Source organism: Oryctolagus cuniculus, chromosome 1 (genome assembly GCF_051225735.1).
Source record: "Oryctolagus cuniculus isolate XC-2025 breed Fujian yellow rabbit chromosome 1, ASM5122573v1, whole genome shotgun sequence".
In the NCBI taxonomy this organism is placed as follows: Eukaryota; Metazoa; Chordata; class Mammalia; order Lagomorpha; family Leporidae; genus Oryctolagus; species Oryctolagus cuniculus.
In genome coordinates, this window is record NC_142867.1 from 5,886,399 (window position 1) to 6,106,316 (window position 219,918).

The following is a 219,918-nucleotide window of genomic DNA, read 5'->3' on the forward strand; positions in this document are numbered from 1 at the left end:
AGGCTGGGGAAGTCCGCCCCCTGGAGGCCACCGCAGGAGCTGCTGGACCCTGGATGAGGGGCAGGGCTGGTACCGTGGCCTCCCGACACCCACAAAGCTGGAAGCCTGGCCCTGCTGCAGACTGAACCTCTCCCAGCCGGGGCCTGCTCTCCTCCACCCACAGCCCTCCCAGGGCTCCTGGCTGGGGGGCCGACTTCTCCTGCAGACTCGTGGCAGAGAGTCCGGAGATGGATTGGTTTTCTGTTTGCCTGCAGACGCAGAAGGTGGTGGCAGCCCTTGTCTGGGAATGAAGACCCCCGGAAGCATGGACCACGACCCATCCCTGCCCCCTCGGCCCCCCGCTCCCCAGGGGCTGGGACCAGCACTGCACCAGAACTGGGCTCAGCGACGGCTCCTGCAGCGCCCCAGTGGGCCTGTGGGCCTGTGGTCTGGGCTGCACGGCGGCGCCTGCGTGTGCAGCTCTGAGCGACTGAGGAGGCGCCTCAGCCCACGTTCCGCTGCTGTAACAGGAAGTCGGGCTGGGTCTGCAGCCTGGCAAGTCCAAGACCGGTGCTGGCACCCGCTCATCACCTGGGACGGTCACTCCCACCGTGACCCCCTGGCCCGTCCACTCACCCCTAAGTCCCACTCGCCCGCAAGTCCCACCCCCAAAGACAGGGCTTTGATGAGTAGGTTCCCAGCACAGGCACTGGGGAATGGAGGGGGCGTGGCCAGCGGGAGGTGCCCGCCTGTCTGCCCCTTCACTCCCGGATCCCAGCAGTCGGGCGTGCTCCCACCTGGCTGCCTGTCCTCCCAGGGGACCCGCGGGTCGCATCAGTCACTCGCCCACCTGCGTGGACGTTGCTGAGTGCACACTTGCAGGTCGCCAGTGTCCTTGCCCACCGTGGGGCAGCTCGCCCAGGGCAGCGGGGGAGGCAGGCGCCTGTTGCCACGGAGGCTGAGCAGCAGTGAGGGCTCCTGTGAGGCCAGGGGAAGCCCTGGGCGGGGCTGTTGGCTGATCTCTGTCTCGGCCAGGGTGTCTGCAGGATGCAGCAAGCGAGAACGGCGTGTGCCCAAGGATCCGCGAAGCGACCCCTGGGGCGTCTGTGTCAGCAGCCCCCTGTGCTGCACCGGAAATCACTCCTCCCCCGAAACTCACACCGCCCCCGGCATCCTGTGCTGCCGGCAGCCCCGCCCTGGGGTTCATAACTTCCTCCCACACCTGTTCTGTGTCCTCACGCCCTCAGGGGTCCTTGGTGAGGCGAGCCCTTCCTCACGCCCACAGTCTGGGCCCCTGCCCCTCGTGGGCCCCTTGCATCCCTGGCTGCCCCAGAGCTGTGGTCAGGATCCCGAGGGGGCAACGGACTCCCTGCCCCACCTTTTTAAGACTTATTTATCGGAAAGGCAGAGTTGGAAAGATCTGCTGCTTTCTCCTCAAACGGCAGCAACAGCCAGGCTGGGCCAGGCGGAAGCCAGGGGCCCGGGGCTCCATCCAGGTCTCCCACGTGCGTGGCAGAGGCCCAAGCACTCCCCAGGCGCGTTAGCAGGGCGGGAAGTGGAGTGGCCGTACTCACCTGGCAGGGGAGTCGCCAGGCCAAGGTGGCTTCCCAGGGCGAGGCTCGTGGACTGCACTCCCCCGTGACTTCCCCAGATGTGGGGAACTCCCCAGCGGGGGGCTGTGTTCCCAGGACGTGGAGAGCCAGGACTCGAACCGGTGCTCCTATGGGGCACCTGCCTCGCAGGCAGCAGCTCACCCCGCAGCGCCGGCGCCGGCCTCTACCGTGAGCGTCGGGACCGATCAGCCGTGTGGAGCTGCTGGTTCCTACAGGAGACGCTGGTTTGGACTGAGCTGCACTCGCGCCCCCCCCCCCCCCCCCCCGCCCAGACCACCGTGGAGTCACTCACCCTGCAGTTCGTCTGGCTGAGTGCAGCCCGGCAGTCTGGCCTGGCCGGGGGTCAGAACGGCCCCATCCACACGGCCGCCTCAGCACCACAGGGGGGTTTCCTGTGTGGACACGGCCAGGCCGCTGTTCTGTGCTTCCGCTCTCCGTCCACGGCCCCAGTGTCTGCTGGGCTCCCCTCTGCTTTACAGACTACCAGGGGACACTAGAAGAAAAACACCAGCCTTCCTAAGTGCCGATTCCTTTAGTAAACAAAGAATGCACAGCTCTGGAGCCGGCGCTGTGGCGCAGCGGGTAAAGCCACCGCCTGCAGTGCCGGCATCCCACATGGGCGCCGGTTCAAGTCCTGGCTCCTCCACTTCCATCCAGCTCCCTGCTAATGCGCCTGGGAACGCAGTAGAAGATGGCTCAGGTCCTTGGGCCCCTGCACCCACATGGGAGACCCGGAAGAAGCTCCTGGCTCCTGGCTTTGACCTGGTCTTGTCCTGGCTGTTGAGGCCATCTGGCAAGTAAACCAGTGGATGGAAGACCTCTTTCTATATTTATAACTCTGCCTTTCAAATAAGTAAATCCTAAAAACAAAACAGAATTGGTTTCTTGAAGAAAATTAAAGCACATCAAGGTTTGGCTAGCACTTGGCCTGCACTCAAGCCAGCACCTGCTGCCTCCCAGGTGTGCCGGAACCGGGGCTCGAACCCAGACACCGAGGGGGCTGCAGGCATCCCGAGCAGCCTCTCAGCCCCCCCCCCCCGACAGTTTTTTAATGCTGAAAGTTACTAAGAAGCCTGAAAACCTCGATGACATGACTGCTTTGTCGGGGAGAGATAACAGGCCGCCCACAGGAGATGGCCAGAATGACCGAGGGACCTCCCTACAGAACCGGCCCCGGGCCCAGGCGGGGGCTCTGACGAAGGCCACGCCGGGTGCCGCAAGTCCTTCACGGGACGGGACGGGAAGGGAAGCAAATGCAATGTTGGTAACGCAGCTGGTGGAGGACAGGCAAAACGACAGACCGACGTCACCGACGTCATCCAGGTGAGGACTGAGTGAAATGTGGCAACACACAACGCTCAGGAGGTGAAGCACCGCCGGCGCTGCGGCAGGGCGGGCTAAGCTGCGGCCTGCAGCGCCGGCACCCACCCACACACACACACACACACACACACTCGGGTTTGTGCAGCTGTGTGCAACTATAAAGTGGCCGTGCAACCTGCAGTCACGTAGAACGATAGTAATAACAAGTAGGAAAATTTTATTTGAAAGTCAGCGTTACACAGAGAGAGGAGAATCGGAGAGAGAGAGATCTTCCATCGCTGGGTCACTCCACAATTGGCTGCAATGGCCAGAGCTGCGCCGATCCGAAGCCAGGAGCCTGGAGCTTCTTCCGGGTCTCCCACATGGGTTCAGGGGCCCAAGGACCTGGGCCATCTTCTACTGCTTTCTCAGGCCACAGCAGAGAGCTGGATCAGAAGTGGAGCAGCTGGGTCGCGAACCTGCGCCCATATGGGAGGCCAGCGCTTCAGGCCAGGGCATTAACCCGCTGTGCCACAGCGCCAGCCCCAGTCTTTGACAATTTTTTATTTATTTATTTATTTTGACAGAGTGGACAGTGAGAGAGAGAGACAGAGAGAAAGGTCTTCCTTTTGCCGTTCGTTCACCCTCCAATGGCTGCCACGGCTGGCGCACTGCGGCCAGCACACTGCGCTGATCTGATGGCAGGAGCCAGGTGCTTTTCCTGGTCTCCCTTGGGGTGCAGGGCCCAAGCACTTGGGCCATCCTCCACTGCACTCCCTGGCCACAGCAGAGAGCTGGCCTGGAAGAGGGGCAACCGGGACAGAATCCGGCGCCCCAACCGGGACTAGAACCCGGTGTGCCGGCGCCGCAAGGTGGAGGATTAGCCTAGTGAGCCGCGGCGCCGGCCAGTCTTTGACAATTTTAAAAGCTCTTTCTTCTGTCCGTGGCGATAGATGAATAAATGAAAAGGTGAGGCCAGCTTATGCAGTACACTGACTTCAAACATCAGAAACACCGAGACAGTGTTTTACATTTTTGTGAAAAAAAAAAAAAAAAAGAGTAGCTTGACTAGTGCTTGCTTTCTTGCTGTTTTTAAAAAAGATTTCTTGGCCGGCGCCGCGGCTCACTAGGCTAATCCTCCACCTTGCGGCGCCGGCACACCGGGTTCTAGTCCCGGTCGGGGCGCCGGATTCTGTCCCGGTTGCCCCTCTTCCAGGCCAGCTCTCTGCTGTGGCCAGGGAGTGCAGTGGAGGATGGCCCAGGTGCTTGGGCCCTGCACCCCATGGGAGACCAGGAAAAAGCACCTGGCTCCTGGCTCCTGCCATCGGATCAGCGCGGTGCGCCGGCTGCAGCGCGCCGGCCGCGGCGGCCATTGGAGGGTGAACCAACGGCAAAGGAAGACCTTTCTCTCTGTCTCTCTCTCTCACTGTCCACTCTGCCTGTCAAAAAAAAAAAAAAAAAAAAAAAGATTTCTTATTGGTTTGTGAGGCAGAGTGACAGGGAAAGACAGCGAGAGGTCTTCCATCTCCTGGTCACTCCCCAAGTAGCCACAACGGTGGGGGGCTGGCCAGGTCCAAGCCAGGAGCCTGGAACTCCATCCGGTCTCCCACGTGGGTGGCAGGGATCCACGTGGGATCAGAGGTGGGGTGACCACGGGGCCAGCGCTGTGCCGTAGCAGGTTAAGGTTCCGCCTGCAGTGCCCACATCCCATGTGAGTGCCGGTTTGAGTCCCGGCTGCTTCACTTCCTGTCCAGCTCACTGCTAATGTGCCTGGGAAAGCAGAAGATGCCCAAGTCCTTTGGGCCCCTGCACCCACGAGGGAGACATGGAAGAAGCTCCTGGCTCCTGGCTTCAGCCTGATCCACTGCTGCCATTGTGGGCATTTGGGGAGTGAACCAGCGAATGAAAGACCCCCCCCCCCCGCACCGTAACTCTGACTTTCAAATAAATACTAATTAAATCTTTAACAAATTCCAAGCAAGGAGCCAGCACTGTGGTGCAGCGGGTTAAAGCCCTGGCCTGCAGCGCCAGCATCCCATATGGGCGCCGGTTCTAGTCCCTGCTGCTCCACTTGCGACCCAGCTCTCTGCTGTGGCCTGGGAAAGCAGTGGAGGATGGCCCAGGTCCTTGGGCCCCTGAACCCACGTGGGAGACTCAGAGGAAGCTCCTGGCTCCTGGCTTCGGATCGGCGCAGCTCTGGCTGTTGCAGCTAATTGGAGAGTGAACCAGTGGATGGAAGACCTCTCTCTCTCTGCCTTTCAAATAATTTTAAAAAACCATCTCCGTGGCACACCCCACCCCCACCCCGAAGGCGGCGTGGCCTCTAGAACGGCCGCGCGGTGACTGAGCTGCTGCACCGCACCCCTGCGCTCTGGTGCGGGAGCTCCCCCCCACAACACCAGTGTGCGAAGCGCAGACCTCACCCGCTCCCCGTCCCTCGTCCCTCGCTGTCGGGGGTGGGCAGGAAGGCCTCCATAATTTGCAGGCTGTAACTGGTGCAGCAACAGGGAGCAGAGCATTGGAACAGAAATGCAGAAGCAGCCCCAGTGCGCCTGGGAATCCAGCCCCTGGACGCTGTGCTCCGTGTGCCTTTAACCTAGTCAGCATCCCACTTGGACCATCATCCACGGCCTTCCCAGGCACATTAGCGAGGAGCTGGGTTGCAGGTGGAGCAGCCGGGACTCGGGTGGTGCCCCGAGACGGGAGACTGGCATGAAAATGGGGTGTGGGTCCTGGCTCCGTGCAAACCAGCTTCCCACTTGTGTGCACCCTGAGAGGCAGCAGTGAGGCTCGGTACCTTGGGCCCTGCCACCCACGTGGGAGACGGGTGGACTCTGAGTTCCTGGGTTCAGCCTGGCCCAGCCTGGGCTGTCGTGGACATCTGGGAAGTAAAGAAGTAGATGGAAGATTCTCTCTCGCGCGCGTCTTCCTGTGCCTTTCACATAAATAAAACTTTAAAACGGTGCAAAACCACCACAGACTGGCCACTGACAGCCGACTGGATGGTAAGTGTGGCGTGTACACAGGAAAAGTAGTATCCACCGCAAAGAGGAAGGGCATTCTGACGTCAGACTACGGATAAACCTTGAAGGCCTTTTTTTTTTTTTTTTAAAGATTTTATTTATTTATTTGAGAGGTAGAATTACAGACAGAGAGGAAGAGACAGAGAGAGAGGTCTTCCTTCTGTTGGTTCACTCCCCAGTTGGCTGCAATGGCTGGAGCTGCACCGATCTGAAGCCAGGAGCCAGGAGCTTCTTCCAGGTCTCCCACGTGGGGTCAGGGGCCCAAGGACTTGGGCCATCTTCTACTGCTTTCCCAGAGAGCTGGATCAGAATAGGAGCAGCTGGGACATGAACCGGCATCCATATGGGATGCCGGCACCGCAGGCAGTGGTTTTACCCACTATGCCACAGCACTGGCCCTGAGAAAATATAAAAAAAAATTAAAAATTGTCGCCATTTGGGGAGAGAACCAGCGGATGGAAGCTCTCCCTCTGCCTTTCAAATAAATAAATAAATCTTTTAAAAAAACTACTTGAGAGGCAGAAAGACAAGACAGGGAGATTCCCCATGCACTGGTTCACTCCCAAATGCCGGCAACAGTGAGAGCCAGACCTGGGCCGAAGCCAGGAGCCGGGAAAGCCGTCGGGGTCTCGTGTGTGGGTGGCAGGGGCCCAGCCACCCGCAGGACGGCACCGGCAGGAAGCCACGGTCAGGAGCAGCTACTCGGACGTGGCCGCGGCCACCCTGCTGCTGGGCGAGCATTCACGCTGGAGAAATCGTAACAGAAGCCGGAGGGGGAGACCCCTCCCCCCAGAGGAACAGGACCGCAATCACCCCAGGCCCTCATCTCCTGCGGGTGCAGGGACATTCTCAAGCGTTAAATGAAGAAAAGAAGAAAAATGACGACAATCTAGAATTGTCTGCGCATTAAATTAACCTCCAAAAGTGACGGGGGCCTTCCCAGCCTGAGTCTCTGTCCTCAGTGGACCCACCTCGCAAGAGCGGCTGGACGGCTCCGGCGGGCTAAGCCGCCACTTGAGAGGCAGCGTCCCGGGTCCGAGTGATCCTGCTTCCAGCCCAGGTCCCTAAGCGCTCCCGTGAGAGACCAGAGCGAGGCGCAGGGCTCCTGGCTTCCGCCTGGCCCTCCTGGGCTACTGGGACTGAACCAGCAGAGGGAAGACCTCCTCCTCTCTCTCTCCCCTCTGCCTTTCAAATAAATAAATAATCTTTGACAAGTTACATTTTATAAAGAAGGAAAATTATAAATGCCGGGAACGCAGATCTACATACAACAGGAAGTGCATCAGAGGATGAATAAATTAAGGTAAAACAAAATCTTTTCATTATTCCCAATTGATCAGACAGGTAACTGCACAGCGCACTGAGTGTGGCAGACGGACAGGCAACATTAACGGCCAGGAGATGACACGGGACAGGATTTCTTCTTTTTTTTCTTTTTTTTTCTTTTTTGACAGGCAGAGTGGACAGTGAGAGAGAGACAGAGAGAAAGGTCTTCCTTTTGCCATTGGTTCCCCCTCCAATGGCTGCCGCAGCCGGCGCACTGCACTGATCTGAAGCCAGGAGCCAGGTGCCAGGTACTTCTCCTGGTCTCCCATGAGGTGCAGGGCCCAAGCACTTGGGCCATCCTCCACTGCACTCCCTGGCCACAGCAGAGAGCTGGCCTGGAAGAGGGGCAACCGGGACAGAATCCGGCGCCCCGACCGGGACTAGAACCCAGAGTGCTGGCGCCGCAAGGCGGAGGATTAGCCTAGTGAGCCGCGGCGACGGCCGGGACAGGATTTCATTAGAAGACACCTGCAGTTACCCAAGAAGTGGTGTTGGCATCTGGAAATGGACCTAGATTGACTAGAAATGTGTAATTATGAATGTCTAAAAGCCCTACAAACTGGAACTCTAGGGCAGTCACTGAAAACAAAGCTTTTTAAGCCTAAGTGATGTGCTAAGGAGAGAAAATGGAATCATATAAAATGCTAATCATGGGGCCAGCACTGTGGCGTAGCGGGTAAAGCCGTTGTCTTCAGTTCCGGCATCCTATGTGGGCGCCGTTTCAAGTCCCTGCTGCTCCACTTCTGATCCAGCTCTCTGCTGTGGCCTGGGAAAGCAGTGGAAGATGGCCCAAGTGCTTGGGCCCCTGCACCCACGTGGGAGACCTGGAGGAGGCTCCTGGCTCCTGCCTTCGGATCAGCTCAGCTCCGGCCATTTCGGCCATTTGGGGAGTGAACCACAGACGGAAGACCTCGCGCTCTCTCTCTGCCTCTGCCTCTCTCTACCTCTGCCTCTCTCTCTCTCTTCCTCTAACTCTGCTTCTCAATAAATAAATAAACCTTTAAAAAAAGATCCGCGTTTTCTAGCTTCATCCGCTGAAAGCTTCTAAAAGAACAGCCAGCTCAGCAGAAGGGCACCTCCGGCGCCTGACTCCACCACAGCCTCTCTCCCTGTAAAAGGAACCCAGCGTCCACGTCCGGGCAGGAAAGCTGGCGCCCCGTGGTACAGGACAGCAGATAACCGGGGGGCCGGTGTCAGTGTGGGGGTGGTGGTGCCAGCATCCCGCACCAGCGCTTGGGCCCTGCCGCTCCCCTGGGAGCCCGGGATGGAGGTCAAGGCCCTGGCCTTGCAGCCACCTGGGGAGTGAACCCGCAGACAGACGGCCACCCCCACCTCGCCCCGCCACTGCTCTGCCTCTAAAATAAGTAATTTTTTAAAAAAAGACAACTAGGGTCCCAGGCAAAGATTCAGAAGCGTGAGACCCAGCGTTCAACGATGCATTTTATCTAAAATTCCTATTTATTTTCATTTTGTCAGAAGGGCAGAGGGACGGATGGGCGAGGATCATCTTTCATCCAACGGCCCAAGCACCTGGGCCCCTGCACCCACGTGGGACCCAGAGGGAGCTCCCGGCTTCAGCCTGGCCCAGCCCTGATTCTCTGCCTTTCAAATAAATAAATCTTTACATTAAAAGAAAAAGAAAGAATTGGCATGCAGGCGTCCCAAGCAGCAGCTTAGCGGCGCCACCACAGCGCCCACCCTAACAATCGTGCGTTTTAAAAGGTCGCCGTGCAATGCGCTAGAGAAACAGCGCCTCGGTCTACAAACAGAAAAGGCATCCAGCGATCACTCCTGCTCTCTTGTGCTCACCGCTGACGGCAGGGAGTGGACTTTACAGCAGTGGTTCAGCCAGGGGGAAGGCGCAGTGGGCTTGGAAAGTCAGCTTTGTAACCTGAAGGAATTAAACCATCCAGGCAGTGGCCACCCACGGCTGAGCCGCGAGGTCCCTCCGGGCAGACAGCAACGCCCCCAGTCTCGCTGCAGCGCGCCCCTCCCGAGGAGCCCAGCGGAACTTCTAGACCCACTTCCTGATTCACCAAAATGCAGAGGCCCATGAACGTGACATCACAGAACCCAGGCAGCGGGAACCTAACAGGACCAAAGCTGTCAAGACAGATCCAACGATCTGTTCCCGATTTAAAAAGAAACCCTGGGCCGGTGCCGCGGCGCAGGTTAAAGCCGCCGCCTGCAGTGCCGCCATCCCACATGGGCACTGGTTCAAGTCCCGGCTGCTCCACTTCCGATGCATCTCTCTGCTGTGGCCTGGGAAAGCAGTAGATGGTCCAAGTCCCTGGGCCCCTGCACCCGTGTGGGAGACCCGGAAGAGCTCCTGGCTCCAGATCAGCCCAGCTCTGGCCATTGAGACCATTGGGGAGTGAACCAGCAGACGGAAGACCCGGGTGTGTGTGTGTGTGTGTGTGTGTGTGCGCGCGCGCGTGTGACTCTTTCAAGTAAAAATAAATAAATCTTTTAAAAAAGAAAAGAAATTGCAAGATGGAACGAAGCAGCACAGTTATCTGTATTTGAGAGAGAGATAACTAACTGGGGGAAACCAAGAAAATAAACTATTGGGAACAGCAAAATAATTTATCAAAAAAAAAAATTAGTAAGTATCTGGCCCCTGGGGACAGGGGCCGCGTTCTTTAAAAGGTCATGGAAATGTGTATTATGAAAAGAAAATGCATGGGTTTCAAAGCTGCACCAGGAATAACCTTTGTTTTTGAAAATCAGAGTCACAGGCAGGGCGAGGCAGAGAGAGAGAGAGACTTCCATCCGCTGGTTCACTCCCCAAATGGCTGCATTTGAAGCCAGGGGCTTCTTCCAGGTCTCTCACGCGGGTGCAGGGCCCGGCACTTGTGTCATCTCCACTGCGGTCCCAGCGCATCAACAGGGAGCCGGACTGGAAGCGGAGCAGCCGGGACTCGAACCGGCGCCCACGCGGGATGCGGCACTGCGGGCGGCCGGCCCTGACCCCTGATCTTTAATTCCATTTTCCAGCGCCCGCTCTGCACGCCCCACAGCCGCCCCGTCTGCGAGCGCACCGCTTGTGCCCGCAGAGTCCGATTGCACAGGCGCGTGGGCGTCTCCCGCGTGCGTCTGCGGTTTGCACGACGAATCTAGAACGCGGCGGGCCCAGAGGCGGCGGGAGCGGCCGCTCCATCACGCACCGCGGGCGTCGGCGTCCCGGACACAGCCCAAGCAGGGCCTCCCCCAGGCGGGGCGAGGCCCACGGCCCCGCGGGGACAGGGCCACGGCGGGCGGCCCCATCGCTGCGGCGCGGCCTGGTCCCCGCCGCCACAGCCGCTGCCCTGGGGCGCCGCTTCCGTTACTCTCCACGGCCGGCTCGCGGGTCCCGCGGGGGCGCCGCGCACACGGCCGGTCGCGTGCGCGCGTGTCTGTCCGCAGAGCCCGCCCTGTTGCGTGACTGAACCACCCGGGACTTTCCGCGGAGGGGCGGGGCTTGCGGGCGGGATCCCGGAAGGACTACATTTCCCGTGACGCTCCGCGGCGCCCGACCTCCCGAGAGGCCCCGCGCGCTTTACGCGCCAGCTTCGGCCTCCGCCCGCGAGCGACGGACTAGCGGCGCGGAATGGAGGGCGCGGGCGAGGCGGCCGTGGAGGGGCACCGCGTGCACCTGCGCCCCGACTCCCTGCGCGGCGCGGCCCCCGGCACGCTGCACCTGCTGCCCTGCGAGGTCCTGGCGAGCCGGCCCGCCCCCGTGCGTCGCTTCTTCACGCCCGCCGTCCGCCGAGGCCCCGACGGTGAGCTGGCGGCCGCCTCCCCGCGGCTCCCCGGCGCGCGCTGCGAGGGCGCCTGGGGCCGTAGCCCCGGCGGCGGGGTCGTGGGCCAGCTGCGCCGGGCCCGGGTGTCCCTGAGCGGACTCTGCGCCTCCCTCCTGCAGGACTCCAGGCGTCGTTTCGGGGACGCGGCCTGCGGGGCGAGGAGGTGGCGGTGCCGGCCGGCTTCGCGGGCTACGTCCTGGCGGCCGAGAAGGCAGACGGGCGGCCGGGGTCCGGGGACGCGGAGCGGGCGCCGCTGGAGCGGGACTTGGTGAGCCACGGCGGGCCTGGGGCGGGCGCGGGCGCGGCGGCGGGGCCGGGCTGGGCTGAGCCGCCTCCCTCCCTCCCTCCCTCCCCAGGACCGCTTTCTGGGCGCCACCGCCAGCTTCGGCCGCTTCACGCTGTGGGGCCTGGAGACCGTGCCGGGCCCCGACGCCAAAGTGCGCGGGGCCCTGACTTGGCCGAGCCTCGCGGCCGCGGTGAGTGCACGGGCGGGGTCGCTGCGGCGCGGGGCCCCCCACGCCGGACGGGGTCAGTGGGGGCGGCCGGGCCCCCGCACGGTTACAGGCGGCTCCTCTTGCAGATTCACGCTCAGGTGGCGGAGGACTGAGAGCCGGAGCCCGTCCCCACCTGCCGACCAGTACGCCCCGCACCGCAGCTGTGCAGAACCCTGGAGGCTCCGCCTACGGAAACGATTTATTGCCTGGTGCGGGGGCCGCAGCCAGGGCCACCCCACCCCCACCTTCTACTTTACAAAAGCCATTTTTACAGTGAAAGTGTCCTGTACAGTTGCCCCCAGCCCCTGCGCACTGCACAAGCCGCCCGGCTCCTCCTGGTCCCTGGTCAGGGCAGGCCGGGCCTGCAGCCAGCTCAGCCTGGGCGCTGACCCGAGCCCTCGGCGGGCCTGGGCACTGACCCGTGGCCCCTGCGGGCCCAGCCCCGTCTGGCGCTGCCCTGCGCGCCTCGCGCGCTGTGCCTGCTGGGGGCGCCGGGTCCCGTGCTCGCCGGCCCCGCGCCCGGAGGCCCGGTCACCACTTCCCCCGCTTGCTCCAGTCCTTGGGGGTGAAGTGCAGACACTTGGAGTCGATGCGCAGCAGCCGCTTCAGCATTGCCCGCTCGTGTCCGTCCACGATGTCCTCGGACAGCGTGAGGATGTACTGGCCCTGGGCGAGAGAGGGCCCGGCAGGGGTCACCGCCCGGCCCGCACCGGCTTCCCGACTGCCCGGCCCTGGCCGCCCGCCCCACCTTGTAGTAGTTGATGAGGTTGAGGTACTGCAGCGTGGAGATGACGTCCTCCTTCTTGATGCTGGTGATCTCGCTGATCTCACTGCGGGAGGGCAAAGGTCAGGTCTCCCGCGGCCCCGGGGCGGGCACAGCCATGCACCCCCGGGGGCGGCCGGCTCACTTGATGGTGATCTGCGGCCGCTCCCCACTCTCCGACTTGAGCCCCATCAGGATCTCCAGGATGGTCTGGGACCAGTAACTGCGATAGGACAGCAGGCCCAGGTCCGACAGCGGCTTCTCTGGGGTCCCCGTTCTCCCTTCCACCTTGGAGAGCTCATAGCCTGCAGCAGGGGAGCAGGAGAGGTGGGTAAGCGGTCAGGCAGCGGCATCGCGGCGGGCACATCCTGCAGCAGGGGGCCGGGTCGGCGCCCGCTGCTCCACCCGCTAACCTGCAGCCTGGCGGGTGCAGGCGGACCAGGGACCTGGGGCCCTGCCGCCCAGTGGGGCCCTGCGGAGCTCCAGGCTGCTGGCTTCAGCCTGGCCCGGCCCTGCCTGCTGTGGGCATCCGGGGAGTGAACCCCTGACCAGACCTCTCTCTGCCTTTCGAATAAAATGAAAAGCATTTAAGAATTAGAGCCACGTGGCTTCTCTGCCCACCACCTGAAGGCACTTGCCCTTGGCCTGGGTGCTGGGGGGGGCACCTGCAGTCAGCCGAGGCTGGGGGGGTGCCCATGTCCTTGGCCGTTGCTGTGTGGGTGCAGAGGGAGGCAGGGCAGACCCCGCCCTCTGTCCGTCACATTCTGGCTGGGACCTCGGGCTCGCCAGCTGCTCTGGGATGGAGCGGGCTGCGTGGTGGTGAGGAAGGAGCTTGACCAAGCGCTTCCCAGCTGGAGAGAGGCCTCCCTGCCCCTGCCCTGCTCCAGCTGACCACGAGAAGTTAGCTCCTCGCAAGCCCCTTCGGCCCCACCAGACCCCGAGGGGCAAGGCCCTGGGCCGGTCGCGCTTGTCTGCTCTCCTGCCCCTGCTGCACACTGGCCAGTCCCAGCGTCCACCCTGACCTGCTGTGCCTGCAAGGACCCTGCACAGAGGGGGTGGGCACCCTTGGGTTCCTGCTCAGCTGTTCGGGTTCATGCCACAGCCGTGGGCAGCAGCAGGTCAGCCAGATCTGGGAGAGTGGGCTGAGGTTTGGGGCCCTGGCCAAGATGGGGTGGGAGCAGTCACCCTGGAGTGTGAGACCTCAGCGAGCCCCAGCTTGGTTCCTGGCCGACCCCCTTGGCCGGGCTGCACAGCGGGGGACAGCCGTGGGCCTGCGGCCTGAGGCACCAGCGGCAGTGCACGGGCCCTGGGCGGGGCGGCCACATACTCACTGAACTCAATCAGCAGCTTGCCGTAGCCCCGGCGCTGGTACGGGGGCAGGGTGAGGATGCAGGCCACGTTGTAGTCTTCCGTGGACTCCTTTTCCTGCAGGAGGGGTGGGCGAGCGTGAGGGCAGGGTCTGCGCCCACCCCAGGGCCCCCCGGGGACAGCGGGCAGGCGCTGACCTTGGAGAAGTAGCCCACGATGTGGAAGCCCTTGCAGTCGTACTCCGTCATGACGTAGAAGAGGAAGGGGTCTGTGTCGTAGTACAGCGTCTTGTGGTCCAGGAAGCACTTGGCCAGCAGACACAGGTTCTGGGAGTAACTCTGCGGGGGGAGAAGGAGAGCCCGTTCCCACTGGCGGCGCCACCCGAGAGGGCCCCTGGGCCAGGCCAGCGGGTGGGGTCGTCCCTGCCTGGGGCCCGCGCACTGTGACAGCGTCCAGCTACCTCCCTGGGGACGGAGGGTCTGCCCCGCTGCCCGCCCCTTCTCCGTCTCAGCAGGGCCCGGGGCGGCTCCCTGGCCCTGCTGTGCTGGACACCAGCGTACAGTTTAGAACGCAGGAAGTGTCTCCGGCCAGGACACGAGGGAGCCCCTGTGTGGCAGTGCTGGGAGTCGCTGTCAGCAGACCCAGCTCTCCACTCACCCCACGGCTGCACCTGCCGCTCCCCGAGGGAGGGCGGGGCTCTGCCTCTTCACCGAGGACCAGCAGGGCCCCCACCCTCAGGGGACTGCCTCTGCACACAACTCCAGGAGAAACCTCACCCCTGGCTCCTCACCTGCGCACTGCCACGCGGGTGCCCAGTCCACACTTCACGCGGAGGGGTGCGTAGGCAGCTGCCGCCTCTCAAACTCCCTGCACGCAGGCCAGGGCCGCCCCCCCTCGCGCTCCAGTCTCAAGTTAGCCTTTCTCCCAGCTGAGCCTGCTCCCGTCCCTGCGTTCCTGCCGCCTCCCCCCTCCTCTGTCCCTCCGAGCCCCACTCCACTCCTGGGTCCCCTCCCCGCCTCCCCTGCCCTCACAGAACCCGAGTTCTCAGGAGCTCTGTCTGCCGTGCCCTGCCAGAGCCCACCTACGGCGGAGGTCAAGGCCGATCACGGGGCTGGCCTTGGCACGGCGGGTTAAGCCGTCTCCTGCAACACCCGGCTGCTCTGCTTCCACCCCAGCTCCCTGCTGTGGCCCGGGAAAGCAGCGCAAGATGGTTCAAGCGCTCGGGCCCCTGCACCCGTGCGGGGACCCGGATGGAGCCCCAGGCTCCTGGCCCAGCCCCGGCCTCGTGGTCATTTGGGGCGTGAACCAGCGGATGCCACGCTCTAACTTTGCTTTTCAAATAAACAAACCTTTCTTAACACCACGGGCTGAACAAAGCTGTCGGCTGGACAGGCCAGTGTGCCCCTGAGCAAGCAGCAGCCGCCCGCTGCCCGCGGCCACTGACCTTGTTCTTGCGCCCGTCGATCTCGAAGAAGGAGATGGTGCCCTTGCGGTAGATCTCGTTGCCAGGGGGGTGGCGCAGGTCGCACTTGGTCTGAGGAGGAGAGGAGGGTCAGGGGCGGGCGCTCCTGGACTCAGGGGGGGCGCGGGGGCGCGGGGATGTGGGGCGGGCGCTCCTGGACTCTGGGGGGCGCAGGGGCGCTCCTGGACTCTGGGGCGCGGGGCGGGCGCTCCTGGACTCTGGGGGGCGGGGGCGCAGGGCGGGCGCTCCTGGGCTCCGCCTACCAGGTGGCGCTGCAGGCACTTGAGGCTGCGGCCGTACTTGAGGCAGAACTCGCACAGGTAGAGGACCGGGAGCGCGGTGAGCTCCTGCGGGTACGGGGAGAAGTACCACGGCTTGAGGCGGTGCCGGCCCAGCTCGATGCACTCGATGTTCTTCATCCGAGTGACGATGTCGTCGTGGCTCCGGTCGGACACCAGGCTGCCAGTCATGCGCGGAGCCGACGGGATGCCATCGGAGCTGTCCTGGGAGTCCTGCCGGGGCCGGGGGAGACGGCACGTTACAGGAGCCACGCGCCGCCCGTCTGCGACCCCGGGGCAGCTGCTGTGACCCCACTTCTCAGAGACCAGGCCCAGCCCCCGCCCACCCGCCTCCACGGCCCCTCCCCACCCAGCCCCCAGACCCACCTCGTCCGTGCCCAAGCAGTTTGACTTCCGCTTCCGCCCTGGCTGCGCTGCCACCGCCCTACGGGCTGACCCATTCTGTGAAGAGACGGCGGGAATGCGGGGGGCTGTGAGCTGAGCCGGAGACGCCGGCGGGGGCAGGGCAGGCAGGGCAGTGAGACGAGACGGCTCGGGCCTACCTGGGGGAACACGGAGGCCGGGGCCGTCTCGCTGGGCACGGGAGTCGCTGGCGACACCACCTCCACCTTCCGTTTCTGCAGAGGGAAACCGAGGCCGGTGGGTGAGAAGGTAGGGAAGGGGGACCTGAGAGGAAAGAAGGTCCCTGAAGTGCTGAGGGTACCGTGGAGCGGTGGCCGGGCTGCAGGCAGGAGCTGGAGGACAGCGGCGGGTCGGGCTCACCACCGGGAATGGCCTCCCGCTCCTTGGGCAGGTTGAAGCGGAGCGTGATCTGGACCGGGATTGGCAAGGTCTTCCCGCTGGCCTGGGCGGAGGCCGGCTGCAGAGATAGGTCCAGGGTCTTCCTCTGGGGTGGGGAGGCGCAGGGGACGAGGGGCCCCCTCGGCGTGGAGTAACTGAGCCCCGCCCGCTGCCTTCTCAAGGACTGGCCACTGGACCGGAAGCTACATCTGCAACCTGGCCCCATGCTTTGCAAGCTGGAGTCGGGGCGGGGGGTGCTGCCTCCTGCCCAGCCAGGAGCCCCCTAAGGCCGAGAGACGAGAAGAGTAGGAGGCAGGAGAGGTGGAGTGGGGCCCTACTCACCACCTCTCTCTCGGGAGATCCGGGGCGGGACCCAGGCAGTCCGTTCTTGGTCGGGGTCTTGGCCTCTTTCTTGGGGAACTGGATTTTCTTTAGGTCCAGCCGCTCGTGGGTCACCCATTCATCCAGGCGTTTGTTGACTGCAGCGGTGGGCATGGCTCAGGACGGAATGCCAGAGGCTGCCCCCGCCCCGCGCCCGCCCCGCAGCCCCACCTCAGCCAGGCCCAGGACTCACAGTCAATGTAATGGACGTAGAAGAGCTTCCGGCCACTAATGTCCTTCACGCTCAGGATCTCGGCCAGGGCTATGGGAACGGCACAGGCAGAGGCCTTAGACGGGCAGGGCCCCGAGACGCCACCCTCCTAGGACCCGAGCCCCACCCCTCGGCCGGATCCCTGCGCCCCAGCACTGCGCAGCTCGCGCCCAAGCCCCCTTCAGACACCAAGTGCAACCCACTCTCCAGGCCCCGCCCTGTCCAGGTCGGAACGGCTAGAAGCCACGCCCCTCCTTTGGAGCGCCAGCGCCCCGCCCGCACCAGCATTCTAGAAGCCCCGCCCCATTCGGCTGACTCCCTCCCGCCTCGTATTTCTTAGCCCCGCCCCCCGACGTCACTCACGCCACTCATCTTCGTTGTCCTGGTTCCGCCGCAGCACAGGTAGGCGGCAGCCCTCGATTATCTCCCCCTGGGGAGACAGCGCGGCGCCAGGGTCGGCTACTGTGGGGCCGCGGGCTCTACCCACCTCCCCTGGTTCCCTCCGCCCCGCCCCGGGCACCGGACTCACCACCTCCGCCATCTTCCCTCCCTCTACTGCCACTTCCGGCCCCTCTGGGAGACGTCACTTCCGGGATCGCGATCGCCGCAGACCCGGGCCCTCTGAGCCTGTTTAGTAAAGGACCCTTGAGGGACACCGCCGCCCGGCTGGAAGCGGGGAGCTAGCCCTTTTGGCCGGCGCGAAAATGGGGTGCTCGGAGCTTCGGGCCAGGTCTTGGGTGGAACCTCCACAACGTGCGCCGCGATTGGAGGAAAACTGAGTCCGTCACGTGACGCCCACCGGGTGCGACGCCGGTCACGTGGCTGCGGCGCGGGTCACGTGGGACTAGTGTTTGGGCTGGGACGGGCGGCCGCGTTCGGGAGTCTCCTAGTGGCGGCGGGAGGCGTCGCCCGGCGCCGGGTGCGCGTGCTGGGCGCGGGGCGGGCCTGAGGGCGGGCGGTGGGCGTGGCCAAGTTGGACAAGTGGGCGGGAGTAGCGGGACGGCTGCGGGGCCGAGTTCGAGGCGCGGGGGCGCGGGTGTCTAACCTCGTACCCCGAGTTCCTGGTTGAGAACCGGTGTGTGCGTTATTTTTGCGGCCTGTAGACGTGCGGTGAGTTCCCGCCGTGTGCCGGGCTCCACTGCCGGCCCTGGAGCGCGTGGGGGTGAGCGGACAGACCCCTCCCCTGGCGGAGCTCGCGTTCCTGGAAGTTGCGGGGAGGGGAGGGTTAATGGCCGCGGTTGCCTCTGTTTCAGGGCTGAGTGTTGGGGAACCCCGAAAACCCGAGCAGGGTGGTCAGGCGCGGGCGGGCGGGCTGGAGTAGCCGGGCAGCACTGGCTGAAAGCTTAACTATTGGAAAGAAGGCTTGAAGGGACCCAGAGAAAGTTCCAGACGCACAGGCCGTCCCGCGGGGGCAGCCGCGCCGCTGGCCCGTGTCTGGTGGACAGGCAGACGGGTGTGGGCCTGGCGTGTCCCGCGGCCCGTGGGCCCCCACAGAACACCAGACGCCGGAGTGAGGGGCAGGGTTACTGTGGGGGGGGGGGCGCCCTGGCGCGCAGAGCAGCGGCCTGTGGCGAACAGGTCCTCCGGGGCCGTGCGGAGGGAGGACGTGGCCGGCCAGGCCCCTCAGCGTGGGCTGGAGCTGACCCTGCGGCTGGGCCTTGGGAAGCCCGCGCTCGGCTGAGCCGGGCTGGGCTTAGGAAGACGGCGCCGTTTTACTACACCCCGGCTTGGTCTTTGTGAAGCTGCTAAGAAGGAAGAGAGAGAGGAAGAGGTCTGGAGACGAGGGAGGGCCACGTGTTCGCGAGCAGGTCCTGTTGGAACTCCGCCGGGCGGGCCGGGAAGCAGGGGCAGCGGCTCCCATGGGGACGCGTGGGGCTGACAGCGCGGCTGGGCCTTGGGGCCCCCTGGCTGCGGGGGCTGGGGCCGAGCATGGTGTCTGGACTGCGCCCTTGACCAGCACCCGTGCTGTTGATGTGTTAAAGCGGTTGGGGGGGACAAAACAGTATTTCATAACAGGAGAAGTTGTTTGAAGTTTAAATTTCATTGCCCATAAAGGATGTTTTTAAAGATGTATTTATTTGAAGGTTACAGAGGCAGAGAGAGAGAGAGAGAGTCTTCCATCCGCTGGTTCACTCCCCAAATGGTTGCAACAGCTGGAGCTGGTCCAGTCCAAAACCAGGAACCAGGAGCTTCTTCCAGGTCTCCCATGCCGGTGCAGGGGCCCAAGCACTTGGGCCACCCTCCACTGCTCTCCCGGGCCACAGCAGAGAGCTGGATGGGAAGTGGAGCAGCCGGGACTCAAACCGGCGCCCATATGGGATGCCGGCCCTGCAGGCCAGGGCATTAACCCACTGCACCACAGCGCCGGCCCCTGTTCTGCATGTTAAGGCGATCACCTAGGTGGCAGTTGTTCTTGGATAGCAGGAGGTAAGACCGAGCAGACCAGTCAGAAGGTTCTGGAAGGCGTCATGCACAGTAACAGTGAATGCTCATCCGAGGCCCGCGCAGTGGGCAGTGGGCAGTGATGGTCCCCCTCCTGTCCAAGGCGTCTGTGAGCCCCCCAGTGCGCCCGCTGTGTCCACCTCGGTAGCTCTGCACGGCCAGCCACGCCCTCTTCCTTGAAAGCTCTTGGCTTTCAGCCTGTCAGCCCCTCCCTCCCCGCCTCCTTGGCTCCTTCTCGCTGCTTCCTGTTCCTGGCCCTGACCGCTGGCGCGAAGGCCCAGATGCCGTCTGAGCTTCCCCTCCACGCCCGCTCGGTCCAGTTCCCCCGGGGCTGTTTCTCTGCTGTGCGTCTTCAGTCGCGATCTCGGCCGCACCCTGGCTGCCCGCTCGGCGGCTCCATCAGGACGTCTCGCGGGCCTGAGACCCGACTCCCGGTGGTCCTTCCACCCTGCTTCTCCCCCCTCCTTGCCTTTGTCAGCGACAGCTTCTTCCTGCCTGCCGGCTTCTCAGATCAAAAATCTTAAAAAAAAAAAAAAAAAGATTTATTTATTTATTAGAGAGAGGGCATCCGCTGGCTCACTCCCAAATGGCCACAATGGCCAGAGCTGGGCTGATCTGAAGCCAGGAGCCAGGAGCTTCCTCCGGGTCTCCCATGCGGGTGCAGGGGCCCAGGCACTTGGGCCACCTTCTACTGCTTTCCCAGGCCACAGCAGAGAGCTGGACTGGAAGTGGAGTAGCCAGGACTGAATCGGCACCCACATGGGCTGCTGGCACTGCAGGCGGCGGCTTCATCCGCTATGACGCAGCACTGGCCGCCGAAAGTCTTTTTAAGAGATTGGTTTTATTTTACTTGAAAGGCAGAGGGGAGAGAGAGGTGGAGATCTTCCATCCAGTGGTTCACTCCCCAGCTGGGAGCTACGGTTGGAGCTGCTCCAAACTGAAGCCAGGAGCCTGGAACTGCATCCCTGGCTCCCACGCGGGCGCAGGGCCCCCAGCACTGGGCCGTCTTCCGCTGCCTTCCCTGGTGCATTAGGGGGAGCTGGATTGGAGGTGGAGCAGCCGGGACTCGAACTGGCGCTCATATAGATGCCAGCATCACGGCCAGTGGCTTGACCCACTGCGCCCCAACGCCGGCCCCGAGGCCGAAAATCTTAAGTCAGCTCTCACTGCTCTGCTCCCCTCAAATCCCGGAACAAACGCCTGAGCTCTCACTTCTCCCTGCCTCGACACCACACTCCATGCAGAGCACCCCACGTCTCCCAGAACCACCGCGGGAGCCGAACCTTTAGGAACGAGAGGGGTCCTTTAAAAACAGTGTGCAGACCGGTCACCCTGATCCAGATCCGCCGGTAGTTTTTCATTTACCTAGACGCTCAGCCTCATCCGAATCCACCTCCGCCATGGCGCTCTGCCTCCTCTCCACTGCCCCCTCGCTCCCGGCCCGGTCTCCCTGCCGGCTGAGGACACAGCAGGCCTGTGCTAGCCCAGGGCCGGTGCCGGTTCCTGCCCGCAGTGCTCTGTGCATCCGCGCCCGGCTCCGGCGTCTCCTCCCCGGTGCATCCGCGCCTGGCTCCAATGTCTCCTCCCCGGTGCATCCACGCCTGGCTCCGGCGTCTCCTCCCCGGTGCATCTGCGCCCGGCTCCGGCGTCTCCTCCCTGGTGCATCCGCGCCGGCTCCAATGTCTCCTCCCCGGTGCATCCACGCCCGGCTCCGACATCACATCTCCTCCCCGGTGCATCCACGCCTGGCTCCAGCGTCTCCTCCTCCTCCTCGGTGCATCCGCGCCCGGCTCCGGCGTCTCCTCCCCGGTGAAGCCTTCCATTGGACCTGCCCGCGCTCGCCTGACCGCCTGCACGCCCTGCTCCCCCCGCTGCCTTCACCTTTCCGCCGGCTCCGTGCCCGGCTGTCAGACCCTGTGCTTTCCTTAGTCACTGAGTTACGACCCCTCCCTCCCTGAGTGCGAGATCCGTGCATTTGGGATTTGTGGCATGTCCACTGCTGTGTCCCCAGCTGTTGGAGCAGTGTCTGGCTTGTAGCAGGACCTCCAGGTGGCGGCCAGCAGGGTGGAGTAGCTGGGAAAGCTGCCGCCTGCCGGGCCCGCCCCATCCCGGCTGCTCCACTTCCAACGCAGCTCCCTGCGAATGACCTGGGAAAGCAGCAGAAGGTGGCCAGGCACTTAGGCCTCTGCCGACCACGTAGGAGACCCGGATGAAGCTCTTGGCTCCTGGCTTTGGCCTGGGCCAGCCCTGGCCTTGACCAGCTGTCTGGGGAGAGAACCAGTGGATGAAGGAACTCTTTCTGTCTCTGTGTAACTGACTTTCAAATAAATAGATAAATCTTAAAAATCAATAGATAGCTGGCGCCGCGGCTCACTAGGCTAATCCTCTGCCTTGCGGCGCCGGCACACCGGGTTCTAGTCCCGGTCGGGGTGCCGGATTCTGTCCCGGTTGCCCCTCTTCCAGGCCAGCTCTCTGCTGTGGCCCGGGAGTGCAGTGGAGGATGGCCCAAGTCCTTGGGCCCTGCACCCCATGGGAGACCAGGATAAGTACCTGGCTCCTGCCATCGGATCAGCGCAGTGCGCCGGCCGCAGCGCGCTGGCCGCAGTGGCCATTGAAGGGTGAACCAACGGCAAAGGAAGATCTTTCTCTCTGTCTCTCTCTCTCTCACCGTCTACTCTGTCAAAAAATAAAATATCAATAGATAAATAAAGCACCAGGTGGGTGGAGCACGGTTCCCAGGATGTGCGCCCGGGGCTGCCCTGGGAGGAGCCAGAGGCCCGCGCGGGGCTGCCGGGGGGAGTCGGCACCTCTGACGTCTGCCCTGCGGCTGGGAAGCTGAGTCCATGGTGATCATGGAGGGTTGGGGGCCTTCCAGGCGGTGGCACCAGCATCAGCAAAGGCAGAGAAAGAGGAGCAAAGAAACAGGGCCACTGAACGACATTAATTGAGCGCCAGCTGCATACACACCCTCAAGGGCGACGGGGACAGGCACAGATGAGCCCCCGCATCAGCAGGTGGCTGCAACCCAGCGCTCAGGACCCCGTGCGACAGCGGTGAGAGCCGTGCTCCGCCGGGGTGGGGCCCTCTGAGGGCAGCTGGCAGGGTGCCCACCAGCGCCACACTCGCTGGCTGATGAGGGACGGTCTCGCTGTGTAGTGTGAAGACATGCAACGCTTCAGGACACTTGGGGGCTCGGCAGTGTCACCGCTGGCTCCGCCTCTCTCTGCTCCAGCCTCCTGGGGTCTCCTGTACCCCGCAACACTGGGGCCTTCATGTTCCAAGGCCACGTCCAAGGAGAGGCTTCTCCCTGCCTGCACTATGGAGGGAGCGTCCTGGGCCTCCCTGGGACTGAGCCGTGTTAGAGGGTGTGCCGCGGCCTTAGCCAGTCCTGTGGCCAGGGGCTGGACCAGACCAGGGGCCTTTCCCGCAGGTCCCGCATCGTGGCTGCTACAGCTGGAGGGGGTGGGGTGGCTGCTGGGAGGCCTGCTCCCTGGGGAGGGAATGGCCGAGTCAAGGTTGGGGGGTGGGTGTGGGCAGACAGCTGAGGGTTCCAGAAAAGATCTCAGGACACCTTGTTTGCTGCAGGAGTTTTTGTCCAAGAGTTCGTTGTCTCGGGGCCGGTGCTGTGGTGCAGCGGGTAGAGCCGCCTGCAGTGCCGGCATCCCATATGGGCGCTGGCTAGAGTCCCGGCTGCTCCTCTTCCAATCCAGCTCTCTGCCATGGCCTGGGAAAGCGGTGGAAGATGGCCCAAGCACTTGGGCTCCTGGCTTTGGATCGGCACAGCTCTGGCCATTGTGGCTGTTTGGGGAGTGAACCAGCGGATGGGAGACGTTTCTCTGTCTCTTCCTCTCCCTGTCTGTAACTCTGCTTCCCAAATAAATAAAATCTTTAAAAAAAAAGTTGGAAGCAAAATAAATCCTTCGGTTGGTCATCTTGTCGCGGGATTCCGCGCAGCGTGCGAGTCTTGCTGGCAGTAAAATGCCGGCTCTGAGCTGCCACAGCTAACGTCCGTGACGCGACAGCGCCTCCGCGCTCGCCGTAGGCGGTGATGCTTTGTGAGCCTTCGACAGGAGGAGTACCAGGAGGAGTTGCCACCGGTAGGAAATGCTTCAGCCGGAAACCAGGAGTTGTTCTGAGGTCTGCCTTCCCAAAACTGACTTCAACACAAAAGAAGGTCAGGACCGGCTGACGAAGCATTCTCCTCTTTCAAGAGGGGGAGCCAGGGGCCAGCCTTGGGGCACGTGGCGCAGGCCACCACCTGGGACACAGGCGTGCCGCGTCGGAGAGCCAGTTCCTGTCGCCGCGGTTGCACTTCGCACCCAGCTCGCCGCCAGTGCACCGGGGAAGGCAGCAGCAGGTGACCCAAGGCCTTGGAGCCCTGCCGCCCCGGGAGAGCCTTGGTGGCAGCTCCTGGCTCCTGGCTCTGCTGTAACCCAGCTACAGCAGTTGTGAACCAGAGAGAGTGCGCCAGCAGGGGGGTGACCTCTCTCTCTTCCTCTCTCTAACTCTGCCTTCCTGTAAATAAAAACAAATCTTAACAACAAAACCAGAGAAGCGAGCGTCTGGCAGCAGCAGGCTGAAGGTCTGTGCGTCTGAAGCGCCTCTTAGGAAACACGGATCCTGACTGTCAGGCGGTGACACGTCCTGCGTTTCAGCTTTCACTTAAGAATGGCTAACTTCCTTTTTTATTTTTTATTAGTATTATTTTTTAATTTCAAAGGCTGAGGGCAGAGAGGGCGAGAGAGCATCTTCCCTCCACTCCGCAAATGGCTGCGGCAGTCAGGGCTGGGCCAGGCCACAGCCAGGAGCTGGGGGCTCCATCCCTGTCTCCACATGAGGGGCAGGGGCCCAGCACTTCTGGAAAATATCTGTGGGGCCGGCGCTGTGGCCTCGCAGGTAAAGCTGCCACCTACGGTGCCAGCATCCCATGTGGGCACCGGTTCAAGTCCCGGCTGCTCCACTTCTGATCCCGCTCTCTGCTATGGCCTGGGAAAGCAGTGGAAGATGGCCCAGGTCCTTGGGTCTCTGCACCCACGTGGGAGATGTGGAGAAAGCTCCTGGCTCCGGATCAGCACAGCTCGGCCATTGCAGCCATCTGGGGAGTGAACCAGCACCTGGAAGCCCTCTCTGCCTCTGCCTCTCTGTAACGCTGCCTTTCAAATAAATCAATCTTTTTTAAAAATAAAATATCTTTTTTTCTGATTATACACAACATTATAAAGCCCCATCCCCCCAGCAGTGTCACCATCCCTCCTGGCCACGTGTGAGGCGGCCAGCAGAGAGAGAAGCCAGCACCCACACCTTCTACACTAGCTCCGAGAATTTGGGCTTGAAGGGTTTTAATTAAGTATTGATTTGAGCAAATTCCACTCTGAATGTCACAGCACAGGATCGGGCTTTGGCACAGCGGGCTAGGCCCCCAGCTGCCGCGCCGGCATCCTGTAGGAGCACCGGTTCAAGTTGTGGCTGCTCCACTCCCCCACCGCATCCTGGCCACGTGGGCAGCGGGCAGCGGACGGAGGAGCCCTCGCTCCCTCACACTGCCTCTCAAATTAAATGTCTCAAATACAAAGAGGAGGTTCACAGACGCCCCGGCACAGAGGTCCCCGGCTTGATTCTGCCCCTTGTGGAAGGGCTGTGCGGAAGGAAGGGAGCGAGACCACGGGAGACACCGTGGGGACAGTAAGGGGAACGCCCAGAGGTGGTGGGAGTGCGGGCCGGCGTGCTGTTCCGTACAGGTGAGCGTGCAGAACCCAGCGGCTCTCGTCAACCGCGACAGCACGCCCAAGTGCCCTCAAAACCCCACTTATGCCTGCCGTTGCGGAAATGCAACGTGTCCGCTGCAGGTGCTGCCCACGACCCCCTCCCTCTGCGTGGTGGAGAGCTCCCCCACATCTGCCTGCAGCTGTGTTTGGGGCTTCCTCTGACCACAGGAACGTGTCCAGCCCACGCACGGGCAGTGCCAGCGGTGTGAGGAGGTAGCACTTCCTGAAGCAGCCTCCGCCAGTGCTGCTGGGAGCGGGGGATAAACTCCCCTGTGCCTGGGGTGGGGACCACGCCGCGGGAGAGCGGGTTTGCAGTAAAAATGTTTTAGACGCACTTACTTGACATAGTTTAGGGTGTGTGGTGACTGACTTCAGGAACCCACTTGACTGCCGCACAGGGTGCCCAGGTACCCCGTTAAGCATCATTTCTGGGTGTGCGGGGATGTTCCCAGAGTGACAAGCGTTTGAGTTGAGGCCTCCCCCAGCAGAGGTGGAGGCAGAGAGCTCTGGCCCGCCCTGCCTGGTGCTGGAGCCCGGGCATCACTGCTGCTAGGACAGCCCGCCTGTGTACAGTTGCAGCTGCGTGCAGGTGCATCTGCACACCGATGCATTGTGTTTGCTGTTTGCTTTTAGTCACTGTTGCTTCCATCGAAGGCGCTTTTCTTGTCCAGCAGTGCCCTGTGGAACCCTCTTCAAGTCGGCGTTGTCGCCATGGTCCCTGCTTCCCCCCGCCCCACACCCCCGCCTCAGGCGCACAGGAAGACACCAGCCCCATGCAGACAGAAGCCCAAGGGCCACGCCAGACCCTCTGTCCTCACGGTCGCAGACCCCGGCAGTTTCCCTGCAGCCTGTGTGGGAGCCCGAGCCCGAGCGAGAACTGGAGCTGCAGGTGCAGCCTGGGCCTGGGGCTCGGGCTTGGTTTGAGCCTTGGCCTTGGCCTTGGCCTTGGCCGGAACAGCTGGGACCCTCGGCACTGGGGTCGCAAGTGCAGTTCCCGAGCCTGGAACGGGCGCTGTAGGCAAGTCGACCGAGCCCGGGCTGACCCCGTCTCGGATGGTGGGCTCCACTTTCCTCGGGCTGTACCTAGGTCTGGCCAGCCTCAGCAGGTGCACCCGCAGCCTCGGCCTGCGTTGGCTCCGGCCCCTCCTCGTGTTGCCCCCCCGGGACCTTGGGGCCCACCCCCTTTGAGGTGTCTGACTCTGACCTGGGTTTCCCGATGCCACTCCTGTGCCACTTTGAGGATGCGTGTGTGGCGTGGTTCTGGGACTTGGCTGTAACCCGCGGCTCCTGACGCACCTGGGCCGGGAAGGGGAGGGCTGGTCATGCCTTGGGACAGCGGCTGTAAGGTTCCCCAGTGGGCGGGCGGCGGATCTGCTGGCCTTTGCTATGGTAAACCTGGCAGGGTCTGAGGGTGTGCGGCCCTAGGAGCAAGATTGCTGGAATGGAAGGGGTTAGGGTGTTCAATTTCACTAGGTAGCAGCCAAGTATCTCTAAGTTACTGTACCTCCTGTTTACACAGCACGTATGAAGCCCCCGTTCCTCTGTCCCCATCATCCAGGGGTGTCAAAGGCCTCCCCCATGTCTGCCGGGCTGACGGCAGTGAATGAAGTGGCAGCTTCACTTGCGTTTCCCGAGTAGGCATCCTTTCTGGGCGTCTCCGTCTGTGAACGGCCTCTCTATGTGCAGAGCACGTCTTTCCGCTGTGCTGTTCGTCCCTCTCTCAGTTTGCAGAAGCCCCTTTATAGAGCGACTTTAAACTGCTCTTCTTTAAAAAAAAAATTCGACAGGCAGAGTTGGGGAGGGGGAGGATTTTCCATCCACTGCTGGGTCACTCCCCCAGTGGCCACAGCTAGGGCCGGGCTAGGAATTCCGTCAAGGTCTCCCACGCGGGTGCAGGGGCCCAAGCACCTGGGCCGTCTTCCACTGCTCTCCCAGGCCACAGCAGAGAGCTGGATGGGAAGTGGAGCGGCCGGGACTTAACCTGCTACGAGAGAGAGAGAGGAGAGAGAGAGAGAGAGAGAGAGAGAGAGGTGTCTTCCATCCGCTGGTTCGCTCCCCAAATGGAACTCGATCAGGGTCTCCCAAGTGGGCGGCAGGGCCCAAGCACTTGCGGCCTTTTCCGCTTCCTCGCAAGGTGCGTTAGCGGGAAGGTGGATCAGAACGGAGGAGCTGGGCTCAGACTGCCGCTCTGCTGCCCCAGGGGCAGGCGCTGCCCGGGATACGCCTTCCCGGATCAGAGTGGCAGCTGGACCGTTGTGGGCATCTGGGGAGTGAACCTGCAGATGGAACATACCCCCCCACCCAGCCTCTCTCCTCCCCCCCCCCCCCATCACTCTGCCTTTCAAGTAGAATCATGCAATATTTGCCCTTCTGTGCCTGGCTGACGTCACTAATCCTGTGTGACGTAAGGTCCACTCCTGGGGCCGGTGTGTGAAGCAGGGGCTCAAGCCGTTGCGACACCAGCGTCCCCTACGAGCGCCAGTGGAGTCCCGCCGCTCCACTTCCCATCCAGCTCCCGCTGGTGCTCCTGGGAGAGCCGTGGAAGACACTCGAGTGCTTGGGCCCCTGCGCCCGCGTGGGAGGCCGGATGCAGCTCCTGGCCCCCGGCTTCAGCCTGGCCCCGCCCGGGCTGCTGCAGCCACTGGGAGTGAACCAGTGGATGGAAGGTTCTCTCTGTCGCTGTCGCTGTCACTGTCACTCTGTCTTTCAAAGAAATAAATGAATCTGGCGAGGTCGCCTCCAGGTGGGCGTCGCGGCGGACTTCGGGGACGGCGCTCCTGGAGCCCGGCTTGGTCGCCCACTCTGCGGCGCTGGTGTGAGAAGAACGCGTCCTGAGGCCAGTCCCAGAAGCTCCTCTGTTTCTCGAGGCCAGAGTCTACTGCTCTCAGTATGGCCTGGGATAGCAGTAGAAGATGCCCAAGTCCTTGGGCCCCTGCACGTGGGAGACCCAGAAGAAGCTCCTGGCTCCTGGCTTTGCATCGGCACAGCTCCAGCCATTGAAGCCAACTGGGGAGTGAACCAGCAGAAGGAAGACCTCTCTCTCTGTCTCTACCTTTCTCTGTAACTCTGTCTTTAATAATAATAAAAGAAAAATTAAATGGAAGCATATAAAATATAAAAGAAAAAAAAATAAATGAATCTTTTCATTTATTATTAATGAATTTATCTATCTATCTATATAAAAAGATCCACTTCTGTTGTAGCATTTGTTAAAACTTCCTTCCTCTGTGGGGTGACTGGCAGCCCAGCGTGTGCAACACTTCCTGCCGACGCCTGCGTCCGCTGATGGACGTCTGCATCGTGGCTCCCGCGGAGGCCTCTGCTGGGACTGCTACGCGGCGCTGAGGCCCTGCGCTCGGCTGTGTGTGTGTGTGTGTGTGTGTGGAACCTGGTTCTCACCACACTTTCACTTTCTGAAGAGGGCGGGTGTTCAGTGCAGTGTTGAGGCGCCACTCGGGACTCCCACATCCCCAGCAGGGTGCCGGGGTTCGTGCCAGGGAGACAGCAGTCACGGGTCCCTGCCACGCGCGGGGGAGACCTGGTGGAGCTCCCGCCGGCGTCACTGGCCCAGCCCTGGCTGTTGCGGGCATCGGGGAGTGGAGGACTCCCCCCCCCCCCCGGCACTCTGCCTTTAAAATACGTAGAAATGAGCAAAACTGGAGTCTTTCTGGGACCGAGCTCGTGCCCCGCTTGTCCCCACCAGCGGCCCCGGGCTGCGGTGTCCCCGCTGCCTCCTCGGCACTTGCTATTGCTCGGCTTTTATATTAAGGGCTTAATTTTTTTTTTTTTTTTTTGACAGGCAGAGTGGACAGTGAGAGAGAGAGACAGAGAGAAAGGTCTTCCTTTGCCGTTGGTTCACCCTCCAATGGCCGCCGCGGCTGGCGCACCGCGCTGATCTGATGGCAGGAGCCAGGAGCTTTTCCTGGTCTCCCATGGGGTGCAGGGCCCAAGGACTTGGGCCATCCTCCACTGCACTCCCGGGCCACAGCAGAGAGCTGGCCTGGAAGAGGGGCAACCGGGACAGAATCCAGAGCCCCAACTGGGACTAGAACCCGGTGTGCCGGCGCCGCAAGGCGGAGGATTAGCCTAGTGAGCCGCGGCGCCGGCCAAGGGCTAATTTCGATCGCCGTGCAGGGGACATCAGACTGGCTGCTGTCTTGCTGTAGTTAGTACGCGGTGCAGGTGTGCACCAGGATGAGTGCCATTTCTGACCCGCCTCTCCCGTGCTGAGAGTGAGAGTACATTTTATTTATTTATTTTTTAGGGATTTATTTATTTATTTATTTGAGAGGCAGAGGCGAAGGGGCAGTCTTCCATCCGCTGGGTCGCTCCCCAGATGCCCACAACAGCCAGAGCTGAGCTGATCCAAAGCCAGGAGCCAGGAGCTTCTTCATCCACTTGGGCCGTCTCCCGCTGCTGTCCCAGGCCACAGCAGAGAGTGGGATCGGAAGTGGAGCAGCCGGGACTTGAACCGGCGCCCATGTGAGATGGCGGCACTGCAGGCTGCGGATTTACCCACCACGCCACAGTGCTGGCCCCCAATAAATAAATCTTTAAAAAAAAAAAAAAAAATCTGAAGCCATGGCAGTACCCCAGTTCTAATGAAATGTGTAGTCAGTCTAGTACTTTGTGGGACGAGCTGAATCAGAGTAAACAGCCCCTCACAGCAGGGGGCGGGGGGGGGCGTCCCTGGACGCTTCCTTCTGGAGCTCCAGCTGCTGCCCTCTCTCCTGCCCAGTGGGCAGAGCCCCGGGGACGGGCGTGCCGTCCGAGCGTCCCCTCCCCGTCCTTTGTCCGGGGACAACAGGAAGTGTGCTCGGTGGCTGTGGGAGACCCATGATCTGATCTCACGCCTGTCCTGTTTTTCCCGGGGAGCAGGAGGGGCCGGCATCTGAGGAACAGCTCGGCCGCGGCCCTGGGCTGTGCCGATGGGGGTGCGGGTGAGGGGCCGGGGGGAGCCGGGAGCGGGCCGGGAGGCAGCAGTCCGCTGGGAGGGGCGCCGCGGCTGGCAGAGGGCAGGCCGCCCCTGCTGCTCCGGTTTCACGGTGGGGAAGCAGTTCTCTTTCCCTGTTTAAACTTTTTTATTTGCGCCGGTGCCCACGTTGTGGCACAGCAGGTTAAGCCGCCCCCTGCCGTGACGGCGTCCCATGTGGGCGCCGGTTCAAGTCCTGGCTCCACTTCCAATCCAGCTCCCTGCCAGTGCGGCTGGGAGAGCAGCAGAAGATGGCCCAAGTGCCTGGGCCTGCTCCCACGCAGCAGACCCGGATGGAGCTCCAGGCTCCTGGCTCCGGCCTGGCCGGGCTCTGGCCATGACAGCCATCCGGGGAGTGAACCAGCGGATGGAAGATTCTGTCTCTGTCTCTGTCTGTGTTACTGCCTTTCAAGCAAATAAATCTTTTCCTTTAATTATTTACATGTCATTAGAAAGGCAGAGACAGATGGAGAGACCTTCCGACCACTGGGTCATTCCCCACGTGACCCCAGCAGCAAGGCGGGGCCCGGCTGAAGCCAGCGGCCTGGGGCCCAGCCCGGGACCCACGTCCTTGGGCCGTCCCCTGCTGCTTCCCAGGGAGCTGGACGGCGCAGGAGCTCTGGAATGGACACAGGTGCCCACTGCTGGGCCACGCCTGCCGCGTCTTCCCTGGTTACCAGGGGTGACAGAGTGAGGCTGGGGACTGTCCTCAGGGCATCGCGGCCAGCCCCAGGCCCTGCCCTTTGTGGGGCGACCTTGCCTGGGTGCAGTGTCGCTGGAATGACACAGCAAGGCCACAAGGGGGCGAGGGGTCACGGCCAACGCGGAACCGCTGTCCCCCCTGTATTCAGCCTGACCACGGGGGTGACTTTATGTATTTATTTTTAAGATGTATGTATTTGTTTGAAAGGCAGAAAGAGAGAGAGAGCCATCTTCCATCTGCTGGTTCACTCCCCAGATGGCCACAGTGGCTGGGGCAGGACCAGGCAGGACCAGGCAGGAGCCAGGAGCTGCATCCGGGCCTCCCACCTGAGTGGCAGGAGCCCACGCACTGGCGCCGCCTTCCGCTGCTTTCCCAGGCGCACTGGCGCTCATGGGGCAGCCGGCATTGTAGGTGGCGGCTTACGCAGCTGCACCACGCCAGCCCTGATGGCTTGTCTCGTTCACTGCTCCATGCTGGGCGCGTTAGGGACACACAGAGAATTGTGGGTCATGCTGAATGAAGATCAGAGGGAGGGGTGGCCCTTGGCGCGGTGGTAGGATGCCCTGGGGGTGCCTGTGTGCCCTCAGATGTCTGGATCCGAGTCCCAGCTGGGTCCCCATCCCTGCTTCTTGCTGATGCCACGCCCTAGGAGGCAGCAAAGGACGGCTCAAGGACTTGGGTCCCTGCCACTGGCGGCGGGTGCGGAGATGGAGTTTGGGGAATGAACCAGTAGATGGGAGGGGCACAAGGCTGCCAGCCTCCTGGGGTCACAGGTCACAGGTGGACTCAGCTGAGAACGTCCTGGGGCCAGGGGACACTGTGAGGCCGACCCGAGGGGTCCCTGAGGGGCCTCCCAGCCCCGAGTCCCCGTGGCCTCTGGCAGCTGTCACGTGATGTGGCACGGAGCCGGGGGCGAGCCCTGGTCCCTGTGCTCTGACCTGAGATGGCTCTCACGTCCCTAACGCTGCTCCCCCCGCGACATCAGGATGCCACGGTGCTGCCACAGAGGCTGGCCCCTCGCTGGAGATCCAGGCCGTGGCACTTGTACGGCATGGACAGCCGGCACACGCCCCTGCTCAGCAAACATCCGCTGATGTAACGGGGCTGGAGCTGGCCAGAGGGGCTGCTTCCAGGGCCGGGGAGCTGGGAGGGGCTGCCGACCCAGCGAGGGCCCCGGCCAGGCTGCTGTAAATCCCCAAGGTCGTCCTCCCAGGCTGGCTCCATTTGGATTCACACTTCCGATCCTCAGGCTGGAGGACTACACGCAGAGATGGGACCGACTGTGTGGTTTTGTTTTTGATTTTGAGAATTTTTTTCCAAAGATTTATTTATTTATTTGAAAGTCAGAGTTACACAGAGAGAGGAGAGGTAGAGAGAGAGAGAGAGAGAGAGAGAGAGAGAGAAAGGTCTTCCATCTGCTGGTTCACTTCCCAATTGGCTGCAACGGCCGGAGCTGAGCTGATCCGAAGCCAGGAGCTTCTTCCAGGTCTCCCACATGGGAGCAGGGGCCCAAGGACTTGGGCCATCTTCCACTGCTTTCCCAGGCCACAGCAGAGAGCTGGATCAGAAGAGGAACAGCCAGTTCTTGAACCGGCACCCTTATGGGATGCCAGCGCTTCAGGCCAGGCTGTTAACCCACCGTGAAACAGCACCGGCCCCTCGAGAATTTTTAAATAAGATTTATTTTACTGGCCGGCACCTCAGCTCACAAGGCTAATCCTCTGCCTGCGGCGCCGGCACCCTGGGTTCTAGTCCCGGTTGGGGCGCCAGATTCTGTCCCGGTTGCCCCTCTTCCAGGCCAGCTCTCTGCTGTGGCCAGGGAGTGCAGTGGAGGGTGGCCCAAGTGCTTGGGCCCTGCACCCCATGGGAGACCAGGAGAAGTACCTGGCTCCTGCCCTTGGATCAGCGCGGTGCACCGGCCCTGCACCCACTAGGGAGACCCAGAGGAAGCTCCCAGCTCCTGGCTTTGGCTCAGCTCCAGCCCTTGCAGCCATTTGAGGAGTGAACCAGCAGAAGGAGGATTTCTCTCTATCTCTCTGTCTCTGTTTTTCAAATAAATAAGTAAATCTTCAAAAAAGAAAAGAAGGGGCCAGGGCTGTGGTGTAGCGGGTAAAGCTGCCGCCTGCAGTGCTGGCATCCCATATGGGCACCAGTTCGAGTCCCAGCTGCTCCACTTCCAATCCCTGCTGCAGCCTGGGAAAGCAGTGGAAGGTGGCCCAAGTGCTTGGGCCCTGCACCCGCGTGGGAGACCGGGAAGAAGCTCCTGGCTCCTGGGTTCGGATCGGCGCAACTCCCGCCAGTGTGGCCATCTGGGGAGTGAACCATCGGATGGAAGACCTCTCTCTCTCTCTGCCTTCTGTAACTCTGCCTTTCAAATAAAATACATTAAATTAAGGAAAAGAAGTGCCAGCTGGTTGGTCCCTTCCTGCCCCAGACACTCGGAGCCCGGCGCTGCCCTCCTGCGAAGCACCTGCCCCAGCACACACTGCTCTCTAGCTTGGGGCAGGCAGTGTGTGCTCCCAGGCCTGGCATTCTGGCTCAGAGTCCCTGGTTCGAGTCCTGGCTCCACGGCACTGCTGATCCAGCTCCCTGCTAATGCTCCTGGGGAGGCAGTGGAGGACGGCCCAGGTGCCTGGGTCCCTACCGCCCACGGGGAGACCCGGGGGAATCTCCTGGCTCCCGGCTTCAGCCTGGCCCAGCCCTGGCCATTGTGGCCATAGGGGAGTGGACCTGCAGATGGAAGACCTCCCCGCCTCTGTCTCTCTGTCACTCTGCCTTTTGAATACATGATTTTTTAAAGTGATCTAGATTGTTTTATGGACAATTATTGCCTTATTTTGTTAACAAATTCAGTGTTGACCAGCAGGTAGAAGATTTCTCTCTCTCTCTAACTCTATTTTTCAAATAAATACATAAACCTTTAATTAAAAAAAAACCTTGTATACATTGTTTAATATCCAATCAGGGTAGCTGGCGCCGCAGCTCACTAGGCTAATCCTCCGCCTAGCGGCGCCAGCACACCGGGTTCTAGTCCCGGTCGGGGCGCCGGATTCTGTCCTGGTTGCCCCTCTTCCAGGCCAGCCCTCTGCTGTGGCCAGGGAGTGCAGTGGAGGATGGCCCAGGTGCTTGGGCCCTGCACCCCATGGGAGACCAGGAGAAGCACCTGGCTCCTGGCTCCTGCCACCGGATCAGCGCGATGCGCCGGCCGCAGCGGCCATTGGAGGGTGAACCAACGGCAAAAGGAAGACCTTTCTCTCTGTCTCTCTCTCTCACTGTCCACTCTGCCTGTCAAAAAAACAAAAACAAAAACAAAAATATCCAATCAGGGTAAATATGTGTGTTTTAATATTTTATTTATTTATTTGAAAGAGTGTCACAGAGAGAAGTAGAGACAGAGAGAGACAGACAGACAGATCTTCCATCTGCTTGTTCACTCCCCAAAGGACAGCAACGGCCAGGGATAGCCCAGGTCAGTCAGGAGCCAAGAATTCTGTCCAGGTCTCCCAAGTGGGTGGGGGGGCCCAGGCACTTGGACCGTCGCCCACCCCCTCCCAGGCGCATTAGCAGGAGCCGGGTCAGAGTAACAGAGGAGCAGGGGCTGGAACCAACGCTCAGGTTCGGGACGCGGCATCCCCAGCCGGGCTTGATTGGCTGCAGCGCAGTGCTGCCCCCGGCACAGCCAGGTTTCCCTCCTCGGGCACTGAACCCTGCCGGAGCTGCACACCTCCGGTATCCTGCCTCTAGTTTGTTACAGTGACGCACGCGGTGCGAGGTTATCTATGGGCCCCCCACTGTGCCACAGCCGCAGCGTAACTAAAGGTAAAACACTGTCAGTAAATCTCCCGGATAAAAACCCAACAGGCAGCTTTAAAATACGTTTTGAAATTAAGTAATTTAATTCTTCCACGTGTGTACATTTCTTAAAGATTTTTTATTTGAAAATCAGAGAGAGAGAGAGAGAGAGAGGTCTTCCATCTGCTGGCTCTCTCCCCTAAAGGCCAGCGTGGCGCAGGCTGGGCCAGGAGCCAGGAGCTCCATCTGGTCTCTCGTGGGTGACAGGGCCGCCTTCCCCTCCTTCCCCAGGCCCGTTATTAGGGAGCTGAATGGGAGCAGAGCAGCCGGGCTTGGAGCCCACGCTCCGAGGTGGATGCCGTTGTGGTGGGCGGCAGCTGGCCCACTGCACCACGACGCTGGCCCCCATTTTATTCTTCTCGTAAGGGTGGTCTGGCTCTCGTGGGAACTTCGTGTTTCCGTGTAAATGCTACAGTCAGCTGGTCAGCGTCCACCGAAGCAGCCTGCTGGGATTGCGAATGGCGTTGGGCCGAGTCTGCGGATGACCCGGGGGGAGTCCGCTCCCGAACAGTGAAGCCCCCGGGCTGGGGGCTCGGTTGCCGGCCCTGGGTCCACCCGGCCTCTTCCCCGCTTGGCTGCAGCTGCTGCCCTCGCCCGCCCGTGCCGCTGCTTGGTGGGCGTGGGAACAGCGGGAGGCCCACGGCGGATCTGTGACGCCAGGTACAGTCCTGCCATCTTCCGTAACAGAAGCCGCCTCCTCCTGCAGGCCGGGTGTGGACCTCTGCCGGGGAGGGAGCTCTCGTCTCAGCCGTGGCCTCCTGGGCTGAGGGGCCCTGGGCGACTGAACGGCAGCCGTGGCCGGGGTTGGCGCCTCTCTTAGGGGCCCCTGACGGAAGCACAGTCCCCCTGCCGCCACAGCCCACAGCCTCTCATCCGTCAGAGCCTACAGTTGCAAGGACAGGAAGCATAAAACGTCCAGGCTGGCCGCTGGGAGTGACCGCCAGAGGCGCACCTGGGCCTCCACACCTTGGTTCTTGAGCCCGCACCTTTAAAAAAAAAAGATTTATTTATATATTTATTTATTTATTTATTTGAAAGGCAGAGTTACAGAGAAGCAGAGGCAGAGAGAGAGAGAGAGAGAGATAGGTCTTCCATCCGCTGGTTCACTCCCCAAATGGCCACAACAGCCGGAGCTGGGCCAACCTGAAACCAGGATCCAGGAGCTTCTTCTGGGTCTCCCACACAGGTGCAGGGGCCCAAGCACTTGGGCCATCTTCCACTGCTTTCCCAGGCCACAGCAGAGAGCTGGATGGGAAGTGGAGCAGCCAGGCAACAGAAATTAAATTTTAAAAACTCAACATGCCATAAAAATGTTGACTGTGTGGGGATAAATTTGACAAAAGATGTATAAAACCTGTACACTGAGAACTAAGAACAGCCTATCCAGGTTGATTGCCCAGCACATCAAAGATTGACTTATCTGAAAGGTGGAGTGTCAGAGAGAAGTAGAGACAGGGAGGGAGGGAGGGAGGGAGGGAGGGAGGGAGGGAGAGAGATCTTCCATCCATGGTTCACTTCTCACATGTGTGCAACAGCCAGGGGAGGGCCAAGGCAAAGCCAGGAGCCAGGAGCTCCCCCTAGCTCTCCCAAGTAATGGTAGAAACCCAAGTGCTGGCCATCCTGTGCGCATTAGCAGGGAGCTGGGTCGGAAGCAGAGGAGCTGGGACTTGAACCCTGCACTCCAGCATGGACGGCGGTGTCAGAAGTGGTGGCTTAACTGCAACACAAGGCTGCCCAAAAAGAACTCAGTGAGGGGCCGGCTCTGTGGCCTAGCAGCTAAGGCTGCTGCCTGAAGTGCCGGCATCCCATACAGGTGCCGGTTTGAGTCCCGGCTGCACCTCTTCCGATCCAGCTCTCTGCTGTGGCCTGGGAAAGCAGTGGAAGATGGCCCAGGTCCTTGGGCCCCTGCACCCACGTGGGAGACCCGGAAGAAGCTCCTGGCTCCTGGCTTTGGATCAGCTCAGCCGTGGCCGTTGCGGTCATTTGGGGAGTGAACCAGCAAATGGAAGACCTCTCTCTGGCTCTACCTCTCTCTATAATTCTGTCAAATAAATAAAATCTTTAAAAAAAAATAAGAGAGAGAGAGAACTCAGTGTAGGGACGGAGGGACCAAGGCCGTGCGCTGGGAGACTGGTAGAGCGATGGCAGCTCCCCACTCGCGCTGTCGAGGTGGGGAAGGCTTTCGTAGGAAGTGATGAGCTGATTTTAACACTTGACAGAAAGGAGAAAGGGCGGGAACGTGATTTCAAGATTCAGAGTAACCAAGACTGTGCAGTCGGCACACAGGCAAACCCGTGGTGGCAGACGTCGCTGAGCCAGGAGAGGCTCTGGGACCCCACATCCTACCTCAGAGCCCGCGGCTGAGTCCTGGCTCCGCCTCCCACCCCGCTTCCTGCTGGCGCGCTCCCTGGGGTCCTGCCACTGACGCGGGGGCCTGGCTGGAGCCGTGGGCTCCTGGCTGTGCCGGCAGTCGGGGGATGGACGAGCAGAGGGAAGGCCTCTCTCTGTCAGTCTGTGTGTGTCTCTGCCTTTCAAACAGGATGGACAGAAGTCAATGAATAATTTAAAAACAGCAAAGATAACTGATACGAGCTCTATGGTGGGCCAGTGAAACGGGTAACTGTACATTCTCTCTAATACTGGATTCTGAAAATGTTCATAATGGAGAGGCTAATATAAATAAATAAAACCTGGGTCAGTGTTGTGGCACAGCCGGTTAGCGGCTGCCTGCAATGCAGGCGTCCCGGGTGAGCACGGGTTCGAGTCCCGGCTGCTCTGCTTCTGATCCAGCTCCCTGCTGATGAGCCTGGGAAAGCAGCGGAGTCCCTGGGCCGGTGCTCCTGGCTTCTGGCTTTGGCTTGGCCTCGTCCTGACCGTTGCAGCCATTTGGGGAGTGAACCACCAGATGGAAGGTGTGTGTGTGTGTGTGTGTGTGTGTGTAAAACTGCCTTTCGGGGCCGCCGCCGTGGCACACTAGGTTATTCCTCCGCCTGTGGCGCCGGCATCCCATATGGACGCAGGTTTGAGTCCCAGCTGCTTCTCTTCTAGTCCAGCTCTCTGTGATGGCCTGGGAAAGCAGTGGAGGATGGCCCGAGTGCTTGGGTCTCTGCACCCGCGTGGGAGACCTGGAAGAAGCTGCTGGCTCCTGGCTTCGGATCGGCGCTGCTCCAGCCATTGTGGCCATTTGGGGAGTGAGCCAGTAGGTAGAAGACTCTCTCTCTCTCTCTCTCTCTCTGCTCCTGCCTCTTTCTAACTCTGCCTTCCAAATAAATAAATCCTTTAAAAAAAATCAGTCCCAACTTAAATGAGTGCTTTCAGAGAACAGAAAAGGGGTGGAGGGAGGTGGCGCGTGGCGTGGCTGGGTTCAGCCGTCCCCTCAGTGCTGGCAGCTGGCAGCCCATATCGGGATCTGTTCGATTCCCAGCTGCTCCACTTCCAACCCAGCTCCTTCCTAGTGCACCCAGGAAAGCCACGGGACGTGGCCCAAGTGCTTGGGGCCCTGCACCCTTGTGGGAGACCTGGATGGAGCTCCAGGCTCCTGGCTTTCACCTGGCCCAGCCCCAGCCGTTGCAGCCGTTTGAGAATAAACCAATGGATGGAAGACTCCTCTCTGCTTCTCTCTCTGTATCTCTGCATTCCAAATAAATTTTAAAAATAAATATCTTTTTTACAAAACTTACTTATTTGAAAGTCAGAGTCACACAGAGAGGGAGACACAGAGCTCTCCCAAATGGCCTCAGTGTTCAAGTCCAGACCCAGCCAAAGCCAGGAGCCAGGAGCTTCCCCAGGCCTCCCACGTGGGGGAGGGGCCAAGCACTTGGGCCATCGTCCACTGCTTTCCCAGGCCACAGCAGAGAGCTGGATCGGAAGAGCAGCAGCCGGGTCTCGAACCAGCGACCTCATGGGATGCCGGCATTGCAGGCGGCAGCTTAACTGACAATGCTGACGCCAGCCCTATAAATAAAGCTTTTACAAAATAGAAAAGGGGAGTTTTTCCTCAATTTTATGAGACTGGTACAACTTTGATATAAAAATTAGACAAAACCAGTAGTGGGGGGAAAGGTGAAAAAAAACTATAGCGGTCTGCAGATATTGCAAAATAAAAGTCCCCTCCTAAAACAGCAACGAATCAAAGCAGCAGGTGGTGACCGTGACTCAGGGTGAGCCCACCCAGGCTACAAGGTGGCTGCTGTTAGGAAATCCGTGCCGTTCTTCCCTTAACGGATGAAGCGGAAAACCCGCACGATCGCGGAGATCTGGGGAAGGCGTCTGATAAAATCAGCACTCGTGGGCTGCACGCCCGCGTCCCACAGCGCAGGGCTGAGCTGAGTCCCGCGGCTCCCCGTGCGGTTCAGGTTCCTGCGAGTGTCCCGGGAGGCAGCCGCCGCCGCCGGCCCAAGAACGCGGGAGCCCCAGGGGGAGCTCTGAGCTCTTGGCTGCGGCCTGGCCCAGCCTTGCTGTTGCCCACTTTTGGAAAGGGAACCAGCAGACGGAAGGCATCTCTTTCCCTCCCTGGCTCTCCCCGTCGCTCTGCCTTTCGTCAGAGGTGGGGGAAACTTTTCTGCTGAGGGCCGTTTGGATAAATGTAACATCATTTGTGGGCCATAGAAAATTATCAACTTAAAAATAGCCTTCTGGGGCTGGCGCTGTGGCACATTGGCAAAGCCACCACCTGCAGAGCCAGCATCCCATGTGGGCCCCAGTTCGAGTCCCGGCTGCTCCACTTGCAATCCAGCTCCTTGCTAATGTGCTTGGGGAAGCATCGGAAGATGACCCAAGTCCTTGGGCCCCTGCACCCACGTGGGAGACCCAGGCCCCTGGCTTCCAGGCTGCTACAGCCATTTGGGGGAGTGAACCAGTGAATGGAAGACCTCTCTCTCTCTCTCTCTCTCTCTCTCTCTCTGTAACTTTGCCTTTCAAATACATAAATATGGGGCCGGTGCTGTGGCGCAGTGGGTTAACGCCCTGGCCTGAAGCCCCGGCATCCCCTGTGGGCGCTGGTTCAAGACCCAGCTGTTCCACAGCTCTCTGCTGTGGCCCGGGAGTGCAGTGGAGGATGGCCCAGGTGCTTGGGCCCTGCACCCCATGGGAGACCAGGAGAAGCACCTGGCTCCTGCCTTCGGATCAGCACAGCTCTGGCCGTTGTGGCCACCTGAGGAGTGAACCAGAGGATGGAAGACCTCTCTCTGTCTCTCTCTCTGTCTCTCTCTCTGTCTCTCTCTCGCTGTCTGTAACTCTACCACTCACTTCACCTGAGCATGCTGAGCAGGCAGTGCACGGCGGTGCCCCCAGAGCCACAGCGAGCAGCCGGCGGTGGTGTTCATTAGGCTGCTGGGATAGCCCCCCCCTTTTTTTTTTTAAGATTGATTGATTTATTTGAAGGACAGAGTTACAGAGAGGCAGAGAAAGAGAGAGAGAGGTCTTCCATCCGATGGTTCACTCCCCAGATGACCACAACAGCCAGAGCTGTGCTGATCCGAAGCCAGGAGCCAGGAGCTTCTTCCAGGTCTCCCACGCGGGTGCAGGGACAAGCACTTGGGCCATCCTCCACTGCTTTCCCAGGCCATAGCAGAGAGCTGGATCGAAGTGGAGCAGCCGGGACTTGAACCAGTGCCCATATAGGATTAACCTACTGCGCCACGGCACCGGCCCTGGTATATCCTTTAAAATGGACACATATCTGGAAAATCACGAGTGTAATCTTTAAAATTGGGAGTAAGACTCACCGTGGTAGATGGATGACAAAAGTGGCCCCAATTATTTCCTTCCTGTGACCACATCTCTTGCCATGTGACTTTGTAGCTTCTTCCATGAAGACGCAGAACCTAGGGGTCAGCGCCGTGGCGCGGCGGGTAAAGCTGCCGCCTGCAGCGCCAGCCTCCCATGCGGGCACCGGTTCGAGTCCCAGCCGCTCCACTTCCGATCCAGCTCCCTGCTAATAAGTCTGGGAAAGCAGCGGAAGATGTGGGCCTCTGCCACCCGCCTGGGAGACCCGAGTGAAGCTGGCTGTGGCCTGGCCCAGCCCTGGCTGTGGCTGCCATCTGGGGGGTGAACCATGTCTCCCCATCTCTCTCTAACCTTGCCTTTTCAAATCTTAAAAAAAAAAAAAAGGCGGTGGCCGGCGCCGCGGCTCACTAGGCTAATCCTCCGCCTTGTGGCGCCAGCACACCGGGTTCTAGTCCTGGTTGGGGCGCCGGATTCTGTCCCGGTTGCCCCTCTTCCAGGCCAGCTCTCTGCTGTGGCCCGGGAGTGCAGTGGAGGATGGCCCAGGTGCTTGGGCCCTGCACCCCATGGGAGACCAGGAAAAGCACCTGGCTCCTGGCTCCTGCCATCGGATCAGCGCGGTGCACCGGCCGCAGCGCGCCGGCCGCAGCGGCCATTGGAGGGTGAACCAACGGCAAAGGAAGACCTTTCTCTCTGTCTCTCTTTCTCACTGTCCACTCTGCCTGTCAAAAAAAAAAAAAAAAAAAAAAAAAGGCGGCGCCTACTTCCTGTGCCCCTGGACCCGGACTGGAGCGCTCTTCCGTCTTCTTCCTGGTAGCTTCCTGTGTGCACCCAGCAACACTGGTCCACGCCGGAGGCAGCCCTTCCTTCCTCTAAGAGCTGCTGGGCCGGGTCACTTCAGGCCCGGAGGGGCCGCAGAGTCCAGAGGAAGCAGCCCCAGCCCGCAGGAGCCCCGAGTTCCGGCTCCCGAGAGCCCGCGGCGGCGTTTCCGAGCTTCCGTGAGATCGGACTTCCAAGGGCGGCTGCTGCCGGGCTGCGGCCCGCCTGGCACCACGAGCGCTCACGCTGCCCGCCCGCCCCCTGGTCGGCAGCCTGCTCCTGTTTCCTGTTAGGTCGTCTCTGCTCAAGTAGCTGGCTGTGGTCTCTGTCCCCGCTGACCCAGAGCCGTCACGGGGACGGTGCGGGCAGTGTGGATGCTGAGGCCCGAGAAAGGAGTCCAAGAATCGGACAAGAAAACGGGTTACCACGCGGGTGAGAGCAGGGTGTGGGGCGCACACAAATGTCCACTCCAGGTGGAGTAACCTTAGTCAGGGCCGGCGCCGGGCCCAATGCCAGAGCCGCTGTCTGCAGTGCCGCCATCCCACGTGGGTGCTGGTTCGAGACCTGGCTGCTCCACTTCTGATCCAGCTCTCTGCTATGGCCTGGGAAAGCAGTGGAAGATGGCCCAGGTCCTTGGGCCCCTGCACCCACATGGGCGGTCTGGAATAAGCTCTGGGCTCCTGGCTTTGGTCTGGCCCAGTGCGGGCTATTGTAGCCATCTGGGGAGTAAACCAGAGGATGGAAGACTGACTCTATCTCTCTCTCTCTCTCTCTCTCTCTCGTGTGTGTGCATGCACGCACCAAAAAAAAAAAAAAAAAAAAAAAAAAAAAAAATCCCAGTGCTACTATTTCTGTAAGAAACCCAAAACCTTGAAAAGGAAATATGCTTATATTTTTTAAAAAGAAAAAGGGGCCAGTGTTGAGGGCTACACCACCCCTACGATGCCAGCGTCCCATGTGAGTGCAGGCTCCAGTCCCAGCTGCTCCACTCTGACCCGGCTCCCTGGGAGGCAGCAGATGGCCCACGTGCCTGGACGTCCTCCACCCACGTGGGAGACCCGGATGGAACTCCAGGCTCCTGGCTTCCACCTGCTCCGGCCCTGGCTGTGAAGGCCATCTGAGGAGTGAGCGAGTGGTGGAATTTCTGTGTCTGTAACTCTGCCTTTCAAACCTGTAAATAAGAAGAAAACGTGAACTAGGAAAAAGGTGATTGTCTGGGGAGGAGGGAGAGAGCAGGGTGGGGTGGAGCTAGATACAAGATTTGTTTAACTACAGCTTACATGGGTTTCTCTTTGAAGACATGCGCTATTTCCCGTATTCACCAAGCGAAAGAAAAATGTGAAAAGCAACCCCTGGCTTCTAACTGAAAATAAAACCGCGCCGTGGCCCGATCTGGTGGCCCCGCTCCCCCGAGAGGGACTGGCCACAGAGATGAACCACAGAGAGACGGGGCTGGCAGCCCTCGTGGGCCGCACCCTTCGGACCAGAGCCACAAAACCGTGTTCTGCTGTCAGAAACCACGGCGTTGGTGGCGGGGCTGGCGGGGCCCGTCTGACGGTCGGTCCGTGGTGTGGGACGAAGCAGGTGACTGGACCTGGAGCCGTCCTGGCTCGTGTCAGCGTTCCGGTGGCGTGGGACGTCTTGTTTATGTTAGTGGTAGCCAGGTCTGTTCGGAGGTCCCATCTGAGCGGCAGGAGATACATCCGGGGACTCCGGTGGGTGCCTGAACCCAAGGGCCCTAAGCCCTACAGGCGTTTTGCCTGTGCCGGCCACGCTGCCGCCCCGCCGCCCCCTTTCATCACTGCCCTGGCACTGGGGGCCTTTCTTGGGTAGGATTCGAAGTTACCTGCACACGAGCAGTGATGCCACCGCGGTCAGTCTGATCGGCCAGACGGCCGCCAGGTGGACCCGCCGCACACCCCGGCCTCGCAGGCAGCATGAAATGGACACTTGGGAGCCAGGGCCGGCGCTGTGGCCCAGGGGGTGAAGCTGCGGCCACGCAACCCCGACCTCCCATACCAGAGCACCGCCTTCAGTCCCGGCTGCTCTGCTTCCTGCCCGGCTCCCTGCTGTGGCCCGGGAAGGCAGTGGAGGATGCCCCAAGTGCTTGGGCCCTGCACCCCATGGGAGACCTGGAAGAAGCTCCTGGCTCCTGGCTTCCGCCTGGCCCAGCCCTGGAGAATGAACCAGGGGATGGACGCTCTCTCTCCTCTCTCTGCCACTCTGCCTTTCAAATAAATAAAAATAAAATCTTAAAAAAAAAAAAAGCCCTTGTGGGTTGTGTATTTTTAGAATCAATATCTCAGACTGCGATTCACAGAGGGCGACCGGCACTACCGGAAGCCGAGCCGCAGGGGAGGGGAGGGAGGGACTGCTGTGCGCAGGTCGTCCCCGCCTTCCAGGGTGGACTTCCAGGTGGTGCAGAAGCAGCAGTGGGCAGCGACTGTGTGGGTGGATCTTCCCCGGGCTGACGCTCCACGGTCTTGGGGGAGGCAAGCCCAGTCCCAGGCAGCCCCCGGGCACGAGGGAACCCACAGCGACGCCACAGTGCCGTGCCGAGCGAGGACAGGGCCAGGCTGGTGTGCGAAATGCATCTTGAACGTGATATTTTCGACTTGTGATGGGTTTATTGGGCTGTAGCCCATCCTAAGTCAAGGTTTTATTATGGGGGCTGGTGCCGTGGCATAGTGGGTAAAGCCTCCGCCTGCAGCACCGGCATCCCATATGGCACCGGTTCTAATCCCAGCTGCTCTACTTCCAATCCAGCTCTCTGCTATGGCCTGGGATAGCAGTGGAAGATGGCCCAAGTCCTTGGGCCCCTTCACCTGTGTGGGAGACCCAGAAGAAGCTCCTGGCTCCTGGCTTCGGATCGGCACGGCTCTGGCTATTGTGGCGAGTGAACCAGTGGATGGAAGACCTCTCTCTCTCTCTCTCTCTCTCTCTGTCTCTCCTCTCTCTGTGTAACTCTGACTTTCAAGTGAATAAATAAATCTTAAAAACATCTAAATAAAGATTTATTTTCTATGTATTTGGAAGGCAGAGTCACAGAGAAAGAGGAAAGAGAGAGGCCTCCCATCCGCTGGTCACACCCTTAAGTGGCTGTAGTGGCTGGGGTTGAGCTCCATCCGGGTCTCCCAGGTGGGTGCAGGGGCCCAAGCACCTGGGCCGTCTTGCACTGCCTTCCCAGGGAGCCGGATCAGAAGTGGAGCAGCCAGGACTTGAACTGGAGCTCATGTGGGATGCTGGCGTGCAGGTGACGGCTCAGTCCACCGTGCTGACATGCCAGCCTCTCATTTTTCCATTGAATTGAGTTTTCTTTCTCTGTTACCGAGTCTCGCTTCCCTGTGTGTCAGCATCACTCTATCACATGTGGTCTTCTCCCATCTGTGAGTTCCTTTCATACTGTACTGACAGTGGCCTTTGAAAGGCAGAAGTCTGTAAGTCTTTGAAGTCTCACTGATCACTTTTTTTTTTTTTTTTTTTTGACAGGCAGACTGGACAGTGAGAGAGAGACAGAGAGAAAGGTCTTCCTTTACTGTTGGTTCACCTCACAATGGCCGCCGCGGCCAGCGCACCGTGCTGATCTGAAGGCAGGAGCCAGGTGCTTCTCCTGGTCTCCCATGGGGTGCAGGGCCCAAGCACCTGGGCCATCCTCCACTGCCCTCCCTGGCCACAGCAGAGAGCTGGCCTGGAAGAGGGGCAACCGGGACAGAATCTGGCACCCCGATCGGGACAAGAACCCAGGGTGCCGGCGCCGCAGACACCTAGATTAGCCTAGTGAGCTGCGGCGCCGGCCGTGGATCACTTTCATTCTTTGTGGCTGCGCGTTTATGTCGTAGCCAGGAAGTCCCACGTCGTGCAGGTAGCCCCCTGTTTTAGGTCCTACACTGGGATCTTTGCTCCATTGTGAGTTAATTTTTGTAGGTGGTGTTAGATAAAGTCGGCTTGATTCTTCTGCGTGTGCATTTCAATTCTGCCGGCACCTTTGTAAAAACGCTGTCCTCCGCCCCACCGAATGGTCTCGTTCCCTTGTTGTAAATCACTTGACCAGGGCCTGGTGCGGTGGCACAGCGTTTTGTTTTGTTTTGTTTTTAAGATTTATCTTATTTATTTGAAAGATATAGAGGGAGAGACAGAGAGAGAGGTCCTCCATCCGCTGGTTCACTCCCCAGATGGCCACAACAGCCGGAGCTGCACTGATCTGAAGCCAGGAGCCAGGAGCTTCCTCCAGGTCTCCCACGCGGGTGCAGGGGCCCAAGCACTTGGGTCACCTTCTACTGCTTTCCCAGACCACAGCAGAGAGCTGGGTCAGAAGTGGAGCAGCTGGGACTCAAACCAGTGCCCATATGGGATGCCGGCCCCCAGGCCAGGGCATTAACCCCCTGCGCCACAACGCCGGCCCCGGCACAGCAGACTAAGCCACTGCTTGCGACACCGGCATCCTTTAGTGGAGCATTGGTCCCAGCTGTTCCGCGTCTTTTCCAGCTCCCTGCCAAGGACCTGGGAACGCAACAGAAGACGGCCCTAGTGCCTGAGACCTTGCCACCCACGTGGGAGACCCAGGCGGCATTCCGAACTCCTGGTTACAGCCTGGCGCAGCCCCAGCCGTTGTGGCCATTTGGGGATTGAACCAGAGGATGGAAAATCTCCCCCCAACCCCCCGCCTTTAGAATAAATAAATACTTACAACAGAAGGAGAGAAACCCCAGTTGAGCACACGTGCGTTGCGGAGTTTCCCTTCCTGGGTCCTCTCTCAGCTCTGTCTGCTGCTCGGACCGCGTGGTCGTGGTTACCGGAGCTTTCCAGTAAGTTGTGAGATCCAGAAGCGCACTTCTCCAGTGTTGCTGCTCTTCTTCTTTTATTTGTTTATTTATTCAAAAGTCAGAATGGGGGGCGGGGTCTTCCATCCTCTAGTTTAATCCCCAACAGGGCTGGGCAGGCCAAAGCCGGCAGGTGGGAGCTCCATCCGGGTCTCCCACGGGGGTGCAGGGCCCAAGAACCTGGGCCGTCCTCCACTGCTTTCCCAGGTGATTCAGCAGGGAGCGGGACCAGAAGTGGAGCAGCCGGGACTCAAACCAGGGCCCAGAAGGGATGCCGGCACTGCAGGTGGCCGCTCAACCCACTATGCCACAGTGTCCGCCCTTGTTTATCTTTTTTAAGGATAAGTTTGGGATGGGGCCAGCGCTGCGGCACAGCAGGTTACGCTGCCGCCTGCAGTGCCAGCATCCCCATATAGGCGCTGGCCATGTGCGCGGTGAACCAGCCGATGGAAGATCTCTCTCTGTGTCTCTTCTCTCTCTGTAACTCTTCCTTTCAGATAAAATAAAATGACTTTGGCTAGTTGTCGTCCTTTGGGGTTTCATATAAACGTAAGGACAGATATTTCTATTTCTACAAGAAATCAAACTTTTTGACATGGGAAAATATGTGAAACAATATTTGAAATTAAAATCCTCAAGTCCTAAATTTGAACAGGAGATACCAGTGTAAACCACTGATGCAATTCACATTTTTAAAAACTACTTCTTTGGGGATGGCGCTGTGGCATAACAAGTAAAGCTGTCACCTGCAGTGCCGGCATCCCTTATGGGCGCTGGTTTGAGTCCCGGCTGCTCCACTTCCGGTCCAGCTCTCTGCTGTGGCCTGGGAAAGCAGTGGAAGATGGCCCAAGTGTTTGGGCCCCTGCACCCGCCTAGGAGACCCAGAAGAAGCTCCTGGCTCCTGGCTTCAGATCAGCGCAGCTCCAGCCGTTGCAGCCATCTGGGGAGTGAACCAGCGGATAGAAGACCTCTCTCTCTCTCTCTCTCTCTCTCTCTCTTTTTTCTCTCTCTCTGTAACTCTGCCTTTCAAATAAATAAATGTCTTGGGAAAAAAAAAACACAAACTACTTCCTGAATGGTTCACTGAAAATGTCACCATCCCAGACTCGAGTGCGGTTCGAGTCCCGGCTGCTCCACTTCCGATCCAGCTCCCTGCTGATGCACCTGGGGAAGCAGCAGAGGACGGCCCACGTCCTTGGGTCCTTGCCGCCCGTGCGGGAGACCCGGATGGAGATCTGGGCTCCTGGCTTTGGCCTGATCTTTGCAGCCATTTGGGGAGTGAACCAACAGGTGGAGGATCTCTGTCTCTTCCCTCTCTCTGTCACTCTGCCTTGCAAATAAACAAATCTTTAAAAACAAAAACAGAATCCACCTGCTTCTGGATCTGGGGCAGAAATTTACAAGATGAACCTGGGCACCTCCTTTAACACCAGACAGCGAGAAAGCAGCCACAGAATTCCAGAGCTGAGCCCCAAGGACTGAGAAACCAACCTGAGGGTCCCCGCGGCTGCAGCTGGGAAGTGCAAACCTCGTAATCCACTAAAGCACCTCAAATGTGTTTCAGGTCCAGACTCGCGTTAAGACTAAGAAAAAGATGTGGGGTGGGCATTGAGGCCCAGTGGCTGCTCGGTCCCCGCATCCCACGTCAGCGGGTTCAGGTGCCGGCAGCTCTGAGTCCAAGCCAGCTTCCTGCTGAGGCACACTGGAGGCAGATGCGACTCAGGGCCGGCCCCTGCCCCCTGCCCCCTGGGGCAGACGCAGATGGAGTGCTGAGCGCCTGGCCTGGCCTGGCCTGGCCTGGCCTGGCCCAGCCCCAGCCCCAGCCCCAGCCCCAGCCCCAGCCCGAGCCCCATCCCCATCCTCATCCCCAGCCCCAGCCCCAGCCGTAGCTGTTACAGGCATTTGGGAAGTGAACCAGCGGATGGAAAGAGTGCTCCCTCTCTCTCTCTGCTTTTCAAGTAAATTGAATAAACAAACATTTAGGGAAAAAAAAAAAAAAAAGATTATGCCAGAGCAGTTCCCTGTGGCCCCGGGCGCTGGCGCTCAGGGGGTGGTGGCAGAGGCCAGGCCTGCTCCATAGTGACCGAGTAGGTGCCACGGAGAGGTCACGACCGAAGTGTGGACACAGGGCAGAGCCGCAGCGGGCGGGGACACGGGGAAGTTGCAGCGGGGCGTGGAGTGCGCGGCCCAGGCGCCGGAGACCAGAGCACAGGAGAGCACGCCGGGCAGCCTGGGGCAGTCACAGAACGGGACCCCAGCTGGCCTGGAGCGTGTGTGGTTACTGACACAGGAACCCAGACCCTCCGGTTCCACCTGGGCCGCGCGGCCGCGCTCCTGCTCAGGTCTGGTTCTGCCGACAGAGGAGCACCACACGCCGGTCCTCCAGTGCCGGCACGGAGAGCGGGCTCCTGCCCTCGAGCTCAGAGCCACAGGGTTTACAAAGGCGGAAACCGCAAGGAGGGAAGGGGAACGCAAGGTTGCAGGTCAGGCTGACCTGGGGCTAGGGAAGCCACTGTCCATCACAACCTGGACTTTATGCAAACTCCCATCCCAGCACTCACCCAGGTGCAGCCGGGGCTCGGCTTAGTGGGTGGGGCAGGGGCGGGGTCTGAGCTCTGCCGAAGTGGGCTCTGAGACCATGAGCTCACGGTGGGGGGGGGGGGCTTTCTCGAGACGGATTCTCAGTGCTCTGCAGTGGGGGTGTTGCTTCACATCACCTGCCACGTGACGCCCCCAAACACCAGCACAGCTGGGGCAGGCGTGGGGCCCACTGTGAAGACCCAGCTCGGGGCCGGTGCCGCGGCTCACTAGGCTAATCCTCCGCCTTGTGGTGCCGGCACACCAGGTTCTAGTCCCGGTCAGGGCGCCAGATTCTGTCCTGGTTGCCCCTCTTCCAGGCCAGCTCTCTGCTGTGGCCAGGGAGGGCAGTGGAGGATGGCCCAAGTGCTTGGGCCCTGCACCCCATGGGAGACCAGGAGAAGTACCTGGCTTCTGGCTTCGGATCAGCGCGGTGCGCCAGCCGTGGCGGCCATTGGAGGGTGAACCAACGGCAAAGGAAGACCTTTCTCTCTGTCTCTCTCTCTCACTGTCCACTCTGCCTGTCAAAAAAAAAAAAAAAAAAAGACCCAGCTCGGACATCAGCAGCCAATCCTGCAGCACAGCTTCAGGTCCTGGCTGCAGTCTTTTTTTTTTTTTTTTTTTATATTTATTTATTTGAAAGTCTGAGTTACATAGAGGAGACGCAGAGAGAGAGAGAGAGAGAGAGAGAGAGAGAGAGAGAGGTCTTCCATATGCTGGTTCACTCCCCAATTGGCCGCAACGGCCGGAGCTGCGCCGATCAGGAGCCAGGAGCTTCCTCCAGGTCTCCCACGCGGGTGCAGGGGCCCAAGCACTTGGGCCATCCTCCACTGCCTTCCCAGGCGTATTAGTAGGGAGCTGGATGGGAAGTGGAGCAGCCGGGACTCAAACCAGCGCCCATATAGGATGCCGGCCTTAATACCTTTTTAAACGTGATATGTTGTGGGCCAGCACTGTAGCATAGCGGGTAAGGCCGCCGGTTCGAGTCCCGGCTGCTCCACTTCCGGTCCAGCTCTCTGCTGTGGCCTGGGAGGGCAGTGGAGGATGGTCCAGGTCCTTGGGCCCCTGCACCCGCATGGGAGACCTATCTCTCTCTGCTTTTCAAACAAATAAATCTTAAAAAACAAACAAACAAAAAACAATGTTGCTTGCATCGTGCACACCCCATTGCGGAGTCGCGGCTGGGCTCCCCCTTCCCGCTTCCTGCTAAGGCAGACCCTGGCGGGCAGCCGGGGCAGCAGCCAAGACTCGGGGTCCCTGCCGCTCGGGCGGCGCCCGTCTGAGACCCCCGCCCGAGACCCCCGCCCCTGGCCTCAGCTGGCGCAGCTCCCCGGCTGCTGGCCGGCGTCTGGGCCGTGATGCAGGGGCGGGAGGCCGCTCTGCCTTTCAAGGAAATAAAACGCTGATTATTCGGAGTGGACGGCGCACGCGCAGCCCCCGCGGCCGGGAAGCGGACTGCGCCGGAGACACCGGCGGGTGGGCGGGGTGCTCGCTCTCTTTCACTTTTCTCTTCCTGTTTTTTCAGAGCCTGGGAAAGCAAGTCAGAATTTCCAATCTTTTCCAATTCCCACATGGTTTCCTAATTTAGTGCGAGTTCGGAGAAGATACACACACACACAAAGTCTCCCCCGCACCCCGCTTTGGGGAAGCCGCGCGCAGCCTCACCCCAGGAGAGGGTCTGTGCCAGCCCCAGGCCCGCCCCCCGCCCGCAGGGCCGCGGCGGGAGGCCCCGGGCACTCTCGCGGGGGGCGGGACCCTGCGGGTTCGGGCGGCCCCTGGGGGTCCCGGGCGTGGGCAGGCGAGCGCGCCAGGGTGCAGAGAGGAGGCTGCGGGGCCGATCCGGGCGCCTCCCGCACTCGTCTCCGATGGGCCGCCCGCGGGCCGGGGCTGGCGCGGCCGAGGGCCCGGCTCGCCCGCTGCGGGCAGTGGCCGGCGGGGACGTCGGGCGCGCCCCGCACCCCGCGCGCCCCCCGCGCCGAGACGCGTGCGGGGTGAAGCCGCCGGCTCTCCGCGCGCGGGGCGGGCGGCCGCCGCCCAGCCGCTCTGGCCGCGCTCCAGCCCGGCCCGGGTGACATCACCAAGCTCCTCCGACCCGCGGGAGGGGGCCCCCGAAATCCCCTAAAAACAAAGTGAGTAATCGGCAGGCCCGCCCTCCAGGCGGGGCTGGGACGCGGGGGCGAGCGGAGCCGCCCCGGGAGCCGCCTCCGGGCGGGCGGGCGGGTGAGCGTCGGTGTCCGGAGCGGCCGGCGTCTGCCCCCGGCCCCCGCGGGCTCGCCCCGGCGCGGCGCGCACCTGCCCGGACCCCCGCGCGGGGCGGCGGCGGCGGCGGCGGCACAGGCACAGCGCGCAGGCGCGGCCGGGTTCCGGGCAGTGACGCGGCGACGGGCGCGCGCGGCGCATTTCCGCCTCTGGCGAATGGCTCCCCTGTAGCGCGCGCCGCGGGCCCAGCTGCGACCCCGGCCCCGCCCCCGGGACCCCGGCCATGGACGGTGAGGGCGCCCCGGGAGCCGGCGGGGAGGCCGCGCCGGGGCCGCGGGGGCTGTGGCGGGACCCCCGGGCCGCCTTCCGCCGCTTCCTGCGCCGCGGGCGCTGCTGCGCCAGGGAGCGGTCCGGCCGGCCGGTGGCGCGGGGCGGGGCGGGCGGCGGGGGTCTGACTCAGTTTCCCCTCCGCGTGGAGGGGGCCTTGACCGGGGGCCCTCCCGGGGTGGGGGTGCGGGGTGAGCTTTGAGGCGAGTCCGTCGCATGGCCTCTGGGGCAGCCCTGATGGAGTTGTTATGGGAGAGGGTGTGAGTCAGTTTCCTCTCGGGTGGGGGCTGGGGGGTGGGGGGCGCCCTCCCACAGCTCCTCCGAGGACAGTGGGCCGGGCCCTGACTCGGGTTCCCTCAGCACAGCCGGGGGTCCAGACCCCGTTTGCCCTTAGGAAACAGGTGTTTCTGGCTCCTGTACCCCCCACGGAGCAGGTCCTGACTCAGTTTCCCTGGGGCGGGGGGTGGAGGGGACCTGGGCTTGTGCTGACCCTTACCTCCTCCCCTTTCAGACCTGTTCCCCCTCATCTTCCCCTCGGGTAAGTGGGCCGGCCCTGCTCGGTGGCGGGGAGGGGCTCCGGGGGCTGGGGGGCTGGGGGCAGCCCCTGATGGGACCCCCGGCCCCCGCAGAGCCAGCCCAGGCCTCGGGCCCCTTCGTGGAGATCATCGAGCAGCCCAAGCAGCGGGGCATGCGCTTCCGCTACAAGTGCGAGGGCCGCTCGGCGGGCAGCATCCCCGGCGAGCGGAGCACGGACACCACCAAGACCCACCCCACCATCAAGGTCAGTCCTGCTCCCCCTGTGGCGGGCCGGGCGCGGGGGAGGGGCCGCCGAGCCGGCCCTGCCCCCAGCACGCGCTGTACTTTGCACAGATCAATGGCTACACGGGACCCGGGACGGTGCGCATCTCCCTGGTCACCAAGGACCCCCCTCACCGGCCTCACCCGCACGAGCTGGTCGGCAAAGACTGCCGGGACGGCTTCTACGAGGCCGAGCTCTGCCCGGACCGCTGCATCCACAGGTGAGCGCCCGGGGCCGCGCTGGGCGGACTGCTCTCTCCTGCGCTCCTCCTTTCTGGGAGTGGGACTCCTGGGGGACGGGCTGGGGCCCTGACCCTGTGGCTGCCAGCGAACCTGCGGTTCCCCCGAGCGCGCACCCGCGGACAGGCTGTAGGTCGTGCAGATAAACGGTGCACGTGGTGTCAGCCGTGACTTCCAGGCTGGGAGAGAGCCCGGCCGAGGGAGGGGTGCTGGTCTCGTGGCCTGGGGGCGGGAGGCCCGGGGTGGCCTCTGTCAGCTAGGCCTTGAATGGTGAGGCTGATCGGAGAAGCCCGGAAGCATCCCGGGGCGAAGGGAGAGGTGCCGAGGTCAGGGCCTGAGGGCGGGAGGCCGTCGACAGGAGCGGTGGTGTTGCAGCGCAGGGGAGCCGCTGCAGCCGCTGCAGCCAGGACCGGGGCGGATGGGGAGGTGCAGACGGGGCACCGCGGGAGGGTCCGCGCTCTGACGGGGAGGGGCTCAGCTTCCAGAACCTGGGGATCCAGTGTGTGAAGAAGCGCGACCTGGAGCAGGCCATCAGTCAGCGCATCCAGACGAACAACAACCCCTTCCAAGGTGAGGCCCCCCAGCTGCCCGCCCCGCCCCCGCCCCCGCCCCCAGCTGCCCGCCCCGCCCCCAGCCTCCGCCCCCGCCCCCAGCCTCCGCCCCAGCCCCAGGCCTCCGCCCCCGCCCCCAGCCCCCGTCCCCCCCAGCTGCCGCCCCGCCCCCCCAGCCTCCGCCCCCACCCGGCCCCCACCCCAGGCCTCCTGGCCAAGACGCCGCAGCCGGACACCACGTCCCGGCAGGGGACAGGACTGCGGGGTCCCAGTGCAGGCCTTTGTCCGGCGCTGTGGCACCCTTCGCCAGCCCCCAGGCCAGAGCGGCCGGCCCTCCCCGCCCCGTGTGACACCTGCCCGTCCGCCCGTCCGTTGTGACAGTGCCCATAGAAGAGCAGCGTGGGGACTACGACCTGAACGCCGTGAGGCTCTGCTTCCAGGTGACAGTGCGGGACCCAGCAGGCAGGCCCCTACGCCTGCAGCCTGTCCTCTCCCATCCCATCTTTGACAACCGTGAGTGGCTCGGGGGTCACGGGCAGGGGCCGGGGTGGGCCTGGGCGGCAGGAAGGCTGGTGGGCTGGGCTGCGGCGAGCTTCTGCCCGTCGTCCGGCATCCGTGTGTCATCTCCCGTGCCCAGCCCTGCTGGCTGCAGACAGGCAGGGACAGACCCAGAGCCGTCCTTGCTCTAGAGGGTGTGGCTTCGGGGCTGGCGGGGGTCTGATAGGAAGTGGGCGTTTTCCGGATCACGTGGCGAGAGAGTGGCATGCCCCCACCTACACCACGGACTGTGGGAAGTGGACATTACAAGAGCGAGGTGTCCTGGGCGGTGACGATTCCCTGATGACAGCCCGGGAAGCTTGCAGAGGGACTGGGCGGCATCATCAGTTGCAGTTTTTAATTAAATAATGAGCAGGATGAATAAAAATAGAGCGGCGCGGGAACCCTGGGGGCAGGAAGCAGGGTCAGGAGGGACGGGCGCGTGGCCAAGGTGGGTACGATGGGGCCCGGGAGACTGCCCGGGTCAGCGTGGCTCGCGCTGGGTCTGGAAGCCCCACGAGGGCAGAGCAGCGTGGGTCCCAGGCGTGGTGTTCTTGCCAGGGATAGCGCCGAGCCCGCCGGGGTGTGGGGCCGGGGAGGCGGTGTGGCGTGGGCTGCGCAGGCGCGGGGCAGCCTGGGCCCTGGGCTGGGCAGGCCGCGCGTCTCCCGTGGGCCGCCCCAGGAGTGGCTCAGGGCCGCCTTCCTCACCCTCACACCTCAGGCGCCCCCAACACTGCCGAGCTCAAGATCTGCCGGGTGAACCGCAACTCGGGGAGCTGCCTGGGCGGGGACGAGATCTTCCTGCTGTGCGACAAGGTGCAGAAAGGTACACAGGAGGCAGGCAGGGCCGGCCTCGCCGGGCGGGGAGGGGCAGGGCTGCAGCCAGTGGACCGCGGTGCGCTGGGCCCCGGACAGCTGACCCCCACCCCTCCCCCGTCTCGCAGAGGACATCGAGGTGTACTTCACGGGACCGGGCTGGGAGGCCCGAGGCTCCTTTTCACAAGCGGACGTGCACCGACAAGTGGCCATCGTGTTCCGGACCCCGCCCTACGCGGACCCCGGCCTGCAGGCGCCCGTGCGCGTCTCCATGCAGCTGCGGAGGCCCTCGGACCGCGAGCTCAGCGAGCCCATGGAGTTCCAGTACCTGCCCGACACAGGTACACAGCTGCGGTGGGAGCAGGCCCGTCCAGCGAGGCCGGAAAACCTAGGGGCCGAGCTCGGGGTCTGCGTAGAGCAGTCTCGGGGCTGGACGGCGTGTGCGTGGTGAGGGCGCGGCTGCGTCAGCTGACGTCCTGCTGCGAGGGGCCGCGTGACAGGAGTCAGAGTCCCCAAGTCTCCCTGAGCCCGAGGAGCAGCCGGCACGCATCGCAGCACTGCCCTCATCCTCGTCTGGCAGAGCTCCTGGGGAGGAGGCAGCATCGCGCCGGCCGCAGCTGCAGGGCCGGCCAGCGGCAGCCGGCACCGTGCTACCCGGCCGCCGTGTGCTCTGGTCTCCGGTGCCGCCTGAGCCCGGGGCCTGAGCCCCCTGTGTGGACAGAGATGAGTGCGCCGCGTGCCCTGCCCTGTCACGTGAGGAAGACACATGTGGACGAGGTCCTGGCGTCACAGGGCGACACGCGAGGCGGAGGTGGCAGCTGGAGCCCTCCAGCGGGCGCGAGGTGGCGTTCACCGTGGAGAGGGGCGCAGCTGTGCCGTCTGCAGGCAGGGCGAGGGCAGGTGCACAGCCTGGCGGGCAGCTGTGTAGTGGGAGCCGCTGGCAGGCAGGGAGCAGGCCCAGGCGGGAGGGTCTCGCTAGGCTGCAGGCCTTTGTCCGGGCTTCTGTCGTATGGCAGTGGGGAGCCACGTGCAGGGGTGAAGGGGAGACTCGGGCGGGGTGGCCTTTGGAAGAAGGTGCCGGAGTCCAGGGAGAGGCTCAGCCCCTTGCGGGAGGAACGGCTAGGCCAGGCCGCGGCACCTGCCGGTCCGCTCGGCGCGCTTTGCCAGGTCCCCTAAATCAGACCCCCCACCCAGCTTCCGGGGCGGTGGCCACGCTTCCTTGACCCTCGGCGTTCCGGGCCGGAAGCTTGGGGTCTGTCTGCGTTCCCGTCGCTGTGTCACCTCTTGGCAAGCAGGCCCCGGTGTGCTCACTCAGGCCCCCGTGTGCTCACTCAGGCCCCGTGTGCTCACTCAGGCCCCCGTGTGCTCACTCAGGCCCCCGTGTGCTCACTCAGGCCCTGGGCCAGAGGGGCCTGGCACAGACGGCTCGGGTGCCCGGAGGGCACCGCGGGGGCGGGGAGTGGGAGCGAGGCTGGGTCCCGGCTTCAGCTGCAGTGCAGTGGGCGCGCAGGAGGCGCGGGCTGTGGGGCACCTGCTTTGCCTTCATTTACTTGAAAGGCAGAGAGCGATGGCCGGCACCATGGCTCACTAGGCTAATCCTCCGCCTGCGGCGCCGGCACACCGGGTTCTAGTCCCGGTCGGGGCGCCGGATTCTGTCCTGGTTGCCCCTCTTCCAGGCCAGCTCTCTGCTGTGGCCAGGGAGTGCAGTGGAGGATGGCCCAGGTGCTTGGGCCCTGCACCCCATGGGAGACCAGGAGAAGCACCTGGCTCCTGCCATCGGATCCGTGTGGTGCGCCGGCCGCGGCGGCCATTGGAGGGTGAACCAATGGCAAAGGAAGACCTTTCTCTCTGTCTCTCTCACTGTCCACTCTGCCTGTCAAAAAAAAAAAAAAAAAACACATTTAGAAAGGCAGAGAGCGAGTGATCTTCCGGCACCGGGATCCAGGCTTTGAGGAAGATGAGGCTGGCTCCGGCCGGTCTGTGGGATCAGAGACCCGAGAGCTGCGGAAGAAGCAGGGAGGGCCACAGCGGTTCTCGGGCAGGGCGGAGGCGGGGCCGGGCCGGGCAGCAGAGTGGGAAGGAGAGCTGCCCGTGGCTTCAGGGGGCCGCATGGGCTCTTGAGGGAGGCTCCTGCTGGGGGGCCTGGGGGGCGGGTCTCCGGGAGGCCTGGCCCCTCCCCCACCCAGGGGAGGGGACCCACTTCTCGTTCTCCCAGACGACCGGCACCGCATCGAGGAGAAACGCAAGAGGACCTACGAGACCTTCAAGAGCATCATGAAGAAGAGCCCTTTCAGCGGTGAGGCGGCGGGCGGAGGGGCAGCTGGGGCAGCCGGGGGGGGCGGGGGGCCTGGCGCTGACCGCGTCGCCCTGCAGGACCCACCGACGGGCCGGGGGGGCGGGGGGGCCGGGGCAGCCAGGGGGGGCCGGGGGCCTGGCACTGACCGCGTCGCCCTGCAGGACCCACCGACCCCCGGCCTCCGCCCCGGCGCATCGCCGTGCCTTCCCGCAGCGCAGCTCCCGTCCCCAAGCCGGGTAAGAGTTCCTTTAGCCCCCTGCCCGGCCGTGGCTCTCAGTGAGACCCCGTGAGCTGTGTCAGGGCCGTCGGGAGCAGCAGAGGCACGGACACCTGGGCCCCGCTCCAGACGCTGAGCCAGAGGCTTTGTGGGAGCTGCCGGTGCCAGTGCACGGGCCGCTCCCACCCGCGCTGGATGGCTGGACGCCTCGCGGTGCCGGAGGGACAAACGCACAGCACCCGCCCTGCCGAGTGCCCGGCTGAAGCCACTGCTCCCTGGTGCTCCCTGGGCGATCTCCCCCAGGGCATGGTTTCTAGCGACACCGGGAGCCCACTTGTCTCTAAGTCTCCCTCTCTCTAAAAGGCTGGGAGTGTTCTAGGAGGTCAGAGTTGAGCTTTGTGGGTTTGAGCAATCAGGGAGGGCTCCCAGGAGGTGTGGCCAGGTCAGATTGGGTAAGAGGAAGGGGTGGGTCTCGGGGCCTCCGCTGACTTGTGCCTCTCTGTCTCCTGCAGCCCCCCAGCCCTATGCCTTCACGCCAGCCCTCAGCACCATCAACTTCGAGGAGTTTCCCCCCATGGTATTTCCTTCTGGGCAGATCCCAAGCCAGGCCGCGGCCGTGGCCCCAGCCCCCGCCCCCGCCATGGCATCAGCTCTGGCCCAGGCCCCTGCCCCTGCCCCTGTCCTAGTCCTGGCCCCCGGCGCCCCCCAGGCCGCGGCCCTGCCCGCCCCCAAGAGCACCCAGGCTGGGGAAGGCTCGCTGTCCGAGGCCCTGCTGCACCTGCAGTTTGACGCCGATGAAGACCTGGGGGCCCTGCTCGGCAGCACCACGGACTCGGGGGGGCTCACGGACCTGGCGTCCGTCGACAACTCGGAGTTCCAGCAGCTGCTGAGCCAGGGTGTGTCCATGGCCCCACACACGGCCGAGCCCATGCTGATGGAGTACCCCGAGGCCATAACGCGCCTGGTGGCGGGGTCGCAGAGGCCCCCCGAGCCGGCCCCCGCACCCCTGGGGGCCTCGGGGCTCTCCAACGGCCTCCTCTCGGGGGACGAAGACTTCTCCTCTATCGCGGACGTGGACTTCTCGGCGCTTCTGAGTCAGATCAGCTCCTAGGGGCCCCCTCCCGGAGCAGCTCCCGGGGCGCCTGCGGTCCTGGGGTGCGCCCGCTGCCCCAGCTGCGGGCCACGTCTCCCGGGCGCGCGTTTTATTCTCATTGGCAGTCTCTCTCTCTCTCCTCGGAGGTGCTTGAGCGGAAGCATTAACTCCTGGAAAGGTGGGGCTGAGGCCTCGGGCTTCGCCTGTCCTGTTGGCCAGCGCCCTTCCGTCTAGGGAACGCGAGGGGTCGGCCCGTCCTCTGGCTTCCCGTGCTCTGCTAGAGAGAAGGGCCAGCTGGCGCGGCGCCGTGGAGGCCGCAAAGCCTTATGTCACGAGTCTTCCTCACGTCATGCCTTCATGCCCGACAGCGCCCGCGTGGCGCTCGCCGTGTCCTTGTGCCACACCAGCTCCGAGGGCCGGCCTGCCCGCCTGTGCGGTGCTGCCCGCTCTGGTGCGACCGTGCAGGCCCCCTCCAGGATCCAGGGCGGACTTGGCCTGAGACCCCCTGCCCACGCCCGCTGCCCTGTCCTCAAGTGCCTTCAGAGCGTGGTGGGCGGGCGCTCGGTGACCAGGCCGCGCGGTTCTCACGGGACAAACAACGCAGTAGGACTCTCGCTCTGTCTACTCTGAACTAATAAATTAGTTGCGAGCTGACCAGATCTGCCTTTGGTTTTGAGATTAACTTTGGGAGGTAGCGCAACAGGGATGTGCCCGCGGGTGCACAGCCGGCGCCGGCGCCGGGCCCGGAACTCCGCCGGGGCCTCCCACGCGCGGCGGCGGGCGGCTGGGTGGGGAGCTGAGCGGCTGCGCCCCCGGCGCCACTGGGCTGCGGCGCCGCCCGAGGCCGGATGGGGCCGGCCTAGGAAGCCCGGCCTTCGTCCAGTGGGCTGCCGGGGGAGAGGCCTGCCCACCCGAGCCCGGCACCCCGGCCCCGGGGAAACGACCGACTCCAAGCCCGCGGAGCCTGAACAAAGGCCGGGCCGCAGCCGCAGCCCAGAGGAGGGACTTCCGGCCTGGCCCTGCGCACGCGCACTGACGACGGGCGCCCTGCCGGCTGCGGCGCGCACGCGCACAGATCGGTCCTGCGCTGGCGGGCGCTCCCTGGGCTCAGGCCGCCGGCCGGTGTGTTCCGGGCTCCGCACCGTTGCCAGGGTTGACAGTGGGGCGCGCTGCGAAAGGTAGCGACGTCTGGGAGCGACGCCGGTGGACGGTGCCTGGCCAAAGGAAGACGCGGGCGGCGGGGCCGGGGCCAGGGTGGCCACTCGGGGACCAGGCTCGGGAACTCCCGCCTGGGGGCGGGGCCGGGCCCCGGGTCAGGACTTGGGCGGACGTGCCGGCGCGCACCCGGGGCAGGACAGGGCAGGACCCGCGGGGTGAGGAGGCCGAGCTGGGAGCAGCGCTCCTCCCCCGAGTGAGCCCCGGTCCTGCAGCCCAGGCTCGGTCAGTGTCCTGAACCCGTCTCGGGGCGCAGTGACCTCACCACGCCCCCCGGCACTAAGTCCTTATCTCCAGCTAGACCTCTCCCCTGGGCGCCGGCCACTGGCCATCTCCACTCTGACACTGCTCAGGCCTCGTGAACTCACCCTGCTCCAAATGACCTCACCCGTCCCCTGCCTGCCCTGCTGGTCTCGGCCACCGCCCTGCCCCTCGCAGGAGCCCCAGCCAGAAACCTGGCCGCCACCGTGTGCCGTCTCTCTCGACGAGGTCCGCTCGCTGCTGCTAGCATCATCCCCTGGCCTGAGTCCCCCGGGCAGAACCCTGCCGTGGCCTCCTCCTCGGCCGGCCTGCAGCCAGACTGACCGCCCGATCTCCCGGCACTCTCCCTTTGAATGTGTCAGCCAGGTCTGTGTTCTGCTGACACCTGCCCCCCACCCCCAGTCCGAGTGCCACGGTGTCCAGGAGGCCCTGTGCAGCCTGCTCGGAGCCAGCTCCGGCCTCCCTGACCATGGTCCCTGCGGGTGCCCCAGCCCCAGGCCGGTAAGGCCCAGACCGGCCCTAATGGTTCCCATCTTTGCCTGTGAACTTGGAATCCTGCCGTGCTGTCCTCAGCGCCTGTGTCCATCCTGCCAGCGCCTTCCAGGACGGGGCACCGGCCCAGGGCGCCCCTGGCAGAAGCCCCCGCCTGCCGCGCTGGCCCCCACTCGCCTGGGAGGAGCCCGGCTCCACCCCGGTGCTCGCGCCTCCCGAGCCACGGTCAGGCTCCGCATGACCCGGCCCACCCTCCGCTCCGGACCTCAGCCCTGACCCGCGGGAGCAGAGCAGGACAGCTCTGACCCGCGGCCGCCTGCTTCCCAGTGTCGGTGCGCGGCAGCCGCGGGGAGCCAGCCTGAGCGCCCGGCCAGCGTCCCAGGGCCCCGACGGCGCCCCTCCCTGTCGCGTCGCCAAGCAGGGGAGCACACGAGCGGCGGAGGCTGCTTTACTCCCTGAAGTTCCCTCTCTCCAGAATATGTACAGACAGGCGGTGGGGCGACCTCGCCACCACCCAGGGGCCGGGGAGGGGGGCAGTGCTGAGCCGCGCCTGGGCGCGGGGAGGGTTCCTGAGAGGCCGGCTCAGGCCACGTCGGTGCTGGGGGCGCCCAGCTGCTTGGAGGCCAGGAGCAGGCGGGTGGCTGCGCTCTCGGACTCGGCCTGCAGTCTCCGGTTGTTGTGCCGCAGGCTCCGCACCTCCTCCTCCAGGGCGGCCCTGTCCGCCTTCTCCTACGGCGCAGGGAGGTGCAGCCATCAGAGCAGCCCCCCCGCCCCCGCGGCAGCCCTCCGCACCCCTGCGGCAGCCCCCCTCCACCCCTGTGGCAGCCCCCTCCACCCCCGCGGCAGCCCCCTGCACCCCTGCGGCAGCCCCCCCCCCGCAGCAGCCCCCTGCACCCCTGCGGCAGCCCCCTCCACCCCCGCGGCAGCCCCCTCCACCCCTGCGGCAGCCCCCCCCCCGCAGCAGCCCCCTGCACCCCTGCGGCAGCCCCCTCCACCCCCGCGGCAGCCCCCCCGCCCCCGCGGCAGCCCCCTCCACCCCTGCGGCAGCCCCCCCCGCCCCTGCGGCAGCCCCCTCCACCCCCGCGGCAGCCCCCCCCGCCCCTGCGGCAGCCCCCCCCGCCCCTGCGGCAGCCCCCTCCACCCCCGCGGCAGCCCCCCCCGCCCCTGCGGCAGCCCCCTCCACCCCTGCGGCAGCCCCCTCCAACCCGCGGCAGCCCCCCCCACCCCCGCAGCAGCCCCCCGCACCCCTGCGGCAGCCCCCCCCCGCGGCAGCCCCCCCACACCCCTGCGGCAGCCCCCTCCACCCCTGCGGCAGCCCCAGCCCCGGCCCCGCCCGGCGCCCCTCACCTTCTGCAGGTCCTCCTGCAGCTTCCTGAGCAGGGACTCCAGGTGCGAGACCTTCTCCGACAGGCTCCCAGGCTCCGGCCTGAGGACAGCAGGGGCGGGGCTCAGCCAGGCCAGGGCAGCGGTGGCCCCAGAGGCTCCTGGACCCCAGGACCGCGAGGGCGAGCGAGGGCGGGGAGCCTTACTCAGCGTCCGGCTTTGCAGCTCCCTTGGGGTCTCCGCTCTCCGGGATGGGCTGTCCTACAGGACAGAGGGGCCGTGTGGGCAGGCTGCAAGGGAGGGTGCTCGCTCCGTCCTGGCACCGGCCCTTGCCCGCGCCCGGCGGCCTCACCCTCCCGCGACAGCGACTCCAGGATGGTGTTGCAAGTCAAGGCGATCTCGGAGATGGACTGCCACTCGTCCTCCAGGGTCTCGCTGCCCGCCTCCAGCATGACTGCGGCACAACGAGGCGGGCTCGGCCGCGGCCCCGGGGCTGCGCCCCCCGCCCCCCACGGCACGCCCGTGCGCCCCGCGGCAGACTCACTCCTGCTGATGGAGTTCTGCAGGGACAGGGTCCGAGGCAGGAAGGAGGCCCTCAGCGCGGGGGCTGGGTCGCCCTTGTCCTCCTGGCCACTGGCGCTGCCCGGCTCACCCTAGGGGGCAGAGGTGCGCAGGGATGTGGCACTGCCCTCCGTCACGTCCGTGCTGCGGGGCTGCGCGGCTCTGTGCTCACCTGGCTGGGGGGCGTCTCGGGTGCCGACGGCTTGGCTGTGGTGGCCAGGAGGAGGTCCGGGGTGGTGTTGGGCAGAACGGGGGCCTCATCTGACAGGGAGCTGGGGAGAGCGGGATGGGGGGGGGCTGAGGGTCGGCAGGTGCTTTCCCAAAGGCTGGCCCGCCTGCTGGGGGCTCCCTGGGCTGGGCTGGCAGAGAGGCGGGGCCCACGAGTCACACCTGCGGGGTGACGGCGAGCTCTGGCTGTGCAGGAACTCGGTCCTCTCCTCGGCCAGGTCCCCGGGCCCTGGAGGGCTGCCACCATCTTGCAGGCACAGGTGCAGCAGCTGCATGGCGGTGGGCAGCAGGACCACGCCCGGGGCCTCGTCCTGGGCAGCTGCTGGGGCCCCCCGCCGGCTGGGCTCCTGCAGAGACAGCGTGTACAGCTCCGAAAAGCTCCTGGGGAAGTGGGGCAGGGCAGCGTCAGGCAGGACCCCCGAGGGCCCCACATCCCCCGCCCCGCCTCAGCTGCTGGGAGGAGAGCCCCCAGACTCCCTGCCGCAGTGGGACCAGCTGCCCGGCTGTGGGCCTGGGGCGGACGGCTCTGCCCGGGTTTCTCCATCTACGAAGTGTCCCAGTGCCCCGTGACACTTAAACGACACAGGTAACCGGCCCGGCAGCCAATGGCTCCTGCCAAAATCCGGCCTCCACCTTGTCTGTTTCTCTTCTTATAGCAGGGAGCCTGCTTTGCACTCCTGTGAGCTGCCAGTGCTCCGTGCCCGGCTGAGCGGCAGCAAGGAGCCAAGGGCATTCCCCAGGAGAAAACAGTGACAGCTCCCGGAGTGGTCCAGCTGCCAGTTACGCCACTTCACCCCGCCCCAGGGCAGGCATTCCTGGACACACGGGTGCTAACTCTGAGGGCAGAGCTGGGTAGCTGTGGCAGACCACGTGGTGCGGGAAGCCTACAACGTCTGGGAAGCCCTTGGCAGAAAACGGGTGCCTACACCTGTCCCAGCCCCGGCCGCAATCCGCCTTGCGCGGGGCGTGGGCGTGGGCGTGCGGGGGCGGGCGAGTGCGGGCATGGGGGCGGCCCGCGTGTGCGTAACTGGCTCCATGCCCCGCCTCTGGCGCAGAGAGGCTACGGCACGCGGCCCTCAAAGGCAACCCCGCGGGATTCTGAGGTGATGCAGTGACACGGGTGGCAGAGGCTGGTCAGCGGCCAGCCCCCGGGGCGCCCACCTCCCCACATCTCCCGCGCCCTGACCTGCGGGGCCGGCCGCTCTCGTCGGGGGGCAGCACGGTGATGCAGACCTTGGGCGCCGAGCGCAGCAGCTGGGCAGCGCCGTCGGCGCCGAGGCTGGGCAGCGTCTGGCCGCACACGCGCAGCAGGCGCGCCCCGGGCCTCAGCCCCGCCGTCTCGGCGAACGTGAAGCGCTCCACGTGCGTGATGAAGCCCTCTGCGTCCACCTGGAAGCCCAGGCGGCCTTGGCCGTCGCGGGGCAGGGCCAGCTCGCGGGTCTCACAACCCCGGCTCACCAGCTGCGGGGCGGGGCGGGGCGAGGGCAGGCGTGGGCGGGGCTGGCAGGAGGGGGCCGCCCCCGCACCAGCCCACCCCTTCCATGCGCGGAGCAAGCCCAGGGGTCGCGGCCCTCGCACCCCAGCCCCAGCTTCGCCCAGCTCCCGGGCTAGCAGGTTCCGCCCCCGGCGCGCGGTGCACCCCAGGCTCACCTGCAGGCGCGCCACGATCTCGCCCACGGCTTGCCCAGGAGCGCCGTCGAGCCGCAGCGTGATGGCCTCCCCACGGCCGTGGTACAGGTCGAGCTGTTGCTCCGAGAAGGTCCAGGCCAGCACGTCCCGGCAGGCGCAGTTGAAGACCACGCGGCCGTCGCGCGGCGCCACCAGCACCAGCGCCTCTGCCGAGATGCCCAGCAGACAGGGGGTCTCTGCGCTGTCGGGGCCGCCCGCCTCGGCCCCGGCCGCGACTCGCGCCCCGGGCGCCGCGCGCACGCCCCACGCCAGCGCGCCCGCCGCCTGCAGCTCTGCGCCCGGGCCCCTGGGGGGCACCCGGCGCCTCCCGCCCAGGGAGGGCAGGCCAAAGCGCGAAGCCGAGTCCAGCGACGTGGTGGTCACCTCGTTGGTGGCCAAGTCCTGCAGGTACTGCTGGCGCGTGCGCGTAGCCATGGCGTGGAACTGCCGCGCGTGGCCGGCAGCCTGCTCGCCGTTGAGCGCCTTGGCCAGCAGGAAGGCCCGGAAGTCGGCGTTGGCTGCGAAGGGGCCCCCGCCCGGGGGCAGAGCTGGCCCGAAGGCCGGGGTGTCCTGGGTCCGGCTTACGGCCACCCTGCGGGGAGGGAGGCGGCCGTGAAGGGGAGCAGGGAGGGTCCAGGACCCAGGGCTCGTGGGTGCGGGGCACGCACCTGTAGGTGGTGTGCGGGGTGCAGGGCGCGTGGGCGCGCACCACCAGGAACACATGCTGGAAGTGGGAGCGGATGGTGCTAGGGCAGAAGGGCTTGCTGCCCGGCTCCTGGAACACGATGGTCACGATGTCGTTGCCGATGTGGCGCTTCCGCAGGAGCTGGGGGCGGGCGGCGGGCGTGAGGGGGCACGGCCGGCCAGCGCCCCAAGTGCCGCCTCCTTGGGACACGGTGGCGCCCCTCGGGCCCGTGGTGAACACCCAGGGTGTTTGGGAAGGGGCCGGGCTGAGGGAGGGTTGCTGGGAGGCCGCAGAGTTCAAGCTCAGACTCCGCCCACTGCCTAGAACCCCCCGCCCACACCCCCGCCCGCCCCGCCCCCGCACCTGCTGCTGGTTGTTAGGCATGTAAGGCAGCATCGTGGACACGTGGAACATGATCTCGTGGTCCTGGTACGTGGTGTAGAGGGAGTGCGTGCCCGTGGAATCCGCTGCGGGGGCCCAGCGGGCGAGTGAGGGCAACCTGGATGGCCACAGGCCCCCACCCCCGCCTGTGGCCAGCCAGCAGGTGGACTGCCCTGCAGCCCCCTGCCCCAGGCCAGGGGGAGGCGCGAGACAGGAGACAGAGGGGAGAGACGGGCAGGGGCCGGGGGTCCTAGGAGCAGCAGGTGCTCTGTAAACACCACCTCCCAGGGGCCCGGGGGCAGGGCTGCTCCCCCAGGAGGCTGGGCTCAGTGGGAGGGGCAGCAGGGACCTGGGCCCTTGGACAGTCCCAGCCCCTCCTCCACCCTCAGCGTGGCTGCTGCTGCTGCCCTGCCACACCCTCAGAGGCCGCCCATCTCAGCCAGGGAGCCGGGCCCCGCCCCCTGCCCCGGGGCCTCACTTTTGGTGTCCAGCTGGGCCCGGTAGCTGTCAAAGCCCTTGAGCCGCACCACGTCGCCCAGCAAGGTGAGGAACTGCGTGAAGGCCGCGCCCGCCTCCTGATTGTTGTACATCTCCTCCTCGGAGCCCTGGCCCGCGCGGCAGTACAGGATGCCCACTTTGCGCTGGAAGCTCAGCTGGGGGCAAGCAGCGGGCAGAGGGCAGGGGTCTCAGTCCCCTGCCAGCCCCTCCCCGCCCCCACGCCGGCCTGCTCCAGTGGGGGAGGGGGGCCTGTCGGGCTGCAGGTGCACAGGAGGGCGGAGGGGACAGCGCGCCCACTCCCAGGACACACTGCCATCCCCCTCGCCGCAAGGCTGCACTGGGCTCCTTCCCCTCAAAGCCCTGGCGTCCCCCAGCCCGGCCTCGAGCCCCGGGCCACCTCTGCTCCCCTGGGCGCCAGCGTGTGCGCCCCGCGTCTCCCGGCTCCGTTCCATGTGTGCTCTGACCCCGTGGAAGCAACCCCAGGGTCTGCCGCAGCTCTTACCCCGCCCCCGAGGGGCCACGTCTGCCTGCACCCCACTTCGCTTTCACTGCTCCAAGCCCTGCCGCCCCAGTTCCACCCCGACTCCTGCCGCAGCCCACAGACGTGGCCTCCTCCAGCACCCTCTGGGCCACACGTGGCGCTGGAGACCCGGGACCCAACCTCTTCTGCCCCTCCCCTGCAGTGACTGCCGTACCCCCTCCACGGCGTGACACCCCCACCCCACCTCCGGTCCAGACCCGTTTCTCCAGCTGCGGCCCCACCCCCACCCCTCCCCCAGGAGGCAGGGGGCCAAGGCCCAGGGCTTGGCCTCCAGGAGCTGGCTGCAGGTGGTTCAGTGGGGCCCTAACTCAGCTCCCGCGGCCGGCACCCTACTGTGTGCACTGCAGGTGAGAGACCCCGCCCCTGGGCTCCCACCTCCTCTCCAGCCCACCATGCGGCTCTCACGTCTCTGGACAGCTGTGGCAGCCCTCCCCCTGGCCTCCCCGCCCTCCCCGGAGTCCGGTCCCCACGCTGCAACCAGGGCGCCACTGTACCCCTCATGTCAGCTTTGAATCCTTCATGGCTCCCCAGTACCCACGGAGCCAAATGCAAGCGCACCCCACCCCCCCACAGGCCTGTCCAGGGCTGAGCTGGCTCCCGGCGCCTGCAGTCAGTCCAGGCCTGGTTGCACCCGCCCAGACAGCACTGCGGATCCTGGCCCGAGCTCTCCATTTGCTCCCCTGGCTCAGGAAGGGCTCCCGGCGCTCACGGCCTTTGTGCCCCCCAGAGTTCCCAACATTCCCCGCCCCCTGATCTACTCAAGGAAAACACCTGGTCTGGCACCCACAGTTGGAGGAATGCTTGTTGAGTGACTGATGGATTGAAGGCACAGAGAAGGAGCACCAGGGCTAACGGCTGCCTGCAGCACAGCACAGCGCAGGCCTTCCAACCGGCCTGACCCTTGCAGGTTGTGGGCAGCTGCAGGAAGGAGTGAGCGCCCCGGACGGAGAGGAAGACCAAGCGGGGGCTGCAGGGCAAATGGGCCAGGACTGGGGACGTAGTTACCCTGGAGTAAGGGCTGTACCGTCCCTATGTGTCCCCGGGGGGTCTTCCCAAAACAGAGATTCAGTGGGGCTGAGGTGGGGCCCCAGAACCTGGTAGGGTGGGTGTGGCCGCCCCCCACTCACCACTTGCTCGTCCAGGGTGAGCAGCGTGCGGGGGACCTTGGGGGAGGCGGAGCCCAGGCGCAGGCAGGTGGGGCTCAGCCTGGGCGCCACGTGCTCCAGCAGCTTCCGGGGGGACAGGCCCCGCGGGGGCCCGGGCGGCAGCGCATCCTCCGAGATGGTGCCTCGGAGGGTCCGGAGCTGAGAGGGGGTGCAGGGGCCTCAGGACCCAGACGGGGCATGGGGGAGGCCCCCCCCCCCGCCTGAGCCCGCCAGCCCGCCCACCTTCGTGGTCCGAATGATGACGCGGTAGCTGTGCAGGGTGCCCCCGCCGCTGCTCTCCTTCTCCTCCCGCCGCAGGCTCACGGCCACGGGGCCCAGCGCCTCGTCCAGCCCGAAGAAGTTCTGGTGTTCTGGGGGGTCGGGCCCGGCTCAGGAGGGGCGGGCCCTAGGCCCAGTGCCGCCCCATCACGCTCTGCCCCAGTCAAGGGCCCAGCGCCTGCCTGTGCCCAGGCTGAGATGCGCCCTGGCCCCGCCCACCACATCCAGATCGCCCCCCTCCCTGCCCTGGTGCCATCTCCCCACAGCGGTGAGGACAAGGCTTCTGGCCATTCTGGACAGAATGATCCAGAAGGAGGCGGGGGCCAAGGCCCAGGGCTTGGCCTCCAGGGGCTGGCTACAGGTGGCTCAGTGGGGCCTAACTCCGCTCCCGCGGCCGGCACCAGGTGAGAGACCCCACCCCAGCCGGCCTCCCTGGGCCCGGCGCCCCTCACCTTTGCCATAGAAGTACTTGCGGTAGTAGCCAGCACCGAAGTCCGCATGCTCCAGGCTGTAGGCCGAGGTGCGGCTCTGCGGCTCCTCCAGGACGGACACGGCCGCGTTGGGCAGTGCAGGGGGCACAGGTGGAGACACGGTCCCGCCCAGACCTAGTTCACCCTCGCCCCCGAGCTCGCTCACAAAGCCGGGGGCCCCGAGCAGCAGGTCCGAGCTGGTGACCTGGTCCTCGGCTGCAGCCGGGGTCCCAGAGCCGGCCTCCGCGTGGCTCCCCGCCCCCCGCGGCCTTGGAGCCCAATCAAAGAGCAGGCTCTGCACATCGTAGTGGGCAAACCATCGGGGCTCCAGCACCGGCGGGAAGGCGGGCTCCGGCTCCTCGGCCGGCAGCCCCAGCAGTGCCAGTGGGTCCGTAAAGAGCCGGGTGGGGGCCGCAGCAGGGCGGCTGGCCTCCTCGTGGCTGTGGGCCCGCGCCCGCGGGCTGGCTGGCGTGGGGGGCCGGGCCTCGCCCGCATCGCTGCCGCTGCGCAGGAGCGGGCCCCGGGGTTGCCTGGGCTCAAAGGTGTGCGGCGTCAGCGGGGGCCGGGCCGGCTGGCGCAGCTTGCGGGCGAAGAGGTCGTCCGTGGGCGCAGGGGCCATGCCCCGCCGAGGGCTCCCCACGCCGCCGGCCCACATGGGCGTGCTCTGTGGGCCTGGCTCTCCAGGGGCCGGGCTGCATTGGTGGGCACGGATGCCTGGTGCCCCGCCGGCGGGCCGGGGTTCCTGCCATGAAGGAGGAGGGGGCTGCTCAGAGGGGCCTGGGGAGCAAACAGGAACCCAGGGCCCCCAGCCTGGTCCTCCAACCACCCAGGCTGGCTTCCGGCCCGCTCCGAGACCATCAAAGCTGCTTCCTCTTTCCTGGCCGCTTCCTCGTCTGCCTAGGGCTGAGGTTTCCAGACCCCTCCCTGGCCTAGCGCCGGGCAGGGCCAGGGCCCCGGACTCTTGGTGCCTCGGCCTGGAAGGTCCCAGCACCTCGGCAGCCCTAGGCCTGCCGGGGCCCCCCGGTTCCCACCCACACGCCTTGGCTTTTTCCTGGGCCCAGTGAGACGGCCCCCACCTAGACCTGGCCCAACTGGACACCCCATGGTCTCAGCTCGGACGGGAAACCCAGGGGCCACTGGTGTCTGGGTCCTGCCAGCCCAACAAAGGGAGGACGTCCTGTCCCCCGAGACCTTCCTCCCCACCCCTCCCACTTCCTGCAGGGTCCCGAGGAGCCCGGCACCCAGGGCCTGCTCGATGCCCTGGCGCCCGCCGCTGCGGCAGCTCAAGGACAGGGATTCCGGCCGTGGGGGGCAGTGCCCATGCAACAGCAATGGCAAGAGGACTCCCTTCGGGCAGGAAGTGGCCCAGCTCTGGCCCTAGCCCCCTGCCGGCCCCTGTATCCTGAGGAAGGTGCTGGGTCACAGCCGCTTGGTCACGAGACCCCAGTCGCCCTGGCCTGAGGGACGCGAGGGCCCACCCTGCAGAGGGAGCAGCTGATGGGAACTCCGGGGAGAGGCGGGCGCCGAGCGCCTTTCAGACCTTGAAATCCACAGCGGAGCGGGGATGGGGACCCGAGTCTCTCCGCCAGGGCCTCAGAGAGCTGCACCTGCCCCTTCCCGTGCCTGTGTGCGTAGGTGTGGCGTGGGGGGCTGGGCCGAGGCTCAAGGCCTCACAGGATGTAAGACTGAGACACCCAAGGCCCCAGGGACTCGCTGAGTGAGGAAGTGCGGTGAGGCCAGGGTCAGGTGCAAGGGGAGGGGAGGGGAGGGGAGCCGCGGGCGCAGGCCTCTGTGGCTAAGTCTCCGCACACCCATGGCGACGCCGTGCAGGCTGGGCCAGGAGGAGGTGGGGACGGCGGCTCCGTGCACCCCTCAGCCGGGGCCTCCAGAGCCAACCGAGCAAGGGCAGGCGGCCAAAGCTCGGTCCCTCCTGGGACGCGCCCTGAGGCTGACCTCGAGCCTCTATCTCTCATCTCTGAAATGGGTTACCTACCCCGTGCCCTCCCCAGACCACAGGGACACGTGCACGTGCGGCTCGGGCCTGGCGCGGCGTGCGTGTGGCAGCAGGAGTCTGCCGGCCCCTGCTCCGTGTGGGCCGAGCTCCCTGGATGTGTGTGCACCCAGCCCGGGGGCTGCCTGCTGCTCTGGCCCAGTGCCGGGCTCTGGCCCTGCCTTGGGGTGTTCTCAGGCTCTGCCCCCTGTCCCACGGCTGCACACAGGGTCCATTGAGGCCGGGACATTCCTCTCGGCCTGTGTCACCGAGGGGAAGGGGTGGCCCCGCCCCCACGGATCCGGAAGGCCTGGCTGCCCCAGGAGGAGGCGCTGGAAGATTCCCAACACATCTGGAGGTCACGACCCCACTTCTGTTGCCAGGGGGCGAGACAGATGTTTCCTCCAGGCCAGGCCAAGGCTGGGGGGCGGTGTGCAGGCAAGGGGAGGCCGCCCACAGAGGATGGGAGCCCCAGCACGGGGGGTGGGGGGAGCCCCGCACACACCCGGCAGCCAGAGCAGCTGCCAGCGGGGCCAGGAGGAGCCAGGAGCCGCGGCATCCACTCACCGTTCACAGGCCGAGCTAGGCCATCCCGCAGAGCAGGGAGCGGGGGCCTGTGGCCAGAGGCAGGGGGCTGGACACGCTGACTCGGGATTCAGCTGCAACCCGAAGGAAGATTGGGAGGGTGCAGGCGGCGAGCGTGGCAAGGATCTCGCTCCCCCCCACACACAGCGCCACCGGGGCCACGGCCGGGCCGCCTGGTCCCTCGCCCAGTTCGCGGTGCCTCCCGACCCCCGCTCCCGCCGGTACCTCGGGGGCTCCCGCCCGGCCGCCGCCTCCCGCGCTGGGGTCCAGCTGCCTGCTCTCCCGCTACCGCTCCGGGCGCCGGCTCCGCCTGGGGGCGGGGCCAGGGAGGGGCGGGGCCGCGGCGGGGGGCGGGGCCGGCCGAGCGCTGCGGCGGCGGGAAGCAGCAGCTCTGGCGGGAATCCAGGCCCAGGGGTGGTCAGCGCCACGCGGTGTCCGAAGCCCGGCCCGGGGGGTGCTGGGGGGCCTCTGCCACCCTCGGCCTTGGCCTGTGTCCTCGCTGAGAAACGGCAACAAGTGCCCCAGGACCCCGAGCGCAGAGCCCCGGGCACACGGACAGCAGGTGCCTCCGGGCGCTCGCTGCCTCGTTTCTTCCTAAAGCACCGTATACGGGTGCTGCCAGCGCCCTACGGCTCCTATCACCCGGGCTCCCGGGAAGGGCTTCGGCCGAGGTCGAGGCTGACAGCCGTAGGAGCCCAGGAGCAGGAAGTGTGGGCGTCTGGAGGCGGGAAGCTGACGCAAGACCTCCAGACCAAGGCTTGAGAAGGGGACCCAGGCCCGCCTCGGCCCCACCTGCCTGACCCTGCCCGCCCCTCACCCCGTCAGCCGGCCACCTCCTCCACCTCGTACCCACCATTCCCCACCGGAAGAAGAAACTGCCGACCAAAATCAAAAATAGTGTTATTAATTCTGGTGTCTCCAAAGCACGGGAAAAAAAAGGAAAAAAAAATGACCAAAAAAAAAAAAAAAAAAAAGAAAGAAACCACCCTTGCCACATGTCCGGCCCCAGGTCCTGGCCACGAGGACCGCCCCACGGACAGCGCAGGCCCAGGGGCTGAGTCGGTCCACAGGGGCTCAACGTGGGACCAGCCCCACGGGTTTGGCTCCAGGCCCTGGCTGGGAGGCCGACCCCCTCACATTGGGGAGCCCAGGCCAAGGACTAGGGATGAGGTCAGGGGTCACAGTCCTGGCCGTCAGTTCTAGGACTCTGGCTGACACAGCCAGAGGTCAGGGTTCAGACGGGGGAGCCCAGGCCACTCCGTTCTGTGGTCCAGCAGAGAGGGCCAGAGGCTGCAGAGGGTTGGGTCCGAGTCAGGGACAGGGTCCGGTGGGCGCCGGCCGCTCAGTACTGGTGCTCCAACAAGGGCTGGGCGGCCGGGCTCTCGCGCTCCTTGGCAGGGGCTGGCCAGTCCGCCGGGGCCCCGGCGGGCGTGCCGCTCTCAGCGACACCGCTGTCCAAGCAAGGGGTGTCCTGGGCTGCTCTGGGGGGCGAGGCCTCGGCGCAGGCGTCCGGGCTGAGGCTGAGGTCCAGAGGCGCCTGGGGGAGAGCAGACAGGCAGGTGGGCGAGCGCCCGAGCCCCCAGGACCCGGCCCTCCCGTAGGCCCCTTACCTGAGATTTGGGGGTGCCTCCTTTGGGGCTCCCTGAGGCTGGCTCCCCATCGGATCCTCCCAGCCCCTTCCGACCCCCAAGGCTCCACTTCCCACTGGGTCCCTCGGAACTGAGGAGCCCAGGGCCAGGGGGCCGTGAGGGTCGGGGACCCTCAGCAGGGGCAGGCGAGGCGGGGGGCGGTCCAGGGAGCCGAGGGGGAGGCCACTGCAGCGAGGGGGGGGGCCGCCCATCCCCGGAGCCAGAGCTCAGGGGTGGCTGTGGCCCCCAGCCAGGGCCCGGTGGGAGGGGCTGGTCACCGCTGCCTGTGGGGGCAGATAAGAGCAGACGCTTCAGCCGGCGCCCTCGCCACCGCGGGGCCAGCCCGCCCGCTGCTCACCTGCTGCGTTCTCGGGCGTGGGCTGTGCCAAGGGGGGGTTACTGCTGAGCGAGGTCAGGCCGCCCCCACCGCAGTCTGCCTCATCCACGTTGCCGCCGCTGTTGCAGCCGGCGCCGCAGCCCTTGTGAAGCCTGTGGGGGGAGGGGCGGAGGGGGTCGAGGCGACAGGGCTGAGGCAGGGGCCGCACGAGCACAGGTCCCAGCCCGGGACAGCCCCGGGACGGCCCCGGGCCCCGGCGTCGCCCTCCCTGATCAGATTCCACAGCCAGGCGGGGGGGGGGGGCACCCTGACTGCGCTGCAGCCGGCGGGGGAGGCGACACCTGCGGGGGGTGCGGGGGCACTTCCTGGCCACGCTCCAGGGGGGCGCGGGCGGGGGTCAGGGCTCACCTCTCCCAGCTGTGCAGGAGCCAGCGGGCGACGGTGCCCAGGCTGACGGGCCCGCCCCACAGCGCGCGCAGCTGCGGGTGGCTGCCGGCCAGCGAGGTGGTGAGCGGCGACACGTAGATGGGGTAGCCGAGCGGCTGGTCGCAGGAGGAGTTGATCATGTTGCGCAGCGCCTGCTTGGCGTTCTGGATGCTGCCGCGCTCGGGGTTCCGGTTGCGCAGAAACACCAGCTCCTGCTGCTGCCCGGCCCACAGGCCACGCACGCACTCCCGGTTCACCTGCGGGCGGCCGCGCGGGGCGGGGTCAGCGGCGGGGCGGGGCCGGGGCCGGGCGGGGCAGCGCAGAGCGGGGCGGGGCCGGGCGGGGCGGATCGGGGTGGGGTGGGTCAGCGGCGGGGCTGGGGGTCAGGGCCGGGGGCCGTCCCCACCTTGATGACGCGGAAGCTGAGATGGCGCCGGTTGAGCATGATGATCTTGTACTCGTCCGAGGCGTCGTCCAGGACATGGCGCAGGGCCAGCAGCGAGGGCGTGTTGCTGAGGATGGCGCTGCGCCAGGCCGGGTCGCCCTCGTGCGAGATGACCAGCCGCTCCTCGTTGGCCGCAATGGCGTCGTACAGTGCCGCCGGCTCCTCGTACTCGTCAGGGGACGTGAAGTGGTCCTGCAGCGCGGAGGGCCGGTCAGGGGCCCTGCCCTGGGGAGAGGCCGCATCGCCCTCCTGCCCGCCCACCGGCACACCCTCCCCACCTGGTGAAGCTTCAGGGCCATGCGGACCCCAGGCGCCACCACGCGGTGCAGCAGGTCCATGTCGGCGAAGACCCACTCGTCCCGCGGGGAGGTGATGCGGAAGTCCCCCTTGAACAGGGCGTGCAGCCCGTACAAGAAGGGCTCCAGGCTGGCGGGGAAGGAGGAGCCGGGAGGTGGGCATGGGGGCGGGGAGGAGCCGGGGCCTCAGGCTGCCGTGACCCGAGCTGAAACCCCTGCCCGGTTTCCCCGTCGTGCGGGGCGTCTGCCCACGAGCCTCACAGAGCCTGGGGACCGGAAGGCGCCCCGCCCACGCAGAGGGGCTACAGGGAGAAGAGTGTGGCGTAAGAGGCCCAGCTGCACCCACCACACTCACCTGGCCGACATGCTGTGAGAGGCGGTCCCCAGGGCCCGGCGGCCCAGCACGCACAGGCCGAAACACAGCGTCACCAGCGGTGAGTTCCAATCCTGCTCCACAGGCTGTGAGAGAGACCCCCATCCCCAGAGCTCAGCTCAGACCTGGGACAAAACAGGTGGGTGGGGGCCGGCAGCCCGGGGCCCAGGCCTGGGGGGGGGGGTGCTCAGAGCAGAGACGTGGGCGAGCCCTGGTTCCCAGAGCCCCAGGGTGGTGGCGCCCCAACCTGGCCACGCCGGGAGGCGCAGTACTGGATCCACTCGAGGTGCACGGCGCAGAAGGAGGGCAGCGAGAGACCAGAAAGCCGGAGGTCGTAGTCCTCGTCCACACTCAGCGAGAAGGTGGGGTCCGAGTCAGCGTAGCCGGGGGCCCGCACAGGCCGCAGGGCGGTGGCGATGCCCTCGTGGCTCAGCCAGGACTCCAGCTTCGGGGAACGGCTCACGTAGTAGATGATGCTCTGCAGAGGGGGTGGGACAGGGTGGGGACGCCCCGCCCCCGGAGACAGCCTCAGTGCCAGAGGCTTCTCCCCACACCGAGCTAAACACCCACCTCCTCCGGCCCACCTCGGCCCCTCGCCTAGGCCGGGAAGGAGAGGCCATCGCCGGGACAGGGGCTCCCAGGCAGCGTGTGCCTGGCTCCTGGCGCCAGCCCCACACTCTGCCCTGTCTGTAAGGGAAACTGAGGCTCAGGCGGATGCCAGCTTGCCTGATGGCATGTGGCAGGGTGGCCTGGACAGGAATACGAGCCCCCGTGACGCTGTGGGATACAGGAGTCAGGCTGCGGGGGCCAGCACTGTGGCGGGGCGCATCAACCACTGCCTGCGGCACCGCATCCCAAATGGGTGCTGGTTCCCTTCCCGGCTGCTCCACTTCCGATCCAGCTCCCTGACGCGCCTAGCAAAGCAGTGGGAGATGACCCAAGTGCTTGGGCCCCTGGGCTCATGTGGGAGACCCGGAGGAAGCTCCTGGCTGCAGACTGGTGCAGCTCCGGCCGTTGTGGCCACTTGGGAGTGAACAGTGGCGAGACCACCTCTGTCTCTGCACCCACCCCTGCCCTGTAACTCTGCGTCCACTCAGCCAGGCGGAAGTCAGGCCGGCGCAGCAGGCCCAGAGGCCTACGGGCCGGGGCCCAGGGCTCGTCAGGCAGCTGAAGCGCAGGAGTCCTAAGGTCCCCCTCAGAAAACAGAGCACCACTGCTGTGCCCCCGGCTAGTGGCTCCTGGCCCCCTCACTGTCATTACGCTTTAAAAGATTTATTTATTTACTTGAAAAGCACAGTTGGAGGGGAAGACGGATCTTTCATCTCCTAGTTCACTCCCCAGATGGCCCACAAGTCAGGACTAGGACAGGCCGAAGCAAGCATCGAGGAACTTGGGGGCGGCGCTGTGGCGCTGCAGGTAAAGCCACCGCCTGCAGTGCCAGCATCCCATATGGGCACCGGTTCGAGTCCCGGCTGCCCCACTTCGATCCAGCTCTCTGCTATGTTCTGGGAAAGCAGTGGAGGATGGCCCAAGTGCTTGGGCCCCTGCACCCGCGTGGGAGACCTGGAGGAGGCTCCTGGCTCCTGGCTCCGGATCTGCGCAGCTCCGGCCGTTGCAGCCAATTGGGGAGTGAACCAGTGGATGGAAGACCTCTCTCTCTCTCTCTCTGTGCCCCTCCTTCTCTTTCTGTGTTGCTCTGACTTCCAAGTTTTAAAAAAAAAAGGAGAATCCAGGAACTCCATCCAGGTCTCCCCCAAGGGTAGAAGCAGTCGGAGCCTTGGGCCATCCTCCGCTGCCTTAAGCCGGGCCAGAAGCAGAGTAGCTGGGGCTCAAAGGACACAGCTCCGCGGGCGGCAGCTTCACTGGCTGTGCCACGCTAGCCCCCGGGCCCCTGAACAGGCCCTGCTGGTTTCCAGCACAGTGGACACAGCCTCGGGAGGGCCAGGGCTGGCCCAGCAGGGGCATGGCAGTGCAGGCTGGGAACTGGCGGCCAATGTGGTGGTGGGGAATCTGTGTGCCAACCCGAGACGGAGCAGATGGGACTGGCGCTTTGCCTGGGGATGGGTGGGAGGGCGCCGCAGCTGGCCGTAAACAGAGGGCACCAGGCAGCAGGTGTCCAGCAGGGCACGGCGCGGGGAGGCCGAGTCGGCAAGATGACTGGGAACAAGCTAGGAAGGTCACGGGCTGCAGACAGCGCCCAGGGACAGGGGCTCTGCAGCGCCAGCCTGCCACCCCCTTGCCAAACCTCATGGGGTGAGCGGTGCAGCAAGGCTGGGGGCAGCTTCGGCTTCCGGCCCCCCCGCCCGGGGAGCGGCTCTGCAGGCCGGGCTCCACCACAGCCCCAGGACACTCAGGAACGGCACATTTGGAAACTGGCCGCTTGCCAAGGGTTCACTTTCGCCACCACCACTGTGCTCTGTGACACAACCCTCGCAGTGGCTGTCAGGAGGAAAGGGAGACCCAGGTCCAGCACCGGTAATGGTGCCAGCCTGCGAGCCCAAGCCACGGAGCAGCTCCGACCTCGCGGTCAGCGCCTGGCCAGAAGCAGGGGCGTGTCTGAGCCAGAGATTCCTCGCTGGCCCCGCCTCCTCCGAAACCACTCAAGGGTACGGCTGGGGAGAGCTGGGAGGAGCCCCAGGCCGGGCCCGGCTGCAGCTGGATGTAGGGCCAATCTCAGGCCACAGGGCTGGACTGCACTCCCGACTCCCAGGGCCAATGCTGCAGAGCGCGGCCGGGCCTGGCCTACCTCGAAGGCTGGCGAGGACGTGCCCCTACACTGGCCCAGGCCCTGCCCCCGCAGCCCTGACCCATCCCCAGGTCTGCAGAGCCTGCCCAGGCCCCCGGGCACCGCCAGCTGGCTGATTCTGTCCAGCCTCTGAGGCAGCCAAAGCGGTGGCAAGTTGGCCTCCCCAAGGGAATAACCCCGGTGGGTGCCTGAGGCACCGGAAGCCACCCAAGGCCTGAGCAGACTCGCAGGAGGCAGCAGTAACCTGGGCAAGGTCGCCGCCCTCAGATGGGTCAGCACCACATCCCTAGACCACAGCCTCGTTCCTGGTGAGGGCCACCATGGGCCGCTCTCCCTCCTGCAGGACTCCTGGGGGACAGTGACGGAAACCACAGCTCCTCTGACGTGTGACACAGCTGAGACCTTCGAGGGAGCAAGGCGTAGCTGGGGCTGCTTGGGACTCGCCAGAGGGAACCTGAGGTGAGCAGCCCACTGCCTGAAAGGACACAGGGGGTCCTGGGCTGTGACCATCACCCCCCCGATGCCCACGGCACTCACAGAACCAGAGCGCCTGCACTCCTCCAGGGAGAGTATGGCACAGCAGGGGTGACGTTCCAGGCCACTGCCCCGAGCCCTTCCGCAGGCCACACTGTGCTTCCTCAACCCCCGCTGTCCCAGCACATCTCAAGACCCGCGGGCCTGGCTTGGCGCCCCCAGGCCCACCACTTCACTCCCATGCTGGGAGACCTGAGGCTCCCCTCGGAGGGGTGTGAACCTCCCAGCCAGAGCTCGGCCCGTGGTAAGCACCCCTGCCCCGTGGCTGCACCTGCCATCACCGTGCGAGAATGCTGCTAGCAGTGTCTGCCGGGTGGGGTGGGGGTGGGTGGCCTCCAAGGCTGGCCTCAGCAAACGCCCTCCTGGGAGTGGCAGCCCAGTGAGAATCCACGCTCGTGCTGTGCACCTGCCCCGCGCACACTGCCAAGCAGGCCTCCAGGAGGAGCGAGCGCCTGGACCGAGTACCCGATCCCCCGAGCCACACCAGGCCTCCGGGGCCTGCGGTCGCAAGTGGCACTTGGAGGGTGCTTCGCTGAGGCCCGTGCATGCCCGAGCCCCGGAAGACAGGCGGGGCAGGCTGCGGCCGGTGCGCTCAGGCCGGCCCGCCGCCTGCCGTACCTTCACGTAGTAGGTGATGAGGATCTTGCGGAGGTCAAAGACCTGCAGCATGGAGGCGGCGTTGTTGTCGCTGATGCTGTAGCCCTCCAGCACGTACTTGCTGGCCGTCACCTCCCAGGCCAGCCAGCGCTGCCCGAAGGCGGCGTTGAAGGACAGCACGCGCGGCAGGTGGCCAGGCTCGCAGCAGCAGCAGCCCTCGTCCTCCTCCACCCCCTCGGTGATGGCCTCCACCTCCCGCTGCTGGCAGTAGGTGCCTGTGGGAGGGACACCCTGGCAGCGGCCGCGAGGACAGCCCTGCTGCCCCCTGCCAGCACCCAGCACCCAGCACGGCGCCTGAGGCCGGCTGCCCCCTCCTCCCCCGCAGGACTCCGCGTGTCCCCTTTCTCCTGACTTCCCGCAGCCACACCAGGGCAGGGTGGAGGGCACCGGGGTCCGGCTGAAATGCACAGGGCAGGGATCTGCTCGAGCCCCCAGCCCTCGCACCCGGGGGCCTCTTCTGAAGCTGGCGTCCGACGGGGGAGGCTGCCTCACTGGGGGTCCCGCCGCGCCTGATCACGGCCTCGCCTGACACCAGAGGAGCCAGGAGGGCCTGGCAGGAGAACCCAGAGCTCCGGGCCCCAGCTCCCCACAGTGCCGTGCAGCCACTCGGGACCCAGGGTCAGGGAGGGGACAGGGCAGAGCGGGACTGAGCACCAGCCTCCCGGCACCGTCTCGGGGCCACGCCTGCCCCCTCCCAGTCCCGGCCCCGCAGCTCACCCCGGAACTCAAGGCCACGCAGCTGGAAGGTGACCAGGCCATTGCCAACCTCGATGAGGTGCACGAGGGCGTTGAGGTAGTCGGAGGCCAGGACGAAGCAGTCGCCGGGGCCGTAGTTGCCCCAGCGGCCCAGCACCAGGTCCCCGCACAGCGTGTGCTGCAGAGAGCGCGTCAAGTGCTCGTAGAAGATGGAGTTGAGGTTGTTGTCGTCAGCGCCTGGGGACGCGGCAGACAAGGGACCGGGTGACGAGGGAGCAAGCTCCCGCCCTGGGGAGGACCGGCCCCCAGCACGCTGGGCGGGGACCCACCGGGGTTCCGGTCCAGCTGGGTGACGAGGCGGGTGTTGGAATGATCCACGCGCTTAGTGCTGCTCCGGGAGAGAACGACAGTCGCTGACCACGCAGGTGACAACGTCCACCAACGTCCACCGCCCCGCAGCGAGCCCGCTGGGCCCCGGCCCTGCCCAGCAGGGTCCCTCGAGGCCCACTCCTGAGCGCCGAGATCACGTATCCACAACGGCCCCAGCACACCGACGAGGAAGCACAAGTTCAGGGACGGGCGCCCCACAGCCCAGCCCCGCCCCGCCCTCCCCGCTGCGGGCTCCGCGGGCCTCACTTGTAGTCCCGCTCCCAGAACTTGAGAGGCCTGGCGTAGGACATGATGAAGACGGCGCTGCCCAGCAGGGGGTTGAGCGGCGTGGAGAAGAGCCCCGAGAGCAGGGCCTGCACGAACAGCATGGCCGAGTCTGCGCGCGAGTCAAGGAGGCGGCGGCAGCCCAGGGCCCTCCCGCCCCCCGCCCCCCGCCCCGGCCACAGCCCTCCTCGCACTCCCCAGCCAGACCGCAGGCGGCAGCCGGATACGTGGCACAGCAAAGGGCTGGGCGAAGGCGTGGAAGGCCGAGCCCCAGGTGATCTGCCAGGGGGCGATGTAGGTGAGCACGAACCGCAGCTTGTACAGCAGGTCCCAGAGCTGGCGGAGTCGGCCCGAGGTGAGAGACACACGGGTCACACACGGGGTCACACAGTCACACTCAGGGTCACACAGTCACACACGGGGTCACACAGTCACACACGGGGTCACCGCGGAGGTGGCGTCTGCACAGCCCCCAGGCTTCATTCAGGCCACGTGGGACCAAGCTCAAGGCCACTCCCAGCCCTTTCTCTTTGAACTTGGCTCCAGGCACCTGACACCAATACAACCCTGAACAGCTCTGGGGGGCACTAGCCATTCAGTTCACACAGTGATCCTGGGAGCTTCTTCCTGCTGGCCCATGGCACAGATGGGGAAGCCCAGGGTCAGGAAGACGGGAGAGGGTAACTCGTGTGGCCTGTGCCATGGACACCTGCCACGCTGGAGCAGCCTGCGTGGCGCCCCCGGCACCACTGCGAGCCGCCCTGAGCAGGAACCACCGGGAAGGGCATGTGCACACTCGGGCCCTGTGCCTCCTGAAACAGCTCTGAACAGCTCTCCAGGGCTGCGCTGGCGGAGGACAGAGCCCAGGGGTCAGGTCCCGGAGAACGGTGGGTCCCGACTGTCCTAACTGCTTCCGAGGGTGGCAGTCGGGGGATCAGACAGACCCGGGGTCGAGGCCTGGCCAACTCACTCTCGGGAGGACCAAGGCAACTCACGCCTCCTGTCTAAGCCTCGGTCCTGTCTAGAGAGCGGGAGGAGGCCGACAGCAGGGCTGGCCCGGGGCAGCGGGGCCAGGGCTCGGCCTGGGCTAAGCCTCCCCCAGCCAAGCAGACGGCTTGGCAGCCGGGCGCCTGGGCCAGTCACCGCTCACCTTGCTGCACAGCAGGGACATGAGGAAGTAGTCGAGCAGAAAGCCCTGGGAGAGGCGTGGGTAGTCGAAGTGGAAGAGCAGCACAGTGAAGGCCAAGGTCAGGTACTGCTGGGGCGGGCAGCAGAAGGCCGAGCGCAGCAGCTTCAGCCCAGCCACGGTCATCAGCAGCGCCCGGCAGCTGTGGATGACGGGCAGACAGCAGGCGCTGGGTGGGTACAGGTGACCTCGGTCATCCCTCTCCTACCCTGGCCTGAGTGCAACCCCAGGCCTCAGCTCTGCTGGGCCAGCGACCCTCAGTCTGCCCCCTACGGGCGGTGAAGGGGGGCACATCGGCTTTCAAAAGGGCAGGCGCTTCAATGGACAGTGTCTATTTCCCTATGGGCCTCGGTTTCCCCTACATCAAGTGGGAAGGGAGGGGACGGGATGTGGGGGGTCCTCACTGCAGGCAGAACTTGTCTGGGTGGCTGACGACAGTGTGGGCGTCCACCGTAAGGGCGTGCAGCACCACGGCAGGGTAGATGAGGTACTTCTCCACGCACTGCAGGCCGGCGTACAGCTTCTCGAACCACATCACCTGGGCGGCACCTGCCACGAGAGGCGGAGCTGCCGGCCGGCCCTGGCCCTCCCCAAGGGCGGGCAAGCCAGGGGCTGTGCTGGCTCCTAGAGACTTGGGGCAGGGTGGGGTGGGGCTGGGAGGTGGCAGGACACGGCGGGGGCCAGGGCAGACCGCCCGCCCTGTTCTGCTGTCTGCGGAAACACGGCTGACAGGGAACTCGATGCCCGTGAGGGGCAGCAAGGGCCACGCTGCCTGGGATCGCGGGCTGCAGGCCTTTCTGAGGGGCATCCCCCTGGTGGGAGCTAACCCCAGACACACGGGGATGCTGACCTGGGGTGGGGGGCAAAAATCTCCCTCTCCCGCTGCTTACAGAAATAAGGACCGTGACCTCCACAGGACAACCTCCCACTGCTTACAGAAATAAGGACCGTGACCTCCACAGGACAACCTCCCACTGCTTACAGAAATAAGGACCGTGACCTCCACAGGACAAAGCACAGTGTTTAAACACGGGCCGGAGCTTTTCTGACAGCACTACACAGCTCAGCGAAAACCCACAGCAGGCAGCTCCCCCCACAGCACGCAGCGTGCCCCCTGGACAAGAGGCTCCCGCAGGGCTCTGGACCTCCACTTCCAGTGCCAAGACGGCAGGAGAGGGCTGGCGCAGGCAAGGGGGGGGCACGGAAGGCCTGAGCCAGGCACGATGAGAGTGGGCAGAGACAGGACAGGGAAGGGACAGCAGCAGGGCAGACCAGGGTCAGCACACAGAGGGTGGCATGGGCAGAGGCTGCCCCCTGCTGGCAGCTCAGGCTCGAGAGCTACAGCTCCCACCAGGCAGCAGCTCCAGCCAGAGCCGATGCCCAGGCCCGGCCAGGCCAGCAGGGCAGGAGGGTGCACTCACCACGCACTTCGTACTGGCTGTACTCCAGCGGCTTGAGCACGGGCTGAGAGAGGCAGAACCAGGGCAGCTGCTTGCGGAGCTGCGGCAGCAGGTAGTGGGTGAAGAAGCCCACGGCCCCGGCCAGCGCGTACAACACGAAAGCCAGCACTGACTGCAAGACGGAGGGGCGGGGCTCAGGCCAGGCGCACAGGCCCAGGGGCCGCGGGGACCACCTGGCCCAGGCTGGGAAGAAGCTGCCCGGGGCCCCTGGGCTGCCAAGACCAAGGGCAAGGACCCGGCTGGACCACACGCACCTTCAGCGCGATGAAGACGGTGCTGGCACTGATGGCGAAGGTAAGCACGGCGATCAGCACACACATCACCAGGTCGGAGTGCAGGACCTCCCGCTGCAGGTCAGAGAGCAGCGTGGCTGCCCACAGCCACCCAGGACCCCGCACCTGCTGCCACCTCCCAGCCACGGCCCCGCGGCCTCCTGGTCCCGCCTCGTACCACCGACTGGCGCATCTTGTCTGGCAGCGGGTCCGGGGGCTCGGCTCGGGCTGTCTCCAGGCTGCGCTCCTCCAGCTCCGGGAAGACCTTGCTCCGGATCAGAGACCTGCGGGCGAGCAGGAGTCGGGAGAAGACGGGTCAGTGGGCGCCGGGAACGTGCAGACCCGCGGGCCCAGCACCCTCGCCACACGCGGACACGCAGCACCCACCAGAGCACGGTGGGGTCGCTGCTCTGCCGGCTCAGGTGGTAGGACAGCGCCACCAGCAGGCCACAGAAGACGGAGAAGAGGACAGGGACGTGCTGCTCCGGCCACGGGGACTGGGGAGAGAGCCGCGCTGGTCAGGGAAGGCGAGGGCGCGTGTAGGGGCTGCAGGGGCCCCCGTCTGAGAAGCCACTGCCGGGCCCAATCCACAGCCCTGTCCCAGCCGCTCCCAACCTCAGCACGCCCCTGCCCCCAGCCTCCCCTACCTTGATGGCCCCGAGACAGAAGCCATAGAGCAGGGCGGCGGCGAGCAGGCTGCGGGTGAGGCTGAACACTGCGGTGAGGGGGCTCGTGGCGGCTGCGCGGTGGGCAGGGCAGGTGAGACCCAGCTCCTCCGGCTGGATCCCACCTAACGCCTGCCCTGCTGCCCCGACCCGAGGTGGGCCTCCCGGGACACCACCCCGCCTGCTGCTGCCTCTGGTCCCCCACCCAGCCCTGCGAGGACCTCAGAGCTCCCAGCATCCTCTGGTTTAGCCACCTGCCCGGGAGGGGGCCCGGCAAGGACCGCGGGGCAGTCCAAGACCCCCCGGGCCCGCGCACCTGTGCCCCCGAAGCCATGCATGTCTATCTGCTCCAGCAGGTACATGAGGCAGGTGTTGACCTGGGGCAGGAGGCCCAGGAGGAAAACGAACGGGAAGCACAGGGTGAACACTGGCAGGGAGGAGACGAAGGCCCGGTCAGCCCGCCGGCCCCGCAGCCCCCGCCCGCGGCCGCCTCCCCGCTGCGCGAGCCTCACCAGTGGCCACGTCGCGTGCGCAGAAGAAGAAGGAGGCAGAGAAGAGCGTGAGGCCGTACAGGGACACGGGCGGGAAGGGCTGGGCCGCGCCCAGGGCGTCCAGCAGCCAGATGAGCAGGCAGCAGATGCAGAAGTAGACCGGCCGGCTGTACGCGATCACCCAGTTGTGGCCCTGGGGAGGCGGCCGTGAGGAGCCAGGCGCCCCGCGGACCACCCGCCAGGCACCGCACACGTCCACGCACCCAGGTCTGGCCCTGGGGAGGCGGCCGTGAGGAGCCAGGCCCCCCGCGGACCACCCGCCAGGCACCGCACACGTCCACGCACCCAGGTCTGGCCCTGGGGAGGCGGCTGTGAGGAGCCAGGCCCTCCGCAGACCACCCGCCAGGCACGGCACACATCCACGCACCCAGGTCTGGCCCTGGGGCCAAGCTAGAGAGCCTGCCAGAGTAGGGGGGTGGGGGTGGGGAAGCGAGGGAAACCTGCCCCCCCCCCCCGGCCTCAGCCCCTCCCAGGGCCCCCTGACAAGAGGCGCTGCTCCACAGGTACTCACGTGCATGGGAGATGCCGCATCGGGCTGGACGCTCTACGAGAGACGGGGCTACGTTGGCAACGAGAGCTGGTGCCGCCAGAGGGTCAGAGGCCCTGGACCTGCTCAGCTCCACCATGGCGCAGTCCTGGGAGACTGGGGCAGGGCCCTGACCTGTCCTCACTCCGGGGACTTGGTGACTGCACACAGCACGCCACCGCGGGCAGAGGCAATGCTAAGGGGACCAGCAGCACCTGATCTGCTTTCTAGCTCGCTCCCCTCCCAACGGTGGTGGGAGGGGTACGGCTGGGGGACGCTGGGGCTGGGGGGGCGACACGGAAGCAGCCTGACCTTCAGCAGGGAGTACTGGCAGGAGGCGATGACCAGGCAGAACTGGAAGACCCAGATGTCGGTGAAGAAGCCCTTGAGCAGCAGCAGGTAGCCCAGGAAAGCGACCAGGCTGCTCAGGCCCACGCCGAAGACGTTCTCCATCACCCCCCGCGTCCTGCAGAGACCGCCGAGTCAGGGCGCGGCCCTCCGGCCTCACCCTTCTGAGGGGCGTGGGGGACAGGCTCACCTCCAGGCCTCTGTGCCAGCCCCTCCTCTGGAGACCCAAACCTGTGACCTCACGGGAGGCTGGGTGGCGCCTGCTCCAGGAACCCGACCTGTCACTCTCCGCATCCCAGCCTCTGCCCCCCAGAGGCCCTCGGTCCCGGGGCCCGCCCACCTCCCGTCCAGGCTGACAAGCAGCCGTGCAGGTGGCTGCATCATCGTGCACACCGCAGGCAAGCTACCCGTGTGCACAGCAGCACCCCGCCGGCACCCAGTCTCAGCGCTAGGCGAGACCCAAACGGACAGAGAGCCCGGATGTGGTCCCAGGCTCCAGTCTGCTGCAGGGAACAAGTCACCTGACTTTCCCGGCCTCAGCGTCCCCTCAGAAGTGGGAAGTGAGGAACGCAGCATTCAATTCCCAACCAAACCTGACACAGAGGCAAATAAAGCCAAGCGAGCCAGCGGCTTCTGCTGCAAGCAGGACTTGGGAGAGTAGAGATTACTGTAGATACGGCCCCCACCCCACTGCAGCCTGCCCCAGCCCCCCTCCCCACACTGTGCTGCAGATACAGCCCCCACCCCACTGCAGCCTGCCCCAGCCCCCCCTCCCCACACTCTGCCACAGATATGACCCCCACCCCACTGCAGCCTGCCCCAGCACCCCCACTATGCCAGATACGACCCCCACCCCTCAGCCTCCCAGCAGCTTCTGACGCCATGACTGCTTCCACAGGTGCACAAAAGCTGGGAGGCCAGGGTCTGGCGACTGCCCGGCGGGCACCCCAGGGCAAGGCGGAAGGGCACTCACCGGTCCAGCAGGGCCAGCAGGGCGAGCCGCTCATAGCGCACAGAGGTCCAGCGGCCGGGGAGAAGCCAGTACTTGTAGCTGGGCTGGGCGCGGGGCGCGGCCTCCTCCATCAGCGTCTGCTCCTGGGATTCGTGCAGGGAGTCCTGGTCCAGCAGGTCAAACTGCGGTCCCCACAGCCCGGCCATCAGCCCCACCGCCCAGCACACCAGCCTGCACCTCTCAGGTCCCCAGGGGCTGCCAAGGGCTGCAGTCCCCACAGCCCAGCCATCAGCCCCACTGCCCCATGTGGTCCGTCGCAGCCCCCCCCCCCAGCACACAGGCCTGCACCTCTCAGGTCCCCAGGGGCTGCCAGGGGCTGCGGTCCCCACAGCCCGGCCATCAGCCCCACCGCCCCATGTGGTCCGTCGCAGCCCACCCCCAGCACACTGGCCTGCACCTCTCAGGTCCCCAGGGGCTGCCAGGGGCTGTAGTCCCGGGCTGCCCACGCAGGCAGCACATGCGGGTCACAGGGAAATCACACCACCGGGCGCCACCCTGGCACCGTGAGGCCTGGGTGAACGACCTAGCCTCCCGGGGCCCAGCCGCAGGCCTGGCCTGAGGACACAGTGGGGCAGGGTTGCCACCAGCTGCAGGGCACAGCTGCTGGTGCTGTGACGGTTACAAGTGACTCGGGAAGAAGGGGTGGGGCTTCTGCACTGCTCAGTCTGTCTGTGGCCGCCGGTGCTGGTGAGTGAGGGACGCGTTCGTGAGCTTCCCCCAAGCCCTAGGAGCCTGGGCTTTGCACCGTATTCCGGTATTTGCATCCCGGTATTCCCGGGCCGGCCGCATGGCAGCAGCTGCATCGGGATGGGTTCAGCAGGGACAGGAGCACCGCCGACAGCTACGCTGAGACCGGGACACGCACGGGGCCGCCGGGCAGTCACTTGTGGGGAGCGCCGGCAGAGGGGCCAGCGCTCGGTGGGTCTGGCCAACTGAACCGCAACTGTAACAGGCGGTGCTAACGGAAACCCTCTCCAGGACGAGGAGCCGCGAACACGGCCTCTCCAGGCGGGCGGACCCCCGGCTGCGGGGCAGACGCAGTGGAGGCCCCGGAGCTGCTCTCTACACGGCCGCTCCTTCCTGGGGGCCCGGGTCAGTGCCCCGCCCGCCACCAACACCCCTCCCCGCGCCGCCCCTCCCCGCGCCGCCCCGCCCCGCTCCTCACCTCCGGGATCTCCAGGGGCACCCGGCGCACCTGCATGCCCTGCAGGACCACAGGCCTCGGCTGCAGCAGGTTGAGGGCCCCCGCGGCCTCTGGGACATCGGCTGAGTGGAAGCTGGAGGAATGTGAGTGACGGTCCCTGTGGGAACACCACGACAGCAGGGCCTCAGGGGAGTCCGGGAGCAGGCAGGGTTGAGCCGAGCCCAGGCAGGCAGGGCAGCTTGTCCTAAGCCCGAGGGCTCCAGGACAAAAGGACACGAGAGCCAGAAGAGGCAGGCGACATTGGTACCGAGGCCACACTCCCCCATCTGCCTCCCTGGAGGTCAGCCCCAGACATCTGGGAGCTTCCGGCACGGAAGTGTCACGGAGCCAGGAATGCCAGGGCTCCCTGCGGCGCAGCTCTGGGCTTCACCGGTCCCGGTCCTCCCCCGCCCCACCCCAACAGAGGCGAGAACACCCCAGGCTCAGGGGGTCCCAGAAGGCGGCCCACCCGGGACAGGTCCAGCTTGGACTCACCAGGCTCCGTTGGCTGCCTGCTCCCCCTGCTGCCCTACAGGGTTCTCATAGCCGCCTCCGGCCAGGCCAAAGGTGTAAGAACGCCGCACACCTGGGGCAGGGACGTACAGGTGAGGGAGCAGCAGCGCCACCAAGGAGCAAGAACCTCACGCGCGTCCCCCGGGAGGGCAGCCCAGCGCCCAGAGCGCTGGACAGGGAAAGACACCCGCTCCCCTGGACTCCACAGAGCGGGCGGTGAGAACACCCGTGCCTCAGCGACACGGCAAAGGCGGCACCAGGTGACGTGGGTACAGCGCTTGCGCAGGCCAGGCGAGCACCGTGGCGGGAGTGGGAGCTGCAGCGGGCCTGGCTCGGGGAAGGGCTCACCGCTCTCGTCGTAGAAGTAGTGCACGGCGCCCTCGGAGGTGTCGTCGAAGGTGCAGGCCTCGTGCACGGTGGCGCCGGCGCGGGGGAGCAGCAGCGAGGAGGCCAGGTGCAGCGCCGAGGGCAGCGTCAGCGCCCGCGAGTGCGAGGCGGCCCGGCCCCGCTGAGCCTCCTGCAGGCTGCTGGGGAGGCGGGGCCCGGTCAGCGCCAGCCAGGGCCGGCCGCTCCCCACGGCCCCCCGGCCCAGCTGGTGGCTGCTCACCTGGGGGGCGAGCCCATGACGGAGGCCGGGGGCGTGGGGTTGCTGCCTGCGTTGTGACGCCTCCGGATGGCCTGGGTCCGCCTCACGCTGCTGGACGGGTCCCGCTGGCCGCTCTCCTGGGCTGTCAGAGAGAGGCCCCCGAGGGCGAGTTCCAGAGCTGGGGGCGGGGTGGGGGGCAGGACTCCGCCACGAGCTACCGGTCAGGTCTCGTCCAACCAGGTACCGGCTCTGGGGCCCGCCAAGTCACCTAGCCGTTTGTGCCTCTGTTTCCTCATTTGGAAATAACCACAGGGGCCGGCGCTGTGCCGTAGTGGGATAAGCCTCTGCCTGAAGCGCTGGCATCCTATATGGGCGCCGGTTCTAGTCCCGGCTGCTCCTCTTCTGATCCAGCTCTCTGCTATGGCCTGGGATAACAGTGGAGGATGGCCCAAGTGCTTGGGCCGCTGCACCCGTGTGGGAGACCAGGAGGAAGCACCTGGCTCCTGGCTTCAGACTGGCCCACTCCGGCTGTTGTGGCCATTTGGGGAGTGAACCAGCGGGGGGAAGACCTCTCTCTCCCACGCTCTGTAGCCCCACTTCTCAAATTGAAAAAAAACCCACACACAGCATGCACCTGCCCTGCTCCACCAGCGGCCAGGACGACGCGAGCCCTCAGGGAACAGAGGCCCAGGTGCCAACCCCGGCCCCGGGGCCAGGTGCTAAGAGGCTGGGCAGACAGCGCGCCCCAGCGGCCTGAGACAGACGCCGGGCTCACTCTGCCAGGTCTCTGTGCAAGCCCACGCCTCCGGCTGCCCGAACCCCAGGCCGCGGCGCAGCACTCACCTCCGCCCACCGCACCTTCCTCCTGCAGTTCCCCTCGCCAGCCCGGCTGGTTGGCAGCAGGTCCCCTGCGGGCCTCGGCAGGCAGCACGGCGGGCTCTCCGGCAGCCAGCTCCACCCCTGCCTGAGACTCCAGCTCAGCCTTGGAGCCAGCCAGGGGCGCCCTGAGCACATCACCCCCCGCGCCATCCATGCTCAGCACGCGGGCGTGTGTTTTGGCGCTGGCGGTGCTGGGCGTCCGCTGGGTCCCATAGGGCCGTTTGGGGGGCACTGCGGTCCCTTCCTCAGCCCCGGGAGGGGCCCGCCGCTTGCGGGGCCCCCCCGCTGCACCCCGGGAGCTCTCGGGGGAATAGCAGGAGGTAGACGAGGAGCTGCCGGTGCTGTAGCGGCGCTGTGACCGCAGACTGGAAGCCGGGCTCAGCTCACTGCCCTCGCTGGTGTCTTCGTCCTCAAAGAAGCTCCCAGCCTCGAGCAGGGGCCGGCGCGGGGCTCGGCCAGGCGGGGAGTGTCTTCGCAGGGGGGGCCGCCGCGTGCTGGGCCGCAGCAGGGCCAAGTCCTTGGGCCGCACCACCAGGAGCGGCTCAGCAGGTCCCGGCGGCGTCCCTGTTCCGATGACAGTGTCGAAGGAGCGCAGCGTGTCATCCGAGGGGACCCCTGCGTCCGGTGACGCCGGCAGCTCGGCCTCGGAGGGCGGGTCCGTGTCGCTGCCCTCGGGGGCCTGCCCACCGGGCGGGCTGTCCAGGTGGGTGGAGTTGGTCTTCTCGCTCTTGAAGCTGCTCAGGGTCTCCCGGTCAGTGCCGCTGAAGCAGGAGTCCGAGGAGCCGGCTTTCTGCGGCGTGGGCTCGCCGGAGCCGCGCCGCTCCAGGGGCTGGTAGCCGCTGGCCCCCCGGCGCTGCTCCCGGCGGCTGCTGGTCCTCACCAAGGCCCGGTCGGGCCGCGTCAGGGTCAGGAAGCTCTTGCTTAGCTCCTGGCTGAGGCTCCCTTTCAGCAGGGGGCTCATGGGGGTGTCGGCCACGCTGCTCCCGCCCCAGGGGCCTCCATCTCCAGCCAGGGGGGACCGCTCCGAAGAGTCCGTGCTGGGGAGCGAGGGCTCTGGGACAGCGCCCGGGGGTGTCTGCGGAAGGTCTCCAACTGCCAGGAGGGAAACAGAATGAAAGAAGGCACCCTGCCGAGCCTGGGGGCTGAGCGGGTGTCTGGGCCTGCGCCCGTCCCGACAGCCAGCCCAGGATGTCCTGAGACGGAGCATGGCTGGGGCGACTGGACCAGGCCCGCGTCTCCCACCCCCGGCCACTCACGCAGTCTCTCCTGGGAGCTCAGCTGCAGCATCGCTCTGTCGGCCGAGGTCACGATCACATTGTTGCTGCCCTGCTCGCGCACCAGCTCCTTGATGTCTGCAACCAGCGCGCCGGCTGCTTCAGCGGGACCCTGGGAGCCGGGCCACGCCACCCGGTCCCAGCCCTGCGCAGCCTCCGCCTACCTCTGAGGGGTCCAGCATCCTCCATCCGGGGCAGCAGCTCCTGAGCAGGCAGAGGGGCCCGAGGGAGCACACGGGGCGAGAGCTCGGCGCGTGCCCACGCCACAGACGCCTCCAGGGAGAGCGGTGGGACAAGCCAGGGGCTGCGATCACTCACCGAGACCTGGTTGAAGCCGAACACGGAATGCTGGGAACTGCAGCGGACGGGAGGCGTGGAACTCACTTTCCGAAACACCGTCATCTCCACTCCAGGGTCCCTGGGCGGGAAAGAGCGGGAGCTTTGACCCCCCCACCCCTACCTTTCCACGTCACCCCCCAGCAGCCTCATCCCTGCTTCCCCTCCGATCAGCTCCTCGCAAGCCCAGGGCTGGCCGCGGCGCAACCACTCACACCCACCCAGGCGGCCGGCACTCCCCAGGCTCAGGCACAGGCACCAGGAGCCCCCAGCACGCTCTCGGCCCCACCCACCGAGGCGGGTTGCCGTCGCCCTGGGCCGGTTCTTCCTCAGGCTCCCCCACGGTCGAGCTGCGCTTCTCCACAATCTCGCCCTGGTCGAACATGGCGTGCAGGCGATAATTCACCGTCTTGATGGTGGCGAAGATGACGGCCACCACCAGGCAGTACACGCCGGCCACTATCAGGCTGGGGGGCAGGACCTGGAGGGGGCAGCGAGTCAGGTCCCGCCCCCCGGGGTGCACCTGCCACCACCCTCACAGCCGGCCAAGGCGCCAGCCTGAGACCCTACGGGGGCTCTGTCTCCCACTTAACAGCAGAAAAACACGAACAGAGGGGCTCAAGGTCACCCAGCCCAGGAGAGGAAGACACTCGGCTCAGCTCCACACGTTCAAACTCTGCAGCCACTTGGGTCCCCGCCCCCCAGCGCCCCAGGGCCCGGCCGCAGAGCCCGCCAGGCTGCCCGCCCTCCGGGACCGGCCGCCGTCTCACCATGTACAGCAAGAAGGGAAAAGTGAGCAGGAAGATCCAGACATAGAGGTGGAAGCAGTTGGAGAAGGTGCTCTGGTGCGGGTCGAAGAACCAGCCGCCGGTGAGCGAGGCCCACACCCCCTGGCGCAGGATCTGCAACACCTGAGACCCCATGGCCCCGCCGCTGCTGCGCGCGCCCCGCGCCCGGGACCCTCATGGGGGCGGCCCCCGGCCCATGCCCCGCCTGGCGCCCGAGGGCCCGGGGGCCCGGCCTCGCGCTCACGCCATGGCCTCCCCCAGCGGGGGAGGGGAGATCGGCGGGCCGAGGGTGCGGGCAGGGGGCGGGGCCGTCAAGGGGACAAGGACCGGGCGCAGGGGTGGGGCCGCATCAGGGGCGGGGTCCGGGCCTCCGCCCCTGGCCCAGAACCACTCCGAGGGGCCGAGTCGGCAGGCAGGCGCCGGGCACGGGCCGGGCACCCGTTGGCGGCATCCAGATGTGGGCGTGGGGCGGGCGCTCCCGGAGTGCAGGCGGCCGGTCCCTTGGTTTCGGACAGGGGAAAGCCCCGGGATCCTGAGGTCCACTTCCGGGGTCGCAGGTCACCCGCTCGGGGCTCCGTGCCCGCCTCGCCGCTGCCGGTGCCGGCCCAAGGGGGAGGCCGGAAGAAGGAGCCGCGAGCCGCCAGCCTGCAGTGGCGCATGCGCCGGATGAACCCAGCGGGGACCCGGAAAAGGAAAAATCTGCCGGCTGGAGTGCGCAGGCGCAGAGGGCAGCCGCAGCGGGGGGACGCGGAGGTGCCCTTTGGGCGTGCGCAGTCCGGGTCCGGCGAGTACGGGCCGGAGAAGCGCTTGGGCGCATGCGTACAGCCGGGCGCGGCCAACCTGGTGGAGACCGCTGGGAGGAACCAAAGGCACACTTGAGTAGCCATTGGGCAGCGACGAAGTAATTGGTGCAAAAATCTTCCAATGAGTTAGAGGAGGCGTGGACGCCTCAGGGCCACAGCTCCCCGAGCTCTACGCCCCTTTCAGTGCTAGACCTCCCTACGTCATGAGCACCTCCCCTTCCGGGTCAGAGCTCAGACCCGGTGTGTAGAGCGCGACTCTCCGGAACAGGCAGAAGTAGTCGAAACGGGAGAACGTCGTCTTTCTTAAAGGGACAGGCTCAAAACAATACGGGTCACCCCGACCAGCGCTTGTGAGGACGACTCAGCTATTCTGAATGCAATCCCGGGCGGAGTTCCGGACCGCTGTCTCGGGTTTCTGCCTGTTGCAGAGGGGATGGGAAGCTGCGGGGTGTTTCTCAGGCGAGGGGACGAGGAGAGCCTAGCCGGTCCGCGCAGGGGAGGCGCGGCCGACTTCCCCACCTGCAGCCCACCCGCTCTGCCAGGCGGCGCTTCGTCGTCTCTGTGTGTCACCGCACGGACGCCCGAGAGGACGCAGTTCCGGCCCTGCCACCTCCCAGCCTAGGCCGGCCTGGGGGCTGCGGCGCGCCCAGGCCCGGTTCTGCTCCTCTGGGCCCGCTGGACGCCGAGGGCAGGCGTGGGCCATCCTAGACAGCGGACGGCCCAGCCCGGACCCCCAAGCCGGCTGCGATGGGGTCTGAGGCTACCCGTCCGGACCTCCCGCCTCCCCGGGAACTCCCCAGCCCAGCCGCCCGGAGCCTCCGGGAGCGGAGCGGTGCAGCCTGCCCGCGTCATCTGATGCTGTTTCCTGCAGGAGGGAGAAGAGCGGAAAAAAGTGAAACTCCACCCTCCACCTCTGCCTCCCGCCCCCGGGGCCAAAGTACAAAGGGAGGAGGAAGAAGGGAACGGGGTCGGAGCCGTCGGGCCGAGGGAGCCGGCCCGGGAAGAGGCAGCCTTGGCTCAGCCGAGGACGCACCCGCCCTCCGCCTCCCGAGCAGGAAGACCCCGGACCGAGCCCCAGCGCTGCCCCGGGCGGGCCCCGCCGAACCTTCAGCGGGCGCTGGAGTCAAACCCAGACTTCCAGGACTAGCCCGGGACTGCGGGACCCTCCAGCCCCTCCAAGCCAGCCATGGTGAGGCACCGGAGGCCCGGGGGCCCCACCCCTCCAGCCTGACCGGACCACCCTGGGTGCGCACCTCCAGAAGCCGGAGATGCGGGGGGCCGGGAGGCGACACTCCTGGCTCCCCAGAGAGGCGTGGGTCTGGGGCTGAGGGCCAGGGCCCGGATGCCCAGGTTCCGGGAGTAGGGCCTCTGCGGCCGCCAGCGGGGGTAAGAGCCAGGGGCACCCAGAGGAGGCGCCCACACCTCCCAGCACCGGCTCCTGGCCATGGAGCCCTTGAAGAACCTCTTCCTGAAGAGCCCTCTGGGGTCCTGGAACGGCGGGGGCGGCGGCGGCGGCGGCGGCAGCGGGGGCCGGCCGGAGGGGTCGCCCAGGGCAGCGGCGTATGCCAACCCCGTGTGGACAGCCCTGTTCGACTACGAGCCCAGCGGGCAGGATGAGCTGGCACTGCGGAAGGGCGACCGTGTGGAGGTGCTGTCTCGGGACGCGGCCATCTCCGGAGATGAGGGCTGGTGGGCGGGCCAGGTGGGTGGCCAGGTGGGCATCTTTCCATCCAACTACGTGTCAAGGGGTGGCGGGCCGCCTCCCTGCGAGGTGGCCAGCTTCCAGGAGCTGCGGCTGGAGGAGGTGATCGGCATCGGCGGCTTCGGCAAGGTGTACCGGGGCAGCTGGCGGGGCGAGCTGGTGGCCGTGAAGGCGGCCCGCCAGGACCCGGACGAGGACATCAGCGTGACGGCGGAGAGCGTCCGTCAGGAGGCCCGGCTCTTTGCCATGCTGGCGCACCCCAACATCATCGCCCTCAAGGCCGTGTGCCTGGAGGAGCCCAACCTGTGCCTGGTGATGGAGTACGCGGCCGGGGGGCCCCTCAGCCGCGCCCTGGCCGGCCGCCGCGTGCCCCCGCATGTGCTGGTCAACTGGGCCGTGCAGATCGCCCGCGGGATGCACTACCTGCACTGCGAAGCCCTGGTGCCCGTCATCCACCGCGACCTCAAATCCAACAACAGTGAGTTCCCGGGAGTGGGGAGAGCTTGGGGGCGGGTGGCAAGGCCGGCTCCCACCACCCGTCCTGGAGACAGGAGCTCCTGGCCTAGGGCGATCCCGGGTGACCCCAGAGTGGGAGTCCCGGGCTCCCGGGAGAGCCCTGCCAGGCCCCAGCCTGCCACTGCGGTTCGGGCGAGTTAAGAGACCGGGAGCTCTGGGGTGGGGCGTGAGCACCCTGCCCCACCGCGTGTGCCTGTGCCCCCCGCTGGCCCCTGCCCTGAAGTTCACCGGTGTGGAGGCAGCTCCTCCCGCACCTGGGGGGAGGGCAGCCCCTTCCAAGGCTGGGATTCCAGTCCCACCCCCGGCTGTTGCAGGACCTCCAGCTGGGAGCCTGTCTCAGTCCCTGAGAAGGGAGGGGAACGGCCTAGCGGCCTGGCCCTCGATGCCTGACCTGCGGAGGGCCCTCGGCCTTGCCCACTGCACCGCCAAGGGCCTTGCCCACTGCACCGCCAAGGGCCTCGCCTGGAGCCAGTGCTGGGCTGAGGGAACCTCCGCCTCTGGCTGTTCCAGGCCCTCACGGGCTGCCCGTCGGGGGCCCGGGCCGAGCGAGTGACAGTTTCGGGGGGCTTCCCTGGCTGGCGAGCTCTGCGCCAGGCAGGGCCGGCAGCGTTTGGGGAGAGCCTGATGAGCCGGCAAGGGCACGGGGCAGGACCCAGCCCAGTGGGGAGCACCGGGGACCAGGCCCTGCCGGGGCCCAGGGTGTGGGGAATGCTGGGGCCGGGGCCCAGGAGGGCCGTGGAGAGGCAGGAAAAGCTCTTATGAGGGGTCAGCGTGGGTATGTGGGCCTTTTGGCCTGGGCTGACCGTGGACATGGGGCTGGGGGTGGGGGCAGCAGAGCACCGAGACCTTTCTGGAACTTGCCTCTTCCATCAGAGGGGGCAGCTCCCATGGCTCTGCGTCACCCCTGGACCCCGGCCCCGCCATCCAGGGACCCCGACTCCTTGCCCCAGCCTAAGGGGGATTCCCCGCGGGTCCAGGGGGAGGGGACTCCTGTCTTCTGTTTTTCCTCCGTTTTCTTTCCAGAAGAAATGGAACAATAGCCCGGCCCCTGCTCCCCACCCTCCCCACCGCTTCCTGCGTTTCCTGCTGCCCCTGGGCCGGCTTCCTGCCCTGCTCAGCCCCTGCTCCCTCCCCAGCCCAGCTGCCTGGGGGTGGGGGGTGGCAGGAGAGGAAGGAGCCGCTGATGGCTCCCCCGCTCCTCCCCAATTCCCCCGCTTCCTTCTCAGAGTCTGGGCGGTGGTGGAAAAGGGCAGGCAAGGTGCCCTGGGCTCCCGGAGCCCCACGTCCAGCCTCGCAGACCCCAGGCCTGGGCCCGAGCTGCCGTCTGTGGGATTGGGGTGGGGGGGATGGGGGGCGCAGGCAGGAAACAATGGCGTGATTTTCCTGGACAATGGGGGCCTTGTGAGGAAGCCTGGCGGGGAGAGGAGGGGGAATTCTCCAGGCCCACGAGTCACAGGACTGACCAGCCAGCCCGGCCTGGGCCTGGCCTCCCCCAGTTCTTCCCCCAAAGAACCCCCTCCCCAGTGGGAGACCCGGCTCAGGCCTGGCAGAAAGGAGAAGTAGGGACCATGGCAGGGAAGTGGAAGAGGGGTGAGCGCCCCAGGCCACTCCCAAGCCCCACAGAGGCCATGGCGGGAGGGCGCCTGGAGGCGGGTCCCTTTCAGAGTTGGGGTGCCTTGAGGCTTGCCCAGCCCTGGGATCTGGAGCCGGTGCCCTGCCCACCCATCCCGGAGGTCTACGGCGGCACCAGGGCTCGGGCAGGGACAGTCGAGGCCCAGGCTGGGGCCAGGTCTGCGGCGGCACCAGAGCTCGGGCAGGGACAGTCGAGGTCCAGGCTGGGGCCAGGTCTGCGGCGGCACCAGAGCTCGGGCAGGGACAGTTGAGGTCCAGGCTGGGGCCAGGTCTGCGGCGGCACCAGAGCGCGGGCAGGGACAGTTGAGGTCCAGGCTGGTAGCAGCGGCTGCGGAGTGAAGCTGAGGCTTAGCAGGTGTCGGGGGGGGGGGCAGCAGAAGGGCCTCGTGTTGGGAGACTGGGGGTTCCTGGCCTTCTGTGTGCCTCAGAAGCCCCCACTGTGAGAGGGGGAGACGGCCTCCCAGCTGGAGAGCCCAGTGCCAGCTCTGAGGTCCCACAGATGGCGAGGGATGGAGCGCCGAGAAGGGGAGGCCCCCGCTCCACCCAGCTGCCCCCGGCCTGTCGCGGTTCCTCTTGGGTGGAGCCCGCGCAGGGCTTAGCTTACTGGCAGGAGTGTAAGATGGGGAGAGGCCAGAGTGGACGTGAGGACGCGGGCAGCAGAGCGTGTGGCGCAACGGGTGGCTGCGCTGCGTGGGCCCCGCGCAGGCCTGGAGCGCGTGGTCTGTCGTCAGCCTCGGCTCGGGGCTCGGCACCGCTAGGCTCTCCGCAGCAGGTGGATTTTGATTCAGGAGAGATCGCAGGGACTCTGCCGCCTCTGCCATGCACATGCGTGGGTTCGTGGCAAAGGTGGAGCGGCCAGTGGGCATGTGACCACCAGGTGGACCGGTCAGTGGGCGGCCGGATCGACTCCTGGCGGGCCTGGAGCTCCGAATGTGAAAGATGCCGCCGGCCCGGGTGAAGATGGCTGTAGGGAAGAGCCGGCGGCCCGGGAGCCGTGGACGGCAGGAAGGGGCCGGACCGCCAGGCCAGGGGCTTCGTGAGGTTCGGGGGGCTCGGCCAGTAGCAGGGCCAGAGGTTGTGTACACCCTGGTCTGCCACCGCCTCCGAGAAGTCTTCCCTGACCCCCTAGGCTGGGTTAGGTGGGCCCTGGGACGTGCACAGAGACGTGGCTGACCCAGACGTGGCCTCTCAGCCTCTCAGCCTTTGCTGTTCTGTGACTTGGTCCTCTTCCTGTTCCGCTTGAGCCACTTGCATCCCGCATGGAGTTGGGCGTCTGCCCCCAGCCCCCCCCCCCCCCCGGGGTGAGAGCCGCGCCCCCGCCCAGCCTGACCCTGCGCTCCCGCGGTTGCCCCCAGCTCGTCCCCCGTGGCCGCCCTTTCTCTTCACATCCAGCTGCCTCAGGAGGTGGCTTTTGGAGTGGTTCCCCTGGCACTGGCTGCACCGGCCTGGTCCTGCCGCAGGTGCTCTGAGTCAGCCCCCCAGCCTCGCCGATTTCTCTCCAAGCCAAAGCCAGGGCTGGGGAGCGCTTGGCAGGCTGCCAGCTGGTCGTATGCGCTGCATTGCGAGGGGAGTTGGAACGCCGGCTGTGGAGCCGCACTCCCTGCCTTATCGCTGTGTTCCCCTGGCGAGTCACTCCCGGCGTGGCCTTCTCATCTGTACGGTGGGAATGTTCACACCCACCTCGAGGTGGCCTCTCGTAGATCCTCCGAAAAGGTGTCCCAGTGCGGTCATTATCGTTTCCTTTTATTTCTGTTTGCTTGTTTGAGAGAGACAGAGACGGACAGAGAGCAAACTCCCATCCACGGGTTCACTCCCCAAACGCCTGGAGTGCAGGCGGCAGGGACCCAACGGCCTTGAGCCGTCACCTGCTGACCCCCAGGGCCTGCGTTAGCCAGGAGCTGGAATCAGGAGCAGAGCCAGGCCCCCAGCGTGGGACGTGGGCATCTGAAATGCCAGAAAGCGCCTGTGCCCGGCGCCGCTATTTCAGTCCGATTCCAGGACGCTCAGGGCTGCGACACCCCCAAGGCAAGGTCTAGACCAAGGCGTGTCCGTGCCCTGACACCCGCGTCCGCGGCCCTTGTGCGGCCTGCTCCCGGTGTAGGGCAGCGACCCGGCCCTGAGCGTCACCCGTGGCCTGGCAGCTGGCAGGCTTTCTCCATGTCAGGGTCCTGCGGAGGACAGCGGGCTCCCAGCCCTCCCACCCGACCCTGGGCGCCCTCTCTCCCCGCAGTCCTGCTGCTGCAGCCCATTGAGGGTGACGACATGGAACACAAGACGCTGAAGATCACCGACTTTGGCCTGGCCCGAGAGTGGCACAAGACCACGCAGATGAGCGCTGCCGGCACGTACGCCTGGATGGCGCCCGAGGTCATCAAGGCCTCCACCTTCTCCAAGGGCAGCGACGTCTGGAGGTGCGGCCTGGGCCAGGGGGCCGCTGTGGGGGACTGCCGGAAGGGACCCACACCATTTGTTTCTGGGATGATTGGGGGGGTGAAGTGGCAGGAAGCGGGCAAGGAAGGGACACAGGCCCTCTGTCTCCCCCACAGCTTTGGGGTGCTGCTGTGGGAACTACTGACCGGGGAAGTGCCCTACCGCGGGATCGACTGCCTTGCCGTGGCCTATGGCGTGGCCGTTAACAAGCTCACACTGCCCATCCCATCCACCTGCCCGGATCCCTTTGCACAGCTTATGGCCGGTAAGCACGCGGGGCGGCCAGCTGAGAGGCAGAGCTCCTTGGCCCGGGACGTAGCCACCCACAGACTCGCTTATTCTGTTCCCCCTCCACGCCGTGCCCCTAGACTGCTGGGCGCAGGACCCCCACCGCAGGCCCGACTTCGCCTCCATCCTGCAGCAGCTGGAGGCACTGGAGGCACAGGTCCTGCGGGAAATGCCGCGGGACTCGTTCCATTCCATGCAGGAAGGCTGGAAACGCGAGATCCAGGGCCTGTTCGACGAGCTGCGGGCCAAGGAGAAGGTGCGGGAAGTCGGGCCCCGGGGTGGGCAGGGGCAGGGCCGGGAGCGGGAGGCGCCAGGCTGACCCCACCGCCCTCGCCGTCCCGAGCGCAGGAGCTGCTGAGCCGCGAGGAGGAGCTGACGCGCGCGGCGCGCGAGCAGCGGTCGCAGGCGGAGCAGCTGCGGCGGCGCGAGCACCTGCTGGCCCAGTGGGAGCTGGAGGTGTTCGAGCGCGAGCTGACGCTGCTGCTGCAGCAAGTGGACCGCGAGCGGCCGCACGTGCGCCGCCGCCGCGGCACCTTCAAGCGGAGCAAGCTGCGGGCGCGCGACGGGGGCGAGCGCATCAGCATGCCACTCGGTGAGGGGGCGGGCTCCAGGCGGCGCCCCGCCATTGGCTGCAGCGGCGAGGGGGCGGGGTCCGGCTTCTTCGTTGGCCGCGCTGGGATTGGTTTAAAGGGTTGGCGGGTGGGCTGAAATCTGGAAGGGGTGGGGCCAGGAGTGGTTTCTTTTTCCGTCTGTGGGCGGCTTCTGGCGGAAATATTTGCATGCCGATCTGGGAGTGGCTGCGCCCGGGGAGGGGCGGGGCTCGTGGAGGTTCTGGGACCGCCCAGGGGGCGGGCCGGGCCGGGCCGGGCCGGGCTCAGCCCCGATGCCGGATTCTGGGCGCGGCTCCCGGTGGTGGGGTCCCGCAGGTCTCTGCTTGCGGAGCACGGCGCCCGGGAAGGCAGTGAGCCGAGGCGCTGCTGCCTTCACCACAAACCTACACCCTGCTCCCCCCTGCCCAAACCCCAGACTTTAAGCACCGCATCACCGTGCAGGCCTCGCCCGGCCTTGACCGGAGGAAAAACGTCTTCGAAGTCGGAGCTGGGGACTCGCCCACCTTCCCCCGGTTCCGGGCCATCCAGTGTAAGAACCCTCGCCTCCCGTGCCCCACGGCCGCCTCCTCCTCCTCCCTGCCCTGGGCTTCCCGACACACGTTCATTCTTCGTTTTTTAATCAGTTAGTTACCTGGGTGACGCTGCGTGTTACCCATTGTCCTGGCAACTCTGCTGATGTTAATTCCTTACGACAATCCTGTTGGGTGTAGAGGTATCTACCTGTTAGGTAGATACTGTAGCCTAAACCTAAGTCCTTTATTTGCAAGACAGAGAGAGCTCCCATCTGCTGGCTTGCTCCCCAAATACCCAAAACCACTGAGGCTGGGGGCCGGGCTAAAGCCAGGAACCTGCAAGTCAGTCTGGGTCTTCCACATGGGCAGCAGGGACCAGAGGACTTGCTGTACAGCTGAGTGGCAAAGGCCAGAACTCAAAACCAGGCCATTGGCGTCAGGGCCTGCACTAAATTCTCGGCATCAAATGCCAGCCGTTAGACCACATGAGGTGTCCCCCTTCCCTGCTGTCCCCAGAACCCAGGCCCACCCCGGCCCTGACCCCCTCGGCTTCCCCCCGCCCCCGCACAGTGGAGCCTGCAGAGCCGGGCCAGGCGTGGGGCCGCCAGTCCCCCAGGCGTCTAGAAGACTCGAGCAGCGGCGAGCGGCGAGGGTGCCGGGCCTGGGGTCCCAGTCCCCCCAAGCCCGGAGAGGCCCAGGACGGGAGGTGAGTGCCCAGTGCCCCCGCCCAGCTTCAGCCCCTTCCCCACGGTCGCGAGACTCACAGAGGCCCCCCCCCCCCGCCCAGGAGGAGGTCCCGCGTGGAGGAAGCCACCTGGAATCTGGATTCAGAGGACTCGTCGCCCTTGGGGTCTCCTTCCACACCGCCGGCGCTCAACGGTAAGCGGCCTCCCCCACCACGCAGGCCCTGGCCGGGCCGAGCCGAGCCGATCCTCGGAACCCACGTCCAAGCTGCAGGCCCACAGGCAGCCTGGTTGCAGTCCAGGCCTCAGGGCGCCTAGTCTAGTGCCCCTGGCCCCGCGGCAGCCCCCGGGCCTCGGCAGACTCACGGGAGCAAAGGAAGCACCGTCGGGTGCCCCATGGACGCTGGCTGAGCCGGGAGAAGGGGAGACAGTGCAGGGGTGGAGCCAGGCGCAGATGAGCGGCTGCCGCCGTGTGCGTCTCCCAGCCCCGTGAGGAGCCCAGTGCTGGAGAGGAGGCCGAGGGGGCCCGCGCTCCCGTGCCGGGGCAGGCCGTGGCTTCTCCCTGAGGACGGCAGCGCCCGCTGCATGACGGGCGTTCGCCCCAGCACCGACTGCCTGGTGCCCTTCTCATGCCCGTTGCAGAGATGGGGAGGCTGAGGTTCCAGAGGTGGAATGAGCAACTCCAGACCCCCAGCTAAGCGTTAGGACCCCCGAGACTTCGGTTCCCACACTCACAGCGAGCTGCCTTAGAAGCTTCCACATGGGAAACACAGGCCGGGGGGTGCCCTCGCGTGCACAGCGCTTAGCAGCCGGAGGGTCAGCCGAGCGCTGAGCCCCGCACCGGGCCCCGGCACTGCTGGGCCTCGGAGGCCCCGGAAGTTGCAGCCCCCAGCCCTGCTGCTCGCGGCCGGAACACCTGCAGCTTAGCGCTGGCAGATCCGGCCCTGCTCAGCAGCCGGGCCTCTCCCCATGCCCCCCCGTCACGTCCGCCGTTCCTGCGTCACCATCGCTAACAGTCACGACAGCTAGCCTTTGCCAGGTCTCCCCGAAACACAGGCAGTCCCGTGAGGAGGCGCCGTCGTCGTGGGCTCCATTTTAGAGGGGTGGAGACAGGCACAGAGTGGGTGCGTGGCCCGTGCAGGCCGCCCACAGAGCAGGGATCTGGACCAGGCCCGGAGCCCTGGCTGAAAATGAGAATGGGGCCTCGGGAGGATTGTCCCGGCATCAGCCGCGGCAGCAGGGCCCTGGCTGTGTGTCCCTATGGCCGCCACCCTGTCCCCAGCTGCGGGGGCCGCGGCCACTCACTGCCCAGCCCCATGACACACCGCCTGGTGAAGCTTCTGCCCCAGGCCCTGACTGCCAGGGGCCAGGCTCTGTCCCTAGGGCCCCACGCGCGCAAGTCCACTCCCGCTCCGGGTCCGGAATGGGCCCGCTGCCTTCTCGCAGCTCACCGCCGGGACACCTCCAACGAGCCACCCGCTCCGAAGCCCGGTTTCTCAGGCCGCTGACTGCACAAACCTGTGTTCTCCCTCGTCTCCTGCGCTGCCCCCACCTCCTCTCCCTTTGCCTCATCCCTCTCGCTGCCTTAAGCAGTCTTCTCCCTGCTCTGCTCACACCCACCGTGAGGGACCCCGGCCTCCGGCCCGTGAGGCGCCCTGGGGATCCTGCCATCCGGCATTCAGGACCCAGATGTTAGAGATCTGGTGGAGGAAGCAGGTGCCCCGGGAGGCCTCCCGAAGGCAGTAAGTGCACAGGTTCAGGGGATCTGGGGAGGCTTCACGGAGGAGGTGAGAGCTCAGCTAGGTCTTCAATGGTGAGCGAGAGACCCCTGCAAGCCGAGGCGGGAAAGGTGTGCCAGGCTGAGGGCATCGTGTGTGCCCCGGCTGAGCAGCCCCAGGGAGGAGGAAGCCTGGGTAACCCCGCGCGGAACCGAGAGCCAGGGACCTGCATCCCCTGGGACGTGGGTCAGCGGATGTTTGTAGAGTGATTGCGTGGGCGAGTCTGGAAGCGGTGGGGAGTTCTTAAGCAGAGATGGTTCTTGAGCAGCCTTGCACTTAGGAGCCCTCTAGGCCCCCGGGGAGCAGCTGCCCAGAGCGGCGAGGGAGTGGCGGCAGGGCGTCGCCGGGCTGAGCTGCCCAGTCCCGTTGACGGCAGCAGCTCACCTTGGCTGGCCGAGCCCCTCCTCCTCGCCAGGCGCGGAGGACGGCAGAGAGGCCAGGGCCAGCCGGAGAGCACAGCCGGGGCCGGGCTCCCTCTGTGGCTGAGAGCTGGCAGGCATCTGTCGGGCTGCGGGCAGCACCCCAGGGACACCTCCTCCTCCTCCAGGACGCGCCCCGTCCACCCCCAGGCCAGCCCAACGCCCACGGCAGGAGGCCGATGCCTCGGAATCCAGGGTGGACGGTGGCCAGGCAGTGGCCGGAGCACAGGCCCAGCTGCTGCTGCCCGGAGCGAGGCCCGGCCCACTGCTCCAGCTGTGCAGCCTTGCGCAGGCCGCGGCCTCTTGTGTGTGTGTTTTTTTTGTTTTTGTTTTTGTTTTTTCTAATATTGAGTTATTTATTTGAAAGAGTTAGGGGAAGGGACAGAGAGATCTTCCACCCACTGGTTCGCTCTGAAAATGGCTGCAACAGCCCCGGCTGGGCCAGCCTCAGCCAGGAGCCAGGTCTCCCGCGTGGGCACAGGGGCTGAGCACTTGGGCCGTGTTCTGCTGCTTTCCCAGGCCATGAGCAGGGGGCTGGAGCCGCGGGACTGCACCTGGCGCTCATGCGGGTGCCCACAGGCGGCTGCACCGTGGGGCTGGGGCAGGAGGCTCGGACAGCATCAAGCCCCCAAGCCCTTTAGCTTGGGCCTGGCGTAGACAGTTGCTGAGGCCTTGGCCCAGGCCTGGCCTCTTCTAGGCTCAGTGCATTGTGGGAATGGGGGCGCTGCTGCCCACTCCACCCAAGCTGCCACTGGCGGGGTTGGGGGGTGGGATGCAGGAAGGCAGAGGGGCTTGAGACACTGTGATCTGGCCCCTTGCGGCTTTGCTCCTGCGTGCGTGCAGGGGCGGGGCGGCCAGGGAAGACTCGCGGGTTCGGCCTAACCTACGCTGCCCCGCCCGCAGGTAACCCTCCGCGGCCGAGCCCAGAGCCGGAGGAGCCCCGGCGGCCCAGCCCCGGCGAGCGCGGGAGCAGCTCCGGGACGCCCAAGCTGATCCAGCGCGCACTCCTGCGCGGCACCGCCCTGCTCGCCTCGCTGGGCCTCGGCCGCGACCTGCAGCCACCAGCGGGCCGCGAGCGCGGGGAGCTGCCGCCAGCGTCCCCCGTGCCGGTACCCCCACCGAGCCCAGCTGAGCCACCTCCTTCCTCACTCATCCGCTTCTCAGCCAAGACGCCCACCCCGGCGCCCCTGCTGCTGGACCTGGCTGTCCCCGCGGGCCAGCCCTCGGCCAAGAGCCCCCGCCGCGAGGAGACACGCGGTGAGCGGCCCTGCCGGTCCCCTGTGCGGGAGGGATGCGGGCGCTGGAACACCCCGGGAGCTGGGACCACAAGTCCCGGCAGAGCAGCGTGGGAGCTGAGCATGGTGGTGACGCGGCTGTTTTAGGATTTGACGATTTATTTGGGAGGGTTACAGACTGGGGGACAGTGGTACACAGAGCTCTTCCCTCTGCTGGGTCACTCCCCAGATGGCCGCAATGGCCAGGGCTGGGCCAGGCAGGAGCCAGGAGCTTCACCCACGTGGGTGCAGGGGCCCAAGCACTTGGGCCATCTTCTGCTGCTTTCCCAGGCCACAGCAGAGAGCTGGATCAGAAGTGGAGCAACGGGGACTCGCACCTGCTCCCATATGGGATGCCAGCACTGCAGGCTGCCGCTTAACCCACTAGGCCACAGCATGGGGGTGGGGGTGGGGGTGCAGGCCGGGGACTCAGGCCGCCCCAGCTTCTAACGGCAGGGCTGGGACCCTGGCTCCTCGCATAGCTTAGGGGGCCATGGAAGCCACGAGTCACCTAACCGTGTGCAGAGGTGGGGTGAGCAGACCAGGGAGGGGGCAAGGGCCCTGCGGCTGCCTGACCTGTGTCTCCCCACTCACTCGCAGGAGGCACCGTCTCACCTCCGCCTGGGACGTCACGCTCCGCTCCGGGCACCCCGGGCACACCGCGCTCCCCACCCCTGGGCCTCATCAGCCGACCTCGGCCCTCACCCCTCCGCAGCCGCATCGACCCGTGGAGCTTCGTGTCAGCGGGGCCCCGGCCATCACCCCTGCCCTCGCCACAGCCTGCGCCCCGACGGGCACCCTGGACCTTGTTCCCGGACTCGGACCCTTTCTGGGACTCCCCGCCTGCCAACCCCTTCCAGGGGAGGCCTCAGGACTGCAGGGCGCAGACCAAAGACGTGGGTGCCCAGGCTCCATGGGCGCCGGAGGCGGGGCGCTGAGCCGACCAGGCCGCACGCCCCCAGCTCCTGCCGCCCGGAGGAGCCACAGCATACACTGGAACAGGAGCCCGACACGCCTGTGTGGCCGCCTCGGTCTCCCCCAGGGACCCCGCCCCCTCGGGGGTCCGGAACACTACACTGCACAGGAAGCCTTCACACTGGATGACCTGCCGCCTGTGGGTCCCCCAGCCTGAGCTGCCCCGCTGGCTGGGAGGACCAGAGCCTGTCTCAGGGAATTGCCCCAGGGGAGGGGCAGGGAGGAGGGACCCCTGCCCCAGGGCTCAGGGCCTGGCCCTCCCCTCTCTCCTGCCCCGCCCTGGGCGCCGTCTGGGGCCAGGGGCTCTCTGCGTGCCTTCCTGCTGCCCCGGCCAGGGCTGGGGCCGTAGCCTTGGGATCCAATGAAGCCAAATAAACGCGGAAGCTGTCTCCCAAATGCAGCCTGTGGCCTTCTGTCGGGGTAACCGGGAGAGCGGCCGACCTCGTGGCTGCACGGTAGGCCCACACCACCGTGGAGGGAGCCTCCAGCGGCCTCCAGGACAGCGGGTCACTCTGGCGCCCCCACCCTTCCCCCATCCAGTGACCGCGTGTGACACCCCCACTGCTGGGTGGTCCCTGCCCGTCCCCTGGGCCAGCTGCAGCTTCCTGGCCATGCTGCCCTCACCCGACATCTTGGGAGGATTGCCCAGGGTTTGTCTCCGCCCCGTGGGCTGGACACGTGTGGAACACACCCCATCCACCTTCCAGTGTGGGGACTCCCCTTGGCACCGGGGGCTGCCAGGGAGCCGCGCCAGGACCCGGGAGGGCTCTGCCCGCCAGGCCTCAGGAGGGGGGCGTAGAGGGACGTGGGAGGGCTTTGACAGTGCTACCTGCCAGGCGCTTGCCCTTCATCCCTCCCTGCCCCCCACCACCCTGGGGCAGAAGCCGTGCTGTCCCTGGGCAGCCTGTCCTGTTCCTCTACTAACCGGGGGCGGGGCACCCTCTCTGCCCCTGGCAATGCTCAGGACTGGGTGAGAGGGCTGGGTGTCGCTGAGCCAGAGTGACCTCCAATTAGCGTGAGAGCCCCCTCCAGACCGGGCTTCCTCGCCGCCGTCACCTGCTACACCAAGGTCTTCCCCCGCCCGGATCCCTGGGAGCAGGGCTCAGCTGCCCTCCCTGGCCCTCAGCCCGGTGGAGTCCCTGCCGCCACCCACACAGCATCTCCACCCAGCCCTGCCAGCCCCTCCCAGGTGCCCGCAGTGGAGCAGCCCTGCCCAGCCCCTCCCAGGTGCCGGCTCCACAGCACCCCAGACTTCAGCTTCACCATGGGCCGGCTGAGGCCCTGGGCCCGCTACGGGCTCCTGCTGGTGGCCCACCTGCTGGCCCTGGGGCTGGGGGCTGCGGTGCTGCGGGCGCTGGAGGGGCCGCCAGCACTGCGGCTCCAGGCCGAGCTCAGGGCCGCGCTGGCCGCCTTCCAGGCTGAGTTTGGGGCCTGCTTGCCGCCGGGAGCGCTGCAGGAACTGCTGGACACTGCCCTGAGAGCCCAGGCCCACGGGGTCTCCAACCCGGGCAATGCCTCGGAGGCCAGCAACTGGGACCTGCCCTCGGCCCTGCTCTTCGCTGCCAGCATCCTCACCACCACCGGTAAGGCCCAGTAGGAGGCGCTCCCGAGGGCCAGGGCTCCCAGGGGTCCCTGTGGACGAGCCCCTCCCCCAGCCCTGAAGCGCCAGAGCAAGCCCAGACCCTGTCGGGCCCAGCATCACAGCGGGAGGCTCCCCACACCAACACACCCCAACTGGTGCCTCCACTTCAGCTGCCAGCAGGGGCGTGGCTTCCCCGGCCCCACCCACAGGCACCCTTTGAGGCCTTGGGAGAGGCCAGATGCCAGGGGCCTGGGGTGAGCAGGGCACACAATGGAGGGGTACCCCACAAAGTTCGCTGCGGCCGGCCGGGTGGGAGGGCTAAGCCTGCGTCCCACACTGGAGGGCCCAGCCCAGCTACTCTGCTGCAGACGGGCTCCCTGCGAACACCCGGGGAGCGGCAGACGACGGTCCCCTGCCTCCCACGTGGGAGACCAGCAAGGAGTGCCTGGCCCAGCCCTGGCGACTGGGGAGTGAACCAGTGGTTAGAGGATCTCCCCCACCACCACACACCCTTTCTCTCTGTGTCACTCTGCCTTGCAAATATTTCCACAAAGTTCATGAAACATGAAATGAACACTTTATTTTGCTGCACAAATATTTTGCAATGCATGTATAGTTTTTTCATAATTCACGTTTCCATGAACTTTGTGAAGACGCTCGAATGGGGAGCACAGACCAGGACCACCGACTCAGGAAAGCCAGGAGGGGTGGCTTCTGGGGAGAAAGTCCTGGTGAGCTGCTAAGCAAGGCGAGAGGGGAGAGAGCTAAGGGTGTAGGAATTCCTGCCGGGGGGGGGGGCATGCACACAGGCCAGGGGAACCCCAAGATACAGCGAGAGGACCCACAGCCTGCTTTTAGCTTGTGGCTTTTAATATTTTTCTGTATTTATTTGGAAGGGAGAGTTTCAGAGAGAGAGATTGATCTTCCACCCACTGGTTCACTCCCCAGACAGCCATAACGGCTGGGGCTGGGCCACAGCTGGGAGCCGGCTTCTTGGTGGTCTCCCTCACGGGTAGCAGAGGTCCAAATACATGGAACAGCCCCCGCTGCCTTCTCAGGCGCGTTAGCAGGGAGCAGCCGGGACTCGAACCAGCGCCCGTGTGGGATGTCTGTGTCACAGGTGCTGGTTTAACTTGTTGGGCCCTGATGCCAGCACTGCCCAACCCCCCCATTTTTTAATTGAACGTTCTATTTCCAAGTTCTGCCAGAATCGCAGGGACCTATTCACACTCAACCTGAATTCCTTCAAGGCTGCAGAGGAACCGGGCCCGCCTTTGGGCACAGCACACGCTCTCCGGGCCACCCCAGAGCCCACCACTCCCTCTTAGGTCACATCTCGCCGTCACGACTGGCCCATCCTGTTCTCCCACACGCCATTGCCCGCGCCCGACTCCCCGCCTGCCCAGGCCGCTCCAGCCTCCAACGCCCTCTCTCACACCATCTCCTGTCCCCCTCCTCCACGGGAGGGCAGGGCCCCTGCAGCCCGGCTCCAGCACACAGCCGGGCACAGGACCACGCCACACACCTTTGGGCGGGGGGGAAGAGTGGGTGACAGCTCACTGGCTGTGGGTCTGGGGGCAGGACAGTTCTCTAAATCGGACCCGCCACAAAGGCCCGAGGGATTTTTTTCTTCTTTTAATCCTTTCGTTTTCCAGACACGAGTGGCCCAGAGAGGCCAAGGCAGTTTGTCCAGCATTCCCCAGCGACCCAAGAGCAGAGCCTAAAGTCCATGCAACTTTGGCCACTAGAGGGCAGCGTTCCGCCGGGGTCGGGGGCGATGCTGGACGTGGGGATGCCAGTGAGCACCCCTCTTATGGGCTTACGGCCCCCCGTCTCTACCCCCCCCCAGGTTACGGACACATGGCCCCTCTGTCGGCGGGCGGAAAGGCCTTCTGCGTGGCGTACGCCGCGCTGGGGCTGCCGGCCTCCCTAGCACTCGTGGCCGCCCTGCGCTGCTGCCTGCTGCCCCGGCTCAGCCGCCTGGCGGCCTGGGTGACCAGGCCCTGGCAGCCCGCCCCGGCCAGGGCCGCGCTGCTGCAGGCAGCGGCCCTGGGCCTGCTGGTGGCTGCCGCCTTTGTGCTGCTGCCCGCCCTGGTGCTGTGGGCCCTGCGAGGTGACTGCAGCCTGCTGGAGGCCCTGTACCTCTGCTTCGGCTCGCTCAGCACCATCGGCCTGGGGGACCTGCTGCCCGGCGGCGGCCGGAGCCTGCCTCCGCTCATCTACCACTTGGGCCAGCTCGCGCTCCTCGGTGAGTCCCAGGGAGGAAGGGGGAACCTGGACTGCGGCTCCCATAACCTCCCGGAGCTGGGCTTCGCAGGGGTGAGGCCCCGACCCCTGCCCAGGTGCAGGAGGGGCAGTCCGGGCGGACCCCTGGGCAGCACCACCAGGTGCCAGGTGGGTCCCCGCCCCAGAGGCGCGCGGAGGTCGTCAGCAGCGCCCTGGCAACCTCTCCTCCCCAGGTTACTTGCTCCTGGGACTCCTGGCCATGCTGCTGGCCGTGGAGACCTTCTCCGAGCTGCCCCAGGTCCGTGCCATGGTGAAGTTCTTCGCGTCCAGTGGGCCCTCGACGGCTGAGGACCAAGGAGGCATCCTAGGCCAGGACGAACTGGCGCTGAGCGGCCCCCTGCCCGCGGCCGCCCCAGCCTCTGAGCAGGCCCCCGCGTGCTGACCGGGTGTCCGGTGCCCCAGCTCGGCTCCTTAAAGCGCCGGGGGCGGGGCCGAGTGGACACGAACACGAGGGCGGGTTGGGGCGGGGGGAAGAACGTGTCGGGGTTTACCCAAAAAAATAAAAGTAAAATAAACCGGGCACCGACTCGGCTGTGCTGGCGCAACTTCTTTACAAACGCGACTTCCTGAGTCCAGCCTCGCGGGCGTCTGGCTCCGCGAAGCCCGCACAGCCCCGCATCCCCGCGCGCCCCGCTCTTCCGCCCGGCTGCGGGGCGCGCGAGGGCTGGGGAGCGGACGCGGGCGCGCGGCGGGTCCCGCGCCGATGCACGCACACACTCAAGACAGGCAAATAAATAGGGCGGCCGGGGGTCTCCGCGGGGCAGGCTGGGGGCTCCGCGGGGCGGCGCGGGCGGCCTCAGCTCAGCGCGCAGCGTTCGCGCCGGCTCAGCTGGCGGCTCAGCTTGCGGCGTCGCTGCTCCAGGCCGCGCTCCAGGCGCTCATCCTCCTCCAGGGCGCTGGGGCGGGCGGAAGGGTCCGAGTCAACCCGGCGGCCCGCCCCAGCCGGCCCCGGGCCCTGCCCCTGCCCCGCGCCCGCCCCCACTCACATCCGCTCCTTGTGGTCCAGGTTCCGGACCAGCTCGTCGCGCTGGTTCACCAGCGACACCAGCTCCTCCAGCAGCAGCTGCTCCCGGTGCTGCTGCGCCACGGTCTTCTGCCAGTCTAAGCGCAGCGGAGGCTGCGGGTCAGGTCAGGGGGTCCCCACCTGGGCCCCATCCTGCCTCCCGCCCCGCCCGGGCCCCCGTCTCTCACCTTCTGTGGCCAGCATGGCACGCAGCTCCCGGCTCAGCAGCTCGAACCTCCTCTCCAAGTCCTGCTCTTCGATGCTGGGAGGTGAGGGGTGCTGGGTCAGGGAGGGGGCGCCCAGCGTCCTGGCCACTCGCAGACCCCGGCCGCCTGCCCATCAGCTTCCGTTGTAGGCGGGCACCTGACCCCGGTACAAGTGGCCTCCGGCTGCTGCCCCCTTCCCACCCTGCTTTAAAATTTCTCATTTGAAAGGCAGAGTGGTAGAGGGAGACCTAGACTCTTCCATGTCCTGGTTCATTCTCCAAGTGGCTGCAATGGCCGGGACCCAGGAACTGTTCCCATCTCCCACGTGGGTGGCCTGGGCCCAGGCACTTGGGCCGTCTTCTGCTGCCTTCCCAGGAGGGTTAGCAAGGAGCCGAGGGGGAACGGGACGCTCCGCCCGGCACCACTGGCTCCAAGTATTCACTCTTGACAGGCGGGTACCCGAGGGGGAGGACGCGGGCTCTCTCCCCGAGTGGCCCCATGGTAGAGCCCCTCGAAGGCACTGGGTCAGATGGCAGGACTCAGCCCTAAGCTTCCTGGGCCATGTTTCTGTGGACTTTGGCTGTCACATTTGTAAAAAGGCTGCTAGGTGAAGATGTATACCCTGGGGCCAGCGCTGTGGCCTCTCGGGTAAAGCCGCTCCTTGCAGTGCTGGCATCCCACACGGGCGCCGGTTCGAGTCCCGGCAGTGCCGGCATCTCATATGGGCGCTGGTTCAAGTCCCGGCTGCTCCACTTCTGATCCAGCTCTCTGCTAATGCGCCTGGGAAAGCAGTGGAAGATGGCCCAAGTGCTTGGGCCCCTGCACCCGCGTGGGAGACCCGGAAGAAGCTCCTGGCTTTGGATCAGCGCAGCTCTGGCTGTTGCGGCCAACTGGGGAGTGAACCAGTGGATGGAAGACCTCTCTCTCTCTCTGTCTCTGCCTCTCTGTAACTCTGCCTTTCAAATAAATGATTTTTTAAAAATTCAGTGAGGTTAATCCGAGTTGAGCGATGAGTTTTCAAAAGCACTTTGCGGGGCGAAGCGGACGGCTCCGTCCACGCCCCCCGACTCACAGCAGCTGCAGCTGGTCCTGCCGCCGGATGAGCGCGTTCTTCTTGTTGACCAGGGTGAACCACTCCTGGATCAGCACCTCCTCCTGCAGCCTGTCGGCACCTGAGTGAGACCCCGAGTCACGGCGGGGCTCGGCAGGGCAGGGGGGGGGGCTTGGCCGGCGGGAGGGGCCCCACGCCGCCCCACCTGACTCCATGAGGCTCCTCAGCTGCGTCTCCACCTCGGCCGCCCGCCCGTCTATCTGCCTCTGCTCCTGCTCCAGGGCCTGCAGCTCTGCGCACACGTACTGACTGGTGTCCTGGAACCTTTGCTGGGAGGGAGAGGAGGGGCAGGCCGGGGCGGGCTCCACCCGAGCCCCGCCCAGGAAGTGCCCATCCATCAACTCCCCACCAGCCCTGCTTACCAGCCCGGCCTCCTCCCCTGGGCTTGGGGGTGTCTCCTCCTGCGGGGGGCTCCCACCTGCAGAGAGACAGGCTGAGGCACCCCAGGCAGCAGCTGCCCCCAGCCCAGGCTGGGTGAGCAGCCGGAAGGGAGTTCGGTCACAACTCTTACCCCTACGCCCACCAATGCCAAACTACTTACCAGGGGGCTGCTGGGGGGCTGGGGCCGGGGCTGGAGTTACTGGTGGGCTAGGGGCAGTGCTGGGGTCAGGGCTCAGGACTTCCTGTGGAAGAAAGGGCCAGTGAGGGGGGTCAGCGGGTTAAGCCTCTGCCTAGTGCTGGCATCCCTTAGGGCCGCCAGTTTGAGTCCCGGCTGCTCCACTTCCGATCCAGCTCTCTGCTAATGCACCTGGGGAAGCAGTGGAGGATGGCCCAAGTGCTTGGGCCCCTGCGTCGGAGACCCGGGAGAGGCTCCTGGCCGGTGGCTTTGGCTTGGCCCAGCCCTGGCTGTGCGGCCCTCTGGAGAGTGAACCAGCAGACGGAAGATCTGTCTGTCTCTCCCTCTCTCTCTGTAACTCTACCCTTCAGATAAATAATAAATCTTTTAAAAAAGAAAGGGCTGGTGATAGCCGAGTGAGTCCCCAGTAGCGCTGGCCTGGGAAGGGTGAGGTCCTCATCCCGGGCCCCGCCCACCCAGCGGCCTCTCCAGTCCCCAGGCACAGAGCCCAACCCCCCTCCCATCCAGGGGCCATGAGTCCCCAGGCAAACGCCAGGCCTCCCTCCAGGCCCTGAGCTTGGGCCAGGCCGGGGACCGCGGCCTCACGCGTGGGAGCCCGTGGGGAAAGGCTGGGAGGGCTCAGGGAGCCTCAGCCCACTACGGAGCTTCTTGGGGGGCCTCTGTCCTGCCTGCTGGTCCTGGCATCTCCGCCACGGCCGGGGCCCCACGCGGTGACACAGCTGCCCCAGGCCATCCTGGACGCACTTCCACCTCCCGGCCTGATCCCCTCCCACACCCACAGGACCCCGGATTCCAGCCGGGAAGGGCAGGGCTGACCCCGATGATGCGTTCTGCCCCAGTCTTGCTGGGGGTGGGGCTGCGCTCAGCTCGGCGCACGGCCCGGCCACCCATCTGGATCACAGGTCAAGGGAGAAGGGGTTGAGCCACCCCACTGTCCTCCCCAGCCTTCCCGTCTCTGAGAGCTACCCCAGGCACCCCGGCTCAGGTGCCACCCTCCACTCGCCCGGGCCACCAGTCCTGGGACTCTCTCCAGGGGGCGCTCCCAGCCCCCCGCCTTGCTGGCCCCTTCCGGTCTCCACTGCCTACCCCAGGTCCCCACGTGGACACCGCCCTGTGGCCACAGTGATGGGACTTTCAGTTCCCTAAGAAGTTGGCCTCCACCACTGCAGCCCAGCAGAGCCCCGCCTCCTCCAGAGGCCACTTCCGGCTCCCACGCCTCTGTCCACACCCTCCCCGACCTTGAAGCCGCCCCACCAAAGCCTGCCCTGAGCCCCAGGCAGGGCAGGTGCTGTCCCCGTCGGCCTCCCTGATCCCAGCTGGCATCTCCCCACCCCACGGTGCCTGCCTGTCCCGCATGGCTCCCTGATCAGAGATCAGAGTCACCCTTCGGATTGGGCTGCGCTGACCCAGGGTGCACGCGACTCAGGAACCATCGTTAACATCTACGGAGCATCTGCGACGGGCGCTGGAACACTTTCCTGGACCAACGCTGCCACCCCCACGTTGAAGATGAAGCTTAGTGAAGGGGAGGAGATTCCGAGAGGGCCTGGCCCGAGCCTGTCTGAGCCACATGTTTGTTCCCCAGCTTGGAGACCCACTGGCTCCTGCTTCTGTCCCTGCGTGTGCCATGGGAGAAGTCCCAGCCCTGAGCGGCACCTTGGGGGGGTGCAGCAGGGCACACAGCTGCCCCGGGACAGCGGCCTGCACTGGTCATCTTGCAGAGCTGTTGTACCTTTGTCCCTCATCTTCAGGAACAGTTAGGTTAAGTGGCTCATCCAGGGTCACACAGCCAGGCAACAGAGCCGGGTCCGGCAGAGGGCGCCAATCGGGGCCCACACCCGGGACTGCACCTGCCTCACTGGAGCCTGCGCCCTGGCGTAGAAAGTGCCTGCAGCACCGACATCCCATACGGGTGCCCGTTCAGGTCCCAGCTGCGCCACTTCCAATCCAGCTCCCTGCTAATGCACCTGGGAAAGCAGCAGGTGGCGGCCTGCAGGTGGGCCCCTGACCCATGTGGGAGACGCAGAAGAAGCTCCTGGCTCCTGGCTCTGGCCTGGCAGAACTCCACTTATTGAGGCCATTTGGGGAGTGAACCAGCAGATGGAAGATCTCTCTCTCTCTATCTCCATCTTTAAATAAATAAATTTCAGGGAGCCAGCACTGTAGCTTAGTAGGCTAAGCCTACGCCTGTGGTGCCAACATCCCACATGGGCACCAGGTCAGGTCCCGGCTGCTCCACTTCTGATCCAGCTCTCTGCTTATGGCCTGGGAGGGCAGTAGAGGATGTGTGGGAGACCTGGAGGAAGCTCCTGGCCCCTGGCTTCAGAGCGGCCCAGCACCGGCTGTTGCGGCCATTTGGAGGAGTGAACCAGTGGATGGAAGACCTTTCTCTCAGTCTCCCTCTATCTGTCTCTAACTCTTATCTCTCAAATGAGTAAATAAATCTTTGGGAAGAAGAATGAAGGCGTCATCAGGGAGGGTGACAAGGACTGGCCAGCAGTACGGATAGGGCTCAAGGCTCAAGCAGACCGGGGCAGGAAGCGGAGAGACCTCACCCGGCCCTGATGGGACCCCAGTGCTGCTTCCCGTGTCTGGCCCAGACCCCTCCCGCAGGGCCCCTCTCCAGGACGCCCTGCTGGGCCACCTGCTCTTCTGCTGGGGTTGCTCCGGCCCCGCCCTAATGCCAGGGTCCCTGAGCTCATGCCACCCCACTCCCCGGGGCACGGCCAGACCAACCGCCTCCGGACGCAGGCATGGGGCTTGGGGCCGCCCTGAGGACACGTCTCCTCCAGCCCCTGGGTCAAACGTTTCCGTGGGGCAAGAGCGAGAGGAGGGCCTAGCTAGAGAGAACCAGATGTTGGACGCCGGCCCAGGGGCGCAGCAGAGCCTCCCCTTAAAGGGCCCCCGACGGCCCGCGGGTCCCTGAGGGAGCCCTGCACCTTCTCGCCGCTGTGTTTCTACGGGCGCAGGTTCCTCTCCACTTGAACCGCCCCTCCCATTCTCCACCTGGAAACTACCCGCCCATCTCACCCGCTGGGCTCAGAGGGCAGCGGCTTGCAGAGAGCGGTTCAGATGTATCGCCTCCCTCCCTTCACACTCCGGGGCCACCTGGGCAGCCGAAGGTGGGGAGCAGCCTTGGCAGGGCCGCCCCTGCTGTAGGAGAAAGGTGTGGCCTGCTCTCCCCCAGGGCCCGGCTCCCCCCAGGACACCCTGACACACCGACCTGAGCCTGCAAGGGCCCAGGCTCTCCCATCTCCAATCTCCCGCCAAGAGGAGACTGGTGTCCAGCCACTGGGCTTACAGATCCAAGCCCGAGGAATTCAGCAGGTGGGCCCTGGAGTATAGAAACCCTGCCCCTGCCTGGGGCCAGAGGCTGCTGCCCCACTCCCTACCCCCTGCCACCTGCCAGGAAAGCGGCACCCAAACCCATCTCACGGTCCCAACAGTGGTGCCCTGGGTGCCCACCGGGAGCCTGCCGGAACTGCCTGCCACTGCCCGCGATTCCCCACAGGGAGCGCCCAGCGCTCAAAACCACTCAAACCCCCCACCCCGCCGGCGATGAAGCCGGGGACCCTGGGGGCCTCCCCTGATGGGAACTCACGGCCACACCAAGGGACCCTGGTGCAGCCCCGGCGTCCCGATTACCACGGTGCGCCCAGCAGAGTGCCGCCCACCGACTCTGTCCGGGGGCGCACCAGCCTCAGCCCCGCCCCCGGGACCCCGCGCGCGCCGCTGGGGGCGGGACACTCACCGCGGGCGCTGCCCCCGAGTCCGGGTCCTCCGCCGAGAAGGAACTGCTGTTCCTTAGCCGCGAGCGCCTCTTCTTCAGCAGGTCGGCGTCGCGCACGTGCGAGAAGGAGCCGTGCGCGCGCGGCGGGGGCACCGGCCCGGCCTCCCCGCAGACGGACGGCCGCCGCAGCCTCACGCCGCCCGGCGCCCCGGCTCCGGGGCCATCGGTCGCGGCCTCCGCAGGTCGCGCGTCACGGGCGGCCTCGGCGGCCAGGCCGTCCCTGGAGGTGCTGCCCGCGTCTGCCGCCCTGGGGGCCGCCCCGGGAGTGGCCCCGTTCGCGGCCTCCTTGGGCTCCCTGGGCGCCTCGGCCCCGCACTCCCGCAGCCGCTGCGCCAGGCCCCCCGCGTCCAGGGCGTCGGGCGGGCTCGGCGGCGCGCTGCCCACGCGGTACGTGCCCGCGCCGCCGCCGCCCTCCAGCTGCACCAGCTGCAGCTCCTGACCCGTGCAGAAGGCGCGGATCTGGCACAGGTAGGTCATGACGATGAGCTTGTCTGGCACCGACAGCAGCACCATGTCCGCCGGCTCCAGCAGCCGCGACACGCCCAGCGCCGCGAAGCCATCGAAGGCCTGGGAAGGGGTCAGCGGCTGAGGCCGTGGCCGGGGGGGGGGGGGGGGGCCTTGGGGGGGTCCCTGCCCTCCATCACCTAGCAACGGCACACCCTCCACCCCCCACCAAAGGGAAGCATGCTTGAATAACACCAAAACCAAGCTAAGGAGAGCGCACAACTTCTCGCTCCAACACTCGGGGCGGCTCACCTGTTTGTTGTTGTGCTTGATGTTGAGCGGGTCCAGGGCCGCGTAGTCGCTGCGGGGAGAGCCCAGGTCAGCGGCCGCCGCCTCTGCCCTCCCGGCGGGCCGCCCGCCCCCACTCCCGCCGGCCTCTCACATCTTGTCCGGGTGGAAGTGGTGCAGGATGGCGCAGAAAGCCAAGCCGTTCCGCCAGGAGGTGGTGAAGTTGGTGACGCGGACCCCGCGGTAGCCGGCGGTGACTTCCTGGCACCACTCCAACAGGGACTGGCTGGAGCTGACCAGGGCAGGCGGTGCCTGGGAACACAGAGCGGGGGGCTGAGGGGGTGGGCACCTCGGACCTGGGCCCTCTGCCCCTCGGGGAAGCTCAGGCCTCCTGGCACAAAACAGCCGCAGTTCTGAGTTTGCCGGGGTCATCAGGGGCCTGGGGCCGGGCTAAAGTGTTTCTGGCCCCAGGCAAGGCCAGAGATAACCAGCAGCCCACCTCAAGGTCAGCCCAGAAATCAGCTTAGGGCGTCCAGCTCCATGCAGCCCAGGGAAGCCGGGGTAGGGGAGCCAGGGCATCCTGAGACAGGAGGGGTACAGGGGCTCCAGGAAGACGAGCCTGGCACCCACCCCTCCTGGTCCACCAGGTGGGTCCATGCAGAGCCGCCGCTCGCTCAGCCCCAGGTTAGCGGGAAGCAGCAGACTGGGCCCTCGGCGGCCCCCGTCCCTACCTGGCTGCCCGGCAGCCTCCTGTCCTCTTCCGGCTCCTCTGGGGAGGGGGCCCCCGAGGGCCCGGGCACTGCAGCCCCTGCCCCGCCGGCCTCTGGGGGGCTTCCCTCCGCTGCCTCCTCCTCAGTTCCCAAGACCCCAGCCTCTGCTTCCTGGGCCTCAGAAACACATTTGCTCTCTGCAGAGCCGGCCTCCGCCCCCGGGGCCCTCAGAACCTGCGACTCGCCCTCTGGGACTGCTGCCGCCTGAGACCCTGCCGTTCTCTGCACCTCGTGTCCAGGGGTCCCCCCGGCCGCAGTCTCTTCCCGCAGAGGCTCGGCCTCGGAAACTGCGCGTCCCGTCTGCCGGCTCCTGGGTTCCTCCGCCTTCCCAGCCTCTGGCCCTGGGGCCCCTGCAGCCCCCACCTCTGTCTCCCAGCCCCCTGCTGTCCCGGGGCCCCGGGAGCCCCCCGCCACCGCCTGCTCGGATTCTCTCGTCCCGGCTTCTACCCTCAGAGCCCCTGGGTCCCCAGATGCTGTGCCCTGGGCCCCCAACACCTCGGCCTCTGCCATCCTAGCTTCTTCTCTCCCTGGGACCCCCGAACCTTCAGCGGCTACCTCCTGGGTCCCCCGTATCTCAGCTTCTGCACCCCCAGCCTCTGTTTCCTCGCTCTCCAACACCCCGGCCCCCAGCACCCTGGCCTCTGTTCCTGGGACCCCGACTTCTGCCTCCTGGGCCCCCAGTACCTCAGATTCTGCTACTGCAGTTTCTACTCCCAGGGCCCCTGAATCCCCAGAAGCTATCTTCTGGGTCCCCCGTATCTCAGCCTCTGCACCCCGAGCCTCTGTCTCTGGTGTCCTGGGGGCCCCCACCTCTGCCTCCTGGGCCACCATCATCTCAGCCTCTGCCCCCAGTGCCCTTGAACCCCCAGATATCTCCTGGGTCGCCAATGTCTCAGCCTCTGCACCCCCAGCCTCTGTCTCTGGTGTCCTGGGGGCCCCCACCTCTGCCTCCTGGGCCACCATCATCTCAGCCTCTGCCCCCAGTGCCCTTGAACCCCCAGATATCTCCTGGGTTGCCAATGTCTCAGCCTCTGCACCCCCAGCCTCTGTCTCTGGTGTCCTGGGGGCCCCTACCTCTGCCTCCTGGGCCCCCAACATCATCTTAGCCTCTGCCCCCAGTGCCCTTGAACCCCCAGATATCTCCTGGGTCACCAGCGTCTCAGCCTCTGCCATTGGAGTCTCCGTCCCCACTACTCCTGAAGTCCCAGCCTCTGTCTCCTGGCTCCCCAACACCTCGGCCCCTAGTACCCCGACTTCTGCCCCTGGAGCCCGCAGGTCTGCGTCCTGTGCCTCCGAGACCTCAACTTCTGCTCTCCTAGCCTCTGCCCTTGGGAACGCTGACCCCCCCACTTCCGTCTCCCGGATCCCCTGTCCCTCCCACTCTGCCACCCCGGTCTCTGCTCCTAGGGCCCTTGGCTCCCCAACATCTGTGTCCCAGACCCCCTGGTCAGTTGGCGACGGGGCCCTCGGGCACCTGCTCACCTGGGGCCCGGTGCTCGCAGCTCCAGCGGGGGGGCCCTGCTCCGGGCCTGAGCTCCCAACACCGGGGGCTGCACCCCTCCCCTCTGTGCCTGTGCTCTCCTGACCTGCAGTGTCCCCGGCCCAGCTGAGGTCATTCAGATGCCCCGAGTGCCCCCGAGGCTCTGCTGGGGACGCCTCCTCCCCGGTCCTGACCCCCATCCTCCCCTGAGAGACCCTTGGAGGAGCCTCGGGCGTTGCCCCTGTAGCCCCTGGCCCCTTAGCGCCCCCACGTCTCTCCTTCGGCCTCCGCTCAGCATCCCCCTGACTAACCTCTGAACTGTCTTCAGCCTCCGCAGTGCTGACCCCTGACCTAGTGTCTGCTTCTGCGACTTCCGACCCACGATCGGTGCCCACCCCACTGACCTCTGGCCTGTCCCCAGCGTCCCCTTCTGCAACCTCGGGGCTCTGTCCTCCCCGGCAGTCCCCGGAGCCTCCGTCCTCAACGACTGGAGGATGTCCCAGGCTGCCCCCCTGGGCCTCTGCCCCTGCCTCAGGGCTTGCCGGGGCCTGGGTCTCCTGGGAAGAGCCCGTTCCCGCGGGGGGAGCTCCTGCGTCCGGCCCTGGAGTGACTGAGGGGCGGGGGGTGTCGGAGCCCTTCCGGAGCCGAGGGGCTGGGGTGGGGGCCGGGCCCTGGCCTGGCTGCCTCGAGGACCTGGGGAGAGAGCGAGAGGCAGTGTTGGGGCCCACGGTGCCCACCAGCTCCACCCCCACCTTCAGTGCCAGCCCTGGGCGGGGACGCGCAGCTCCCCACACGGGCAGGGGCGGGGGTGGGCTGCTTCCAGAGCTCACCTCATCTCTGGGGGGGTTTCTGGGGGCCTGGGGGCCTCACACCCCACGGGGCCCCCTGGTCCAGCAGCAGGTTCTGGCCCCTGGCCCCGGGAGGCCCTGGCCGGGGGCACAGGGACACTCACAGGGACTGGGCTGGACTCCTCAGCACTGGGAGGGCTGGCAGCTGGGGAGGAAGGCAGGTGGCCCTGAGGCCTAGGCCGGAGACCGGGGTCCAGCCTCCCCGCTCCCCCCACGCCAGCCTGGGCCTCACCTGCCTCCGGCAGCCTCACTCGGCCCTCCTCTTCCTCCTCAGAAAGGGCCTTGAGCTCCCTGGAGGGCCCTGGGTGGGCGTGGGGGCACAGTCAGCCAGGGCAGGGTCCTGGCAGGTCCACACCCCCACCACACACACACACACTGGAGGGCAGGGCCTACCTGGGAAGCGCCCTGGCCTCGGGGCACCGGCCCGGCCTGGGAGCAGAGACAGGCACACAGGTGCAGAGAGAAGGGGGAGGGGGAGAGAGAGAGAGAGAGCCAGCATGGCAGACAGAGCAGGAGGGAGGACGAGGACACGAGGACGCCTCGGGGGCCGTGAGGGCAGCGGCCAGGGATGAGACTGGGCCGCGGCCCACTCTGGCCTTACCACCCACCTGCCACAGCCAGGGTTGGGACGCGGGCACCTGCCGGGGGTCAGGGGGCCAGGGCTGGGGGAGGCCTCGGGAACCCATCCCCTAAAACTTAGCTAAGGACCCCAGGGGCAGCGGCCAGGCTGGGACAGTCAGGGCCACGCGGCGGGGACTGCCCGGCCCTGCCCCACCGGCCCTGGGCCAGACCCGGAGCCCACCTGGCTGGAGGCCTCGAGCCCGGGCCTCGGGGGCCGCCGGGCCGCTGGCCTCGTCCCCGTCGCTCTCAGCGAAGTCGTCCAGGTTGCCCACGTCACAAGGTTTCACGCTCATGAGGCTGGCGAGACTCTGCATGTCATCATCCCTGGGGGTCAGGGGTCAGGGGTGAGGGCTGGGGTCAGAGGTCGCAGGCCAGAGCCAGGACGGGCAGGCGAGCACTCACGTGGCGCGGCCCTCCCGCAGCAGGACCCCTGAGAGGGTGAGGCTCAGCTCGGCCTGCACCACCTTCACCGACTTGGGCTTCAGCCGCAGCCGCAGGGGAACCTGGACGGGCACAGGCCCTGCGTGGCGGGCCAGGTCCACCTCGGCTGTGGCCAGCACCTTCCGCTGCCCCTTGGACTCCTGGGGGGGAGGGGCGGGGAGGAGCATCAGTGCTGCCCAGGTTCCCCACCACCACCCGAGACCCTGGCCCCAGCCCACCTTGGCACTCACATTCTCAACAACAAACGTCCACTCTTTGGCCTCATACTGGTCCACGTGGGGGTCCTGGGAGAGAGGCCCTGGTGAGCACGGGGCCCAGAGCCTGTGCGGCTGCAGAGGCGCCGGCAGGGCCTCGGCGGGGCCGGCCCCTCCGCTGGGCGCACCCCAGCTTCTGATGCCAGTGTGTTGGGGAAACGCCGCCTCCTCCCAGGAGACCTCCCGGGCTATCACGCGGGGCAGCTTCCATCTCCCCCCCCCCCACCACCACGGCGGCCGGAGAGCTAGAAAGTCACCCTGTAGAGGGTCACGGAGACGTCCACGTTCTCGGGCACCACCCACACCACGGTGCCTCGGTAGGGGTTCTGGATGCCCGGCTGCCAGCTGTGGGCCTGCGGGGGGGGGGGGCTGTCAGAGCGCTCCCTTCCCCCACTCCCCCTCCCGGTGCCTCCACCCCCTCTTCCTTTCCCTCCTCGGGATTCTCGCCTGGCCCCCGACCCGATGCCACGCCCCCAGCCGCCCCCAGCCCCACCTTGGAGCAGATGCGTCGGTTCCGCCGGGTCCACACCACCACCAGCTTGTCTGGCTGCCTGGGGAAGGCGGGGGGGGGCCTATCAGGCTCCCCAGCTCCCTTGGGGGTTCCCCTATGCCCACGCCCCTCCCCCCAGAGAAGGCCTGGGAGCCCCTTATCTGGGGCCAAGCAGTGCAGGGTGGGGTTGCTGAGGCAGGGCGGGGCAGGAGGGCAAAGGCCCCGGGGAGCACCACCTGGCAGGGACTGGGACACCAAAGGAGGCGGACAGACAGACGGACAGGCAGCCTCAGGACAGACAGACAGACAGACGGACAGGCAGCCTCAGGACAGACCCACCGGCTCGCAAATACCCACCGTGGACCCAGCCAGCTGGGGGGACAGGGCAGAGCTGAGGTGGGGCAGGGGGACACTGCCAGGTGGGAGGGGGTCTCCCTGAGGTTGGGGCTGTCAGAGGAGGCTTGGTGGGGGAGGGGTGGCCATGGGCAGGGGGCACCGAGCTTCAGTTTCTGGGGGGAGCGGGGTGGGGGGGTTTGTGGCTCCAGGGGCAAGAGGGTTGGAGGTGAGGCCAGAGAGGCAAGTCACAGAGGTCCACAGGGGTCCAGAGCCCCGGCTCAAGACGATGACGACAGGGGACAGGGGAACCGGAGGCTCAGGAGGTGACACACTCCTGGGGGGCTGTGCTGGAGCCCACCCATGGCCAGGCCCGCGGGTGAGCGCCCCTCTGGGTTAGCGTCTAACTGCTGCCCATGAAGGTGGAGAGACTGAGGCAGCACCGAAGAACCCTGCTGGCCACCCCCCGCCCCGCCGCCGCACACCCACAGGGGTGGGAGCGCTCACTCGTGGCCATGGCCGTGGCCGGGCCAGGAAGCCAGCTCTCCCAGGAACCCCTGAGGCGGCCAGCTGCAGGCCACTGCCCAGCAAAGGGTAGCCACCGGGCCTTCCCAGAAAGGGGAAGTGACACGGGGTGCCCAGGAGGGCGGGGCTCGGCCAGGCGGCCTGACTCAGGCCGGACACGCCCTCCTGGGGAGCTGCGACCTGGCCAGGGGCAGCTTCCTGGCTTAGGCGCCAGGCTGAGAAGCCCAGGAGGCCCTACCAGCGTCTGTGACTCAGGCCCTGTGACACTTCCCGGCCCTGGGCCTGCCCTCCCGGGACCGTGCCCAGCGACCCCCGACCTCACAAGGGATGCCGGGGCACAAGCCAGAGGCCAGAAGCCAGGCGCCAGCCTCTCCCGGTGGTACCCCAGCTGGCCCCGGCCTCTCTGGGCCTCCAGTTGAATGAATGATGAGCTGGCCGCAACTGCCCACAAGACCCCAGCCTCCTGCCCCCACCCCTCCCCTCGGACCCCATGGTCCCTTCCTGCCCCTGGCTCTCCCCCTGGGGAGCCTAAATTTAGCCCCTCCAGGCGGGTGAGGCCCCCACAGCTGTGCCCTAATCCAGCCAAGGGAAGCTGACACCAGCCGGCCGTATATTTAGGGTGTGACGCAGGGGCCTGGGCAGCCGTGGGTGGAGGCACGAGAAGATGCCCCTGGCCCACGCGCAGGCCAGGCCAGGGCCCGCAGCTCTCTTGAGATGCCCCCCCCCACCACGCCGCAGACCCCCTCCTCCGGACTCACATCCCCCCAGGCCCTGGGGCCCCTTTAAGCTGCTCCCGCCTCCTCCTCATCCCTCCCGGTGCTCAGTTTCCCCTTTTAAGGACATTTCCAGCCTCCCTGGCCGGCTCAGGCTCCGGGGGGGCGGGGGCCTCTGGCGCCACAGAAGGCCAGGGAAGAGGGGGCCACAGCTTTGTCCTGAGCTGGACTAGGGCCCTCAGGGTAGCGGTTCTGCCCCCGGCCACCTGCAGATCCAAACTTGCTCCGCGTCCCGAAGCCACCCAACTCCCTCTCGCTGGCCCAAGACTGCCAGTTCCCTTCCAGGGGGGCCCTGACCACAGCCCACTCCCAGACCCGACCCCCACCCCCGCAAAGCTGCTGCCACCCGGGGGGCTCTGGGGGTCCCACAGCTGCAGGGGCACTTGGGACGCCAGGGCCCAGGCGAGCTGGCCGGCAAGGCTCTCTGAGACCTTCCGCTCGCAGGCCCCGGGCGGGGGGCCCTCGGCCTCCTCCCACTCACCACTTCTTGGTGCACTCCAACACCAGCTCGTGGTAACAGGCCACAAACTGGAACTTGGCAGCCCGCTTGCCCACGCGCTGCAGGCGCTTCCAGACCGAGGTCATGGTCCCCGCCGCCCCGCCGCGCACCTCTCAGGTCCGGGGCGACAGCTGGCCCGCGACCGTTGGCCCGGCCCGTGTCCCCATGGCCTCCGGGGCTCCTTCGCGCACTGCCCGCCCCGTCCGTGCCGTGGTGTGCGAGGCTCGAAGCCCGGACGGCGCTCCCAGCCGCGGCCGCTGGGGCCTGCCGGGTGGTCCGGCAGCGTCGGCGGGGCCGTGCGGGGCGCGCCGGGTGGGCCGCGCTCGGGGCAGCTAGCACGGCTTCCTGGAGCCGCACCCCCGTCGGAGGGCGGGCGGGGCCGCGGCGCGGGGCGGGCGCGGAGGGCGGGGCGAGCCGGCTTCCGGGGCCTCGTGCCGGGGCCCGGGGGCGGGCGGAGGGGGTGACCCGGCCGCGGGGGCACGCGGAGGCGCGGGGGGCCGCGGGGCGGCAGCCGGCGGGGACTCGCGGCAGCCTCCCTTCCTGCCGGCGGCCCCATTTCACAGACTGGGAAAAGAGAGACCTCGAAAGGGGAGGGGACTTGCTCAGGGTTGTGCTGGAGTCTGGGCTGGGGCCAGGTGCCCCGGAGCGGCGGGCTCCAGCAGGTACCAGCGTCTTAACCGGGGCGCCTCTACCCCTCCTCCCAGATCCTGACCCCACAGCGAGGGGTCCAAGCCCTGCGCGTGCTGGGGGCCCAGGCGCCGGCACTGCGAGCCTCAGTCTTGAAGCCTGTTGAATGGGGGCAGCTGAGGAACCCTGATGGTTCCGCCAGGTCCTCCTGCCAGGCGGGATCCGTTATCGCGGACCGGAAGGCATTCCCTCCCCTCCCCGGGAAGCCTGCCCCAGGCGCTCACTGCTTGGCTAACACCTAGATTACAGCCCTTATCGCCTGCCTCGCCGCAGGGTGTCCCGCTCAGCCCTGCCCTGGGGCGACAGACGCATCAGCCTACGGCTCCCCTGCCCGCCGCTCTGCCAGGTTTGCAAACGGACCGCAGCCTGGTCCTGGGCCCTCAGCTTGAAGACACGGTCTGATCTGCAGGGGGTGACCGCCGGGCTGTCCGGAGAGCGGCTGCCCGCACCCCCCGAGTGTGCGGACGGCTCGCCTCCGTGAGCTTCTTCCGGGGGGCTCCAACCCAGGTCGGGCCTGCAGCCCCGGCAGCGCGGTCGCTGGTTTCCTCTCCCATAGCACCCCAAGGGGCCGCAGTCTGTACTGACGTCAGCGCGGGAGGGCTGCCTGGGACCCACTCCTGCGGTTCCAACTCTGGGACAGCCTCGGACTCCGAGGTGCACGGCAGCCCGCGGCCCCGCCCCGCCCCCAGCCTCCAGGGAGCCCCAGGGCTTCGCGCCCCGACCCTTCAGCCCCCGCAGACCGCGCCGCCGAGGGGCCCCAGGCCCCGGCCCCCCCATTTCCTGTGCCGCCCCAGCTCCGCCCCGAGGTGGAAAGTTTCTCTTCTCCAGATGGGGCGGCTCCTCCTTTCCTTCCCGGCGGGCCTGCGAGGTTCGCAGCGAGCGGGGCTGGGGGCTGGGGGCTGGGCTCCGCGGCTGCTGGCCGAGATGGGAAGTGACTCGACCGCAGTCGCTGAGCCGCGGAGCCGCGAACGGCCCCCGCCCCCGCCCCGGGCAGGATGCGCCGCCGGCCGCCGCCGAGCCCTCCCACGCGGGGGCCCGGGCGCCACCTGCCGGCGGAGCGCAGCGCCACACTCGCCGGGACCCCGCGGCATCCCCACGCCAGAACCAGCAGGCAGGACACAACGCCCAGAGTGTTTATTGATCTGCGCCCCTAAACTCAAATATCCAGCGTGGGGCCTTGGCCCTGGAGGAACCCGGGACCAGAGGCGGGACGCCCCTGAGGCAGCGGCAGGTGCAAAGGAGGCGGCAGCCGGGCCCTCGTCCCAGTCTCGGAGATGCCACGGGGCGCAGACACTTCGGGTCCACCGCGGAGTGAGAGCGGGCAGGGCGGGGGCGCGCCTGGGGGCGGGGGAGGCGCAGGGGCCCGCCCGGCGCCCTGCCCTCCTGAGGCGAGCGCGGTGTGCGGGGCGCAGGCTCTGGAGTCCGGGCACGCCTCAGAGGCCGATGTGGAAGGCGTCCTGCAGCCACTGGTCGCGCGCATTGTGAGTCTGGGGCACGGTGAGGGGCGGGGGGTCGGGGGGCAGGCTGGCGTCGGGCGGCTCCTCGTCGTCGGACAGGCCCGCGTCCGGCGGGTACGAGCTGTCCGAGTGCAGGGACGACGACAGGTCCTGGCACAAGCTCAGGTCTTGGCACAGATGCTTGTAGTCCTGGATGGACTCGTACAGGCCCCACAGCTGGCACAGCAGCGACATGTCCAGCTGCCGCAGCCCCACCTGCGGACGACAGAGTGGGCTGGCGCGGGGCGCGGGCTCCCCGGCGCGCCCCCGGCCCCGTCTCCGCGCTCTGCCGAGTGAAAGCTGTGGCGGACACAGGCCACCCCCTGCAGGCAGTGTCAGGGCACCAAGCGGCAGGAAAGAGCGCCGGGAGCCAGCGCCCAAGAGTGCCTGGCGACCTCCGCCCGCCCCGCCCCGCGCAGCCCCCCGGCGCCCGCCACTCACCATCTCCTTGCGCAGCGCGGCCAGCGCCGAGTCCAGGTTGAGCGGCCGCCGGGGGCCGGCTGCGGCGCCCGAGGCGGCGGCACCGGCGGCGTGGCGGGCCCCGTCCGGCGCGCGCGCGGCGCGGCTCAGCTCGTCGTGGATGCGGCTGCGCTGGCTGTAGACGCGCTCCAGCTCCCGCCACGAGCCCCCGCTGGCGTTGAGCAGGCCGCTGAGGCCGCGCGGCAGCGGCGGGAGCCCGGCCAGGGCGCAGCCCGCGCCGCCCGGCGTCTCGGCCGCGGGCAGCCCGTTCATGGCCGGCCCCGCACCCCGCAACGCCCCGCGCGGCCCGCAGGCCCCGCCGCCGCCCGCAGGCCGCGCTTTGTTCCTTCCCTGGCGCCGCCGGCTCCGCCCCCTGCCCCACCCCCGTGGGCGGGGCCTGGCTTAAACAGGCAATGGCGTGGGCCCGAGCGCGCAGAGCCGGGGAGAGGGAGAGGAGTGGGGGGCGGCGACAGGGGGCAGACGCCGTTCCTGCTGCTACACACCCCCCGCCCACTTCCCCTCCCGAGGAAAGGGGTCTAAAAGCAGGTGCGGGGTCTGCACGGCCTCCAGCCTACGCAGGAGCTGCTGGGCGGGGCCTGGGCTGGGGACGACCGCTGACTCAGGATGCTGGGGGCAGGGCTGGGACGCCTCGGGGGACGGGAGCCAGAGCCCAGGGAGCGGGCTCACCCCTCCTGCCGCTGTCGGGGGCGGGGGGCACCTCGCCCGCCCCGCGGGAGAACTGGGTGCCCCCCGCCCGCCCCGCGGGAGAACTGGGCGGGGACCCGCTCAGGGCGTCCGGGGCGCACGCGGGCGGACAGGGCAGACCGACGGCGAGCGGGCGCGGGCATGCAGAGGAAGGACACGCACACGCAGGTTTTCCCAGAGGTTTTTCTCAGTGCTGCAGCTGCTTCAGGCTGCGCAGGGCCTCGGCACAGGCCCGGATGAGGCCGCACAGCTGGGTGCTGGTCTCCAGGCAGGAGCTGGAGCCCAGCTCGGCCGAGGCCCAGCTCAGCTTCTGCAGGAGGGCAGCCTGCGCGCCGGCCAGGTTGTCGGCATGCAGAGGCACCGGGGCAGGGGGCGGCGCCTGGGCCGCCTTCAGCCCCGCGGCAGCTCCCTCACAGTGCTCGGGCCGGGGCACCGGGGGCTGGGGGGCTGGCCGAGAACCCGAGGCGGGGGGCTCCGTGGCAGAGGCCAGCTGGTGCTCCCGAGCTTGGGAGAGCGCAGCTTGTGCGTTCAGGGCTACGGAAAGGAGAGAGCGGAGGGGGCCGTCAGGGCGCCTGGCCCGTCTGCGGCTCTGACCTTCCGTCCCGGAGGCCTTTCCCCCGCCCCGCTACACCCTATCTCCTCCATGTGCCCTGGCTTCATCTCGGGGAAGGCGCTCTGAGTCCGTGAGTGGAGAGAGCCCCTGACCCCCGCCCTGCCCGGACGAAACTGCCGTTCCCCGGGCCTGCTCACCCGGGTTATCTTTATCCACGTCCGAGTCGAGCTCCTGACAAGCCACGCAGTAGATTTTCCGCTGTTTGTCTTGGAGGAGGATGGTCTAGGGAGCAGACAACAGCGGGGGCAGCGGTGAGCGGAGGGTAGGCCGGCGCCCGCCCCCGCCCCCGGCCCCCCGGCCCCCCGGCCCCCGGCCCCTCTCCTCACCCCGCAGTCCGCGCAGGTGTCGCCCAGCATGCGGTAACCGCGCAGCAGGTAGTCGCCCATGAGCCGCGAGATGCGATCCTGCCGCTCCCGCCGCGCCTGCAGCACCTTCGTCTCCGCCTCGGTCGGGGGTTCCCAGGAGAAATCGTCGACTTCTGGGGAAGAGAGGCACCATGGACCTGGGTCGTCCTGGAGCGGGCCGCCCCCGGGCCCCCGCAGCCCAAGTCCTCACCAGCACCGTTCAGGGCCATGTTGCCGTTGTCGCCGCCGGGCTCACCGGAAGTGACGCACAAACGGCGCGCCTCCGGCTACGGCCCCGCCCCCTCCTGCCGGGCACGGAGCAGGGCGGAAATGACGTCTTCGCTCGGCCCTCATGCGTGGGTCTGCCGGGAGTGGGGCGGGTCCGCTGCCCGAGCGGCCGTGCCCTGGGGGTGCGTCGGCCCGCGGGAATTCAAAGGACAGAAACTTCCGCCTGGAGGGGCCTCCGGAGGGCCGTCTCCGTTGCGCTGCGCTGGCCGCGAGACCTGGAAGCGGCCTTGCCGGATCGCCCTGCCCGCCCGCCGCGGTCGGAGGGGACCCCTTGGCTAGAGGGATCCCCGCTGGCCTCCGCCTCCCTCGGGGCTTCCCTCGCAGTCCCCACCGCGATAGCAGACGGCCCGGGACGCGCGCGCGAGGAGGCCCCGGGCGGGGACCCTTCCGGCTTTCAGACCCCCCCCCCCCCCCCCCCGTCGTTGTGTGTGCGATGTCGCAGGCTGGTCCCGAGACTGAGGCTGCCCTAAGCAGACCAGCGACAGAACAGAACAAAGCAAGCTGCTCGCCCCCAGACCCGCGCAGTGCCCGCTCCTACGGGAGACGGAGGGCGGGGGCGCGCGTTGCGCACTGCTTCCTCGGGGGTTAAATGGAAATCACCGGTGCCCCATGGTGATGTTTTAGTTTTCTGTGGTATCTCCCCGTAGGTCTCCTTTGCCCTTGATGAGGCTGGGAGGAGCCAGATGGGGCAGGCGCTGGTCTTGCACCTGCAGCCCCTCGAGGCTGTGAGCCAGGGTGGTGAGAGAGGACCTTGGCCTTCAAGCCCAGGCGCCTCCTCTCGGTAGGACTTGCTTTCTCCGTCCTACCCGAGTGCCTTCTCCCGGCCGCGTCTGTCCCCCAGCACTGACTACTTGGAGAACCCTGCACCCCTCTTCACCCTCACCACCTCCCAGCAGGCTCTTGGGCAGCGATGCACCTGCTGCAGGTCTTCCTCCCGCTGGACGCCTTTGCTCTCTTCCTCGAGACCACCTGATGGGGTGGGCACATCGGTTATTCCCAGTGCGCAGGGCAGGAAACGGGAGCCTTTTGTCAGAACCCTTTACTGTCTCCCCTGGCACTTAGACACAGGTCCCAAGTCCTCGCCGTGACCTTGAAGGTCCCACAGGTCAGGGCCACTCTGCCTGCCCCTCCCCTGCCTCAGTTTCCACTGCTGCGTGGCCAAGGCACGGGCTGGAATCCGGCAGGCCGGGTTTGATCCTGGATCTGCTGCTTCCCGGCTACGTTGCCTGGAGTAACAGACCTCACCTCCCTGGGCTTCGGCCTCTGTCGGTAAAACAGCCCCGGGCGGGGTGGCTGGAGGGCGTGGTCAGGAGCTGTGAGCCGCTGGCCGGGTCTCCGCGTCTTGTCCAGGATGCTGGTGCTGAGCACGCCCTCTAGAGGGAGGGTCAGGCATACCCGGTGTCCCTGACCGCTCGGGGTCCTCCGTGTCTGCCGTGCCCACCTGTTGACCGCATTGTACGGCCAGCCAAGCCGTAAGTGGCCTTTCACTGGTTCCTGTTCATAAGGAGGAATCCTGCAGGGGTGAGAGGCAGCTCTCCTCTGGGTGGGGTTGGGGAGTGGAGGGGCGGCTCCTCATTGTAACAAACAGCACTCGGGCTCATCCCGGGAGCACAGGAGTCCCCGCACCCTTTCAGGTAGCGTTCACGGTGAAGCGTGCACGCCACCCTTGCATGGAGGAGGCACCCGAAATCAGGTGGGGGGCGAGCGCTGGGGCTCAGCGCGTTCAGCTGCCGCCTGGGGTGCCCACGTCTTGTATCTGAGTGCTGGGTTGAGTCCCAGCTACTCCACTTCTTTTTTTATTATTATTATTATTTTTATTTTTGACAGGCAGAGTGGACAGTGAGAGAGAGAGACAGAGAAAGGTCTTCCTTTGCTGTTGGTTCACCCTCCAATGGCCACTGCAGCCAGCGCACTGCGCTGATCTGAAGCCGGGAGCCAGGTGCTTCTCCTGGTCTCCCATGGGGTGCAGGGCCCAAGCACTTGGGCCATCCTCCACTGCCCTCCCTGGCCACAGCAGAGAGCTGGACTGGAAAAGGAGCAACCAGGACAGAATCCGGCGCCCCGACCAGGACTAGAACACGGTGTGCCGGCGCCGCAGGTGGAGGATTAGCCTAGTGAGCCGCGGTGCCGGCCGAAGCTACTCCACTTCTTTTTTTTTTTTTTTTTTTTTTTTTTTTTGACAGGCAGAGTGGACAGTGAGAGAGAGAGACAGAGAGAAAGGTCTTCCTTTTGCCGTTGGTTCACCCTCCAAAGGCCGCCGCGGCCGGCGCGCTGCGGCCGGCGCACCGCACTGATCCGATGGCAGGAGCCAGGAGCCAGGTGCTTTTCCTGGTCTCCCATGGGGTGCAGGGCCCAAGCACCTGGGCCATCCTCCACTGCACTCCCTGGCCACAGCAGAGGGCTGGCCTGGAAGAGGGGCAACCGGGACAGAATCCGGCACCCCGACCGGGACTAGAACCCGGTGTGCCGGCGCCGCTAGGCGGAGGATTAGCCTATTGAGCCGCGGCGCCGGCCGCTACTCCACCCAGCTGCCTGCCGATACACCTTGAGTTCTTGGCTCCCACGTGGGAGACCTGAATGGGTCCTGACTACCACGCGGGAGCTTTTCCCTCTCAAGGGAATCCCCTGAGGCCGACAAACTCCCAGAGGAGACCAGGGCGAGGTGTCCTTTATGCCTTGAGCTCTTCCTGTCCTAGCTTGGGTTTGCAGTGCTGGTGCAGATGACCCCTGGACCTTAGGAACTGACCCAAGTGAATCTGAGTTCCTGTGATTCACTGGACTGCCCCGGAACACCCCGCCCCCAGCTTTATACTAAAAGGAATAAGGGGGCGGCATACGGGCGCCGGTTTGTGTCCGGCTGCTCCGCTTCTGGTGGAGCTTCCTGCTGTGGCCTGGGACAGCAGCAGCAGGTGACCCGAGTGCTTGGGCCCTGCACCCGCGTGGAGGCCCAGAGGGAGCTCCCGGCTCCGCCATGGCTGTTGTAGCCACTTGGGGAGTGAACCAGCAGAGGGAAGACCTCTCTACTCTGACATTGAAATAAATAGATAAGTCTTTACAAACAGACCAAGCCAAATCAAAGTGCGGGGCTGGGGTTGTGCGGCAGGTTAAGCTCCACTTGCCATGCTGGCGTCTGATGTCGGAGCACTGGTCGCAGTCCCAGCTGCACCACTTCCCAGCCAGGCCCTGAGAGCGCAGTGGGAAGCAGTGGATGAGAACTCAAGGACTTGAGGCCCTGCCAGCCCGTGTCGGGGACAGATGGAGCTCCTGACTCCTGGCTTTGATGGGGTCCAGCCCTGGTGCCTGCACCCATGTGGGGCAGAAGATCTTTTTCTCTTTGTCACTCTGCCTTTCAAGTAAATAAATAAACTGAAAAAAAAAAAGATTTCAAGTCAAGAACCTAATCTTCACCTTGAGAAACCAGAAGAATAGACCAAAACAACTAGAAGGAAAGATAGAATGAAGATTAGAGTGGAGGGGCCGGCGCTGTGGTGTGGTGGATAAAGCAGCCGCCTGCAGTGCCGGCGTCCCACATGGGTGCTGGTTCTAGTCCTAGCTGCTCCACTTCCAGTCCAGCTCCCTGCTGTGGCCTGGGAAAGCAGTGGAGGATGGCCCAAGTCCTTGAGCCCTGCACCTGCATGGGAGACTCCTGGCTCCTGGCTTCAGATCAGTGTAGCTCCGGCCGTTGCAGCCATCTGGAGGGTGAACCAGTGGATGGAAGACCTCTCTCTCTCTCTCTTTCTCTCTCTCTGCCTCTCCTCTCTGTGTAACTCTTTCAAATAAATAAATATTTTTTAAAAAAGATTAGAGTGGAAATAAATGAAATAGAGAATAGAAAGTTGATAGAGAAAAGCAGCTAAACCAGAAGCCCTTTGCAAAGGGCAATAAGATTGAGAAGCCCTTAGCTGGATGGACAGACCCAAGCCCAGGCTGGCGGAAGTGTGCCAGCCTTGAAGCTCCAGTTGGGAAGCAGTGTGGCTGCTGTCATGAGCCCGGGAGTCCTCCAACGTCCGTGATAACATTCCTACAAGCACGTAGGGTTTCTCATGGCCATGGTGTCAGCTAACTGCGGAAACAAATCATGACCGATCCCGATCACTCGTGTAGATGTCCATGCTAAAGGCCCAGCCTGCGCTATCCCGACTGTCCCTGCTGCGGCAGGGTGAGTGCGAAGGGGAGAATTCTGATGCCAGTCCCCACTGCCATTCCTGCCGAAAGCACTGTCAGGGGAGGGGTGCTGGACATCGGCACTGCGCCCGCACACTCCTGAGTGCGGGCGGTGCTTCACACCTTCAGGTCAGAGTGAGGCAGCCCAGGTCGGCTCTCGGGACTAATCTCTGTCGTGCTTCTGGCTTTCCGGCTAGTTCACTGACCTCGGGCTGCATCCCAGGCACTGCAGCGTGAGACGCAAGTCTCCAGTCCCATCAGGGAAGATGGCGCTGGCAGGCACGCACAGCAGCGTGGCAGTCAGGGGCCCAGAGGCAGGCTCGGCGTGGCCAGGTGCCCCCGGCCCTCTCCCTCTTCATTTGAGAGGTTGACAAGCAGAGCGCTCCCGTTATGGGCTCTTTTTTTTTTTTTTTTTTAGATTCATTTTATTTATTTGAGAATCAGAGTTAGAGACAGAGAGAGAGATCTTCCGTCTGCTAGTTCACTCCCCAAATGGCCACAACAGCCAGAGATGGGCTGATTCAAAGCCAGGAGCCAGGAGCTTCTTCTGGGTCTCCCACGTGGGTGCAGGGGCCCAAGCACTTGGGCCATCCTCCACTGCTTTCCCAGGCCATTAGCAGGGAGCTGTGTTGGAAGTGGAGCAGCTGGGACTTGAACCAGTCTCCATATGGGATGCCAGCGGTGCAGGCAGAGGCTTAACCTACTGTGCCACAGCACAGGCCCCACCAGCCATTGGTTCTTCTCTGATGCCTATCATAGCCCAGACCAGAACTAGGAGCCAGGCATTCAACCAGTCTGTCATGTGGGTGGAGGAACTCGCTTATTCCAGGAATCACCACCGCCTCCTAGGGTCTGCATTAGCAGAAAGCGACAGAGCTTGGCATTGAACCAAAGGCCTCTGATGTGGGACTTGGGTGTTGTAACCAATGCCCTTAACTGCTAGGATAAAGGTCCACTCCTAGATTCAGGCTTTTATTTATAGAAAGTTTTATTTATTGATTTGAAAGGCAGAGTTACAGAAAGAGAAGGAGAGGCAGAGAGCTCTTCCATCCACTGGTTCACTCCCCAGATGGCCGCAGTGGCAGAGGTGGGCCACGCCAAAGCCTGAGCCTGGAATGCCATGCTTGGGTGGCAGGAGCCCAGGCACTGGGCCATCTCCACGGCCTTCCCAGGTGCAGTAGCAGGAAGCTGGATCCTAAGTGGAACAACCGGGACTCAGACTGATGCCCATACAGGACGCCAGCACCGCGGGCGATGGCTTAACTTGCTGTGCCTCAGTGGCACTGCGAGGTTCGGGGTGTCACAGCGATCCCCCTGGGAACTGCTGAGGCCCCTCAGAAAGACCTTGATCATTTAGGAAAGACGTGTTTGATTTGTTTGAAAGAGAGCGTTATAGGGAGAGAGGGAGGGAGAGAGAGAGGGATCTTCCCTCCCCTGGGTCACCCTCCAAATGGCCACACCAGCCGAGCTGGGCTGGGACGAAGTCAAGAGCCAGGAGCTTCCAGCTCTCCCCTATGAGTTCAGGGGCCCAGGTATTTGGGCCGCGTCTCACTGCTTTCCCAGACAAATAGCAGGGAGCTGGATAGGAAGTGGGGCAGCCGGGACTTGAACTGGCGCACACATGGGATGCAGGCACTGCAGGCGGGGGCTGGACATACTAAGGCCCCTTAATCCCTTTCGAGAGCAACCCTTCAGGTGATCTAGAACCTCCTGCTAAGCCCCACCTCCCAGCACCACCACCCTGGGGACCAAGCTCCCAACACAGACTTCTGGGCCAGAGCACAGAACTCGGGGTACAGGGGACTGCAGTGAGCGGGGTGGTGCGCCTCTGTCTGACACGGGAGCCTCCTGTCTTCGCCAGCATCCATGCGCCTGCCCAGGCTGCAGTGCCAGCTGCAGGCCGGGTAGAAGGAGAGCCCCTCCACAGTCCTTGACGGGGCAGACGTGCGGGCCGCACCGCCTAGGACGGGGGGGGGGGGGGGGCAGACGTGCGGGCCGCACAGCCTAGGACCGGGGGGGGGGGCAGACGGGGTGGGCAGACGTGCGGGCCGCACCGCCTAGGACCGGGGGGGGGGGGGCAGACGGGGCGGGGCAGACGTGCGGGCCGCACCGCCTAGGACAGGGGACAGACGTGCGGGCCGCACCGCCTAGGACGGCTGTGCAGCTGGGAAAGCAGCAGGCCCTCCCCTGCACTTAGGACCGGCAGCACCATCACTGGGGCCAGGCTGACACCCACCTGTGCGGCATCCCCGGCCTGGCGGGAGGGAGGCCCTTCCTGGGTGATCGTAGGATCTCATGGCCATGGGTGGCTCCAGAACCCACGTTCATAGCACCCTGTTTCCGCTCCAGCAGGCACTTTCTCTTGCCGTTCACGGCCACGGGAGCTGCCTGGCGTGTCTGTGAGACAGGAAAGGCCGGGCGACACGGATGAACACGAGCAGACTCACGTTAGGTGTGTTTTCCTCGGACCAGGCACGTGCCGAGAGTGTTTCAGGAAGTGGCTCATTCAATCCTCGGGACAGAGCCATGAGTGAGGTCTCACTGCCCCAGCGAGGCTGCGGCTGGGCGGGGCTCAGTCAGTGGCCTTTTCCTGCCCCTGGAGGGAAGGGAAGAGGGGCAGGCAGAAGAGCTTCGCTGATTTCCAAGTGTGAAATGGGTTTACTTCATTTCCAACCCGTCTCTCAGTGCTCAGCATCTCGGTACCCTCTGTGGGTGGCACATCAGAGCACCCTAACTTCAGAAAAGTGTCTTTGGGGCCGGCGCTGTGGAGTAGTGGGCTAAGTCTCCGCCTGCGGTGCCGGCATCCCGTATGTACACTGGTTCCTGTCCCAGCTGCTCCTCTTCCGATCCAGCTCTCTGCTGTGGCCTGGGAAAGCAGAAGATGGCCCAAGTGCTTGGGCCCCTGCACCTTCGTGGGTGATCCGGAAGAAGCTCCTGGCTTCGGCCTAGCCCAGCTCTGGCCATTGTGGTCATTTAGGGAGTGAACCAAGGGATGGAAGACCTTTCTCTCTGTCTCTCTATGTAACTCTACTTCTCAAATAAATAAATGTCTTATTAAAAAAAAAGTGTCTTTGGGCTGGCGCCGCGGCTCACTAGGCTAATCCTCCACCTTGTGGCGCCGGCACACCGGGTTCTAGTCCCGGTCAGGGCGCCGGATTCTGTCCCGGTTGCCCCTCTTCCAGGCCAGCTCTCTGCTGTGGCCCAGGAGTGCAGTGGAGGATGGCCCAAGTGCTTGGGCCCTGCACCCCATGGGCGACCAGGAGAAGCACCTGGCTCCTGCCTTTGGATCAGCGCGGTGCGCCGGCCGCGGCGGCCATTGGAGGGTGAACCAACGGCAAAGGAAGACCTTTCTCTCTGTCTCTCTCTCTCACTGTCCACTCTGCCTGTTAAAAAAAAAAAATGTCTTTGGAAGCAAGCACTTCACTAGCAGTTGAGACATCTGTGTTGTTTTTTGTTTGTTTGTTTTTAAAGGTTTATTTATTTGAAGGCAGAGATACAGAGAGACAAGGACACACACACACACAGATCTTCCATTCACTAGTTCACTCCCCAGATGAATGCAATGGCCAAGGCTGAGCCAGGCCGGAGCCAGGAGCCAGGAGCTTCCTCCGCATCTCACATGTGGGTGCGGGGCCCCTGAAGCACTCGGGCCATCTTCTGCTGCTTTCGCAGTTGCATTAACAGGCACCTGGCTTGGAAGTGGAGCAGCCGGGACTTGAACCGGCACCCAAACGGGCTGCAGGCACTGCAGGCAGAGGCTTAGCCTTCTAGGCCACGGAGCCAGCCCCTACGCCATTCGTTAGGACACCTGTGACCCACGTCAGTGCGCTGGGTGCGCTTTGCAGCTCCTGAGTCCGGCTTCCTGCCAGTGCCATCCCGGGTCACTGGTGATGGCAACAGGGTTGGGCTCCTGCCACCCATGTGAGAGCCCCGGATTGCGTTCCCGGCTCCCAGCTTTGGCCCTGGCCCTGGCCCAGCTTCCGCCCACTCACCCCCACCGCATCACCTTCCTCAGAGCCTGGGAACCTCTCAGAGAGGCAGCACGGGGCCGGGCCTGCCCTACGCGGCCATCTCGGCTCCCAGCCTGGCCCGTGGTGAAAACAGCTGACACAGCCATGCCGAGGACCTCCGAGGTGGCAGGCGTCTGCTCAGGGCTCCTTGTTCCTGGCTGAAGAGCAGTGAAATGGAGGCAGAGGAGACCTGGGGGATTTTCCCAGCCCACGCTGCAGCCAGGATCGTCCGCGGCTGGAAAGCACCACTGGGCTCTGGGAACTCCCGAGACGTCGCTGCCGTCACTCGGCACAGCGGCCCCGTCCGGCCAGTCCCGCGAATGAGCCATGGATTCCAGACCTGGCTCTGCCGCCGCCGAACAGCTGTGTGACCCCGGCCAATCCCTGAGACCCCAGAGCACGTGTGCAGTCAGGACGGCCCCTGGGCCCCGGCCCCTGGCTCTTCTCTGTCCCTGCAGAGCCCCAAGCCCACCCATCTCCCAGGACATTTGGGGAGCACCTCCACGCCAGGGTGGCGTCCTTGGCCCTGGCCACACGGTGCTTCCACGCACTCCCCTCACTGGCCCCAGGAGCAGCCTTCAGCGCTGGGGCGGCTGGGTGCCTCCGCTGGGTCACAGTCACCCCGCAGCCCCTGGAGATGAAGGGCTGAGGTGCCCACGTCACTGTCCACGGCACCAGACCTCCTCGTGGACACTCAGGGCCCCGGGCTCCCCCTGCCTCTGCTCCTGCTGGTCCTGGACTGACTCTGCCTGCTCCCCTGACCTGCCTGGTACACGCTGGGGCCTCCTCTCTCCCCCGTGCTTTCCCACGGCCAGAGATGTCCCCTGTGTCTGCAGGACACGTCTCCTGTCTGACCTGGGTTCATGTGTCTCCAGGCATCTGAGAGTCAGCAGGTGCCACACACAGCTTCAGGCCCCCAGGGGCTCAGGCCAGACACCGGGAGCCATTCCCGCCACCTGCCTCTCCAGGACCCTCTCTCCAGTCTCCACATCCCTCCTCCAGCTTCATCGCCATGAGCTCCAGCTGTTATCTCTCCTGGGATGAAGGCAGCCCCGTTGTGAAGAAAGTAAAACCCAAGGGGCCGGTGCTGTGGTGTAGTAGGCTGAGCCTCTGCCTGGGGTCTGACATCCCGTGTGGATGCTGGTTCGAGTCCCGGCTGCTCCTCTTCCATCCAGCTCTCTGCTATGGCCTGGGAAGCAGTGGAGGATGGCCCAAGGCCTTGGGCCCCTGCACCCACATGGGAGACCCGGAAGAAACTCCTGGCTTCGGAACATCATTGTGGCCATTTGGGGAGTGAACCAATGGATAGAAGACCTCTCTCTCTCTTCTCTCCTCTCTGTGTAACTCTTTCAAATAAAACAAATAAATCTTTTAAAAAATTGAGGATGTTCTTAGTTTTAAGACAACAAATTCTCACTACGCCTCTCCCAGCTCCACTGCTGTCCCCCACCCCACCCCATTGCTCCGCTGGCCTCTCTGCAGATCCTGGAAGGCTGGAATCTCTACCCGCCTCGGCCCCTCAGCCCCTCGGCCCCTCGGCCCCTCAGCCCCTCGGTAAACAGCCTCTTTTTCGGTCCTCTTAATTCGGGTCTCCTGCAGGCTCCCCTCAGTCACCCTCCAGCTTCCAGGAAAATGTCCTTCCTGCGAGAGGGGTTCCTGGCCCCCCAGCCCTCCCCCCGCTCGCGGTGCCAGCACCCACTCCGCTGTGAGCACGGTTGGGCGAGTGCTGACCGCTCGCGTGCCCAGCCTGGCGAGGGCACACCCGGCTGCTTGGCAGGCAAGCGCCCGGCACGTGGCAGGTTCTGTTAGTTGGATGACCAGACCCCCATCTCACAGGGAGAAAAACTGAGGCTTGGCGGGAGTAACTGCAAGCCAGGAGGGTTTGACGGTGCTTCGTGCCAAGGTGCGCCACGGGCCGCTCTGGCCAGGGGAGGGTTGGGTTCAGATGAGTGTGAGGGAAAAAATGAACAAAAAATGCTCGGCCCGCGCCTGGCAGGTGCTAAGCATTCAGTATTATTCCTGGCCTCAGTGTGTGACCCGAGCCAGCAGCGGGCGGGGCGTGTGTGTGTGTGTGTGTGCGCGCGCGCCCCTCACAGCCCTTCCTGGATTCCAGCAGCAGGGACCCCTGGGGACCCAGGGAAAGCCCTGCAACACGGGCTGGACTGAACAGCGCTGTGCCCACCGGGCAGCTCAACCAGGCTCCCCAGAGGGTCTCAGAGCAGAAAACCAGGCGCCCCTTCAACAGGTGGGAGAAGCTGGCCCTGAGCTCCTCCCTGGCGCTCCGGGAGAGGGCTGGAGAGCCCCTCCCTTGGCAGTGCCCCCTGCTGGGGTCTGTGAGTCACAGACAGATGCTGGGGTCTCCCCGCAGCCCCCCTGCTGTGGCCTGGGCCCAGGACACTGCCACTTCCCCTCCTGGCCAGTCAGGCCCAAACTCAAGACCCCTCCCCAGCCCCTGCCAGCCCCTGCCCGGGGGCCCTGCCGTGCCCCTCCCCAGCGCCCTGGCTCTCAAGCAGCCCCCCCCCGCCCCCCGGCTGTTAGCCTGGGAAGGGGGCCAGGCCCTGAGCTCAGACCTTGGCGATTCGAGTGTCTGAGGCCCAGAGCCAGCCCCGCCAGCCAGGCCAGACGAGGGGGAGGGGGAGGTGGCAGGGTGGGCACCAGGAAGCCGCTTCGGGGGCGGCTGGCCGGGGGGGGGGGGGCTGCCCGGGGGGGGCGCTGGGTGTGCAGCTTTGTTCTTCGGACCCGGCGGCTCCTTCCTGGGACGTCGCCGCGCTCCGGTCCTCAGCACCGGGCACAAGTGACCTCGGGACTGGGAGACCCCCACACGTGCCAGGGAGGCTGGGAGGGCCCCGACCGTCGGAATGGCCCGGGGCAAGGCTCATCCGCTCCGCCAGCCCCGGTCTCCCGCTCCGCGGGGCGCGGCGCGGTCTCCGCAGGCTCCGGCCCCGCCCGGAGGAATCCGGCGGCGCGGCCGCGGGTCCCAGGTGAGGCCCCCTGGAAAGCGCCCAGCGCGCGGCCCGGCGAGGGCGGGCATCTGGGGTGGGGACCGCCCCCCGGCCTCCGCCCGCCCGCACACCCTCGCCGCTCCGGGCGGCGGCGACGACGCTTTAAACAGAAAAAAAAAGAAAGAAAGAAAAAAAAAAAAAAGAAAAAAAAAAACTCTCTCCCTGGCCCGGGGCCAGCGTCCCAGCCCCCCTCGCCGCAGCCGCGCCGCTCTCCAGCCGAGAAAACAACTGCTCACTGCTGCTGCGTCCGCCGCGCGCGCCCTTGCTGCCCCGCGGCCGCGGGACGGAGCCGGCCGGGGAGGCGCGCCGCGGGCGCCGCGGGCCTCGCTCCTCCTCTCCGCCGGCCTCGCCGCTGCGGCCTCCGCGCCGCGCCGGGCTGCGCCTTCCCTCCTCCTCCTCCCCCCGGGCCCCGGGCACTTTCTGGGCCCCGCGCAGCCCGGCCTCCATCTCGAGGTCGCCTCTCCGGTCCCCTCGCCCCCCGCCGCCCGCTCGCGCGCCACAGCCCAGGGCCCTCGGGCGCCGGGCCCCAAGCCCCGGCCCGTGCGCGCCCGCCGGGCTCCCGCGGCCCCGCATGCCCGGGCCGCCCGGGGCTGCCGGCGGCCCGGCTCCTGAGATGCGCGGGGCGGGGGCGGCGGGGCTGCTGGCGCTGCTGCTGCTGGCGCTGCCCGGCCCGGGCGGCGGGGCGGCGGGGGGGCCGGCGGGCGAGCGCGGCGCCGGCGGGGGCGGGGCGCTGGCCCGCGAGCGCTTCAAGGTGGTCTTTGCGCCCGTGATCTGCAAGCGGACCTGTCTCAAGGGCCAGTGCCGGGACAGTTGCCAGCAGGGCTCCAACATGACGCTCATCGGAGAGAACGGCCACAGCACCGACACGCTCACGGGCTCCGGCTTCCGCGTGGGTGAGGGCCGGGCCCCGGCTGGCGGGCGCGCGCGGGCGTGGACGGACAGACCCCGGGCCGGGATCTGCGGGACCCGTAGGAGCCAGGGGTCCAGGGGCGCAGAGCTGGGGCCCTGAGGCCTTGGAGGGGGGGAGTCTGGAGTCCTGGGGGCTCATGGAGGCCTGGACTTGGAAGTTGGACGACAGAACCGGGCTGGCCCAGGCGCCGAGAGGGAGGGTGCGGGGTGTGCTGGGGTGTGAGCTGAGGGCAGGAAGTCCCAAAGGGTACACACTCCCCCAATAACGCAGGCTTTGTAAAATGCCCACAGCCGGGCCTGCTGGGCAGACACCTGCCTCGGCTGGGACGGAGGAGCAAGGCCCCCTGGGAGTGAGGGAGTTAGGCACAGACGTGGAGGCCTAGGGAGTGGGGTCCCCAGCCCCCGCCTTTCCTGTACCACCCCAGGAGCGTCCAGCATCCCTGCTCTGAGGCCCTCCCCACTCAGCCCCCCCCCCCAGCATCTTTCTTCCGAAAGCCAGGCCTGGGGCTCAGCCCTGTGGGCCAGGCCGGGGGGAGGTGTCCCAGCAGTAATTACCCTCCTGGACAGGGTAATTAGACCGAGCCCAGGATGGCACCAGCGAAACAGCCCCTCTCGACACATTCCTGCACTCACAGACCCGAGGAACCCCCTCTTGTGGCTCCCGGTTCCCAGGAGCTGGGGGGGCGGTGTCTGTGCACGTGGGGGGCATGCAGAGCGGGGGGGGGGGGGCTGTGATTAAGTGCCTGTCTGTGTTGTCTCGGCTGCGTCTGCGAGGGCGCACATGGGCGTGTTTACATAGTGAGCCGGTGCCGGTGTCAGGATGCGTCTGTGTGTGTGTGACCAGATGGGGATGCGTGTGAGCGGGTGTGGGCCCAGCCTCCCAGGCCCCCTGGCCGTTCCTGCCAAGGCTGCTGTCTCCGTCCGTGCTGCCCACATCCCCCAGGCTCAGCGCCCAGGCCACAGTGGGCGGGTGTCACTGGGAGGTCACCCTCACCGCTGCGGGTGACTCACTGGGAGGCAGGAAGGAGAGGCCTCTGCCTCCCCCGGCCCAGGACACACCCCTCCTGCCCTGAGAGCCCTGGCCCCAAGAGGCCGGCCAGGATGGGCTGGGCCGGGCTGCTCTCCGCTTGACCCTGAAGGTCGAGCATGGCAGCTGTCCCTCTGGGGCCTCTCGTGTGTCCAGGAGAGCGGCACCCCCACCTTCCCACTCTGGGAAGCGAAGGCAGCCGAGAGCTCAGGTGTGAGTTTTTGTTTTTGTATTAAAGAGGTGTTTATTTGAAAGGCAGAGTTAGAGAGAGAGAGAGAGAGAGAGAGAGAGAGAGATCTTCCACCCGCTGATTCACTCCCCAAATGGCCACCACATCCGGGGCTGGGCCAGGCTGCAGCCAGGAGCCAGGAGCTCCATCCAGGTGTCCCACGTGGTGGTAGGGGGGCTCAGAGCACTTGGGCCAACCTCTGTTGCCTTCCCCGGTGGCCTTAGCAGGGAGCTGCGTCGGAAGTGGAGCAGCTGGGGCTTGAACCGGGGCTCCCATGGGATGCCGGCAGCTCAAGATGGCTGCTTAGCCCCCTGCGCCACAGTGCCGGCCCCCACCTAATCACTTCGCCATCCATTCCCTCTGCACGTTCTCTGGGACTCCTGGCTGAGGCGGACCTGGGCCTGCCCCTCCCAGGCACCCTTTGTAGTGGGGGAGGCTGCAACCAAGCCGGGTGCCAGGCAGGGCCAGGCCGAGGGTGGGCGCTCGGGAGCGGGGGCAGGGCTGGCTCCCTCCCCGGCGCAGCTGGGGCAGCACGGGTGAGATTTGACTCTGCGGAGCTGGGGGAAGGGGCACCCGGGGAGGAAGGAGTGGAGCCCTGGTGTGTGGGGTGCACATGGGGGAGAGAGGGGGCGGGGCCGGGGAAGGTTCTGGGCCGGGAAGAGCCTGGAATGTCTGAGCAGGGAGGCCGCGGTGAGCCGGGCTGTGCAGTGCCAGAGCTTTGCCTCAGGCCAGTTTCTCTGCAGAGGCTGGGACTGTGGACGGCCTGGGCCAGAGAGAGGGGCAGGAGCCAGCGAGGGGTCTGAGCGGGAGGCCCGCCCGAGCCGGGGAAGGAGGCCGAGGCCGTGGGGAGACCCAGCTCAGTCACGCCCCAGTGGTGACCCCGGGGCAGCGGGGGATGCTGACTTGTGGCCGTGGGAAAGGGGTCTGTACCTGGCAGGACTGAGGGGCGGGCTCCGGGGTGTCCAGGCAGAGGCAGGGAGGGAGCAGAAAACTGACCTAGGCAAGAGGAGGCGGAGGTGCCAGGGAGGAGTGGGCCCTTCGCCACCAACACAGCGCCCCCTGCGGACCCCACAGAGCAGAGGCCCCTCTCCCCAGCGGGCACCTGGCCTGCCCGCCTTGGGCCGTAGGGTGTTGGGAATCCAGACTGCACGGTTCCTCTGGAGAGATGTGTGGTCAAAACCAGCTCCCCGCGGAGTTGGGCAGGGAGGCGGGGCGGCCGTGGGCGAGGGTCGGCCTGGGCCCTGACCCCCCTCCCCTCCGCAGTGGTGTGCCCCGTGGTCAAAACCAGCTCCCCGCGGAGTTGGGCAGGGAGGCGGGGCAGCCATGGGCGAGGGTCGGCCTGGGCCCTGACCCCCCTCCCCTCCGCAGTGGTGTGCCCCGTGGTCAAAACCAGCTCCCCAGGGAGTTGGGCAGGGAGGAGGGGCAGCGTGGGCGAGGGTCGGCCTGGGCCCTGACCCCCCTCCCCTCCGCAGTGGTGTGCCCCCTGCCCTGCATGAATGGCGGGCAGTGCTCCTCCCGCAACCAGTGCCTGTGTCCGCCGGACTTCACCGGGCGCTTCTGTCAGGTGCCCGCCGGAGGAGCCAGCGGGGCCAGCGGCGGCGCAGGTCCCGCGCTGGGCCGAGCCGGGGCCCTGTCTACAGGCGCGCTGCCGCCCCTGGCTCCGGAGGGCGAGTCTGTGGCCAGCAAGCACGCCATCTACGCCGTCCAGGTGATCGCCGACCCTCCCGGGCCGGGGGAGGGGCCCCCTGCCCAGCATGCAGCCTTCCTGGTGCCCCTGGGGCCGGGACAGATCTCAGCGGAAGGTACCAGGCGACGGGCAAACCCGGGGAGGCCGAGGTGGGCGGGCATCAGGGCGGCCGGGCCCGGGCGAGGGGCGCGGGGCAGCCCTGAGGCCACCGCGCCCCGCCCCCCAGTGCAGGCCCCGCCCCCCGTGGTGAACGTTCGCGTCCACCACCCGCCCGAGGCCTCGGTGCAGGTGCACCGCATCGAGGGGTCCAACGCCGAGGGCCCGGCCCCCTCCCAGCACCTGCTGCCGCACCCCAAGCCCCCGCACCCCCGCCCACCCACCCAGAAGCCCCTGGGCCGCTGCTTCCAAGACACGCTGCCCAAGCAGCCTGTGAGTGACGCGCATGCGACCGGCCCTTTGGGCCTCTTGGGGTGGCCCTGCAGGCTGGAGGGCGGGGAGGGGTGCGAGCCTCGGGGTGAAGGTGGCTCTGTGACCCCTCCCCCCACGCCCATCCCCCCGCCAGTGTGGCAGCAACCCCCTCCCCGGCCTCACCAAGCAAGAGGACTGCTGTGGCAGCATCGGCACCGCCTGGGGCCAGAGCAAGTGCCACAAGTGCCCCCAGCTGCAGTGTGAGTGCCCGGGGCCCCCCCACGCCCCGCCCTCAGTGCGGGTCCCCAGCCCAGCGCCCACCAGGCTCCTCTGTGTGCTCTGCCCCCACCCCCGTGCCCTCCCTTGCCCCCAGCTGCAGTGTGAGTGCCCGGGCTCAGCGGGCGCCCCCCATGCCCCGCCCTCAGTGCGGGTCCCCAGCCCAGCGCCCACCAGGCTCCTCTGTGTGCTCTGCCCCCACCCCCCCATGCCCTCCCTTTCCCCCAGCTGCAGTGTGAGTGCCCGGGCTCAGTGGGCGCCCCCCACGCCCCACCCTCAGTGCGAGTCCCCAGCCCAGCGCCCACCAGGCTCCTCTGTGTGCTCTGCCCCCACCCCCCCATGCCCTCCCTTTCCTGCCACAGGCCCCCAATGTCCACCCCCTAAACCACCCCCATCCTCTCCTCTCTCTGCAGACACAGGGGTGCAGAAGCCAGGGCCTGTCCGTGGGGAGGTGGGCACTGACTGCCCCCAGGGCTATAAGAGGCTGAACAGCACCCACTGCCAGGGTACGGCCAGCAGCAGGCCCGGTGGGAGGGGCAGGTCACTGGGGGTGGTCCCAGGGTGGCCGAGGGGGGGCTGGGGGCTGGGGCTGGACCCTGTGGTTCTGGGAGCACTTTACTGCCGCCTGTGGCCGTGGGATACAGGGACCCAACCCCCACCCCCAGACATCAACGAGTGCGCGATGCCCGGCATGTGTCGCCATGGTGACTGCCTCAACAACCCTGGCTCCTACCGCTGCGTCTGCCCGCCCGGCCACAGCCTGGGCCCCTCCCGCACACAGTGCATTGGTGAGACCGCGGGGGGCACAGGGCCCTGGGAAGTCACAGGCATGTGGGGGGGGGCTCTAAGCAGCAAGGGTCGGAGGTCACAAGAGATGCGAGTGGGGGCAAAGGCAAGGCCCAGAGCAGACGGGGTGCAGGGCATGTGGGGTCAGGGAGTCTCTGGCGTCAAGGTCACGGAGACCTTGAGCTTGACGAGGAGGGGGCGGGGACAAAGTCCAGGGCAGTTAGAATCGGGGTTCAGCGCGATTAGGGCCACAGAGGATTCTGGGATCACGGGACATTAGGGTCACAGGGGGTCAGGGGCCACATGTGGATGGAAGGCTGCCTAGGCCTGACGTGCGAGGTCTGGAGCAGTGGGCAGAGGTGCCCACACCCCCTCTGCCCCTGCAGCGGACAAGCCGGAGGAGAAGAGCTTGTGTTTCCGCCTGGTGAGCCCGGAGCACCAGTGTCAGCACCCACTGACCACGCGCCTCACCCGCCAGCTGTGCTGCTGCAGCGTGGGCAAGGCCTGGGGCGCGCGGTGCCAGCGCTGCCCAGCAGATGGCACTGGTGAGCCGGGGCGGGGCGGGGCGGGGCGGGGCTGGGGGCCGCTACCCCTGCCGCACCTGGGCGGCGCTCACCTGGGGGGCTCTCTCGTCTTCACCGCAGCTGCCTTCAAGGAGATCTGCCCAGCTGGGAAGGGGTACCACATCCTCACCTCCCACCAGACACTCACCATTCAGGGCGAAAGCGACTTTTCTCTTTTCCTGCACCCTGATGGGCCACCCAAGCCCCAGCAGCCCCCTGAGAGCCCCAGCCGGGCGCCGCCACCTGAGGACGCAGATGAAGAGAGAGGTCGGGCCTGACCCGTCCTGTTCCCTGACCCGTGCCGAACCCCCAAGCCTGCGCTTTGGCCCAGAACTTTAACCCCGAGCTGTAACCTCCTATGCCTTGATGGCTAACCCAGGGACCTTGCTCAACCATCGCTCCTTAGGCCTGGTCCTCTGGGCACTGAGCAAACTCACCCTAGCCCAGGGTCCAACCCCTGACCTCTGAGCCAGAGGCATGATTACTGCCCTCCTAGCCTAACCCCAAAGACCCGGCCGCTGACCCCCGACGGTCTCCTTCCACCCACCCAATGCTTACCTGCCCTCTTCCCTTTCAGGGGTGACCACCGACTCAGTGAGTATGGCGGCCCAGGCGGTGGGGGTCGGGGAGAGAGGGAGGCAGGGAGACACGGAGGCCTCACGCTGTTGTCACCGCAGCCAGTAAGCGAGGAGCGCGCCCTGCTGCAGAGCCACCCCACGGCCACCACCACCCCCGCCCGGCCCTACCCTGGTGAGCCAGGGCCGCAGGGGGCAGCCCTCGGGAGGGGCCGTGGGCGGGGTTCACAGCCCAGGGGCTGGGGGCGCCACGGCTCTCGCCAGGGAGACGCAGGCCCCCTCCCCCGCACTGACGCGCCGCCTCCCGCAGAGCTCATCTCGCGCCCCTCGCCACCCACCATGCGCTGGTTCCTGCTGGACCTGCCCCCATCCCGCAGTGCGGTGGAGATTGCTCCGACCCAGGTCACAGGTAAGGCCCGCCCGGCGGGGCCACGCCCTGCTGAAGCCACGCCCCTGCCCTCTCCCGCATCCAGCCTAGGGCAGAGGCACGGGCCGCCGGGAGCCGATGCGGGGCGGGCAGTAGGGAGCTTGGGGTCGCCGAGGGCATTCATTCATTCATTCATGCACTCGGTCATTCAGCCAGCCACGTGCTGGGCGCTGAGAGGTGCTGGGGATGCAGGTAGAAGCTTGGAGATGAGAGAGATCAATGAGGAAGCAGTTTGTCTCCTTCATCCATCAGAGAAGAGGGGAGCACTCTGGGCGCTAGATGATGAGTAGGGCAAGGAGAGGCTTCAGCCTGCAGGAGGTCCAAGGGGCGGCCATGGCGCGAGTCCGGGGGCTTCGGCAACATTTCCTAGCTCCCACGGCACAATCCCCGTGCCAGGCTGGCTGTGCCGCTGTACCGCAGGAAATGGCATTTGCCCCTCTCACGTTCTGGGGAGTGAGCGTTGCTAGGTCCTTTTCCTGGTGAGGTCCCCCCAGGTCACCCAGCTGAACCAGAGTCAAGCCTTCCGCGCGTGCGTGTGTGTGTGCATGTGTGTGTGCGTGTGTGTGTGTGTGTGCTGCCACCCTGGCTGCAATTCTAGACGTGTATGCAGGCTCAGGTGCAAAGCGGCTGCCCTGGGACTCTGGGAGCGTGGGGGCGGCCTGGGGAGGAGGCGTGGACAGGAAGTCCAGGGAGAGAGGCAGGCTGGGAGAAGAGAGGGCACCAGTGGCCTGGTGCGCTGGGGGTGGGGCAGAGTTCAGCATCCCAGCCTGGTCTGCATGATTGAATGGGGGGATGGGGTGCTGGGGATGAAACTGGAGGTTGTGGGGGGATCAAAAAGAGGGAGGTGCAGGAGGCAGGGAGGCCCGGGCTTGGGGACAGAGACAGTGCGGGCGGTTCCTGCATCTGCTCACCTGTGCACACCTGTGAAACCAGCCCCTGCCTGCCTCCAGAGGGGAGGTGCTCAGCCAGTCTGGAGGAGGGGCCCGGCCCCTGGCGCGGGGTCATAGAGGGATGGAGGATGGGGGGTTGGAGAGTGGGGTCTCAGAGCCCCTTTGGGTAGGGGGAGCACCGAGGAGACCGGGTTTGGTTTGAGGTGACTGGGGTCAGGCCTTGGAGTAAGTGGGGATCCGAGTGCAGTCCTGCCGTCCTAGTTTGGGGCCATCTGGGTGCTGATAGTGGGGGCTGTCTGGGATGGAGATGTAGGACACCCCAGGACTGGGTAAGAGCAGGCAGGAAACTGCGCATGATGGGGGCTCAGGCCTGGGGCCTGGGGTCCGCCCTGCGCAGATGGGGAGGGGGTGCTGCGCGCGCAGCCCCTGACCCGGCCCCGCCCGCAGAGACTGACGAGTGCCGGCTGAACCAGAACATCTGTGGCCACGGGGAGTGCGTCCCCGGCCCCTCGGACTACTCCTGCCACTGCAACCCGGGCTACCGGTCGCACCCACAGCACCGCTACTGCGTGGGTGAGCGCGGGGCGGGCGGCCCGGGCGGGGCGGGGGGCGGACCTCGCGGGCGCGCGCCTCTGATGTCTGTCTGTCTGCGCGCGTGCCCCTCAGACGTGAACGAGTGCGAGGCGGAGCCGTGCGGTCCCGGCAGGGGCACCTGCCTGAACACCGGCGGCTCCTACAACTGCCATTGCAACCGCGGCTACCGCCTGCATGTGGGCGCCGGGGGCCGCTCATGCGTGGGTGAGCGCGCACGGGGCGGGCGGCGCGGGGAGGGCGGCGGGGCCCCCTCCGGCGGCCGCCGGGTGATCGCCCCCGCCGCTCCCCGCACCCCCAGACCTGAACGAGTGCGCCAAGCCCCACCTGTGCGGCGACGGCGGCTTCTGCATCAACTTCCCCGGTCACTACAAGTGCAACTGTTACCCCGGCTACCGGCTCAAAGCGTCGCGGCCGCCGGTGTGCGAAGGTGGGGCTCCCCCCCCCCCCGGCCCTGGTTGCCCCTCGACCTGGGGCGGGGGCGGCGAGCCTGCGCTCCCGTCTGGGCCCGGCTCTGGGCCTCTCAGAGGCGGGCGTGTGGGAGCCCAGAGAGCGGGGTTCGCCTTGTTGACTTGGGGGCTCCCGGGCCGGCCACGTGGTCCCCAGACGGTTCCCCCCCATTCTCCTCCTTCCCTCTCTTTCCCTCCCCCCTCTCCTATGCAGACATCGACGAGTGCAGGGACCCTAGCACCTGCCCGGATGGCAAATGCGAGAACAAACCCGGGAGCTACAAGTGCATTGCCTGTCAGCCCGGCTACCGCAGCCAAGGAGGCGGGGCCTGCCGCGGTGAGGGCGGGGCCTGGGCCTCCAAGGCGGGGAAGGGCGGGGGTCGGCCCCGGGCGGAGGAGATCGCCACGAGCCGATCCCGAAGCGAGCTGTCTCCGCCGCAGACGTGGACGAGTGCGCCGCGGGCAGCCCCTGCTCGCCCGGCTGGTGTGAAAACCTCCCCGGCTCTTTCCGGTGCACCTGCGCCCAGGGCTACGCGCCCGCGCCTGACGGCCGCAGTTGCGTGGGTGAGCGACCGCGCCCTCATGCCGCGTGCACTGAGCCCCGGGGGTGGGTCACGCTCTGTAGAAAGTGGGTGATCTCTGAAACGGGTGGGTGGAAGCTGGCTAATCCACGCCCTCCCTTCCCCGGTCCTGATTCGGTGGCTCAAATCCCACGTGGGACTGACCTTAGGGGGCGGGGCTTGAGGCTAGATAGGAAAGAATGGGGGAGCCTCGGTGGTCCCTCCCTGCACCCACGTTTGTTATGCAGGAGGTGGCCTGGAGGCGGGATTCAGAGACAATACTGGGCCCCGGGCTGCGGGCCTGGATGCAGCTGGGGTCTCCCTGGAAACGCTGGCCCCTGGGGAGGAGGGTGGCCTGGGTTAAAGGCTCAGGAGGAGTTAGCCGACCAGTGACAGGGGCAGGATGACGGCTGTGGCCTCAGGATGGCCAGGGGATAGAATGATGTTAGAGAAACGCCAGGCCAAATTGCCTGGGCTGTTGGCTGGGTGTCAAGGTGGAGGAGCAAAGGGAGTAATGAGCGGCAGGTTTCCTGTTTGCTGGGATGGAGAGCAGGCGTGGAGGATGTGGGGGGCCAGGGCTGACCAGGGCAGCTAGCCGTGCCGAGGCTCCGCTGGGCCAGGAACTGGGACCATGCAAGAGGGAGACGCTGGTGTGGGGGCCGACTGTGCCTCTGAGGAGAGGCCGTGGCTAGGCAGGGGTCTGGGGCAGGACCTGCTCCCCCCTCCAGCCCATGTCTCTGCCCCAAGGGACGTGTCGGGGTGGCCAGTTCCTTCATTCATGAGCAGGGACATGTTTCTGGGAGGACCAAGGTACAGGGAAGCTGTCCGTTTAGGGCGCAGGCGCCGTGGCAGCTGAGGGGCAGGCTGGCTGGGTGAGCAGTGAGAGCAGGTGGGCCGTCAGTCCCGGCCCAGGGACCCTGGTGGCGCCCCGTGGGGCAGGGTGAGGGCCCCGGCACTTCTCAGCTCAGCTGGCCTCAGCGCAGCTGCTCCAGGTGACGGGCAGGCGTGGGAGAGCGGCAGAGATGCGAGGTGACGCCCAGGCCGGCCCCGACCCCCGCTGTGCCCTGCAGACGTGGACGAGTGTGAGGCCGGGGACGTGTGTGACAGCGGCATCTGCACCAACACCCCGGGCTCCTTCCAGTGCCAGTGCCTCTCTGGCTACCATCTGTCCAGGGACCGGAGCCGCTGCGAGGGTGAGGGCGTCTCAGAGCTGGGGTGCTGGCCTGCCCTGGGGCATGGGGGTGGTGTGGGAGCGAGCCAGGGCTCCGGGGGGCAGCCGGGCAGCCTCGGGCCACGCCTGGGCTCAGGCCCTGAGCTTCGCCACCCTCTCTGCCCCTTGCAGACATCGACGAGTGTGACTTCCCTGTGGCCTGCATCGGGGGTGACTGCATTAACACCAACGGCTCCTACCGATGTCTCTGCCCCCAGGGCCATCGGCTGGTGGGCGGCAGGAAGTGCCAAGGTGTGGGGCCGTGCGGGGAGCAGCGATCCCCGGACACGCTGTGGCTGGCTGGCTCTGCAGCTGTCCATGTGCTCAGTCTCCTTCCATTTCACCGAACAACGGTGATGATGAGTTAGCACCGTGCGCGGTGCCAGGCGCTCCGGGAAGCTTTCTCTCTTTTTTAAAGATTTGTTTATTTGAAAGAGTTAGAGAGAGAGGTAGAGAGAGAGAGAGAGAGAGGTCTTCCATCTGCTGGTTCACTCCCCAGATGGCTGCAGAGGCCAGAATGAACCAATCTGAAGCCAGGAGCCAGGAGCTTCTTCTGGGTCTCCCATGCGGGTGCAGGGGCCCAAGGACCCTTGCCGTCTTCTACTGCTGTCCCAGGTGCATTAGCAGGGATCTGGGTCAGAAGTGGAGCCGCTGGGACTCAATTCAGCATCCATTATGGGATGCCGGTGCTGCAGGGGGCAGCGTCGCCGCCACGCCTCAGCGCCGGTCCCTCTGGGAAGCCGTGTACAGGCACTAGTGTGTTTAACCCGACGGCTCAGCCAGACACGCCTTCCTCTGGCGGGAGGCTCCCAGCACCTCCTAGGGGCAGGTTTTGAGCTACGGAGCGAGTGTGCAGCGACGGTTCGACGGTTCGGAGGAACCTGACTCCGACAGTTCAGGGTGAGGCGGCGGCTGCTGAGTTGGGGCGTGAGGATGGGTAGGGGTTCCCAGGCAGACAGAGGCACAGGATGGCGCCTCATGCCCGGCAGGGCGGTCACTCCAAGTCCTGGGGGAGCCGGCCGCAGGTGCTCCTGGGCCCGCTGGGAAGAGCCAGGCTTTCTGTCTGTCCCCAGCGGGGGCCGCTGCAGGTTTTGTGCGGGTGGCACTGGTGGGTGTGCACACCCCCCCATCCCCGAGGCCAGACACCAGGGGCGGAGCTTCCTGTTGTGTGCGCTTTGAAGTCAGGGTGCAAATTCAGGCTCTGAGCCTGTGTGCTGCCCGAGGGCGCACGGCCCAGGGAGCCAGGGCCGGGTGTCCGTGTGCGCCACGTTTGCCCCCTGCTTCCTGCAAACCTCGCTCTCCCCAGACATAGATGAGTGCAGCCAGGACCCGGGCCTGTGCCTGCCTCACGGCGCCTGCGAGAACCTGCAGGGCTCCTACGTTTGCGTCTGCGACGAGGGCTTCACCCCCACCCAGGACCAGCATGGCTGCGAGGGTGAGTGTCCGCCCAGCACCCCCCACCTCGGGAAGACAGCTCCCCTGAGGGCAGCTGGGCGGGGAAAAGGGTCCAGGAAAGCAGGGGACAGATCGCTTCGGCACGGGCAGCCTGGTGAGGGCGGCGGGCGGCCTCGAGCAGCCCTGAGCGCCCACCGCCCCCAGAGCTGGAGCAGCCGCGCCACAAGAAGGAATGCTACCTGAACTTCGACGACACCGTGTTCTGCGACAGCGTCCTGGCCACCAACGTCACCCAGCAGGAGTGCTGCTGCTCGCTGGGGGCCGGCTGGGGCGACCACTGCGAAATCTACCCCTGCCCAGTCTACAGCTCAGGTCAGCAGCCGCGCGGGCCGCTCTCCCGGGCGAGGGGCGGCTGCGAGAGGAGGCGGAGGGCGCGGGCCCGAGCCCCACGCCCCGAGCGCTGCTGCCTCCTCCCCTGCCCACGGCCGCGCTCTCCCCGCAGCCGAGTTCCACAGCCTCTGCCCGGACGGAAAGGGCTACACCCAGGACAACAACATCGTCAACTACGGCATCCCGGCGCACCGAGGTAAGCCCCGCCCCCGCAGAGATCGGCCCGCCTTTCCTGTAAGCCCCGCCCCGGCCCTCGGAGAGCCGGGCCCCACCCCCGCGGAGATCCGAACCGAGCCTTCCCTGTAAGCCACGCCCCTCGGAGAGCCGGGCGCCCTCCCCGCCCCCTCAGAGATTCGGACCCCGCCCCGCGGAGATTCGGGCCCCACCCTTCCCCGTAAGCCCCGCCCCGCCCCTCGGAGATCCGGACCCGGCCTCCCCTAAGCTCCGCCCCGCGGATCCGGGCCCCGCCCTTCCCTGTAAGCCCCGCCCTGCACGCGCACGGCGCCGCGCGGAAAGCCCCCTCCCGCGCACGGCCGGGCCCAAAGCCGCGCGGCGCGGGGCTGCGCGCCCACCGCCCGACACCCCACAGACATCGACGAGTGCGTGCTTTTCGGCGCGGAGATCTGCAAGGAGGGCAAGTGCGTGAACACGCAGCCGGGCTACGAGTGCTACTGCAAGCAGGGCTTCTACTACGACGGGAACCTGCTGGAGTGCGTGGGTGAGCGCGGCGGAGAGGCGCGCGCAGCCGCCCCCACGGCGGCCTGCCGCTGCCGCCCGCGCCCCTCCCCGCACGCTGCCGCCCGCGCCCTCGCCCTGCTCCCCAGCGCTGCCACCCGCGCCCCTCGACCCGCTCCCCAGCGCTGCCGCCCGCGCCCCTCGTCCTGCTCCCCAGCCGCTGCCACCCGCGCCCTCGCCCTGCTCCCCAGCGCTGCCGCCCGCGCCCCTCGTCCTGCTCCCCAGCGCTGCCACCCGCGCCCTCGCCCTGCTCCCCAGCGCTGCCGCCCGCGCCCCTCGCCCTGCTCCCCAGCGCTGCCGCCCGCGCCCCTCGACCCGCTCCCCAGCGCTGCCGCCCGCGCCCTCGCCCTGCTCCCCAGCGCTGCCGCCCGCGCCCCTCGTCCTGCTCCCCAGCCGCTGCCACCCGCGCCCCTCCCCGCACGCTGCCGCCCGCGCCCTCGCCCTGCTCCCCAGCGCTGCCACCCGCGCCCCTCGACCCGCTCCCCAGCGCTGCCGCCCGCGCCCCTCGTCCTGCTCCCCAGCGCTGCCGCCCGCGCCCTCGTCCTGCTCCCCAGCGCTGCCACCCGCGCCCTCGCCCTGCTCCCCAGCGCTGCCGCCCGCGCCCCTCGCCCTGCTCCCCAGCGCTGCCGCCCGCGCCCCTCGACCCGCTCCCCAGCGCTGCCGCCCGCGCCCCTCCCCGCACGCTGCCGCCCGCGCCCTCGTCCTGCTCCCCAGCGCTGCCGCCCGCGCCCTCGCCCTGCTCCCCAGCGCTGCCACCCTCTCCTGCCCCTCCCCCAGACGTGGACGAGTGCCTGGACGAGTCCAACTGCCGGAACGGAGTGTGCGAGAACACGCGTGGCGGCTACCGCTGCGCCTGCACGCCGCCCGCCGAGTACAGCCCGGCGCAGCGCCAGTGCCTGAGCCCCGAGGAGATGGGTAAGGCTCGGGCCGTTCAGCCGGGGCGGGGAAGGGGCGCGGGGCCCGGCCGAGGTGCGACCGCCGCCCCCACCCTTGCCCTCGCCGCCCCTAGACGTGGACGAGTGCCAGGACCCGGCGGCCTGCCGCCCTGGCCGCTGCGTCAATCTGCCGGGCTCCTACCGCTGCGAGTGCCGCCCGCCCTGGGTGCCCGGGCCCTCCGCCCGCGACTGCCAGCTCCCCGAGAGCCCGGCCGGTGAGGGCGAGGGGCGCGCGCGGACCCCCGGACGCCGTCTCCGCGCAAGTGGGCGGGGCGGAGGCGTTGGTGCCCGCCTCGGGCGCCTCCCTGACGCGCGCCCCTGCCCGCAGAGCGCGCCCCGGAGCGGCGCGACGTGTGCTGGGGCCAGCGCGGAGACGACGGCATGTGTGCAGGGCCCCTGGCCGGGCCCGCCCTCACCTTCGACGACTGCTGCTGCCGCCAGGGCCGCGGCTGGGGTGCCCAGTGCCGCCCGTGCCCGCCGCGCGGCGCAGGTGAGCCGGCGCGGGGTGCGGCGGGGCGCCGGGGCGGGAATCAGGGTCCTGGCGTCGCTGAATGCCCCTGCCCCCTCCCAGGGCCCCAGTGCCCGACGTCGCAGAGTGAGAGCAACTCCTTCTGGGACACGAGCCCCCTGCTGCTCGGGAAGACGCCGCGAGGTGGGTGGCGCGGAGAGGAGGGGGCGGCGGCGGGCCCCCACCCCCCACGCTGGCTCGGGGTGGCGCTCAGACCCCTGTTTGCCCGGCGGTCGCAGACGAGGACAGCTCGGAAGAGGACTCGGACGAATGCCGCTGCGTGAGCGGCCGCTGCGTCCCGCGGCCCGGCGGCGCCGTGTGCGAGTGTCCTGGCGGCTTCCAGCTCGATGCCTCCCGGGCGCGCTGCGTGGGTGAGCGGGTGGGCGTGCGGGCACGGCGGCCCCCGGCTAGACGCCTCCCGGGCGCGCAGCGTGGGTGAGCGGGCGGGCGGGCACGGCGGCCCGGGCTCGACGCCTCCCGGGCGCGCTGCGTGGGTGAGCGGGTGGGCGGGCGAGCACAGCGGCCCCGGCTCGACGCCTCCCGGGCGCGCAGCGTGGGTGAGCGGGCGGGCGGGCACGGCGGCCCGGGCTCGACGCCTCCCGGGCGCGCTGCGTGGGTGAGCGGGCGGGCACGGCGGCCCCCGGCCGGGCCGGACCGAGGCAAGGCCGTGTCGCCCCTCGCCCATCCCCGCAGACATCGACGAGTGCCGAGAGCTGAACCAGCGCGGGCTGCTGTGCAAGAGCGAGCGCTGCGTGAACACCAGCGGCTCCTTCCGCTGCGTCTGCAAAGCCGGCTTCGCCCGCAGCCGCCCGCACGGGGCCTGCGTGCCCCAGCGCCGCCGCTGACGCCGCCCTCGGCCCCCGCCGCGGCCATCGCCAGTGGGTTCACGTCGACCTCTCGCTCCTGCCCAGCTCGGGACTGGGGCCCAGGGGCCTTCGGGGGCCCGCAAGACCCCTTCCCACCCCCGGAGACCCGAGGGCTCTGCCCGCTTCACTGTGGATGCTGGGGGCCCCGGGGCGCTGCCAGCCTTCCTCCCGGGGGGGCGTTCCTAGAAGCTGATCCATCAGGCCGTGCCTCTTAATCCACCCTTGGCTTTCCAAGCAAATTGGAGTCTGCGGGCGGCGGCTCCCGGGTGCGCAGCGTCGCCCCCAGCCGCCACAGAGCCCGGGACGGGGAGTGTGAAATAGAATTTATTGTGGCTGATTCTGTACACGGCGAGATGCGCCGGGCCGGGCCGCCGGGCTCACATGGTTTGTACAATAAATACACGCGCGGGCGCGCCCGCGGCTCAGTCCAGCTTCCGCGCCCCCAGCTTCAGGGGGCCCTTGGAGTTCTTCTTCTCGGCGCGGCGGGCCTCCATCTCCCGCCGCCGCTCCTCGCGCTTTTTCCGGGCCAGCTCAGCCTTCGCCTGCCCTGGGGGCGGGGAGCAGAGGGTGGTGCAGGTTGGGGGGTGCACGGGGGTCCCCCCAGCAGGGCCCGCAGGGCCCGCAGGGGTCAGCCCTCGGGGTGGGTGGGCGGGCGGCACTTACGGCTCTCGGCTTCCAGGCCCTCCCAGCTGTCGCCCCACGAGTCCGGCCTGGGCTAAAAAGGAAGTGCGGGCCGTTGTGGGGACTCCCGGCATCCCGCACCCAGGCTGCCCCTCCCAGGGCTCTCGGGACGCGTACCTGGGCACTGGGCCGGGCAGACAGGGCAGCAAAGGGGTCGCCCTTGTCGTTGGCCTCCGGGCCGCCCCAGTTGTATTCGCTGGCCAGGCGCGTGCCCTCCGGCTGCTCCCAGGAGCCCTCGGCTTCCCAGCTGCTCCAGTCTGCCTCAGGGGGTCTGTGGGCTGGGGCGCTGGCCTGGAGTGCGGAGAAGCAAGTGGCCCCGGGCGGGCGGCAGACCCCACCACCACCATATACACCCCCGCCTGAGCCAGCTCACCTGCACACACACACACACCCCGCCGGAGCCAGCTCACCTGCACACACACACACCCGCCTGAGCCAGCTCACCTGCACACACACACACACACACACCCCCGCCTGAGCCAGCTCACCTGCACACACACACACCCGCCTGAGCCAGCTCACCTGCACACACACACACACACCCCCGCCTGAGCCAGCTCACCTGCACACACACACACACACACCCCGCCTGAGCCAGCTCACCTGCGCACACACACACACACACACCCCGCCGGAGCCAGCTCACCTGCACACACACACACACACACACACACACACCCCGCCGGAGCCAGCTCACCTGCACACACACACACACACCCCGCCGGAGCCAGCTCACCTGCACACACACACACACCCCACCTGAGCCAGCTCACCTGCACACACACACACACCCCTGCCTGAGCCAGCTCACCTGCACACACACACACACACACCTGCCTGAGCCAGCTCACCTGCACACACACACACACACACACCCGCCTGAGCCAGCTCACCTGCACACACACACACACCCCACCTGAGCCAGCTCACCTGCACACACACACACACACACACACCCGCCTGAGCCAGCTCACCTGCACACACACACACACACCCCCGCCTGAGCCAGCTCACCTGCACACACACACACACACACACACACGCATGTGCACTCACCTGCCCAGCGCCGCCCAGGCTGACGCGGCCTCCGCTCCTGCAGTCCTGGGCCGGCACGGTCTCGGGCTCCTGCTGTGGTGAGGAGGAAGACGTGACCCCTGAGCCCCCACATCCCCCCCCCCCCGACCCGGAAGCTGGGCGTGGGCGTGACCCTTTACCCTTTTGCCTTCTTCCGCTCTGCTTCTCAGGCGCACAGGTGGACTCCTGCCTGCCCTCACCCCCTTCTGGGGCTCCCTGCCTTCTCCACAGGGCCAGCGGCACCTGGCCCCACCCCCACCCCCACCCCCACCCCCCGTCAGCCTCATTCCATCCTCAGCCCTCCTCCAAGCGGGCCTGGGAGTGGCTTCTCCTGGGTGGGCCCAGAGCAGGTGGCGAGGGACACAGCAGCAGCCCAGCGAGTGTCCCGACCCTGGGTGCGTCTCGTCCCCCACCCCGCTCCTGGGCGGTCCCTGGAGTTGGGCTCGACAGCTGGCTTTGCCCCATGACAGCCATTCCAGGAGGCCAGCTGCCAGAGGTGCCCTGCAGGTGGCAAGGACCGGACCCCTGCCGGGCCCCACATGACGCTCGGCCTGACCCGTGCCGGGCCCCACGTGACACCCTCCACCCCGCCCCCCGCTTTTTAAAAACATTTATTTGATGCAGCCGGTGCTGTGGGGTGGAAGGCTAAGCCTCTGCCTGTTTGCCAGCATCCCATAGCTGCTCCACCTCCAGTCCAGCTCCCTGCTAATGACCTGGCATGGCCCGAGTCCTTGGCCTTCTGCTCCTGGCTTCAGCCTGGCCCAGCCCCCACCTCTGTGGCCATTTAGGGGGTGAACCAGCGGATGGAAGATTCTCCTCTGTCTTTAAATAAATAAATAAATCTCTAACAACAATTTTATTTGAAAGGCAGGGAGACAGAGTTCACCTCCCAAATGCCAGCAGCAGCCGGGGTTGGGCCAGGCCAGAACCAGGAGCTGGGACTCCATCTGGCTCTCCCTGTGGGGGGCAGGGACCCGAGACTGGGCCAGCACTTGCTGCCCCAGGGTGCACACCAGAACTCTAGGCAGGCACCGCAGCACGGGACGCAGACACGCCGGGCGGCCGCTTAGCCGGGTCCCAGAGGCCCCTCAGCCCCACTCACCTCCAAGCTGCCCCAGTCTTCATCGTCCCACCTGTCGGCAGCACTGCCGTCCTCGGCCGTGTCCCTGTCCTCCTCCTGTGCCTCCCAGCGGCCTGAGCTGGCGGGGCTGGCCGGGCCGGGGGTGGGGGCTGGGCTGGGCTGACCTGGGGAGCAGAGACTCACTGGGCTCCCAGAGGTGCTGGGGAGGGGGCACCAAGGAAGGGGGCGGGTCCGACCCCATGTCCTGTGCCCATCACCACCTCCCCAGGGGCAGCCAGGCAAGCGGGGCTCCGGGTGCTGCACCTGCCCCTCCCCGGACCGCACGCAGCTAGGCTGGGACTCACCCTCCGGCGCGGGTCCCTGGGGCGCACTGGTCTCCGCGGAGGCAGCCGTGGGGTGTGCGCGGATCAGCTTGGAGGTGAGCGAGGAGACCCCAGTCACGGCCCAGCCCGCCCAGCTGGCTGCGGCGCCTCCCACCCCGGGGCTGGAGGCTGCGTGGACGTCCTTCTCTGGGCAGTGGCGGGAGAGAGGCAGGTGTGGGCACCTCCGGCTCCACGGGGGGCGCGGCAGCCCCTCCCTCTCGTCCCGGGGCGGGGCGGGGGAGAACCTGACCATGGGCACTCACCCACTTCTGCCAGCTGGGAAGGGTCCTCGGACACAGACTCCAGCTTGGACAGGAAGCTTCGAATGGCTTTGAAGGCCTGTGGGGAGCCAGGCCCAGGGCTGGGCTGGTCCTAGCTGTCCTAAGGCAGCCAGCTAGGACCCAGGTGCCCCGGCCCCAGCCCAGCCGCGCCTCACCTGGTCCCGCACAGATCTCTCGGGGTCCACGGTGAGGCCACAGAGCACAGGCAGGATCTTGTGGGCGCAGTCGTTCACCGAGTAGAGGTTGTGGGTGGCAGCAAAGCCCAGCACACCGGCGACCCGGGATGGCGCAAATGGGTCCTTAGTGGCCCGGCTGAAGGCGGAGGTGAGGACCCTGTGTCTGGTCTGGGGCGGGGCAGGGGAGAGGGCTCCTGGGTAGAGGGTCCAGTGGGGGCCCACAGCTGCCAGCCCCGGCTTCCCACAGCAGGGGCCTACGGGGCTCCCAGATCTGAGAAGCGCGGGCTCATCACTAACAGCCTAATGGAATAGCCGAGCTACAGCTCTGGATCTAGCCTCCTCCAAGGTCACTGGGCGCCATGCTGCCCAGGGCAACAAGGCCAGCAGCTGCTGGGCCTCCCTTGCACCTTCCCTGCCCAGCTGACCTGTCTGGGCACAGCAGACATGTGAGTGATGAGCCCTGGCTGTGGGGACGCCCACGGGCCTGGGCTGGGGTCTCGGATCTACACCCTACTGGCTGTGTACCCGCGCAGCCACCTCCGGGACCAGGACCGGGGCTAACAGTGCGCTGGTCCCAGGTCTCCGGGGAGACCAGCCCCCACCCTGACCCCAGGCTAACAGTGCACAGGTCCCAGGTCTCCGGGGTGACACCCAACCCGGGGCTAACAGTGAGTGGGTCCCAGGTCTCAGGGGAGACCAGCCCCCCCCACCTGGGGCTAACAGCGCGCAGGTCCCAGGTCTCCAGGGAGACCAGCCCCCTCCCCCCCGACCCGGGGCTAACAGTGCGCAGGTCCCAGGTCTCGGGAGACCAGCCCCCCACCCTGACCCGGGGCTAACAGTGCGCAGGTCCCAGGTCTCGGGGAGACCAGCCCCCCCCCACCCGGGGCTAACAGTGCGCAGGTCCCAGGTCCCAGGGAGACCAGCCCCCCCCCTTTCCCGCCACGGCCCCCGCAGCCGCAGGACGCTCACGGCGGCACTGAGGTAGGAGCCGATCTTGCCCAGGCAGACCGTGGTGTTGCAGCGGATGGGGCCCTGCTCGTCCTTGGCCTGCAGCCGCGCGAAGTGCTTCATCAGCTCCACGTTGAGGTTGCTCTCGGTCAGCTTCGGAGCCAGGAGCAGCATGGACTGCCGGCAGAGGGCGCGGTGGGAGCGGGGCGCGCACGCAGGCCAAGAGCCGGGGCCAGAACATGCCCGGGGACCCTGAGGTGGCCGCGGTGGCCTTGGGCACCGAACAGAGCCGCCTGACCCTCCAAACCACCCCCACCCCGGCCCCACCCCACACCCGCGTCGCCGCTCCCCCTCGCACCCCCCCACTTCTCTCCCCCGCCCTTGGCGCCTTCACCCCCCCCCAGCTGGGGCCGAGGTCGCCCCCACGCGGCTACACCCGGCGTAGCAGTTTGAGGCCCCCGAGGTCCCCCTCTCCCGTGGCCGGCCGCTCCCCTCACTGCGTCCCGTCGGGACCCTGGAGCCGGTTTCAGGCCTCCTTCAACGCCGGCAAGCCCAGGGGTGCAACCTCCAGCCCCCACTCGCCAGCCGCCCACGGGGGACACCCAGCCTCCTCTCACGGAGTGGCTACTCAGCCGTCCAACCGCCCGGGCCAGGAGCCCCAGAGCAAACGGCACCGGCTCCCCTCCCTCCACCTGCAGCCAGCCCCGGCCACGGCTCAGCGGGGCCACCTCAGCCCTGGGCCGTGTCCTCTGCCCTGACGGGCCACTCTCCACCCAGCCACGGCCCTGCTCTAGTCAGGAGGACCCAGGGTGTGTGCCAGGCCCCCCACGCCCTGCACGAGACCCCAGCCCCCAACCCAGTACCCCCTCGGCCACGCTACCCTTGCTGCTACTCCCGCACTCCAGGCCGCCCCAGCCTCAGGGCTTTGCGCGTGCGCCCCTAGCGCAGGGAGGCCGTTCCTCCGTTTCCTGGGGCTCACCGGTCTCCTTTCCCTAGGGAGCCCTCTTCAGCAGGGTCTCCCTCGACCCTTGTTTGCTTTGCTTTATTTTTATTTGAAAGGCAGAAAGAGATGAAGAGAGAGAGGAGTATCTGCCGTTCACCCTCAAACGCCTGCACCAGCCGGCTGGGCGAGGCGGAAGCCGGCGCCAGGGCCTCCATCGGGCTCCCCTGTGGGCAGTAGTGAGCGCGCACCAGCAGGAAGCTGGGACCACACCAGGCTCGCCGCGGGAGGCGCAGACGTCCTCCGGGCACCTCAACTGCCGAGCGCCCAGCCCGTGCCCTGCTCTGGAAACGGCTCACCCTCCCAGCCCTCCTCACCCTCCTCCTCCCTCCCCGCCATTCCCTCCCTCCTCACCCTCCTCCTCCCTCCTCACCCTCCTCCTCCCTCCCCGCCATTCCCTCCCTCCTCACCCTCCTCCTCCCTCCTTGCCCTCCTCCTCCTCCCCACCCTCCTCCCCACCCTCCTCGCCCTCCTCCTCACCCTCCTCACCCTCCCCTCCCTCCCCCTCATAGCCCTCCTCCCCACCCTCCTCACCCTCCCCTCCCTCCCCCTCCTCGCCCTCCTCCCCTCCCTCCTCCTCCCCCTCCCCTCCCTCCCCCTCCTCGCCCTCCTCCCCACCCTCCTCCTCACCCTCCCCTCCCTCCTCCTCGCCTTCCCCGCCCTCCTCGCCCTCCCCGCCCTCCTGGCTCTCCTCCCCCTCCTCGCCCTCCTCCACACCCTCAGCTGCTGGGCTGCCCCCGTAGCCTGGCCCGCGTGGACACACCTGCCCCTTCCACAGCCTGCTCCGACACACAGGCCGGACTCGAGGCCTCCGAGGCCTGAGCTGAGCCCCCTCCGGGCCCAGCCACACCCACCTTGACCGTCTGCTCCCGGATGGCAGGGTTGGTGTCCAGGAAGCCGTGGACGACGTGGGGAAAGATCTGGGTGTTGACCGTCGCCTCATCGAGGTACTGGATGAACTGTTCCATCTGTGGCCCAGGGTCGGGTGGGAGAACTGGTCAAACCCTCCCGTCCCCCGAAGCCACGGGGCCACTCTCAGCAGGCACTGGCCTGCCAGGTCAGCCTCCTGGGTCCCCTGCCTCAGGCCCGTGTGGAGAGCAGGGGCCACTGGGAAGAGCCAGGGCCCGGGAGCCGCAAGGCTGGCTCCTGGGCCTCTTAGCCGCCGCCTGCACTGGCCCCTCTCAGAGCCTGCACTGGCCCTGACAGGGATGTGTCCATGCGCAGCTGGACGGGGCCTGGGAGCCACCAGGGAGCCACGCCCTGGGTCACAGGGGTCCCCAGTCTAAAGCCCATCAGTCTGATGCTCCCGGCAGAGACCGGACCCCCACTCTAAGTGCAGGAGTCCCCGGGCCAGGAGCTGGGGGCACCCAGGCCTTGCAGCCTGGCAGGGCGTCCCCCGGCTGCCAAATAGCCCCGCGACAGCTCCGCTCCCGGTCCTCACGAGTGCACACATGGGGGGGGGGGGGCGGGGCAGCTCCCCAGGACCCACCTGCTGCAGGAGGCGGATGCGCATGGCGCGGTCGGGGGACGAGAACATCTTGACCAGCACGGGCACGATCTGCTGCCGGTACTCCTCGGCCTTCAGGCGCTCACCCACCTGCAGGGGAGAGGCCCAGCCCCGCCCCTGAGCCCCGCCCCAGCTTCCCGCGCTGCCTGCTGGCTGGGGGGCACGCCCTCGGCAGCTCCTCCATCTCCGGGCTCCTCTCTCTGGGTGAGGGCCCCCGCACGGGGCTCAGGAGAGCTGGGTGCTGGGTGGTCGGGGGGAGGGGAGGAGGGTGGTGGCAGCTGACCCCTGGGCCCTGGGGCAGGGCGGATGGGTCACTCCAGGGGGTCTGTTCTGGGCAACGGGAGGGAGGCTGAGGGTTCTGGGACAAGGGTCTGGGTTGGAGGCCCAGGGCCTCCCTCCCCAAGGGAATACATCTCCATAGACGGTTGGGCACCCTGGCTTCAGCCACTGGGAGGCAGCGAGGAGCCCCTCGCCCTGCGGGCTGGGGTCGACCCGCACCAGGCTGCCCAGCCCCAGGCCGTGTCTCTGGCAGCTGAGCCGCGCCAGGTCAGCTCCTGCCCCACGGCTCCGCTGGCCCGAGCGTCCCGCTCCCCTCCCCACGCACCTTGAAGAGGGGCGTAAGGACCACAGCCCCGGCGCTGCCGAACTCGAAGGCCGTGAGCAGCTGCGGCAGCACCCTGTGCCGGCAGAAGGCCTCGGGGAAGGCGTCCAGGCTCTGGCTCAGCTCTTGGAAGAACTTGTGCTTCTCGGCCGGCTCTTTGATCTGGCGGAGCGAGGACAGCGGGGGAAGAGGCCGGTCCGGCAGCGCCGGGGCTAGGCCTGCGGGGCCCGCGCCCCCTCTCCCAGAGCTAGGCCTGCGGGGCCCGGGCCCCCTCTCCCAGAGCTAGGCCTGCGGGACCCGGGCCCCCTCTCCCAGAGCTAGGCCTGCGGGGCCCGGGCCCCCTCTCCCAGAGCTAGGCCTGCGGGGCCTGGGGCCCCTCTCCCAGAGCTAGGCCTGCGGGGCCCGGGGCCCGTCTCCCAGAGCTAGGCCTGCGGGACCCGGGCCCCCTCTCCCAGAGCTAGGCCTGCGGGGCCCGGGCCCCCTCTCCCAGAGCTAGGCCTGCGGGGCCCGGGCCCCCTCTCCCAGAGCTAGGCCTGCGGGGCCCGGGCCCCGTCTCCCAGAGCTAGGCCTGCGGGGCCCGGGCCCTCTCTCCCAGACTTGCTGCGCCCGCCTGGGCAAGCTCCCGTCTCTGCCAAGTGGGACGGCGGCTCGCCCGCTCCACTGGCCCGGCCGAGGACTCAGCCGAAAGAGGCGCGTGCGAGCTGCTGGCGTGGGGACGGCACGCGGCACGGCTGGGCCAGCCCCTCGGGAGGTGCGGCTGGCCAGGGAGCCCTTCAGCCACCCCAGGACGCCTACCGGGAACCCACTGCAAGGATGCCAAAACTGACGCTGGAGGAGGTGGAGGAGCTCACCTGGTTTCCCGGCCCTGGCCAGGCTGGCGCCCCCCAGGACTTGAGGCTGGGCCCCCCCCCCCCGGGACTGCAAGCTGAGCACCCCAGGGACTCCAGGCTGGGGCCCCCGGGACTGCAGCCCCAGCCCCCAGGGACTCCCCCCGGGAATGCAGACCCAGCCCCCAGGGACTCCCCCCAGGACTGCAGACCCAGCCCCCAGGGACTCCTCCCAGGACTGCAGGCTGGGCCCCTGGGGCCCCAGGCTGGGCGGAGTTCGTGGCCGAGGGAGCAGTGGCGTTTACCCCAGAGCGGGTGGTCCTGCAGAGCCACGGCTCGGTGGTTTCCTGCAGCCCCCACCTCTGTGTGAGGCTGGAGCCCCCACTCACGCTTTCTCAGCACAGGAGTGACCGCGAAAGCCTCAGATCCACCTCCCCCTGCTTTATGAGTAGAAGCCAAGGCACAGAGAGGGCAAGGAGCTTGTCCAGAGCCGCACAGCAAGGAAGCACCAGGCAGGGCTGACCCGGGGCACTGCTGCACGGAGCCTTTCCGAGAGGCCGGCACTCCCCAGCCACAGAGCAGGCGGCTGAGGGCCAAGGTCAGAAGCCCAGAACGGCCAGGCAGGGACCGCAACCCAGCCCACAGTCCCTGTACAGCCTCCCCCACAGCCGCTTCTTGGCCCAGGAGCAGCAACCTCCGGCGGGGGACAAGGAGGACCTGCGTGGCCCTGCAGTGGCTCTGACCACAGGGTTCGGGGGCCAAGACCCAGGGAGAGGCTACACCATGTCCAGGGCACACACCAGGAGTCACAGCTGCCCCCGACCGGAAGCGGGGCCCCTGCTCTCCCACGGCTCCCTGGGAGCCGGCCAGAGTCAGCCGCCTTCCTGCTGCGAAGTCTGAGCAGGGCAGCCTGGCACGGCCAGCCGTGTGCGGACAGCTTCACGGATCCAGGTGCCCGTGGCGCTCGCCCCGCCCGGGAGGCCCAGGGGCCACTGGCTAAAGCCTCCCCCTCCCCCACGTCAGGACAGGGACTCCATCCCATCCAGGTGGAGGTGCCCCCGCACACAGCAACACAGTGGGGCATAGAGCAGGACCTGCCTCTCCGCACCCGGCAACAGCGTTGCGGGCCAGCGGGACCACGGCTCTCCACGTCACAGCTACGGAAACTGAGGCCAGGGGCTAAGCGGACAGCTCCCCCCAGGCCCGCACCTTCAGGTCCTTCAAAGCACCCCGCCTTGGCTGTCGTTGCGCGTACCCGGAGGGGGGGGGGCACCGGATTCCTCTCCCACACCGAGGCCTTGTTCACTCAGGCCCTGTTCACTCCTCGCCAGATCCTGGGGCAGGGACCTGGGTCTCTCCTCCCCGCCCGGCATGGAGGGCTGTCCCGTCCGTGAGCGGAGCCCGCGGAGCTGCTGGAACAGCAGGAACCAGCGGGCACCGGAGCTGGGAGCGGGCACCGCATGGCCGGCCGGGCGCAGATTCAGCCAAGCGCAGGGAAAACCCTCGGAGGACGGCCGCAGCGAATGGCACCGTGGGGCCGGAGCTCTGGCCCGGCGGGTTAGCTGCTGCCTGGGCCACCAGCGCCCGTCCCGGAGCACAGGTGGGTCACTCTGCTTCCCAGCCAGCTCCCTGCTAACGCGCCTGGGAAAGCAGCGAAAGACGGCCCCAGTCCCGGCCCTGCACCCACAGGGAGCCCCGGACGCAAGGCCCGGCCCCATCTGGGGAGAGAACCAGGACACGGAAGACAGCTTTCTGTCTCCTTCCCTCTGTCACTCTGCCTTTCAACTGGATGAGTAAGCATTTTTCTAAAAGCTGCATCTACAGCAAACGCATACGGACTTTTTTGGGCCGTGATTTCTCAAACAGCAGGGCGTAACAGCTGCTTACGGCCGTCCACGTAGTATTGAGCCCAGGAAAAGAGACGCGCGTGGGTTCGGTGAAAGTCCTATGCCGTTGCCAGAAGGGACTCACTCGCATCCGTGGGCGCTGATACCCTGGGGTGTGGGGCGGGCTCTGGCCCCACTCCGGTGGATACTAAGGCACGGTCTGTGCCGACCCCTTCCTCGCCAGGCGCGCGTCAGCCAGGGGAAGCCACACGCGGGCGAGAGCAGGCGCCAGGGCTGGACGCCCGCCGGCAGCCCAGGCTCGTCTCGAGGGTCTGCCCATAGGAGACCCCGGCCGAGGAACGCAGGCCCGCGCCGGGGGCGGGGGGCCCACCTGAATCTCCTCCAGGAAGAGGTTGGTCTCCACAAAGCGGTTGTCCATGAAGCCGCCGGGCGCCCGGCAGTTCTGCAGGAAGCGGGCTGGGTTGGGGCGCAGCTTGGGGTTGGCGCCCACCAGCTCGCAGTAGTGGGGCACGAGCGACTTGGGGATCTGCACGGGAAGGGCCGGCCGTCAGGGCGGGGGTAGCTGGCTCCCAGAGGCTGGGCGGGACAGCCAGGGGCCACCCACTTACCTTCCCAGGATTCCGCAGGGCGGCCGCCCGGGGCAGGGGCCCGTTGAAGACCTCCCAGATGAGGCAGCCCAAGCGCCACATGTCTGCCGACCTGTGCCAGGGACCCAGAACTGCCAGGGACGCCAGGGCGCCAGGCCCGCCAAGGGGCAGGTTGCAGCAGCCCCATTCGACAGATGAACCAAGTGAGGGGCCTACCCCTGGTCACCGAGTCTGCAAACTCAGAGCCACCCACTCACAGCCCTGCCCGACCACCCTGAAGACCCTGGGAGCAGGGAGTGGCCCCACCGGGGCACTGGTTCCCTCCGTGGCCGGGCAGCAGGGGACAGGCGGCTGCTCGCCAGTCTCGGGGTCCGGAAGGGGACAGAACAGGGCACCCACCACTTCTCTGTGGCCACTCTGCCGCTGGGGTCGGCCAGCTCCGGGGGGTCATACTGCTCGAGCTCCGGGACCCCCTTCCGCGGAGGGCCCCCGCCGTCGCCCTGGGCCGAGTACATGTAGTCCAGGCCCCCGAGCTTCCACTCTCCGGCTCGGTCCACGAACACGGCCGCCACGCACACATTGTTGTGGATAAGGCTACAGTCGTTGACCAGGAAGCTGAGGGCTTTCTGGGGGCAGAAGGAGCCATCACGGCCCAGAAGCCGGGCCCCCGGCCCAGCTCGCCCCGCCGCCCCCACCTACCACGATCTGGTGCAGGCCCCAGGACAGCTCCGGCTCCTTCGGGCCCCCCGCCTCTGCGCCGGCCTTGAGGTGCGTTGCCAGCGGGGTCACGGGCTCCGTCACCACGTGGAAGCATTTCTCTGTCTGCGGAGGGGGACACGGGGTCTCAGGGCGGGGAGGGAGGGGCCCGGTGGAGGCGGCAAATCTGCGGGTGCTGGGGGTACCTCCAGCCCATCGATGTAGGCCAGGATGTTGGGGTGCCGCAGAGTTTTGAGGCGCTTGAAGGCAGCTCTAGCCACTTGGGTCTGCTCCTCCGAGCCGGGCTTCACGTCATACACGAAGATGGACACCGGGCTGCCCGTGGCCTGGGGGAGAACACGGCCGTGAGCGGCGGGATCCGGGGCCGCCCGCTAAGGGAGGGCCCCCAGCTTCGGCGCCCCAAGAGAGGGCCAGGGGCCTGGGCTCTCGGCCCGCAGGGGCGCGCTCCGGTGCGCCCGTCGGTCCCTCAGCCCTCCCGCCCGCCACGTCGGCACTGCCCGGCCCTCTCCGCGGCCCGCGGCCCCAGAGGCTCTCGCCGCCACGTCAGGCCGGGCGCGACGCAGCGGAGCCGGCGGCACGGGCTAGGCGAGGCCGAGGTCGGCCGCGGCCTGCGGAGCGCGGCCGCGCTCACCTTCTTACGGCCGCGGTGCAGAACCCAGGGTCCCGGCGGGCCGCCTTCGGGGGGCTCCGGGCTGAGTTCGAAAGGGAAGTCCCGGACCGGGTCCCGGGCAAAGAACCACATCGTCTCCGCCGCCGCCGCGGGCTCCGGGTCCGCCGCTCCGGGTCCTCCGGCCGCCCGAGCCGGGGCGGGGCGGCCGGGGGCGGGGCCGTCCCTGGAGGGGCGGGGCGGGGGCGGGGCGCGGCCTGGAGGGGCAGGGCCGGGGCGGGGCCGCGGGCCGGCGAGACCTGCCCACAGCGCCCCTCCGCGGCCAGGTCGGGCACCGCCGCTTTCAGCTGCCGGTCCCCAGCGGGTCACCCAAGCTCTCCGGAGCCTTGTGCCCCTTTATCTAATAGGGGCGTGGACGTGAGGAGAGCTTAAGAAAAGACGGACGCAAGTGGAAACCGAGGCAAGAAGGCGGGGAGATAAGCAGCCCGCCAGCAGCGAGGTGGGCGCTCAGGGAGGGAGGTTGTCCCCAAGCCACAGACTCTCCCCCACACTGGATGGGGGCTCCTCAGGGGCTGGGCGGATCCGGGGCTGGTGGAACACAGGCGTGCACAGCAGGGAGCTGGAGGGGATGCAGACCCTGAGAAGCGTGGGCGTGGAGCATTGAGGGAGGGTGAGGCCCGGGAGTGGAGAAGCCAGCCGTGATCCCAGGAACGGGAGGGTGGAGGTGGAGGCACAGGGCGTGGAGGGCCCAGCAGCCCCGGCCCTGCCTGTGCTTCTGCAGCTCAGTCGCCCATCTCCCTGGGGGCCCAGCACCCTCACCTACTAACCGGGGTGACTGATGCCAGCGCCCCGCCTGCACAGAGCAGCCCTCGGGGCACACCCGGTCTCCTCTCCCTGTCCACGTCCCCCACGTCCCTGCGGGGGACAGAAGGGAAGTCACAGCCAGAGGGGCGGGCGCGGGGCACAGCAGGTTGAGCCTCCACCTGCAAGGCTCACAGCCCTCAACAGTGCACCAGGTCAAGCCCCCGCTGCTCCACTTCTAATCCAGCTCCCTGCTAACGCATCCTTGGAAGCAGCAGACATGGCCCGAGTGCTGGGTCCCTGCCACCCACGTGGGAGGCCAGGACGAAGTTCTGGGCTCCTGGCTTCAGCTGGGACCAGCCCAGGTTGCTGTGGCCACGTGGGCAGTGGTACATGGATGGAAGATACCTGCCTCCCTCTCTCTCTCTCTCTCCTCCCTCTTCCACTCTGCCTTTCAAATAAACCAATACATCTTTTTTGAAAGGCAGAGTGATAGAGTCAGAGGGAGACACGGGGGGGGGGGGGGGGATCTTTCATCCGCTGGTTCACTCCCCAAATGGCTACAATGGCTGGAGCTGGGCTGATCCGAAGCCACGAGCCAGGAGCTTCTTCCAGGTCTCCCACACAGGTACAGGAGCCCAAGGACCTGGGCCATCTTCCACTAAGCTTCCCCAGGCCATAGCAGAGAGCTGGATCGGAAGTGGAGCAGCTGGGACTCGAACCGGCGCCCAGATGGGATGTCGGCACCACAGGCGGGGGCTTCACCTGCTCCGCCCCCAACCAGTAAATCCTGAAAAAGAAAAGAAGCCACAGCCAGAGACCTTTCTGTGCGACTTGAGCGGGCGGAGAACAGTGACACCGCTGTGGTCGTGAGCCGGGCAGGGGGAGGAGGCAGCCGTCGCGGGGCGGAGGGCTCGGCGCCTGGACCCTCGCGCAGCTCGGAGCGCCGGCCTGAGCCCTGTGGCCGCAGGGTGCGGAGGGAGGGAGCGGCGGGCGCTGCCTTGGGTGGTGGTCGCGGTGGAGGGCAGGGCTCTGAGAACGCAGGGCTCACACGGAAGCGATCAGGCCGCGGAGTTTCCCCCAGCGCCTGCCAGAAGTCGGGCTCGCAGCGGGCACAGGACCCCACGCGGGGAGGGCGCGGGTGGGACTGGGGCCGCGCACGAGCGGAGCGGGTGCGGGCCGAGCCTGCGGGGCTGGGCGGGGAGCGCGGCGGCCAGCGGCCACCAGAGGGCGCTGCTCCAGGTTCCCGGTGGAGCCACCGGCTCCTGCCGCGGGCCGGGCGCGCTCGGAGCATCCGTGTGGTCCACACCGCACCGTGGGGGTAATGCCAGCCCCCCGTCACGGGGGCAGGGGCCAGCGATGCACCCATCTTACAGGTGAGGGAGCTGAGGCCCGAGCCCTGTGTCCTGCGAGCCTCACCATCACCTAGGGACAGCCCGGGGCGGGCAGGCTTGGGGACCCCAGGGGCAGGGTTTCACGCGGCAGAAGCGAGGCCGGCGCCTGGGTCTGTCCGTGGGGGAGCCAGGCCGCGCCTTCCTCTTTCAGGGAAGTGCTTGGGATGGGGTCGGCCTCACACAGGGGGCACACGGGGAGCGAATCCGGAGGCCTTGCCAGAGAAGGCAGGACCGGGATGCAAGGAAAGAAAAAGGGGGCGACCGGGCGGGCGGGCTCAGCGCCTGGGAATCTCCGGAAACGGGATGGGGTGAGGCAGGAAGAGGAGCCCCGAGCCTCGGTGGGGGAGAGCGCCGGCCGTGCACCGGGGAATTGGCGCGGCGGCACCGCCAGCCCTGAGCAGCGTCTGCCGTCCACAACCGGTGAAACAAACCACGGGCAGGGAACCGGGGCTCTGTGTTGCCGCTGGTGAGAAGTCGGGAAACTCCTCTGGCTGCGTGGGCTGGGGGGCAGGGGAGGCAGGGACCCCACGCAGCAGGCGCTGCTGGCAGGGGGCACACAGCTGGCAGTGTCTGCCAAGCGCTGGTCCATGCGTCTCCTTTGTCCCAGGAATTCCGCTTCTAAAACTTGACCTGTGCAGACGCTCGTTCAGGCACAAGGTTGTATGACTGTTAAGAGCTGGGATTCTGAAGCCGGGCACCCGGGTTTGTATCTGAGCTCTGCTGCTTCGGAGCTGTTTGGCCTTGGGAAGGTGCTTGGCCTCTTTGTGCCTCAGTTTTCTCATCTGTGAAATGGGTGGGCACTGTGTTGCAGCAGGCTAAGCCACGGCTCGGGATGCCTGCGTCCCATTTTGGAGTGCCTGGTTTGAGTTCCAGCTACTCTAGGCTTCTGATCCAGCTCTCTACTAATGCACCTGGGGACACAGCAGGTGATGGCTCAACGACTTGGGGTCCTGCACCCACGTGGGAGACCGGGATGGAGTTCTTAGCTCCTGGCTTGGCCCCCCTCCATAAGTGCGGGAGGCTGAACAATGACAACCCCCCACCTTCAAGACGCCCACTTCCTAATACCTGGAGCCAGCTGCCCCCATGGTAAGAGAGACTGAATGTGACCAAGTCCGTGAGGGGTCTCGGATGGACAGGTCAGCCGGGATCGTCCTGGTGGGCTGCTGTTGGCACAGGGGTCGTTGTAAGCGGGAGGCAGGTGTCCTGGAGCCACAGAGGATGAGCAGGACGACAGGCGTGCCGGGAGGACTGGGGGGTTAACGTAGGTAAGTACTTGGAGCGATGTGCAGGACACAGGAAGTGCTCGGTGGTGCTGGCTTTTGTGTGGGTTGTGGAAAACTGGGTAACCGATGTCGTCAGGAGTTGAGTGCCGGTGTCCACGTGGGGCCACGGCCAACAGAGCTGCTGTACTAGAGGTGTGTGCATGGTGATGTGGTGATGGTGGTGATGGTGATGGTGATGGTGATGGCAACAGCGGTGATGGTGATGGTGATGGTGGTGATGGTGATGTCAGTGATGGTGATGATGGTGATGGTGATGGTGATGGCAGTGATGGTGATGACAGTGATGGTGATGATGGTGGTGGTGGTGATGGTGATGGTGATGGCAGTGATGGTGATGGCAGTGATGGTGATGATGGTGATGGTGGTGACCTGGTGACAGCGGTGATGGTGATAGTGATGGTGGTGGTGATGGTGATGATGGTGATGATGGCAGTGATGGTGATGGCGGTGATGGTGGTGGTGGTGATGGTGATGTGATGGTGATGTTGGTGATGTGACAGTGGTGATGGTGGTGATGGTGGTGGTGGTGGTGATGGTGATGATGGTGGTGGTGGTGGTGGTGACAGCAGTGATGGTGACGGTGGTGATGATGATGGTGATGATGTGATGATGATGGTGACATGGTGACGGCGGTGATGGTGATGATGGTGACATGGTGATGGTGATAATGGTGATGGTGACGATGATGGTGATGGTGGTGGTGATGGTGTTGATGGTGATGGTGATGGCAGTGATGGTGATGACAGTGATGGTGATGGTGATGATGGTGATGGTGGTGACCTGGTGACAGCGGTGATGGTGATAGTGATGGTGGTGGGTGATGGTGATGATGGTGATGGTGACAGCAGTGATGATGGTGATGATGGCAGTGATGTGATGGTGGTGATGATGGTGATGGCGGTGATGGTGATGTGATGGTGATGTTGGTGATGGTGATGATGGCGATGTGATGGCGATGAAGACAATGATGATGATGGTGAAGGCAGTGATGGTGATGTGATGGTGGTGATGATGGTGATGATGTGATGATGATGGTGACATGGTGACAGCAGTGATGGTGACGGCAGTGATGGTGATGGCAGTGATGGTGATGGTGATGGTGACAGCAGTGATGGTGATGGTGGTGATGACGATGGTGGTGGTGGTGGTGATGGTGACGGTGACAGCAGTGATGGTGATGGTGGTGATGGTGATGATGGTGATGGTGATGTGATGGTGATGTTGGTGATGGTGATGGTGGTGGTGGTGATGGTGATGGTGACATGGTGATGGCAGTGATGGTGATGGCAGTGATGGTGATGATGGTGATGGTGGTGGTGATGGTGACAGCAGTGATGGTGATGGTGATGATGGTGATGACGGTGGTGGTGGTGGTGATGGTGATGGCGGTGATGGTGACGGCGGTGATGGTGATGGTGGTGATGGCGGTGATGATGGTGATGGTGGTGATGGTGACAGTGGTGGTAACCATGGTAACGGTGGCTTTGATGAAGATGAGGAGGAGCAGGGCAAGGATGGCCGTGACCCTGTGGCAGTGATGCAGGTGGTGACAGACGGTGCTGGGGGTGAGGGGAGGATGGTGACGTCACAGCTGGCTCCCGAGTCCTCCCCGTGTGTTGGGCACCGAGGTGAGCAGGCGCCCTGTGTCGCCTCCTCCAATTCTCACATCACCACGAGTCTGGGTTCAAGCGGATCAAGAAACCACCACGCAGTTTGAACGGGGAGAGTTTAACAGAAAGAACAGTAACCGCACCAGACTGGAAACAGGAATCTCAGACACGGGAGGCAGCCCCGCTGCAGGGCTGGCCTGGAACGGTGGGCGGGCCGTCCTGTCCCAGGTCTGAGACCCGCACCCTGCGGGGGCGCAGTGGCTGAAGCACCACACTGACCCCACGGAGTTTGCTGCACAGCCGCCCTCTAGGGTGCTGGGGGACAGGCCCGCCACCACTCCCGGGAGGGGGCGGGTGCTGGGAGAGCACTGGAGGAGGCGCCCCTGCCCCAGGGTGGCTAAGAGGAGGGCGGCAGAACAGGACCCAAGGCCTCGCCCTGGGCCAGCGCCCTGCAGCACTGACATCCCATCTGGGCGCTGGTTTGAGTCCTGGCTGCTCCACTTCCCATCCAGCTCCCTAATACGACTGGGGAAAAGGCAGAGGATGGCCCAAGTGCTCAGGGCCCCTGCACCCACGTGGGAGACCGGGGTGCAGCTCCTGGCTCCTGGCTCCTGGCTTCGACCTGGCCCAGGCCCGGCCATAGTGGCGGCCATCTGGGGAGTGAACCAGCGGACGGAAGACCTCTCTCTCTCTCTCTCTCTCTCTCTCTCTCTCTCTCTAACTCCGCCTTTCAAATAAATGAAATGAATCTTTGGAAAACAACCAACCTTTCCCTCCAGAAATGTCACTCAGCGCCCTCTACCGGCAAAGCTTATCGTGCCACCCCGGCAATAGAAACCTGAAGAGCCGGCAGAAAGATTGAATTCCAAGCTCAGATACATCAGTGACCGGCACAGGGTCATCAGGTCTGTTTTACAGATGAGGAGAGAGAGAGCAGCTGGCCCAAGGCCATTGCACGGTCAGCGCTCGGCCTTGCTTTCCTTACCAACTGTTTGGAAAGCAGGTTGCAAAAAAATAGTCCGTGTTACATCGCCGTGGGGAGCCGGCCTCTAGCCGTGCGCCTTTGCAGCGGCGCTGGCCGCCCCGCCAGGACCTCGGGGACTTGGCAAACGCAGCGAAACCTTGGCAATCGAATACCGGAAGCATGGTGCTTCCGTGATGGCACGCACAAAGCTTTCACACAAGTTTGAATTACTTTTATAAAGAGAAAAGATATTTGGGGCCGGCGCTGTGGTGCAGCGGGTTAATGCCCCGGCCTGCAGTGCTGTATGGGCACTGGTTCAAGACCCAGCTGCTCCACTTCCCATCCAGCTCTCTGCTGTGGCCTGGGAAAGCAGTAGAAGATGGCCCAGGTCCTTGGGCCCCTGCACCCACGTGGGAGACCTGGGAGAAGCTCCTGGCTCCTGGCTTGGGATCAGCCCAGCTCCAGCCATTGCAGCCATCTGGGGAGTGAACCACAGATGGAGGACCTCTCTCTCTCTGTAAATCTAACTTTCAAATAAATAAATAAATAAATCTTTTTTAAAAAAGAGAAATGCATTTATAAACACATGTAGGTATACATTCAATTTGCTATATATACAGTATATGCAAAGGAGTTTCAAAACATTTTGTGGAGAAATAGGACTACAGGATGAGTTGCGGGGGCCGGCGCTGTGGCTTGGTGGGTAAAGATGCCGCCTGCAGCACCGGCATCCCATATGGACTCCGGTTCTAGTCCCAGCTGCTCCACTTCTGATCCAGCTCTCTGCTGTGGCCTGGAAAGGCAGTGGAAGATGGCCCAAGTGCTTGGGCCCCTGCACCTGCGTGGGAGACCCAGAGGAAGCTCCTGGCTCCTGGCTTCGGATCGGCACAGCTCTGGTTGTTGCGGCCACTGGGGAGTGAACCAGCGGATGGAAGACCTCTCTCTCTCTCTCTCTCTCTCTCTTTCTTTCTGCCTCTCTGTAACTCTGCCTTTCAAACAAATAAATAAATCTTTAAAAAAAAATGCAGCTACAAGAAAAAATATGAGCTGGGACAGGTGTTTGGCCTAACGGTTAAGACACCCACATCCCGGGGCCCGTTGTGGAACAGGGGGATAAAGCCACCGCCTGCAGTGCCGCCATCCCATATGGACGCCGGTTCGGGTCCCGGCTGCTCCACTTCCGATCCCGCTCCCTGCCGATGCCCTGGGAAAGCAGTGGAGGACGGCCGAGTCAGCTGTTCGCTCAGGTTCAGGAATGGGTTCCACACAGACCTGGGAGGGAGCAGCGACGGCTCACGCGGTTGGGCTCCTCCCTGGACCGCGTCCCCAGCGCCTCCCTGCTTGGGCCCCAGCCTGGGCTGCGGTGGGCATCTGGGAGCGGGCCAGGGCGTGCGTGGGACCGCTCGCTCCCTCTCTCCCACTCAGATTAGACAGATGCCTGGGTGGCTCCCCCAGAGGTCCTGCCTCCTCTCAAGGAAGCCCAGGCAGGGAGGGAAGGGAGGGAAGAAGGTCCCCAGGCCACGCCCTCCTCCGTCAGAACTGGGCGCGAGTCAAGAAGCCGGCTCGGGGCACTCTGCCCTTCTGAGACAAGAGCCAAGGCCAGCACGGCCAGACGAGACTCCCTGTCCCCTGACCTGGGACGCCTTGCTCCGGTCAGGAGGCTGAAGACGGTGAAGCAGCCGCAAGGGCCCAGCCCCGACACCGGACGAGCGCTCCCCACCCCGGTCCTGCAGGCTCAACCTCTGAGCCGCAACGCTGGCCCCTTAATTCACATTTCACCCACTAAGACCAACACCCAGCAGCCGATTGGTTTCTCCCAGAGATTGAAAAGCTGATTTAGGGACCGGCGCCATGGCCCACTTGGTTAATCCTCCACCTGCAGCACCGGCATCCCATACGGGCGCTGGTTCAAGTCCCAGCTGCTCCACTTCTGATCCAGCTCTCTGGTGAGGCCTGGGAAAGCAGTAGAGGATGGCCCAGGTGCTTGGGCCCCTGCACCCACGTGGGAGACCTGGAGGAAGCTCCTGGCTCCTGGCTTCCGATCAGAGCGGCTCCAGCCATAGTGGCCATTTAGGGAGTGAACCAATGGAAGGAAGACCTCTCTCACTGTCTGTAACTCTACCTGTAAAATAAATTTTAAAAAATCTTTAAAAAAAATGGCCGGCGCCGCGGCTCACTAGGCTAATCCCCCGCCTTGTGGCACTGGCACACCGGGTTCTAGTCCGGGTCGGGGCGCCGGATTCTGTCCCGGTTGCCCCTCTTCCAGGCCAGCTCTCTGCTGTGGCCAGGGAGTGCAGTGGAGGATGGCCCAGGTGCTTGGGCCCTGCACCCCATGGGAGACCAGGAGAAGCACCTGGCTCCTGCCATCAGATCAGCGCGGTGCGCCGGTCACGGCGGCCATTGGAGGGTGAACCAACGGCAAAGGAAGACCTTTCTCTCTGTCTCTCTCTCTCACTGTCCACTCTGCCTGTCAAAAAAAAAAAAAAAAAAAAGAAGAAGAAAGAAAGAAAAGCTGATTTAAAAATTCCTCGGAGTAGCTAAAACAATCTCGAAGAAGGCGGACACAACTGAAGGCCCCGTCTCTCACAGCTGCGAACGTCAGCCCAGCGCGGCAGCAGTGGGCGCTGGGGAAGGGTGGGCGGGCGGTGCCCTGGCCAGCGCTGCTGGGCGTCTCCACCCCCTACCGGGTTGGCGCCCGCGGACCCCAGTGCACACCTGCTTCCTGCTTATGTTCCTGGGAGGCAGCCGGCGGCGGCCCGGGTGCTGGGCCCCCGCCATCCCAGTGGGAGACCTGAATGGAACTCCTGGCTCCAGGCTTCAGCCTGGCCCGGCCCTGGCTGTAGTGGCCATTTGAGGAGGAACTGGCAGAGGGAAGATTCTGTCATTTTGCCTTTCAAATGAATGAATGAATCTTTACAAAAATAATAGTGGGTCAAGAAAGAAGTAAAAAGATAAATTACAAAATATTTCGCGGTAAATGAAAATATTTATTGAAAGGCAGAGCAACAGAGATAGACAAAGAGAGAGAGACAGACACACAGAGAGAGAATGAGGATCTTCCACCCGCTGGTTCCCTCCCCAGATGCCCACACTAGCCAGGGCTGTGAGGCCAGACCAGAGCCAGGAGCCGGGAGCGCCCTCCGGGTCTCCCGCGTGGGCGGCCGGGAGCCCGCTCGGTGCCGTCCGCTGCCTGCCAGGCGCATAGCAGAGAGCTGGGACCCGATGAACCAGACACTGCACTGTGGGATGCCGGTGTCCCGGGTGCTCGCTCAGCCCACTGTCCCAACACCCATTCTGACAAATAAACTTCCAAAAGTCTTTCAGTATTTATTTCTTTAAAAGGCAAAGTGACAGGAAGGGGGGTAGATGGAGACAGATTTTTCATCTGCTGGTTCACTCCCGAAAGCTGCAACAGCCGAGGCTGAGCAAGGCCCAGGCCAGGAGCCAGGAGCTCCACCCAGGTCTCCCCACGGGCGGCAGGGCCCAAGCACTTGGGTCATCTTCTGCTGCTTCCCCAGACACATTATTGGGGGCTAGATTAGAAGCAGAGCAGGGGCTGGCACTGTGGCGTAGCAGGTAAAGCCACTGTCAGCAGCGCCGGCATCCCATGTGGGCACCGGTTCAAGTCCCGGCTGCTCCACTTCCGATCTGGCTCTCTGCTACGGCCTGGGAAAGCAGTAGAAGTTGGCCCAAGTCCTTGGGCCCCTGCACCCGTGTGGGAGACCCGGAAGAAGCTCCTGGCTTCAGATCAGTGCAGCTCCGGCCGTTGTGGCCATTTGCAGAGTGAATCAGCGGATGGAAGACCTCTCTCTCTGTCTCTGTCTTCTGCCTCTGCCTCTCTGTAACTGCCTTTCAAACAAATAAATAAATCTTTTTTTTTTTTTTTTTTTGACAGGCAGAGTGGACAGTGAGAGAGAGAGAGAGAGACAGAGAGACAGAGAGAAAGGTCTTCCTTTGCCGTTGGTTCACCCTCCAGTGGCTGCCGCGGCCGGCACACCGCGCTGATCCGATGGCAGGAGCCAGGTGCTTCTCCTGGTCTCCCATGGGGTGCAGGGCCCAAGCACTTGGGCCATCCTCCACTGCACTCCCGGGCCACAGCAGAGAGCTGGCCTGGAAGAGGGGCAACCGGGACAGAACCCGGGGTGCCGGCGCCGCAAGGCGGAGGATTAGCCCAGTGAGCCGCGGTGCCGGCCTCAAACAAATAAATAAATCTTAAAAAAAAAAAAAAAAAAAAAAAAAAAAGCAGCAGAGTAGCCGGGACTTGAACCCCGCTCCACCACGGGGTGCCGGCATCACTGTGCCGCGACGCTGGCCGCTGAACTTGAGAATGTAAAGGTCTCTGTGCCACTTGATGACGAGGGCATGGAGGAATTGGAGCTCTCCCTGCAGTGCCGTTGGCAATGCAAAATGGTGCTACCGTTTCGTAAAAGTCTGGGGATTTTGAGGCCGGCGCCTCGGCTCACTAGGCTAATCCTCCGCCTTGTGGCGCCGGCACACCGGGTTCTAGTCCCGGTCGGGGTGCCGGATTCTGTCCCGGTTGCCCCTCTTCCAGGCCAGCTCTCTGCTGTGGCCAGGGAGTGCAGTGGAGGATGGCCCAGGTGCTTGGGCCCTGCACCCCATGGGAGACCAGGAGAAGCACCTGGCTCCTGCCATCGGATCAGCGCGGCATTGGAGGGTGAACCAACGGCAAAGGGAGACCTTTCTCTCTCTCCCTCTCTCACTGTCCACTCTGTCTGTCAAAAAAAAAAAAAAAGAAGAAGAAGAAGAAGAAGAAGTTTTGGGATTTCTTTAAAAGTAAGCACACATATTCACACAGCCTTGCACACAAATATTTGTAGCGTGTTTATTAATAACTGCCCCAAACTGGGAACAGGTCAAATGTACACCAAAATGCAAATGGATAAGTAATAATAGTACATTCTCAGCCACAAAAAAAAAAATGTTTGTTGAACAGGTGTGTTGTGAGGGACAGAGCATAGGACAGTACCTGCAATCCCGAATTTATTCACTAGATGGCAGCAAAAGCCCATTCATTTCCAGTTCCTCTTTTTTTTTTTTTTTTTTTTTTTTTTTTTAAACAGGTAGCCTTAGACAGTGAGAGAAAGGTCTTCCTTCCGTTGGTTCACTCCCAGATGGCCGCTACAGCCAGCGCTGTGCTGATCTGAAGCCAGGAACCAGGTACTTCCTCCTGGTCTCCCATGCGGGTGCAGGGCCCAAGGCCATGGCGCCGGCCCCTCCGTCAGCTTCTGTCTCCCGGGGCTGCCTCCACGGCATCACCTCCAAGCTCGCCAGAATCAGGAAACAGGATGTGATGTATGTCTCCTAGAGTTTCTGGACCATCCAAGGTGTTGTGGCCTAGCTAAGGGCTCCGTCTGTGACACCACCATCCCACATGGGCACTGGTTCAAGTCCCGGCTGCTCCACTTCTGATCCAGCTCTCTGCTGTGGCCTGGGAAAGCAGTAGAAGATGGCCCAAGTCCCTGGGCCCCTGCACCCACATGGGAGACCCAGAAGAAGCTCCTGGCTCCTGGCTTCAGCCTGGCCCAGTCCCGGCCATTGCAGCCATCTGGGGAATGAAACAGTACATGAAAGATTTATTCTTGCTCTAACTCTGCCTTTCAAATAAATATTTTTTAAGAAATACCTTTCAAATGGCCGGCGCCGCGGCTCACTAGGCTAATCCTCCGCCTAGCGGCGCCGGCACACCGGGTTCTAGTCCCGGTCGGGGCGCCGGATTCTGTCCCGGTTGCCCCTCTTCCAGGCCAGCCCTCTGCTGTGGCCAGGGAGTGCAGTGGAGGATGGCCCAGGTGCTTGGGCCCTGCACCCCATGGGAGACCAGGAAAAGCACCTGGCTCCTGCCATCGGATCAGCGCGGTGCGCCGGCCGCAGTGCGCTGGCCGCGGCGGCCATTGGAGGGTGAACCAACGGCAAAGGAAGACCTTTCTCTCTGTCTCTCTCTCACTGTCCACTCAGCCTGTCAAAAAATAAAAAAAATAAAAAAAAAAAAGAAATACCTTTCAAATAATTTTTTTTTGACAGGCAGAGTTATACAGTGAGAGAGAGAGAGAGAAAAAAAGGTCTTCCTTCCGTTGGTTCACCCCGCAAGTGGCTGCTACGGCCGGCGCTGTGCCAATCTGAAGCCAGGAGCCAGGTGCTTCTCCTGGTCTCCCATGGGGTGCAGGGCCCAAGCACCTGGGCCATCCTCCACTGCACTCCCAGGCCACAGCAGAGAGCTGGCCTGGAAGAGGGGCAACCGGGACAGAACCGGCACCGCAACTGGGACTAGAACCTGGTGTGTCAGCGCCACAGGCGGAGGATTAGCCTAGTGAGCCATGGCACCGGCCCTCAAATAATTTTTTAAATGTCTGTCCCTCTCAAATAAATAAATCTTAAATAAATAAATAAAATGTTTATCTTCATTTACTTAATAGGCAGAGCAAGAGAGAGAGGGGTCTTCCTTCTGCTGGTTCACTCCCCAAATGCCTGCAACAGCCAGGACTGGGCCAGGTTCTGGAGCCCAGAACTGCACTTGGTTCTCTCACAGCGGGCAGCAGGGACCCAAGCACTTTGAGTCTGCTGACTCCCAGGATGCATTGCAGGAAGCTGGATCAGAAGCGCAGAGCTGGGCCTGGTGCTGTGGCGCAGCGGGTTAAAGCCCTGGCCTGCAGCGCCAGCCTCCCTCGTGGGCGCTGGTTCTAGTCCCAGCAGCCCCTCTTCCGATCCAGCTCTTTGCTGTGGCCTGGGAAAGCAGTGGACGATGGCCCCAGTGCTTGGGCCCCTGTGTGGGAGACCCAGAAGCAGCTCCTGGCTCCTGGCTTCGGATCGGCACAGCTCCGGCTGTTGCCATTTGGGGAGTGAACCAGTGGATGGAAGACCTCTCTCTCTTTCAAGTAACTCTTTCAAGTAAATAAATTAAATATATTTTTAAAGATCTTATTTATTTGAGAGGTAGAGTTACAAACAATGAGAGGGAGAGACAGAGAGAGAGGTCTTCCATCTGCTGGTTCACTCCCCAGATGGCCGCAACAGCCGGAGCTGTGCCGACCCGAAGCCAGGAGCCAGGAGCTTCTGTCTCCCACGCGGGTGCAGGGGCCCAGGGACTTGGGCCATCTTCTGCTGCTTTCCCAGGCCGTAGCAGAGAGCTGCATTGGAAGTGGAGCAGCTGGGACTTGAACCGGCGCCCATATGGGATGCCGGCGCCACAGGTGGAGGATTAACCTACTGCGCCAGAGCGCCGGCCCCATAAACCTTAAAAAAAAAAAAAAATTAAAAAAAAAAAAAAAAGTGCAGAGCCGGACACTCAGGGGCTCTGCAGTATGGGATGCGAGCACTAGCAAGGCCCACCCCGAGATCCAGCCTCTGGCTGTGGACACAGCCTGTTGGGGACTCTGCGTTCCGCACTCCCTTTGAGGCAGACAGAGGTGACTTTGGGCTGACTTTCCACCCTTGCCTGTCACCGATGGGAGCCGGGTCTGGCCTTTACTACATTTCCATGGGATGCATGCAGCCATGCAGCCCGGCAGGTCCGCGGCCCGCTGTTCCCCAGTGCCATGTTTGCGCCTCCACGGGAGCCGTCAGCTCTGCACACCCGGCCCTGCTCCCACGGGGACACCCAAACGGGGCGAGGGGACTCCGGGCAGGCCCGCAGCGCCTGGTCCAGCTCCTCCCGTGGCCAGGGACAGAGCTGTCCCAGCACTCAGGCCTGTGGCCAGAGCCCACTCAGCCTGGGGTTAGCCATTGCCTCAGCCAAGGACGGCGACACACAGGTGAAGTAAGGGAGCTGACTAGGGCTCTGATCCCAGCTCCACTGCTCTGGCCGCGAGCCAATCACAACCTGCTTCCCCCATTCACAAAATCAGGTATTAGGATGGCAGCGCTGCTGGGGCCGGCGCTGTGGCGACTCCACTGGCCAGGAACGCGGCGTCAGCAGGGGTCCCCCACCATGCTGGGTGCCAATCTTCCTTAGACCTGGCTGGGCTGATGGGAATGGGCCTCAAGGCCCAGGAAGTGGGGTGGGATGGCGTCCCAAGGAGGGACATATACTAAGGGGTTTCACACCGGGGCCACAGGCCAGCCCTCCCAGTATCAGAGGCACAATGTCCCAGGGGACAGGGACCTGCACCGGCTGCTCAGCCACTCAGAATGTACCTTCACAAAGGCAGGGCCGGTCAAGCTGCCATGAACCGCACGTTCTGTCCTGGCTGCCTCACCTATCCAGTTTCCAGGCTGGAAAAGGCAGATGGCCCAAGTGTTTGTGGGCCGGTCCATCCACATGGGAGGCCTGGCTCCTGCCTGGCCCGGCCCTGTTGCAGCCGCCTAGTCCAGGGAGTGAGAACACTTGCAAACTATCTCTAAGTGTCAGGGCCAGTGCTGTGGCATGGCGGGTAGAGCCTCCGCCATGCATCCCGCACGGGCACCGGTTTGAGACCCCGCTGCTCCACTTTGGATCCAGCTCTGGGCCGTGGCCTAAGCGGAAGATGGCCCAAGTGCTTGGGCCCCTGCACCCATGTGGGAGACCCAGAGGCGGCTCCAGGCTCCTGGCTTCGGACTGGCACAGCTCCTGCTGTCGTGGCCAACCGGGAGTGAAGCAGAGGATGATCTCTTTCCAATGGATAAATCTGTCTTGTACCAACGTTCCTGTGGCAATGCTACCTGTCCCGACACTCCACCAAGTGCCCCGCCTCCTGAGCGGTATCATGAACGCCGTTTTCCAGGGATGGGACACCCGGCACCACACCCCCCATCTACTCAGGGACAATTATTTTATACACAGAAGAATCACACCAATGAAGTTTTCAATTTTTATTGCAAGAAACCAAAGTGAGTCTGTCTTCTCCAACACTATGAAGACCACCTGAAAGACAAGGAGTCCGTTTCTTGTGTGAGTAAGCAGAGCCAAGGCAGGGTTCACACGAGTTCCACGTCAAGGACGAGACGCCGAGGCCGGCGCTGTGGTGGTTAAGGGCCTGTAGGGGACACCGGCATCCTATATTCAAGTGCTGGTTTAAGTCCTGGCTGCATCAACTCCCAGCTGCTGCTCTTCCAACCCAGCTCCCTGCTAATGCACCGGAGAACACAGTGGAAATTATGTAAGTTCTTGGGCTCCTGCCACCCACGTGGGAAACCAAGATGGGGCCCCTGGCTCTTGGTCTAAGTCTGGCCCAGACCTGGCTATTGCAAACAGAAGCCCACTCTCCCCCTCAGACAAGTAAAGTTGGGGCCAACACTGCGGTGCAGTGGGCCGAGCCACTGCCTGCAACATCAGCGTCCCATTCCAGCCCTGGCTACTGCACTTCCCATCCGGCCGACCGCAGAGGCACTTGGGAAAGCAGAAGGTGGCCCAAGCATGTGGGAAGCCAGGATGAAGCTCCCGGTTCCAGCCTGGCCCAGCCCTGGCTTTGGTGGCCACGTGGGGAGTGAACCAGTTGACAGAAAACCTCATCCCCTCCAGCCGCCTCGTCAACTGCATCTTTCGCAGCTCCCACTCGAGCCCAACACCCATCACGAGGACAGGCACGACAGCAAGCAAAGACGCCGCAGGGATTTGAACCCCGTCCTGGAATCCAGGAGTGCCAACCACCAGCATCTTTTGCTTTTTTTTTTTTAAGCTAGATAAAGGCCAAAAAGCAAAACCTGAGATAACAAGAATTGTTTTCTCAGGAAAAGAAAAACCTTGCACGGCCCTACTGGAGACACTGGAGAGCTGCTTCCTTCCACTAAGATGCTAGCTTGGCTCAGTCTGTTACGTTCACCTGAAAAAGTCGTAGCACAGAGTTTGGCAATCCCACCCTCCGCGACCTAGCTCGTCAGACTGTCCCCACCCACGACAGCTCGCAGACACGTGACTTCTCCACTTACTGGTTTCAGTTGGTTTTAGTCACTGGTAAGTGCTATAGGTGAGACAAGAGCTCTTTACCTGTGGTTTTAATAACTAACAACTTGCAGGCAAATTAGTGGACTTTTCTAGTAGTGCAACCCGCCACACCTCGGACCACGGTTACCTTGAAACCGATTATGCATCATGCCCACAAGGATCCGAGCTACTGGCTGCAGCGAGGTGAGGGGTGAAGGGTCTGTGCTAGGCCAAAGGCTGGGGGTGGCGATGTGGCAGAGAAGTCGCTTGTGGGGAGACCTTGCTTTTAGCAGGCTTCTGGAAAAGCTAGGGAGAACTGGTTGCCCACTTCCCCCTTTCCCTCCCCAACAAGCACCGCAAGTTGGGCTTTGTTCTAGCAGCTGCTGTGAAAACAGCCCGGTGGGACGTTAAGGTAAGCCCGGGAAGGCGGGGCTGAGGGAGTCCTCACTGCCAGAGTCGGGCTGTGAGGCTGACACTTGTATCGACCTTAGTATAATAGCGCTTTGTTGTCTCTTGCCACAGGAAGGCTCCGTGGTTGTCCTACTTTAAGCCTTCAGTGCCTTTAGTGAGGGGTACCTGAAAAATCTTAAACAAAGGCTTAGCGCCCACCTCGCCCTCCACCCCCACGCCAACACACCACTCTGCTCACATCCAGCGTGAAGCTGCAGTCTGCTCACTACACTCTCACCCACACTGAGCTGGTTCCACACAGAAACAGAAAAGGCTGGTTCACCTGTCATCCTCATTTTGTCCCCTGGTGAATTCAACAGGAAGCTCCTTCTACAGTCTGAAGTACCATCTGAAAGAACTAGCGGTTCCCAGCCCCACACTTACAATGGAATGTGCTTTGTACAATTAAAGAGGCTACTTTTTCCTTACTGGGTCTGGCTTCTCTGGCCTTTCGCATACGTATGTCTGCTGCTCTGAGTGCTCCTGCATGTGGGAATTGAGACCAAGGGAGGGGAGAGACACCCACAGACAATGCACTAGACCACTGGACTTCAACATTTCCACTTGCCAGTTACACTTCTTCAAGACTGCTGCTTGTTTGGGTATTATGTCGTCACTGATTTTAAGGTTGCATCTGGAAAAGACTAAAGGCTTCAGTGCCCCCCCACCCTACCAGAAAGGAACAAAAAGCATTTTACCTAAAGGAGCACAGCAAAAGGTATGGCTTCAGTCACAAACACGACTGCTCAGAGCCGCAGAAATCCCCTCAACACGCAGCCTTTACCACTCAGCTGGGATTTTCCTTCAACAATCACTACTCCAAGCATTGGGGACACAACTTTGACTCATACTCCAGTCGCTTTACAATGCACTCTAACAGCAGCGGGAGCAGCACAGTACTGCCTTAGTACTTGCCAACAGAACAGACAGACCTGAGGTCACACAACTGCGTTCTGTGTAGTCTGAAAAAAAAAGCTAAAACAGTAAGCCCCACCCCGCCTCCCTCCAAATTCCAGGAAGAGTTTGAGTGTGCCCATAAACTCACTGCAGGTCTCCCACTCACAAGAACAGAACGCAGAGCCAAGCACTCATATGCCAGTCAAATCCTGAACAGCTCCATGAAGCGTGAAATGAAGGTCTGCGAAGGGAAAGTCTTTACCCCCCAGCCCCCACCCCAGATGCCTAGGCTCGGCCGTGTCCATCGCTGCCTAGTGCGGATGAGATGTCAGAAGCACTTCAGAGTTCACATGCAAACTTGGGGAATGTGGAAAAGTAGCTTCTTATTTCAGTTTGGCCACTGTCCATTTAAACACCTCTGACTTTCTGGAAACAAAACGTGTAATTACCTTTGACTCTGATCATAATCTCCCACCTGTCTAAGAGGTATTTATTCCTTATTTACAGGGCCTCTACTGCCATTTGCCTGGAATTATTAAATGCTCATCAATTTATGAAGAATAAAATGTCTTTCCTGCCTTAAGTTAAATTCGTTCTTCCGCTCAATTCCTGATCGTGTCCATTAGAGTGTTCGCAAAGTTTCTGAAAGATTAGAGAAGAATCCCCCCAAGATTGCCCCAACACTAACTACAGACAAACAGTATTTTATTTAAATAAGGAGACACCTTTCTAAAAGCATACATTCCTAATGTTTATTAATTTGAACGATTTAATAGTTTTCTGCACAATATACATTACATTTAAATTTTACCAAGATAAAACATCTGATTGTTAACAGCACGTTGTATTGCCCCTTCTGAAGGGTCTTCAGAAATTCAATGCTAAAACAAATTCCTTATTTTTGTAAGCACTCATGATTAAGGCACTAGCCAGTGAAGAGGCTTCTAAGGAATTAGGATGCCTCAGAGTGAGGGGTGCGACCCCATCATGGGTGCCTCCAGGCCTCCTGGCCAAGTTAGAAAAGGCCTGATGGGAAAATCCCTCACCATCCTGCAATCCCCTCACTAAGGGGTCAGGAAGAAGTGCCTTGCTGAAAACCCCACAGCTTCTGAAGATAAGCACTTATCCCTAACATGCACTACTGCGGATGCAAGTGAAACTTATCTGTTCACAGCTGCCTGCTGTTCTGCTCCGGGCGGCATGCAGCAGCTCCTCATAGCAAGAGAAACCTGTCTGAGGCAAACGAGAGATTGGCCGACAGCACAGCCGCCGCCTCAGTCCACTGGATCCCACTCATTTACTTCAGCTTCTTCTATTCCAGATTTACTGTAGTGTAATCATTTGCATTTCATTTCGCTTTTTTATTCTGCTTTTGTAAAAGCAGCATTTTTGAGATGAATATTTGATCTTCATTCAATTCTCATCAATTCCTTATTTTTGTGGGTACAGCTTGATAAGCCATAACTTTTTAAGTGGTAGATTCCATAACTTTACATTTTGTAGCTTCTGAATTTCTCATCAATTCCTTATTTTTGTGTTGTGTGGGTACAGCTTGGTAAGCTGTAACTTTTTAAGTGGTAGATTCCATAACTTTACATGGTGGCTTTCGCTTAATTTTTTTTTTTTTTGGCACATGCAGACAATGTGTTCATCGGCAGTAAGCTCTCGGGGTTATGCTTATTCCCCAGTGGAGTATGACATACAATCTTTTCTGCCTTTACTTATCATTCACCAAGGAGCTGTTCCCTCTGCATCTAGGCCATCACACTGCCAGGCTGGTTATGACTCAGATGATGTTATCTGAAAAAAGTCTACAGAAAAAAGAGGTTTCCCCTCCCTCACCAACAAAAACCCACCCTCTAAGAGACATTCAAAACTGATTTACAAATAAAGATACAAATTTCAAACATACAATTTACAAAATTCTTGAAGCATACCTTTACGTCTGGTTTCAGTCTTACAAAGAAAACACTTTTCCTACACTAAAAGAAACTTGCTTACATACAACTGAAAACAGTCTTACTTGAGAATATAAAAGCTACCATCAGCAGAAATCCCTTCAGGATCATTAAGCCACTTCCTCGCTCTGAAGTTCCTACAGTAGCATTAAGTTACATTAAATCACCTGAAAGAAATTCCAAGAGAGAACCACACACTACCATATCGAATTTTAGTGAAAATTCCCCAAAATTGTAACTTGTTATTCCACTGAAACCAAACCCCCGGTCCAACACCTTTCTTCCCCAAAGCCCTGTGACTTTTAAGGGGCTCGCTTTCCTTGCCCAAAGGAAAGCACTGGAACGAGCCAGCGGGTCTTTGTGAATTTCCCCACTACCCGATTCAAAAATTAAAAATTTACAGAAACAGAAACTAGAGGATTGGGGGTTTACTTGCCAACTTGGAAGTTGATATTTCTTTAGTTTTTCCATCCTAAGTATTTAAGTGCTCTGGCATGAGTTATCTGAAATCATAAACTAAACAATTACCTAAACCCCACCCCACCCCCAACCATTAACCGGCCCCTGCCTAATTGCCAAAATCTGCCCCTCCCCTGAAGGCATTTGAAGTCAGGTGACTTGGAAACTTAACTTCCACAGCTGGCCTAGCCAAGCTCTTCTGCCGGCTCCTGAGACGACTGCCCAGGAACCAAAGCTGCACTGTGCTGTGCCTGCAGCTCCGACCGGGCAACTCCAGGACAAAGGCAGCTCCAATCCACAGCAGCACACACTAACCCCGTCTGCCAATAGTACTATAGCATCTGCGAGACCTTGGGGAGAAAAAAAATCACATTTTCCCCACCCTTTCCTCTCCCCTGTTTAAGATCATCCCCAAATGTAAGCATCAGTAGCAAGTTCCGGAGTGAAGCACTTGAAGTCTGGTGGGGAGGGAGTAACTACCAGCCATTCCTCCGGGATCGGCTCCGGCCTCTACAGACTGAAGCCCGGGGTGCGGATTAGTCTGATACTCGATTCTTTCTGCCTTTAGGATTCTAGACAGACCTAAGGGGAAAAAACTCAACACACTGCCCACTCTCCCCCGAAAAATTCATTTAAAACCCCCAGTGAGACACCCAGACTCCACTTAGAAAACTAAAATTCAGGGTGGGTGGAGGGGGGTCAGATCATCTATTCACAAAACTAAGTGCTTCATTGCCCCAGCGGAAATAAACTGCCTAGGAATTTGCGGAACCTGTCTCAAAATGGGCTCCATCAAATTTACCATCTCCCTCAAACTGGTTAAAAACAAAGACTTGCCATCTACCATTCCTCCGGGCCTTGGCAGTCTGCCCTCACAAGCTTCAGACAAGTAGAATTTAAGCCTGGAAGAGAGAAACCTGCAACACCCGGCCATCGGCCTCCTCCGGACTCCCCCGCACCAGTAAGAGAGCAAAACAGGTTACCACGCTGCGGTGACCACACGGAGCCGCAGAAGGCCGGCCTCACCGTCACCCGCTTCCGACCACACCACCGCTCTCCCGGGCCTCGCTCGAGGGCTCGCTGGCTAGGCTGCCCTACTACGCCACACCGCCGGCGCCGCCGCCTGGCTCCTGCTCCTGCTCCTGCCGCGGGGTCCTCTTCCCTACGCCTCCTCCACCGCACCGGCTCCTCAGCGCCGGCCTCACACTGGCTCCCGGTCCTGTCTCCTAGTCCACCGCCGCCACTCCGTCCGCTGGCACCGCTAGTCCTGAGCTCCACGTCCAACGCCACTACCACGTCGGCAGTAACTCTTGGTCTTCAATCGTTAGCAAAGTCCATCTAGAATTTCCAGACTACGCTACCGCATTTTAAGGCTTTTCAAATTCTTCTACCTCTTCCGAAAGCACTCCTCCTCGGGGTGTAAATCACTCAGTCCTGTTTAAGCAGCTTTTCGATGCGGTTTTTAACCAATATCCCTCTGGCTTCCAATATTCTTCTAAGCGAGCCTAGCTCGCAACCTCGTCTTACACCCTCGCCTCGGCACCAGACACCAAACCGGCGCCTTCCGAACACTCCCTGCTCCTGCTCCATCCCTGATCCTAACCAACTCCACCTCACTCCTCTCCCTTCTGCTTTGCACGCCTAGCTTGTAGCCAAGTTGTCAACTTCTTTTTCTACTTGCAATTTTTCTCGACAGTATCTTCGATCATTTTCTATCTTCTAGTTTTTCGGTATTTTCTATCTTCTCGATATTTTCTATCTTCTAATTTTTCTATCATTTTCTACTAGTTTTTCGATATTTTCTATTTTCTAGTTTTTCGATCATTTTCTATCTTCTAGTTTTTCGATCATTTTCTTCTAGTTTTCGATATTTTCTATCTTCTAATTTTTCTATCATTTTCTATCTTCTAGTTTTTCGATCATTTTCTTCTAGTTTTCGATATTTTCTATCTTCTAATTTTTCTATCATTTTCTATCTTCTAGTTTTTCGATATTTTCTATCTTCTAGTTTTTCGATATTTTCTATCTTCTAGTTTTTCGATATTTTCTATCTTCTAATTTTTCTATCATTTTCTATCTTCTAGTTTTTCGATCATTTTCTTCTAGTTTTCGATATTTTCTATCTTCTAATTTTTCTATCATTTTCTTCTAGTTTTTCGATATTTTCTATCTTCTAGTTTTTCGATCATTTTCTTCTAGTTTTCGATATTTTCTATCTTCTAATTTTTCTATCATTTTCTATCTTAGTTTTTTGATGTTCTCTATCTTTAGTTTTTCTATCATTTTCTCTTTAGTTTTTCGATATTTTCTAATTTTTCGATCATTTTCTATCTTCTAGTTTTTCGATATTTTCTATCTTCTAGTTTTTCGATCATTTTCTATCTTCTAGTTTTTCGATATTTTCTATCTTCTAATTTTTCTATCATTTTCTATCTTCTAGTTTTTCGATCATTTTCTATCTTCTAGTTTTTCGATCATTTTCTATCTTCTAGTTTTTCGATCATTTTCTATCTTCTAGTTTTTCGATCATTTTCTATCTCTAGTTTCTCGATCATTTTCTATCTCTAGTTTCTCGATCATTTTCTATCTCTAGTTTCTCGATCATTTTCTATCTCTAGTTTCTCGATCATTTTCTATCTCTAGTTTCTCGATCATTTTCTATCTCTAGTTTTCCGACCATCGTCATCTTCTAGTTTTCTTCTCACACGCGCCCTCGGCTGCCTAACTGCTGTCCGGCTCCAGCTGGCTCGGCCCCGTCTCGAGCGCGCCCTCGGGCTCCGCAGCGCTCACCCTGCCACTCCCAGTTAGCCCCTCCTGGCCTCGCTGGCTAGCAGGCTCAACGGGCTTCCGACGCACTCTCCCCGCCACGAATTCTAACTCCTCCTAACCTCCAACTTCTTCTCAATCATTTTAATAGATTGCGTAGCGGCCTACAATCTCGCCTTTTTAAGCGCCGTCTAGGCCCTACTTCAATCCACTCCGTCCTAACGCTCGCGCTACAGGACGGCCCTTCAGCGCCGGCTGCCTCAGGCCGCGAAGCCCTTCTCGGCTCAGCTTTAACTCCGTGAAGAAGCCGCCTCACCCTACGCCAGGCGTTACGAATAGATTTCTTCTTCGCTCTCTTCTCCCTGAATAATTAGTCTTCATTTTTTTAAAAAATCGTATCAAATTTAAGTCCTTAGCGCTAAGCGAGCCCTCAGCCCTGCCTATCAGCTCTGCTAAAGTCGGCATCGCGGCTCCTCGCCGAGAACTTATCTGCGCCTCCCGCGCCGGCCTCCCGCTCGCCGCCGAATGCCGGCCGCACCGCCCAGCGCCGCCCTTTTATAGGCCGCGGACGGCTCACGCCACCGGAACCCGGTAACCCTCCGCCCCCTTGTGAGGGAAGCAAAAATAGTCCCTGCGAAGAATTAAAAATAGATTCTTATACAACTTTCTGGATTATTCCTAACTGTTTATAGAACTGGATTCCGAACGACACCTCCAGACAGACTTAAGCCTTACCGGCCGGTGTACTTGAGCTAGAAATGTAGGCCAAAGAAGGTTACATTTAAATAGCTTATAAACAGCTTAACAAAAATTCGGACCCATTCCCTGGGGGCGTTTAAAACGAGCTCTGCGACCGCCATTTCCTGCTCTTTGGAGGAAGTGTCGGCTGTTTTCCAGCGTCCACGAGGCGCAGGCTGGCGCTGGCAAGATGGCGTCCGTCCCCCCCGCACGGACTGAATCCCGGTCTCGCCGCGGAGGTCGCGACCACGCGCGCCCCGCCGACTGCCCTGTGCAGGCCCGGGCAGCCCGCGTGTCCGCGTGGGGTCGGCGGCTCCCGCCACGGTGGGGTCCCCGGCTCCCCGTTCCTCTAGCCCGCGCCTCGCTCCGTTCCGGACCGCGCACCTGCGGGCGCCCCGCGTCCGGCTGAGGCGGCCGAGCGCACCCCGAGGGCCCTGCACGCGTCGCCGTGGGGCGCCCTCGGGCCTCCGTTCTACACACTGCGTCGCCGCCCCTCCTAAAGGCGTGTAACCTCAAGGGAAGACGTCTTTCTCCGAGCTCGGAAGCCTTCCTCGTGCGCCCTGGAGTCTTCAAGGGCGCCCGCAGGCCGAGCCTGTGTGTCCCGCGTGGGGCCGAGCCTGTGCGTCCCGCTCCCCGCCAGGTCCAGGGCTCCCCCGGGGTCAGGGGCCTGAGCCGAGCCTGTGCGTCCCGCTCCCCGCCAGGTCCAGGGCTCCCCCGGGGTCAAGGGCCTGAGCCGAGCCTGTGCGTCCCGCTCCCCGCCAGGTCCAGGGCTCCCCCGGGGTCAGGGGCCTGAGCCGAGCCCCCGCGGTGTCTGCGGCCCCGGCTCTCCCGGCCTCGCTCACTGCGCCTCCCCTGCCCGCAGGGAGTCCCCACTTCATCCTAGAACAGGCCTGGCCTGCTGCCCTCTATCAGTGACCCTCAGGCAGGCGTGGGGATGCGGTCTCCACGCTCCCCCTGCAGCCCTGGCCCTCCCTCTTATTCCACTTTCCCATAAGAATAGCAGGAGGGTGGTGACCCCATCCCCTTGAGCTCCCGGGTCACAGGGAAGTAAAGGAGGTTTCCCACCCTAGACCCCAGGACCCGAGCCGGAGTCAGGCTCCGGTGGGCGAGTTCCCTCGGTCGTCTTGTCTGTCTTGGCGCCTTTAGAAATGAGCAGTTAGCACTCTGCAGGGTTGGCATAGACTTAAGCGGACGCGCTGGCGGGTCGTCAGCCGGGGTGGGGGCGTTCCAGATGCCCCCTTATAGGAGAAGTCCCCCGCACTCACTGGGATCAGCAGGGACCAAGCGGGTCGCCCCGCGGTGGGCCTGAGGCCGACCTCCCACTTTCAATTTTTCTCCCGCTCCGCGGAAGGAGTTTGTCTTGTGCCTTTTTGTGCGTCTCTCTGGTGTTTGCTTTGGCCGTTTGTATCTACTTTTCGGAAACTCCTACAAAGGGACCGACTCAGCGCTTTCTCTTCTATGGAAGGCATGAAAGGGAGCCTAATCCCCCTTTGTTCTGCAGAATGGCCTGCCTTTGAGGTGGGGCCACCTGAAGGCACCTTTTCCTCCCAGGAAGAGGCGGCCATCCAGATCAAATGCCCTACATCCAGGTCTGGCAGGATTTGGTGGAAACTCCCCTTCCTGGTTAAGCCCTGTTTACCCCCTCAGGAACAGCCATCCAAGAAGATTTTAGCCGTCAGGGACCGTCCCAGCAAAGCAGGCCCTCCCGATGGCCCACCAGGAAGCCTGGGCAAGACCGAAGGCCTTGTCCGAGCCGCACTGTTATCGGCCTGGGGACTGGGTCTACGGGAGGCGCCATCGACGCCAGAACCTGGAGCCTCGCTGGGAAGGCCCGTACATGATGATCCTCCCGACGCCGCCACCCTCAAGGTCCACGGCATGGCCACCTGGGTACATTATACTCGGGTCAGACCAGCGGACGCCCCGTGGTGCGAGAAGACTGCCCGCCTCGGTGGCAGGTCTCCCAGATCAAGGACAATCCTTTTAAGCTGAAACTGCGCGCATCTCCCAGGCAGCATAATGGTGGTGTTATGGATTTTATTAATTTTGCCTTTGAACTGCGCTAGCCTCCACGCTCCTTTTACCCTTAGGTCATCACAGACATCGCCACGGGGGACATCTTGAATCAGACCTCGCAGACGGCGCCCTCCGGCTCCTGGTTCCCTGACTTTAAAGGACTTGTTTGCGGGGTGGGAAGAATGGGACTTACGCCAAAGCTACCCGTACGCCTGTCCTGGGGTGGGAAGTGATAGGGGGTGTGGGGGGGCTGGTGACTATTACTGCAAACGCTGGGGATGCGGGAGGTCGGGGGACATGGTGGAGCGTCCCCGGCGATGGCCTCATCTCAGTGCACAGAGCCCTTAGCCTGGTGTGGCATACCACGCCCCGAGACAGACGCTGTCCGGGTTACCCCCGCTGCAATCCCATTAAAACAACTTTCACAGAAGCGGGACAAAAGGAAACCAGGTGGGAGGCAGGGAAGACATGGGGAATCCGACTTTACAAGATAGCCCACCCCGGGGCCATTTTTCCCATGCGATTGGTCCGAACACCAATCTCCCCAGCGCAAACACACACCGGGCCCTAACCTAGAGACAGGGCCCAGCCGGACTTGGAAGAACCAGACCGAGCCGCCAGTAAGCCCCAAAAAGGTTAGCAATACCCCACCTACTAATCCGAGCCCCCACCTCCCTCCTGTGGGAACTGCTCATCAGTTCCGACCACGTGCTCAGTGCTTCCGGCCAGAACGTGCCCGATTGCTGGCCCCTTTCTGTGAGGGACTAGCCTGTCGGCAAACCCTACCCCCTCGGGAATTCAGTCATTGCAGTTGGTGACGGGGCAAGGGCTAGGCGTGGGCCGAGTCCCCCGTGAACACCGACACCTCTACACGTGACAATGGAGAACTGCGGGTGGCTATGTCCCGCCCCCTAAAAGGGATGGTGGGCTTGTTCCTCAGGACTGACCCTGCATGCATAGAACCGCCTTAAGCGGGACGCAGACTTTGGTGTGCTAGTTCAGCTGGTCCCTAAGTTAATTCACCACAGTGAGGGAGAGGTCCACCAGACTTGATGGGTGCCCAGCACGCAAGAGAGCCGACAGCAGCCCTAACTTGGAGGCTCCCTCCTTGGTCTGGGAGCAGCGGGGGCCGGAATGCACCCCTCGGTCAGCAAAGCCAGCACCAGTTTGAGAGCGGCCGCAGACACGGACACAGCAAGGCCGGCAACTCCTCTGTCTTCAAGTCCCTCACTTCGCTGTCCCAAGTAGCATCCCAAATATTAGAGGTCTGGATCTAGTTTTCCTGCCAGGAGGGTTGTGTCGCCTCAAAAGAGGAACGCTGTCTCCATGCCGACCGCTCACTGGCCGCAGTCGGGACGGCCTGGCAAAAGGAAGCGTGAGGGGCACAGCGCGAGGGATGGCTGGAATCATGCTTCCACCCCCGCACCCCGCCCGGCTGACTACCTCGGTTTCCACCTGACGGGACCCTGATCTGCTGTGATGGTGCTCACGTGAGGCCCTGCGTGGGGAACGGGCTCGTGGCCTTCCTGAAGGCAAAGGTCAGCACGGTGCAAGTGATGGTCCTGCCACCCCAATGCCAGCCCCTGGACGCGCGGGCCATTGGAACGGCAGAGGGGGCCAGGATCGGCCCCGTGGTCACCAGTGAAGGCAGAAATGGAGCCCTGAGCCTGGATCAAGGCGCAGCTACTGTAGCTCGGGCCTCACGGTGAACTGCCAGCAACAGCCGATCAGCAGGCCGCAGGAGAGCGCCCGCAGGCCCAGACGTCCACCAGGCCTGCAGTCTGGCACGCACACCCTCGCGGCTCGGGCCGTGTCTTAGCCAAAGCGCCAGCCCCTTCAGCCGACCTTCACCTTCACCAGGCCCGCTCCCGCCGGACGGACGCGCTGATCACTAAGAAACGTTTCACACTTTTCCCGCGGAGTTCCAGGACCCGCCGACGCTGCTGTGATGTGCAAAATGGCCCCGAACCCTGTTAGCTGAGGAGCCGGGGCCGCCTGTGAGCAGCAGTCAGACACGCACCCTCCGCGGGAGCCCGGCCCGAGGCCAGCACCCTGCACCTGCACCCAGCACCCTGCACCCGCACGGCCCGCCCAGGCCCTGCCCCAGGGAAGCTCCCGGGAGAGTTCGCTCCGGACCGAAGGGCCTCTGCCCGGCCCGGCCCGGCCGTTCTCTCCACTCGCCCTCCGCGGCCCGAGCACCGGCGCTCCCTGTCCCTTCCGTCCCGCCGGCCTCTGCCTCCAGCAAAGCCGGAGCGCCCACCCCGCCTCACGCCTCGGTCCTCCACCCCACTGCTCCCGTGGCCGCCCCTCCGGTCACATTTCGGGCTTGCACTGAACTCCCGTGTGATTTACGGGGTACTCGGCTCCTGGGTGGTCTCCGGGGACCCCCGACCCGGGCATAACAGGTGCACCCGGCCCTGCGCGAGCCCCGGTGTCCGAGCGGCTAAAATGGCCGCCGGGGCTGGCGTTCTCCAGCGTCTCCGTCCCGTCACCGAGGCGGGCGGCGGGCAGGGGGCCCTCGGGGGTCCCGGGTCCCCAGTCACCGAGGCGGGCGGGGGGCCCTCGGGGGTCCCGGGTCCCCAGTCACCGAGGCGGGCGGCGGGCGGGGGGCCCTCGGGGGTCCCGGGTCCCCAGTCCCCGAGCACCGGGGCCCCGGGCGGGCGGCGGGCGGGGGGCCCTCGGGGGTCCCGGGTCCCCAGTCCCCGAGCACCGCGGCCCCGGGCGGGGGGCCCTCGGGGGTCCCGGCTGGCGGGCACAAAGGCTGGGGGAGGGGCGGCAGGCACCGGCGCCGCGCAGGGATACGCGGGCTGTGATCCGCCGCCTCCCTTTGTGAGGCGTTAGCTCGCGGGCGGGCGGGAGCCACCGGTTCTAACCGGCTCGGGCCGGTCCTGGCCGCCTTCCGATCGCGATGGCGGTTGCCGCAGCGCGAGACTGCGCATGCGCGCCCCTCCCCTCCCCCCTCCGGCGCCGGTGCCCGCAGAGGGGAAGATGTGGGGGCTGGGGGCTTCTCGGGCGCCCCTCCGCCCTGAGGTCGCGTTTCGTTTCTCGGGGCTACTCCCTTCCATCGCTTTCCGGCCCAAGTCTTGGCCTTCCTCCTGTTGTTTCTCGTCTCGAGATTCACTGATTAAAATGAGCGCAGCACAGCCTTTGTGGGGGTGGAATGCCGCGTCTTTGCTGTTTTCGCAAACGACGGGGGTCCGCGCGCCACCAGGCACTGAGGGGGCCCCCCAGGCCGGCCTGGGAGCGGCCTCTGGGTTTCAGGAGCGAAACCGCAGCGGCGACGCGGTGGGGACCGGAGGTGGGCCCGACCCCTCCCCAGGCGCTCGCCCCAGCCCGGGGGGTGGGGCGGGGGTCCCTATTCCCGAGCCTGCGAGGTCCCTATTCCCGAGTCTGCGAGGTTCCTATTCCCGAGCCTGCGAGGTCCCTAGCGGCCCCAGGGCGTTGGGGCGACGGCTGTGACGCGGGTGACCGGGCAGGGGGCTCCGCCGTGGCCTGGCCGACCCCCCTCCCGGGCCGCCCTCCCCGGGCCGGGGGTCGCGCGGCTGCGGAGCCGGGGACGACAGGGCTGCGCGTGGCTCTGGGCGTGTTAATTTCATCTTTGAAGTTTCGGCGTCGGGTCGCCTCGCTGGACAGACGGGGACTGGGAGCGGGCCCTGCCTCCCCCGGGCCTGCGGGCAGCTGCCCAGCTCTCCGCGCCTGCACCCACTCCGCCACCCTGGAGCCCTGACACCCAAAGTCGTGGAGCTCGGGCTGTCATCGCCTTGCTGGCGGCGGGGTGGCCGGAGAGGACGGGTCTGCCGAGCGGGCTTGGCCGCGCCAGGGGCACAACCCGAACTTTTTTTTTTTTTTTCTCTGCCAGTTACTGGAAAAGTATTTTTGACGCCGTCTCTCCTGTCCACTGCTTGGGCCCAGTCACTGCCTTCCTCGCGCCTAGGTTAGCAAGACAGGCAGGCAGGCGTGTGGCCGCAGCCCTGGCACTGCACCCCTTTGGCTGTGTGTTCCAGGGCTTCTCTGACCTCACACCGTCCCACTGCACCTGCTGCCTGCACGCCCCTCCCCCGCAGGCTCAGATTCGGTCTCGGTGTGGCTGATACAAGAGGGCAGGTCCGTGCCCCCTCAAAGAAGCACAGACTAGAAATAGGCCCGGGCTCTGGGCTCTGCTGACAAACAGCCTTGTGACCTGGGGCGTGAACCCAAATAACTTCTCCGTGACGTTTCCTCCCCTGAGATGAGCTGAGGGGAGTGGTGCTGCCATCAGACGGGTAAACAAGGGTGGGAAGAGGCGGGGTAGGTTTCTAAGCCTCCTGCCTGTGCGTTCCACGGCAAAAATTTAGCATCAGGCTTCCAGACTTTGTCAACAAGGCCCTACGAGTGCCCGACGCACACCAGCCCGGAGGCTCCAGAGAGCTGGAATCCGCCCCACGCCCTCCCTGCGGAGGCTCGGAGAGCGAGAGTCTCTGAGACCTTCCCCTTCGGTGGTCCCACGGCCTGATCCAGACTCTACCTAATCTTGTGTGTTTATCTAAGCCCGGACGTGCAGCTCAGAAATCAACAGACAAGGGGGCGTCCCCAGGAAACAAGTTGTCTGCCCAAGATCCTGGGTGTCTGTAGTCCCCGGCTCTCCGCCCTGGCCACCCGGCTCTCCGCCCTGGCCACCCAGCTCTCCGCCCTGGCCACCCAGCTCCCCAGGCCCCTTCTGGAGCTGTGGGAGGTTCTGAGGCTGCGGCTTTCATCTACTGCAGCGGCTGCTGTGCAGGCAGAAACCCAGAGGGGACGCAGCCCGGAGCCCCGCGTGGGGGCGGGCAGCAGCCTTGCTGGCTAGGGGATTTTGGGCGCTAAGAAGTGATCCTGGGGAAAGTACAAAGGCGGCCATGGGAACCCGCCAGCAACACCCGTCACCACCCAGAGAGCGGGGGAGCCCGGCCAGAGCAAGGCAGAGAGAGCGGAAGTGGCTGTCTCATTGCTCGTCCCCAACATGGCGTGTGGAAGAGGCAGCCGGCTGCTGCAGCAGGGGCAGGAAGACCGGCAGGGCCGTCTCCCGTCTTCTCTTAAATTCACCGTCTCCTAAACTTCTACACAGGCCTTCTGCTTGTCTGTATTTTCTAAAGATTTTGTTTGTTTGTTCTTAAATAAAGCTAGGGGGTTCCATGTGAGAGCGAGGGGAAGGGGCCCGGAGAAGTCAGTGCCTCTCCACCTCCAGCCCGAGCCCCCAGCTCCTGCTTTGCTTTTTCGGTTAATTCCCTGAATAACGCCCTGGCCCTGAGCCTTGCAGCCTGTGTGCGGATCTCTCCGGAAGCCTAGCTGTAGCTCTGTGAAGAGGACTGACGACAAAAGGCAAAACCAGTCTCTCCGGAAGGGCTGCTTTGGTCGAGTCATCCCCAGGCCTTGGGTCAGGACGCCACACCCCACGTGGGAGTGCCTGGGCTTGATTCCTGCCCCAGCTCTGGCTCCCAGCTTCCTGCTGAGGCCCTGAGGATGGTGGTGAGAGCTCAGGCCTTTGGTCCCGGGGAGACCCGGGCCTGAGCTCCCAGCCGTGGTGGGCACTGGGGGAGGGAGTCAGCAGCTAAGAGCTGTCTCTGCAGTGCATAGAGCTAGGTACACCTCTGCAGGGCCTCTCATTGGGTCACCGTGTGTCTGGTGTCTGGACTTTGCTCCCCAGGGCCTTCCTTCCGGCCCCTCTTCCAGGACCCTGGCCTTGGCCCGGCCTTGGATGGAGTCCACATTCTCTTCCCGTGCTTCCTCACTTCTGTGCCTCGCGTATGACAGCGTTTATCCACTGTTCCAATCCCCACCACCACTTTTTTTTTTTTTTAAGATTTTATTTATTTGAAAGGCAGAGAGACAGGGAAGGGGGAAAGAGAGAGAGAAGGGTCTTCCATGGGATGGTTCATTCCCCAAATGGCGACAAGGGTCAGGGCTGGGCCAGGCCGAAGCCAGGAAATCCATGTGGGTCTCCCACATGGATGGCAGGTGCTCAAGCCCTTGGGCTGTCTTCTGCTGCCTTCCCAGGCGCGTTGCAGGGCGCTGGGTCAGCAGCAGAGCGCCTGGGACTTGAACCAGAGCTCTGATAGTGGATGCAGGCATTGCAACTTACCCTGCTCCAGGGGCTACAACGTGCACCCACCCAGCCCTGCCGTTCCTGTGGCTCGAACTGGGCCCTGTGCCGAACCCTCTCCACGCATGCGCCTCCAGGTGCTGCGGCCTTCCCGGGGGGCAGGTAAGGAGGCTGAGAGACATCCCACTAGTGCCTGGCACACAGCACAGGCGCAGTGCCAGGCTACTGAGTGCTGACTGAACGCACCAGGGCTGTGTCTGTTCTGGAATTAAAACGCGGATCAGACCAGGACAGTGAAAGGAGCGTGTGTCCGAGCGACGCTCCGTAGGGCCGCGAGCCTGGACCCCACGTGGGCAGCACCGTCCCGCCCAACAGGCGCTTGTCAAGGGTCAGTTTAGTGAGCTTTGGGCACCCACATAGGCTTCGCAGCAGTTTCTCGTGGCTGCTGGCTGCGTGTGGCAGAATGTTAATACGGAAGAACAGAGTGGTGGTGATGGCAGGCGTTCAGCACAGTGGGGGCCGGCGCTGTGGCACACCCGGTTAAGCCACTGCCTCTGATGCCAGCATCCCAAAGGAGCACCTGATGGAGTCCCGGCTGCTCCACTTCTGATTCAGCTCCTGCTAACGCGTTTAGGAAAGCAGTGGAAGATGGCCCAAGTGCTTGGGCCCTGCACCCACGTGGGAGACGCGGATGGAGTTCCAGGTCCTGACTTCAGACGACCCCAGCTGTTCAGCCACTGGGGAGTGAACCAGCAGATGGAAGAGGAGACCTCTCTCTCTCTCTCTCTCTCTCTCTCTCTCTCTGACTTTGCCTTTCAAACAAATCTTAAAAAAAAAAAAAAAAAAAAAAAGACAGGATTTGGGATCCCGGTTTGGAATGCCTTGGTTCAAATCTCAGCTTCTCCTCTGACTCCAGGTTCCTGCTAATGGGCGTTTCGAACATGTGGGTCCCTGCCACCCACGTGGGAGACCCAGGTGGAGTCCCTGACTCCTGGTTTCAGTCTGGCCCAGCCCCCAACTCTTGTGGGCATTTGAGGAATGAACCGGAAGGTCTCTGTCACTCTCTCTGCCTTCCCTATAGAATGAAAGCAAACAAAAATAACTTTTACAGGATGTGTTTAGACCTGCCATCAGTGTGACCTCCCACCCGGGTGGAGTGGACAGGCCCCGCGCCGCACCACGGAGGCCACTGGGGACTGGTCTCCCGCAGCTGACCCCTCCACAAAGGCCAGCGGAGGCTCCCATGCGCCTCAAGTTGAGATTCGTCCCCCGAAGGAGGGCTGCAGGCCCAAGGCGCCGTCCTTGCGTCACCCTGCCCGGCGTGAGTCACCGCAGGAGGCCCTGTCCAGCCCTGACCGCCCACGGCCTGCCGAGCGGGCCTTCCGGAACAGTCTGGAGAAGTGAGGGCCGCACGCGTGTGTCCTGGTCTGCTCAGTCCATCACGTGAGGGCCTGGCGGACACTTGTGAAACATTCCACAGCGTCCTGCGCCCACAGCACGCCCACCAGGGGCAGGCTCATTGCTTGTCCACGCAGCTGTGGCCCGTGGCCCGCAGACGCTGGTCTCCTGGAGCAAGGACAGGCCGCTCGCTTCAAGGGACTGGGCCTAAGGTGTCTTTCTCCACAACGCTGTATAAAACAGAAGGCTCGGGGCTGGCCCTGACACAGCGGGCTAAGCCTCCGCCTGCAGTGCCGCATCCCACATGGGTGCCAGTTTGAGTCCCGGCTGCTCCACTCCCAGTCCGACTCCCTGCTAATGTGCTTGGGAAGGTAGTGGAGGATGGCCCGAGTGCTTGGGCTCCAGCATCCACGAGGTCCTTGGCTTCGGCCTGGCCAGCCCTGGCTACTGTGGCCATCTGGGTAGTGAACCAGTGGATGGAATGTCTCTCTCTCTGCCTCTGGCTCTCTGTAACTCTGCCATTCCTTTCTTTTTTTCTTTCTTTTTCTAATTGTACTTATTTATTTGGGAGGTAGTGTTACAGAGAGAGGGAGAGACAGAGAAAGAGAGGTCTTCCATGCCAGCAGGGCTGGGCCGATCCAAAGCCAGGAGCCGGGAGCTTCCTCCGGGTCTCCCACGTGGGTGCAAGGCCCCAAGCACTTGGGCCATCTTCTGCTGCTTTCCCAGGCCACAGCAGAGAGCTGGATCAGAAGTGGAGCAGCCGGGACCCAAATCGGCGCCCACATGGGATGCCAGTGCCACAGCCATAGGCTTGGTCTTCCATGCCGGCCCCTCCACACTGCTTCTTAGTGAGACTTAGCTTCTGGGAGCCTTCCCCTAACACGTCTCCAGAGTCAGTAGGAGAAACGGGTGGTGCCCGCACACTCTGGGCGCCTCTCCTGGAAGCTTATCCTGGGGTCCAGGCTGGCTTCAGTGTGGCCTGAGGGAAGCAGAGGTGAATACGGGAACAGGAACACAGCCGCAGGGACAGATGTGCTGGAGGATGAGCGGGATTTGCCAGGCTTTAGTCAGGACCAAGTTGAGCACAGGCCCTGCACCCGCCACTTGTGTGGGGAGGAGGGAGCAGGCAGGTTTGGCTGAGTATGGGGTGCAGGTGTTGGGGGCCAGAGAGGGAAGCAGGGAGGGGGCTGGGGGAGCTCCGGGGGGCTTGAAGCCCCTGTGGGCAGAGAAGGGCACTGCTGTGTGGGCAGAAGGAAGACTTCCGAGCTGGGTCTGGCTGCTCCTTGCCAGGTGGCAGAGCTGGGAGAGGTGGGGGGCAGGCATTGGGGGCCAAGCCAAGGCCCAGAGCAGAGGGCACGGCGCTGGCCCAGGACAGGGAAGACAGCTGGGTGCGGAAGCTCTGCCCAAGCCTGCGTGCCCCACGCCAGGCTCCTCTCGTCTCTCTCGTGGGCGTCCCTGGCCCTTCCCCATGACCCATCGGCTAGGAATGTTCACTTCAGATGGCCGACGCCTGCTCGCGGCCCCGCCCAGCATCGCGAGTCGCCCTTAGCAGGGCCCCGGTTCCTCCTCGCTGCCCTGTGGCACCTGGTGTTTCCCAGGCTGGTTCTGTGTGTGTCCGCATGGCCCCCCTGCTGCCCTGAGGATCACGGGAGTGGTGGAGGGGAGGAAGGCGTTCCATCGCCAGGGCCTGAGCGTGGGGACAGGAGAGCCCGCGGGCTCATTCTCAGCCCAGACGGGGAAGAGGCCGTCTGGCGTCCGGGACTCCACAGAGAGGCCTGCTCTGATCACCACACTGGATCGCCCGTGGGCAGAGCCCAGCCCTGCGCTCCCCTCCCCCATCCGGCTGTGGCTGCTGCTCAGAGTGCCAGGAGGGGGTGGGGGTGGGGCTCTCAGCCCAGGGCGGGGGAGCGGGAAGGACAGGGAGCTGCCGTCCTCCAGAGGTAGACACCAGGGGGGCTCCACAAACCTCCTGGAAAATGGGTACTATGGAGACGCCGCACACACATTTCACACACTGTGTAAGTCCGAAGACGCTTCCTGGAGCTCATGCTGTGGCCTAGCGAGTAAAGCCGCGGCCTGCAGTGCTGGCATCCATGTGGGCTCAGGTTCGAGTCCCAGCTGCTCCACTTCAGTCCAGCTCCCTGCTAATGCACCTGGGACAGCAGTGGAGGATGGCCAAGTGCTTGGGGCCCTGCACCCACGTGGGAGACCTGGAGGAAGCTCCTGGCTCCTGGCACCTGGCTTCAGACCAGCCCAGCTCTGGCTGTTGCAGCCATTTGGGGAGTGAACCAGTGGATGGAAGACTTCTGTCTCTTTCTCTCTCTCTCCTCTCTTTCTTTGCAACTCTGCCTTTCAAAATAACTAAATAAATCTTAAAAACAAAACACAAACTTCCTTTAGTTCCATTTTCCATGAATTTTTAGAAGTACCCTGGTATGTGTGAAACCCCCCACAAGGCAACAGGGCACCCAGTTCATTCCTGGGGAGCAGAAGTGCTGCACCCCAATACTGAGGTGCCCAGGCTTCTTCCAGACGTAACGCCCTGCACTCCGGGGGGGCCCAGTCCGGGGAAGCTGATCAGACCCAAGACACAGAGACGACTCAGGAAGCTGTCACTCCCCACTTCTGCTTTCCCCAGAGCAGGGACCCTGGGGCCTGTGGGCCCGTCAGGGGCTGGGGAGACAGCTCCGGCATGCCTGCAATCCTGACATGCCCACTGCGTGGCCGGCACGGCGACTCGCAGGCTGCCCGGCCCTCCCGGCCTGCAGCCCGCTCAAGCAGAGAGGCCTGGGCGGGTGGCAGAGCTGAGAGCTGAGCCTCGGAAAAGCACCCGGGGAGTTTCCATGACTGCTTTGCCCCGGCTGACAGTGCGGCTGCAGCTGGCCCGGGTCACAGAGGGGCACCCTCGTCCGCTCTCTGGGGCCATGAACCTGGTCACTGGGCGGCACCTCCTGTGTTTCCTCTGCCCAGCCCTCCGCTGCCGGAGCCCCAGCTCCCTGGGCAACCTTCTGCCTCTCCCCCAAGCATGCACGCATTCTCCCCGACCACGCGAACCCCCTTTCAGTTCAGAAGCCAGCCAAGACCCGTCCTCCTCCCGGAGTCCCCGCTCTGAGCACTGAGCGTCTGGCAGGTTCGGGCCGGCACCGGGCTGGCAGTGACTGCTCTGCTGTTTCCCTGCTGTGGCTCATGGCTTTGACTGACGTTTGTCCTTGAAGACAGAGCCCTTGTCCCTGACATCCTGCTGCAGCTCTGCCCACTCGTGGGTCACACACGCGGTCAGGCCTCTCGGGACTCTCAGGAGCTCCCCCCGGGTTGCAGTCCCCACAGTTTGCCCGGAACCCGAGCCAGCAGCAGGGTCCCCAGCGGCGGCCAGTTCCTCGGTTTGCCTCCCTCCCTCTCCCAGCTCGGATTCCAGCTCGGTCACTTCTAAGGGTCAACGTGGCCTTGGCCTTCCTTGGGTCTGTCTGGCTGTGCCCGGCTGCCCTCAGCTCCGGCCTGGTGACTGAATGTCCTGGATCCCAGGTGCTCTCTTGCTGGGCCTCCCTCCACCCAAAGGGCACCTTTCTGTGCCAGGTCCTCCTTCAGCACCCTCCCCCACCCCACCCCAGGCCTGCGGGTGTCGCGCCCCTTTGGCACTTGCCGCAGGGTGCATGTAATAGCAGGAGCCCGCACTCGCCGTCCCATGACCCCTGCTCTGCCTCTCTTGCTGCGGCCTGGGAGCTTGGCGAGCGACTGCACCTCTCTAACCTGGCATGGAGTTTGTGATGTCCCCTTCCGGGGGCTCTGTGTTCACTCTGGCTTCAAGGGACGTGGCCTTGATGGGACAGGGGTCAGGCACTTGCCGGGAAGGGGCTAAACTCGGGCAGTGACTTCAGGCACTTGCTGGGAAGGGGTTAACCTTGGGCAGTGACTTCATCCCCACCTTGGAACTAGGAGGAGGCAGAGAAGGGGAAAAAACCAGGCCAGAGGCTGGGTGGAATTTTCCAGGCCCTCATAAACAGGGCGGGGGAGGGGGGTCACTATGGAAACGGCCACGTGGGCCTGCTTTCTGGTTATTCCACCCAGGCCGGGACTGCGACAGCAGCGCCAGGCCTCTGGCATTGGCTGCCGCCTCCCTCTCGCCACCCGAGTCTGGCAGGGGATTGGCCGAGGGCTGTTGCTGGGCCGGAGCTGGGTTTCTCTCTTCCCCCAGGGCTGCTGGAGCCTGCAGAGCCCAGGGGATGAAAATAGGCTGCCGGGGTGTCGCCATGGCGACCGCCTGGCTCCCACACTGCAGCTGGCTCCTTCCGGCCGGCCTAGTACTTTTCCGAAGGCTGCAGGGGTGTCAGCCATCCTCGGCTTTCACAGTCACAGCCTCTGCCCCTGGCTGTGGGTTCCCTGTGCGGAACGGGAATTCACTCCAGAACTTGCGTCTCCCCTGCAGACTGCAAAGCTCTCTCCACCTGACCCGCGCCGACCCCAGCCGGGCCGCGGCCCTGGGAGGGGTACGGGGAGGGCCACGGGGCCGCAGCACGGGGGCCCTCTGCAGGGAGCCTGGCCGTGTCCCCAGCTGCCCGTGGGAGCACCGGGACTCATGCGTCCCCACCCCTGAGCCAGGGGCTCCTTCTCTCCTGTACAAGGACTCCTCTCCTGGGTGTCCCAAGAGGCCCTTCCCAGCCCAGGTGTTCTGTGTGTTCTGTGCTCCCAAGTCGGGCATCTGCCTGCTTCCCCTGTACGGGCAAGGGCCCCGCGCCATGAGCTCCATAGCCACGGAAGCCGTGGAAGAAGCCTGCCCATTTCACAGATGTGGAAACCGAGGCCCACAGGAGTTGTGTAACCTTGCCCGAGGTTGCACAGCCAGAGAGCGGCCAGGTCAGGCTACAAAGCCTGGTGGTCCGGCAGCAAGGACACCCAGCCATCTTGCTGGACACTGATAACAGTCAAATTCTGAGTGCTCCTACATTTAATCATAAAGGCCCGAGGATGGAGGCTGGAGGGGGAAGTGAGCCAGTTCCCATCACCGAGGGAGTCCAACCAAAGTCTGCCTATTGGAACCATGGGCTGAAATCCCACCACACGGGCGGGGTCTGGCCGCCACCGAGGACATCCGCCGCCTACACCAGAGCGCCGGGTGCAGCCCAGCTCGGCTTCAGACCCAGGCTCTCCGGAGGACAGGCCCCCCCGGCTGTGTCAGCCTGTGCCCGACCCCAGGATTTCCGGAACCGGCGCCCATATGGGCAGTTGCAGGCTGCAGCTTTGTCCACTACGCCACAGTGCCAGTTCCTCAGGCTCTTTTAAAAGAAAAAAAATCCAATAAATAGGTAAATAAACAAAAAAGGGGCAGCATTATGGAACAGCAACTTGAGCTGCTGTCACACCAGGATCCCGTATGAGTACAGGTTCAAGTCCCGGCTGCTCCACTTCCAACCCAGCTCCCTGCTGTGGCCTGGGAAAGCAGTGGAAGGTGGCCCCAGTGCTGGGGCCCTGCACCCGCGTGGGAGACCCAGAAGCAGCTCCTGGCATCGAATCAGCGCAGCTCCAACCATTGCGGCCAACTGGGGAGTGAATCAGCGGATGGAAGACCTCTTTCTGTCTCTCTCTAACTCTCTTTCAAATAAATAAATCAATAAAAGAAACATCATATGGTACCCCATACATATTTATGATTTTATGTGTTAATCTTGTTAAATGTAAAAAAATTTTAAATGGGGAAAATCAATCACCAGCCACACAGACCAAAAAGCTGGGGGCCACACGCCTCGGAGGGGGCTGGGAGGAGGTTCCGCCCCGCCCTGGGCCCCGCGGGAGCCTGGAGCTGCTCCCTGGGCCCTGCAGAGCTGCGGTGCTGACGCAACCCCGGCTGCCTGCTGGCTGCTGCCCCGCAGTGCAGGGTGCCGTGACCAGGGCCTCTGGCCCGGGGGCTGCTCTCCGCGAGTCCCCGAGAGAAGCCGGCATAGCTGACTGCCCAGGGAACGCTGGCGTGCCCCGCGGAACAGGGCTGCCTCCCCTCAGACACGAGAAAATCATGCGGTGACCCAGGCCCCGGGCTATTTCCTGGTCTGCTCGGCCTCCGTGGAGTTTTTCCTCCCTCAGCCTCACTGCACACTGCTAAGACGGCTCCGCCCTCTGTGTAACAGCTGGAAATAAGAGAAGGAAAAAGTAGATTAAGAGCACAATCTAGCTTTCCTGATGTATCACTTCTTGAAAATTTTTATGTATTTGAAAAGGAGAGAGAGAGACGGAGGGAGAGAGGGAGAGAGAGACGGAGAGAGAGATCTTCCATCTGTTGATCCACTCCCCAGATGCCCGCCACAGCTGGGGCTGAGTGAGGCCAGCTAGGGGCTCCACCCTGGGCCCCCACTTGGTGGCAGGGACCCAAGTACGTGGGCCGTCGCCTGTCGTTGCCTTCCCGGGATGCATCAGCCGAACAGGGAGGAACGCGGTCAGGACTTGCACCAGTCTGTCCTCTGAGGCCGGCAGGTCAGGGCAGGGCAGGGGTGGCTCCGCCTGCCCACCAGCACCACCGCACAGGCCCCGACCACCTGCTGCCTGCAAAGGTGCACGTGAGCCGGAGGCTGGATCAGGAGCTGGGCAGGGACTTGAGGGGCCGACGCTGTGGCGTAGGGGTGAAGCTGCTGCCTGCAGTGCCCGCATCCCATGTGGGTGCCGGTTCGAGTCCCAGCTGCTCCTCTTCCGATCCAGCTCTCTGCTATGGCCTGGGAAAGCAGAAGATGCAGAAAAACTTAAAAAAAAAAAAAAAGCTAAGGAAAAACGTAAGGTTTCTGTGTGCACACAGAGGAGTCAGCCACAGTCCCAGGCAGCGTTGCTGTGTCCTGGGAAAAGTCAGGGGATGGAATCCAGGGGACCAGAGAGGGGGCCGATTTCCGACAGGTGGACAGAAGGATGCACAGGGACAGACATTTGGTCACTGAGCTGAGGGAGGGCTGTGAACCAGCGTTGGGAGAGTGGGAGGACTCCCAGATGGAAGGGGGAGCCCCGGGCCTGGGCGGGGGCCGTGCACCCCCTCCGCTCCAGCTGCGCGGCTCTCAGCAAGGCCCCCGCCCTTGGCTCTGCGCTCCAACACCACCAGCTACTCTGATGCAAAGGCCTTGCCGTGGGCGGGGACCCCAGGCCGTCTTGAACCTGAGCCCCAGTGCAGGGCCTTGGACCCGGATGCTTCCTGCCGCCCGGTCCCGGTCTCCCACGGCCTCCCACGGCCTCCCAGCAGTGTAAGGTCTCAGCGTCCTGTTTTTACGATTGCAAACAAATCTGTTACTAAAATTACCTCGCTGAATTGAGGGAGTGGTGCAGCCAAGCAGTCCAAGGGCCTGAACTCAAGACTTGTGAGTGAGGTCATCTGTCTCATCTCCCCTGTAGACGACACCCTCTTTTTTTTTTTTAAGACAGAGTGACACACACAGATTTTCCATCTATCGGTTCACTCCCCGAATGGCCTCGATGGTCAGGGCCGGGCCAGGCTGAAGCCAGGAACCCATCATTGAGCAGAGTTAGAGAGAGGGAAGAGCTAGAGAGAAAGGGCCACTCCCCAGATGGCCACACTGGCCGGAGCCAGGAGCCAGGAGTTTCCTCTGGGTCTCCGCGTGTGTGCAGGGCCCCAGCACCTGGGCCGTCTTCGGCGGGCAGCTGGGCGGGAAGCAGAGCAGCTGAGGCTGGAAACGGAGCTCGGAGCTCGGGAGCGGCCGCCAGCACCGCAGGGGCAGCTTCGCCGGCCGCACCACAACACCGGGGGCTGGTCTTGAGGCCATTTCTTTTCCAGGAACCCCAGGCTCTGGGCAGAACCAACCAAGTGCGTGCAGCCCCCAGACTGGCTCGCGCCCACTTTGCCATCATCAGAACTCCCTAGAGGACACGGCACCGCCGACCAACGAGGGAGGGCCACGAGCAGCGCCCACCAACCAGGGGCTCGGACCCCCACTTCAGTCTGCAAGCACCTGTACCCCCAACCCTTCCAGCAGCCTGGGAATTCAGTGCTACCTGCCTGGCGTGTTGCTCTGTGCTTTGTAATAAAGACCCACTTTGTGCCACCAAACCGCTGTCCGTGCCTCGCGTGCTGTGCATCGGGCTGGTGGGCCAGCTTTTTTGGACTGCTCCGGCCAGTTCTGAGAGGATTCTGCAACACGCCCGCCCTCGGGCTGAACCCGAGACTGCAGCAGCAAGGACCCAGAGGCTGGGGCCAGTGTGGGGGCGCAGTGGGTTGAGCTGCTGCCTGCAACTCTGGCATCCCAGACGAGTGTCGGTTCAAGACCCGGCTGCTCCACTGACCCAGCTCCCCGCTAACGTGCCTGGGAGAGCACTGGGAGATGGCCCCTGCACCCACCCGAGAACTCGGGGTGGGGGTGCTAGTTCCTGGCTTCGGCTGGCCCAGCATGGCCATTGTGGCCATTTGGGGAGTGAACCAGGGGATGGAAAAGTTGTCTCCCTCTCACTCTACTTTTCAAAAAAAAAGGGGGGGGCCTCTGGCTGCACCCTGGTCCCCATAAGGCCTGCTCTAGGCTGTGCCCCAGGGCAGGAGCCAGGGAAGCCAGTACCTCCACCTGCCCGAGCCCTCGGGGAGGGACGGGGGGGGGTTGGATCCCTCTTCTCCGGTGTTTGCAAGGCCCGGGCTTCCACAGAGCTAGGCGGGCTCCCGGGGCAGGGAGTCACTGTCTGGAAAATCCTGCACGTCACCACCAACAGGCCTGGGACCCGATCCTGTCGCGGCGCCCAGGGGCCCACGCTTGTGGGTGCTGAGTCGACATCGGCTGCCTGGGAGCCGGCACAAGGCGGCACTGACCACTGACATAGCTCTCCGGGCGGCACCCCGCGGGGAGTGGGAGGCTGCAGGGGCGTCTGGGCTTTCCTCTAGGGAGGGGTGGGGCCCAGGACAGCCTGGATTCCTCCCCTGCCAGGGCAGTGCGAGGCCCACCCAGGGCTACCCGGTGCAAACAAAGCGATCCACACTCCCCTAAACCCTTTTGCCCCTCGACGGCCTCCGGCCTTGGCCACGGGCTCAGGCCGGGGAGGCTGCGGATGTTCCAAAACACACCCCAGACGGCGCCTCCCGGGGGGCGCGGGCGCAGCTGGGGGGCGGGCACCGACGCGCGCCCAGGGCGGAGCTCGGGCACCCCGGCGAGCCCCTGCCCCCACGCGGCTCCGCCACCGACCCCAGCACCGCCCCGGGCCCTCGCCTCCTTCCCTCCCGGCGCCTCCCCTTCCAGGGTGGTCGTGGGCTCTGCGGGCCCCTGACACCAGGTTCCCCACCGGGGCCCGGTGCTGTGTCCAGGCTCCAGGCTCCCAGCCCCGGGCTGTGCGTTCCCCAGCCTCGAAGCCTTTACGTTGCAAGGGTCAGGGGGTTCCCGCACACGGGAAGCGGGACCGAGACTGCGGCTGGAGGACGCTCACACGGGGCTTCCCAGAGGGGCTGCCCGGAGTCGGGGGCCCTGGACTTCAGGGAAGAGGCCGCCCGAGAGCGCCCCCTGTCGGAGCAGGCGGGGACCGCGCGCGGAGGAGAGGGAGGAGGGAGCGTCCGGCCGGCCTGGGTGAGCCGAGGGGTGCAGCCCCCGCCCCGTGCCTACGGGCGGAGGGGCGCGGGCTCCAGTGACGTCAGCCCCCGCTACGGCTCGGCCAGGGCCTGAGGGCCCTCCTGGAGTGGGCCGGAGGACCCCATCTCTGGGGAGCTCTGTCCTGGGCCTGTCCCAAGCTGCTCCCCTCATCCCTCTTTCAAGTCTGGACGCCCCCCCCCCATCCGTCCTGAACCCCGCTGTGAGCCGTCTGTGGGCCTCCGAGTGCTCGTGTGTGAAGCAGGGCCTGATCCGATGGCCACTTCCAGGCCCCTCGTCTCCCGTCCCGGGCCCGCAGTCCGGAGCAGAGACCCTGGGGGTCTCGGACAGGACAGGCCCCTCCTGTGTCTCGGGGTCCAGAGGTCGGGGTGCGGGCAGCAGTGGCCGCAGGTGCTTCCAGTGCGTGGTTCTTTAACAACTCGGGTGGGGGCGGGGGCCTCGGCTCCAAAGGCACAAATGGGGTCCGGTATCGGGGTTTGGGGCCGCAAGGGCGTTGAGGACCCCGCGGGTGAAGCAGGGCTGCAGGCCGGCTTTGTCCGCCTCAGGCGCTCTCTTCTCCGCGGGCCCAGCGCCTGCGCGTGTGCTTGGGACGGCAGTGGACCACGGCCCCAGTAGCTGGGCTCCCGCAGCCACGTGGCTCCTGGCTTTGCCTGGCTAGCCCGGGCTACTGCGGCCATTCGGGTAGTGAACCAGTGGGTGGAATCTCTCTCTCTCTCTCTCTCTCTCTCTCTCTAACTCTGGCTCTCTGTAACTCTGCTTTTCTTTTAATTTTACTTACTCATTTGGGAGGCAGAGTTACAGAGAGAGAGGGGGAGCAAGAGAGAGAGAGAGGTCTTCCATTTGCTGGTTCACTCCCCAAATGGATGCATTGGTTGGGGCTGGGCCGATCCTAAGCCGGGAGCCAGGAGCTTCTTCCGGGTCTCCCACGCGGGTGCAGGGGCCCAAGCACTCCGGCCGTCTTCCCCTGCCTTCCCAGGCCACAGCAGAGAGCTGGATGGGAAGTGTAGCAGCCGGGACACGCGCTGGCGCCCATATGGGATGCCGGCACTGCAGACAGGATTAACCTACTGCACCACAGCACCAGCCCCTCTGTGTTTCAAATCAATAAATCTTTTTTAAAAGAAAATTTTAAAATATCCAAAAGTTGAAAATAAAAGTAAAAGATGACTGCCAACCCAACAGGACCCCAAGACTTGGTCTTTGCGGCTCCACGGAGGTCACTGCCTGATTCATTCACTGCTGATGGGATGAGACAGGAGACTGAAAAGCCGTCAGGTACGGAGATGGCCCACGGCGGGGGCTTGTTCCGGGCGGGCGCTCGCTGTTTTTGGGTAACTCTGCAGTCTCCTTCCAGCACCTGTTTTCCAAACGCTTGCTCCTCTCCAGCTCTCTGAAGTGGCTCCCCAAGCTGCATTCTCCTTGGTGCGTAACCCCTGACACACGCTCACGCGATGTTTAGGAGTCAGGTTTTAGTTTTGGTAATTATATCCCGCGACACATTTGGAGGGCGTCTCACCAAGAAGTCCAGGTGGACACAGCTGCCAGCTCAGCTCGGGTGCCCACGACGCGTGCCTCATGAGCTTGCCCAAACACCGCCTCCCCCACCGCGGGCTTCCTGGCTCCCTCTTGTGGTTTGTTTATTATTATTGTTAATAATGGATTTTTTAGATTTATTTATTTGTTTGAAAGAGTTACACACAGAGAGAAGGAGAGGCAGAGAGAGGGGTCTTCCATCCGCTGGTTCACTCCCCAATTAGCCTCAACGGCCAGAGCTGTGCTGATCTGAAGCCAGGAGCCAGGAGCTTCTTCCGGGTCTCCTACGCAGATGCAGAGGCCCAAGGACTTGGCCCATCTTCTACTGCTTTCCCATAGCAGAGAACTGGATCGGAAGAGGGGCAGCCGGGTCTCAAACTGGCGGCCATATGGGATGTCAACACTACAGGTGGCAGCTTTACCTGCTGTGCCACAGTGCCAACCCCGCATAATGGATTTTTTTAAAAAAAGAGTCCACTTATTTTTAAAAAAGAGGCCACTTATTTGTGGTGTAGCGGGTAAAGCTGCTGCCTGCAGTGCCGGCATCCCATATGGCCGCCTGTTCTAGTCCCAGCTGCTCCACTTCCGATCAGCTCCCTGGTATGGCCTGGGAAAGCAGTAGAAGATGGCCCAAGTGCTTGGGTCCCTGCACTGGCATGGGAGTGAACCAGCAGATGGAAGACCCCTCTCTCTCTCTCTCTCTCTCTCTCTCTCTCTCTCTCTTCAAATAAATAAATAAATAAATAAATCTCCATCCGCTGCTTCACTCTCCAGATGGGCACAACAGCCAGAGCTGTACCAATCTGAAGCCAGGAGCCAGGAGCTTCCTCCTGGTCTCCCACGTGGGTTCAGGGGCCCAAGGACTTGGGCCATCCTCCACTGCCTTCCCAGGCCACAGCAGAGAGCTGGATCAGAAGAAGAGCACCGGGGACTTGAACCGGTGCCCATGTGGGATGCTGGCACTTTAGGCTGGGGCTTTAACCCGCTGCACCACAGTGCTGGCCCCTGAGACTTGATTGTTAAATAATCTTGTGTTTGCGACCTCATGACACGGACACATTTTCCGTGAGCTGCAGGACGTAAGAGAGAAGGTGCAGAGACAGGCCGCTGACCACAGAGCGCGGCTCCTCTGGCCTTCCCCGGCCCTCATCAGCACATTTCTGGAACTTGCTTCAGGGGCAGAGCGGAGGTTCTTCCCCGCAGTCGGCACAGCCCTAGGTCGCCATGCGGCACCGTGGGCCTTGACGAAGGCTTGGCTGGGGCACCTGGCACTGGGAACCCGCCTGGCATCCGAGACGCGGTGGCGTGGGCGGCCTCCGAGAGGGGGCGGGCCTTCAGCTGGTGGACGGGTCTGGCAGGATGACACAGGCACTCCTCGAGCGCCCGGCACTGACCGGGGTGAGGTGGAGTGCCCTTGAGAGGCCCCCAGGGTCGGTGTGTAGCCCTGAGCTTCAGCCAAGAACCACGGCGCCTTGGGTGGCAGGGGCCAGGAGGGGTGCAGCCAGTGGGCTTCCTGCTCCCGCGAGAGGCGGGGAGATCAGCACCCTGGACTGTCTTCCCGGAAGGCAGGGATGGCCAGCCCCCCACCTGGCGCTCAGCACTGCCCGGAGAGGGGCCTGCGGGAGCTGGCAGGAGTAGACCAGCCTCCGTTTCTGTTCCATGCCACGACTGGCGGGTGGACACCCAGGAGTGGGCACTGTGGCATGGCCACTTAAGCCGAACACACACACATCCACGTCAGAGTGCCAGGTCTAAGTCCGGCCATTCCCCTTCCAATCCAGTTTCGTGCTGATTGTCCCTTCGGACGCAGCAGGTGAAGGAACGGCTCAAACACTGGGTCCCTACCACCTCCACAGGGTGAACGCCTCTGTCTCCGTGTCTCTGCCACTCTGCCCTCCTAACAGGCACGTCACAGAGAGACGGTGCCCTCCAAACAGGCATGTCACAGAGAGACGGTGCCCTCCAAACAGGCACGTCACAGAGAGTGCTCTTTAAAGAAGAAGAAAGGAACCCAGAAGCCGGAACAGCTTGTTCCGAGTCAGTGCCAGTGCTGTCCCTGCAAATATGCGCTGTGCCACTGGGCCACGTGGGGAAAGTGACACTGGCTCTGATGAGGCCGGATCCCCACCCCACCCCCACCCGAGCCCCTCCGGAGCCAGGCTGGGGAGGGCACAGAGGCTCTGAGACAGCCAGGCCTGGCGAAAGGTCCCAGCGGGGAAGCACAAGTAACAGGTGCAGAACTCGGGTTCCGGTCTTGGCGCCTAGGCCACCTCTGTTCCTCTTGCCCTCGGGAGACCCGCCCCAAACCCTTGATTTTCTGGCTCCAGTCACACAGCTCAGGAGGGTCAGCGTCGCTCCGCGGCTAGCCCAGGACTGTCACACCTCCTTTGGTTTCCTGTGAAGCCCCCACTGTACCCCAAGAGGGCCAGGGCCCAAAGCGGGGTACCTATTGGACCACGTAGCTGAAAAACCCAGGCACGGTCTCTGCACCACAGCGGAGCTCTGGGTGGAGGCTCTGCCACGCTCAGCCACCGCTGTCCTCTCCGGCCACTCGGATACCCTGGTGTGTGCCACACATAGCACACAGGAAATGCGTGCCAAGGAGCGCCTTGAGGCATGTCAGAGTCGTCCCCCAAATGCTGGATTCTTCAATCAACAAGTCGTCGAAGGGCAAGGACGGTGAAGAGGACAAGGAACAAGATGAGCCCGGTGCGGCCGGCAGGGCCCGCTCCCTCCTTCCTGCGTGCTCTGTCCCCGGTCGTGTGGTGTCTCCACGTCTCCCTCTTTTCCGTTTTCCTGTGATTCCAGATCCTCTGGCCCCGTACGTGCCGGGGGGCAGCGTCACTTACAGGCAGGCATGGCCAGAGCCGGGACGCTGTTCCACAGCTCACACACCCCTCTGCCGGGGCTGCTCCCTGCTCGCAGGTGCTGGGCACCTACGGCTGGCGGACCCTTCTCCCCCGGCGTCTGTGTCCTTGTGCGGTGTCATGGGCCCCTGGACAGGCGGAAGGGGGAGACGAGGCCTCGAGAGGAGCCTGCAGGGTGGCCAGGGCCGCCTCGCTGTTTCAGCTCTGGAGGGCTGTGGCGCGGCTGCCCGGAGGCCACGGCGAGGCCGCCACTCTTCCTGGGGGAAGCTCCTGTGCGGCTCGCGTCTCCTGACCTTGAACCGCCGGTCATCGTGAACATGGCATGAAACGATGATCCGTTCCCAGAACGTCCGGAAATAAGACACAGGCTGGTGCCCTTTACCTTCTCCCAATAGTAACATCTCACATAACTCCAAAGGCGGAAATTTGCACTGGTGGAATCCCCAGACCTTGCTCACATTTTAAAAATGTATTTGAAAGGCAGAGTGAGAGGGAAAGAGGGTGTCAGCGAGGACTTCCCCCCGCTGGTTCGCTCCCCAGAGGGCCGCAACAGCCAGGGTTGAGCTGAACCAGGAGCCTGGAACTCCTTGGGTGTCCCAGGGGAGGGCAGGGGTTCAGGCCTTGGGCCTTCCTCCACTGCCCTCCCAGGCGCAGTAGCGGGGAGCTGGATCGGAAGCGGAGCCGCTGAGACTCAGCCAGTGCTCCAGTAGCGGACGCTGGGGTCACTTTGCCCATGATCCTTGGCCACGACTAGTCTCTTCTCTGTAATTTTGTCATTTCCTAAATGTTATATAAACTGTAACCTATTTTAAGATTTATTTATTTATTACACAGAGAGAGAAGGAGAGGCGGGGGTGGGTGTCTTCCATCCGCTGGTTCACTCCCCAGTTGGCAGCAACGGCCGGAGCTTCGCCAATCTGAAGCCAGGAGCCAGGAGCTTCTTCTGGGTCTCCCACACGGGTGCAGGGGCCCAAGGACTTGGGCCATCTTTGACTGCTTTCCCAGGCCATAGCAGAGAGCTGGATCGGAAGTGGAGCAGCCGGGACTTGAACCGGCACCCATATGGGAGGCCGGCACTGCAGGCAGCAGCTTTACCCGGCTCCTTCAATGTTTTTCGACTCATTCACATCATTCCACTGCCAATTGCTCTTTCCTTTTTATTGCTGAGTAACATCCCATCAAATGGATGTGAACAGTTGGTTTATCCTTTCCGCTGTGATGAACATGTAGGGTGTTTCTATTATGAATGAAACAGCTTCGAGCACTTCGGTGCAGGCCTTTGTGTGGAAACGTGCTATCTCTTCTCTCAGGCAAAACAGAAGACTGCTACGTGTGGCGGCGAGCGCACGTCTACTCTTACAAGAAACTGCAAAGCCATTCTCCCATGTGTCGTTGGCTGGAAAATCAGTCTGCTTGAGACGTCAAAGCTGAAGTCTACTTGGTGGGTTAAATCGAGGACCAGGCCCAGAAGCACTTAAGCTTGGTTGCCTGAGCTGTCTGTTGATAAACCGGAGTCTGGTCACAGGTTTTATACTTTCCTTACAGGATGAGCACATGCATTGAATCAGGTTTAAACAACACAGGCTGGGGCTGGTGCTGTGGTGTAGCGGGTAAAGCCGCCGCCTGCAGTGCCAGCATCCCATATGGGCACTGGTTCGAGACCCAGCTCCTCCACTTCCAATCCAGCTCTCTGCTATGGCCTGAGAAAGCATTAGAAGATGGTCCAGGTCCTTGGGCCCCTGCACCCTCGTGGGAGACCCGGAAGAAGCTCCTGGCTCCTGGCTTCAGATCGGTGTAGCTCCAGCTGTTGCAGCCATCTGTGGAGTGAACCAGTGGATGGAAGATCTCTCTCTCTCTCTCTGCCTCTCTGTAACTCTGCCTTTCAAATAAATAAATAAATATTTTTAAATAAATAAATAAGTAAAATTTTTTTAAAATATTTATTTTATTTATTTGAAAGGCAGAGTCACAGAGAGAGGCAGAGGCAGAGAGAGAGAGAGAGAGGTCTTCCATCCGCTGGTTCACTCCCCAAATGGCCACAACCGCCAGAGTTGGGCTGGTCCAAAGCCAGGAGCGTCTTCTAGGTCTCCTATGTGGGTGCAGGGGCCTCAGCACTTGGGCCATCCCCCACTGCTTTCTCAGGCACGTTAGCATGCAGCTGGATAGGAAGTGGAGCAGCCAGCACATCCCATACGGGATGTCAGCATAGAAGTCCGCAGCTTTACCTGCTACACCACAATGCTGGCCCCATAAATAAAAACTTTTTAAGAAAATGCATACACCTACCCAGGGGGGTGCATAGTTCATCCCTTAATAATCCTGGCTCTTGGCTCAGGTCTGGCCCAGGCCTGGCTGTTGTGAGCATTTGGGGAGTGAACCAGTGGGTGGAAGATCTCTCTCTGCCTCTCCTTCTCTCTCTCTGTCAGTCTGCTTTTTGAATAAATAAATAAATAAATAAATACAACTTTATAAAAATCTCGGTGGGAAAACAGAATCAAAAGCTAAACACAAAAAGGAAGGGCGGCGGCCATCTGCAGGTCAGGGAGAGCGGCCGCAGGGGGACGCGGCCTTGGCCATCACCTTCAGCCTCACGTGCACTCTGGGCTGGGAGAAGACACATCTGTGCTGTTTAAGCTGCCTGGTCTGTGGCATTTTTTTTCCTTCTTCTTCTTTTTTTTTTTTTTTTTTTTTTTTTTTTTTTTGACAGGCAGAGTGGACAGTGAGAGAGAGAGACAAAGGTCTTCCTTTTGCCGTTGGTTCATCCTCCAATGGCTGCCGCAGCCAGCGCGCTGCGCTGATCCGATGGCAGGAGCCAGGTGCTTCTCTTGGTCTCCCATGGGGTGCAGGGCCCAAGCACCTGGGCCATCCTCCACTGCACTCCTGGGCCACAGCAGAGAGCTGGCCTGGAAGAGGGGCAACCAGGACAGAATCCGGCGCCCCGACCGGGACTAGAACCCGGTGTGCCGGCCCCGCAAGGCGGAGGATTAGCCTGTTGAGCCACGGCGCCGGCCCTCATTTTTTTCTTTTACCTTTGTTTTCTTTTGTTTTGTTAAGGCACTTCTAGAAACAAATATGGGGTGGGGGGCCAGCACTGTGGCGTATTGGGTACAGCTATCGCCTGCAGTGCCCGCAGCCCATATGGGCGCTGGTTCGAGTCCCCGCTGCTCCTCTTCCGATCCAGCTCTCTGCTGTGGCCTGGGAAAGCAGTAGAAGATGGCCCAAGTCCTTGGGCCCCTGTACCCACATGGGAGACCCAGAGGAAGCTCCTGGCTCCTGGCTTTGGATCGGCCCAGCTCTGCCATTATGGTCATTTGGGGAGTGAACCAAGGGATAGAAGAACCTCTCATCTCTTTCTTTCTCTGCCTTTCAAATAAATAAATAAATAAATCTTAAAAAAAGAAAAAAGAAACAAATATGAGAGTTCTGACAAATATTTGTGGAAAAACAGAATGAAAAGGGGGCTTTTTTGGTACAAAAATTTTTTTAGACCCACGCCATTTTCTTCATGATGCCTATTTTTGAACTTGCTGATGGTCCTTGTTCAGGGATACACATCTCTCGGTTTTACTATTGCTGGATCCCGCTGGGCCTGAAGATGGAGGCTCCCTCTGTGTGTTTGTGTTTTGAGAAAACCAGAGGTCACCTGATCCTGGCAGCATGACTTTGGAAGCTGACTTCTCTTCACTTCTCTCTCTCTCTCTCTCTCTCTCTCTCTCTCTCTCTCTTTTAAACAGGCAGAGTTAGACAGTGAGAGAGAGAGACAGAGAGAAAGGTCTTCCTTCTGTTGGGTCACCCCCCAAATGGCCGCTACGGCCGGCGTGCTGCGCTGATCCGATGGCAGGAGCCAGGTGCTTCTCCTGGTCTCCCATGGGGTGCAGGGCCCAAGCACCTGGGCCATCCTCCACTGCACTCCTGGGCCACAGCAGAGAGCTGGCCTGGAAGAGGGGCAACCAGGACAGAATCCGGCGCCCCGACCGGGACTAGAACCTGGTGTGCCGGCGCCACAGGTGGAGAATTAGCCTAGTGAGCTGCGGCGCCGGCCTTCACTTCTCTTTTTTTAATCACTCAAACAGAGCCCCATAACGGCTGCAGTGAGGAGCTGTGACGCACAGGCAGCCGGACCTGCAAACGTAAACACTGCCTCTCCGCTTCCTGTCGTCCTCTGCAGGTCGCAGAAGGAGCCCGGTCTCCGTCAGTCTCGTTTCCACACGCGTGTTCCCAGTGCCTGGCCCAGCAGAGGTCAGCGTCTCCCTCACAGACGAGAACGAGGCCGGTGAAGCGCCCGTGGGGACGAGGCCGGGCCTCCTGCCGTCCGCGGGCTCCCCTTCCGCGGGCTCCATTGCCACCTGTGAAGAGTGCCAGGCTGCCCGCCCTACACAGACGGCCGCAGCAGCTGGGCACTGGAAGTCTACTTTTCTTTAGTTTTATTACTTAGAAAGGCAGAGCGTGCTTCCAGCCACCGTTCACTCCCGTATGGCTGCGACCATCAGGGCTGGGCCAGGCGGGAGCCAGGAGCCAGGAGCCAGGAGCTCCTCTGGGTCTCCCACGCTGGGGGCAGGGACCCAAGGTCATGACCTGCTGTCTCCCAGGGTGTGCATCAGCAGGAAGCTGGATTGGAAGCGGAGACGAGATGGAGACCCCGGCGATCTGATGTGGGATGCCGGCTTAGCTGCTGCACCACGCCCTCCCCCCCCCCCCCCCAGTGCTGCGTGTCCTCACTTCTGTCCATCATTCGTGTTTGCAGCAGCCTCTTTACCCAAATTACCCCACGGTAACTCAGCAGCTCTGGCCTTGAAATCAGACCCCCCTTGATGGAAGTGGTGTAAACCGGAATCAGAAGGCTGCGAGGCAGGGCTTCCCGACGGCCTTGAAAAGCGTGCGTGGTGGGCTACAGACACGAGCCACCCGGGGACCTTCAGGGCTCCCTCTCGGAATGAGGCCAGCTGCTGCCGGGCGTGCAGGAGCCCGGCTGCGTGCCCAGCGACATCGCTGCCGACGGCTGTGGCACATCCGTGCCCGTCAAGGGCCTGCTCCAGCGGCTCCGAGAACTGCAGCTTTTATTGTTAGGAACGCGTGCACTTTATTGAATCCCGCTGCGGACAGACGTGTGCGTGGGAAACGCCCGTGAAGGCGTGGGGTCGAGGGGCAGGGCTAGCAGCCGCCGCTCGCGTGCACCGGGGGGGTGGGGGACGAGTGGCCCTCAGGTTTCTATTCCTGATGTGAAACTGACAGGAAGAGTGCGCCGAGCTGGTGGCAAGAACAAGATGAGTGTCACGGTCAGGAGGATGTGGTGACCAGGGTGGGTGGTGGAGGCGCAGCACTGGGCTCCAGTCCCGTCGTCCGCCATCTTTCTGTCCCTAAACGTCTCAGAGCAGGTGAACACCGTAGAGCCCCGGCAGCAACAGCTCGTGAGACGCGTGCTGAAGGCCCGGTGTTGTGGTGCAGAGGGTTAAGCTGTAGCCTGTGGTGCCAACATCCCACACGGCGCACCGGTTCAGGTCCCTGCTGTTCCACTTCCAATCCAGGTGCCTGCTGACGCGCCTGGGAAAGCAGCAGAGGCTGGCCCAAGTGCGTGGGACGGCAGGATGGAGTTTGAGGCTCCTGGCATCTGCCTGGCTCAGCCCAGCCATTGTGGCCATTTGGGGAGTGAACCAGCAGATGAAAGATCTTTCTTTCTCTTCATCTCTCTGTTCCTCTGCCTTATCAAATGAACCTTTTTTAAAAAAAAAAAAAGATTTATTTATTGGGCTGGCGTCATGGCTCACTAGGCTAATCCTCCACCTGCGGCGCCAGCACCCCGGGTTCTAGTCCTGGTTGGGGTGCTAGTCCTGTCCCGGTTGCTCCTCTTCCAGTCCAGCTCTCTGCTGTGGCCCGGGAGGTCAGTGGAGGATGGCCCAAGTGCTTGGGCCCTGCACCCCATGGGAGACCAGGAGGAAGCACCTGGCTCCTGGCTTCGGATCAGCGCAGTGCACCAGCCATAGCGGCCATTTGGGGGGTGAACCAACGGAAGGAAGACCTTTGTCTCTCTGTCTCACTGTTTAACTCTGCCTGTTAAAAAATTATTTATTTATCTGAAAGAGAGAGAGAGGGAGAGACACAGACAAAAAACTTCTATCTGCTGGTTCACTCCCCAAAAGACTGCAACGGCCCGGGCTTTGCCAGGCCGAAGGCGGGAGCTTCGTCCAGGCCTCTCACATGTGTGCAGGGGCCCAAGCACTTGGGCCTCCTCTGATGCTTTCCCAGGTGCATCAGCAGGGAGCTGGATAGAAGAGGAGCAGCCAGGACACATACTGGTGCCCATATGGGATGCTGGCTTCACGGGCTACAGCTTAACCCTCTGCACCACGATGCTGCCCCCCAAATAAATCTTTAAAATAGTTTATGAGTAGAAATTCCGAGGTACAGTAAGGACAGGAGGGATGAACGTGGATCCGTTCCCGGGAGGAGGGGGGAGGGGTGACCACGGAAGAGCCTCTACTGTGTTTTCTGAGGGGAGGGATGGCCAAGGCCAGGTACGCGGGTCGAGGACAGGCTCTGTCGCGTAGGGACTGTCCCCATTTGTCCAGTACCTGGCCCTGGGGGATCAGAGCAAGCAGACAGTGGTCTGGAGCCCAGGGCCGGATAAAGGAGGTTGGGGCGTGGGTTCTGGGACAGTTGATGTGTAACCACGGTGTCAGGCGAGTAGTTTATTATCCCTGGGGACTGGGAGCTCTGGTAGGGGCTGTCAGCAAGGCCCCAGGTGTCCCGGCATCAGGGTCTAACTAAAAAGACAGGAACGCAGTGGCCGACAGAACGTGGCAGAAGGGTGCTATTCCACTTTCCAGACTGGTTGTACAGACAGATACAGTGTCTGTCTCCTGTGTGTTCTCTCTTCCTCTCTCACTTGCTCAGGGAAAAGGCAAGAAGCCCCCCGGAGAGACCCAGCAGCCAGGAGCCTGTGCCTTCTAGCCTTCTGCCGACAGCCACGTGGGCAAGCCATGCTGGACGCAGGTTCTCGCGCCCGTCGTGAGGCTAACACCACAGCGCTGGTTACCGTGACCACGCGGAAGCTACCTCAAAGCCTTCCGAGGCCTGCACCTTCTGGGGAGACCCCAAGCTGAAGCCCCCTGGCTAAGCCACTCCCCAGGTTCTGGGCACACAGATACCCATGAGGTGGTATTCGCTGGTTTACGCCAATCCAGCAAGGTAGCTTTTACGCAGCACTGGCTGCCCTGTGCGTGTGATGGCGGTGGGTACGAAGACAGGAATTAGCCTGGGAGGGGTTGGGCTGTGGGGCACTGGGTTAAGATGCTGTCTGCGGCACCGGCACCCAATATGGGCGCCAGTTCAGGTCCCGGCTGCTCCACTTCCGATCCAGCTCTCTGCTAATACACCTGGGAGGGTAGTGGAGGATGGCCCAGATCCTTGGGCCCCTGCACCTACGTGGGAGACCTGGAGGAAGTACCTGGTTCCTGGCTTCGGCCTGGCCTGGTTCTGGCCCTTATGGCCATTTGGGGGAGTGAAACAGCAGATAGAAGATCTTTCTCTTTCTCTCTTTCTGCCTCTCCCTGTCTCTCTGTAACTCTGCTTTTCAAAAAACTAATCTTAAAAAAAAAAAAAAGAAATCAGCCTATGTGTGTGAAAGGTGCCCCAAGAAAACAAAGCCCCTGTGGAAACAGTGAGGACCCTCGGAAGCCGCCCAGTACCTCACGCTAAAGCCCTGTCCACACCCCATAATTTTATAGGTGGTCCCAGCTCCCCCAAGAA

At 64.5% G+C, this 219,918-nt stretch overlaps 12 protein-coding genes and 4 long non-coding RNA genes across 57 annotated transcripts; 6 read left to right on the forward strand and 10 right to left on the reverse strand.

The window, feature by feature from the left end:
* Positions 1 to 5,988: 5,988 nt before the first annotated feature.
* On the reverse strand, positions 5,989 to 10,404 carry LOC138848487 (uncharacterized). Its single transcript, XR_011386320.2, has 2 exons — positions 10,285 to 10,404; positions 5,989 to 6,315 (listed from the first exon to the last, which is right to left on the reverse strand). It is a non-coding gene; the product is annotated as an uncharacterized LOC138848487 (long non-coding RNA).
* A 357-nt stretch (positions 10,405 to 10,761) lies between these two features.
* Positions 10,762 to 12,881, forward strand: RNASEH2C (ribonuclease H2 subunit C). 2 transcript variants are annotated; one of them, XM_051827981.3, is made up of 4 exons: positions 10,767 to 11,004; positions 11,145 to 11,293; positions 11,382 to 11,501; positions 11,606 to 12,881. In XM_051827981.3, exons 1-4 carry the CDS (start codon positions 10,833 to 10,835, stop codon positions 11,630 to 11,632), a joined length of 468 nt encoding a protein of 155 aa, XP_051683941.1. In that variant the 5' UTR covers positions 10,767 to 10,832; the 3' UTR covers positions 11,633 to 12,881. The 2 variants fall into 2 exon arrangements, with proteins under 2 accessions (XP_089177634.1, XP_051683941.1); XM_089321508.1 differs by lacking the exon at positions 11,382 to 11,501 and having other exon boundaries at positions 10,762 to 11,004; positions 11,606 to 11,799.
* Positions 11,701 to 17,506, reverse strand: KAT5 (lysine acetyltransferase 5). 8 transcript variants are annotated; one of them, XM_002723992.6, is made up of 14 exons: positions 17,253 to 17,438; positions 17,087 to 17,153; positions 16,706 to 16,774; positions 16,474 to 16,610; positions 16,055 to 16,210; positions 15,894 to 15,968; positions 15,718 to 15,792; positions 15,316 to 15,564; positions 15,035 to 15,124; positions 13,788 to 13,928; positions 13,614 to 13,707; positions 12,428 to 12,587; positions 12,268 to 12,349; positions 11,701 to 12,185 (listed from the first exon to the last, which is right to left on the reverse strand). In XM_002723992.6, the coding sequence occupies exons 1-14, from the start codon at positions 17,262 to 17,264 to the stop codon at positions 12,051 to 12,053; spliced, it is 1,542 nt and encodes a 513-aa protein (XP_002724038.1). In that variant the 5' UTR covers positions 17,265 to 17,438; the 3' UTR covers positions 11,701 to 12,050. The 8 variants fall into 8 exon arrangements, with proteins under 8 accessions (XP_002724038.1, XP_017195603.1, XP_051683928.3 ...); XM_017340114.4 differs by lacking the exon at positions 16,055 to 16,210 and having other exon boundaries at positions 17,253 to 17,506; XM_051827968.3 differs by having other exon boundaries at positions 11,701 to 12,349.
* A 219-nt stretch (positions 17,507 to 17,725) lies between these two features.
* Positions 17,726 to 23,064, forward strand: LOC149128257 (uncharacterized). Its single transcript, XR_016226164.1, has 2 exons — positions 17,726 to 17,833; positions 22,751 to 23,064. It is a non-coding gene; the product is annotated as an uncharacterized LOC149128257 (long non-coding RNA).
* An 11,418-nt stretch (positions 23,065 to 34,482) lies between these two features.
* On the reverse strand, positions 34,483 to 40,905 carry LOC138848488 (uncharacterized). The gene is made up of 2 exons (XR_011386322.2): positions 40,184 to 40,905; positions 34,483 to 35,443 (listed from the first exon to the last, which is right to left on the reverse strand). It is a non-coding gene; the product is annotated as an uncharacterized LOC138848488 (long non-coding RNA).
* Positions 40,906 to 50,409: 9,504 nt separating this feature from the next.
* On the forward strand, positions 50,410 to 58,128 carry RELA (RELA proto-oncogene, NF-kB subunit). 3 transcript variants are annotated; one of them, XM_051827971.3, is made up of 11 exons: positions 50,410 to 50,526; positions 51,435 to 51,461; positions 51,553 to 51,704; positions 51,794 to 51,942; positions 52,440 to 52,531; positions 52,894 to 53,025; positions 53,771 to 53,875; positions 53,994 to 54,206; positions 56,081 to 56,161; positions 56,323 to 56,397; positions 56,891 to 58,128. In XM_051827971.3, exons 3-11 carry the CDS (start codon positions 51,612 to 51,614, stop codon positions 57,487 to 57,489), a joined length of 1,539 nt encoding a protein of 512 aa, XP_051683931.2. In that variant the 5' UTR covers positions 50,410 to 50,526; positions 51,435 to 51,461; positions 51,553 to 51,611; the 3' UTR covers positions 57,490 to 58,128. The 3 variants fall into 3 exon arrangements, 2 of the variants coding, with proteins under 2 accessions (XP_051683931.2, XP_051683930.2); XM_051827970.3 differs by lacking the exon at positions 50,410 to 50,526 and adding an exon at positions 50,656 to 50,886; XR_016226791.1 differs by lacking the exons at positions 50,410 to 50,526; positions 56,081 to 56,161; positions 56,323 to 56,397; positions 56,891 to 58,128 and adding exons at positions 50,713 to 50,886; positions 55,260 to 55,743 and having other exon boundaries at positions 53,994 to 55,219.
* Positions 58,129 to 59,871: 1,743 nt separating this feature from the next.
* On the reverse strand, positions 59,872 to 70,136 carry SIPA1 (signal-induced proliferation-associated 1). Of its 4 annotated transcripts, none has more exons than XR_016226675.1 (17): positions 70,019 to 70,136; positions 69,776 to 69,867; positions 67,201 to 67,960; positions 66,713 to 66,840; positions 66,452 to 66,628; positions 64,764 to 64,938; positions 64,268 to 64,371; positions 63,888 to 64,045; positions 63,202 to 63,811; positions 62,738 to 63,012; positions 61,714 to 61,898; positions 61,496 to 61,595; positions 61,307 to 61,415; positions 61,115 to 61,216; positions 60,969 to 61,023; positions 60,787 to 60,865; positions 59,872 to 60,168 (listed from the first exon to the last, which is right to left on the reverse strand). XR_016226675.1 is itself a non-coding variant. In XM_051827965.3 (17 exons), the coding sequence occupies exons 3-17, from the start codon at positions 67,871 to 67,873 to the stop codon at positions 60,022 to 60,024; spliced, it is 3,111 nt and encodes a 1,036-aa protein (XP_051683925.2). In that variant the 5' UTR covers positions 67,874 to 67,960; positions 69,776 to 69,867; positions 70,019 to 70,136; the 3' UTR covers positions 59,872 to 60,021. The 4 variants fall into 4 exon arrangements, 3 of the variants coding, with proteins under 3 accessions (XP_051683925.2, XP_051683927.2, XP_069924643.1); XM_051827965.3 differs by having other exon boundaries at positions 61,714 to 61,932; XM_051827967.3 differs by lacking the exon at positions 69,776 to 69,867 and having other exon boundaries at positions 61,714 to 61,932; positions 70,019 to 70,101.
* A 540-nt stretch (positions 70,137 to 70,676) lies between these two features.
* PCNX3 (pecanex 3) lies at positions 70,677 to 90,437 on the reverse strand. 4 transcript variants are annotated; one of them, XM_051827945.3, is made up of 35 exons: positions 90,147 to 90,437; positions 89,670 to 89,857; positions 89,359 to 89,458; positions 89,205 to 89,244; positions 89,023 to 89,118; positions 87,731 to 88,858; positions 86,909 to 87,029; positions 86,650 to 86,828; positions 86,284 to 86,374; positions 85,771 to 85,906; positions 84,567 to 84,727; positions 83,558 to 83,711; positions 83,231 to 83,263; positions 82,681 to 82,852; positions 82,485 to 82,595; positions 82,151 to 82,242; positions 81,891 to 82,000; positions 81,682 to 81,787; positions 81,486 to 81,578; positions 81,193 to 81,343; positions 80,176 to 80,320; positions 79,736 to 79,913; positions 78,813 to 78,921; positions 78,568 to 78,697; positions 78,261 to 78,319; positions 77,953 to 78,168; positions 77,197 to 77,450; positions 73,546 to 73,776; positions 73,281 to 73,384; positions 72,908 to 73,055; positions 72,591 to 72,821; positions 72,167 to 72,441; positions 71,780 to 71,910; positions 71,404 to 71,705; positions 70,677 to 71,330 (listed from the first exon to the last, which is right to left on the reverse strand). In XM_051827945.3, the coding sequence occupies exons 1-35, from the start codon at positions 90,297 to 90,299 to the stop codon at positions 71,136 to 71,138; spliced, it is 6,123 nt and encodes a 2,040-aa protein (XP_051683905.2). In that variant the 5' UTR covers positions 90,300 to 90,437; the 3' UTR covers positions 70,677 to 71,135. The 4 variants fall into 4 exon arrangements, with proteins under 4 accessions (XP_051683905.2, XP_069924596.1, XP_069924602.1 ...); XM_070068495.2 differs by having other exon boundaries at positions 70,682 to 71,330; positions 84,567 to 84,688; positions 86,650 to 86,825; XM_070068501.2 differs by having other exon boundaries at positions 70,682 to 71,330; positions 86,650 to 86,825.
* A 1,826-nt stretch (positions 90,438 to 92,263) lies between these two features.
* On the forward strand, positions 92,264 to 104,183 carry MAP3K11 (mitogen-activated protein kinase kinase kinase 11). Of its 2 annotated transcripts, XM_002724300.6 has the most exons (10): positions 92,264 to 93,147; positions 97,048 to 97,228; positions 97,364 to 97,512; positions 97,616 to 97,791; positions 97,884 to 98,127; positions 98,562 to 98,675; positions 99,229 to 99,364; positions 99,446 to 99,537; positions 102,442 to 102,795; positions 103,413 to 104,183. In XM_002724300.6, the coding sequence occupies exons 1-10, from the start codon at positions 92,412 to 92,414 to the stop codon at positions 103,748 to 103,750; spliced, it is 2,520 nt and encodes an 839-aa protein (XP_002724346.3). In that variant the 5' UTR covers positions 92,264 to 92,411; the 3' UTR covers positions 103,751 to 104,183. The 2 variants fall into 2 exon arrangements, 1 of the variants encoding a protein (XP_002724346.3); XR_016226704.1 differs by lacking the exons at positions 99,446 to 99,537; positions 102,442 to 102,795; positions 103,413 to 104,183 and having other exon boundaries at positions 98,588 to 98,675.
* A 748-nt stretch (positions 104,184 to 104,931) lies between these two features.
* Positions 104,932 to 108,173, forward strand: KCNK7 (potassium two pore domain channel subfamily K member 7). Of its 2 annotated transcripts, XM_051827976.3 has the most exons (3): positions 104,932 to 105,370; positions 107,219 to 107,617; positions 107,829 to 108,173. In XM_051827976.3, exons 1-3 carry the CDS (start codon positions 105,052 to 105,054, stop codon positions 108,035 to 108,037), a joined length of 927 nt encoding a protein of 308 aa, XP_051683936.1. In that variant the 5' UTR covers positions 104,932 to 105,051; the 3' UTR covers positions 108,038 to 108,173. The 2 variants fall into 2 exon arrangements, with proteins under 2 accessions (XP_051683936.1, XP_051683935.2); XM_051827975.3 differs by having other exon boundaries at positions 104,936 to 105,370; positions 107,219 to 108,173.
* A 16-nt stretch (positions 108,174 to 108,189) lies between these two features.
* EHBP1L1 (EH domain binding protein 1 like 1) lies at positions 108,190 to 122,501 on the reverse strand. 16 transcript variants are annotated; one of them, XM_089322038.1, is made up of 21 exons: positions 122,091 to 122,501; positions 119,982 to 120,039; positions 119,746 to 119,841; positions 119,465 to 119,518; positions 119,196 to 119,374; positions 118,975 to 119,117; positions 118,566 to 118,601; positions 118,405 to 118,473; positions 118,155 to 118,317; positions 117,729 to 118,017; positions 115,806 to 115,955; positions 115,229 to 115,386; positions 115,099 to 115,147; positions 114,304 to 114,909; positions 110,517 to 110,598; positions 110,338 to 110,393; positions 110,121 to 110,244; positions 109,937 to 110,036; positions 108,847 to 108,920; positions 108,642 to 108,756; positions 108,190 to 108,551 (listed from the first exon to the last, which is right to left on the reverse strand). In XM_089322038.1, the coding sequence occupies exons 1-21, from the start codon at positions 122,192 to 122,194 to the stop codon at positions 108,452 to 108,454; spliced, it is 2,805 nt and encodes a 934-aa protein (XP_089178164.1). In that variant the 5' UTR covers positions 122,195 to 122,501; the 3' UTR covers positions 108,190 to 108,451. The 16 variants fall into 16 exon arrangements, with proteins under 16 accessions (XP_089178164.1, XP_089178157.1, XP_089178095.1 ...); XM_089322031.1 differs by having other exon boundaries at positions 115,806 to 115,961; XM_089321969.1 differs by having other exon boundaries at positions 117,327 to 118,017.
* A 1,413-nt stretch (positions 122,502 to 123,914) lies between these two features.
* Positions 123,915 to 125,437, reverse strand: FAM89B (family with sequence similarity 89 member B). The gene is made up of 2 exons (XM_051827980.3): positions 124,733 to 125,437; positions 123,915 to 124,507 (listed from the first exon to the last, which is right to left on the reverse strand). Exons 1-2 carry the CDS (start codon positions 125,021 to 125,023, stop codon positions 124,229 to 124,231), a joined length of 570 nt encoding a protein of 189 aa, XP_051683940.1. The 5' UTR covers positions 125,024 to 125,437; the 3' UTR covers positions 123,915 to 124,228.
* A 187-nt stretch (positions 125,438 to 125,624) lies between these two features.
* ZNRD2 (zinc ribbon domain containing 2) lies at positions 125,625 to 126,774 on the reverse strand. The gene is made up of 4 exons (XM_051827979.3): positions 126,624 to 126,774; positions 126,395 to 126,546; positions 126,206 to 126,290; positions 125,625 to 125,989 (listed from the first exon to the last, which is right to left on the reverse strand). The coding sequence occupies exons 1-4, from the start codon at positions 126,640 to 126,642 to the stop codon at positions 125,643 to 125,645; spliced, it is 603 nt and encodes a 200-aa protein (XP_051683939.1). The 5' UTR covers positions 126,643 to 126,774; the 3' UTR covers positions 125,625 to 125,642.
* Positions 126,775 to 131,834: 5,060 nt separating this feature from the next.
* LOC149128258 (uncharacterized) lies at positions 131,835 to 133,460 on the reverse strand. Its single transcript, XR_016226911.1, has 2 exons — positions 133,101 to 133,460; positions 131,835 to 132,059 (listed from the first exon to the last, which is right to left on the reverse strand). It is a non-coding gene; the product is annotated as an uncharacterized LOC149128258 (long non-coding RNA).
* A 4,615-nt stretch (positions 133,461 to 138,075) lies between these two features.
* On the forward strand, positions 138,076 to 153,722 carry LTBP3 (latent transforming growth factor beta binding protein 3). Of its 3 annotated transcripts, XM_070068578.2 has the most exons (28): positions 138,076 to 138,769; positions 141,514 to 141,843; positions 141,955 to 142,157; positions 142,291 to 142,396; positions 142,826 to 142,918; positions 143,078 to 143,200; positions 143,585 to 143,743; positions 143,843 to 144,028; positions 144,339 to 144,355; positions 144,439 to 144,511; positions 144,647 to 144,745; positions 146,101 to 146,226; positions 146,320 to 146,451; positions 146,546 to 146,674; positions 146,908 to 147,030; positions 147,135 to 147,257; positions 148,324 to 148,446; positions 148,596 to 148,715; positions 149,770 to 149,898; positions 150,063 to 150,230; positions 150,361 to 150,444; positions 150,838 to 150,966; positions 151,761 to 151,898; positions 151,993 to 152,133; positions 152,247 to 152,408; positions 152,490 to 152,570; positions 152,666 to 152,797; positions 153,120 to 153,722. In XM_070068578.2, exons 1-28 carry the CDS (start codon positions 138,448 to 138,450, stop codon positions 153,269 to 153,271), a joined length of 3,903 nt encoding a protein of 1,300 aa, XP_069924679.1. In that variant the 5' UTR covers positions 138,076 to 138,447; the 3' UTR covers positions 153,272 to 153,722. The 3 variants fall into 3 exon arrangements, with proteins under 3 accessions (XP_069924679.1, XP_069924682.1, XP_089178972.1); XM_070068581.2 differs by lacking the exon at positions 151,993 to 152,133; XM_089322846.1 differs by lacking the exon at positions 146,320 to 146,451.
* SCYL1 (SCY1 like pseudokinase 1) lies at positions 153,604 to 165,804 on the reverse strand. 7 transcript variants are annotated; one of them, XR_016227068.1, is made up of 18 exons: positions 165,613 to 165,804; positions 165,167 to 165,307; positions 164,964 to 165,086; positions 164,664 to 164,890; positions 164,286 to 164,376; positions 164,048 to 164,203; positions 161,007 to 161,165; positions 160,385 to 160,492; positions 159,750 to 159,863; positions 157,917 to 158,072; positions 156,927 to 157,115; positions 156,754 to 156,829; positions 156,473 to 156,539; positions 156,150 to 156,292; positions 155,030 to 155,098; positions 154,091 to 154,264; positions 153,956 to 154,007; positions 153,604 to 153,839 (listed from the first exon to the last, which is right to left on the reverse strand). XR_016227068.1 is itself a non-coding variant. In XM_070068595.2 (18 exons), exons 1-18 carry the CDS (start codon positions 165,721 to 165,723, stop codon positions 153,715 to 153,717), a joined length of 2,379 nt encoding a protein of 792 aa, XP_069924696.2. In that variant the 5' UTR covers positions 165,724 to 165,803; the 3' UTR covers positions 153,604 to 153,714. The 7 variants fall into 7 exon arrangements, 2 of the variants coding, with proteins under 2 accessions (XP_069924696.2, XP_069924692.2); XR_016227065.1 differs by having other exon boundaries at positions 155,030 to 155,101; positions 165,613 to 165,803; XR_016227094.1 differs by having other exon boundaries at positions 155,030 to 155,101; positions 157,917 to 158,166; positions 165,613 to 165,803.
* Positions 165,805 to 219,918: the final 54,114 nt, after the last annotated feature.

Bases quoted from the DNA above. Each gene is read 5' to 3' on its own strand.
- RNASEH2C (XM_051827981.3), top strand. From the start codon at position 10,833: ATGGAGGGCGCGGGCGAGGCGGCCGTGGAGGGGCACCGCGTGCACCTG. The intron at 11,294-11,381 runs GTGAGCCACGGC...CTCCCTCCCCAG, and splicing joins CGCCGCTGGAGCGGGACTTG to GACCGCTTTCTGGGCGCCAC. The intron at 11,502-11,605 runs GTGAGTGCACGG...CTCCTCTTGCAG, and splicing joins GGCCGAGCCTCGCGGCCGCG to ATTCACGCTCAGGTGGCGGA.
- KAT5 (XM_089321187.1), bottom strand. From the start codon at position 17,264: ATGGCGGAGGTGGTGAGTCCGGTGCCCGGGGCGGGGCGGAGGGAACCA. The intron at 16,611-16,705 runs GTGAGTCCTGGG...CCACCGCTGCAG, and splicing joins CTACGTCCATTACATTGACT to TCAACAAACGCCTGGATGAA. The intron at 15,793-15,893 runs GTAGGCCCGAGC...GTCTCTTCACAG, and splicing joins CGGCCTCCGTGTTCCCCCAG to AATGGGTCAGCCCGTAGGGC.
- RELA (XM_051827970.3), top strand. The intron at 53,026-53,770 runs GTGAGTGGCTCG...CTCACACCTCAG, and splicing joins CCATCCCATCTTTGACAACC to GCGCCCCCAACACTGCCGAG. The intron at 53,876-53,993 runs GTACACAGGAGG...CCCGTCTCGCAG, and splicing joins GTGCGACAAGGTGCAGAAAG to AGGACATCGAGGTGTACTTC.
- SIPA1 (XM_051827965.3), bottom strand. From the start codon at position 67,873: ATGTGGGCCGGCGGCGTGGGGAGCCCTCGGCGGGGCATGGCCCCTGCG. The intron at 66,629-66,712 runs GTGGGCGGGCTG...ACCCCCTCTCAG, and splicing joins TCATCATTCGGACCACGAAG to CTCCGGACCCTCCGAGGCAC. The intron at 60,169-60,786 runs GTGAGGGGCGCC...CCTGCGCCGTAG, and splicing joins TGCAGGAGGACCTGCAGAAG to GAGAAGGCGGACAGGGCCGC.
- PCNX3 (XM_051827945.3), bottom strand. From the start codon at position 90,299: ATGGGGTCTCAGGTGTTGCAGATCCTGCGCCAGGGGGTGTGGGCCTCG. The intron at 81,579-81,681 runs GTACGAGGCGGG...TCTGACCTGCAG, and splicing joins ACAAGATGCGCCAGTCGGTG to CGGGAGGTCCTGCACTCCGA. The intron at 72,442-72,590 runs GTGGGGACGGCC...GGCCGCCCGCAG, and splicing joins TCAGCTTCCGCGTCATCAAG to GTGAACCGGGAGTGCGTGCG.
- MAP3K11 (XM_002724300.6), top strand. From the start codon at position 92,412: ATGGAGCCCTTGAAGAACCTCTTCCTGAAGAGCCCTCTGGGGTCCTGG. The intron at 93,148-97,047 runs GTGAGTTCCCGG...CTCTCCCCGCAG, and splicing joins CGACCTCAAATCCAACAACA to TCCTGCTGCTGCAGCCCATT. The intron at 102,796-103,412 runs GTGAGCGGCCCT...ACTCACTCGCAG, and splicing joins CCGCCGCGAGGAGACACGCG to GAGGCACCGTCTCACCTCCG.
- KCNK7 (XM_051827975.3), top strand. From the start codon at position 105,052: ATGGGCCGGCTGAGGCCCTGGGCCCGCTACGGGCTCCTGCTGGTGGCC. The intron at 105,371-107,218 runs GTAAGGCCCAGT...ACCCCCCCCCAG, and splicing joins CAGCATCCTCACCACCACCG to GTTACGGACACATGGCCCCT.
- EHBP1L1 (XM_051827947.3), bottom strand. From the start codon at position 122,194: ATGACCTCGGTCTGGAAGCGCCTGCAGCGCGTGGGCAAGCGGGCTGCC. The intron at 118,602-118,974 runs GTGGGCTCCGGG...CTCTGCTCCCAG, and splicing joins GGCTCGAGGCCTCCAGCCAG to GCCGGGCCGGTGCCCCGAGG. The intron at 110,394-110,516 runs GTAAGTAGTTTG...GTCTCTCTGCAG, and splicing joins AGCCCCCCAGCAGCCCCCTG to GTGGGAGCCCCCCGCAGGAG.
- FAM89B (XM_051827980.3), bottom strand. From the start codon at position 125,023: ATGAACGGGCTGCCCGCGGCCGAGACGCCGGGCGGCGCGGGCTGCGCC. The intron at 124,508-124,732 runs GTGAGTGGCGGG...TGTCGTCCGCAG, and splicing joins CCGCGCTGCGCAAGGAGATG to GTGGGGCTGCGGCAGCTGGA.
- ZNRD2 (XM_051827979.3), bottom strand. The intron at 126,291-126,394 runs GTGAGGAGAGGG...TCTGCTCCCTAG, and splicing joins ACACCTGCGCGGACTGCGGG to ACCATCCTCCTCCAAGACAA. The intron at 125,990-126,205 runs GTGAGCAGGCCC...TCCTTTCCGTAG, and splicing joins CGTGGATAAAGATAACCCGG to CCCTGAACGCACAAGCTGCG.
- LTBP3 (XM_070068578.2), top strand. From the start codon at position 138,448: ATGCCCGGGCCGCCCGGGGCTGCCGGCGGCCCGGCTCCTGAGATGCGC. The intron at 138,770-141,513 runs GTGAGGGCCGGG...TCCCCTCCGCAG, and splicing joins GGGCTCCGGCTTCCGCGTGG to TGGTGTGCCCCCTGCCCTGC. The intron at 146,452-146,545 runs GTGAGCGCGCAC...CCGCACCCCCAG, and splicing joins CGGGGGCCGCTCATGCGTGG to ACCTGAACGAGTGCGCCAAG.
- SCYL1 (XM_070068591.2), bottom strand. From the start codon at position 165,723: ATGTGGTTCTTTGCCCGGGACCCGGTCCGGGACTTCCCTTTCGAACTC. The intron at 164,204-164,285 runs GTAAGTGGGTGG...CTTCCCGTGCAG, and splicing joins CCCTGCGGAATCCTGGGAAG to ATCCCCAAGTCGCTCGTGCC. The intron at 161,166-164,047 runs GTGGGCCCCCCG...TCGCTCCGCCAG, and splicing joins TCTTCCTGGAGGAGATTCAG to ATCAAAGAGCCGGCCGAGAA.